At 44.1% G+C, this 283029-nt stretch overlaps 4 protein-coding genes across 5 annotated transcripts; 2 read left to right on the plus strand and 2 right to left on the minus strand.

Annotated features, from left to right (window-relative positions):
* Positions 1–59680: 59680 nt before the first annotated feature.
* Positions 59681–146585, plus strand: PDXDC1 (pyridoxal dependent decarboxylase domain containing 1). Its single transcript, XM_083153304.1, has 23 exons — positions 59681–59920; positions 105502–105575; positions 108751–108807; positions 110891–110971; positions 113388–113537; positions 115302–115491; positions 116800–116868; positions 120943–121021; positions 121808–121892; positions 122896–122944; positions 125984–126085; positions 126827–126952; positions 135349–135399; positions 135903–135966; positions 136062–136117; positions 136208–136313; positions 138003–138174; positions 140261–140379; positions 141074–141195; positions 143272–143364; positions 143444–143540; positions 143963–144061; positions 144304–146585. Exons 1-23 carry the CDS (start codon positions 59894–59896, stop codon positions 144531–144533), a joined length of 2298 nt encoding a protein of 765 aa, XP_083009430.1. The 5' UTR covers positions 59681–59893; the 3' UTR covers positions 144534–146585.
* A 3036-nt stretch (positions 146586–149621) lies between these two features.
* NTAN1 (N-terminal asparagine amidase) lies at positions 149622–193196 on the minus strand. 2 transcript variants are annotated; one of them, XM_083153307.1, is made up of 10 exons: positions 192990–193196; positions 186364–186466; positions 180381–180446; positions 178501–178606; positions 176560–176633; positions 168537–168590; positions 167417–167470; positions 164247–164344; positions 150500–150613; positions 149628–150277 (listed from the first exon to the last, which is right to left on the minus strand). In XM_083153307.1, the coding sequence occupies exons 1-10, from the start codon at positions 193068–193070 to the stop codon at positions 150113–150115; spliced, it is 915 nt and encodes a 304-aa protein (XP_083009433.1). In that variant the 5' UTR covers positions 193071–193196; the 3' UTR covers positions 149628–150112. The 2 variants fall into 2 exon arrangements, with proteins under 2 accessions (XP_083009434.1, XP_083009433.1); XM_083153308.1 differs by lacking the exon at positions 192990–193196 and having other exon boundaries at positions 149622–150277; positions 186360–186466.
* Positions 193197–193490: 294 nt separating this feature from the next.
* RRN3 (RNA polymerase I transcription factor RRN3) lies at positions 193491–225959 on the plus strand. Its single transcript, XM_083153305.1, has 18 exons — positions 193491–193672; positions 199474–199597; positions 202579–202635; positions 203481–203570; positions 205027–205156; positions 206131–206190; positions 206718–206781; positions 207878–207947; positions 211921–212019; positions 213814–213903; positions 214083–214206; positions 215278–215408; positions 217528–217658; positions 218061–218245; positions 218934–219042; positions 221963–222115; positions 222655–222739; positions 224298–225959. Exons 1-18 carry the CDS (start codon positions 193512–193514, stop codon positions 224460–224462), a joined length of 2028 nt encoding a protein of 675 aa, XP_083009431.1. The 5' UTR covers positions 193491–193511; the 3' UTR covers positions 224463–225959.
* Positions 225960–248963: 23004 nt separating this feature from the next.
* Positions 248964–274506, minus strand: RSL1D1 (ribosomal L1 domain containing 1). Its single transcript, XM_083153309.1, has 9 exons — positions 274386–274506; positions 268077–268222; positions 266674–266812; positions 264212–264360; positions 263029–263130; positions 262854–262947; positions 252489–252608; positions 251509–251712; positions 248964–249373 (listed from the first exon to the last, which is right to left on the minus strand). The coding sequence occupies exons 1-9, from the start codon at positions 274410–274412 to the stop codon at positions 249038–249040; spliced, it is 1317 nt and encodes a 438-aa protein (XP_083009435.1). The 5' UTR covers positions 274413–274506; the 3' UTR covers positions 248964–249037.
* Positions 274507–283029: the final 8523 nt, after the last annotated feature.

Genomic DNA, 283029 nt, shown 5'->3' on the forward strand with positions numbered 1-283029 from the left:
AACTTACGTAAAGTAGTATATAGATGGTCCCAGTGGACCATGTCGAAAGCCTTTTCCGCATCCAGCGACAGTATCGCCAGCGCGGGGCCCGACACGGCCCACTGGGACTGCTGCAGTACCGACAGAACCCTCCTGATATTCGTTACCGGATTGCGTCCCATAACAAATCCAGTTTGGTCTTTGTGTATAAGAGTAGGTAACATTGGTTTTAGCCGCTCGGCCAAGATTTTTGTCAAAATTTTGTAATCCATGTCTAACACGGATATAGGTCTGTAGGAGCCTGGGTCTGATAAATCGCGGCCCGGTTTGGGGAGCACTTTAATTGTGGCTGTATTAAAGTAGAGAGGGGCTTGGTCTGAGTGTAGAATAGAGTTGTACATGTCCATTAGTATGGGGGCAATTTGTGGTGCAAGGAGTTTGAAATATTCAGAAGTCAAGCCGTCTGGGCCTGGGGCTTTTCCCGGTTTGAGACCTGCTATAGCGTTTAGTATTTCGTCTAATGAAAAATCTTTACAAAGAGAATCAGACATGGTTGTCGTTAAGTGTGGTGTCGGCAGATTTTCCCAGAATTGTGTGGCTGCACAATCATCAGAGACGGGGGCCGAATATAGTGATTTATAATAGGCATTTAAAGTGTTGGCAATTTGCACATTGGTGGAGGTTATGGTGCCATCTTGACATTTCAGAGGATGGATTGTGGAGGGGGAGTTATATCCTTTGAGTAGGTTTGATAACAATCTGCTAGATTTATTGCCATACTTGTGAAATTTAGCGTTGGAGGCAAATGTGTAGAGAGCTTCAGATTTTATAAAAAGACCCTCAAATGTGGCTTTGGCCTGGGTGTAGCTAAGTTTGGTGGCTGGGGTGGGAGAGGATTTATATCCCAAGAAAGCGGTCGTGAGGTCCGCTTGGGCTTGGGCGAAAGCTAGGGCTATCGTTTTACGTTGGTGTGAAGTGTGTGCGATTATAGCTCCTCTGATTGCAGCTTTGGAGGCCTGCCAGAATAGAGCAGGGTTCGTATGGGCCGTTTCTTTGTTGTTTTGTGTATATTCATCCCATGCTTTCAAGACCACTGCTTTTAGGGAGTCGGATGTAGTAATAGATGAGGGGCATCTCCATGATATGAATGAGCTTTTTTCTGGTGATATTTTTAGGGAAATCCAGATCACAGCATGGTCTGATATTGATATTGGTTCTATATGAGACATGAGGATTTTTGGGAAAAGGTCTGTGGAAGTAAGTATGTAATCTATCCTGGAGAGTGTGCTGGTGGCTGAGGAAAGACACGTGTAGTCACGGTCAGTGGGATGGAAGATCCGCCATATATCCTGTAGATGCAGTTGAGCTGCTAGGGCCGGGACACCTAAACTAGGGAGCTTTCTTGAAGTAGGGAATTGTTTGTCTAATTCTGGGTGGGAAATTAAATTGAGATCTCCGCAGAGAATGATTGGGAGATGCATGTGTGGGGTGAGTTGTTTAATGATAGTCTGGAAGAACGTTTTTGTATAGGCATTAGGGGCATAGGCGTTAAGGAGGATATATTGTGTATGTGCGATAGTGAGGCGTGTAAGAGTATATCTACCCTCTGGGTCGGAGTATAAGGTGTCAGCTGTCAGCGGAGTGCGTCTCTTGCTCAGGACCACGACCCCTCGGGCCTTGGTGTTAAAGGATGCAGAGGAATGCACCTGCCATTGGAGAGCGTTAAGTTTGGCGACCTCGGTAGGCATCAGATGAGTTTCCTGCAAACATACAATGTCAAGGTTTAATTTATTTAAATACATTAGAATCTTTTTGCGTTTTTGTGGGGAGTTGATGCCACCCACATTCCAGCTACCCAATGTTAACCCAATGTGGTCATCTAGGTAAAAGGTAGGGGGAAGGAGACAATGATATACAAAGCATATGTTGAATAATACTTGTGAAACACAATATCTGCATAGTGGTACCCTGTTGGGGGAGAGGAGGGGGAGGGTGGAAGGAGGGAAATTGAATTAAAATTGAAGTGTAGACTTCCAAACATAAATATAACAAAACATTTCGTCATCGATATTTTGCTCATCGATGAGATGTGGCGCTCCTTAACCTCGGAGCCCATAATTGAACATAACAGTAGAGGTATCTAGGCCTCTAATTAACCAACTGTCGCCCGCCAGGCGAGATTAGAGAGTGGGTAAATGCAATAACAGGGGGAGGAGGGGGGGGAGGGGTGGGTAGAGAAAATGGCAAAAGGGAAGAGAAAGGGGCATTCACATAATATTGCAAATTTCAAAAACATACTGATGTAATCATAGGTGTTAGTCTGCAAAAACCCCTATAATTGGTTTAGTTCAAGTGAGGGAAGGTGGGGGGAGGGGGGAGTTAAGTAGTGAAGTAATAACAGGTGGAAGGGGGAGAGGGGGTGATAGGTACAGTGATTAAAGATTAACTGTCCAGCCATAAGCGGGACGCCTATACCTTTTTCAGTGGATAAGGACAATACGGGGTTTAGGCAAGGGGGAAGGTATAAGGTGGGGGAGGAGGCTAAAGCCTCGGTGGCTGAGAGTTAAGTATGTTGTTTCAGGAAAACATTATCTGTCTGCAGTTGCTGAACTGGACCTGCCAACATTCAGCAAAAGAAACAAGAGTTGGTGAATGATTTTCCATATTATCTTGTTGTACCAGTGAAGGATAAGCTGCTAGACCAGTGTCTTGCTGCTTAATTATCTGCCGCCCAGTCTGTTTGTTGGTCTGCAGGAGGAGCGGCTTCATCTAGGTATGCGTCGGCGTCCAGATGGGAGAGAAAGTCTTTAAATGAGTTTCCCTCATAGATGCGCAATCGCGCCGGATATAACATGGCAAATTTTATCCCATCACGGATGAGTCTGGAGCAGGTGGGGGCGAAGTCTCTCCTAGCTTTAGAAAGTTCGGCGGAGTAATCCTGGAAAACAAGTATTTTATGGCCTTGCCACGTAATGTCCCTGATTTTGCGAGAGGATGACCATATGAGTTCCTTATGTAGGAAGTTTAGAGTCTTGAATATTACAGCGCGGGGCCTGGCGCCTTCTTGTGGCCGTTGAGAGCCCAGTCTGTGTGCGCGTTCGATGATTAGATCATTACACCTGTCTGTGATATGCAAGAGTTCTGATAAAGTCAAAGAGATCTTGCCCTTTTACAGATTCAGGGATGCCTATTAGCCGTAGATTACATCTCCTGGACCTGTTTTCAAGGTCTTGAACCTTGTTATGGAGGAAGTTTATTTCCTTGTTTGCAGATTTAAGAGATGATTTCAAGTCAGTAATATCAGCAAAGTTTGCGCCTGCTGTTTGCTCTGTGGAAATTACTCTCTGTTGTAGCTGATCTATTCTTCTGCCAAGATCGTCAGTCTGTGCCTTTAGTAGAGGACCTATGGCTGTCCTGATGGCCATGATCATGTCCCCATACGTGACTGGGGAATCGGGGGGAGGCAGGGTCTGGAGCGGCTGCGGGCACTCACTGTGGGAAGCGCTCTGGTCATCTTGGTGAGAGAAGCGCAGGGGGGGAGTGGGACCCCTTGAGTCTGGGGCAGGTGAGGTTGGTGCAGCTCGGCGGGAGCTGGCGTCTTGCGCCATCTTAGGACCTGGTGTTTGGCGGTCCTTGTCTCTCCTGCGTGTTTGGTTGCTCGGCATAGCGTTGTAATAGCGCTTCATACAATAGGGTGTAGGTAGGGGGGAGCGGTTTGGTGGCGGACGGCAGTTATGGAGGCAGAAAGCCGTGTATATTAGGTTTTCGGGCTGCCGGGTATTGGAGCTAAAATCCCCTGTTACTGCTGCATCAGGGGGTGGGACCGGGAGTCCTCACTCATAGAAATTTATAGAATTGCTGAGCCAGATGTCAGGTCAGTTTAGAGGTAAGATAAAATATAATACAGGGTAAAATATAGACATCACTGAGCTTTGGTGGGGGGTGGTGGATGGTGGTAGTTTCCACCTGTGGCTATAGACCCGGGGGGAGTGCAGGGTGTTTAGTAACCAGCGTGCAGCTCCTGAGCCTCTGTGTCTGGCAGCCTACATCAGTGTAAAAAAAAATCAGAATAGTATGGTGCTTATGAGGAGAGAGCACACAGTCCCCTCCAGGTGAAGCAGTCTGATAATGAAGGCTTGTGAGGCTTATCCGTATCTTGGGGGCTAAAATAGATAGCCCAGGGTTGCTGCTGTGTTTTATGCTGCTTTTTAAAATGGCGGCCGGGTCTTGGGCGCAGGGAGGCTTAGAAGCCCTATTTCTTCCCCACACTCTTCCCTGGAGGGAGGGTTGTCCCTGGGGAGGCCTCCGGAGGTAGTGGGGGATGTGCTGGTATGAGGTGGGTACCTGTAGCGGGCGTAGAAGCCCGCGATCGTGTCCGCGGCGTTCGCGTCTCGGCCTGCCCCAAAATTTAGGCCCCGGCTTCACCGGGCGCTCCGTCGGAGTAGGCCGCAACCCGCAAAGACGCTTAGAAGCGTCTCCCGGCTCCGCTGCTCTACCCGGCGGGCGTCCCCGGTATCTGGGCGCTTGAGTAGGTGGTCTGAGGGCACTTCAGGGGGGTCCAGGCACCTGCAAGCGTTGTTTTTTTGGGGTTTCCAGACGGAGCTCTCAGGCACTGCGTCTGGTCTTGGTCCCGGTCAGGCCACGCCCCCTGTGGAGGATGTAGTTAGATGGTGATGTAGCTGGTGGGTGATGGAGATAGTGGGAGACAGAGAAATAGAGGGTCATGGAGATAGGTGACGGAGATAGTGGGTGACAGGGAGATAGTTGCGTATGTAGCTTGTGGGTGACAGAGATAGTAGGTGACAGGGTGGAAGTGTGTGATGGAAATAGTGGGCGACAGGCAAATAAGTGGGTGATGTAGCTAGTGTGTGAAAGGTACACTGTGGGTTATGTTCTGTCACGATCCGAGCTGTCAGACAGACTTTCCTACCGGCTAAGTGCCTCCGCAGGTTCAGCTTGCGGTCCAGACGTAATCTCTGCCGGCCTCCTGTCTCCCAGTGACAGTCCCCAGTGCACGGCAATCCACCTGTCCGCCGCCATTGCTCCCAGTATCCAGCATGGTGTGCACAAACACACTTTCCCGCCATAGCAGACATGGGGGCTGCCATGTTTTTCCCAGTCACATGTCTGTGCTGTCCAATCCTGTTGGTTCTGATCTCCCTGTCATACTTCCTCGGCCAATCCTGGCCACCCAGTGGGGATAAGTATGCTGGGAGCTCTCAGAACCATTGCTAGTGCTTCAGTTGTCTCCAGTGTATGGTCAGCTGTCCTTGTCTCCGTGCAAGTGTATTTCTCTGCTGGTGTTGTTTTCCATGCTGCAGTGTGTTCCAGGTTGTTCCATCTCCTGTGAAGTCCAGGTTATTCCACCGCCTGTGATCCTGCCTCTCAGCCCAGCGACCAAGCCTAGCTCCGGGACTCTGGTCCTTCCGATGCTCCAGCATCATCCACCATCGATGTTTCATCGCTAGTCCGATATTCCGGATCTCCTGCTTCCGTCCGTCATTCCGGACCCACAGTCATCTCCCGTCCGTCATTCCGGACCCACAGTCTCCTTCCATATCCGATACCCGAATCCGATGTTCCCACATCATCATCGATGGTCCGATATTCCGGATCTCCAAGCCAAGCTTCCGTCCGTCATTCCGGACCCACAGTCAAGCTCAAGTCTTCCGTCCGTCATTCCGGACCCACAGTCTTCACATCCGATGTTCCACCATCGATCCCACATCACATCACATCTGTAAAGTATTGCAATCTGCATGAACTCTGTTATTTCTCCTGCATACTTTACTGTCTGTTTATATTACAACCATCTGCAAATAAACTCCGGTTGTATTTTACCTCTGACTGCTTATTGGCTCTGGGTGCACTGTCGCGCCCTCCATGCGCAAGGGTCCTCTCCAACCTCACCGGTCCAGGTCCCCACCAGAGGTCTCAGTCTCGTCGACTGAGCCCCCCTGGTGTGACATGTTCCTAGTAGGTGACAGAGATAGTGGACGACATGGACACAGTGGGTGACATAGATAGTGTGTTACAGGGAGATAGTGGGTGATGGTAATAGTGGGTGACAGGCAGATAAGTTGGTGATTTAGCTAGTGTGTGACAGGAGTGGGAAAGAAAGACTGCTCCCTGCTATGCCGCAACATCCCAGCGGATTTATATATATATATATATATATATATATATATATATTGGTGCAAAATATAGTGGCTGCAGCGCCCATGCAGAGATCCTGCGGCTCCTGCTGCTGTAAAGTACCTGCAAACAGGGGAGTCAGAACGTTTTTTCGGTTGGGTGGGGGGGCAAAAAAAATCACAGTTTGTCGGCCCTACACTGCGCCAGGTAGCACCCCCATTACACACTACCGTTACACACTGCGCCAGGTAGAGCTCCCGTTACACACTGCGCCAGGTAGAGCCCCAGTTACACTCTGCCCCAGGTAAAGTCCCCTTTACACTTTGCCCCAGGTAAAGTCCCTTTTACACACTGCCCCAGGTAAAGCCCCAGTTACACTTTGCCCCAGGTAAAGCCCCTGTTACACACTGCCCCAGGTTAAGCCCCCGTTACACACTGCCCCAGGTTAAGCCCCCGTTACACACTGCCCCAGGTTAAGCCCTCGTTACACACTGCCCCAGGTAAAGCCCCATTACACACTGCCCCAGGTAAAGCCCCCATTACACACTGCCCCAAGCTAAGCCCCAATTACACACTGCCCCAGGCTAAGCCCCCATTACACACTGCCCCAGTTAAAGCCCCTGTTACAAACTGTGACAAGTAGACCCCTGTTACTCACTGCCCCAGGTAGAGGTCCCAAATACACACAATGTTTAGCTCTGGTAGAAAAAAAATGAAAACACACACACACTTGTAAGTATATAACCAGGGTGTGAGTGGGTTAATACTCACTGGTGTGGTTGCTGGGCTCCGTGCAGCAGCATGAAGAGGGGGGGCTCAGTAAACCGAGTGCAGGGAGTAGAGTTCCTTGCCTCGTAGTCGTAGCACGGCAGGAACAGAAAGTATTTCATAGCAGGGAGGGAGGATGTCATGCAGCAGCACCAGCCCATGCGCAGGCAGTGATGTAAGCAAAAACCCCATCCTGCCTGTGCTGCAGCTACTGAGAGGGACGGAGGGGACAGGCTTCCGGCGTCGCTGCCTGTCAGGCAGTTTAACTGCAGGAGAGGAGACAGGAGGCCCTGCGCGCCGCCTCAGGCACCGGCTGCGCAGTGAGTGTCGGGGGTCATTTGTTATGGCGGTACGGGGTACCGGCACCATATGTTTTAGCGGTACGCCGTACCACCCCGTACCGCCATACTTGCACCACTGAATAAACCTATAACAAATATTCAGATTTCGGTTTTGCGCTCTCTTTCTTTTTAAAAATATTGTTGGTAACTTAATAACCTGAATATTTAAACCCAGGCAACGCTGGCTACTTCAGCTAGTGCAGTGATTCCCAACAGTGGTTCCCTTGGGTGCCACCTGACTCCTGCAGGGGTGTCGTCTTACAGTAGGTTGGTGGTCAAGTTCCAAATCTAATTATTTATGGTTAAAACTATTGGCAAAACCAGCGCTAGTGGCTACCAATGATAAAACATGTGGACAAACAGATGCACAACTGTCAACCACAACAGAACTAAATAATGACAGGTAGGCAACATTTACTTCATTTAATATTTTTCCCAAATTTGTCAATAAAAACAGCTTTTATCCTAGGGGTGCCATAAAAAAAAAGTGCTGATACTGTAGGGTACAGTGATTCAAGTAAGTTTGGCAACCATTGAGCTAGTTTAATATATGTGCTGGCTGTCATACCCAGTGAACAGCAGCACCGCTGTGCTTCGCTGACCTTGCCGCAGCATAGGACACCGCGCTCAGCTTGCCTGTCTTCTATAAGCCCACCCCCAGATTCCGGTAGGCTACTTTCCCTGGAATCTGGGGGTGGGTTTATAAAAGATAGACAAGCTGAGCGCTGTGTTCCGTGCTACAGCAGGTCAGTGAAACACGGTTACGGTATAGATGATAGACAATGTCTAGGTTGGCAGTCACTAGGTCGACACAAGCTTATGGTCGACATAGGCAAGGTCAATAATTAAAAGGCTGGTACTGTATAAGGGTTACATGATTTTTTTGGTGTCTATGTAATCATACATCGACATGGAGACCGTATATGTACCGCTTTGCTCGCCATACTATTATATTCCAACTTTATGCCCACTTGTATAGTAAAGTATGAAAATCCACCTTTTTTCTGAAAAAAATCATGAAAACCTCATGTCGACCATAAGTCACTAGTCACTGTCCAAGGTGTCCATCTAGTCACTGTCGAACCCTTAGTGGTCAGACTAGTGACCGTTGACCTAGACATTGTCTATCCACTGACCGGATACCTTGAAAAACACGGTGCTGCGGATCACTGGGTATGGTTGTCAGCAAGCACACACATATATATATATATATATATATATATATATATATATATATATAACATACAACATTACATGTACATATGATAACTGGCTCCCCCATGCAATGTGTGGTTGGTACTCCAAATCAGGGACAGCAGCCGCCGCTGCTCCTAGATCACCTTCCCCTGTAAGCTCATGACCCACCTGCTGCCTCTGCACCGAATGCATCTCCCTCCATTAGCCATTCTTGCATACACTCCAGGAACAACCGGGAGGCTCCCGAAGGTTGGGTAGCCCTCCCAGCCCCTTGGGACAATAGACAAGTTTCCTGGGTCATGCCGCACAGGCCCCACCCCCAGGTAGCCCCTGCACCTGGACATCGAATATTAAAATGGATAGATGCAAAAAAAAATGTAGTAGTCAGGGGCGCCTGTTGGCACCCCTGACTACTACATACATAATAACACCTTTCCTACATCCACTCCTCCAAAATCTTATTTTCTATATGACATTAGTTTTATTATTTTATTGAAAAATGTTACTTTTTATTCATAAGGATACAATTATGAGATATACTGTTGCAGTAATGGAGATCCAAATAACAAGATATGAAAAGATCAAATATAAATCAAATTAAACCTTTATTCTATAACTTTTAGTGTAAAACAACGTAAACTTCATTAACTATATAAAGAGGGACAAACTGTCAGCAAGGCACTGGTAGAGTGATCTCACAATAGCTTGTGATGTCACAATAGCTAGTGATGTCACGATGGAGCTTGGAGGGTAAAAAAAAAGCAGCGCACTGCACAGAGAGCATTATTGTTGCAGAGTCACTGGACATAGAAGCAGCTTTGACAGATTTTGTCTTATTATCTTCTCAAACCATGGCGGAAATACCCTGCAACGTAGCGGTATACAGTACCTTATGTTTGGATGACCAAAAGATCGACTTGGTGTATTCAGTTTCAAAGCGAGTATGTGATGATGGTGAAATAATTCACCCAGGAGATCTACAAGAGGACCAACTGATGGTGACTATCAGGGATGGCTCTACAGATATCGAGATGGTTGGTGCTCCAAAAGCATGGAGCTATGATCGTTATTTAGGCTGGATAGAAGAGGCACATAACTATAGTGCCATGTGGACGCTCACAGAAAGTCTACTGCCTCATACTGTCAGCACGGACGTGACTGGCGATGATAGGAGTGACAGAGAAAGGAGCGGACAGCTGGAGGAAAACATACAAGAGAATCCAAATGACGACATGATGGACGCATTACAGCTCAAAAGAGAAGTGGAGGAGGAAATAAAAAAGAAAGAAGCTGAACTTAGAGAACTCCATCAAGTGAAGGAAAGTTTAAATGACATTCTAAAAGAAAAGACCCCACGCTCAGGCTGGCGAGGCTTCGTCAGCAGCATTAGCGGGTCAGTGCGCAATATATTCAGAAGACGCAACAGCACTTCTTTCCTCACTACAGAGGGTGTAGCAGGCTCACAGGCTGAGACAGACATTAATCAATGGGGCTCCTGGGGAATGACATATTCCCAGCTCCTATACTAGATCAGATTTGTCCGTGGGATAGGCTGAGCTCATCTTGGTGCGGACATTCTACACCTGAGAGATGAGCATTGAAGTCGCAAGGCTGAGCTCATCTAGGTGCAGACATTCCACACCTGAGAGATGAGCATTGAAGTCGCAAGGCTGAGCTCATCTAGGTGCAGACATTCCACACCTGAGAGATGAGCATTGAAGCTCCTGCCCCTTACACACCCTCTGCTGCACCACATTATCCTGGAACAGAGATTCAACACCTGAGATCATCACATACAGCACCTGGGGATTAGGGCTACTGGCGAAACCCCATTAAAAAAAAAACGACACAGTGCAGCCACCTCATGGGTGTGTTGGAAGAGCTGCTAATTATTTATAAAATGTTGACAGTTACATCTAACTTGTTGATGACTTATAATACCAAAAAATCAGGCGCAGTTCCAATATGTCAATTAGTACCAAAATTAAAACAATAACACCAAATAAATGAATTATTAAATGTATTCTAATGATCACACCGAAGATTTGGTAGTGCAGCTCCCAGAAGTAATTGGAATAGATTACTTGCAGAAATATTTTTAAAAGGACAGAGAGTGCAAAACCAAAATCTGAATATTTGTTATAGGTTTATTAACCAGTAAAAAACAATTCAAATATGCATTTGTAAATATATACAATAAAATACATTTATTACTCACTGGTGCCCATCTATTTAAGAGTGTGACTCTGTTAAATAAAATAAATAATGTATTTTATTGTATATATTTACAAATGCATATTTTAATAGTTTTTTACTGGTTAATAAACCTATAACAAATATTCAGATTTCGGTTTTGCGCTCTCTTTCTTTTTAAAAATATTGTTGGTAACTTAATAACCTGAATATTTAAACCCAGGCAACGCTGGCTACTTCAGCTAGTGCAGTGATTCCCAACAGTGGTTCCCTTGGGTGCCACCTGACTCCTGCAGGGGTGTCGTCTTACAGTAGGTTGGTGGTCAAGTTCCAAATCTAATTATTTATGGTTAAAACTATTGGCAAAACCAGCGCTAGTGGCTACCAATGATAAAACATGTGGACAAACAGATGCACAACTGTCAACCACAACAGAACTAAATAATGACAGGTAGGCAACATTTACTTCATTTAATATTTTTCCCAAATTTGTCAATAAAAACAGCTTTTATCCTAGTAGGGGTGCCATAAAAAAAAAGTGCTGATACTCTAGGGTACAGTGATTCAAGTAAGTTTGGCAACCATTGAGCTAGTTTAATATATGTGCTGGCTGTCATACCCAGTGAACAGCAGCACCGCTGTGCTTCGCTGAACTTGCCGCAGCATAGAACACCGCGCTCAGCTTGCCTGTCTTCTATAAGCCCACCCCCAGATTCCGGTAGGCTACTTTCCCTGGAATCTGGGGGTGGGTTTATAAAAGATAGACAAGCTGAGCGCTGTGTTCCGTGCTACAGCAGGTCAGTGAAACACGGTTACGGTATAGATGATAGACAATGTCTAGGTTGGCAGTCACTAGGTCGACACAAGCTTATGGTCGACATAGGCAAGGTCAATAATTAAAAGGCTGGTACTGTATAAGGGTTACATGATTTTTTTGGTGTCTATGTAATCATACATCGACATGGAGACCGTATATGTACCGCTTTGCTCGCCATATTATTATATTCCAACTTTATGCCCACTTGGATAGTAAAGTATGAAAATCCACCTTTTTTCTGAAAAAAATCATGAAAACCTCATGTCGACCATAAGTCACTAGTCACTGTCCAAGGTGTCCATCTAGTCACTGTCGAACCATTAGTGGTCAACCTAGTGACCGTTGACCTAGACATTGTCTATACACTGACCGGATACCTTGAAAAACACGGTGCTGCGGATCACTGGGTATGGTTGTCAGCACACATATATATATATATATATATATATATATATATATAAAACATACAACATTACATGTACATATGCTAACTGGCTCCCCCATGCAATGTGTGGTTGGTACTCCAAATCAGGGACAGCAGCCGCCGCTGCTCCTAGATCACCTTCCCCTGTAAGCTCATGACCCACCTGCTGCCTCTGCACCGAATGCATCTCCCTCCATTAGCCATTCTTGCATACACTCCAGGAACAACCGGGAGGCTCCCGAAGGTTGGGTAGCCCTCCCAGCCCCTTGGGGCAATAGACATGTTTCCTGGGTCATGCCGCACAGGCCCCACCCCCAGGTAGCCCCTGCACCTGGCCATCGAATATTAAAATGTATAGATGCAAAAAAAAATGTAGTAGTCAGGGGCGCCTGTTAGCACCCCTGACTACTACATACATAATAACACCTTTCCTACATCCACTCCTCCAAAATCTTATTTTCTATATGACATTAGTTTTATTATTTTATTGAAAAATGTTACTTTTTATTCATAAGGATACAATTATGAGATATACTGTTGCAGTAATGGAGATCCAAATAACAAGATATGAAAAGATCAAATATAAATCAAATTAAACCTTTATTCTATAACTTTTAGTGTAAAACAACGTAAACTTCATTAACTATATAAAGAGGGACAAACTGTCAGCAAGGCACTGGTAGAGTGATCTCACAATAGCTTGTGATGTCACAATAGCTAGTGATGTCACGATGGAGCTTGGAGGGTAAAAAAAAAGCAGCGCACTGCACAGAGAGCATTATTGTTGCAGAGTCACTGGACATAGAAGCAGCTTTGACAGATTTTGTCTTATTATCTTCTCAAACCATGGCGGAAATACCCTGCAACGTAGCAGTATACAGTACCTTATGTTTGGATGACCAAAAGATCGACTTGGTGTATTCAGTTTCAAAGCGAGTATGTGATGATGGTGAAATAATTCACCCAGGAGATCTACAAGAGGACCAACTGATTGTGACTATCAGGGATGGTTCTACAGATATCGAGATGGTTGGTGCTCCAAAAGCATGGAGCTATGATCGTTATTTAGGCTGGATAGAAGAGGCACATAACTATAGTGCCATGTGGTCGCTCACAGAAAGTCTACTGCCTCATACTGTCAGCACGGACGTGACTGGCGATGATAGGAGTGACAGAGAAAGGAGCGGACAGCTGGAGTAAAAACATACAAGAGAATCCAAATGACGACATGATGGACGCATTACAGCTCAAAAGAGAAGTGGAGGAGGAAATAAAAAAGAAAGAAGCTGAACTTAGAGAACTCCATCAAGTGAAGGAAAGTTTAAATGACATTCTAAAAGAAAAGACCCCACGCTCAGGCTGGCGAGGCTTCGTCAGCAGCATTAGCGGGTCAGTGCGCAATATATTCAGAAGACGCAACAGCACTTCTTTCCTCACTACAGAGGGTGTAGCAGGCCCACAGGCTGAGACAGACATTAATCAATGGGGCTCCTGGGGAATGACATATTCCCAGCTCCTATACTAGATCAGATTTGTCCGTGGGATAGGCTGAGCTCATCTTGGTGCGGACATTCTACACCTGAGAGATGAGCATTGAAGTCGCAAGGCTGAGCTCATCTAGGTGCAGACATTCCACACCTGAGAGATGAGCATTGAAGTCGCAAGGCTGAGCTCATCTAGGTGCAGACATTCCACACCTGAGAGATGAGCATTGAAGCTCCTGCCCCTTACACACCCTCTGCTGCACCACATTATCCTGGAACAGAGATTCAACACCTGAGATCATCACATACAGCACCTGGGGATTAGGGCTACTGGCGAAACCCCATTAAAAAAAAACGACACAGTGCAGCCACCTCATGGGTGTGTTGGAAGAGCTGCTAATTATTTATAAAATGTTGACAGTTACATCTAACTTGTTGATGACTTATAATACCAAAAAATCAGGCGCAGTTCCAATATGTCAATTAGTACCAAAATTAAAACAATAACACCAAATAAATGAATTATTAAATGTATTCTAATGATCACACCGAAGATTTGGTAGTGCAGCTCCCAGAAGTAATTGGAATAGATTACTTGCAGAAATATTTTTTAAAAGGACAGAGAGTGCAAAACCAAAATCTGAATATTTGTTATAGGTTTATTAACCAGTAAAAAACAATTCAAATATGCATTTGTAAATATATACAATAAAATACATTTATTACTCACTGGTGCCCATCTATTTAAGAGTGTGACTCTGTTAAATAAAATAAATAATGTATTTTATTGTATATATTTACAAATGCATATTTTAATAGTTTTTTACTGGTTAATAAACCCAGTAGTGCAAGTAGAAAAAAATTCTTAGTGGTACTGCGCCGAAAAATGGTTGTGGTTTTGGGCGTTGTCATATGACACAAGGGGGAGTGGCTACATGACAAAACTTTAGAACATGATGACATTTCTGTTTGGGCTTGTCAGAGCCGGCCTTAGGCATAGGCCAACTAGGCAATTGCCTAGGGCAGGGGTGTCCAAACTTTTTGCGACGAGGGCCAGATTTAGTGAAGCGTAAATGTGTGGGGGCCGACTATTCAGCCTGACATTCTTTGAATCATTAATCACATCAGAATGGTCCCCCACTCTGCCCCCATTCACTCTATGTCCCCCAGCCTGCCCCTCCTTCACTGTATGTCCCCCATTCACTGTATGTTCCCCACTCTGCACCCATTCACTCTGTCCCCCTTCCCTTAATGTCCATCAGTGCCTCCATTCATTGTATGTCCCCAAGCCTGACCCTCCTTCACTGTATTTCCCCCACTCTGCCCCCTCCCTTCTATGTATGTTTCCCAGCCCATTGTGTGAGCCAGAGGAAGGAGAGGCAAAGCAGGCACTGCAAGGACAGGAGATGCTTGGGCTCCCACTGCTGCGCTCCTCCGCTCTGCATGTTACGGGAGCAAGCTTCCCCCTTGCTGCCCCCCTCCCCAAACACTGCTGTCACTGTAATTGTGGAGTAGGGTGATATATACGATTGCAGCAGCAGGGGTAGGACACCAAACACATCTGACTGTGGTGGCCGGCACCTCCTCACTGCAGCAGACAGCAAGGTAAAGGCGTGCTCGCCGAGGCCCCGCCTTTAGTGTCCTGTGCTGTGCTTCCCACATCTGATGCTCTGCCCGCTTCCAGCTGGAGGCTGCGGGCCGCTTGAAATGACAGCAGGGGCCACATTTGGCCCACGGGCCTGACTTTGGACATGCCTGGCCTAGGGCATTTGGAATGCCTAGGGGCATCAGCAGCTTCTGCTGATTAAAATGATATGCAGCATGCCTATCTTGTGTGTGTGTGAGTGAGGCTGTTAGCGGCTGTGCGAGTAGTGTCTGTGGGTGGGTTGGTTGTGCAATAGTGTTCGGCATATGTGTAAGGGGCATTATGTGTGTCATGTATAAAAGCATTAATAATGTGTGACATGTGTAAGGGGCATAATGTGTGTCATGTGTATAAGGGCATTAATAATGTGTGACATATGTGTAAGGGGCATTGTGTGTCATTATGTGTATGAAGGGCATTAATAAAGGTTGGCATAATGTGTAAGGGGCATTATGGTTATAAGGACATTAATAAGGTGTGTCATGTGTAAGGGGCATTACTGTGTGGTATTATCAGGGGTGCCAAGAAAAAGGGGTAGGGGGTACAAATTACCCAGGCCAAAGTCTGATGGAAGGGCCCAGTGGGGGCCCCGGGCCCCGTCCCCTTAAGTGACAGCAGCAGCTGCAGCTCTTCTCCTCTGCCCAGCACACCCTGCTTTATGCTGGGTTGCAGTGTGGCCATGGAGGTGCTTAAAATACAATATTTTCTCAGGATTTTTTTCTAATGGTATAATGTGAATAATATGAGGAGTAATGTACATAAGGTAAAGTGGTACTACTGTGTAATGTAACGTGAATAAGGGACACCATCGCATGATATAATGTGAATAAAGTTGCACTACTGTGTGGCATAATTTGAATTGGGGGTACTATTGTATGGCCATGCCCCTTCCTAGCAAGAACACACCCCTGTTTGGGCTCCGCACCGAATGGGTGCGCTGTTTCTATTTAAAATATTGTGGGTAGAAGCACCAAAATGATGACTGCTATGATGAGGGTTGATGATCTTGGGAAAGGGGAGCAGGGTCAGAGACGGAACTAGTGGCGGTGCTAGGGGGCAACAGTCAAAATCTTGCCTAGGGCGTAATTTAGGCTAGGGCCGGCTCTGGGGCTTGTGCATTGCATCCTGAACACAAAATGTAGGGGCCAGGATCAAAGTGTAGGAGCCAGACAAACCGGAAGTAGGGATTTGCACGCCGAAGTCGCGCGGCTAAAATCTACACAGGACTGCCTGTTACATGTCACACACCCAATACATATTACTTATGCCATAATGCCCGTTACACAATATGCCACACATTGTAATGCCCATTACAAATAATACACTGCTTCTGGACGCATTTCCATTATTTATTAAGGCCCCATAGAAGCCTATTTGGTTCTTTTCACAACCTTCAAAGATATTCCATCCCTCCTAGCATCCATCACATCAGTCATGTCCTTCTGCATATGTGAAAATGGGGGGATGCACTGGTCGACTGGGATGAAGCAGTGGGTGACAGTGGGAGAGACAGGCGGTGTCTGGTAAAGGGTGACAGATAGTGGGTGACAAGGAGGGAGAGGGTGACAGGGAGATATCGAGTGATAGAGAGATATTGGGTAACAAGGAGATAGTGATGATTTAGCAGGTGGTTGATAGGGAGATAGTGAGGGACAAGAAAATAGAGGGATACGGAGATAGTCAGTGATAAGGAGATATTTTCCACAATCTCATCCATCTGTTCAAGTGATGCTCCTTCTCCCACAGACGTCCATTATCTCCACCTAACTCATTGGATTACAAAAAACCTGCATGGGACTCAAGCTAAGTTCCTAACATCCATATACAAAAGGAGAAGACGCCAAATAGGGAGGAATACCCTCATCCCTTCACAGGGAACTATTTCAACAGGGACTACTACATCACTCTTATTGCTGATGCCATCCACACCAGCCAACTACAGATGGTAATATTACTAACTCTCATTTCATATTCCGCATTTGTGGAGCTCCGCATATACCAGCCCAGCATCTTGTGCTCTCTCTTTTAACAATTATTCATTGTTTTTATTATAATTTTTGTTATTCCATTGTTTTTATATGCTTAAATTAAATTTGTACTAATCTTGAGATACCGTCTGGTCTTCATAATTATTCAGCCAGCGCTGGCACATTCCCTTTTTTTCCCTATATTGTTTTTGGGTCTGACAACCCAGTGCCAGCAGCTGTTGATAGCGCACCACTCACCACCTATATCTCAGTGATAAGGAGATAGTGGGTGATAAAATAGTGAGTGACAGGGAGATAGTGGGTGACATGGAGATTGTGGAGGATGTAGTTAGATGGTGATGTAGCTGGTGGGTGATGGAGATAGTGGGAGACAGAGAGATAGAGGGTCATGGAGATAGGTGACGGAGATAGTGGGTGACAGGGAGATAGTTGCGTATGTAGCTTGTGGGCGACAGAGATAGTAGGTGACAGGGTGGCAGTGGGTGATGGAAATAGTGGGCGACAGGCAAATAAGTGGGTGATGTAGCTAGTGTGTGAAAGGTACACTGTGGGTTATGTTCCTAGTAGGTGACAGAGATAGTGGACGACATGGACACAGTGGGTGACATAGATAGTGTGTTACAGGGAGATAGTGGGTGATGGTAATAGTGGGTGACAGGCAGATAAGTTGGTGATTTAGCTAGTGTGTGACAGGAATGGGAAATAAAGACCGCTCCTTGCTATGCCACAACATCCCAGCGGATTTCTATATATATATATATAATGGTGCAAAATATAGTGGCTGCAGCGCCCATGCAGAGATCCTGCGGTTCCTGCTGCTGTAAAGTACCTGCAAACAGGGGAGTCAGAACGTTTTTTCGGTTGGGTGGGGGGGCAAAAAAAATCACAGTTTGTCGGCCCTACACTGCGCCAGGTAGCACCCCCATTACACACTACCGTTACACACTGCGCCAGGTAGAGCTCCCGTTACACACTGCGCCAGGTAGAGCCCCAGTTACACTCTGCCCCAGGTAAAGTCCCCTTTACACTTTGCCCCAGGTAAAGTCCCTTTTACACACTGCCCCAGGTAAAGCCCCAGTTACACTTTGCCCCAGGTAAAGCCCCTGTTACACACTGCCCAAGGTTAAGCCCCCGTTACACACTGCCCCAGGTTAAGCCCCCGTTACACACTGCCCCAGGTTAAGCCCTAGTTACACACTGCCCCAGGTAAAGCCCCATTACACACTGCCCCAGGTAAAGCCCCCATTACACAATGCCCCAGGCTAAGCCCCCATTACACACTGCCCCAGGCTAAGCCCCCATTACACACTGCCCCAGTTAAAGCCCCTGTTACAAACTGTGACAAGTAGACCCCTGTTACTCACTGCCCCAGGTAGAGGTCCCAAATACACACAATGTTTAGCTCTGGTAGAAAAAAAATGAAAACACACACACACTTGTAAGTATATAACCAGGGTGTGAGTGGGTTAATACTCAGTGGTGTGGTTGCTGGGCTCCGTGCAGCAGCATGAAGAGGGGGGGCTCAGTAAACCGAGTGCAGGGAGTAGAGTTCCTTGCCTCGTAGTCGTAGCACGGCAGGAACAGAAAGTATTTCATAGCAGGGAGGGAGGATGTCATGCAGCAGCACCAGCCCATGCGCAGGCAGTGATGTAAGCAAAAACCCCATCCTGCCTGTGCTGCAGCTACTGAGAGGGACGGAGGGGACATTATCAGCTGCTGGACAGGGCTTCCGGCGTCGCTGCCTGTCAAGCAGTTTAACTGCAGGAGAGGAGACAGGAGACCCTGCGCGCCGCCTCAGGCACAGGCTGCGCAGTGAGTGTCGGGGGTCATTTGTTATGGCGGTACGGGGTACCGGCACCATATGTTTTAGCGGTACGCCGTACCACCCCGTACCGCCATACTTGCACCACTGAATAAACCTATAACAAATATTCAGATTTCGGTTTTGCGCTCTCTTTCTTTTTAAAAATATTGTTGGTAACTTAATAACCTGAATATTTAAACCCAGGCAACGCTGGCTACTTCAGCTAGTGCAGTGATTCCCAACAGTGGTTCCCTTGGGTGCCACCTGACTCCTGCAGGGGTGTCGTCTTACAGTAGGTTGGTGGTCAAGTTCCAAATCTAATTATTTATGGTTAAAACTATTGGCAAAACCAGCGGTAGTGGCTACCAATGATAAAACATGTGGACAAACAGATGCACAACTGTCAACCACAACAGAACTAAATAATGACAGGTAGGCAACATTTACTTCATTTAATATTTTTCCCAAATTTGTCAATAAAAACAGCTTTTATCCTAGGGGTGCCATAAAAAAAAAGTGCTGATACTCTAGGGTACAGTGATTCAAGTAAGTTTGGCAACCATTGAGCTAGTTTAATATATGTGCTGGCTGTCATACCCAGTGAACAGCAGCACCGCTGTGCTTCGCTGACCTTGCCGCAGCATAGGACACCGCGCTCAGCTTGCCTGTCTTCTATAAGCCCACCCCCAGATTCCGGTAGGCTACTTTCCCTGGAATCTGGGGTTGGGTTTATAAAAGATAGACAAGCTGAGCTACAGCAGGTCAGTGAAACACGGTTACGGTATAGATGATAGACAATGTCTAGGTTGGCAGTCACTAGGTCGACACAAGCTTATGGTCGACATAGGCAAGGTCAATAATTAAAAGGCTGGTACTGTATAAGGGTTACATGATTTTTTTGGTGTCTATGTAATCATACATCGACATGGAGACCGTATATGTACCGCTTTGCTCGCCATACTATTATATTCCCACTTTATGCCCACTTGGATAGTAAAGTATGAAAATCCACCTTTTTTCTGAAAAAAATCATGAAAACCTCATGTCGACCATAAGTCACTAGTCACTGTCCAAGGTGTCCATCTAGTCACTGTCGAACCATTAGTGGTCAACCTAGTGACCGTTGACCTAGACATTGTCTATCCACTGACCGGATACCTTGAAAAACACGGTGCTGCGGATCACTGGGTATGGTTGTCAGCACACATATATATATATATATATCTCCTATATATTTGGCTACATCTGTCACTCAAAGTGGGTGTCTGTGTCTATAACGCTCTGTTCCTGGACTTTCCTCTTAATGTGTGATTGCCTTCATCTGTGCTGAACACCTTTCTGAGAAATTAACCTGTTTAAAACAGGTGATGGCAATCATACATTAAGGGGAAGTCTAGAAACAGAGCATTGTGTCCCTCCTGGAGAGGGTCATGTTGGGAGGTATGTGACAGAGAACCAGCCCAGTGAGCCCAGACACCCACTGCCTTCCCATGTTGCCCAGCACTGCTACTCCACAGCCACCAGGTGAGCGCCCCCCTCCCGCGATTTGCGGCAAAACCTCCTCCCCCACGCGCCCCCCCCCCCTCCCGCGATTCGCGACAAAAACACCCGCGACCCCCCCTACCGCGATTCGCAGCAAAAACACCCCCGCGACCCCCCCTCCCGCGATTCGCTGCAAAAAGAACCCCCCCACGACCCCTCCCGCAATTCGCGGCATAACCACCACCCCGCGACCCCCCCCCCCTCCCGCGAATCGCGGCAAACCCTCCCCCGTGACCCCCCCCGATTCGCGGAAAAAACACACCCCCCCGCGACCTCCCTCCCGCGATTCGCGGCAAAAAGAACCCTCCCGCGACCCCCCCTTGCACGATTGGCGGCACCCCCCCTGCCACCCCCCATCCGCACTTCGCAGCAGCCCCAGGATTAAATGGCACATGCAAAACACTGACATGGCTATGGTCGACAATGAAAAAGGTTGACATGAGTTTTTGAAGATTTATTTTTAATTTTTTTAATTTTTTCATATTCATTGTCATGTGTCGACATGGACACCAATGAAGTGGCACACTTATGTCAACATTTACATGTGTTGACCTTTCTGTGTTGATTTTTTCTTGTGGCGATTCGCGTCACCCCCCCCCCCCGCAACCCCCCCTCCCGCGATTCGCGGCACCCCCCGTGACCCCCCACCTCCCGCAATTCGCGGCAACCCCCCACCGGAACCCCTGTGAACCCCGCCCTCCCGCGATTCGCGGCACCCACCCCCGCGTCCCCCCTCCCGCAATTCGCGGCACCCCCCCGTGATTCCCGGCAGCTCCAGAATTAAATTGCACATGGAAAACACTGACATGGCTATGGTCGACAATGAAAAAGGTTGACATGAGGTTTTGAAGTTTTTTTGTCATTTTTTGAATATTTTCATATTCATTCTCATGTGTCGACATGGACACCAATGAAGTGCCACACTTATGTCAACATTTACATGTGTTGACCTTTCTGTGTTGATTTTTTTCTTGTGGCGATTCGCGTCACACCCCCCGCAACCCCCCCTCCGGCGATTCGCGGCACCCCCCTGCGACCCCCCTCCCGCAATTCGCGGCAACCCCCCACCGGAACCCCCATGAACCCCGCTCTCCCGCGATTCGCGGCACCCACCCCCCGCAACCCCCCCCCCCCTCCCGCAAATCGCGGCACCCCCCGCGATTCGCGGCAGCCCCAGGATTAAATGGCACATGCAAAACACTGGCACGGCTATTGTCGACAATGAAAAAGGTTGACATGAGTTTTTGAAGATTTATTTCATTTTTTGAATGTTTTCATATTCATTGTCATGTGTCAACATGGACACCAATGAAGTGGCACACTTATGTCAACATTTACATGTGTTGACCTTTCTGTGTTGATTTTTTCTTGTGGCGATTCGCGTCACACCCCCCCGCAACCCCCCCCCCCCGCGATTCGCGGCACCCCCCGTGACCCCCCACCTCCCGCAATTCGCGGCAACCCCCCACCGGAACCCCTGTGAACCCCGCCCTCCCGTGATTCGCGGCACCCAACCCCGCGACCCCCCCCTCCCGCAATTCGCGGCACCCCCCGTGATTCGCGGCAGCTACAGAATTAAATTGCACATGGAAAACACTGACATGGCTATGGTCGACAATGAAAAAGGTTGACATGAGTTTTTGAAGTTTTTTTTTTTCATTTTTTGAATATTTTCATATTCATTCTCATGTGTCGACATGGACACCAATGAAGTGCCACACTTATGTCAACATTTACATGTGTTGACCTTTCTGTGTTGATTTTTTTTTGTGGCGATTCGCGTCACACCCCCCCCCCACCCCCCACGCAACCCCCACTCCCGCGATTCACGGCACACACACACACACCCGCGATTCTCGGCACCCCACCCCGTGACCCCCCCTCCCGTGATTCACGGCACACCCCCCGCGACCCCCCCTACCATGATTCGCCGCAACCCCCGCCCCCGTAACCCCCCTCCCGCGATTTGCGGCAACCCACCCCGCGACCCCCCTCCCGCGATTCTCTGCAATCCCTCCCCTCCCGCGATTCGCAGCATCCACCCCCCCACAACCCCCCCTCCTGTAATTCGCGGCACCCCCCTCGACCCCCCCTCCTGCAATTCACGGCACCCTCCGTGACCCCCCCTCCCGCGATTCACGGACACCTAAGTTGCAATACAGGGCATCTTTCATACAATTCTAACCATATTTCTCATATACAAACGTTCACAAATTAAGGGGGCGCAGCCCCTTACGACGGTGTGAAGAGCGCCCGTAGGGCGCGATGAATCACCTAGTATATATATATATATAAAACATACAACATTACATGTACATATGCTAACTAGCTCCCCCATGCCGCACAGGCCCCACCCCCAGGTAGCCCCTGCACCTGGCCATCGAATATTAAAATGGATAGATGCAAAAAAAAATGTAGTAGTCAGGGGCGCCTGTTGGCACCCCTGACTACTACATACATAATAACACCTTTCCTACATCCACTCCTCCAAAATCTTATTTTCTATATGACATTAGTTTTATTATTTTATTGAAAAATTTTACTTTTTATTCATAAGGATACAATTATGAGATATACTGTTGCAGTAATGGAGATCCAAATAACAAGATATGAAAAGATCAAATATAAATCAAATTAAACCTTTATTCTATAACTTTTAGTGTAAAACAACGTAAACTTCATTAACTATATAAAGAGGGACAAACTGTCAGCAAGGCACTGGTAGAGTGATCTCACAATAGCTTGTGATGTCACAATAGCTAGTGATGTCACGATGGAGCTTGGAGGGTAAAATAAAGCAGCGCACTGCACAGAGAGCATTATTGTTGCAGAGTCACTGGACATAGAAGCAGCTTTGACAGATTTTGTCTTGTTATCTTCTCAAACCATGGCGGAAATACCCTGCAACGTAGCGGTATACAGTACCTTATGTTTGGATGACCAAAAGATCGACTTGGTGTATTCAGTTTCAAAGCGAGTATGTGATGATGGTGAAATAATTCACCCAGGAGATCTACAAGAGGACCAACTGATGGTGACTATCAGGGATGGCTCTACAGATATCGAGATGGTTGGTGCTCCAAAAGCATGGAGCTATGATCGTTATTTAGGCTGGATAGAAGAGGCATATAACTATAGTGCCATGTGGACGCTCACAGAAAGTCTACTGCCTCATACTGTCAGCACGGACGTGACTGGCGATGATAGGAGTGACAGAGAAAGGAGTGGACAGCTGGAGGAAAACATACAAGAGACTCCAAATGACGACATGATGGACGCATTACAGCTCAAAAGAGAAGTGGAGGAGGAAATAAAAAAGAAAGAAGCTGAACTTAGAGAACTCCATCAAGTGAAGGAAAGTTTAAATGACATTCTAAAAGAAAAGACCCCACGCTCAGGCTGGCGAGGCTTCGTCAGCAGCATTAGCGGGTCAGTGCGCAATATATTCAGAAGACGCAACAGCACTTCTTTCCTCACTACAGAGGGTGTAGCAGGCCCACAGGCTGAGGCAGACATTAATCAATGGGGCTCCTGGGGAATGACATATTCCCAGCTCCTATACTAGATCAGATTTGTCCGTGGGATAGGCTGAGCTCATCTTGGTGCGGACATTCTACACCTGAGAGATGAGCATTGAAGTCGCAAGGCTGAGCTCATCTAGGTGCAGACATTCCACACCTGAGAGATGAGCATTGAAGTCGCAAGGCTGAGCTCATCTAGGTGCAGACATTCCACACCTGAGAGATGAGCATTGAAGCTCCTGCCCCTTACACACCCTCTGCTGCACCACATTATCCTGGAACAGAGATTCAACACCTGAGATCATCACATACAGCACCTGGGGATTAGGGCTACTGGCGAAACCCCATTTAAAAAAAACGACACAGTGCAGCCACCTCATGGGTGTGTTGGAAGAGCTGCTAATTATTTATAAAATGTTGACAGTTACATCTAATTTGTTGATGACTTATAATACCAAAAAATCAGGCGCAGTTCCAATATGTCAATTAGTACCACAATTAAAACAATAACACCAAATAAATGAATTATTAAATGTTTTATAATGATCACACCGAAGATTTGGTAGTGCAGCTCCCAGAAGTAATTGGAATAGATTACTTGCAGAAATATTTTTAAAAGGACAGAGAGTGCAAAACCAAAATCTGAATATTTGTTATAGGTTTATTAACCAGTAAAAAACAATTCAAATATGCATTTGTAAATATATACAATAAAATACATTTATTACTCACTGGTGCCCATCTATTTAAGAGTGTGACTCTGTTAAATAAAATAAATAATGTATTTTATTGTATATATTTACAAATGCATATTTTAATAGTTTTTTACTGGTTAATAAACCTATAACAAATATTCAGATTTCGGTTTTGCGCTCTCTTTCTTTTTAAAAATATTGTTGGTAACTTAATAACCTGAATATTTAAACCCAGGCAACGCTGGCTACTTCAGCTAGTGCAGTGATTCCCAACAGTGGTTCCCTTGGGTGCCACCTGACTCCTGCAGGGGTGTCGTCTTACAGTAGGTTGGTGGTCAAGTTCCAAATCTAATTATTTATGGTTAAAACTATTGGCAAAACCAGCGCTAGTGGCTACCAATGATAAAACATGTGGACAAACAGATGCACAACTGTCAACCACAACAGAACTAAATAATGACAGGTAGGCAACATTTACTTCATTTAATATTTTTCCCAAATTTGTCAATAAAAACAGCTTTTATCCTAGGGGTGCCATAAAAAAAAAGTGCTGATACTCTAGGGTACAGTGATTCAAGTAAGTTTGGCAACCATTGAGCTAGTTTAATATATGTGCTGGCTGTCATACCCAGTGAACAGCAGCACCGCTGTGCTTCGCTGACCTTGCCGCAGCATAGAACACCGCGCTCAGCTTGCCTGTCTTCTATAAGCCCACCCCCAGATTCCGGTAGGCTACTTTCCCTGGAATCTGGGGGTGGGTTTATAAAAGATAGACAAGCTGAGCGCTGTGTTCCGTGCTACAGCAGGTCAGTGAAACACGGTTACGGTATAGATGATAGACAATGTCTAGGTTGGCAGTCACTAGGTTGACACAAGCTTATGGTCGACATAGGCAAGGTCAATAATTAAAAGGCTGGTACTGTATAAGGGTTACATGATTTTTTTGGTGTCTATGTAATCATACATCGACATGGAGACCATAGGCGTGCGCAGCCCATTTTATTAGTGGGTGCACAATTGGAGGGGCATTTCTATCACCGCCTACTGGGCGTGTCTATCACCGCCTACTGGGCGTGTCTATCACCGCCTACTGGGCGTGTCTATCACCGCCTACTGGGCGTGTCCATCATGCTTGGAATAGAAAAGAAATACACATAATTTCTAAGTGTGTAACAGTAATCCTAACCCACACCCAGAGTACCCTCCTTGTTGTGCTGAAGCATATGGGAAATGGGTTGTACAGACAGTAATAAATTTAATGGCCTCTAACAATAGTGCAGCAGTAGCAGGGGAAAAAAACACTTTCCCATTAACCAAAATTTAAAATGAAAACTGACAATTTCTAAGATCACTAATGATACTTATTTGCACAGCAGTGTAGTGATTAATGATGCCCATACATTATTATTATTATTATTATTATTATTATTATTATTATTATTATTATTATAATTTTATTTATAAGGAGCCACAAGTGTTTTGCAGCGCCGTACAAAGGAACAATACAGGGAGACAAAACTTGGCATAACATTGAATAAATAACAAAAATACAGTACAAATAAAGAGCACCACAGTTCAATACACATTACAGCTTAAATGTAAGTAGTGAGGACCCAATCAACATACAACTAGAGGCTTGAGGCCAATGATGGAGATGAGTATGCAGACGAAGATGGTCACTGAGTGTTGGAGTAAAGGAGAGCTGTGAGTGAAATGTGAAGAGAAGTGGGCTTTGACAACAGGAGGGAAGAGGGCCCTGCTCGCAGGAGCTTACAATCTAGTAGGAAGGGGAGACAGACAGATTACAAGAGGTGCAAGCGAGGGGGTGGTGGTTAGATAGCAGGATGTAAACAGGCAAGGGGTCGGAGAACCAGCTGGTTTATGCAGTGGAAGGGTATGCTTTGATGAATAGGTGAGTTTTCAGTGCCCGTTTGAAGCTTCGCAAGGTCGGGGAGAGTCTAATGGAGCAAGGGAGTGCGTTCCACTGAAGGGGTGCAGCACGGGCAAAGTCCTGTACTCTAGCATGGGAAGTAGTGATCAGGGTGGAGGAGAGACGACAGTCGTCAGCTGACCGTAGAGGGCGGGAGGGTGTATGAATGGAGATGAGGTTAGAGATATATGGAGCAATGGAATTAGAGATGGCCCTGTATGTGAGTGTGAGGTGTTTGAAGAGGATTCTGTAGGGAAATGGAAGCCAGTGCAGATTTTGTTGAAGGGGAGTAGCAGAATTAGAGCGGCGGGAGAGGAAGATAAGCCTGGCTGCAGCATTGAGGACAGTTTGGAGAGGAGCTAGTTGGGATTGAGCGAGGCCGGTGAGAAGAGCATTACAGTAGTGGTGTGATGCTGCGTTTGATCCTGTGCATCGCAAACCACAAAAAGAATGTGCAGCACATACTTTTTGTACTAGATCGCATCGCACCTAGTGCAAAACGCATGCTGTTGTAGTGTATCACATGCATTTATAACTAGATGCATTCTAGTTCAAAACGCGCAGAGGATATCGCTTGGTGTCTCCAAGGGAATGTTATAGCTAGAAACGTGCATGTAACTTTAATCATCACAATTCAATGTTTTTGTTTTTTTACAGTGTCTTATATAGCGCAGCAGATTCCATTACAGTGTCTTATATAGCGCAGCAGATTCCATTACAGTGTCTTATATAGCGCAGCAGATTCTGATACAGTGTCTTATATAGTGCAGCAGATTCCGTTACAGTGTCTTATATAGCGCAGCAGATTCCGTTACAGTGTCTTATATAGCGCAGCAGATTCCGATACAGTGTCTTATATAGCGCAGCAGATTCCGTTACAGCGTCTTATATAGCGCAGCAGATTCCGATACAGTGTCTTATATAGCGCAGCAGATTCCGTTACAGCGTCTTATATAGCGCAGCAGATTCCGATACAGTGTCTTATATAGCGCAGCAGATTCCTTTACAGCGTCTTATATAGCGCAGCAGATTCCGTCACAGTGTCTTATATATCGCAGCAGATTCCGTTGCGCTTTACAATAGTAGACAGAGATAAAACAAACTGGGTAACAACAGACAGACTTGGAGGTAGGAGGGCCCTGCTGCAAGCTTACAATCTATAGGGATATAGGAGGGAAACACAAGAACAGGCACCAGTAATAGCATAGCTTGTAGGTCCCTAGGGGAAGCTATATGATACATAAGGGCCTCAGAGGGTTATGCGTATAGAACTTAAATATGATAGGCTTGCCTGAAAGGTGTTTTTCAGGGAACACTTGAAAGAAATGTATTATTAAAGCCCCATACACACAAGGCCAAATTGGTCACAATATCGCTCAGAAAGGGCTTTCTGAGCGATATTGTAACCAATATCGCCTAGTGTGTACACTGGACATCATTAACGACCATCTTCATTGTCTAAACATGCTCGGACAAGGGAGTCCTCATTAATGACGGTCATGCTACAGCACAACCGTCGCTTCCACCTGCCATCGGCTCAATTGCAACCAGCATCACCAATTGTGTATATGACTATACACTTGCCAATGTTGACCCCCTCCCTCCCCCAAAATATCGGCATCGGCAGGGATCAGCAAACATGAATAAGGCTTTAAAGTACCAACCAATTAAGCGTTAAGGTGCCCACTGCTCATATATGCTGCGATTATCGCACGCGCTTCAAGCAGTGTTTGTTACAATATATTCCACCCTTGGCCCTCGCTCAGTGACTGCTGCAGCAGCTCCTACCCACCACAGCAGTAAAATCAGTCAGTACTCTATGTGCATGTCAGTTTCACATTCATTTTCAATGGGTGGTATGCCTGGAAATTTTCCTGGCTCAGCTGCGCTGCCGCAGCGGGTTGACCCGGAAAATTTCCGGGCATACCACTTTATATTCGGTACGCGCCAGTGGTGCCTCCAGCGGAGCACCACTGGCGCACTACCTTTAGGGCCCTCCGGCGATCATACCCGGAGCTCCCCTGCCACCAGCCGCCATTTACTGTGACGTAGGCGGCAGGCTCGAGCATGGTCGACGCAGCTCGGGAGGGGGGGGGAATCGGGAGAGTTCAGGCACCTGAGTCATCCCGAGCCGCCGCAAAACATCCCAGAGCCTGCCACCTGTGTGATGACTGACAGGGGGCAGGGGGAAGCAGTGGCATGGGAGCTAGCTCTGGCATACTAACCCCGAAGGGGAGGTGTGGGGGAGTTGAGCGGAGCTGGGGGGGGGAGCGGTGGCTTCCCAATATCTGTGGTGGGTTTTGCTGGGGCAGGACAAACCTGCCCTAGTAGGTTTGTCCTGCCCCAGCAAAACCCACCACTCAAGGGGTTAATTGCTATTGCTATTTTTTTTTCCTATGAATAAATAACTAACCTAGTTTGCTAGAGGAACACTGCAGGCAGCCATGTCACGGCTCACGCTGGCTCCTGCTCAGCGTGGATACATATCATTCACTGCCTCTGCCAGGGCGCGTCACCGTGCTGCTGGGCTGGCTCTCTGAGCCGCACTGGAGGAGGAGAGCGTGGGCAGGATGACAGGAGCGCGGCCAGGAGAACAGGTGTGCGCTGTGGCGTCACCACGTCACGATAGCGTGTGACATCTATAGAGGCGGGGCCGGGGGCTAACTTGAATGGAACCAACACCCGGCCGCCGTGTTATTTTTGCACTGCGGGCTGGAGATCGGCGGCGGCAGCGGCAGGCACGTAAGGCTGTCCTGACCGCCGCTGGCTAACGGTGCTGCTGCGCGTTTTGCCTGCAATCGCGTGGGGGGTGCCAGCGGGCATTAGGAGGTGCCTGTGCACCCACGGCACCCCCCGTGCGCACGCCTATGATGGAGACCGTATATGTACCACTTTGCTCGCCATACTATTATATTCCAACTTTATGCCCACTTGGATAGTAAAGTATGAAAATCCACCTTTTTTCTGAAAAAAATCATGAAAACCTTATGTCGACCATAAGTCACTAGTCACTGTCCAAGGGGTCCATCTAGTCACTGTCGAACCATTAGTGGTCAACCTAGTGACCGTTGACCTAGACATTGTCTATCCACTGACCGGATACCTTGAAAAACGCGGTGCTGCGGATCACTGGGTATGGTTGTCAGCACACATATATATATATATAAAACATACAACATTACATGTACATATGCTAACTGTCTCCCCCATGCAATGTGTGGTTGGTACTCCAAATCAGGGACAGCAGCCGCCGCTACTCCTAGATCACCTTCCCCTGTAAGCTCATGACCCACCTGCTGCCTCTGCACCGAATGTATCTCCCTCCATTAGCCATTCTTGCATACACTCCAGGAACAACCGGGAGGCTCCCGAAGGTTGGGTAGCCCTCCCAGCCCCTTGGGGCAATAGACAAGTTTCCTGGGTCATGCCGCACAGGCCCCACCCCCAGGTAGCCCCTGCACCTGGCCATCGAATATTAAAATGGATAGATGCAAAAAAAAATGTAGTAGTCGGGGGCGCCTGTTGGCACCCCTGACTACTACATTCATAATAACACCTTTCCTACATCCACTCCTCCAAAATCTTATTTTCTATATGACATTAGTTTTATTATTTTATTGAAAAATGTTACTTTTTATTCATAAGGATACAATTATGAGATATACTGTTGCAGTAATGGAGATCCAAATAACAAGATATGAAAAGATCAAATATAAATCAAATTAAACCTTTATTCTATAACTTTTAGTGTAAAACAACATAAACTTCATTAACTATATAAAGAGGGACAAACTGTCAGCAAGGCACTGGTAGAGTGATCTCACAATAGCTAGTGATGTCACAATAGCTAGTGATGTCACGATGGAGCTTGGAGGGTAAAAAAAAAGCAGCGCACTGCACAGAGAGCATTATTGTTGCAGAGTCACTGGACATAGAAGCAGCTTTGACAGAATTTGTCTTATTATCTTCTCAAACCATGGCGGAAATACCCTGCAACGTAGCGGTATACAGTACCTTATGTTTGGATGACCAAAAGATCGACTTGGTGTATTCAGTTTCAAAGCGAGTATGTGATGATGGTGAAATAATTCACCCAGGAGATCTACAAGAGGACCAACTGATGGTGACTATCAGGGATGGCTCTACAGAGATCGAGATGGTTGGTGTTCCAAAAGCATGGAGCTATGATCGTTATTTAGGCTGGATAGAAGAGGCACATAACTATAGTGCCATGTGGACGCTCACAGAAAGTCTACTGCCTCATACTGTCAGCACGGACGTGACTGGCGATGATAGGAGTGACAGAGAAATGAGCGAACAGCTGGAGGAAAACATACAAGAGACTCCAAATGACGACATGATGGACGCATTACAGCTCAAAAGAGAAGTGGAGGAGGAAATAAAAAAGAAAGAAGCTGAACTTAGAGAACTCCATCAAGTGAAGGAAAGTTTAAATGACATTCTAAAAGAAAAGACCCCACGCTCAGGCTGGCGAGGCTTCGTCAGCAGCATTAGCGGGTCAGTGCGCAATATATTCAGAAGACGCAACAGCACTTCTTTCCTCACTACAGAGGGTGTAGCAGGCCCACAGGCTGAGACAGACATTAATCAATGGGGCTCCTGGGGAATGACATATTCCCAGCTCCTATACTAGATCAGATTTGTCCGTGGGATAGGCTGAGCTCATCTTGGTGCGGACATTCTACACCTGAGAGATGAGCATTGAAGTCGCAAGGCTGAGCTCATCTAGGTGCAGACATTCCACACCTGAGAGATGAGCATTGAAGTCGCAAGGCTGAGCTCATCTAGGTGCAGACATTCCACACCTGAGAGATGAGCATTGAAGCTCCTGCCCCTTACACACCCTCTGATGCACCACATTATCCTGGAACAGAGATTCAACACCTGAGATCATCACATACAGCACCTGGGGATTAGGGCTACTGGCGAAACCCCATTAAAAAAAAACGACACAGTGCAGCCACCTCATGGGTGTGTTGGAAGAGCTGCTAATTATTTATAAAATGTTGACAGTTACATCTAACTTGTTGATGACTTATAATACCAAAAAATCAGACGCAGTTCCGATATGTCAATTAGCACCAAAATTAAAACAATAACACCAAATAAATGAATTATTAAATGTATTATAATGATCACACCGAAGATTTGGTAGTGCAGCTCCCAGAAGTAATTGGAATAGATTACTTGCAGAAATATTTTTAAAAGGACAGAGAGTGCAAAACCAAAATCTGAATATTTGTTATAGGTTTATTAACCAGTAAAAAACAATTCAAATATGCATTTGTAAATATATACAATAAAATACATTTATTACTCACTGGTGCCCATCTTTTTAAGAGTGTGACTCTGTTAAATAAAATAAATAATGTATTTTATTGTATATATTTACAAATGCATATTTTAATAGTTTTTTACTGGTTAATAAACCTATAACAAATATTCAGATTTCGGTTTTGCGCTCTCTTTCTATTTAAAAATATTGTTGGTAACTTAATAACCTGAATACTTAAACCCAGGCAACGCTGGCTACTTCAGCTAGTGCAGTGATTCCCAACAGTGGTTCCCTTGGGTGCCACCTGACTCCTGCAGGGGTGTCGTCTTACAGTAGGTTGGTGGTCAAGTTCCAAATCTAATTATTTATAGTTAAAACTATTGGCAAAACCAGCGCTAGTGGCTGCCAATGATAAAACATGTGGACAAACAGATGCGCAACTGTCAACCACAACAGAACTAAATAATGACAGGTAGGCAACATTTACTTCATTTAATATTTTTCCCAAATTTGTCAATAAAAACAGCTTTTATCCTAGGGGTGCCATAAAAAAAAGTGCTGATACTCTAGGGTACAGTGATTCAAGTAAGTTTGGCAACCATTGAGCTAGTTTAATATATGTGCTGGCTGTCATACCCAGTGAACAGCAGCACCGCTGTGCTTCGCTGACCTTGCCGCAGCATAGGACACCGTGCTCAGCTTGCCTGTCTTCTATAAGCCCACCCCCAGATTCCGGTAGGCTACTTTTCCCGGAATCTGGGGGTGGGTTTATAAAAGATAGACAAGCTGAGCGCTGTGTTCCGTGCTACAGCAGGTCAGTGAAACACGGTTACGGTATAGATGATAGACAATGTCTAGGTTGGCAGTCACTAGGTCGAAACAAGCTTATGCTCGACATAGGCAAGGTCAATAGTTAAAAGGCTGGTACTGTATAAGGGTTACATGATTTTTTTGGTGTCTATGTAATCATACATCCACATGGAGACCGTATATGTACCGCTTTGCTCGCCATACTATTATCTTCCCACTTTATGCCCACTTGGATAGTAAAGTATGAAAATCCACCTTTTTTCTGAAAAAAATCATGAAAACCTCATGTCGACCATAAGTCACTAGTCACTGTCCAAGGTGTCCATCTAGTCACTGTCGAACCATTAGTGGTCAACCTAGTGACCGTTGACCTAGACATTGTCTATCCACTGACCGGATACCTTGAAAAACACGGTGCTGCGGATCACTGGGTATGGTTGTCAGCACACATATATATATATATATATATATATATATATATATATAAAACATACAACATTACATGTACATATGCTAACTGGCTCCCCCATGCAATGTGTGGTTGGTACTCCAAATCAGGGACAGCAGCTGCCGCTGCTCCTAGATCACCTTCCCCTGTAAGCTCATGACCCACCTGCTGCCTCTGCACCGAATGCATCTCCCTCCATTAGCCATTCTTGCATACACTCCAGGAACACCCGGGAGGCTCCCGAAGGTTGGGTAGCCCTCCCAGCCCCTTGGGGCAATAGACAAGATTCCTGGGTCATGCCGCACAGGCCCCACCCCCAGGTAGCCCCTGCACCTGGCCATCGAATATTAAAATGGATAGATGCAAAACATGTAGTAGTCAGGGGCGACTGTTGGCGCCCCTGACTACTACATACATAATAACACCTTTACTAAATCCACTCCTCCAAAATCTTATTTTCTATATGACATTAATTTTATTATTTTATTGAAAAATTTTACTTTTTATTCATAAGGATAAAATTATGAGATATACTGTTGCTAGGGTTGCCACCTCATCCCTTTAAAACTGGAGACATATTAATTACACAGGTTCTGTGGCTGATTAAAAAAATACAGTTGGAATGAAGTCTGATGGCTGTTTAAAAAAACTGTTGGAATTGAGTCTTGAAGTGAGCCAGCCACAGAACCTGTGTAATTAATATGTCTCCAGTTTAAAGGGATGAGGTGGCAACCCTATGCACCACCCACTGGGTTTTCATAAAAAGAACTCAGCTAAGGTATCACATATCCCACACTATCCTTGAAGAAGGCCTATTTCTGGCTGAAACGCGTTGGCATACACTCATATCCACACACCAGCCTAAAGCAGTGCCATATCAAACTACAACAGTGCCGGAGCTCTAAAGACAATTTGCGGTTACGTGCCCCGGAAGTTAACATCAGTAGGAAGACGCCGAGATCAACATCGTGGGACAGAAGATCTATACCGGACTCTGGGGCAGATTTATTAAGCTCAGTGAAGTGATAAAGTGTCTGGTTTTTATCACTGGCCAATCAGCTCCTACCTGTCCTTTTTCAAAGCAAGCCTGTAACTTCACAGTAAGGAGCTTAATAAATCTACCCCTCTAAACGAGTGAGCGGCATCGGGGAAAGTGGGTTAGTAAGGCCAGGTCCGTAGGATAGAGAGCGAGGTACAATCAGCGCTCCAGCTGGGGCCTCGCTTACCTCCCTCTAAGGCTGAAGGCTTCCTGATAGACGGACGCCAGCTGTATCCGGCATCCAGACCCCGGTATCAGCGGCAACTGCACGCATCAGGAGGCAAATAAGACCGGGCAACTCCGACACTCAATACACCTCCCCGCACCCACCCAGCACTTCACAGACATTATCATCAATCTGACCGGGCATTTAAACATCACGCCGCACTGTGGTGGATCTTAGACTATCTCATCCTCCGGCAGTTGTGGCAGCTGCTTTCCGAAGCTACCATATCCCCCTTTTTAAGCATTATACACAAATTTTAATTATTTTATTATTTTAGACAGCATGAGCATCAGTGTATATTTTTAATTATGCTATTATGACATTTACTTGTACATAAGCAACCATTCTTGTGTTTGTTTATAACTTTTTAATGATAAAAATAATCTATGAAATACATTTACATGTAGACTTCCTCATTACAAATTCATTGGTAATTTGATACACTCCCTTTTTACCATATAAGTCAATTTACAGAGAGCGCAAGGTATGTATCCTTTTTTTTTATTATTTGTAAAATCTCAACCTGTACCTGAATAATAAACATCAGTCATTTAGCTCTAAAGTTGAAGGTACCGCTATAGGTAAAATGTAAGTACTGTATCTCAGTTATTGGTGTTCACAAAAGGGTTTGAGAATCTGACATTATTGTATGGCACATTAAAAGCACATAGTATTTGTAGGACCTGTTATATGAGTTCCACAATCAGGATGTCAGCAATTCGTTGTTATTTTAAATGTTGATATTCAATATGTTGACAGGGTATCCAGTGTGGATATTAACAATACTATCTATCGCTTACTGCAGCCAAACTCTAACTGCAGCATAAAACCAACTGCAGCATAACCCTAACTCAAACTGCAGCATAACTCTAACCACAGTCTAACCCTAAACACAATCTTATCTTAACTCTAAAGGCCCCCATACATTAGGCCGACTTGTCCTTAGGACAAGTCGAACCCAATTCTCCTGTGAGCCGCCCGGCAGCTCCCCGGGAGGCTCACATACAATTTGGCACTTGATGAGCCAGTTTTTACATGTGATAAATCGCTTGCGATTTATCACATGTAAAACAAATGGGGAGCTGCAGGGCGGTGATGAGCAGTGGGGCGGGCAGCGGCAGTAGTGGGGGCGGGCGGCGGCAGTAGTGGGGGCGGGCGGCGGCTCACAAATGAATTCCCGGCGGGTGCCGGGTGCGGCGAGTGATGCTGACCTGGCCGGCATGCTGTGATCACAAATAGCAGCGCTGCCGCTGCGGGACGGGACGGGACGCACAGTGGCGGCTATTCGATTTTCAAAATACCTGTCAAATGACCGGCCGTTCTGTGATTGGCTGAGAGAGCTCTCAGCCAATCACAGAACGGCCGGTCATTTGACAGGGATTTTAAAAATCTAATAGCCGCCACTGTGCGTCCCGTCCCGCAGCGGCAGCGCTGCTATTTGTGATCACAGCATGCCGGCCAGGTCAGCATCACTCGCTGCACCCGGCACCCGCCGGGAACTCATTAGTGAGCCGCCGCCCGCCCCCACTACTGCCGCTGCTATTTGTGATCACAGCATGCCCGGCCAGGTCAGTGTGTCTGCCCGCCGTGCTCCCCCGCCCCCCCGGTGTCTGCATGCATATCCCTGACAGGTGGGCAGGCATATGCATAGCATACAGGGAGGTCGGATGATCTTATGTGCTGACCGTCCGACCTCCCTGATCCGGTCCGATGCGCACGGGACCGCGCATCGGATCGGATCATACATCACACACCTGCGATTTTGGGGCGATTTCATCCGGTTATCGTCCCAAAGTGCCGAAATCGGATGAAATCGTCCCAAAATCGTATAGTGTATGGGGGCCTTAACATCAGCCTAATCTTAATTGCAGCGTAACACTAACTGCAGCATAACCTTAACTCTAACCACAGAAAAAATGGGATCATTCGTCAGACTGCATTTAGGTCTACAAGCATTAGGTCTACACCATTAGGTCGACTTGCATTTAGGTGGACCTGACTGAAGGGTTAGGTTGACAGTGTCATTAGGTCGACAGTGTCATTAGGTCGACATGTGTTAGGTCGACAGGTGTTAGGTCGACAGGTATTAGGTCGACAGGGTCATTAGGTCGACAGTGAAAAAGTCGACATGTTTTATTTTTTTTTAAATAATTTTTTCAAGCGTCGGCAGAGTCAGCATAGCACCACGTCCCCTGTGCTTCGGGCACACTATTTTATTCTCCCACCACGCCCTAGTGGATGGTAGGGCATGAAATACCGCCTGTCGTCACATGTCGACTCATAAAACAGTCAAATTACCTCATGTCGACATTTTGCCTGTCGACCTTCCCCATGTCGACCTAATGACCCTGTCGACCTTATAAAAGTCGACCTAATGACCCTGTCGACCTAATGACCCGGTTGACCTAAGCCATGTCGACCTTCAGTCATGTCGACCTAAATGCATGTCGACCTAAATGCAGGTCGACCTAGTGGTGTAGACCTAATGCTTGTAAACCTAAATGATGTAGACAATATGACCGTATCCCCCACAGAATATCCCTAACTGCAGCATTTACACAAATGTTTCAATACAACATAACAATAAAAAATACAATGAATAATAAAATGTCACACCTGTACAGTTGTCTTCTTGTATATAACTATCCACCTGATCAGACCATTAATACTAAAAGAAGCTGTGATAAATTGCTATGACACAATATATTTTTCTGTTACTGCCAATGTTAATGTCCATCCAACAACATTATAGCCTGCAGACTGCAAGGTGGGGACTTGATAAATGTACAGAGCAGATAAAACCTGTCAGCATGCCTAAGAACAGCCACATAAATAATTGCTAATACCTAGTAGACAATCGATCTTATAGAATTCCCTCAGTAGGCAGACAGTAATGAAAATAAATGTGTCCATGGGGATAGGACGATTTCTAGTGTGACTACTGATTATTCAGGCCCCTTTCACCTAGTTCTTGCAAATCTAATTGTCATATACACTAAGACATGTAATGTAGTGCTCCCTATAGTGTTTTGCAGGCAGAAAGCATAACTAGGAGTGGACAAGCAGTGACACCTGTATTTGGCACATACTATGACTCCTAAAAGCTGCAGGAGACTCTTGATTTTTGGAGAAGTCCTCTGCATCCCCAGAATAGTAGATGGCTCTCCCGCATCTGGTCCTCTTCCTACCGAAGCAAGCAGAATGGTGTGGCAATCACCAAGTTGTGGGAAGGGGTTAAATGATGAATCACGTAATTTGGGCCCAAAGTCATTTGTTTCCGATCCCCCCGATCCGTCCTCACCACAGATTCCCTATGGTTTGGGCACAGCATAATGAGACCATTCAGCTTCTCCCACCTGAAGTGGCTTGCAGTGTCTTCTCTTCGGCATCTCCTAAGAAGAAAGGATACCACCAAACTAGGTACTTATCACTATAGAATTTGGCATGCAGCGGCAGCCTATGAAGTCATCTCCTTGAGTGTCCTAATGACTCTTCTCCCTGATTCTAATGAAGCTGTCATAGGTCTGCCTTGAGTGTCCTGAGGATGCTCTGGGCAGGGCTGCCGCTAAGAATTTTGGGTCCCGGGACTGATTTTCAGTTTCAGTATTAAATGATATGCTAAATATTCTTGCATGTATTTCTGGTTCACACATTGTGAACCAAATTTAGCCCCTGCTCCAATGGTCGGGGTTTGCACCTGCGCATTTCTGCACATGTGGGGATGGGCTCGCCCATGGAAACACCCAGCATGGGTGTCTCTATTAAAACGCTGGGAGTTCCCATGAGGTTGCAGGTGGATTTAGGTGTGCCGGGTGTTTCTGGGGTTTGCGCATGCACATATTCAAAAATGGAGCCGAATTCAGACCCGACCAAAAGGGTCTGAATCGGCCCCTAAGCACTCTGCTTGCCAGATACATAGACCATGGGGCAGCAGTGGTCTCACCCACAAATCACTGCTCGCACACCCCTAGTTACAGTCCTGCATATAGTAAGTGCATCCAACTCAGCATCAGACCTTGGGCCAGATGCACTAAGCTTCAAAAGTGATAAAAAGGAGAGTCATAAACAACCAACCAATCAGCTCCTGCCTGACATTTTTCAAACACAGTCTGTGACATGGCAGGTAATATCTGATTGGCTGGCTCTATTTTATCACTTCTGAAGCTTAGTGCATCTGGCCCCTTGTGTTTTATTGATATATATATATATATATATATACCTAAATAGTGTTTCAGTAAAATCTCTCTTGAGAATACAATCATTTCCATAGTGATCAGATTTTACTGTAAACAATGGGCATAAAACATAGAATCCATGCTTCAATATGAAAGGTAACCTATAACTGTACATCTGAGAACATTGTAAAGGCCCATACATACACAAAGATGTGTCAGTAACGACCCATCGTTAACTACCATCTTTCATTTTCACCCTTGAAGTGAAAATGAACGACCTCAGCATTGCAGGTGATCACTGGTGCACGACGGCTGACAAACGACCACAAACGATGCAGGACCTTTTCTATTGAAAAAACAAAGAATGTTAACGACCATAGCCAAATTGACCTGCCTGCATTGACGATGGCTATGGTCTTTAACGACCCACGGGTACGCGCATCGTTGGTAGTCGTCCGTAGTTCACAGCATAAACAGTAGACGATGTTAAAAGATTCACCTCCTAAACGACCCTGAACAAAGTCGTTCTGGGTTGTTCAGGAGGTGATTTATAATGGGGTCGTTCATCATCATTAAGAAGACATCGTAGTGTGTGTACGGGCCTTTAGATTAGTGTTTTTTTGTATCTTTGTCAGCACTTACAATACACACAGGGGGGGGGGGATTCTGGTTCCTTTGCTGTGAACCAAATTCAGCCTCTGCCCGGATGGCCTCTCACAGGCATTTCGCAGAGGGGAGGGACGTGGGCGGTCAAGGTTGATGGCCTCGCTAGGCTATGGGAATGCCCAGCATTTCATGGGTATCCCTATGAAAATGTTGGGCGTCCCCATGGGAATGCGGGCGGGAGGAAGTGTGCCCTGCCTTCGTCCCGGTGGCCGCAAATATAAATCAGTCTCCACTGACTTTGCGAAGGCAGGAGGAATCATTCACTGGTCGGTGACCATACAATGGTTTCTCCTGCTGCGGGCACATGGGAGGGGGTGTGTTTTAGTAACAGCGATCTTCACAGCTTACTGAGTCCACCAGAATCAGGTCCACAGTGTGCTGCGGGGAGCATCTGTCTAGCTCACTGCTAAATGGGAAATTCCAGCTCCATTTAAATGATTCTGAAATTGTAAGATAAACTGACTCCTAATCGTTTGCTATAAGCATCTATCTTCTATTGCGAATGTCAGTATATCAGGGGCCATTGACCACAATCTATAGCTCTTACCAATTGCTGTCTCTTTGTCTCAACCAGGTTGATTCCGGTCCAGCAGGATTAGTTGTTGAGGACACAGTATATTTCAAAATAGTCTAAACTTGCTGATTAAGATCTTATTGATGAATAAAAGAAATCTATATACACAGTTGCATGCAGGTGCGCATGTGTATTCTGATTGCAAAGTGGAATGCTAATGTGACTACACACTTATTCTGGTCCATTCACAGCAGGGCTGCGTTTGCACAGGGACCGATGTTTTTGGTCTGTGCATGCGCATTTCTGCGCATGTGTATACGCAGGGTGTTCTCATGCCAATAAGGCCATGACGCGGGTGCGGGGGATGGGCAGATGACAAAACCATGTGCACTGCAGGGGGAGGGGGGGGGGGGGCAGATGTAACATGTGCATAGAGAATTTGATGCAGAATCCTGCAATAACTTACCCAAATCGAATTCTCTCTGCACAAGTAACATCTGCCCCACCTGCAGTGCACATGGTTTTGTCCATTTGAGAAGGAATTTGCCTTTGCGAGTGAACCAGAATAAGGGCCTTTTTTGGTTTTATTCTGCGTCAATTTTTTCCAGCGGTCATAAACATTATCTTTACCATTTACACCAAGCCTCCTGACAATTTGGCTGTAGGAGTCGGAACTTCTGCGCAACGAAGCCGCACCAGCACCAGCGCTAGGAAAGGAGCGTGTATTGTTGAAAGGGGGTGTGGTTTCAAGGAATTATGCCTGAACAAGCCATGCTTCCTATTTTTGTCACTGTGGGGGCATGGCTAGTGCTCTGTGAGCTGCTGGCATGCCCCCAGTCTCCCGTGAATAGATGCAGTGCCTATGTCTATTCCCTACTGCTCTGCCAAGCAGGGGGTCTCCCACCTATGGGTGACAGGGGGTCTCCCACCTATGGGAGGGACAGTGGGACAATCAGGAAAAAAGTGACTGTCGTGCGAAAGCTGGACAGTTGGAAAGCATGCTTACACCTGCTAGGTACATGCCGCATGCGCAATGCAGACAGGGTCACCCACAGGGAAAAAGGAGCAGGGTAATGTTTGTTGGAGGGGCAGTTGGGTGTGAACGGGAAACAGGTCAGACAACCCGATTAACCCGTTCACACAACAAAGTAACATGGCGACAAACGGGTAAGAACACTTATTTTTTACTGGTTCGTATTGCCGTGTTGCCAGGGCTGCCAAGAGAAATCCTGGGCCCCGGTACAACAGTGTCACGGGGCCCCCTTGGAGTGGCGAGCTACAGAAAACAGGTGAGGCCACTAAAAGGATATAGGGGTGTGTACCACACCATATACCCTTTATGCAACACAATAGTAGACTCCTTATACTTGCCCCTTACACATTATGCTACACAGAATGAGCCAAAATTCACATGGAATGTCGTAAAATTCACATTATGCCACATTTAATGACACAAAATTCAAATTATTCCACATGGATTGTGCCAAAATTCACATTATGCCACACAGATTGTGGCAAAATTCAGGGACAGTGAGAGGAATGGTGGGGATGCAGGGAGAGAGATGGCGGGGACAAAGGTGCATAGAGCGTCGATGGCGGGATGCAGGGACAGAGACGGTGGTGATGAAGGGCCAGAGGGAGGGAACAGAGATGGTGGGGACGCAGGGACAGAGACAAATTAGGTCTAGAAGGTCATTTCTATGTAAGGGATGGCAACAGAAATCTTGGGGCCGGTACACCAATATCACTGGGATTGAAAAATGCTCAATCCCGGGATTGGCATCCCTAAAAGAAAATTGCCCCCTGTGCCCCCTCACTGACTTACTTTTTCTAAGCTGCGGAGGGGGGCAGGCGGCCGCAGTGCAGAGGCAGGCATCGGGTAGACATGTGCGACGTGGGAGGCCCGGCGGCGAGCAGGTTCCGGCGTCGGGTATGATGTGGGAGAATGTGGGAGGCCTGGCGGCAAGCAGGTTCCGGCGCTGGTGGTCAGCGCTGCGGCCTGCGCAGCGTGACCTATGATCGAGACACGCAGCGCAGGCCGCACGCCGGGTCGGGAACAGCCGGGCAGTGTCTGAGCGAGCGATACATAATGCCACACACCGCCATTTCTCTGAAACATGATGCAGCTCACCACAATGCCTATGATACTATGCTGCACACTGTAATGCCCATGACACATTATGCCACACATTGCAATGCCCCTCACACCTAATGCATACCTCCTAACTTTGGCAGTGGAGAAAGGAATATATTTGCATGCCAGAGGCAAAATTTTTGGGCGCCGTTTTGTCGCTGTGAGGGCATGGCCAGTGCTGTGTGAACTGCTGGCCATGCCCTCAGCCTCCCTGCCTGCCTGCCTCATTAGACGCATGCAGTGTCTAATTCCCGCAGGACCGTCCCAAAAAAATGGGATGATACACACTGACTATGCCACACCACATTGCCCCCCACAGTAAGGCTTTTAATAAATTATAAATTACCTGCTTGTTGCCAAGGGGGTTAATGTCCGTTGCCAAGGAGGTTAATGTCCGCTGCCAAGGTGGTTAATATCCGTTGCCAAGGGGGGTTAATGTCCTTTGCCAGGGGTTCTTGCTCGTTGCCAAGGGGGGTTAATGTGCGTTGCCAGGGGTTCTTGCTCGTTGCCAAGGAGGGGTTAATGTGCATTGCCAGGGGTTCTTGCTTGTTGCCAAGGGGGGTTAATGTGTGTTGCCAGGGGTTCTTGCTCGTTGCCAAGGGATTAATATGCATTGCCAGGGGTTATTGCTTGTTGCCAACGGGTTTATATTTGTTCCAAGGGGTTAATGCTTATTGTCAAGGGGGTTAATGTCCGTTTCCAGGGGTTCTTGCTCGTTGCCAAGGGGGGTTTATTGTCCATTGCCAGGGGTTCTTGCTCATTGCCAAGGGGTTAATATGCATTGCAAGGGGTTATTGGATGTTGCCAAGGGGTTAATATTTTTTGCCAGGGGTTAATGCTCGTTGCCAAGGGGGATTTCCGTTGCCAGGGGTTCTAGCTCGTTGCCAAGGGGTTAATATGTGCCCATGTGTCCGGCCACCCGCCCATCAGCTGCAGCTGCCCCTACTTTACCCTGCCTTCCCCTGCGAACAGAGAGACAGACGCTAGAAGTCATTTTTCACTTCCAGCGTTTCTGACAGGGAGCACAGCCCGGCAGCGTAACCAGGAAGTGCAGAGCTGTGCTTCCTGTCAGACACTAGAGGTGAACTATGACTTCTAGCATCTGTCTCTCTGTGTGCAGGGGAAGGACAGACAGGGGAAGGCAGGGGCAGCCGCAGCTGACGGGCGAGTGGCCGGACACATGGGCGGGCGGGTGGCCGGACACATGGGCGGGTGGTTCCTTGTCATCCCGGCGCACCCGCAGCCCAATAAATATTTTTTTTAAAGTGTGTGTCCGCCGGACCCGGGCCCCCCTGGCAGGCCGGGCCCAGGTAAAATGTACCCGCCCCCCCTGCCTCTCGGCGGCCCTGCGTGTTGCTACCGGTTTGCGGCACCCGGTAACCCCTTTTACATCTCACCAATTACTGGGTCAAACCGTCAAGAAACCGGCAAAAACCTGGTAATTAGGTGCGATGTGAAAGCAGTATTAATAGGATTTGTTACCTCTCCTATTCAGTTATCCAATTATATGACCAGCTTTCTCCCTATTCCAGGGTTTTACATATATTGTGCTCTTTTAATCCCTATGTTATATTTAGTTATATCCTCACATTTACTTCAATTATTATTGTTTTTACTTTTATATTTTTGTTTTAGTCTTTTTACAGGTGTATAATGTTTTTGCCCTGATCACCTCATGTCTATTTTCCCATTCTCCCTTCCCTTCTCCATATATGTAGTCTTTCAATAATACTCTAAACCTGGTTCACAGTCATCTGCATTTCATACTGTATATAGGGGAAAGGAGCCATTCTAAACATACTGAGAGTTGCTACCATGGTGAGACTTGTAGTTCTACAATAAATATTCCATGTGTATACTCAAAGCACTAAACAGGCAGCACGGACGGGTGCCTATTTAGCGCTACTACCTCACCTCACCTCACTGAGGTCATGAGTTCGATTCCCACTATGGCCCTAATTGTGCGGAGTTTGTATATTCTCCCCGTGCTTGTGTGGGCTTCCTCTGGGTACTCCGGTTTCCTCCCACAAACCAAAAATATACTGGTAGCTTAATTGGCTCCCAACAAAATGAACCCTAGAATGTATGTGTACATTGTGGTAGAATAGATTGTAAGCTACAATGGTGCAGGGACTGATGTGACTGTTTCAATATTCACGCTATATATGTGCGCTATATAAATAAATGTAAATAAAAAATAAATAAACACTGCTAATCAGAATAATTATTATAAACACTGCAATATAACACAGAGCATTGGTTCTCAACCTTGGTCCTCAGGACCCCCACATAGAGCACATTTTCCATGTCTCCACACAGAGAATCACCGGTGAAATAATTAGCTCCACCTGTGATCATTTAAAATGTGTCAATGAGTTACATTGAGGTGACCAGGTGACATTTGGTGGGTCAACTGCCTCAAGGCATCATACTATTGAGAAGCTTCAGTGTAAAAAGGCATTACATTATACCCCTTTTACACCGAGGCAAAGACCCAGGGTTTTGCCTCGTGGATATGGGTCAGCATCAGTGTAAAAGGGGTAGCTGAAATCCTACCCTGGTCCTGACCAGGGTGGAACACAGGGAGGACCCGGGTGGGGGGCAGTGTAAATGGGTATGCCGGGTCATGCGACCCAGCTCATGTTTACAGCAATGGGGGAGCCCAACCTCTATACCGCAGCATCCTGCGTTCAGTATGGAGGTTGGTTTCCATTGTTAAAAAAAAAATTAAGGTGATTAAAAAGTGCTAGAATAGGTATTAGGCCACACCAACCCAGGGGGCCCCACGCCCCGAACTCCTACTTAATACTGGCATTTTATATAAATGTGTGTGGATCATACAATAGCCAGTTATTAGGATGTTCCCAAAAGGTCAACAGACACAAGGACAACACAGACCTTGGGCCAAATGTATTAGGGCAGGGCCGTTTTTTCGTATGGGCTTAATGGGCACTCGCCCAGGGGCCCCAGGTCTATAAGGGCCCTTTTCTGATAGCTGAGGATCCCCTTTTTCCAGGGATACCAGAATTTTGAAAATCGGCCCTGGGGAACTGGAGATATCCAACTTCAAAGCAGCAGTCCACATTAACTTCTGCTAATTACTCATTTACTTCCCAGTCATATTTATCAGGTTCTCTCTGACTTGGTTTTTCTGAGAGTATAGTCCAAAAGCTGTGACTCTCCCCTTTCTGTCAACACTAGCGGCTTGTCTCTATCTTTCTCAGAACCAGAGATATCAGCCTTCCAGCAGCCGGTCCCTGCTCCAGCTCCAAACGTCTGGTGTACAGTTCTATATTTTTGTCAATGGATTGCTCTGGTTCCTGATCCCCAAATCCCCAGCACCTCCTGAAAGTTGGGACTCTAGGTTTTTATACTATTGAAGGCTAAGAAATCTATTTACAGATAATTGCCGATATCTGCAGTCAAACAAGCTGCCCTTCCACCGGAAAATGACGAATATTAAGCCCACTCCATTATCCAACCCTCCCCTGTGTATAAAACACCCCCTACCTCCCTGGAAATCATTTACAAGGGACCCGTCATTCAGCTCAGTGCCCCTTCCACACGTTAGTGTTCACCCTCCCACCACCTGTGCAGTAAAGGAGTAATTAGCAGAAGTTACTGCTCCACGTCCTACATGTTGAATTGAATATAGAGCACCCCCTGCCACCCGTGGGACATCAAAGCTGCTGCTGATAGCACCCCCACCCCTAGGAGGGGAGAATGGGTAAGGGCCCCAGTGCATTGCTTTACCCAGGGGCCCACACTGCTGTTAAGACGGCCCTGATGGTGCCCCCTGTCATTTTCTCCTGGATCCGCCCCTGTATGAACATATACATATATATACACACATACATACAGTACAGCGGCACCCACAAGGTTGTGTAGGGAGGGGCCCCGCTGGACTGCTTTGCCCGGGGGCCCATAATGCTGTTAAGATGGCCCTGTATTAGGGTGAGACAGTTTCAGAAAGTGAGAGATTTTGGGAGAGTTTTCCCATTTATTTTTAAAGCAGCAATCAATTACATGGCAAAATCAACCTGGTTTTGCAGTGTAATTGATTGCTGCTTTAAAAAAAATGTTGGCACAAGCAAAGGGTCTAAATGGAAATTTTTCATGTCAATTTTTAGATTTCAGCACATAAGGTGCGTACACACGGGAGCGATATTGTGTAATATCGCGGGAAATATGGTCGCTGAGCGACCATATTGCCCGCGATGGGAGTGTGCACCGGCCATATATCGCCGGGTGCGCACTCACATTTTTACCCCTGTAGTGATCGCTGGTCGCAGGAACATGCTCCTGCGACCAGCTGACTTCCACTGCCGGGCTCCCCCGGCAGTTTCTTTTTCATCAGCGACCATCTCTGGTCACTGATGAACAGGAGACACCGAGCAATATATTGCTCAGCAATATATTGCTAGCAATATATTGCTGAGCAATATATCTCCCCCTAGGTCAAGAGTCAAACAGTCGGCCACTATTGGTCCACAGTGAAAAGGTGGACACATGAAAAATGCATTGGGTCGACATGGTCAAAAGATTGACAATGAAAAGGATGGCATGGGAAAAGGTTGACCTGTGTTTTTCAGGTTGTTTAATTTCCAGCATATTGGAAGAAACTGCGCACATTGGGCCTTATTCAACCGCGATCGCTGATCTAAAAATTTTCAGGTGGCTGAGAGTGGCTAGCCCCCGCCCAGACAGAGTGAAATACTGCCCTGTGTATATCTGCAAGAGAATTGTGAAAGCTGTCCCTATCCGGTATCCTATCACACATCCATACACAACTCACTCACCATCTAATGATTTTCCCAGTCTGCGCAAATGTGAGTAAGTCTGCCCTTCCATAACTCTGTGACAGAGACAGGCTGATCGAGTCCGGTACTGACATCACACACCCTCAATTAAAACACCTGGGCAAGCATTTGTTTTTTCGGGCCTGGCTGAAGATGGCCCAAATCAGCTCCGTGTATGTTCACCTTTAGTTTCCACAGCCAGATGGACGCTACAAAAGATTATAAAAAATTGTAAGATCCCTCTCACTACAAGTCATCTCTGATATGTTGCTCCTAATGCTACATGATAATAGCATGCCGTTCAGGTCATACATTTGTTCTTTGCATTATAATAGGATATATAAGAGAAGAGCTGCCTGGAACATCCGTCCAGCCTGTGCCTAGCATGACAGCATGGAGTGAAAGGTTGACATTGAACAGGTCCATTTGTTGCCATTATTATTTGTAACACTTAAATAATCTATGAGAACTGGCATCCTATTCACTGGCTTATTCACAGTAGTTACATTAATAGAGGAAAATGCTGTATACTAAAACGGGACTCAAATATTGGTCACCATGGCGACTAACATTTTCAACCTAGTAACTGGATTTTGTCATGGTCTAATAAAGGAAAACAGACCCTAGTAAATGTCTAATGATTAGGCATTTCTGCATGTCTTCATTTTACCCTACTGTTTGGTAGGTTTTTATTATAATCTTCACCATTTAGGGGCCCAACTACAGTATGCGGGCAATGCTGTGTTGCTTACTATGAGCGGCCTGCTATGTATATGGTATAACCAGGGCTTAAAGTGGTCATGCAGAGGTGGGGGAACTCATTTCTCTATGCCACCTAATTACCCCCCTTCCCCTACCCCCATTAGCCAGAGACAGGGACAGTGGTATGGTTTTTGGCATCCCCTGCAAACTAGAATGCTTTTCTGTGAGAATTACTGTGTAGGGCCCATGTGGAGGTTAAAATGTTCCACCTCACCATTAGAGGTGGTGGAACTCAGTTCCACCCCGTTCCCGCTCACTTTAACTCCTGGGTATAACCTATAGTGGACGGAGATGGGCATGTGCCTGCAGGGCTTCCATCAGAAATTGTGGGGCTTGGGATTGATAAAATTGGAAGTGCCCCTTCCCCCTCACCTATTGTTACACAAAATATTTTAGTCAGATATTTTGACCGCACCCCACTAGTCGGCGCCTCGTGGAACACGCGATCAATTTGAGTAGTTTTAACAAAAAAAACTACAGTAATTGACAAAAAACCTAAATGACCCATTGTCACACACCGTAATGCCCATTACATACTACGACCATAATGCCCATTACATATTATATAGCACACCGTAATGCCCATTACAAATTAGGTTACACACCTTAATGCCTAATACATAGTATGACACATACCATAACGCCTATTATACATTATACCACACACCGTAAAGCCTTTAACATAATATGCCAAACACCGTAATGCCCATTACATATTATGCCACCTAACTGCCCCTTACCTACATCATTGTTGCCAGGAGTTACATGCTTGTTGTCAGGGTGCTACATCTTGTCGCCTGGGGGTTGCTTGCTCCTTGCCAGGGGTTTCATGCTCATTGCCAGGGGGGGGGGGGGCGGTGAAATTCATGTAGGCAGGGGGTAACATGCTCCTTACCACAGTTTCATGCTCGTTGCCATGGGAAGGGGGGTTAAATACTCACTCTAAACTCTAATGGACAAAAAAAGGGAAAAACTGCATGCATGCCTGTTATTTCCTAGCTTAAAATGCCACATTTAAAGTCTCAAATGATCAACTAAATCACAATTTTGTTCCTCAATTGCGCTTTCTAAATCTTTCTGTAGGTAGGGCAATAGTGCACAATCCTTTTAACTCTATACATGGGTTAACTGAATCGCAATTTTATTTCCCAATTAGGTTGGGCAATACTGCACAATCCTTTAAACTGGAACGTATGGAGGGAAGTGTGCATCACTCACCCTCATCCTTCAGTCCCACGACAGAGTTTGTAGTCTGGGCGTATGCTGTTCACTTTTGCTAGCATACTTCCCGGCTGCTGGGTTCGCAGCTGGACCGCATTGCTTCTGGTTGGAGTGCTCCTTCTTCTGGTTCTCCATACATACTCAGCAGGTGCAATAAGGTTCCATCATAATTATTTAATGCGGCTCAGCTGGTGATGTTTGGTAAAGTGGACCAGGCCATCCTCTCTTCAGAGTGGCAGGTCCCAGGACAATTGTACCCCTGGTACCCCCCTGATGGCGGCCCTGTGTGCCTGGGTCTGAACAGCATAAAGGGGCCTTTGTTGTGGTCTGATTACATATTGGGAGGTCAGAGGAGCATTCAATGTGCATATGTGGTTTATACAATATGCCTATACATTTTTTGATAGAGCACTCTGCTCCTTTCTAGATGCAGTTGTGAGTAGCGATTACCATTTATTGGCTTTATATTATATCGGTATACCAATTTACAGCGCCGTAACAAGGGTGTTGTAAAATGTGCCACCACACAGGTAACCACAAGGCACTGGATACTGTTCTGCAGAACATGTCAATTTTAGTTTTACTCAATCTCACTGCTGCCAGCAGGGCAGAATTGATAACAGTGACAGCCGGGCAGAGAGCGGTGGGCTGCCCGGCTGTATTCAGACTCAGAGCAGGTCCACTGGTTTGCGAGCAAATCAGAGCTTGTGGTCCAGCAGCCAATCAGGAGTGGCAATGGTGGTTCTTAATTGGGTGCTGGACCGTGAGCTTCTATTGACTGGCGAGCCAGCGTTAAATTTCAAAATAGCGGCGGATATGCTCTGAGTCTGAATATAGCCGGACAGCCCACCGCTCTCTGCCCGGCTGTAGCCACTTTCAATTTTGCCCAGAAAACGGCACAGCCACTGGGAAGGTATGGGCAAAGGCAGACAGCCAGTGGGTGAGGTGGAGGAGGACCCAACCCATCCTCCAGTGCTAATAGCAACAGCAGGATGAGCTATTGCATGACTTGTCCCCTTGTAAAAACATCCCTGATTGTACAAGGCCGAAAGAAGGATTTTTGTTGCCCGGGTCAAGGCAGTAATTTGGTGCCCCTCCCCACAAACATACCCAAAAACCGACCACAACAATTATAGACTTTGCCCTAAGGTTATTGAAATAACACCATAAAATTGCTTTTGGTAACTAGGTGATAAACGAAGAGAGCCACCAGGCCAGAAGTGTGGCGAGTGAAGCGAGCCCACGAGGGTACACTTCGTGTGTCCTGTTGACTTTCATGTTCCCCCTGCCTTCCTGGGTCATATGGTATGGTATGTCCCGTAAGCTGCAACATTAACTAAAGAGGATATAGATCTAATATAAGTGGTAGCCAAAATAATGGGCCTAATTCAGACCTGTTCGCTAGGCTGCATTCACTTGCAGTCTAGTGAACAGGTCAGCCCCGACGAACGCGGTTTTGCACATACTTTGCATAAAGAGAGCTTGCTTTGCCTTTCCTCAGTGTCATTCTCAACAGTGATGTGCGCACTGCGCAGCCACAGCCATCGGTGTGTCCACCTTGTGTCCCGTGCCCGTCTCCCACCCATCCGAGTCACCTCCTCCCACCTTGGTTGCAGCTTACACAAGCCCTTCCCCCATCTCTTCCCCCCCTCTGGCATGATGTCACCACGTGGAGTGAAAGGAGGGAGGGGAAAGGCACTGGCCCCAAAACAGACCTCGGCCACTTAGCCGCCCACTGACCAACCAGTCCCGCACCACAGCGGCCAGGAGTTGGGTATCATCAGCGCTGTGGGACTGTCACTCGGAGTCAGAGTTGGAATGCAAGCAGCTAAATGCACAAATGTAATGCCCCTTCAACTCAGCACCCGGGTCACATGACCCCCTAGCCCCCCTTAGTTACGGCCCTGGATTCTATATTATGTCTACTAGTTAAAAGACAGTTAAATGAAAGACACCATGGCCAGATGGGGGAGGGATAGCTAATCACACAGGAGCTGCTGAGTTACTAACTTCTGCTGGGTAAAGGTCATGCATGCCTCCGTTTAGGTCACTGTGTGGCCATGCCTAGCACTCTGGGAGCTGCTGACATGCCCCCAGTCCCTCTGTCTCCTGTAAATAGACATAATACACATGTGCGATGCATCTATTCACAGCTGCTCTGCTAGACAGGGCCATCTTAATGTACAGACACCCTGGGCAAATGTCCAGGGCCCTACAACTCTACGGGCCTTCAAGCATGGGGCAGGTGGTGGTCACACAATCAGAGTATAGCAAGATAGTGAATGGCTGTCAGCATGCTGATTGGTGGATGGCTAGAGCTATTCACCAATCACAGTGTAGCAATCCCTTCCTGCCTCCCAATCTGCAGCCAGTGAATGGCTGTCAGCATGCTGATTGGTGGATGGCTGGAGCTATTCACCAATAAGAGTGTAGCATTCTCTATCTACCTTCCAGCTTGCAGCCAGACAGTGAACTGCTGTTAGCTTGTTGATTGGTGGATGGCTGGAGCTAATTTTAACTGCACACAAACTTGGGAGTAATTCACATTGGCTCGGTAAACAGCGAAGATCGCTGCTTCCGAGCGCTGAAACGCTGCCCCGCCGAACACCCCCCGCCACCAAATTCCCTCAGTACCATGTGATGGATTGTGTTTGCTAACACATCCCCTTGCATGCCTCCAGTAGCAGACTAGATCATTTAATGGTCACCATTGAATGATTTCTCCTGCCTTCATAAATAAAGGTCAGTCTGAACTGACTGACAAATTCACAGGGGACGGGGTATGTGGCTGACATCATGTGATGTCTCTCCGCTTACCTATGGGAACACCCAGCGTTTTCAGCGGGAACCCAAAAAATGCCGGACGTTCCCATGGACAAGCCCTGTTCCCGTCACCATCCGTCACTGTCTGAAGCCGGGTCTGCATATGCGCAAATACGTGCTTGCGCAGACTTTCCACCATCGGAACAGGGCCGAATTTGCCCCGTTCCGAATGGTGTTGAATTAGGCCCTTTTTTCAAGCATTGGTTCAAGTGAAATTTTAGTATCAGGGGTATGGAAAAATGTATAGAACGGTAGGGGATCTGAAGATAAAGGTTGTCAGAGGGAGTCAAAGTCAGGGATAGAAGCAGGGGGAAAATAAATACACGATGGGGGTTATTCTGGTTGATTTGCGAGTCAACCAGATCCAGCCTCGCAAATGGTGGTACGCCGGCCCACCATTCGCACGGCACGTACATTCACACTGGCTATGAATGGATGTTTTACATAAACATCCATTCACAGCCTGCGGCGGAACACCTTATACCTCTTCCCTGCACGGAAGCACAGCTCCGGACACCTCCATCACCATTCCCGTCTCCCTGAGAGGAGACAGGTAATTACTCAGTGCTCTCTACTTGCTGCCTTTCATCGTACCCACATCAATGTAGGCAGTACAACCAACATCTATGCTCAGCTTAAACCAAAAGTTAACCAAAAGTTAATATAATATTGAGGAACATTGACAGTTCACTGACTCAACAATTATCTGATCCACCTCTTAAAATAATTTGATATTAACGATTTATAACACATTTGATTTGATTATCTATTGTTTCATTTTTTATAATTTATTTTTATTTATTTATTATTTTTGCGTCTGTTTTATTTCTTTCTTATTTTAAGTATATATTGCTATAAATATTTCTACAGTATTGTTTATTTGATATTGATTATATATTAAAAAATACTGTTATCAAGTAGTACCGGTGCTATATAAAGTCACTTATGTATTTATTTTATGGTTGATTTTATTGAAACCAATTAGAAATAAAACCATAAAGTTCAAATGAAATAGAGTACCAGCTCTTCCATTGAAAAACGCCTGCTTTCATTCCTAAAAGCATTATTTTGAGATAAGCGCAAAGGGTGACAGTAAGAGACTGTAGGTGATGGCAGAGAGTGACAGGGAGAGGCAGAGGATAACAGGAGAGGCAGATGGTGATGGAAAGGAAGAGGGTTTCCAGGAATTAATGGGTGATTGAGAAGGCAGTGGATGATGAAGAGGAAGTGTAGGTCACATGCTCTGCTGCTCATCTGCACCCATCGCCTCCAAAGCCTGCCCAGTGACCCCCAGTACATAGGGAAGCGTAACCGAGTGAGCCGCTCGTGCGTCTCTGCCCCTGCCATCCGCCAGAAACAATGCCATGGGGAGCTGGCAGGCTGGATGAGAGGGGCTCCATCTGTAAATATTATCCTACCTAAATACCCAATTAGGTGCAACCAGTTCTTTGGCTACATCCCAGTCGGCCTTTCTCCCTGACATATGACTTTTATTAGCGAATGCCAGAAAAATCATTCAAAGGTGAGCGACCATTGAACGATCTTTCGGCCATGCGGCAGCATGCAAGCCGTACTCATCCCCTCGCATGCTAGCGGGGTGATTCACGCAGCGGGGGAAGGACGTTCGGAAGGGCAGCATTTCCCTGTTCGCTAGGCTGCGAACATACGCACCCTAGCAAACTGGTCTGAATCAGGCCCCTATGTGAGAAGCCATATCAGCAGATACAGCACTAACATTTATATACAGTACCAAGCAGGAACTTTATATGAAAGCTGAGCAGGGTGCAAAAACCATGCAATCAAGTAGTATTGATGCAGTTCATTCATGGATTGTATGGGTTTCTTCTGATACCTCAAAAACATAAAACATACTGATGGGTTAATTGGCTTCTGAGGAAAAAACAATTAACCATTGTTTATGTAAGTGTTCATGTGATAGGAAACAAGCTGTAAATTCCATTGGGATAGGGACTGATGTGAATGACTGAAATATTCTCTGTAGAGTGCTTCAGAATATTAGAAGAATTTTAACTAACAATTTCTTATTCTTATGTGCTACATTTCAAAACCTCTGAGTACCAAAATAACAATGTCAAATTAACCTTTGCGGGCAAAGAAAATCTGAAATTTGGTCTGGAAGTGAAACAATACACAAAACAACAATTATTCTGGCTGCATGTAGGCGGAACACAATGAAATATGTTCAATTTATATGCAGAGGCTGCTGCAGTGTTGGTAGCAATATAGAGTTGAAGAAATCCCAAGATGCATACACTTTCATGGCAGCAACATATGCACCTAGCCTTGTTGCATCATCATTGGGCAGGGCTGGATTAAGGGTTTGGGGCGCCAAGGGGAACTTAAGGCAGGGTGGCCCAGGAGAAGAGTGATAAATTAGGTTGTGTGTACCTCTCAACATGGCCCAACAACATCAAAAGAATGTAAAAGTGGACCACCTTCTGGCGCAGAAGCCAAATTAGTCTCAACAAATGAAAAGTAGACACCACTCCTGAAAAAACGTATATGCTACCAACTACAAATGGAGACACACTGGCGCTAAATATGTAATACTACTTCCCTCCTGATGAAGACACTGTTCATAGGAATTCCTTCCAGAGATCCCGATATATCCTCATATGTAGATTTTCATATGTAGATGATGTTCATGTAAAGAGGAATGTGAAAAACATGTATGGTGAAGTATGTTCTAGCACAATTCTTTTTTTAGACACCCGTGTTAGAAGATGGAGTGTTTAATACCCTTTCACCACAAATAACTGGGGAACCATGATGCATACCCAACTCACATCAGACATGGGTAAATGAAGCCTATCAAGGTATCTTTCTCTCATACACAGAAATCTTTTACAGGCACCGTAGGAAAGGAGGTATGATGCGTACCACAACTCACTCAGAAATATGTATTGCTGCTCCTATCAAGGTTTCTTTACTTGTCACAGAGCATGGGTTCAAAAACAGCAGTCTTTAATACACTTTTTCCTCAAAATATAAAAAATGACACATAGATAAAATCACTCATGCGGATATCGCCAGAATTCCCAGATCTCAGATAGGGCAGGTATATAACAAAGTTTACAACCTGGTAGAAAGTCCGGAATATTGTCCCAGGGTGTATAAGACAAAGAGCCACAGTCTTCCAATCTGGTGTCTGGTTAATCCTTTTTCTGCTCCAACGCATTTCGATCCAGATGCTTGGATCTTTTTCAAGGTGCAGAATGGTGGATACATATTGGTTTAAATACCATACAGGCAGGAAGTCCACTTACTTCCTGTTTTTTGTCATTAAGATATCCAAAACACTGTTCATTTACAAACAATTTGTACACATATATATATATATATATATATATATATGAACTGACGATAGGGCCCCCGAGCTCCGAAATGTTTTCTTTTGGGCACATGGAATAAAACTTCCACTTCTTCACCAGCACGTCAGCCTCCGAGTGCCGCTTAGAGGCCAACCGTGTCAGCGCGCTTACAAATGACCCGTTTCCGGTCACACGGAGATCTTGAAGCATGGAACGCGGAAGTCGAGGCAGTGGAACGCACGCCGCGCGCCCCACTGGCGATTCATGCTTCTTTTATTACAGTTCATTCGCAGCATTTTATGTGGACACAGAATCTAGCCCATATGTGATATTTCTTGTAAACGGAATGTATATATATATATATATATATATATATATATATATATATATATAATAGATTCTTGCTAAGTAGCAAAGCTGCAAGCAGCAGAGTCACAGAGTAGGTGGGCCAGCAACACCAAATTAAATCATATATGGCTCCTTTAATGTAACATCAGCCAGAAGTATCCAACAAAAACATTCCCCTTGCTTGAATGGGGATAGTAAGTACAACAGTCAGTGACTTCCTGCCTGTAGGGTATTTAAACCCATATGTATCCACCATTCTGCACCTTGAAAAAGATCCAAGCATCTGGATCAAAATGCGTTGGGACAGAAAAAGGATTAACCAGACACCAGATTGGAAGACTGTGGCTCTTTGTCTTATACACACTGGAACGAGATTCCGGACTTTCTACATGGTTGTAGACTTTGTCTGGCGATATCCGCATGAGTGATTTTATCTATGTGTAATTTTTTATATGTGGAGGAAAAAGTGTATTAAAGACTGCTGTTTTTGAACCCATGCTGTGTGACAAGTAAAGAAACCTTGATAGGAGCAGCAATACATATTTCTGAGTCAGTTGTGGTACACATCATACCTCCTTTCCTACAGTGCTTGTAAAAGATTTATATGTGTGAGAGAAAGCTACCTTAGGCTTCATTTACCCATGTCTGATGTGAGTTGGGTACGCATCATGGTTCCCCAATAATTTGTGATGCAAGGGTATTCAACACTCCATCCTCTAACACCGGTGGCTAAAAGAAGAATTGTACTAGAACGTACTTCACCATACATGTTTTTCACATTTTTCTTTACATGAACATCATCTACATATGAGGATATATCGGGATCTCTGGAAGGAATTCCTATGAACAGTGACTTCATCAGGAGGGAAGTAGTATTACATATTTAGCACCAGTGTGTCTCCATTTGTAGTTGGTAGCATATATGGCCCAACAACATGTGTACCTTCCAACATGGCCCACAGTGAAAATGGTGACCAGGTAAAACCCAAGCAGGGTTTTTAGCGGGTTAAACCCAGGTAAAAAAGCCGTGGAAGCGGCTCTTACCTTGGTTTTTCGACCTGGGCAGGAGAGGCTGACATTTAGTATGACCTTCCTGCTGCCCGCCCGTCTGACACTGACAGCCTGCCCTCCTGCTGGTGCCCACTGGTCACTGACTAGCCTGCTGCTGACCCCCCGCCGGTGCCCACCCACCCTTCCTTGACCACCCCACCTCCCTCCTGGTGCCCACCTGCCTAACGCATTGACGTGGTCATGTTGGTCATTTGGAAGATTGCACAGTGTGTACGCACTATGGGCCTGATTCAAAGTTGATCGCTTTTATGTGAATTTGCAATTTGTTTGATAATCGAATGACTGCTCATGTATATGGATCTTAGCCCGCATGAGCAAGCTAAAATAGAAATCGCAAAAATATCTAATTGCAATCTCCTTGCAATTTGACTGACAGGAAGTAGGAAGCATTTGGGGGTGGAAATATGCAGTTTTCTGGGAGTGTCAGAAAAATACAGGCATGCCCAGGCGTTTTAAGGGAGGGTAGAGACAGAATTTGATGCATTTGCGCTGCTGTAGATTTATGTGGTTAGGGTCTGCTAATTAAAAATGATGAAACCGGACACACTGTATATTATAAATTTTTTATAAAAGGTAGCAAAAATATAATGACATTTTACACCAAAAATACATAGTACATACAAAATAAATAACATAGAATATAGAGCTCTTAATAGCGCTTTTAATACTGGGAATAGCACTTTGAAGGTATGGAGTCTCCAGTAGCAGATAGGTTTAAATGTACCAGTGTACGGTAAGCTTTCTTTATAATGGCAGTGGAAATAAGCGGTTGAAATCTCTGTGTTAGTACAATTTAGTAAGCCGGTATATATTTGTAGCCAGTTCTTTTAGCATGTATGCTGACACGCAAAAAACTGTTTTGGTGGCCAGGAAATCAATCACCGGATGAAGCAAGTATGGTAAGTAAAAAATGGTGCGCCCCTCCCCATTGATAGAAATAGCTAGTGAGAGGGTGAATGAAATAGGGGAGCAAGAAAGAGATGAGGAGAATGAGATAGTGAATCATTGAGAAAGAGAGAAACAAGATAGTATCAGAGAGAGAGAAAGAGAGAGAGAGAGAGAGAGGGAAGAGAGAAATGGTGTCGAAAAGAGAGAAAGGGGTGAGAGAGGTTGTAATGGATAGCTAGATGGGTGGAAACTTGTACAAATTCAGAAAGGAGACTTGGCAATGGTTAAATAGTCATGCCTTCTTTTCTATACTTTCAATGTATAGTTGGAGACCCAGAAAATAAGTACAAAGCCTTTTTTGGCTAGTACATTAAAAAAACTGTACTGTACTGGCCAAAAAAAGTACAGTTGGAGGGTATGTATTCTGTGATACTGGTTTGAAGGAGATGATACAATCAAACAGAGAAATTATCCCAGAAATCCTGTCTGAGATTCATATTTTTAGCTTAATCAATATACAGTGTAGGTGTTTGATCACACCATGACCACTGACTCCATAACTAAAATGCCAGTTTCATAGCTAATAATTCCCACAGATATAGATTTCTAGACAAGTATGCACAGGATGTAGATTACCATAGATCAGTGGTTCCCAAACTGTGTGCCTAGGCACCCTGGGGTGCTTCAGGACATTTGCAGGGGTGCCTTGGGTTGGTGGACCAGGATCAATTCATATTATGAATGGTCAATGTAACAGGCAAAACCAGTGCTGGTGGCTGCCAATCATAATATATGTGCACAAACAGAAGCAAATCCTGTCCCTCACCAGATAACTGTGACATATAAACTCAATGCACTTCATTTAATATTTTTTTCTGAACTTATCGATAAAAAGCATTTGGCCTAGGGGTGCCTTGAAAATGTTTTGACGCTCTAGGGCAGGCTTTCCCAACCGCGGTCCTCAAGGCACACCAACAGTGCAGGTTTTAAGGAGCCCATACACGGTCCGTTGTGTATGGCTCCGTTCTGTACTATGCGATGCGCGCTCCCGCGCATCACATAGTACGGTACAAAAAGTATGTGCTGCACTTTTTGTACTAGCTATACATCGGATCGGATCACAGTGCATGCACACTGCATGCACTAGGGATGCGATCCGATCCGATGTGTGCTGTTTAAGCACACAACGGATCCGATTAACGGACCGTGTATGGGGGGCTTTGGTGATATCCAGGCTTGAGCACAGGTGACTAAATTAGTACCTGAGTAATTCTAATTAAACCATCTGTGCTGAAGCCTGGATATCACTAAAACCTGCACTGTTGGTGTGCCTTGAGGATCGTGGTTGGGAATGCCTGCTCTAGGGTGCCGTGATTCAAAGTGCAAGTGTGTATAGATAGTAAGCTTGTGAGCAGGGCCCTTCTACCTCTATGTCGGTTTGTTTCTACCAAGTTTGTTTTTATCACTGTTGTTTCCAATTGTAAACGGAATCTGCTGCGCTATATAAGAAACTGTAAATAAAGAAATAAATTGTAAACCAGAATGGAATATGCTGCGTTATATAAGAAACTAAATAAATATGTTGTGATGTCACAGGGTACGCGTCATCCCAGCGGATTCAGTATTGAATCCCGGCGGTCGGGATCCCGGCGTTCAGAATCCCGACGCCGGAATCCCGACAGCCGAAATGCCGACAAGGGGGGGACGTGGATCGCCCCCCCTTGCGGGCTCGCTGCGCTCGCCACGCAGCAGGCCTGGTGCCTCGCTACGCTCGGCACACTAATTTATTCTCCCTCCAGGGGTGTCGTGGACACCCACGGAGGGAGAATGTGTCGGCATTTCGGCGGTCGGGATTCTGAACGCCGGGATCCCGTCCGCCGGGATTGTAACTGCATCCCATCCCAGCTATAGAAGCAGATCAGTTGGTACTCTCTACCTCTCAAACGTTTAATTCATCTTCCCCTTTAGCCCCGTACACACGGGGGAGCTATATTGCCCAGCAATATATTGCTAGCAATATATTCCTGAGCAATATATTGCCCAGTGTCTCCTTTGCATCAGCGACCAGAGATGGTCGCTGATGAAAAGGACCTCTGCTGGGGGAGCCGCAGAGGTAATTAGCTGGTCGCAGGAGCAACCTCCTGCGACCAGCGATTACAATGGGGCAGAAAACGGGAGCGCGCACCCGGCGATTTATCGCTGGTGCGCACTCAAATCACTGGCAATATGGTCACCTGCGACCATATTTCCAGCGATTATCGCCCCCGTGTGTACACAGCATTTAGCACAAAAATCGTCCCGTCAGGACGTTTGGATGGTGCCCTACAGCTCTCCTTGACACATATTCCCATTTTCTCCATGTTGTGGAAATCGAAGTGTGATGCAAATACAATTGGAGCTTTTGTTTGATGACAGTGCCACTGGGTCGCTCATAATTATCCATCTGCGAATACAATATGCAGTATATTGGAAGCCAGGAACAACCCCCAACCCCCCGGCCCCGGTATCCTCTGCACTGCCAGCCGGAGGTTTATGTGTGTGTATCGTAATGCATATGATTGCCTGTGATGGGAAAAGGTCACGTGACGTAAGAGCCCATCCCTCCCTGATGGGGCGATCCCCAAGTGACAGCTGCAATACGGGCGCCGACAGGGACCAAACCCGCTGCTTTCGATTATTCTGCGATCTGGGCTGCGCTCGGGCACGTACGTCTAGCTCTCGTGGACGCGCACAAGCGCTGCCTGGGAAACGTCAGCGCTGCCAGCGTGGAGACACAGAGCTGCTGCCGGAGAGAAGGCGGAAGTGCGGGCGGAGGTAGCACCGGGATCATCGCAGCGACACAGGGCAGCTGTCAGCGACCGGCAGGAGACTCGCCAACATGCAGAACCAAAGAGCTTTCCCACAGGTCAGTGTGATGCCCGGCACCTGCAGCTTTGCCTGTCACTCCGGGTCTGGCTCAGAGCCATGGCTGGGGGTGTAACACTGCGAGTATGGGGTAGTTCCGGGACACCTGCATAGTGGGGACTAGATGTTACAGAATGCAGATACTGTGTGCAGGGTTTATGTATGTATACAGTGAGCTGTCATCTATCTGTATCTATATCTAACAAATTAATATATAGACACTGTTGCTTGCATCACAGTAACAAAGGCTTGTGTTATCCACTGGGCTTAATTACAGTGACTCTTGTATGAGAAATATACATATTGATTAATGTGTCAATTACTTGAATACTGCCAGCATCTTCCATTGCACTCTAGATATTGTAACCTGCCATGTTTAATAACCTATCCCAGTCCTAACTATTTATTTATAGAATGTTTTTGCATTTTCTAATTTAACTGCAGTAATGTTATAGGTTTGGCTTTAGAATTACAATTGGTAAATATATGGTTTCTCTAATCAATGCGAAGGTGTTTCGCATAACCATTTATATATACTATGTATCTAATATAATATATATATATATATATATATATATATATATATATATATATATATATATATATCGCCCCTCCCTTGATAATAAATGATACAGTTCCTTAAAAGCGGTTAGACTTGGCCACGCTAAATATAAAACGTAATTTGTTTACCAACCCCCAAAACGACAGAACAACAGTAATGTCAGCCCCGGTGGCTGTGCGCTCCCAAATGGAGCAACTCTTAATTTGCTCCGTCAGGTGCTATTAAGTGTCTACCAGCGTGCAAAATGCTTGAAACCCCCCATGGAGGTGAGGTTCAGCTTTGGCCTTTTAATCAAAGGGATGGCTTTAAAACCTTTTAACAACATCTCTGACACTTTCAAACCTGTAGTTAGTTAATACAAAAACGTATCTATGTGCACAAAGCAATTTGTATAACATTTGTTAAAGGGCAACATTCCCCTTTTTTTAAACCAGAGCTATATATGTATTTTCCATCGTGCCTTTGAGTTCATCTGAGTTACCCAATACCACCAGGAACACCAGCATTTTATTGGAAAGGGGGATTTCAGTTCTCAGCATAGGGCCAGATTCAGATGGGAGTTCTGTTGAAGATGGAATGTTGCCCATGGCAACCAATCAGATTATACTTATTTATTTAGCATGTTCTAAAAGATAATTGAATCTGATTGGTTGCGATGGGCAACATTCTATCTTTACTAGAACTCCTAGCTAATGACCCCAGACATAGAGGAGGCAGTTTGCAGTTTGATTAGCTCCTGTGTCTGAAGACACCGCATTGGATCGTCTGCTTGAAAATTGGCCATCAGAGTATGAAGGCCCATACATATTATCACACAGGTTCTTAAAGTCATTCTTCAGGACCCTACACAGTGCATGTTTTGCAGGTCTCCTCACTGAATCAAGTGAAATAATTATCTCCTCCTGTGAATCTTTTAAAATGTGCCGAGGAGTAATAAGTGCACCTGTCAAGTGACCCGGAAAACATGAACTGTGTGGAGGCCCGAGTTTGAGAACCACTGCACTAGTAAAGTGAACGATATCTTTGAGAAAACCCTTTCTGAAAGATATCTTTCACTTTATCTTCTAGTGTGTACACTCAATATCGTTAACGATGCGAACTCTGGCTTATTGTTAATGACCCCCTCCCTCATCCAGCATATTCGGCTGAGGGAGGTCCTCATTAATGATGGCCATGCGGCAGCACAGCCATCGTACCCCCCTGCGCTTCGATGTTGCTCTCTCCGAAACATATATTGGCGTTGGTGGGGACGCCTATTGCATATGGTGCTTTACCCTCAAATTTGAGAAAAAAAGTTTATTATTGAGGAATTGTCCTTGAAAATCATTCTCATGTAAATATTGGTAGTGTTCATTCTAGCACCCGCTATCTTTGAAAACCCCTGCAGTTCCTGTTCCCTGCCTGGGGTGTCACTGTCTGCTGTGGTGTTTCTAGCACAGGTCTGGTTTGCATATCAGTGCTGATATACAGACCACACTGTACTAGAAGCACTACAGCAGACTGCGGCACCCCAGGCAGGGAAGAGGAACTGCAGGGGTTTTCAAAGATAGCGGGTGCTAGAATGAACACTACATTGGTTGTAGCAAGTTATGGTACAGTTATTTAGGGCAGCACACTGGCGTCAATCTGCTCTTTACAACAATGTTTGGCACTATTTGTTCAGAACTTGAAATGGTAAGACGAGAAAGGAAATGGACTGTTCCACATTGCTGACTGAAGCCTGATATTATCAATCCCGGAAAGATATCACAAGATAGACAGTCATGGAAAAAATATGCATTTTCCTGCTTGTCATCAATTAAATGGATTTGTAAACCTTTATTAAAAATGAGAGCATTTTGATCAGTTTTCTGCTATCAAGGATGCATGCTTTCATTGCACGTTGCAAGCTAGTAATTAGTCCCATTGACGCTAAACCAGTATAGTCTGTATTGTAGCTACTACCTGGTAGGTTGGAAACAGCCCAGCTGTTAATTGTAAGCTTTATGGTTGTCCAGTATTAAGAAGTAGGGTCTTCCTTTTGGGGTCACATGCACTTTTACAGTTTTAAAAGCGCTGAGACCTTGTTTTTTTGTTTGTTTTTTTTTATCCTTTTTTTTTGTGTGCTTGAAAAATCCAATCATCCAATTGAATGCTGTTTGACCAGATCTGCTCAAATATATTGTATTTTATTCAGTACATGTTGAATATATTGTTCTCAGTGTTTTGAAAGGTGCTTAATCTTTAAAAGTGGGGGGACATGATAAAAACTTTCAAATATATCAAGGGTTTTAACAAGGTACAGGAGAGAGACATTTTTCACAGGAAGAGGAGCAACAGAACATGAGGACATGCACTGAAACTAGAGGGAGGAAGATTCTCAGGGGAAATTTGAGGAATAATTACTTCACAGAAAGAGTAGTAGATAAGTGGAATAGCCTCCCATCAGAGGTGGTAGAGGCAAATACAGTAGTACAATTTAAACATGCTTGGGATAGGCATATTGATATCCTTACAAAAAAATAAGGATCAAATATGGTTTGAGGTAACATGTTTAAAAAAGTGGCAGAGTAGATGGGCTAAGTGGTTCTTATCTGCCGTCAAATTCTGTTTCGATGTATGTTTCTATGCAGTGTGCCATCCTCTCCTTGCCGGAGCAGTATCCGGCGCGTTGGCGAACGGTATCTTGGATAGAGGGGATTTTGAATCTAAAGCTGGCCATACATCTACAGATCGATTGTCAGATTGGGCTGGTTGGAATAAAATCCTGGTAATGGATGAGAGTAAATGACAGTTGACCATTTGCTTTGAAATGCTGGAAAACTGCCATAAGCTGTCATTCAGCTATTACCAGGTTTATGTTCCAATCAGCCCAATCTGACAATCGATCTGTAGATGTATGGGCCCCATTACCTGGGAGTGCATTGATATCATAATGGCACAAGAAATGTTTATTTTATTTCATTGGGTGGCTGTCAATGTGTGTCGACCGTTCTTAATATACTAGAATACTAAAATATTACAGATTTCTAGACCTAAACATGGTCAGAATGATATTTAAAATAGATAAAATGGTGGAAAGTGCCAATTTTAAAAGAAGTTGAACATCTGCTTCAATGATTCAATGACCTGTTGGATGACCCAATCTTTAAGCAAAAAGACAAACAAAGCATTGTTTATCAAAATCAAACAATGCTTTATATACTGGCAGGCACAATGCATTTCTAGCCTTTTAACTTTACCTTTATACAGTACCTGCATGCACCAGGCTTTCTATAAATATGTGTTTTGTATTACAAATAAAGGAGTGACATTTTTCCTCTTTTTTTTTTTTCCTATTCTTTTCAAAAAAGTATCCTTCCCTAAACCTGGTAATTACTTATTTGCCAATTGCAGGCATTTTATTTATACTTTTTTTTTTTTTTAACAAGAAAAATGGGTACTTGTGTACTAGCACGGCGCCCATCGCAGACCATAAGGCATGCGATGATATGCGATGCGATGGCAGCCGATGTTATACAATTTTAAATTGTATACCATCGAATTGTATGCCATTCTATCGCATATACAATGGTATGCGATTTAAAATTGTATAAGCACCCTAATGGGGGCTTACAATGTTAAATGCACCCCCACTATGAATGTGAACCCGAAGCGTGGCGAGCGGCGGCGTTACGCGTCCTATGACCTTTTCATACCCCCACTATCCACGTCGGCGTGGAGTTGATTTTATATAGTGTGGCGAGCGTAGCGAGGCGAGCGCAGGCGGAATACATGTAACGTAATACACGTCCCCTCGCGGGGCTCTCTGCGCTCGCCACGCCTCGGGCTCACATTCATAGTGGGGGTGCATTTAACATTGTAAGCCCCCATTAGGGTGCTTATACAATTAAACATCGTATAGGGGCTTATACAATTTTAAATCGCATCGCAGTGCATCGGGTGTATGTCATGCGACCAAATATTGTGGGCGTCGTGCTAGTACACAAGTACCGAAAAATATATATTGAGAGCTTTGTTTCCAGGTATATCCTGTGTGCATCATATACGAGGGTTGTGCAACAAGTTCTGTATGCACAAGAATTATATATATTTGCAAACATTAAGTTTATTCAAAGTATTCACCAGAGGAGTCTATGCAAAGCTGAATGTGCTCAAACCACATGGTAAAGCAGCTGGACCAGTCCGATGGGTTCCAGCACTTGTGGCAGCATTGGTTGGCTTACAAGTCCCCAGTGGGATTGTGCTGCTGTATAAGTGGTATGGTAGCTACGTGGCCAATCTTGACCACAGAGACAGCCACCATCTGTTTGGCCATGCTGCGCTCATGTCATAACTTCTGTGGCAGCACACCTCTAATTGGGATGACTGTTGTTTGAGCTTAGTCAAAACTGATGATCTCTGATGATCTCCCAGGTAGAGTTTGCGTGGCTGCCATCAATCCTGGACAGCATTTTGTGGCACCAAGGGCCTTATTCTAGTTCACTCTTTCTGACAAAATCCTTCTTAAGGCCCATACACACTTGACAACGTTCAGCTTAAAATCGCTCAAAAGAGCCATTTGAGCGATTTTCAAGTGAAAGTCGCCTAGTGTGTATGCCCCACGATGGCCGACTAGCGATGATGCGTGCTCCCGCATCATCGCTAGCGAGGTGGGCAGTCCGCTGGTTTTACCAGCACATCTAGCGATGATGGCTATTTTTTTAGCCATCATTGCTAGGTGTGTACGGCCGCCAGGCTGAAAGATGAGACTTTCAGCCCGGCTTACAGCCCATTCCCTCCCCCTGCTCCCCCGTACGGCGCCTACAGTAATACTCGCCATTTTCACCTGGCCACCCGCCCTCTGCCGCGTCCCTGCTGATCTGCCCGGCATCACAGGAAGCCCTGCTCCACCCCGCCCCTCCAGTCCTGCTCCACCCCGCCCCTCCAGTCCTGCTCCACCCCGCCTCTCCAGTCCTGCTCCACCCCGCCTCTCCAGTCCTGCTCCACCCCGCCCCTCCAGTCCTGCTCCACCCCCGCCCCTCCAGTCCTGCTCCACCCCCGCCCCTCCAGTCCTGCTCTGCCCCGCCCCTCCAGTCCTGCTCCGCCCCGCCCCTCCAGTCCTGCTCCGCTCCGCCCCTCCAGCCCTGCTCGCCCTGCCCCCCTGCCCTGCTCTATACGGAGCATTACACTGGCGACCAATGTTTTACTGTTAAAGCCAGTAATATATACATTGCTGGCACAAGCCAGCAATGTATATATTCCCCGGCACCACTGAATATTTATTAGCCAGTATATATTACTGGCACCACTGGCCACCAGGGGTTAAAGTGAGTCTGAACGGGGTGGAACTGCCTTCTGTCAGTTCCATTTTGGAGGCGAAACAGTTCCACCTCTGTTCCGCTCCTGCTGCCCTGCTCTCTGTCCCTGTGAAACCCGGATGTCTCAGAGCAGGTCGGATATTTAAAATGATGCGCCAGCTTGCGACTCGGGAGCCAGTCGGAGCTTACGGTGCTGGCGCCCTGCATGGAGCCGCTGGCGCCCTGCATGGAGCCGCTGGCGCCCTGCATGGAGCCGCTGGCGCCCTGCATGGAGCCGCTGGCGCCCTGCATGGAGCCCCTGGCGCCCTGCATGGAGCCCCTGGCGCCCTGCATGGAGCCCCTGGCGCCCTGCATGGAGCCCCTGGCGCCCTGCATGGAGCCCCTTACAAAGAGCAAGAAAACCCTAGCAATGAGCATGTAGGTAAGCAGCAATTATGTGGCATTAGGGTGTAATGGGCATTGCCGTGTGTGGCATATTGTGTAATGGGTGGTTGGCATATTGTGTAATTGGCATTAGGGTGTGCATAATCTCCTGTTCACAAAGTCATGCACACACTGTTCAATTTTAATTAGGTGTTGGACTGTGGGGCATCATTTTAATAATAATGTGGCTCACATTATTCTTTTCATAGGTGTGTGGGATAGGCCATAAATTTAAAGCTTGCAGGGGGAGCCTAACACCCACCCTGGCTGTGACATATGGGGGGGGGGGAGGGTTGTGGGTTCCACCACCTATCCCGGATCACTTAAAACACTGCTGCCCACCAATACAAGCAGTAATGTAAGCAATGTATGTGTCGCCGCCGCCTCCATTGTATATTTTTTTATGGTGGTTACATATACATTGCTGGCCAGGTGAATGGATTTCTCCCTACGTGAACGGCTGCAAATGAAATCGTAGCCGTGCATATGGGCGGGATTTTTCCAGTGTGAGGGGAGGGCGTTTGCCTGATCGCTTGGCTCCAACTATACGCAATCTAGCAATCAGTTCTAATCAGACCCCAAGAACAGAAATGCACAGAATAATATGGCCCCTGCCCCCACCCTTGGGATTCAAACCCCACCCATTATGTAAATACCCATAATGAAAGATTTTCAGCAAAGTCTTTTGTCTCCTGAAAATCTCTAGCTCTTTGGTAAAATAGCTCAGTGTGTACGCACTACTTTGGTGACAGATATATCTATCAAAGATTTTGGTAAAGTCTTTTGAAATGAAAATCTTCTAGTGTGTATGGGCCTTTAGATGGACAAAACCATGTGCACTGCAGGGGGGGGGGAGGTGTAACATGTGCAGAGAGAGTTAGATTTGGGTGAGTTATTTTGTTTCAGTGCAGTGTAAATACTGACTGCTTTATTTTTACACTGCAATATAGATCTCACTTTGAAGCACAAATTGCAAAATATGAACTTTGATAGAATTAGACATATGGCAGTCTTAAGTAATTCCAGTAGTGTAGCAAATGGGTCTATAGCACTTAGAAATCACTGTTGCTGTGGCCTCTTTGTCCCATTCACTACTAAAGTGCACATTTGGAAGGAGCATGACACGCATGCAGAGGAATTGCATCCAGAGCATGGGTGGGATTAGAACGGGTGGGCAGTAAGCAGCCCTCCATCTGTTGTTGAACTACACATCCCAGCAAGCCCTGCATTATTTTCAGTATGGCAAGGCATGCTGGGATTTGTAGTTTTACTATAACCGGAGGGCCACTTATAGCCCACCTGGGAACTAGATGAAAAGCCATCATAATGGTTTGCTTAGATTATCTAAGGACCTGGGCAGTATGTACAGCTAACATGCGAGTGCTGACTACATGTTAAACTTACATTGTGTAACAAGTTACTCACCGCACAGATATGTGTAGGTACATTGGTTAAAGATAGTTGGCCTTATTATGGAAGCCATAATTAATCGTGCTAGATTTTAGTATATGCTAATCAAGCTTACTTTGCTGATTAGTAGACTCTGGAAATGGGAGGTAAAATAGACCACACTTTTTGGTTAGAAGGGATCTTCACTGCTGTGATGGAGAAAGTCAGCTTTTTTTACCTCTGACCAACACTTGAGAGTATGAAGTTCTCTTTCTAATCACGGTCTCCATCTTAGAGATCATGCATGCTTGGATGCAGTGTAAGTTTAATTTAACCTTTTATCAGCAAAGTTTTGGTAACAAAAAAGACTTTTACCTACACTTTAACAGTGCCCATCACAAAACATGGAAGATCAATATACCCAAAGGGCAACTTATGCGTATACGCAGAAATTGCTCATCTTTAGACACCTTCAATGTACAAGCCACTGAAATCATAGATTCCTTCAGACAAAGAGGATACCCAGACCCACTCTTACAAGATGCCCTTAGAACAGTGCAGGAAATGGACAGAGAGAGTCTCCTCACCAACACCCTTAAAGAACCCTCAGATAAAAATCGGGAGATGGCCTTCATTTGCAAATATAACAATGCACATTTTCAGATAAAACAGATAATCAATAAAAACTACAATATTCTCAAACATGACAGAATTTTAAAAGACATACTACCTGAGAGACCATCGGTAATCTATAAGAAAAACAGATCACTAAAAACTATCTTAGCTCCAAGTTTTTTGAAAACCACGAAAAAGGATAAAGAGATAGATGATGGTGGGAACAATTCCACAAACCCCACCCCAGAAACATGGCTAGTAAGCAGACCAGCAGGCTTTCACAAATGCGGCAAAAATAGGTGCACCATGTGCAGCCATATGGATAGAAAAACCGTAGAAGTCTCCATAGAGGGTGAGAGCCTCCCAATTAGACATTTTATCAATTGTGACACGAGCTACGTAATCTACCTTCTGACCTGCACATGCGGTCTGAGATATGTGGGCCGCACTACACGCCCTTTAAAAATACGATTTATGGAACACCGCCGCAACATTGTGAAAGGCCTCCTGTGTCATAGTGTCCCTAGACATTTTTTACAATTTCATAACAAAGACCCCAAAGATCTTCATATAATAGGACTTGAACATATTCCTCTGTCATCAAGAGGAGGAGATCGATATAAAAGCTTGTGTCGACAGGAAGTCAATTGGACCTTCAAATTGAAGAGCCTTCACCCAGAATGTCTGAACGAGGCTTTAGAGCTCAATAGTGTATTATGAACACACGACACTATTACTCCCCTCCCTCCTCTCTCTTTATAAATATAAAAATAAAAATAATAATAAAAATAATAATAAAAATAATCGTATTATTTATAATATTGCTTTGCTAGTCATATTTCTGTACATACGAGAGTACACCTGTGTGTATTTGTGATTTCTTCAAATGAATACCCCCTCTCTTTTTTTCTTTCATACCTATAGACTCTTCGACACACGTATTTATATGTAATCTCTATAGTACTGCTATAAAGGTACGGTTAGACTATTGCGGTTAATTATACCCCTATTCAGCCTATGGAATTATTTACCCTGTACGAGAGTCTTTTGTTACAACATGATTATCCAAGAATGAATCTATTTCTCCATGTAGACCCTATTCTAATATATGATATGATGTTTTTCAAAATTTCTGGTTCCCTCTATCTCCATGTAATATGAATATGTACCCTCTCTATATTGATATATATGTATATACATTCATATGGAACATATATCATCCCTCTTTGACATTTTTAACAATGAGAATATTATCCTCCTTCATACAGTCCCTCTCTCTCTTTTCTATATCAGACCATATATGTTCGGTCAATACCAATCCATAATAGGTCCCAATTCCCAAGTAGACTATTACCATTAATATAGTTCATCACTATTATTATTATTATTTTTGATATATAGTTATCATGTGATAAATGCTATACTTTTGCTATATTTATGATAACTCTGAATTTGATATTGAGGTTATGTTTACCCACTTTAAGGGACATCGCTGACATATTTTGAATATATTTTTTGCCACTACTCAATATGGTGCCTGGTCCCTGTCCGCCCTTCCTGATAACTAACACTATCCAATATTGCCGTTTTATGCGGAACAGACAATATTATGACTTTAAGCCATCAGCCAGTACCAAGTATGGCACCGGATAGACTTCCGCCCTTCCCTAAATGATCTATACTGATTCGCGTCGCCGCATGACATAGCGTGCGTTACTTCCGCCAACCAGTTTAATCATACTCCGCCAACCAATGATGTTACTTCCGCCGCTGGGCAGAGATACCACAGCGTGCGTCATTTCCGCCAACCAGTATAATCACACTCCGCCAACCAATGATGTTACTTCCGCCGCTGGGCAGAGATACCACAGCGTGCGTCACTTCCGCCAACCAGTATAATCACATTCCGCCAACCAATGATGTCACTTCCGCCACTGGGCAGAGAGACCACAGCGTACGGAATAATAAACACCAGCCTTTGTAATACACTGATGGCAACTGTGATACAGCGCTCAATACTAGCGCTTACAATGGGATCCCCTCCTGATACATCCCATCTCTTTGTATCACCCCCAGATCCCCCAAATAACTAGCATAATATAATATGCATATCAGAGCAGTCACGTGATTTGTCCCGATCACGTGACAATATAACTTTATTGAATACTCCTTATCTGAACAAACATAGTTTTTTTTATCTATCTTATACAGTTTGTTGAATTAGAGATGTACAAACACTTTCTCCTGTATTCCCTTTGATGACATTGTATTCTAATGCTACTATGTTGAATTTATTTGTATTTCTGTGTTTTAACAATATGGTCACATGACCCCCACTAACACTCCCCCAATTGACCCAGGGGGTATATATACAGCTTCCTGCTACATCCTGTTATCACTGCTCCTGATGAAGACGCCCTATAGACGTCGAAACGCGTTGAGCTGAGCCTTATTCAAGACTTTGTCATTTTCCTCAGTCCATTCTTCCATTTGGACTTCTATCTGGAGCCTGAACCACATTGAACCAGGCTAGACCACAACGAACCCATTCCGGACCAGCTTTATCCACCTTGGGCCATTGGTTCCCACCTCCCTCAGCAGTGATCTACGGCGGTGGTACCTCCATCTTCCACCCACCATTCCTGCTTTAATTCATCTGAGGCTCAGGTCCATACCTCCAAGGCAGAGGTTTACGGCGGTGGCCACTTCAACTTCCACCCAGTGGCAAACGCAGGATTTTCAGAAGAGGGTTTCCAGAGGGGCGGAGCAAAGCACGGAGATGGACACTTAGGTGACCCAGTATATGCCGGGTCAGTTAAAGTATTATAGATAGACCAAATGTATAGAAATAATAATATATATATATATATATATATATATATATATATATATATATATATATATATATATATATATATATATATATATATATATATATATATATATATATATATATATATATATATATATATAACAATAGGTGGTGAGCCCGGCACTCGTGCATGAAATTCAGACTTGGTGCTGAGGTGCCCTCACAGGAAACAAGCCAGTTGCTCCAATATAATCAAACGAAGAAAAGTGGCACTCTGCAGACTGTTTAGGTGAAGTAAAATGCCTTTAATCCGACGGCGTTTCGGGTGTTACCCCGTTCTCAAGGACATACAAGTGCAACTGACATACAGCAATACATATATAACAGAAAATCCCGCCCCCAAATCAGTCAGGTAGCACCTGGACTTACCGGTTTCACCTGCCAGTGACTGCGGATGTCAGCGTCTGGTACACAGCTCACATGTGTATGTCGCATCCTGATGACGCAGCACGCTGCAACAGCGCGATGACGTCACCGCTCAGCCATCCACACACAGACAGAACTGCTCCCAGCATGCTTAGCACAACCCCACGTCACTAAGCTGCGTCCCGGATTAACCAGCGTAACCTGGCAACCTACAAAACATAAACATAGCGTTTATGAACAACACATTTAAAAAACGATCAGCAAAGAACGTATATATAAAAACCATAAAACATGAACCCCTGCCACCCAGAGAACCATACTGTATGGGCTTAACTCATTATTATCATGCCCAAATAGAGGTTTGTAATTAACCAAGAAAATGTGCGTTCATAGTGTATGGCAAACTGGGTGTGCATGGAGAAAACCTCAGAGATGTATCAAAAACTATAAAAGACATTTAGCAAAGAAATGTCACAAGATAAACAAAGGAAAATTTTTTTTAAGAGTGTAAAGCATATAATGTAAGCATTACGGTGGAAGCCAATAACATACATAATGCTTAAAGATAACATTGTAAACCCCATTGTTCATTGAGGCCCTTGGGGGCCAACGTCTGCAAATAGTGAATCCATCTGCACTCCAACTGCATCAATTTTTTGTTACGATTGCCACCTCGTAAGGAAGCAGGTACTTGATCTATGACTGTAGATCTCATACTAGCCACACTGTGGCCTAACTTGATGCAGTGGCGTGCAACCGGTTGGTCACTATGTCCACTCAAGAGTCCATGTCGTATGCCCGACCTATGTAGGGCCATCCGCTCCTTGAAGGTGCGTTGTGTTTTCCCCACATAGGACAGGCCACACGGACAAGTGAGGACATAAATAACATATGCTGAGTGGCAAGACAAGGGGAATTTTATGGGGATACGTTTACCCGATTGTGGGTGACTGAAGGTAGCACCCACTGTCATGGAACTGCAAGTGGTGCAGCCCAGACAGCGGTAGCAACCATTTTTTCTCCCCAAGAATGAAGTACTTGGTGACTTATCCCATCCTGAAATATCAAGCCTGACCACTTGGTCTTTGATGTTTTTACCTCTGGTCAGACTAGGTAGTAATTTAGTATTTTTAAGCAGGGGCAAATCTTTGTCAGTACAAATCACTGGCCATAGTTGTTTGGCTTTTTTAATATTCTCCTTGCTGCCAGTAGAGAATTGGTTCACCCATGGAAATATATATATTACACACACACACACACACACATATATACATATATATATATAACTATATATATACCCTCAGCAACAGCAGTGTAGACCCCTGGGCATAGCAATGTATTGGGGCCCCTACTGATCCTCCAGTGGTAGGGGTGGGGGAAGCTTTGATGTCCCGCGGGTGGTAGGGGGTATTATATCAACTGCTCAGCATGTAGGGCCTGGATCAGTAATTTCCACTAATTACCCCTTTACTGCACAGATGGTGGGAGATGGGGTGGGAGAAGGGGGCATTGGGCTGAATGAAGGGGCCCTGATACATAAGGAGGGGTATATAGTGGAGTGGGCTTATTATTCATAATTTTCTGGTGGGAGGACAGCTTGCTTGACTGCAGATATCTCCAGTTCCCAAAAATAGATTTCTTAGATTTTAATGGAATTAAAAACGAGAGAATCCCACCTACCAAATGTTACTGGGGACTAGGGGATCAGAGTTCGGGAGGCAGAGCAATCTGCCAATGAGTATATAAAACTACATACCAGTTGTGTGGAGCTGGAGCAGTAACCAGCTGCTGGAAGGCTGATATCTCTGGTTGTAGGAACAGTAGAGACAAGCTACTAGTGTCAATCAAAGGGGGAGAGTCCCAGGTTTTGGAATATACCCTCAGAAAAACTCTATGTCAGACAGAAAGTGAAATATCTGACTGGGAAGAGCAATTAACAGGCTTGGATGGGGACCACTGCTTTGAAGTCAGATATCTCTGGTTCCCAAGGGCCGATTTTTAAAATTCTTATACCCATGGAAAGAGGGGACCCTCAGCTTTCAGCCTAGAGTCCTTAGACTCCTGGGGGGGTTTCTGGGTACTCAGAAACCCCCCCTGCGTGCGCTACTGCCACCCACCATCCCTGCATTATAAAACTTCTGTGATATATTGGACCATCAAGCTGGGAATTAACCGGTACTACTTTCAGGTCCCCAGATGAGACCCTGACGTTCTAATCAATTGGTGGTAAATATAACCAAATATTGGTATACGAACTGTCCTCATATTTTTCTTTTTTTGGAGCCGAGTGCAAGCTCATACTTCCCTCCCAATTAACCCCCGTTTTTTCATCCCCCCCTTTTTTATCCATTGCGCAAATTTTTAAATACATGTATTTTTCATATTTTATCCTTAGAGAGTACTCTCATTAACCCTTTCATGACAGAGCCAGTTTGTGCCTTCATGACAGAGCCCTTTTTTTCAAATCTGACATGTCTCACTTAAGTGGGGATAACTTTTTTTTGCTTTTACTTATCCCAGTGCTTTTGAGATTGTTTTCTCGTGACACATTGTACTTCAAGTTAGTGGTAAATTTGGGTCGATACAGTCTGTGTTTTTTTGTGAAAAATACCAAAATATCGTGAAAAAATGGAAAATTTAGCAATATGCAAAATGTCACATTTTCTGCTTGTGAGACAAATAATCATACCACTCAAAATAGTTAATAACTAACAAAGACCATATGTCTACTTTATGTTGCAATCATTATTTCAACTTCCTTTTAATTTTTTTGGACACTAGGAGGCTTCAAATATGACTAGCAAATTCTCAAATTTTCAAGAAAATTTCAAACACTGATTTTTTTAGGGACCAGTTCAGTTCTGATGTGACTTTGAGGGACTTGTATGTGAGACACCCCCATAAATGATGCCATTTCAAAAACTGCACCCCTCACAGTATTCAAAACAGCATTTTGGAAGTTTGTTAACCCTTTAGGTGTTTCACAGGAATTAAAACAAAGTGTAGGTGAAATTTCAAAATTTCTTTTTTTTTGCAGAGTTTCAATTTTAATACATTTTTCTAAGGAACACAGTAGATTTTACTAGAGAAATGTGACTAAAAATTGATTCCCCCAATTCTTTGGTTTTCATAAATATCCTATATGTGGCCCTAGTGTGCACGGTGACCAAACCACAGGCTTCATAATAGAAGGAGCACCTACTTGATTTTGGAGACTCCTTTTTATGAGATTATTTTTTAGGCACCATGTAGGTTTCTAGGCACCATAAGATGCTAAAAGTTAGGAACCCCCCCACAAGTGACCCCATTTTGCAAACTACACCCCTCAGGGAATTCATCTAGGGGTATAGTGTACATTTCAAACCCCCAGGGGTTTCACCAATTGTGGTACAACTGGGCAGTGAAAATGAAAAAAAATAATTTTTCATTTTCACAGCTCAGTTGTATCAAAATTGGTGAAACCCCGGGGGGTTTGAAATGTACTCTATACCCCTAGATGAATTCCCTGAGGGGTGTAGTTTGCAAAATGGGGTCACTTGTGGGGGGGTTCCACTGTATGGGTGTTTCGGGGGTCATTCAACCAGAATCTGTGCTGCAAAATCCAAAAATCACTCCTTCCCTTCTGAGTCCTGCCATGCACCCAACTGGTATTTTTTGGTCACATGTGAGGCATTGCCGTACCCGGGAGAAATTGGGGCACAGATTTTGGGGTGCTTTGTCTCCTTCATTCCTTGTGAAAATGAAAAATTTTGAGCCAGATCTGCATTTTTGTGTAAAAAAATTTAATTTTTTACACAAAAATGCAGTTCTGGCTCAAAATTTTTAATTTTCACAAGGAATGAAGGAGACAAAGCACCCCAAAATCTGTGCCCCAATTTCTCCCGGGTACGGCAATGCCTCACATGTGACCAAAAAATACCAGTTGGGTGCATGGCAGGACTCAGAAGGGAAGGAGTGATTTTTGGTGGTGGAATGAATGGCGGGTGCTATGTCGCATTAGCAAGACCCCCGAAGCACCAATACAGTGGAACCCCCCCACAAGTGACCCCATTTTGGTCACCAGCTTTGGGAGGGGGGCTGGCGCTGCGGCTGGCGGGGGGGTGGGAGGGGTGCTGGCGCTGCGGCAGCCGGGTGGGTGGGAGGGAGGGGGGCTGCCGGGTGGGAGGGGGGGGGGGCTGGCGATCGTTGGTGATCGGTGCGGTATACGCACACACACACACACACACACACACACACACACATATATATATACATATATATATATATATATATATATATATATATATACACACATTAGCACATAATTTTTTATTTTATTTTATTTTTCACTTTTCCAGCAGCAGCATGATGCTGCTGCTGCTGCTGCGGGGGGGAGGGGGGAGGAGGGGAGCGCAGCGTGCGCTCCGGACGTAGCGGTGGAGCCGCTGGAGCTGCTGCTGCTGCCGGGTGAGTGCCCGGCGGGTGGGAGGGGGGTGCTGCCGCTCGGTGGTGATCGGTGCTGCACCGATCACCACCGTTTTCTGTGTTACCGAGCGGCTTAGCCGCCGGTAACACAGGAAACGCTGTGATTGACTGTTCAGATTTGAACAGCCAATCACAGCGATCGCCGACCTGGGGGGGCACCCCTGCCCCCCCTGGGCGACGAGGGGGGATGTCTGCTGTCAGGGACAGCAGACATCTCCTAACTGTCACCGCGTCTATAGACGCAGTGACAGTTAGAATCCATGACGTACATGTACGTCAAATGTCGGGAAGTACTTCCCGACCATGACGTACATGTACGTCAAATGTCGTGAAGGGGTTAATTGTTAATTGTATAATAAATGCATTTGTATTTTCCTATATCAAGTGTGTAGTGGTCATCATTCAGAACTACCCAGCGCTGTATATTTTCTTTTTTGTCTTTGTTCTACACGGGGAGCCTTACACACTCCCACATACAGCAGCTTTAATTGGTTTCGAGGTTCACTCTTTTCTTTCCAAAGTTTTGGTAACACCCTTCTAAAATTTCGGTACTTGTTTCCTAGCATGGCGCCAACGATAAAAATTGTGACCATCGGGACCCCCTGAAATCACGTCCATCGCATGCAACCAAATCGAATGTGATGCGATCGACGTGATTTTTACATTGGAATCAATGTAAAATGGTCCCTGAGACGGATTTTTTTTTTTTTTATTTTTTTTTTTTTTTATTGGCCCCAATGTTAAATGACGCCCAGACCCCAATTTTTATTGTTTGCCAATCCTGATGGGTCAAATGCCCCCCATTGTTAACGCCACCCCACGATCAACGCCAACCGGAAGTGTGGCGAGCCCGCGAGGGACGGTGGTACGCGTCCTCTGACCTTTTCATACCCCCACTATTCACGTCGGCGTGGAGTTGATTTTATATAGTGTGGCGAGCGCAGCGAGGGGACGCGCATTACTTTACAGGTATAACGCATCCCCTCGCTGTGCTCGCCACACTATATAGAATCAACTCCAAGCCGACGTGGATAGTGAGGGACGCGTACCACTGCCCCTCACGGGTTCGCTGCGCTCGCCACTCTTCGGGTTGACGTTAATCGTGGGGTGGCGTTAACAATGGGAGTGGCATTTCTCATGTAAAATACCCATAAGGGTGGTTATACAATGAAAAAATGATGGCTTTTCATCTAGTTCCCAGGTGGGCAATAAGTGGCCCTCCGGTTATAGTAAAACTACAAATCCCAGCATGCCTTGCCATACTGAAAATAATGCAGGGCATGCTGGGATGTGTAGTTCTACAACAGATGGAGGGCTGCTTACTGCCCACCCGTTCTAATCCCACCCATGCTCTGGATGCAATTCCTCTGCATGCGTGTCATGCTCCTTCCAAATGTGCACTTTAGTAGCGAATGAGACAAAGAGGCCACAGCAACAGTGATTTCTGAGTGCTATAGTCCCATTTGCTACACTACTGGAGTTACTTAAGACTGCCATATGTCTAATTCTATCAAAGTTCATATTTTGCAATTTGTGCTTCAAAGTGAGATCTATATTGCAGTGTAAAAATTTCACAACTACAATGAATAGTTGTATGTCACTCTACTTCTCCAGCTCACAAAACCCTTGGCATTTGCTGCAGGAGACCTTTATTGGGCAGATCAATTTAGTGTGTGTATTGTAGCTCTGTCCTTAAGAGTCCAGGAGGTTTTTAGTTGTTTTGTGCTACCAATTGAATCACCCCCTTTAATCCTATATTGGCCCCTTTCTTGTGCCCTAATGCACAGTCATGGTACGAACTTTTGCTGTGCTAATTGCAATGTGAGATTTATACTGCTTTCACATCGCAAACCCAGCTCTGACCCGGCATTTGAAAACGTTTCTGAAAGGGATCTGAGCAAGCTAAACCCCTTTCACATCACAATGTGGAACCAGTTTATTACTGGGTTGGTGTCTTTAATACTGAAGCCGGTTCACCCATAGAAAACAGTGTTATGTTATTTGTAATGGACTATCATGGCTCACATATTTGTATTACAGCTAATAAATAAACCTGTCTGTATATGTTGTTATACAGAGAATCCTTTACAGTGCCGGTGATTTGCCTGGCAGTGTCTGCCCAAGCAACTCCCTCATCAGTCCATGCTGCCATAATTGTATACTCTGTAGTGTAGAAATATGCCAGCAATGCTTCTCCACTACTTCCAATGCGATGTCTCTTGTTTCCTGACTCAGGATTGTGTCATAAGGCAGGGAGACAGCCTATCACTGTCATGTGTTCAAAATACCGTGTCTGGGGCTTTTACCCTGGGGCAAAATGGATTGGCTTTGAACCGTGTAGGATCATTCGGCACTTGTGTAGTTACACAGCGGCAGGCTAAGCTACGTTGTCAGCGTAGCCCAACGGCTGCCTAGTGTAGTCAGCGTAGTGTCCTCGTCAGGCAGTGTAGTCACCATACTGTCCCCGCGAGCTGCAGCTCTGTCCCTGGCAAGACTAGTGAGCGCCTCTCACACAGCGAATTAGAAAAAATGAGCGCTGGTGAAAGGAAAAAAAAAAAAAAAATGGGTAAGAGAAAAGTAGAGGGATAAAGTAAAGGAGGAGAGAGAGAACAGAGCGGCACCTGTAAAGAAACGGGATTAGTGAAAAAATGTTTACGCTCCTTTGCAGGAGTGAGGTGAAAGTCCGTTCGGGAAAACCTGTAAAACTGTCCCTACCTCTATCCTAGTTCTGACGTGCAGGCTGCAGCGAGGAAGGAGCGAGCGGCAGAGATGAAAAGCCGCGTCTGAGTGAGCTCCGTTGCTGCAGCGTGTCAGCGCGTCCCGTAGCGTCCCGTCTTCACTGATGATATTCTTAGCGGGGTCCGGGCTGGAGAGCGGGGTGGTGATGTGTGGAATTCCTCTTCTGAACGGGCAGCAGGATCATATAGGCATTTCTGGGATTTGATTGCTGTGCCCAGCAGACTTCATCTTGAAAAAGTGCGCTTGGCGCATGAAACGCGTTGATCCTGCTGCCCGTTCAGAAGAGGAATTCCACACATCACCACCCCGCTCTCCAGCCCGGACCCCGCTAAGAATATCATCAGTGAAGACGGGACGCGCTGACACGCTGCAGCAACGGAGCTCACTCAGACGCAGCTTTTCATCTCTGCCGCTCGCTCCTTCCTCGCTGCAGCCTGCACGTCAGCGCTAGGATAGAGGTAGGGACAGTTTTACAGGTTTTCCCGAACGGACTTTCACCTCACTGCTGCAAAGGAGCGTAAACATTTTTTCACTAATCCCGTTTCTTTACAGGTGCCGCTCTGTTCTCTCTCTCCTCCTTTACTTTATCCCTCTACTTTTCTCTTACCCATTTTTTTTTTTTTTTCCCCTTTCACCAGCGCTCATTTTTTCTAATTCACCACAGGAATAAAAAGGGAATCCTTTCACTTTTTTTTTTTTTACCACCATTGAGCTGCTCACCTTCAATTAGCGCAAGTGACTCCTAATTTTTTTGCCTCTCACACAGCGCCAGTAATCGCCAGATCCCCTGCGCCGGCAGATGCTGGCGGAGAGGCGCTCCATTTGCCTGAGACGCACGAGTGTCTCGGTAATTCTTGCGGCAGGGTACGGCAACCCTGCCCGTGTCTGCTTCAGGGAGACAGGGTTAGGGGTGTGGGCGCAAGTGCATCTCATACACAATAAAGGACGCATTTGCCAGGGCTCCATGTTACATACAGGCAAATGCCTCCTTTTCAAGCCCTCACTATCCCCGGCAGCCCGTAACGTGGCGAGCGACCGCGTTACACGTCCCCCGACCTGTTCATAGTGCAACGAGCCACCGAGCCCGAAGTGTGGTGAGCAGACGTGGATTGGTTGACGTGTTTTCTGCGTCCCCTCGTGGGGCTCGCTGCGCTTGCCACGCTTCGGCCTCATCTTTCGCTTCCTTTTGCGGGGCTCCTTGCGCTGCCTCGGTGGCTTGCTGCGCTCTCAAACTTTAGATAATCAACTCCACGACGACGTGGATAGTGGCGGTATGAACAGGTCAGGAGGACACGTAATGTGTCCCCTCGCTACACTCAACACGCTTCGGGCTGGCGTGTATAGTGGGGGTGTTTTAAAAAAAACATTCACACCTGCCATTTCATATAGTAATGACGTGTTAACTGGCAACTGGATTATATTGAACAATAAAGAAGAAAGATAAGAAAACCAATGAACAATGTTAAATAATAGCATATAACAAGTCCAAGAAACTCTAAAAACTGTAATTCTTCACTTTCTGCATTCCCTTCAATTGCAGCTGATGTTGTTCAGAGTTAGTTTGTGTAAAATGTGCAGGAAAGCTATCTCTGTGCCAAATAAACTCCTGCAGGTAGGATTCAAGATATTGACGTGCAGTGCCACTCTGTCCTCCACTTGCATCTGGGTCCACAAAATTGTAGCGGTGGTTGGCACACGCATGATGGTACCCCATCTGCTCAAGTTGTTGTGTGTTGTACGTGCGCCAACAGTCTGAGTATATGGTTGTACCCGTTCAATATGCATCTGGATGCCGGGCATCGGGGTGCTTCCGTCACTGCTGGCCACTGGTGTTAGGAAACATTCACCTGTCTTATGGGATATTCCACCAAACAGCCAATGCTGAGGCAGGACACATCCAACATGATTTTTGCGCTGGACAAATAGACTTTCGTCCACCTCAACAATTTTGCCAGGTCCGCCAATCCGGCATTGGGGCTGCGACATCAAATCGAGGGTGCACTTCTTTTTTAGTGGCACCATGATTTGATTTGACCTTGAAGAAACATGAGGCATTACAACAAGCTAGAAGAAAGGTCACAGATACCCCATTCATTCATCTACAGCAGATAATTAAGTTGGTCCTTCTGCAGAAGTACATGGGCCTTCCTTGAAAACGGGGCACACGGGACCCCGAAACGTCGGACACCGAGATATGTGTTCCACATTAAATTAACTTTTTTTGCACAGCTGTTTGTCTCCGTTTGTGCCGCAGCAACCCAACACAGCCATTACCTAATACTGGCTGCAGGCATCGGAGCACATTGATTCTACTAAGTGCCGGACCATCCCCCTCAAGATATGTGTGTGTGTGTATGTGTATATATATATTATATTATATTGTTGGTCTTTAGGGTAAGTTTTATTAAAAAACCAAAGCGTTCTTTAGAATTTTTTGATTTTTAGGAAATACCCTATGAGATGGAGTAAACTATAGGGTAATTTTCGGGCAGCTGTTTCATGGGCAATTTAAAGAGCTGATATCAATTGCCATACACCTAACGTGCCTTAGGCACAATTTACAGTCTTATTTTTCATCTGTATAGTGATCTTTGTGGTACTTTTTTACTGCAGTACAATTCCTTTATGTCATCAATGACTATGACCTAAAAAGGGGTTAACAGAATCTGGCTTGGTGGGTCTAAAAAGCAAGAAAGACTTTTTAACAACTTCAATCCTCTCCAAGGGCCAGATGTATCAAGCTTTGAAAAGTGATACAGTAGAAAGCGATAAACAACCAGCCAATCGGCTCCCTCCTGTCCGTTTTCAAACCCAGTTTGTAACATGGCAGTTAGAAGCTGATTGGCTGGCTGTTTATCACTATCCATTTTATGTTGAAGCTTGATACATCTAGCCCCAAGTCTCAAATCTTATTTGAAATTCCATTAAATCTTTCTCATCCTTGTGGAATAACCACTTGTTCCAGAATGTTTGGTCATAATAAACTATGTGGATATAAAAATACATAATATTTGATTTGGAAATGCCTTTTTGTACTTTCTTCATAAATGTTTTGATCTGACCGGCATTCTGAGGCAAATTTGTCTTCCAGTGCATTTTGTACTTATCTTCCCCTAGCGTATAGGCCCATGGGTAATCACGACCTCCATTTATGATGAAGTAGACCAGTCTCTTTCCAATAATATACTTGCCTTTTTATTTGTAAGTGCTTTGACCTGTTTCCTGACATGGTAAGCACTAGTAGTGCTTTGGTTTTACTAGTAGTCTTTGGTTTTACTTTGCTTTCAGCCTTCACTTTTATTTTGTGACACTATTCATCAGAAATTACCATTACTGCACTTGTATCAACTTTTATATCCTGTTTTGCCAATTTAATTTTCGTGAAACATTCTTGAGGGAAAAATCCTTCATAGCTTTGCTTTTTGTATCTCTTCAGAGGGCTTCCTTGTGGAAGATTAATATGTTCATCCAAAGGCCCAGGTTTTCCTGCAGAAGGCACAAGTTTCAATGGAAGGCCCATGTACTTCTGCAGAAGGACCAACTTAATTATCTTCTGTGATTTGGCTGTAGATGAATTAATGGGGCATCTGTGACCTTTCTTCTAGCTTGTTGTAATGCCTAATGTTTCTTCAAGGTCAAATTGAATCATGGTGCCACTAAAAATATTGCAGCAAGTCTTCTCCTGGTCTCTTGTTGGTGAAAGGAGATTGAATGTTGTGCTCAGTCACATATTTTTTTGAAGGTTCCTGTCTTTTATTTTTTGGTTAGTCCAAATCCCCATATGGCCATACATTTCGATGATTCTACAAAGTTCCCTTATACCCCATTCAGACATACTACCCGGGATTTTAGACCCGGTTCAAACCCGGGTTTTTAAAAATCCCGGGTCCATTGCAGGTGCGCAGGACCCGGGATTTTAGAGGACTAAAATCCCGGGTAGAGCCTTTCAGACATACCCTAGTCCCGGGATTGTACGCGTGCACGTGAAAAATCCCGGGATTTTGCCGTATGTCTGAAAGGGGTATAAGTCATCTTCTAGAATCCCTGGTTTACTTACTGCTGTGCAGCCTCCTTGCCATTTTAGATGAGAAAATTGCAAGTCCTTTTACTGTTTATACTTTCTAGCAACTTGTCTGAAGCCTATCCCAGGATTTTCATTGACTTCTGCAATTGCTACTTTGTAACTAGTCCTCAAAGTACGATTTCTCTTTCCATGTGTACGTTTGTGTTATTTTTTTTTTTTTGCCACAAACTGTGAAGCATGCCAGTGTTGACTATATAAGCAACAAGGCATGCTAGCAGCAGAGGAGGGTGGTGGTGGTTTGACGTCACTGAACAATATGGTTAACTATATCGTTATAGTGTGTATGTGCTATATCATTTGCATGGACATCGTCTAGGACAGTGATGGCTAACCTTTGGTACTTCAGCTATTGTTGAACTGCACATCCCAGCATGCTCTGCTACAATTTTGCTATTTGGACATGCTAAAACTGATGCAGGGCATGTTGGGATGTGTAGTTCAACAACAGCTGGAGTGCCAAGGTTCTTCATCACTGGTCTAGGGCAGGGCCGTAACTAGGTGTGTACCAGTGGTGCCTTGCCCACAGCGCATCTGCACTGTGGGTGCATCACTGGCACACATCTAGGTGCTCTGCTGCTCGACCTTGCTGCTGTGTGCTGCCGGCAGCACAATGCCACCCCACAATGCAGCAGCGTCAGTCGCCCCGATCCTCACAACTCCTCCCATCATTGGGGGAGCACAGATGCTCCTTGCCCTCTCTGCAGCCTGCTTCCTGTTATACACAGGAAGTCATGTGCTGCACTTAAGGAGCCCTGTTGATGTCTGGCTGACATACCCAGATACCCACAAAATTATGCTTTTGCTATTGAACCTGAAATTTGATGAAACAAAAAGTCTGACGCTAATATTGCTGTATGTAGGAAATAATTCTGCTGTAAAAAAGGGCAAATAATTGTCTGCAAAATGCATACAAAAGCTCTGGTCCCACGGAAAAAGGTTATTTGACAACATTCAGATTCCTGTGGCTTTCTGTTAATTACCCCCAAGTTCCCTCTCTGAAAATTCCCCCAGTCCACCATCGATGATATGAAAAGAGAGATGTCCATATTTGTTAATGGCATCAACAAATATGGACACAAAATAATATAGTAACTAGCTACAGAGAGCTTTACACTGGCTGACTACTTCCCTAATAAAGGGAATATAATAACCGGGTTTGTTTCCTGTGGGATTAAATACACTTTTAAGATACCTTTTTTAATATATTTTACATTCGGTAAATACTGTACGTGGAAATTTAATAATGGATTGAATGCCTTTCTTTCATAAGGTAGTAGCTATAATAAACAGAGGATATTATGCATATGATCAATCACTATTTTTTTTTTTCAGAATACGTATTATGTAACTGTGCTGTAAGGTCAGGTGTCTGGGGTTCCGGGAGCTGTAATATGCAAATGCTGCTATAACTTTACATATAGACGTTTACTGGTACAAGGGCTCTGGAGCAGTGTAAAAGTTTATTTGCTGTCATTATTTTTATCCTTATTGGTTTGTAAGTCGCCCATATTTCTCTGCAGTGCCGGACACTGGAAAAGCTTTTACATCCTGGAGGTCCGAGCACAAATGAACATTACCGTCTGCCTCTTAGATGACTGCAGGTTTATTCCGGGTCTGACAGTACAGCTCTGGGCACTTTACCCAGGATAACAAACCACAAAAATCAATCTAATGCTAATTGAATCTGCCCCAAGTATAAAAAGTTGTATTTTTGTGATTGATGTGTTGAGTGTATATAGTTAACAGAAAAATCTATATTTTATTTTTCATTGCTAGATCATGTAATGTCCTGTGATGCTACTGCATGGTTCGTACATGAACTACTATTGTAGTAGGGGTGGGAGGGCAGAACAGGGTTTTATTATACCCCATTCACACCACAAAACAAACACCCGACACTCCGACCCCGCTCTTGACCATGGTCGGAGTGCCAGGATTTAAGACCTGTGTTGACCCTTTCCACCAAAAAACCCGGGTTTTCCGGCAAATTACCGGGTTGAAAAGCTTCAACCTGGTAATTTGCAGGTGGTGTAAATGGGGTCCGGCTGCTCCCAGCCAAATTATTCGGCACTTAAAAATGCCGGGTAATAGCCGGGTGGCCGGTGTGATAGGGGTATTAGATGTCTTACCAGGAAACGCTTTAGCTGGAGTTCCCTCAGATATTGGAGTTGTTCTATGCGCTGAGGACTGCTCCTGATTGTCCCAGGCATTGCTCTGGAGCCAGTAGAAGACTGCTTACTTCAAACAAAGGTGGTGCTGTTTACCTTTCCAAAAATAATTTATCTTTGCCCCAATCTACCAAATATTGTGAGCATACCTTCACTTTTTCCATGTGCCAACACCTGGCATCCAAGACCAGTAGAGCATGATAAATACATGCAGGTGGAGACCCATACATATCTCACTCCTCAGTTCATCTGGGTTTTGTTTTATCCATCCCACTTTTGCTACCAGTTCTACTGTTTTAATAATATGCATTTACTTGAATTATTGATATTGCCCCTCATCTGTATGTAGGTCACTGTAGTAAAAGATTTTGTGAAATACTTTCACAGTGTGTATGTAGCTGTTCACAGTCTCTTACTGTAATTGTAGGATGTGGTTGTAGCGGTCTCTATGCGCAGCATCTTCCTACAGCTAGAAGTATGTATGTCCAGCACAGACAGTGTTCACATATATTTGGAATGTTTTCAGGATGCAGTTATGGTTTCCTTTTGTTCTGGTTGCACATGACTGTTGTTTCGCAATCAATACTTTATTCTGGTTTAAAAGACTGGGGACTCCAATGTCATAACTCGTTATCTTGGAGAAAAAAAACCTGTAAGCCAGCACTTTTGCTTTCCAGTGCCCTTGTTTGCTATGCTATTTCACCCGATTCTGGCATATAAGGCTGTGAAATCGTCCCAAATCACATGTGTATGACATCCCATCTGATGTGCACGCATCGCAGTGTTATTGAGCCACAGGTGCTGGGCGGTGAGCGAATTAAAAAAACTCGTACAAATTAATAGGCAGCTGCCGATTGGCTGAAAGAGCTCTCTCAGCCAATCAGTGGCTGCCCATTCATTTGTATGGGCTTTTTTGTATTTGCCTGCAGCTTAACAGGAGTTAACAGTGATAATTCGCATGCGATTTTGTCACATATACAAAGTAGCATATCAAGTGGCAAATCATATATGAGCCCTCCCGGGATCTACGTGGAAAATCAGGTCTGCTAAGGCTTTACGTCACCAGATCCAATGAAATCACCACTTAAGAAAAGGCCTGCAAAGGATAGTAATAGTCTGACAGTCAATGAACATGATATAGGGGGGTATTTTTCGAAACATGGTGAGAAACCGTAACAGAAGAGGAGCTGATTGGTTGGGGCAGAGGTTCCCAAATTAGTTCCTTCAAGCACCCCAACAGTCCAGGTTTTAAATATATAAATGCCAGATTACAGTTGACCACAATGTGCTAGAAGCACCACAGCAGAGAGCGACACCGTAGGCAGGTAAGAGGAACTGCACAGGTTTTAGAAGGTGCAGGGTGCTAGCTGTGTATATATATTTATTACCGCTGTTCCCCACCTCTGTGGTTCCGCCTACAGCCACTGGTGGGCACCTGCAGGATCTCCATTAGGGAAACTCACACCCCTGGGTACACTGCACCACCACCATATACTTCCCCTGTATACACTGCACCCCCATACCCCTCCATATAGTGCCTATATACGAGGCCTTTCCCCCATATATAAACCATATGCTATGCTACACCCCCAGGTTACTTTCTATGCCAGGATTCTGTAGCAAGTAGCAGCAGTAACCAGGAAACAGATGCAGGAACCTCCAGACAGGTGAATCTGTTCTGCAAGACATTAGTCACATACACCTACTCAGCAAGACCGAGCACCCGCAGCATAAGTTCCAGCATCCGACAACTCCTGTGAGTTGTGATTCAACTTCAGTACTTTGGCCCTTATTCAGATCTGATCGCAGTACAAATTTGTTCTCAAAATGGGCAAAACCATGTGCACTGCAGGTGGGACGGATGTAACATGTGCAGAGAGAGTTACATTTGGGTGGGGTGTTTTGAAACTGAAATCTAAATTGCAGTGTAAAAATAATGCAGCCAGTATTTACCCTGCACAGAAACAAAATAACTCGCACAAATCTAAGGGCCCCCATACACTAGCCGATTTTGGTCAGATTTCAGCCAGATCAGTCGGATCTGGCCGAAATCGGACCAAAATCGGCTAGTTTTGATGTCCCCTCAGATGTCCCCTCAGATCCGATCAGCCGGGGAAGCTCAGGGGGAAGTCGGAGGCGACTTGTCCTAAGGACAAGTCGCCCTAGTGTATGGGGGCCTTAACTCTCTCTGCACATGTTACATCTGCCCCACCAGGAGGGCACATGGTTTTGCCCATTTTGAGAATAAATTTGTACTGCGATCAGATCTGAATAAGGGCCATTGTCTGAATGACGTTTTTTTCCATTTCTACATTTTGGGATCAAATTACAAATTACATTTGCTCTCATCCAGTACCAGATTTTTATTCCATCCAACCAACGAGTTGGACGAAAGTTGTTCTGATGTATGTTCAGCATTAATGAGAAGTAGATAAACAGTCCTTCACTGATTTCACAGAATCCACATGGATACTACAGGTTCTTAAGCTTGTTAGTAACCAATTATGTGTCAAGGATGCACGTGCTGGACCTACTGTATGTAGGCCTCTATGATGCAGGTGCAATATTGTGCTGTAAAGACACTCTGTCCGGTTTGAGTGCCGGGCATCGCATTACAAATATATTTACTGAGAAAAATGTTGGCGTTCAATACTTATTTTACCTCTTTCTGTCTATCTATCCTTATGTTTGACCAACTTTATTTTCTGTTTCTGTGCGCCTCTGTGAGGTTTTGTTTTGTACATATTGCTTCTATAATTCTCCAGCAGTTGAGTTTTAATAGCTTTTACATCCCGCTCAGATGCTGCATGAGGCTCTGGTTGGACAGAGAAAATCTGTTCTGATGAGAAAGGTAGAAATAAGTGCATAAAATCTGCATACTGTAAAGATGGAAACCGCTTGGAATCTTTGGCGCAACATAAAATACTATTTATTATTAAAGAAATATGTAGCACATATAAAAATTTTGAAAAAAAAAAAAAAAATATATATATATATATATATATATATATATATATATATATATATATATATATATATATAGTGGGCGGTGGAGAACCGGCACTCCTAGTTCTGGGGTACAAATGCCTTGGGTGCCTTCGGTGGGGTGTAGGTAGAAGAAGAAAATTCAGCGACACTCCAAGGACTGATGAAATCAATTTTTTATCAGCATGCAGAAGAGCAATAGGTACAGGTGCAAGCACAAATAGTCAACGTTTCAACACTCTGCGGTGTTTTTATCAAGACAGTGCAAAACCTGTATAAACCTTGCACGGCGGCAAGAACATAACCTTGCACGGCGGCAAGTACATAAACAAGAAAGCTCACGCAAGTGAGACTTAAATACATTACCTGCCTATGATCTCTCCTGTGGCCGTGTGTGATGTGCGCTGCTCCACGAGTGAGAGACGCACACCACTGACGTCAATCCTTTGTCGTTGCCAGGAAACCCAGATAACCTAGGAAACCTAACAGACGCAGGATGGCGTCCACGGCCACTGGGATCATACCAATGGCCAGGATCCTGATGGAATGACTGTCCCAATCTTGGAACATATTAGATATAGAATGCAGAATACTTTATGCAAATACGAATGAGTAAATCTCAGAGGGGCCAAACAGTCACATGAACACCTGCCAATTAAAGCGTTCATTAACCCCTTCCCGACATTGCCTTTTAAGGTAATTTTTTTTTTTTTCCTCCTTGCGTTCAAATAAGCGTAACTTTTTCCGGCTATATAGACACATGAGGGCTTTTTTTTTGCGGGACAAGTTGTACTTTCTAATGGTACCATTTACTATACCGTATAATATTATGGGGAATCAGGAAATAATTCAATGTGGGGTAAAAAAAAAAAAAAAAACGCAATTCCACAATTTTGCGCTGGTTACGGTTTTTTTGGAGTTCATAGTTCGTTTAAAATGATGGGTTATCTTTATTCTATGGGTCGTTACGATTCCGGTAATACCAAACTTATATAGTTTTCGTTACATTTTACCACTAAAAAAAAAAATAGAAAATGTTACGGTTTTTCGAATTTGCGTCGCGTCGCCATGTTCTGCGGCTTATAACTTTTTTATTTTTCCACCTACGGACCTGGGTGAGGGCTCATTTTTTGCGGGCTGAAGTGTACTTTTTAATGAATACCATTATGGGATATGGGCGACTTTCTGATCTCTTTTAGCTTTTTTTTTTTGGGTAGGCGATGCGACCAAAAAACGTAGTTTTGGCGTTGGGGATTATTTTCCGTTTACGCCTTTAACCGTGCGGGATAACTAATGTTATATTTTAATAGATCAGACTTTTTTGAACGCGGCGATACCAAATATGTTTATTTTTTTTATTATTTATTTATTTTTATTTGGGAAATGGGGAAAGGGGGGTGATTTGAACTTTTAATATTTTTTTATTTTTTTTTTATTTTTAAACTTTATTTTTTTTTTTTTTTTACTTTTACTACAAGGCCCCCTAGTGTACTTGACCACTAGGGGGCGCGATCGCCTGTACTAGGTTCAGCCATAGAGCTCTATGGCTGAACGTAGTGATTTTATGCACTTCCTATTACATCCTGCCTCAGGCAGGATGTAATAGGTATGCATACACGGACAGCACAGGGGTCTACATTAGACCCCTGGCTACCATGGCAACCGATCGGCACCCTCCGATCGCGCTGCGGGGGGCCCCGATCGGCGCCGGAGGGGGGCGCCCCCCCTCCGATCAGCTATTTAAGCACTGCGGGCGCTTTGCCCGCGGTGCTTAAAGGGTTAAACGGCCGCGATCGGCGAACTCGCCGCTCGTGGCCGTGAGAGCAGGGACATGGCTGTAATATACAGCCATTACCTGCTCTCTTTCAAGCCAGCTCACTCCGTGAGCTGGCTTGATTCCCCCCCCAACCGACATATGACGTAAATGTACGTCATATGTCGGGAAGGGGTTAAGACCCATGGGTCTGATAGTTTGAAGCTTGTAAATCCATTTGGATTCAAGTTTAAGCAGCAAATTGTCTCGGTCTCCTCCTCGTCTGAGCGGGGGAACATGATCGATAATGACGAAACGGATATCAGATATACTATGTCCAGCATCCGCCCAGTGTCTAGCAACCGGTTGATCAGATTTTTTATTGATAATCGCTGCATTAATAGCTGAACGATGGAGGGCCATCCGTTCCCTTACTGTGCGAATCGTTTTGCCCACATAGTAGAATGGGCATGGGCAGAACAAAAGATACACAACATGGGTGGTGAGACAGGACATAACGTGATGTAGTGAAAACTGATGTTCACTATGTGGGTGTTTAAAAGTTCTACAGACAACCAAGTTTTTGCATGTAGTACACTTTAAACAGCGGTAGCATCCCGGTGGCTTCTGCAGGAAATGGGGTGTCTTTGCCTGAGTATCAAAACCAGTAATGTCTGTATGCATTATCTGGTCTTTGATATTGCGTCCCCGCGTATAGCATGACAATGGTCTGGCAGAATGAAAGCAAGGAAGTGATGGGTCCATCTTAACAATAGGCCAGAGTGCCTTTGTGGCCCGCTGGACCACAGGGCTTGCTGTGGTAAACTGCTGTTTCCATGGTAGGATATTGGCTGAAGGTTTAACACTGAATTTTTTCAAGACAAGGATTCGGCCTTCACTGCCATTTCACCTATTCAACAATTTGTCCGTACTCGATCTAAATCATCTTTCGATCCCCAGTCGACCAATACTTCGTTACCGACATTCTCCCGTTTAGTCGACGCATCGGTTACAAAATATACTCAAGCTGCCAAATCCGTCCACAAGAACTTATCCAGGGCCGAACAGGATGCACTCCAGAAACTATCTGAGTACCGCCACATCATAATCCGCCCGGCGGATAAAGGTGGCGCTATTGTTATCCAGGACCTTAGTGACTATAAATCTGAACTCGAATCCCAACTGCAGGATCAACAAACATATACACCACTTCCATTTGACCCCACCATGACGTATAAAGCTGAACTGGATCAAATATTGGCACAATCAGTCAATCAAGGTGTCTTGGAAAAGTCCCTCGCAGATGCTCTCACCCAACATCATCCGGTGACACCACATATCTATACCGTGCCAAAGATACATAAGAGACTCGACCGACCACCTGGCCGACCTATCATCACGGCCGTCAACTCTTTGTACCATCCAGTATCAAAAGTCTTAGACATCATATTACAACCACACATCCAAACACAATCTACTTTTATTAAGGACACCACAGCATTTCTCCTCAAGCTACAAGAATTTGACACTCTACCACCTAACACCAAGCTTGTTACTATGGACGTTAGTAGCTTGTATACGTCTATTCCTCAACAAGCGGGAGTAGCAGCAGTGGGAAGTTTCCTTCGAACCAATAACATCCAAGATATGGATCATGCTTTATTCCTAAAGTTACTGACACTGACTTTAGAGAGGAATTATTTTCTTTATAATGGGAAGTATTTTCAACAACTTAATGGGTGTGCCATGGGGAGCCCCGTGGCTCCGAGCCTGGCGAATGTATTCATGTTCCAAGAAGAACAAGACAAATTTCTTAACATTCCAGCTTTCAAACAACAGGTTCTCATGTTCGTCCGTTATATCGACGATTTATTCCTTTTGTGGACAGGCCCTGAAGCAGCCCTTATTGAACATGTTAATTCCATCAACGCCAGCCCATCACCCATAAAATACACAATCAATGTTCAGAGCGATGCTATCAACTTTTTGGATGTGCTTGTTAAGATCGTTGATTCTAAAATACAAACGGATGTGTTTTCTAAACAAACCGATCGGAACACTCTATTACTGGCTTCTAGCCATCATCCTAAACCGCTTAAAGGCGGTTTACCCGAATCGCAACTGATGCGAGTGGCACGCATAGCGAGTTCCGAAACAGCAGCAATTAAGAGCACCAATCTGATTGTGGACCGCTTCCATCAACGCGGTTACAATTTAAAAACCCTACGCAGAATCCAAAAGGAAGTATTAGCTGTCCCCAGACATACACTGCTGTCAACCAGTGTTAAACCTTCAGCCAATATCCTACCATGAAAACAGCAGTTTACCACAGCAAGCCCTGTGGTCCAGCGGGCCACAAAGGCACTCTGGCCTATTGTTAAGACGGACCCATCACTTCCTTGCTTTCATTCTGCCAGACCATTGTCATGCTATACGCGGGGACGCAATATCAAAGACCAGATAATGCATACAGACATTACTGGTTTTGATACTCAGGCAAAGACACCCCATTTCCTGCAGAAGCCACCGGGATGCTACCGCTGTTTAAAGTGTACTACATGCAAAAACTTGGTTGTCTGTAGAACTTTTAAACACCCACATAGTGAACATCAGTTTTCACTACATCACGTTATGTCCTGTCTCACCACCCATGTTGTGTATCTTTTGTTCTGCCCATGCCCATTCTACTATGTGGGCAAAACAATTCGCACAGTAAGGGAACGGATGGCCCTCCATCGTTCAGCTATTAATGCAGCGATTATCAATAAAAAATCTGATCAACCGGTTGCTAGACACTGGGCGGATGCTGGACATAGTATATCTGATATCCGTTTCGTCATTATCGATAATGTTCCCCCGCTCAGACGAGGAGGAGACCGAGACAATTTGCTGCTTAAACTTGAATCCAAATGGATTTACAAGCTTCAAACTATCAGACCCATGGGTCTTAATGAACGCTTTAATTGGCAGGTGTTCATGTGACTGTTTGGCCCCTCTGAGATTTACTCATTCGTATTTGCATAAAGTATTCTGCATTCTATATCTAATATGTTCCAAGATTGGGACAGTCATTCCATCAGGATCCTGGCCATTGGTATGATCCCAGTGGCCGTGGACGCCATCCTGCGTCTGTTAGGTTTCCTAGGTTATCTGGGTTTCCTGGCAACGACAAAGGATTGACGTCAGTGGTGTGCGTCTCTCACTCGTGGAGCAGCGCACATCACACACGGCCACAGGAGAGATCATAGGCAGGTAATGTATTTAAGTCTCACTTGCGTGAGCTTTCTTGTTTATGTACTTGCCGCCGTGCAAGGTTATGTTCTTGCCGCCGTGCAAGGTTTATACAGGTTTTGCACTGTCTTGATAAAAACACTGCAGAGTGTTGAAACGTTGACTATTTGTGCTTGCACCTGTACCTATTGCTCTTCTGCATGCTGATAAAAAATTGATTTCATCAGTCCTTGGAGTGTCGCGGAATTTTCTTCACATATATATATATATATATATATATATATATATATATATATATATATATATATATATATATATATATATATATATATATATATATATATATATATATATATATATATATATATATTTATAAAAACAATGATAATAAATGTGGACAGTTGACCATAATTTAGTAGTCGCTAGCAATGTCCCGTTCCTATATTGCCGCCATAAGATGTAAAACTTTTAGAGCAACAAGCATGAGGATATTGGCTTTAGCTCAGGTAGTTATATTATCCCATAGGCATGCTCAGCCCATTTTTGTAGGGCTGCACCATTGGAGGGGCGTGTCCATCACTGCCTACTGGGCGTGCCCATCACTGCCTACTGGGAATCAATGCAAACTAAATAGGTGACTTATTTGTGTATATGGGTCTTAGAATGAATCATTCCCCCACACACTAGAAACAGGCAGCCTACAAAAACCACTGTAATGCCCTTTAAACATAATGCCCATTAGACATAATCCCATACACCGTAATGCCCTTTACACATACAGTAGGGACTGAATCTGGTTGATTTGCAAAGCAGTAGTATTTTGTGCGGGCTCGAAACCATTGAATGATTTCTAAACCACTCGCAAAAAATAAATCCCTCTCTGGTGACGTAGATTAGCAGCACCCTGCTCCGAGCACAGATTGGGCAGCTGACATCCGGTGATGTCAGCCAGATGCCCCCGGAAGGCTTGAAGCTGCCCGGTTTGCATGGGGACACCCAGCATCTTCGTGAATACGCCCAGGAAATGCATGCAAACCCGCCTTCTGCACCCCCCCACTGTGAGCGCCACAAGACTAAACAAATCTCCCAGGACGCCCACAGTGAAGACCTGCACATGCGTATAAGCGATTATGTGCATGCGCAGAGCTTGAACATCGGTTCACGTTGCAAATTCGTAATGGGGCTAACCCATCAGAATTAGGGCCATAATGCCACCCACCATAATGCCCTTTACAAATTATACAATATAACGTAATGCCTATTACACATTATACTACAAACAGTATGCATATTACATATTATGCCACATAACAACATAGTAATTAAGGCTGAAAAAAGACGTTAGTCCATCCAGTTTAACCTATGTAACTTGTAACTACTGACTTGAGTAAGTCATATCTATAAGATTCCCTTAATGGGCAAAAATGTATCCAGTTTTGATTTAAATTCATTAACAGTAGTTGCTGTAATTACCCCCACCGGCAATGCGTTCCAGAACCTTACTACTCTAATGGTGAAGAATCCGCTTCTTAATTCAGTACAGAATTTATTTTCCTTGAGCCTCAGTATATGCCCGTGTGTCCTAAGTATAGCCCTGTTACTGAACAAATTATCTCCCAGTCCCATATGATTCCCAATCCTGTATTTAAACATACTAATCATATCACCTCTCAACCTCCGTTTCTCCAGTAAAAACATATTCAGCCTGGTTAACCTATCTTTGTATTCTAGTGATTTGAGACCTATTACTAGCTTAGTCGTCCTTCTCTGTACCTGTTCCAATTAATTTATGTCCTTTTTAAAGGGCGGTGCCCAGAACTGAACACAATATTCCAAGTGTGCTCTCACCCTCTTCCCTCCTGTTGTCAAAGCCCTCTTCTCTTCACATTTCACTCACAGTTCTCCTATAATCAAACACTCAGTGACCATCTTCGTCCGCATACTCCCTCGATCATTGGCCTCAAGCCTCTTATAGTTTGTTGATTGAGTCCTCACTACTTATATTTAAGCTGTAATGTGTATTGAACTGTGGCACTCTTTATTTGTACTCTATTTTTGTTATTTATTCAATGTTATGCCAAGTTTTGTCTCCCTGTACTGTTCCTTTGTACTTATCACTCTCTCTTGGTCTAAGAAATGTTGGATACTATCTCTTATAATCCTTCTAATATTTTCCCCACAATGGATGTAAGGCTGACCGGTCTATAATTTTTCAAGGTTAGTTTTGCTACCTTTCTTCTATATTGGTACTACGTTAGCTATGCGCCAGTCCCTTGGTACCGCACCCGAGTTTATTGATTCCTTGAATATCAGATATAACAGTAGTGCTATGACAGAACTCAATTATTTTAGTATCCTAGGGTGTATTTCGTCCGGGCCAGGAGATTTGTTACAATTTAGGTTCTGTGATCTATTTTTTTTCTATTTCCTCACTCAAACATACAGTTTAGGAGCATTTATCTGTGGGAGATCTTCTGAAGATTCTTCCCTTGTAAATACAGAAGCAAAAAAATTCATTGAATAATTCCGCTTTCTCTTTTCCTTCTATTACCAGGGTACCTTAACCACTTCCTGTTTATATAACTGTAGAATTTTTGGGGATTAGATTTGCTATCTGCAGCTATTTTACGTTCTGTCTCTAATTTTGCCATCTTGATTGTATTTTTACATTTCTTATTACATTCTTTAAATGCGGCAAATGATTTTTAAATGTTTAAATGCCCTCCTTTTTTTAGCTGGTTCAATGTTGACTTTGCTGCACGCGGGAGGGGGGGGGGGGGCGGCTCCAGTGCTGTGAATATTTAATGAGCGCTCATTAAATATTCACTGCGCTGAATTTAAGACCCAGCTCACTGGCTGGGTCCTAAATACAGTTTCAGACCCGATTTTGATGCCAAAATACCGGGTCTGAAACGGGTAGGACCCTCCATTTTAACCGTTTTACAAAATCGGCTTTTGCAAAACGGTAAAGTGGTCCTGCACCTTTTAGACCGCACAGATTAACGTTTTTTAAAACGGTTAAAAATCGTCAAAATACCGTTTCTTAAGTGCGGTCTGAAAGGGGTGTAAATGTATCCGTGCCCTCCAGTAGTATTATTTTTAAAGTTTGTCACCTTTTAGTAGTATCCGTTCCTCTAAATAATTCTTTCCAGTTTATGTACTTTAAGGATTCCTCAAACTTAACAAAGTTTTCTTTTCTGAAATGTAAGGACCTAGTTGCTCCAATATAATTATCTTTGTTCAAATTTAAATCAAATGTGATCTTGTGATCACTGTTCCCCAATGTCTCCCTTATGGTTATGTTAGTAAGAATGTCCCAATTGTTGCTTATCAAGAGATCCAGGATATTGTTATTTCTGGTTGGACTTTCAAAGCTTACTTACATTAGTATTGTTTATTTATATGGCGCTACAAGGGTTTCTCAGCACCTGGTTAGTGATAGGTGTGTCCTCTAGGGCAGCGGTTCTCAAACTGTGGGTCCAGACCTTGTCCGCATGGGGTCGCGACTCCATGTTGCTGACCAACAGGCTGATGACTTTTCTCAACACAGTAATTGATACAAGGAGTCTGAACGATCTGTTGAATTGTCTGTTATTTTAGACTCCTCCCATCATTTTGTGCCTCCACAATGCTGCCATGCTGTCTGCTGACTACACATGTGATATGATGACCTTCTGCAGTAACTTGCTGGGGTCCTGTAATTATTTATATTGTCTGATGGGGCCCCAGAGCAAAATAGTTTGAGGACCCCTGCTCTAGGGCATCTGATCGTTTGCTGTAGGCAACATCTCGTTTATCTTTGATAAAGTACTGTACTTTAGGCACAGGACACAAGCCTGCACTTGCAAATGGGTACAGCCTGTTTGAGCGGCTTTCAGCTCAAAGCCACCTAGTGTGTATGCCCCAGCAAAGAGTGGTGAGCGCTGCTGCGTGCTCCCGTATCATCGACGGGAAAGCCGCTCATCTGCTGGTTATACCAGCAGATGAGCGGCGTTGAGGACGGCTTTGCATAGCTCTGCACTATGCAATGCCCCCCTCCATCGGCGCCGGGCAGGGGGAAAGCCGCTCAGTGTGTATGCACTGAGCGGCTTTCCACGCAGCGATGATTGACATCATTGCTGTCCATACACTCTGGGCGTAGTCGCCAAGTGTGTATGGACCTTTAGACTATGTGGGGGGTTATTACATTGTTTTGCACGTGCTCAGCCTGACCTCTATCCGAGTAGGCACCCAACAGAGCAATTCAATTGTTAGTATTGTTAGGGTGTTTATTGGTATTGATTGGCTAAAACACTGAGCTTATGACAATTTTCGCAGTGGTTTTCAAACCACGTACTTTGCACAAGAAATGTGTCTCCGCAGTTAATGGCCACCTGAACTGAGCAACAACTGAATTGCTTTGCTGGACATCCATTAGTTTAGATTCCAAGTTGAGGATGCTGCAATCAATTGAATCACCCCCTAAGAATTTTCCATGTGTCACAGTATTGTATCTAAAAGTACCAAAGTGAAATTGCTAATTGTATTAGCAGTTGATTTTTAAAAATCAAAACTCATTAAATACTTCTAAAGTCTCTGGCAACTCAAGATGACTGTTGCTGTTAAAACAGTAATCTCTGACATTATAAATAGAATTAGTTCTGCTTCAGTCACAGAACTATGACTGCGTGTTGACAACTGCTGTGGAGAAAAGTGTGGCACTGCTGTCTTGTCAGCACTTCCATAAATCCTGATAATCCGCATGACAACAGCCCTGATTGGAGATCTCACTTGACTTTTAATACACTATTGCTTTTCAACAGTGTTTTCTTTGTGTCTATTTTTGATTATATTTTTATCTACTGCTAAAGCAGCTAGAACCAATTTTAATATGGGATGCATGATGTTTCCAAGTGCCACATTTAACAATGAGTGGTAAGTGATTTATCATTCTTTTGTAATGGTAAAAGGTGGTATTTATTAGGGCTGATATAGCAGTTTGTCTAATTATAGTGTGAAGCCCTCAGCTGCTTTCTCGTGCCCATACAAACTGTGTAATCTTTGTATTTAACAATGAGCAATGCCTGGGCCTTATTGTTCATTGTGAAAAACCCAACTCACAGATAATCCTGGCAACCAGCTGCACCGGCAAGTAGTAGTGTCCAGGCATGGTACCCAGACATTACCCATAATGCAGTGCCAGAGCTCACTCCCCTGCCCCACTCTCTGCCCCTTCCCTGTTCTGCTCTGTTCCCTTCTTCCCTGCCTTCTGCACTGAAGTCCTCCTAATCGGGCTGCACATCCGCCAGCTGCCAAAACCTTCCACAGATGAGAAGAAAAATAACACTGTCTGTCTGGTGGCAGTTGCCCAGTTAAAATCATTTCAACCAGTATATTCAGTTTCCAATACTATTCTACATGAAGGGCATATGTGCCATTGCCAAAGCAATTGTACGCTGGCAGCAGCACCTGAAGTTGCACATTTCGCGAGCTGTCATAAAGTCATTGCAGTTGGAGTTGGATTGACCCCTATGCAAGCTTGACCATTCTGGTTCTCCCTTGCCGTCCCTTGGTGGTCCACTAAGTGCACAGTTTAGCCCCATACACACACTAAAGGATATAGTAAAATATATCGCTCATAAAAGGCCTTCTGAGCAATATCTTTTTACTATATCCTCTAGTGCAGTGTTTTTCAACCACTGTGCCGTGGCACACTAGTGTGCCTTGAGCTGTTCTCCAGTCTGCCCCCAGATCTGTAGATGCCCAAATCAGTTTACAGCCATCACCAGTTTGTTTTTTATATGGGGGCTAATAGTGGGTTTTTTTTTTTCCCTGTGGGGATCTCATGGTAATTTTTAAATCTTATTTAGTGTGCCGCAAGGTAAAACGGTTAAAAATCACTGCTCTAGTGAGTACACTGTATATGGTTTACGATGCATACTTCCGTGCATCGTTAACGACATCCTCCCTTGGCCTGCATGTACCGACGAGGGAGATCCTGCAACATTACCCCCATCGGCATTAGCAAGTGTGTATGCCAGGTCCCCGCCGCTGTGAATATCAGTGTTGATGGGGATTGGGTTATGTATATGGGGCTTAAATCTGGATGTGCTTCTACAAATCAATGTCTGGGTGTGTGGAGGGTGTTCATTTTGACAGACTCAAACCTTCTATCACTTCATCCCCCTCTTCATCCCCTTCTTCTTTTAATTATTTAGGTATTCTTAAAATATTGCTCTATTTAACCTAATTAATGGTTTAAAATAATCATTAGTTATTCCTCCCCGTGCTTGCATGGGTTTTTTCTAGGGACTACAGGTAGTTTCCACAATTAAAAATATTATATGTTAAATAGCTTTCAACAATAATGAACCCTAGTGTGAATGTGTCTGCTTGTAGGGAATATAGATTGGGGCAGGGATTGATGTGAATTGCCAAATACGCTCTGTACAGCACAGTGGCATGTGTGTGTGCTATATAAATAACTGGTAATAATAATAAATAACCAATTAACTAGTACTGCCAACTGGGCTTTCATTGACACTGTACCATCCCATGGTGACCTGATCTGTGTAAGGGGAATCGTGGTATACATGGCAGTAATGCGGAGTGGTTGCATACTTGGGTGACTCAGCTTGGATCAGATGGGGCCGATTTCAGCCCTGTTACGATGATGGGGGTTCTGCATATTTGTGCATGTGCAGACCCCCTGTTCGAAACACTTGCCGAGGCATTTGCACAGGTAGGGGCGGGAGCGGACGGGCAGTGTTTTGTGATCGTCCCCATAAAAACCCAGGACGGGTGGCTGACGTCTGTGCCCACCACTGCCTCGCTGGATAGTGGTGGGAATAAGTCAGTCATTTCCGAAGGGTATAGGAATCACTTGATGGTCGGTAGCACCGAATGTTTTCTCTTCCCTTCGGCCGCATTTTCTTGGACACATCTCATTGCATGTTAACTAATAATAATTGGTTTCCATTAGAATCCCGATCTGTATCAGCTGGGCACACCGACGGGGCCTACAGCTATATCTCCTGTTCATCAATCTATATCCTTGTGTTCCCAGCATTAGTACTGACCCCATATTACCTGATGATGGTTGCTGGGTTATGCTACATATGCAAGGCAGCGACTTGGGTTCTCAGAGCAGAAGGATTACATTTATCCAGACTTATTTAACATAGTGGGATAGTGCGTTACATTTTGACGGTGCTGTAAATCCTGCTTAAACGTGGTCTGTCTCCAGCTGCTGCTATTATAGTGCTGGAATATTTCTCTAGCACACCAGTTCTTCCTGGTCTACTTAAATCTGCATCATAATGTGTATAGCAATACAATACATTTTTAATGAGGACAGTGTTCCTCTCCCAGCCTTACACAGGATTGTATACCGCGGTGCAAGCCTGACCTGAGTAACATGTTTTGTTGCTAAAAATAATGTCCGTTGGAAGCACAAACCAGTGATTCTAGTTCTCCATGGGTGTACAGGGTACAAAGAGCAGAAGATTAAAGGAGATAATGTCGCTTCCTTCAGCTCCTCACTGCCACGAGCCTATGAGAATAAGAAATTAAGACTAAGCAAGGTGCAGATAATGAGTCCCCCCCCCCCCTTGTGGTTAGTAAAGTCAGACTAATGTGCGTCGAGTAACAATTGTTTGTACATTTAGTATTCAAATTCTGCTGGACACACGCGTACAAGCAGGATGAGTGCATGCTATAGAGCTGTACAGTGCAGGCACTGTAGTGTAATAGGAGACCTAGAACACACTGCATTCTATTTACTCTGCTTGCCTAAGGTGTGTTCCATTTATATGCTTTTTCCTCATGTGATTGCATCCTTATAGATCGGCAACGAGCGACGTGGCCTAGGATATGGCATTTTTCAAAATGTTTCACGGTGTTGTACGTACCCAAGAAAAAAAGCCACACTGCCCACTTGGCAACATCATTATTGTATCTATAGCGCTGATATATGACCGTGTACAAAACGTTGAATTCCTGTATAGTTAAGTGGGTATGGGTCGACATGCATTGGGTCGACCAGTGAAGGTCAATAGGGCTTAGGTCGACACCCTAGGATAGGTTGATATGGCTAAGGTCGACAGGATTGGAAGGTCATCAAGCATTAGGTCGGCATGAGGTTTTCACTTTTTTTTTACATTTTTCAACATTAGTTTTTTACATTACTGAACAAATAATAGGGTACAGAAAGAAAAATAAAATAGGGGAGGGACAAGTAAAGGAAGAACACACATTGACACATTCACGTACATATATATATAGGTGGATGGCGGCACTCCCACAATATAAATGGCAAGGCTGGACGCACGAGTTACCAACATTTCAAATGTATATTTTCAAATTTTTTGTCAGGGTGACACCCTGACGAAAAATGTGAAAATATACATTTGAAACGTTGGTAACTCCGCCATCCACCCATCGACTTATCTACGGGGAAGCGAGGACTATATGTATTTTTAGTTCAACATTTCTTAGTAGAATAGAGAGGCTAAACTATGGACTAAAATAGAGGCCATTACCATAACCTCTGAGTATGAATTATGTTCTAGTGGTCCAGTACTCAGACCAGCCAAGCCACTTGATCAATGGATTGGAGGTCGAGGGAGAGTAGCGCACTCCAGCGGTGTCATATTCGCAGTGGCTTTGAACATCTTGTTCGATTGTTGTGATTCGGGTGGAACGCCAGTACTGTGCCATCAAGGTTTTAGGTGTGATCAAAATATGGCCTATAATATATCTTTCATTAGGTGAAAAATAGCCAATTTTGGAGTCGGGGAAATAGGGATTTTTAAAACTGTTGAGATTAGTACAAACACCGCAGTCCAGAAATTGGAGACATATGGGCATTCCCAGAATATGTGGAATAGGGAGCCCACATATCCGCAACCTCGCCAACAAAGATTAGAATTAGCTGGGCTGAATTTATGCAGCAATACTGGAGTCACATAGACGGTGGAGTAATTTATAATATTGTTCGGTATGGGAAATACATTTAGATACCTTGAAACAAACTTGAAATATTTGGTGCCACTCCTCTTCTTCACTAATTGATTCGGTTCCCATTTCAGTAAAGAGGGAAATTTTACAAATCCCGCTGGTTCTAGCTGTAGATTAAACCACCAGGTGATACCCCCTCTACTATTCGCAAATGTTAATTTATTCTGAATGTATAGGGGGAGAGTGGGGACAGTATGAGGGGTTGGGGTTTTATCAAATAGCCAATGCCTAAGTTGAAGGAACTTAAAGAAGTCCGTATGGGAGAAGGAGTTATTTATTTATTTTTGTCCCGAATGTCATAGTCAACAAGGACATTGTCTAAAGGGTACCGCATCCTTTGCTGCAATCACCATGCATCAGGCACGGTGCCTCGCTGCACTCGACACACACACTATTTTTTTTCTCCCACCACACCATAGTGGATGGCTGGGCATGAAATACCGCCTATCGGCTGAAGTCTGCTACAAAAAAGACAGAGAATACTCATGTCGACCTTTTGACTGTCGACCTTGCCATTGTCAACTAAATGCTTGCCGATCTTCTATCTTGTCAATCTTAAGGTGGCCATACATCAGAAAGACCGGTCTATTATAATTGTGTCCAATTTCCCTTCAATTTCCCAGCAGTCCTGTTTTTGGAAACACAATGTACTCACAATCTGTCATACAATCCATCTGCTGCATGATTGAAGCTTCATTTAAATAGGGGGCTGGCCTACTAGGATCAAAAGGATAGGAGTACCAACATTACATCTAGTCTACACAATCACACACTAAATATGTACTACATATCGTTAATGATTTATCGCCCACTGTGTACTCAGCATTAGGCTTTGTAGCATTGTAGCCGATTGATGACCAATCCGCCACCCAATAAAGTTGAATTGCTCCCTAATGGCGAGATATATTAAGCTTATTAGAGCGGAGAGTGATAAGCTACAAGCCAATCTTCTCCTTACTGCCGTGTTACCCAGCTGGGGTTTAAAAAATGACAGTTAGGAGCTGAACGTTGTTCTTTTATCACTACATTTTCTCACTTTTCAAAGCTTAATAAGTCTAAAGGCAAAATAGATCTTAAGATTTACACTAGATGTCTCCCAGGAGTGACCTTGGCTGTCAAAGCGCTCTCTTGCCCTTCTGCTGTGTAAGCCGTTGCATAGTCCCTGCATATGTCCTTGGATGTTCCCTGGATATGTTATACAACTTTTTTTATAGTCTGCATCAGGCATTCCCAACCTCAGTACTCAAGGCACACATAACAGTGAAAGGTTTTAGTAGTATGCAGGCTTCAGCACAGACCGTTAAATAAAAAGGTACTACTTGTCACTTGTGCTTAAGCCTGGGTGCCGCTAAAACCTGGACCCTATCCGTGCACACCAGGTGATATCAATTACAATATCTCTCATTTTGGCTTTTGGTAACAACCCCTTCCGTCATCCATACATGAGGGAATACATTGTAAATGAGGGTCATGCTGCAAAATGCAGCATGGCCGCTGCCCCTTCCCCAACCAGTATCAGCAACTGTGTATGCACTTGCCGATGTCCGTACCCCACAAGGTTGTATTGGCAGCGGCTGTAATCATACAGTGTGCCTTGAGGACCGATGTTGGGAATGCCTGGCCTTGATGCAATGTGCTTTACCTTATCTGAGTATCTAACAAAACACATCTTGGATTAACTCAAAATACCTCTTCAGTCTTTGTTTTATGAAACGCAATATATTTTTTTAGCTTAACTTCATGTTGTGTAATTGTACATTGTAAGTATATATGTGCATAGTTTTAGTATTGTTAAATTAACCTATAAGCCAGCAGAATGGGCAAGAGTGGGTTTGGCCCTTTTAGCTCCTGTGGGGCAATCTTTCAGTAAGATGCCTTTTAAGGTATGGTGTAAAGTGGTTTTAAACATCCAGATGTTCCTAGAACTGTAAATCCTTGGACAATGGAATATTACTATTATACTGCTGTTGTTGTTTGTTGTTTTACATAGCGCACACATATTCCGCAGTGCTGTGCAGAGAATATTATTATGCTACTGTTGTTTTCATAGGATGCGGTTGAAATACCGATGCCGGAATCCTGACCACCGCAATGCCGGCACTTTGTCCCTCTATGGGTGTCCACGCCAAAGAATAAAATAGTGTGCCGAGCGTAGCAAGGCACTGGGCCCACTGCATGGCGAGCACAGCAAGCCCGCAAGGGGGTGTGATCCACAGCCCCCCCTTGTTGGTATTTCGGCGGTTGGGATTCCTGCGTCGGTATTTCAATCGTCGTGACTCCGACCGCTGGGATTTCATACTGATCCCGTTTTCATAGTGCGCACGTATTCTGCAGTGCTGTGCAGAGCTTACAATCTATATTTCCTACCATATGCGCAAACATTTACACTAGGGTTAATTTTGTTTAAGTCACTTAACCTAGCAGTATAGCTTTGGAATGTGGAAGGAAACCGGAGCACCTGTAGAAAATCTACACACACATAGGCCCTTATTCTGGTTCACTCGCTTAGGCAAATTCCTTCTCAGATGGACAAAACCATGTGCACTGCAGGGCGGCAGATGTAAAACGTGCAGAGAGGTTTAGATTTGGGTGAGTTATTTTGTTTCTGTGCAGGGTAAACACTGGCTACTTTATTTTTACACTGCAATAGATCTTCCTTTTAAGTAAAACCCCACCCAAATCTAACTCTCTCTGCACAAGTTACATCTGCCAGTCACATGGTTGTGTCCATTTGAGAAGGAATTTGCCTTTGCGAGTGAACCAGAATAATGGCCATAGTGAGAATATACAAACTCCTACACAGATGGGACCATGGTGGGAATTTAACCATGACCTCAGTGCTGTAAAGCAGTAATGCTAACAATTGCACCATCCGTACTGCCCATAATTCATAATGTTGTTGAACTGACTTCGGTAACATGACTACTATACAGAGATCCCAAAATCCCCTGATCATTTTACACAATTTTAGTATGTCCTAAAATTAGAATTCCCCCTTTCAGGGGGCAATTTAATTTATTTATTTTTTTGATAAGTAATGGGCACCTATCTGAGCTATTCAATTGTTTTTCAGAGCCCTACAGTTTTGGGGGCATGACCAGTCACCAGTCACTGGATACCGACACGATTGGGCAGATGTATTAAGCCTTAACAAGAGATAAATGCAAGGGTGATAAAGAGAGATAAACATCCAGCCAATCAGCTCCTTCTGACTTTTTTCAAACACAGGCTGTAACATGGCAGTTAGCAGGTGATTGGCTGGATGATTATCTCTCTATCACCCTTGCATTTATTACTTCTTAAGGCTTAATACATCTGCCCTGTTATCCTTTAAGAAAAGCATTGGTACTGTAGGTATGCCCATGTATCTAGGTTTTGTATTTCTTATATGTGTAAGCAAGCCAGTAAAAATGATTTTGTGGCACACATTTATCCTGCCATGCGTCATTAGCTGATTTTTGAGACATTGTTTTCTTTCATGTCTAATTACACAATCATGACACTTTACCAAACAGGATACATGTCTACTCTAGCCTAGTCATTTGATATTGTGTTATATACTAACATATACAGGATCTACATAGAAGCCTATAATAGCAGTAGGATGGTTCTTTAATGTTACATTATGATTTTTTTGCTCTTGCTCTTTGTGTAGATGGTGGACCCAACCTTGACAGAAATGGGGAAAAATCTTAATGAAGCAATGAAGATGCTGGAGGAAGGCCAGAGGTATGTTTGCTCCTCTCTGACAACCTGGTAATTCATTAAACAACAATTACCATATAGCAGTTCCTTGTACAGCCATCATAGTTAGGTGTAGCCACTCCAGGAAGTGTTTTAAACTAAAATAACTTCTGGCAGCACAACAGATGTGTCCCTTGATGTTCCCGACATTTATAGCTGCACTCCCTATGACTCTGTTTTCTTATATGTCCGTACAGTGACGCCCAGAACAGAAATACATTTATATTATATAACTCTTTAAAGAGCCATGCATAAGATGTCTCAGTAGAAGAGACAATGTTGCAAGCTAGAATCCAACATGGCTACCATTAGTTGCAATTTTCCACAGTGCCAGCTTACTCAGCTGAACACTGGAGCCAGGAAATCTGTGTGGTAACATGCAGACCCCAGGCTTTCCAATCCCAGAAGACCAGAGCGACACGCCCTGTCCCTGGGAATGTAGCCTTGCCTCATCCCCCCAATGCCACAGCCTGTCAACAGGCCTTGTGCAGCCACGTATTCTCGATCATCGGGAATCTGCATGTGGTGCAGGAGCTGTGCCAAACTGTCAATTAGACCCAATATTCCAAAGAACTTGTTTAAAAATTGTAATTCCATGTTAATTATTTTAAATATACAGTCTCTTCTTGGCAGACATGATACAGCATTGTGTGGTTTTACAGCTTCAGTTCATGACCTGTTGTTTGGTTGGGTGTAAAAGAGATTATATTTGGTTGCAATAGCTACAGGATCTTGTGCTTTAAACTCCCATAGACCAAGATCACTGTGACCGTATTATATGTCTGGAATACCATGTATTTGTTCATACACTTTTCTTTACTCTTTTAAAATAAAATCTTAGACACTTTATGATTGCAAACACAATTATTAGGCTTCTCACTGGGAACTGCTGATTGGCTTATAAATTGTTATTGCAGTATTACCAGATATATTTTATTGACACTATATAGTGAATGACGTTATTAAAGGCTGTATAAAGTGAATGTTTCAAATACACCTAAGCTGGGCCATCTGTAAAATATAAAAATCTTGTCACAGAGGTGGAATCAAAACAGTCAGACGTTTAAGGAATGTACACACTGTGTGATTGTCTGTCTGAATCACACAGCAAGGCAAATACATTAAATTTGGACTATTTAGTATATGTACTATATAGTCTCGCATGCACAGTCTATTCGATTTTGATGCCACACATCGGGATGTAATAGAATGCCTTCGATTTCCACTCCATTTCAAATAACATTTTCGTATATATAAACAAAAGCAAAGTAAACCACATCAAACCGTGTGTACGGAGCATAAGTAATAGACACAGAAGCTGGTTACGGGTTACTTAAGCCAAGGTTGCCAGGGCACCTACTGCTACTGCTGAAAATGGTTTTGTACCAATAATCAGATCCCATGTTTCACCACCTCTGTTTTACTCAGATTTAAAGTGCTGCACTATTTTGGGGCTGTGTAAAATAGAGGACAGTGTTATATTGGGGGTGATTCAATTAAGGGCGCTATTGAATTTTGCCGGGAATAAGTGTTCCGAGCTATCTCTGTAATCTCATGACTAGAGGCCTTCTGTACGCACCCTCATGAGGTATGAGCCGATATCTGACCACACTAATGCCGCAATGTGAGTTGCAATAACAGCATTGCACCAGGCGCTTAAGTTGTAGAGTACCATTTACAGCTACTAAATAGCATTCTTTAGCTGTGGTTACCTGCAATTACATAGCTCTAGGCACTCTTTCCAGCACTATTCAATATTGAATTTAATGCCCCCCCCCCCTTATTTGCAAAGTGATATTTAAATATGATCTGTGATAAAGTTCTAGTATTTATTTTAAATGGAAAAAAAAAACTTCTAAAATCCTTGTTTGATTCTTGATAAATTGTAATGTGCAATATTCTTCGAAATTTTACTAAAATATGGAGTATGTAGAATATTACACATTTTAATGTTAATTAAGTAACTTATATTTGCTGATCAGTATTTATTGCTTTCTCCTTTGTTATGTAAGTAAAACTTTATTCATGTAATGTACATTTAATTGATACAGTATGGGCAATAAGACTGATCCAAAATCTAAGCATACATGGCATGTATATTATTTGTACAATAAACCGTTTTTGTACAAATATATATACATATTTAAAAATGTCAAAGTAGTTTAGCCTGTTGGTTTGTCTGTCAATAGTAATGCCTACAGGAAGAATTTCACGTGAATGCTATGGGGTGTATTCAATGCGTCTGGCGAGGGGGTGAAACAAGTGATCCTCACTGTTTAACCCCGGCGCCGGCTGCTCACCCTATTTAATGCCGCAGGGAAATCCCCCAAACAGCGAGGCTCGTGGCTAATGCACGGAGCCCACTGCATTTAGCTGTGAGTCTAGCTGTTTCAACGGCTGCATACGCCATACAGTGTATGCAGGGGGGGGTCAGTTGAATACTGACCCTGCTCGCTGTCACAGCTCTCACAAATCATTGAATACACCCCTATGTCTGCAGCGGTATCTGGACAGGTTCAATAAATAGAATGACATGGCCAATAAGTTGACAGGGTCAATAGATCGACATGCGTTTTTTGACTAAATTTTGAGCCGACATGCTCCGCCAGGTGGTATTTCATGCCCTACCTGTTGACCTTTTGAATGATGACCTTTGGACCCTGTCGACCATTTAACCCTGTCAACCTTGTGACTGTTGACCATTTAGTGGTCGACCATATGAGTGTAGATTTTTTTTATACCAAAACCGTCTGCAGCACATAGGGAATGATGGTAAGAGAACATGGCCGGGGTAATTCCTGATTACAAGTTCTTTATTTCAACAATATAAAATTCATAGAAGAAAATGGCAAGAACTGGTACTAGCAGATCAGAGATTAAATACAGTATCCTCTGCTTTACCCAGCAATGGCTTTCCAGTTTAAGGTATGGAAAAGTCATTTTCCTAAGAGATGGAGAATTTAAATGTAAATAGCTTGCTGATAAACATTGTAAATACATACAAGAGCAACCACTCCGGAATTGTCACATTCCAAATGTTAGAAGCCAGTAAGCTTATTATATTGTACTAGTAGGTTTCGCCTGAAGGCACCTCCTAGATTTTAATTGACTACTATTTCTGTTTTGATTGTCTTATGTATGTTTATTTTGTCATTAATAGGTCAGCAGAAGATGAAAAGGACACAAGGAAAGATATCCCTGGACCTCTGCAGGGAAGGTGAGTGTTGTCAGCTCACTGGTCATTTTTGCCAGGCTGGTTTGCACATACTAGTTGATGCATGGTGTTGACCAGTGCAGTCTTTCCCATAGGTGGGGGGAGAGGGGGGATCCAGTGAATTATTTTGCGGCCTGGACTAATGTGTTGTATTTAATCTCTGACCTGCTAGTACCAGTTCTTGCCATTTTCTTCTATGAATTTTATCTCTGAAAAAATTATATTAAAACAATCACCCCACCACAACAATTGTAGGTTGTTTCTTAAGTTAGGTAAACCCTAAACGACGTTTGCGCCCAACAAGATCGCAAGTGAATGGCCTTTGCTAGCAATGTCTCCTGTCGGCCCTAATTGCTGGTTTGATGGAAGATGTCACTGATGGAGTGCACATAGTCCGCAACCTAGAATGTATACATTGGACTATTTGAAAATATTACCGTTATGATTCGTCATAGTCCGCAAATTGTTCAAAACGTCATCTAATGTGTACCCAGCTATAGGGTGGCCATACATCAGGACGTTTTGGAATCTTAACCCTTTGAGTGCCAACATCTCTCTGAGAGATGCGCAAAATATCTGCTAAAAATGCCAACATTGCTTACATTTGTTGTATGTATTTAAATGAAAAATGTGTAAAAAAAGATTATGTAAGGTAAACATTACAGGTCATTATGAGGAATAAAAATGTTTGCTTGGCAATTTTCACACCTCTTTGGTAAAGTCACTTGGCACTCAAAGGGTTAAGATATTAGACACATTTTCACTTGAGACGCACAATAAATCTAAAGCTGCCCATTACATCTAGTACATAAAGCATGCGATGTGTTAAAGCAATGTGTTTTTTGGCCTAGATTTGATGCGGCTGCACATACTTTGTGCTATGTGATGTGCACATCGCATCGCACCCATTTATCGCAGCGTGTGTATGGGCACCTTTATGTGTGTAATTTCTCATAAGATCTATTGTTAGATCTGCAACTCCCAGCATACTGGCTAAGATCATGTGTGCACACAAGATCATAAGACCATCTTTCTGGAAGAATAGATGTGTTGTATGTGCCCCTCCCTCCCCACCAGATAATTCCTGCTAGAGGTAATGGAAAATGCCATGGGATAAAACTCAGAGCCCGTGGCACCTCCTTACAGTTAGATATGGTAGGAATGGTGGTAAGCACACTCTGCGCCTGCTCCTATCGGTACATAGGATGTTCCTCCATTGTGCATTTTCGTTAATATTTAACCTGCTCAGTAGATAGCATAAATGTAATACAGGAGAGTGTATAATGACTTGTGTATTGCATACGAAAATATGATCTGGTTAAAATACTACGTTTTGAATGAGGCAAGGAACGTAAATACGTTTTAGTATTTTTTCAATCCAGGGAATCGGATTTGGAAAATACTTAATCTCTGGATTCAGGGTATTGGCCTCCCTAATAAATAAAACTCCCCTGTGCTGCACATTTACTCATGTAATCGGGGCGGGCAGAAGGGGCACGGTGGAGCTTCCGGGAGGTCTGACCACATAACGCTTCGCAGTCTAATCCTGGAATTGGAAACTCTAATCCCAGGATTTAAATTGTTGCAATTTTAGGTCCAAATCCCGGGATCCCTAGTGGTGAGGAATAGGCACCTTTGCCCATGTATATACCATGTGAAAGAAATTCCCGAACAGCCTGCACCTCACAGGCTACTACATATTGCTTGTGATATTACGTAATTGGATTATTGTAACATTCTTATGAGGCTGAGTAGTGAACTATATGTCAGACATTAATTTATAAGGCCTCTGAGTTATGCATGCTTTATAGTGTGCCAGCACTTAGCTCATTTATAAATGGGTCACTTTCTTTCTACCTGGGTTTTGGTATATGGCAGAATTTGTATTACACAATCTGGTTCTTTTGTGGGAAATGGAATGCACAAGAAGTAGCTAAGGCGCTTGCCTGATGTGCCTGTCGTTTCTATGCTCTGAAACAGGCCCCCGTCCCTTTGTAAGACATCACCATAGGTTTAAAGTGAGCAACGCCAACTAGGTGTGAGGATAAACCTGTGTAAAGAAACCTTTATTTACTTATCCTTTCAGTGGTCAGAACATGGTGAGCATTCTGCAGCTGGTGCAGACCCTCATGTATGAAGATGAAGAGGAGGATACACAGTCCTATCGGTAAGTATTGGCATCTCCACCTTTGGATAGACTTATTTGTTGTGTAATCAGTCTGTCTTTAGGGCTCTAGAACAGTTATCATAGTTTGCGTTTTAAAGCCGGAATGGCAGACTTTATTAATTGTCAGCCATTCAACCACCAAAATGTTGGTTCCTTCCACTGTTAATGAAAGTGCTGATTTTACCAGATAGTTTAGGTGACTCTCACATAACCAAATTAAATTCTTTGGGTAGCTTTGTTTAACAGTCATATGTTCCAGGTATATACATACCACCAGGGGGGCTGCAGCACAGTTCCACATTCGAATAGGGAAGCTACAGCAACTGCCATTCCAAACTGACTCACTGGCAGTGGGCGTGGCTCCTCTATTTGAATTTTGGACTGTGCTGCAGCCCCTCCTCTGGAGAGCCACAACTGCACACCAATGTAAACTGATACATTCCTTGTAGTTGCACATCTGTAGTATAAGGGCCTCCTCTAGAGATGTTCTCCACTAAATAAGGTTTTTGGTTCCAATGGAAAAAAATAACACTCCTTCAGCTGGGGTATAATTTATGAGTTGAGTGAGGACAGCTCTCTATCCTCTCTATCCTAAGAATGATTGGACTCTCTTCTATAAAACAAATCTGTCCAAACTCTTTAAAGTGTATCTTTTTTTGGAGGGGAATAACATAGCAAAATCCAACCTGGTTCTGCCTTGTGAACAATTGGCATACTGACAGAACTTCCTGTGCAGCCTCCATATTGCAGGCTATCCCATATTGCCATATGTTCTAATCAAAAGTTGAAGACTGATTAGCAAAGACTGGATTCATTATGTACAAGATAATTATAAAGAAACCAACATTGGCACTATCTTTCCAGTCACAGAGAAAGTATATGGTTGGTGGTGCACCGAAAATTCAGTATAAGTAACTGGAAAACAAATTTGCAAAGAGGCCAGCAAAGACCAGATTGCTTTTCACTGCACTTTTTAACTGTCAATAAATGAATTTATAATAAAACATAATTTTATTTATCTAAAATATATACATTAAGCATTCAATATGCAATCACAGTAAAACCTGCACGCAATAGGGGTAAAATATATTCCTCTTCAAAGTAGAAAGAAGTTGGTGAAAATGATTGTTGCCCCCACTCATTCTTATACTGTATATCAAATTCTAATAATATAATGGTACAATGCTGACTAGTTGCTCCACGATACGTTAATGCTTCCAAAAATTTAAGGCCAGATGTATCCAGCTGCAAAAAGTGATAAACAGCCAGCCAATCAGCTCCTACCTGCCATGTTACAGGCAAGTAGCAGCTGATTGGCTGGTTGTTTATCACCCTCCACTTTATCACTTTTTGAAGCATGATACAACTGCCCTTAACCCTTTGAGTGCCAAGGGAATTTTTCAAATGTGTAAAAATTCCCAAGCATTTTTATTCATATTGACCTGTAATGTTTACCTATTATATAGGAAAAACAATTTTTTTTTTTTTACACAGTATTTGAATTTATATAACAAATGCGAGACACACTGGAATTTTTAGTGGATATTTTGCACATTGCTCACATCTATCTTTTCCCCTTAAAAGTGTTAATGCAACATTGGTAAAACCAGTCGGTGATGGTTAATTAGGGTTTTAGATTACAAATGAAAAGTTGTTTTATTACATATTCATTTATTGACCGTTTAAAGAGTGCCCTGATAAGCAATATTACCCAGTGTATTTAGAAATGATAAAACCATTCACTCAGTGATTTAAAAACTCTGAGGGGGAAAAACGAATGTTTAAATTGGCAATAAAAGCATCACTGCGTTGTTCCTCCACTGACAGAGCCCTACAATGCTTTCCAGTGCAATCACTCAGTCACGGGAAAAGGAATTTAATCTTCCTCATGATCTGATAGACGGGCACGGTCTCATAAATAAGGCATTTTGTTCACTTGTCATGTATGTCTGTCAGCTTTGTATTATCATTCTTCCTCAATGCTCATATATTTTCCAGCTAAACCCTTGTTTTATGCATTTCAGAATGTTTTTCTGCTACAGTGTTCTAGATTGCATGGAAGTGCTTTGTAATCCTATACATTATTAGTTTTTTGTGTCAGATTTACAGAGCTTAGGCTCCACTCCAGTCCTCGTGTGCCTGTAATAGGTCAAGTGGCAACGATGTATTTGCTGGCACTCACAAATGTCAGTCATCGGAAATGAGTCACTGACTTTTATCAGGTTTATTGTTAAAGTATCACACAGGGATAAAAGGAATACAACACAGCTGGTACGGTTGGGACCCCTGAGCCGTACAGTTTAGTCAGGTTAAATACTGGTTTTCGTTGCCATTTATTTTAAGTCTTGTTGTGTCTTGGAAGCTGCTAAACTTTCCACATGTGATATTCTATGTTGTACTGGTTTTGTTTCTTTAGTAGGATTCAAAATGTTGGAGAACAGGGTCACATGGCACTGCTGGGGCATAGTCTAGCAGCATACATCTCCGTACTGGACAAAGACAGACTCCGAAAACTGACCACCAGGATTCTATCGGACACCACGCTGTGGCTCTGCAGACTGTTCAGGTACCTTCGGCAATGAAGACCTGAGTTTAAGGGACCTACACACTGGGAGATGAGCGATGCTAGATCGCTCAGCACTGCACAGCTTTGCACAGTGTGCTCCATGAAATCTATAATCGCCCTGACATCGGCGATTTATAGATTTATCCAGCATGCTGGATATTTCTTTCTGGGGCGATAGCGATGCGTGGGGCTGTGCATCACTATCCCCTATGCCCCTACACACGGAGCGATGTAGGGGCATTTTCTAAGCAATATAGTGATAAAAATGCTTTGAAAATGCTGGGGAATTGCTAAGTGTGTTGACCCCATTACAGTCCAGGAGTAATCTACCCTGTAGATATGGCCCTAGTTATACAAGTAGGCTAAACCAGACATCCGTGCTGATATAGGACTGCTCTCTTATTACACTTCATGTGTTAATACAAGTGCTCACTTATTAAAGCAAACAGGATATGCATCCTGCATACATTTACAGGTAGTTGTTACCTTTGTCTATACTAATACACTATTTATGATAGACTGCTTAGGGTTAGAGCACTGTTTTGTTACTCTGCATCTTCAGCATATGTATAGAAGTACAGGTTGAGTATCCCGTATCCGAGTATCCGTTATCCGAATTATTCCGAAAACCATACATTCCAGAAAGTGAAAAAAATTATTTTTTTTTGCTAAAAACTCACTGGGGACATTTGTAACAGCAGTACTGGTGACATGATATGTATCTGGCACTATATATGTGCAAGAAAATGATTGCTTGGCATTCAAATTCAATATCTGAGATAGTACACAAATTTTGTTTCATGTTTTGAAACCTTGTTTTTTGAACAAATAAAATATATTTGTGTGTATTTTATGTGGTAATAAAATATATTTGTGTGCATTTTATGTGTTTATACAGCATAAATGCAAGATACTTCAAAATACATCATTGAAATATTAAAATATTCCAAAATACGGAATAATCCGTTATCCAAAATTCTCCTGGTCCCGAGCATTTTGGATACGGGATACTCAACCTGTATATAGTACAAGTAGCCCACACATAGGGCTATTTCACACACAACGGATTGTAATGGTTCTGTCAAAAACTGATGTTTTCTTACTGTTGTTTTCCGTGAAAAATACATTGTGATTTTCACAAGGCTCGAATACGGCACACTTGTCATGCTACAGTCGTGATGACCACTAACTACGGCGGTTGCCGTGCCATCTCCGCAACTTAGTAGATCACATGACTTTACACATGTGAAACACCACACATTTCAGACATCCGGTGGCCGTACACAGATAAGATAAAGGTATACCCCACCTCAACTGATGTACCACGATGCGATGGCAGGTTTAGTTTACCCGGCTGTTGCTTGTGAAAGCAAGTCGTCCATAGAAAAAAGTTATTTTTTTCTTTCTGGACAGATAAATCTGTTGCAATGCGTTGTCAGGCTAGCCATAGACAATTCATTAGAATACACACCGCGCACCGAGTGTTTCACGATAGGAGTCTGTTTGCTGAGGGCTGCATGTAAAAACCACAGGGTAATGGAGGCAGACAGGGAGCCACAAACTGAGAGCTAGAAGGCTTATACATCAAGGAAGTAGTAGGCAATTCCCAGTCATCCCGATGCCAGAATGTGGGGAAAGGAGAAATACTCTGTTCACTGATTGTAGCACGGATAGAGAAACTCCTACTTGTATCAGTCAAATGATTGTTGATAAAAGGATCTGGGAACACCAGCACATACAGACCACCTCTGTATTATCTTCCAGATATGAAAATGGTACCGCCTATTACCATGAGGATGATCGAGAGGGTCTTCTCAAAGTGTGTAGACTTGTCATCCACTCTCGCTATGATGACTACACGACAGAAGGATTTAATGTTCTCTTCAACAAACAGCCTGTAATCTACATGAGTGCTGCTTCTAGACCTGGACTAGGCCAGTTTCTCTGTAACCAGGTATGGGGCGGTCTGTGTATAAAAATGTATGACTACAGTATATCCAGGGCTATTTTTGTACAGGCTCCAGCAGGAGCTGAGGCCCTTATTCTAGTTCACTCTTTCAGACAAAATATTTCTTAGATGGACAAAACCATGTGCACTGCAGGTGAGGCAGGTGTAAAACCCCACCCAAATCTAATTATCTCTGCACAAGTAACACCTGCCTCACCTGCAGTGCACATGGTTTTGTCCATCTAAGAAATATTTTGTCTGAAAGAGTGAACTAGAATAAGGGCCTCAGTTCCTGCTGGAGCCTGCACAAAAATAGCCCTGAGTATATCCAAAACAAAATGAATGCTTATATTCCGTTCATGACTAGGGTTTATTCCTTAGTGACCGGACTTGGCTGATGCTGTGGTACTTTATTTTTTGTAGCATTTTAACACAGCCTTGTAAATATTTTTTATTTTATTTTGGAAGGTGGGGAAAAAAAAAAACACCATTTTATTATTCTAGTCATAATTCCTACAAAAAAAAATAATAATTAGCGGAACTCTAGTACTGGACCCCAGCATAACTGGCCTTAATTTGGGGGGTTGACTTATACAAGGTGACTGCACAAGCAGGGTCTCCATTAGCACCTATTGTTGGTGCACTGTTCAGCTGAAACCAGAAGACTGCAGTCTGTTTCCCACATGAAACCAAGTTTTTTTTAATGTAAGTTTTATACAGTATGGCCCGATGTATTAAAGGATCTATAAGAAGGAAGTCCAAATTCCTATAAAACATTTGTAATGGAGACACTATGGGCTGGGGGTATTCAATCATGGGCCACGGCTGTCGAGCTGGCCTGACAGCCATGACCCTGTCCTGTTCTCGGGCTGCTTGACAGAACAAGCAGGCGGAAGCGGGATGAAAAGGGCGTGGCCACGAGCTGTGGCCGGGAACTCGTCACTTCACGGCCATTCTCGGCAGAACGGGCCTGACTGCTTGTGAAGTCGGGATCGTTCTGCCGAGATACCCTGTTCAATGCGTTGAATAGGGCCCCGCAGCCATCTCCCCTATCGGGAGATGGCTGCGGGTGATTGAATACCCCCCTAATGCTACAAAATATGTTATATGGCTAATCCCTTTTCTAGTAGCTAACACCTGGACTTTAATGGCATTTAATGGGAGTTTGGAAACTTGGGCAGATGTATGAAGCAGTGGTAAGGGAGGAGAAGTGATTCTTCATACATCTGCCCCTCTGTGCTAGATTACATACATCACATTTCTGTGGTCATCCTATGTAGTGGATAATGTTTAAAGTGTTTCCTCTTTCCCTAGCTTGGACTTCCTCTGTCATGCTTGTGTCGCGTGCCTTGCAATACAATGTTTGGATCTCCGCATCAGATGGTAATTTCTAATAACAGAATTTAGTGATGTCTAGGCACATTTATTTTTTATTTCCATTCTTCAGCCATAATGTTACATCTTCATAATGTGTAATCTCTTGATGATGTGGAGATTACAGTCTTAATTACATTTACATATCCTATATACTGTATACCTAGACTATCTCCGTGCTATGCAATAGGTAATGAAGGCCCGGTATATATGTATTAGCAGGGCGCCCAATTAGCATACATACGACACCGTAGGGAAATCGCATCGCATGCAACTTTTTTGCATGCGATGCGATTTTCCTATGTCATTTGTTCACTGCTCTCTGGCCTTGGGCGGTGCGATGAGATCACATCAGATCGCACCGCACTTAAAATCACATGCGATCGCATGCTATTTTCTAGGGTGCGATTCCATTTAATTTACTATACACTTGTATGACCTACAATGGGCACCCCCGCACTATCCACACCTCCCTGAAGCGTGGGGAGCACAGCGGAACGCATCCTCCCAACCTTTTCATACCCCCACTATCCACGTGGGTGTGGGGTTGATTTTATATAGTGTGGTGAGCGCAGTGAGCCACCGAGCTCGAAGCGTGGCGAGCGGATGCAGAATACATGTAACGTAATCCGCGGGGCTCGCTGCACTCGCCACGCTTCGGGCTCGGTGGCTCGCTGTGCTCGTCACACTATTTAATATCAACGCCGACGTGGATAGTGGGGGTATGAAAAGGTCGGGAGGACGCATTTCACTGCCCCTCGCGGGGCTCGCTGCGCTCGCCACACTTTGGGGTGGTGTGGATGGGGGGGGTGCCTAAATACCATTGTATGTCATACAAGTGTATACTAAATTAAATGGCATTGCACCCTATAAAATCGCATGCGATCTTATGTGCAGTGCAATTGCATGCGATGCGATCTCATAAATTAAACAGTGAATAAATTACATAGGAAAATCGCATCGCATGCAAAAAAAATCGAATGTGATGCGATTTTCTTACGCAGAATCGCACACTAAGCTATTTGCTTAGTGGGCGCCCGGCAAATACATAAGTACCGAAGGCCCACATACAGTAAATGTAAAAACCAATGTAACATATGATGCTGACAATAATCTCTCGCATATGTTTTGGGTACCACTAATATTCACTGAATAGTGTCACAGTGTCCCGTGGTGGGTGGCTGGGGTGTTAGTTGGGGTATGGATCATTAGATCTACAAGATGTTGGTTGACAAACATTGGGTTGACATGCAGAAGGGTCACCACCATTAGGTCGCTATGGGTCTAGGTCGACAAGGGATTTTTCAGTTTTTTTTTACCCAAATGTCGACACAGTTGACATGGACACTAAAACATAGCACTCCGTCCCCTTGCATGACTTTCTGTGCTCGTCATGCGAGGGCATGGTGCCTCGCTGCGCTCGGCACACTATTTTATTCTCCCACCACACCCTAGTGGATGGCAGGGCATAAAATACTGCCTGTCGCATATGTCTGCTCAAAAAACAGAGAAATACCCCATGTTGTCCTTTCTGCATGTTGACCCAATGATTGTCGACTCAATGAATGTCTCCCGTTAGTTGGGCGGCCCATGTCACTTGCTGCTCTGCTTAGCGCAGGAGAGAGACACAGGAGGGATACTAGTGTGCTGTTTTGTATAATTGAACCACTGTAATGAATGTTAAGTACAGTGAAGGGTATTTGTTTAGTTTCATGGCGGCAGCGCGTGCCGCTCTAGCTATGAATCTTGGCAGCTTGACAAATTCCCTTACTTCTCTAAGCTACATGATCAGCGTAGCACCGGTTTGAATCCTGGCAGCTCGCCAGCTGCCTTACTTCTGTAATCTACGTTATCAGCGTCCTACGCTGACTCCGCGGCAGCCCAGCGCTGCTACTCCTAAGCTCCTGTCAAGCCTAGTGAGCGCCTCTCGCACAGCGCTGGTGCCCGCATGATATCCTCTCTTCTGTGGAGAGGGGATCATGGGGGCGCCGGTGGAGAGGCGCTCCAACTGTGTGATACGTAGGAGGGTCTCAGACGCTCCTGCCTCTGATTGGAAAAGAACAAATGTGTCTTTGGCGCTGGAGACTGAGGGGGTGTATACCTTGTAACCCTGCTGCCAACCACGTGGGAGGATTGCCAGCCTCCACAAACAAATAGACCAAAAAGAGAAATACGTGGGGCGCTCAAAGGTAAACAAGAATATGAATTTTATTAAAAACACATACACACAACACAATAATCACAATACATATGTATATATAAAAAACACTAAAATCAATAAGTGGCACTATATCACAATTGTAAGCATTAGATGAATATGCACAAAAAAGCTTGGGCTCTTTCCCCTTTCCAATTGGGGGAAGATAGTATATGTTAGGGTAATCCAATTATTTTAATTGAGTTAGTGTCCACTTCTGCTTGAACCATATAGGTTTAGAATAATTGGCCAGTGTGCACACTTTAGCCGTCCACAGCAATAACGTTTGCTTTTATGAGCATAAATACTGAATGGGTGATAACAAGGACTTCTGTTGTAGATGGTGTGAACAGTGTCCGTCCTGTTATCACAAATAATAGGGCTCTTACCACTCCGTGGCGCTGGGCAGTGTTAGCAGACTCTGATGTGCATAGCAGCGCTTGCTGCCTCCGTCTCTCTCAGCTGACCTGTATGTAGAACCGGATCAGCCGGCTTAGTTCACCCGACTGGAGCCGTCTCTTTGTTATATGCCTTCTGTTGCAGCAATTCCCACACAGCGCTCTGTCACAGCGTCTGTGCTTTAGTTGGAGGAAAAAGAAAGAAATCTGCAGCTTTGGCGTGGAGGCAATTTCGGCTTCTGGTAGGTATCAGGAGTCGGGGAGACGGGAGAGCGGCACTTCAGGGCTTCAGAACGCGTTTCGCCGCACACTGGGCGGCTTTCTCAACAAGGTGTGGAGTTCATTCTCCCTAGCCAGCTATAAATGCTGGTCTGCTGAATTTGTGCAGGTGTTACAGGTTAATTAATCACCTCCTTGGCAGTCAGACGATTTAGTCTAACCCGTTTGCAGTGTTCAGGTGCATGTGGTTTTTCTTTTATATGCTTACAGTTTTTCTTAGTACCAATTCATATTATATGTTCCTGCCTCTGAGTAGCTACTGCTCAGATGTATGATATGGCAGGTGTGAATTTGTTCCTGAAACACCCCCACTATCCACGGCAGCCCGAAGCATGGCAAGCCCCGCGAGGGGACGCGTTGCGCGTCCTCTTGACCTTTTCATGCCCCCACCATCCACGTTAGCATGGAGTTGATTTTATATAGTGTGGCGAGCGCAGCGGATAACTTCACATGTATTCCGCGTCCCCTCGCAGGGCTCGCTGCGCTCGCCACGCTTAGGGCTCAGTGGCTCGCTTTGCTTGCCACACTATATAAAGTCAACTCCAGACCAACGTGGATGGTGGGGGTATGAAAAGGTCGGGAGGACACGTACCGAGTCCCCTCGCGGGGCTCACTACGCTTCAGGATGGCGTGGATAGTGGGGGTATTAAATGGAGGCATTTGCCAGTATGTAACATGGAGCACTGGAAAATCAATTGCGTCTGCACCCCCTCTTTGGACAGGAGTGGCACGTGCTACTCAGATTCATTGCTGGAGCATCTGAGACACTCCTACGTATCACACAGATGGAGCGCCTCTCTGCCGGCGCCTGCATGATCCCCTCTCCACAGAAGAGAGGATATCATGCGGGTGCCAGTGCTGTGTGAGAGGCGCTCACTAGGCTTGACAGGAGCTTAGGAGTAGCAGCGCTGGGCTGCCGCGGAGTCAGTGTAGGATGCTGATAACGTAGATTACAGAAGTAAGGCAGCTGGCGAGCTGCCAGCTTTCAAACAGGCGCTACGCTGATAACATAGCTTAGAAAACTAAGGCAGGTTGGCAAGCTGGTAAGATTCATAGCTAGAGCAGCACGCTCTGCCGCCATGAAACTAAACAGGTACCCAGTGAAGCTATTATGAGATTGCTTTAGAACATTAAATCACAACTTTACACAATGATTAAGAAATAACGTTATTACAATGGTATAATCTATTTATGTCCCTGTACTTCCAGGATGTAGCGTTACTGGATCGGCTTCTAAAAGATGACATCCAGTCTGGAAAGCTGCCTCTTCTCCTGGTGGCCAATGCTGGTGTGTTAAGCTTCGTTCTAGTGCCATTTAAAATATATATATATATATATATATATATATATATATATATATATATATATATATATATATATATATATATATATATATATATATTAATTGTTGCTAACTATAACTAAATGATAAGTAATTCAACATTTGTGCATCAAATGTGGTTCTAAAGTAGATCAGGAATCTGGAACCTTTGGCTCTCCTGTTGTTGTTAAACTACACATCCCAGCATGCCCTGCTACAGAAGTACTATTTGCCCATGCTAAAACTAGCCGGGAATGCTGAAATGTGTAGTTCGACAACAGCTGGAGGGCCAGAGGTTCCCCATCCCAGTTATAGATACTGGAATCTATGAAGCAGTTTTTACCCAGTAATAGACAACAACGTTATAATTTATAGGCTGAATCAGTCCTGAGCAAGGTTCTGTCTGCAGAGATTTCGGACTATACAGTACATAGACCCTTTATTTCATGTTTGCATATATATATGGGGTGAAAGCTTAAACAGAAATGCCTGCATATGCCGCAGTGTAGTAGCCTGTCAGTTTAGGTCAACCTGACTGCTAACTGAATTTGTCGCTTAGACTTTGTAACCTGCAGGTCGCCCCTTCACAACCACTTCTATTACTGTTCCGTTGTTCCCTTGTAGTCCATACAGAGTGTAAGCAAGTCTAGCTTGTGCACATACACTATCTCCCGGAAGTAAATTGTACAGTAATGACAGTTTGCAGACTAGTCACATGTATAATGGTACTTGTTGTTCCCTTGTGCGTTTCAGGTACTCCGGGAGCAGGGCACACTGACAAGCTGGGGAGGCTAAAAGAGCTGTGTGACCAGTACGGTATATGGCTGCATGTAGAGGGGTACGCTAAATCCTGTTCGTGCTGATTGGTTATCTTTCTACTCTTTGGGGAGAAATATACCAAGATAGGAGTCATATTTCACAAGGGGTGTTGCTCTGGGCAACCAATCAGATACTACCTATTATCTTCTAGAAGGTGCTAAATAAATAAGAAGTAGATTCTGATTGGTTGCCCATAGCAACATCCCATGTAAAATAGAACTCCCATCTTAGTAAATTCCCCCATTTGTTTTTTAAAGGCAGTGTAATCCTGTTTCCAAATACTAGAATATTGGTTCTTACAAAGTATACATCCTATGTCCACATGCCTGTAGTAGGGGGTGTAGCATTGTGACACTTTTTTTTTATTCTAGTTTATGCTTTTCCTATTTATTTATTTATTGGGGTTGGTCAGAAATCCCAAATTAAGTAGAGCCTTACCATTACCAGTTTTTAAGCCATTTTTCTGCTACAATGATTTGGTGGTAGAGAAATCGCCCAGCAAATGATAATCATCACAGTTACCCACATTTGTTGGCTTGCAGACATGGGGCCAGATGCACTAAGCTTCAAAAGTGATAAAATGGAGAGTGATAAACAACCAACCAATCAGCTCCTGCCTGACACTTTTTAAACAGTGTGTGACATTGCAGGTAGGAGCTGATTGGCTGGTGGTTTATCACTCTCCATTTTATCACTTTTGAAGCTTAGTGCATCTGGCCCAGGGTGAGATGTGATGGGTATTTGTGGATGACATGCAGCATGGCTTGTCTGATTGTCAGTCTTCATAGTGGCCGCACAGAGCAAGGTACAACCGTGCTGCCAGTGTTTAATATTTATAGGTGTACTATGCGGTGACAGCTGCCCTTCTTCCCCATCCATTGCAGTAAGCACATATGTTTCTAGCAGGAAGAAAATTGCTTTCTGTAATATCCATTGAAATATTTAGAGAGAAGATTAGAGTATGGCTGAAGGAAAGCAATAAATATTTCATTGACATTCAAATATTGCATTTTCCTTCTCAGAGTAAATTTGGCAACCTTGGCTCTCGCTCACGTCAGTACTTCTGTGCTGGTAAGTTTCCCTGTTTCACCCTATATTTAATATTTATACTTGCAAGGTGAAATTGTCTGCTGAGAGCAATGTACCACACACATGGCCATCAGTGATATTACAGAGTAGCTTCAAGCTTGTTATATATGTATGTATGTATGTATGTATGTATGTTCATTCTAGCACCCGCCATCTTTGAAAACCCATGCAGTGCCTGTTCCCTGCCTGGGGTGTCGCTGTCTGCTGCGGTGTTGCTAGCACAGGTCTGGTTTACAAATCAGTGGTGATATACAGAACACACACACACACACACACACACACATATAGAACAAACGAATAAGCGGCACTCAGAGACTTCGGAAATAGGTATAGTGAAGAGGATATTTAATCCATTTGCATGAAGAGACTACGTTTCGGAGCTCGAGGGCCCCGTCGTCAGGTCAGTGAAAACACAGTGCTTTCACTGACCTGACGACGGGGCCCTCGAGCTCCGAAACGTAGTCTCTTCATGCACATGGATTAAATATCCTCTTCACTATACCCATTACCGAAGTCTCTGAGTGCCGCTTATTCGTTTGTTCTGCATACTGCTGAGGCCTCATCCCCTCTTGCCAGAGGGCACCGGAGCCAGTACATATATATATATATAATTACACACACACAGTTTTGGATCTGCTGATAACATACTGTATGCTACATGTAGGCCCTGATACAGGTTGGTTCGGTAAACTGCAAACATCGTAGCTTACCGAGCGCCTGAGACTCTGCCCAGCCGAATAACGTCCATAAAACGCTGGGCGTTCCCATGCGCTACACCCCTGACCACCTCCATACCTCGGCGACTGTGCAAGTTGACAAAGGCGTCTTCACGGCAGACCTGCACATGCATATATTAGTATATATGCACGCGCAGTGCCAAAACATCAGTCACCGGAGCAAATACGCTGGAGACCGATCGTGATTTTGGCCAATAGTTAATTGGGTGCTGTAATATATATAAAAAAATAATTATCTATATATATATATATATATATATATATATATATATATATATATATATATATATATATATATATATATATATATATATATATATATATATATATATATAATGAATGATTGCCAGTGTGTACACTATGCTCCGATGAACTATGCCCACCCCCTCATTAACAAACCCCCCCCCCCCACCTCCTGTTGATGAGGGAGCGCATCATTAAAGAGGGCAATGCTGCAGAATGCACAGGCTTAGTAAAGGTACCATTTTGGTTTGGTGCTTAATATATACTCCCCTTGTATTTTATAGTGTCTACTCACCTGTCCCTATTTTATATCCTCTTTTTGCTAGTAAATGAAAAGCTGCATGTGCAATGTGAATTTAATAAAGGAGCACTAAGAAGTAATAAAAGAAGCATAAATATAAATACAAAGAAAAAATTGGGTGGTGCGCTATCAACAGCTGCTGGCACTGGGTTGTCAAACCCAAACAAATAGTGAAGTACAAAATGGAAAATGTGCCAGCGCTGGCTGTACCAATATGTAGACAAGACGGTTCTCAATTTTAAAAAGCTATTTAATAATTACATATACATATATAAAACAAAATTGAATCTATAAAAATATATGTCTTATAACACATATATAATGGTGATGAGCAATGAAGGTATCACAAGTAAATTGAGTATGTAATTGAAAGCTCCATATAGAATGGCTTGTTTTTGGATGATTAGTGGTATAATGATGTATATTACCATCCGAATGCTTTCTGGTGAAGTTTGTAGGCCAGAAAAAGCTGATGACAGAGTCCCAAAGTTCCCTTATTAAGGGCTCAAACCTCCCTATTGGGTGTCTTCTCCTTAGATGCTGGAACGATTAGGAATAGTGCAGATATCCCAAATGTTAATATTGTCTTGATAAGTCAGGAGAATTGTGGACGTCAGTGGGAGGATGGGCAAATCACTTGGTATAATGGATGGATGGATCAGCATTTATTCAATAGGCTCAACGCGTTTCCCCGGATGTTCTCTGTCTGGCTTCCTCAGGAGCAAGTCTGCAGGGGACTGATCCTCCATTGTGTATGGCGAGGGGGTGAGCAGCAGGGCAGGCTGCAGTGAAGGGAGGCAACATGGGGAGGAGCGATCTCGGCAAGTGCTATGCTGATAGGCTATTAGCCCCGATATTTCACTCTATGACTCCGCCCAGCATTGTACACATTGTCACAGTGACAGATCTGGGCTAATATATAGGAGATATCACATGTGGCTGCGCACAGTATAATAGGGTGGGAACAGGATGATAGGTCTAGGTCGACATTGACAAAAGATCAACATGCAAAAGGTCAAAACAATCAAAAGGTTGCCATGGCTGTGTTCGATTCATGAAAAGGTCGACCTGAACTTTTCACAATTTTTGGGGACTTTTTTTTTTTTATAGTTTACCTTCCACGTGAACTGTGGTTGGAAACGGTACAATGTGCCAAGCGCGGCAAGGCACCTGACTTGAAGCATGGCAAGCAAAGTGCTGCACTTATTGGAGATCCATGTTTTTCACCCAAAAAAGTGGAAAAACTCATGTCGATCTATTCATGTGCCGTCCTTTTCAATGTTGACCTTTTTTTTGTGTCAGACATTTGTCAAAGTTGACATTTGTGCATGTCGATCTTTAGGTGTCGACCTTTAGACATTCAACCTAGACTCTATCGGCACTATGATCCATACCCAATTAGGCTTACCAAGCTATCCCTTCATACCGGACACTGGTGAATGACACCGGTACTGTGGCTGACTGACTTTAATTCTGTATTTCATCTGGTTTTATTCACCTATAGAACCTGTGTAATTAATTAGTGTTGGATGGATAGTATGGCAAGCCTACATAGAATGGTCATTAAACATTTTCAACTACATTTCCAGATGGGAATAGTTGTAATCTAGACCGATTTAGGTAGTGGAAACTCACACATTGCAAATTTGCTCTTTATTTGCATTCTTGCTGTAACCATGTATCTGAAGTTACTTTGAAATGATTATTCTCATCTTTTTTTTATTTTTTTTTATAAACCAGGCGGCAACAAAGTGTGACAGTATGACCCTTACACTTGGACCATGGCTGGGCCTACCAGCAGTCCCTGCTGTTACCTTGTATCGACATGAGGATCCATCTTTGGTGAGACATTTGCTCCTTAATGCCTGTCTTATTGATGATAATACATTTTAGATGATTAAACTAAAACCTGCTCTGATATACTTATGAAAAATAAACATTACCACTTTTATTTACTATGCAGCCTATGTAAGTGACTTCACTGCACAAATGGCAGCTATGTTAACAAGGTGTTGAGGGGTGGTCGATTGCCTGACTCTGTACACAATATTAACAGTGCATCTGGTCATGAGTGATGGCATAGCTAAAATGATTAAGTGTTCCATACGCTGTAACTTTTTCTGGGAAATGCCTCCCTATTTCAGTACCGGAGTAATGCATTTGATGCTCATACTGTAATAGGAACAATTCCTGTATTTTGATTATGTAATATATGGTGCCGGACGCGGTCCCGACAGTCGGGATCCCGACAGGCATTTACCCGACGTCGGGATCCCGACTGTGAAAACTCCGACAGACGGGTGCCCGACAGCCACCGGCTATTCTCCCCTGTGGGGGTCCACGACCCCCATAGAGGGAGAATAGAATAGGGGGCGAGCGTAGTGAGCCATCGTGCCCGCAAGGGGCTTTGTTGCACTCACCATGCTGTCTGAGTCCAGGCAGTCGGGATCCCGACATCGGGCTAATGACTGTCGGGATCCCGACTGTCGGTACCCTATACCACACCTGTAATATATGTAACCCATTGCTCTTGCGAAATGTGTTCTGCATGGTGTTGACTCCTTTCCACAATGTCTCCCATAGTCCCTTGCTGCCGGGCTCACTACAAGCCAGCCTGTGGAGAAGCTTCGGGCTCTGCCACTGTGGTTATCTCTGCAATATCTTGGACATAATGGGATTGTTGAGCGGATAAAACATACATCTCAACTGGTATGTGCCTAACCATATATTCTGTGCATAGAATGCCTCTTCATTGCTGAGGTTTATAGCGATGTTCATGATTACATTTCCAGGCACAGTATAAACTATACTTCTGGAGCTCAATAAAATCTACACTACATCTATACTGTTCTGATTTCCTTTTAACATTGATCCAAAATGTATCCCTCCTTAAAGGAATGCTAAAGATCTCTCTCTCATCCTGGAGTGAGTTAAATAATCTGCGCTAAACCAATGACCACAAATGCCATATTTACAGTGTTAGGGTTTCTCTTGAACGGGAAGTATAACAAGTGAAACACCAGGAAGGAGTGTTTCACTGAATAAAAATAGTTGCCGTTCCCAAGGTGCCCCTGTGCTCTCATTGCCATGTGACACAGTCTGAGTGGATTCAGCAGCTGGCACAGTGGTAACTGTACAATCCGCAGAGGAAATGAATCTTTCATCACAGACCGGTGTACTAATAACAAGACTTGATCATATGTAATTTTTCACCTACATGCAGCAGGAGCCACTGCAGTCATTACATGTGGGGGATAGAGTAGGTGTACTGGAGGAGTGGCACTTTAAGAAAACTTTACTGCTGCTGGCTCCTCCCTCCTCTATCCCCACCCAGACCCCAGTCTTAGAAAAAGTGCCCGGAGGAGTAGGTTCTCTGGGCCTATTCTCCTCAGGGAGTTAGGTCTTTTTTACTTTTATTCTTACTTTTTCTTTTGAAAATATTTTTATTTTTTGACTGCTGATCACAGGCAGACCCCTCCGCAGGGTCTGCCTGCTCCGAGGGACCTGGAGGGGTGCTGGTCGCCACTGCCCGCAGTGCGCCTTCTATGCACCCGGCCACCGGTGCCACCGCATCGGGGACCCGCCGCAGCTGCACGCGGCTCGCGTTACGGGTCCAAGGCCTGGCCACTGCTCCAGGGATGAAGGCAGCATCGCTGCAGGTAAGCGGCGCTGTGCGCCGAAATGTGGCCTGAGACGGGCGGGCGCACCCGTTCTCAATGATTCAGCAGCCTGTAGTCTGACGGCCGCCATTTTGGGGAGCGTCAGTGGGGACAGCATCAGAGCGGAGGCTGTACACAGCGCTCCGCTCTAGTAAAACTACGCGCCGGAGGGAGAGGGAGGGCTTAGGTGACGTCAGCAAGAGACGCCCTTTCTTTCTCTCCTCTCTCCCTGCTGCCGGCGCCATTGCTGTACCTCCGCAAGGCTGATCTGAGGACATCGTGTACAGCGCTCCAGCGCACGCACTGCAGTCCAGCGCCCCCCTTACCCACTACAGAGCAGGTCTGTAAGTTACTGGGGGATTATTTTTTGTGCACAGTTTACAGAGATTGTGCATAATCTCTGATACAAGGGCGGAAGGCTCCCCCTCCCTATCCTAGCTCAGCTCCGCTGTTTTAGGAATAGTATCTGTTGCTTTACAAGTCTGTGCATTCTTGTATATTGTGTCTGTGTGTGTGTGTGTGATTTTATAACTAATCTCATACACTGACAGTATGACAGGAAAAGCTGCCTCCAAGGCTGCCCTTAAGGTTTTTACATGCAAGTCCTGTAAGGAGCAGTTCACCCAGCATATAAAGGGTGTCTCTTTGTGTGAATCTTGTTATCAGGCAAAGCACACACAGGAAGTGGAGCCTCAGACACAGGCTTCTCAGTCAGAATCTTCTGAGCCTTTACTACAGAATGTGTTGGCTGGATTGGCTGCAGAATTAGCTGCTTCCAGGAAGGACAGGGAGAGATTTCATGCTCACCTGTCCATTATGGGTTCTACTGAACCAGCCTGGGTTAAGACGCTTATGCAATCTATGGCCTCTGGGTCCAACCCTGTAGCTGGGCCTTCACGGCCTTCACAAAAGCGTCCCAGATCTCCCATAGGTCTATTACAGGATGATAATGATACTGATGGGGAGGACGATGTGGATTTGCTTCAGGTAGATGAACCTGAATTCATTCAGGATGAGGCGCTACAGCGTGATGATCCTCAGGGGGTAGAGGGCCTGATTCAGGCTGTTCGCACCACACTTAATTTGGTGGAGGACGATACTCCGGTTCCTTTGTCCTTATTTGGGCGGACACAAAAACAGCAGGTTACCTTCCCTGATTCGGCTGAATTAGACAGACCTCTCCTAAATGTATGGAAAACGCCAGACAGAAAATTCCAATTGTCTAGGCGCATGAAGTTACTTTACCCTTTTTCTCAAGAATCTAGAGAAAAATGGGAGACTCCGCCTCCAGCTGATGTCTCGCTGTCCAGGCTCTCCAAGCGGACCACGCTTCCAGTTCCGGCGGCAGTGGCTCTAAAGGAGGCCCCTGACCGCCGTCTTGAGACAACGGTAAAAACTATTTATACAACGGCAGGGGTCTTACTCAGACCAGCCTTAGCTTCAGCCTGGGTCAGTAAGGCCATGGAGAAATGGTCTGAAGAGCTTGCGTTGGGTCTACAGAGCGGTAGGCCCCGTGACGAACTGCTACAGCTGGCTCTGTATGTTAAAGATGCAGCTGTCTATACAGGAGAAGCTGCTTCAGATGTAGCTGAGTTGGGTGCTAAAATCTCAGCTTCAGCGGTATTGGCCAGACGTACTATCTGGTTAAGATCTTGGCAGGCGGAGGCCGACATAAAAAAGGCAGTAGAAGCTTTGCCTTATGCGGGAGATATGTTGTTTGGGCCTGAGCTTGACAAGCTCATTGCTCAAGCTACCGGAGGTAAGTCTACCTTCCTCCCTTCGGCCACTCCCCCACCGAAGAGACAATTTACACCGTCCTTTCGGGCTTTTAGAGGGGGCGCCTCATTCAGAGGACGTGCCAGGGGAGGTTTTTCGTCCTTTCGAGGACGCAGAGGCAGAGGTGGCAGAGGAGCCACAACCGCAGTTACCTCTACCCGTCGTGCAGAAACCAAGGTTGCAGACAAACCTGTGGCATGACGGGCTTCCCGCCCATTTGGGGGATCCCAAGGTGGGCGCAAGGTTATCCCTCTTCGAGAACGTCTGGAGGTCTCACTGTCGAGACAGTTGGGTGCTTCAGATTGTGGAACATGGGTACAAACTGGAGTTTGTTCAGGCTCCGCCGAACAGGTTTTTTACAACAGGCCTACCTGCTTTAGTAACAACACAAGCAGCTTTGGTCAACTCCATTCAAAGTTTTTTACAAGCAGGGGTCATTATACCTGTCCCCAAAGCTCAGGAAAAGCTGGGTTATTACTCAAGTCTTTTTCTAGTACCGAAACCGGACGGTTCGGTAAGGCCCATTCTCAATCTGAAGCACCTCAACGATTACATCGTGTACCACAGGTTCAAGATGGAATCTATAAGGTCAGTCATTGCAAGCCTGGAGCCAAGGGAGTTTCTCTTATCACTGGACATAAAGGATGCCTATTTGCATATTCCGATCTGGGAACCACACCATCGGTTCCTCAGGTTTGCGATTCGCAATCAGCATTACCAGTTCAGAGCACTCCCTTTCGGTCTTTCATCAGCTCCAAGAACCTTCACAAAGGTTATGGCTTGCATGATATCAGCCCTTCGGATTCAGGGGATAACGATTGTGCCCTATCTGGACGATCTTCTCCTGAAAGCATCCTCTCCACAAAAACTACAACAGGATGCCCGGACTACCTGCGACTTCCTGGTTCAGAATGGTTGGATCCTGAATTTCAAAAAGTCTCAGCTGGAACCAACACAGAAGATATTGTTTCTGGGTCTGTTGTTCGACACTGTCCAGGAAAGGGTTTTTCTGCCATTATCCAAGGTCACAGTCATCCAGCAGAGGGTTCGTCAGGTCCTGACGCCTCGCAGAGTATCGGTGCATTTGTGCACCAAGCTGTTAGGCCTGATGGTGGCAGCCTTCGAGGCCCTATCTTACGGAAGGTTTCATTCCAGGACCTTTCAAGGCAATCTTCTAGCTCAATGGTCGGGATCCCATCTTCAAATCCACAAGACCATTGTTCTGTCCAAGGAAGCTCGACTCTCTCTTCAGTGGTGGTTGAATACATCCAACCTTACCAAGGGTCGCTCCTTCCAGTCTCAGGTCTGGACTATGGTGACCACAGATGCCAGCCTTCGGGGTTGGGGTGCGGTCACGCTGGGTCGCACCTTCCAGGGTCTTTGGACCAGCCAGGAAGCCCGCTTACCCATAAACATCTTGGAGTTACGGGCTATCAGGTTGGCACTGGCACAGGCCCACCCCCTTCTTGTCGGTTTGCCGGTAAGGATACAGTCGGACAACATCACGGCAGTATCCTATATCAACCGACAAGGGGGCACCAGGAGCAGGACAGCCATGCGCGAAGTCCGCCCGATTCTGTCCTGGGCAGAAACATACACCACCGGTTTCTCCGCAGTCTTTATTCCAGGAGTGGAAAATTGGGAGGCGGATTACCTCAGCAGGCAGGACCTCCACCCGGGAGAGTGGGGTCTTCATCCGGAGGTTTTCCAACAGCTGGTTCAGAGATGGGGGATGCCACAGATAGATCTCATGGCATCCAGACTGAATCACAAACTTCCCCAGTATTGTGCAAGGGCTCAGGATCCAGCGGCTGCGGCAGTGGATGCCCTCTCCATTCCCTGGGACTTCGACCTGGTATATCTCTTCCCTCCTATTCCGTTACTTCAAAAGGTACTCAAACGGATAAAGAGGGGAGCAGCAGAAGTCATCTTAATCGCTCCAGATTGGCCCAGGCGTCCGTGGTACTCCGACCTCAGGGACCTGATGGTGGAGGAACCTTGGCGCCTGCCGCTGCGAGAAGACCTGCTGCAGCAAGGTCCATTCGTCTACCAAAACTTGCCTCGTCTACGTTTGACGGCGTGGAGGTTGAGGCCGAACTTTTGAAGAGAAGAGGTATACCAGGAACGGTCATTCCTACAATGCTTAAAGCAAGGAAGGATGTAACAGCGTCTCACTACCATAGAATATGGAAGTCATACATCCGCTGGTGCGAGGCTAGGAAGGTGCCTAAGGCAATCTTTTCTCTGGCTAGACTTCTTGAATTCCTGCAGGCGGGACTTGCATCAGGTTTGAAGCTTGCTTCTCTCAAGGTCCAGGTTTCAGCCCTCTCAGTATTCTTCCATCGCAGGATAGCGCTGATTCCTGAGGTACAAACCTTTTTTAAAGGAGTACTTCGACTTCAACCACCGTTCACTGCTCCTACGGAACCATGGAATTTAGTGGTGGTTCTAGAGTTTTTGAAGTCAAATGTTTTTGAGCCACTGGACACCTCGGATCTCAAATTTCTGACTTGGAAGACGGTGATGCTGCTGGCTTTGGCCTCAGCACGTAGGGTTTCTGAATTAGGAGCCCTATCGTGTAAGTCTCCTTTCCTTACCTTTTACAGGGACAGGGCTGAACTACGTACTAGCAGGAATTTCCTTCCTAAGGTGGTTTCTGCATTTCATGTAAACCAGCCTATTGTTGTACCAGTTCTTCAGGGTGAAGATGCTTCGCTGGATGTAGTCAGAGCCTTACAGGTTTATGTTAGGCGAACCCAACATCTAAGGAAATCTGACAGCCTTTTTGTGCTCTACGATGCACTTAAGAGAGGTTGGCCTGCGACAAAAAGGACTTTGGCAAGATGGATTTGCTGTACAATTAGGGAAGCCTACTTGTATGCACAAAAGAAGGTACCATCGGGAGTGTCAGCGCACTCCACGAGGTCAGTAAGTACTTCTTGGGCCATGGCGAGAGGTGTCTCCTTGACACAAGTGTGCAAAGCGGCTACCTGGTCGGGATCTAGCACGTTTGCAAAGTTTTATCGGTTTGATACCTTCGCCAGCTCGGCTACGGCTTTTAGTAGGGCAGTGTTACAGGAGCCCCAGAGCTCTCCCGCCCGGACTTAAAAGCTTGGGTATGTATCCCCACATGTAATGACTGCAGTGGCTCCTGCTGCATGTAGGTGAAATAAGGAATTTGGTACTTACCGATAATTCCCTTTCACCGAATCAGCAGGAGACACTGCACGCCCACCCAGCACTGGTTCTCCTGCCATGATGTTAGTGTGGTTTGTGTGTGTGAAAGATACGTTCTTTCTATTGTTGCAATGTTTGTTGCATAGTTATTATTAGTACATAGGGATCTTTTCAAAAATCCTATGTGTTATGTTTTGTTAGTATGTTCACGTTATGTGCATTGTCTACTAACTCTGTTTATGTTTTAGCTCCGTTCCCTACCGGGCAGGCCCTGGTCTCTCTTCTCCTCTCGGACACAGTTTTTCTAAGACTGGGGTCTGGGTGGGGATAGAGGAGGGAGGAGCCAGCAGCAGTAAAGTTTTCTTAAAGTGCCACTCCTCCAGTACACCTACTCTATCCCCCACATGTAATGACTGCAGTGTCTCCTGCTGATTCGGTGAAAGGGAATTATCGGTAAGTACCAAATTCCTTATTACTGTGGCACACTGATCAGATCCACATGTCCTTAAATGTATATAATAAGTCGCAGCCACTTAGATGAAATGTTAGCGAGAAGTCGACCTGTACTTTCACTACAGCACACAAAATAAATCCATCTATTTTATTCCCATGTGGCAAGACAGGAATATGCCCATTGATAACCATGTATTTATACCTTGGCTTAACCCTTGCAGACAGATTAGGAGATGGCAGGGATTGATTTTTATCTCAAACCTAAACCACGGTGTAAACTGCCCAGTACTGTTGGGGTGAACCGTTTCCTTCTGCATGTGAAACAACACAGATTTGCAGCGAATGCTTTGAAGTAAATTTTCTAAGATGGGAGTTCTATTAAAGATGGGATAGACAGAATCGGATTCTATCGATTATCTTCTAGAAGGTGCTAAATAAATAAGAAGTAGAATCTGATTGGTTGGTATGGGCAACATCCCATCTTCAATAGAACTGCGATCGTAGTAAATTAACCCTATGAGGTCAGGCGTGGTTTACATTTCTCATGGTCCTGAAACAAGATGTGTCACACTAAGGAGGGGTATTCAATCTGAGTGTCACGGCAGTCCAGCTTGCTCGACCGCCGTGACCCAGTCCCATTCTCTGTCAGCTCGACCGAGAACATGCAGGCGGGATTCAATGTCCCGCCTGCCGGGGACCGAGAAGGGGGCGTGGCCGCGAGCTGCGTCCGGGAAGAGGCGAGCTGCAGCCGGTGATGTCAGGCTCGTTCTGCCGAGAAACCCTGCTCAATGCTGTCGGAGAAGCCAGCATTGAAAACTGTTCCTGATGACAGTCAAAATCAATTATATTACCGTATATTGAGAGAACCTTGATTTCTTCTAAGCATCAGAATTATGATATTCCTGTACAGGGCAGTTGGAGCCATTTTTTTTTCTAATCTCTTGAAGGACATGGTTTCATTTTGTTAATAGCCCTTTCCTTAATTTCTTGTTTGGTACAAGGCGGCCTCTACCACTAGAAAGGAAGGTCACTCTCTTGGCTCATACTATTAGCTGTTGCTCTTTTTGTGAAGGACACTTATTTTTTTTTTTGTTAAAGTAGATTGGTCGCTATAGGAACATAATGCTAGGTCAGAACTCCCAAGCTTCACAAGCGCACTTGCAGTATATTATTACTGGTTGGTTAAGGAATGAAAGAACATGAACGCAGAAGCCGTAACCAATTCAAGATCTGCTTTCATTATTTCTAATGCCTTGCTCTCAGCATCTCGTTATTGAATAAACACTAAAGGTCATTAGTTCCCTGCTGTATAGAACCCTCCTGCTGTATAGAACCCTTATTAAAGCTGCGTAAACACTAAGAATGATTCTAATAACTTGGAACGTCAAAAAACGCTCAAACTGCACTAATGTCATTGACTTGCATTGGCAGCGGCATCCTCTGTTGGCCCTTAATGCAGGATGATGTACAACATATTGCTCATAGTTTAACTGTTTTAGAACTAGTGCAGATGTTTGCATCAAGTGAGGTTAAAATAATTATTTTGATTCACCGAATTTTAAAAGTGAGTAAAGTACTATACCAGCGAGCTGCCTGATGTATAGGAAAAGGTGCCTTTAATCGTTGCGGGCTTTAAAATAAAGCAAACAGCCTGTAAAAAGTAAAGGTGGCCATACACTACTTCGATGTATCGCAGTAGTGTATGGCCACCTGACCCCCCCTTGAGCATGCAGCTGCATGCAGTCCTTTAACATGCGATGTATCGCGTGAGACCCTGTTCCCCGCCACCAGGAGGGTGGCAGAGTCGGAGGTCAGATGGACAACAGGTCTGACCCCTGGGTTCAGGTCCGATGCGCATGAGGCTGCGCTTCGAACCTGAGAGGGGAGACAAACACATCCGATTTCTCAGCTCAATCCGTCAGGTGAAATCAGCCTAAATGTGTATGGATACCTTAAGTATACAGTAGTGGAATGTGTAAAGTAAGCTTCAATCTGTTACCACACTCACACCTTACACACTCGCCTTTGTTTTGTTAACAGAGTCAAAGGCTGCTGGAAAACTTAAAGAATTTGAGTTCCATCAAAACTTCGGTACAGTATGCACTAAAACCACAGTGACCTGTGGGCTATCTATCTATCTATCTATCGTGCGCGCACTCTATCTATCTAGCAACCTATATGGGGTGGATCACATACACATTAATTTATGCCATGCCAGAGAGGCCTACAGAGTTTCTTTGTTCTATAAACCATGATGAACACCGGTTACAATTGGTAGTATACTCCAGTAAGCACCTGTGAAGCTGGAACATGCCTAACTTGTAATTGCTTTTGTCTCTTATAAAACTGCTCCGACCCCTTATTGCCACCTTTCTTGTTCTACAGGTGTTGGATATCTTATTAGTAATTCATTAGCCCTGTGATTCATCTCTAGATATGCAGCACTGTACAATTGAAAATGACCCTGGCCGGTTATAGAATACCAAGGCTTCCATCCAGCTCTGCATACATGTAGAATAGGGGAATGCAGGGAAAGTGCTGAGTATGTGAAATGTAAAAATGCCTTACTATCTGTATGCTCTCCTATCTATTAGGTTGAACATGATGAAAGATCGCCAGTGGTGGTATTCAAATACCTTCACGAAGGTTCTAAGTCAGGTTTGAAACTTTTCAATATACTTCAATATTGAAATACATTTAAAATAAGGCAGCTGTTATGGTTCTAAGACAAAACTGTTTTCTGGGTTTTATAGACTCCACATTGAACTTGAGCACCATTGAAAGGGAGAGTGATGCTATTAATCAGTGGGTAAGCACTTGTTTTTTACGGTGTTTATGTTGGCACTGTATATGGTATGGGCCGCACAAGTTGTAACCATGTCACTATTGTTCTATGTAGCTTGGAGAACAGCTGGCTGTACTTGTTCCATCCTGTGGGGTGGATATAGTGGAACTGGAAGATGAAGGCACATGTGTGCGCTTTAATCCCCTGATGACCTCTGCAGGTAGGTTAATGGTCCTTTTTATGGTAGTTTTAATCCTTATACTTGGTGATGTGTATAAATTTCTTTAACAGACATACGGATGGAGCTCCTCTCATACATCCCGAGCCCTCGCCAGGTCCCCTCAGCTGGAGGAGAGGCACTCCATCTGATGGGGATGCACACGCGTCAGCGGTGGGCGGCAGCATCCCTTCCCGTCTCTGCTTCAGGGAGGTGGCAGGGTTAGGGGGGGGGGGGGTGCGGAGAGCTGCGCCGGAGGGGGGCGCACCAGTGTCCTTTGCGCCCCCTTTTGGCGAAGGCTTCCTTCCGGTGGTGGCTGAATGAGAGGCGCTACATCTGTAGTGCGTGTGGGTCAGTGACAAATGGATCATTCTTATAAAATAAATTGTGTAGTACTGTCAGTCTTTAGCCCCGTATACACGGTGCGATTCATTTTCTATTCAGTTCCCATAGTGATCTATCAGGAGCGAATCGCACGGCGCAGTGTACACATTTGGTTTAGCATATATAGTACAGATCTGTACAGTATAGTCTTGCCTGCACAGTCTAATTTTCTATTTGATCTTGATACTGCGGGGCGGCGCATCGGATCAAATGCGGCTGAGAACCATTAGATTTGATTTTGACCACATAAGCAAAATCAGATAGAAACATAGTCAGAGTGTATGGGGCTTTGGGGAAATAAAGTCCTTAACTTTGTCCCTAGAAATGTATCCATTTAACGGGCAAACAATCCAGCCAGTAACACAGGTGAATAATGCATTTTGGAGCCGATTCAGACCAGCGTCTGAAGTCGGCCCCGTTTTTGTTGCCGGGGGCTCTGCGCAAGTGCAGACTCCCTTTGCAAATGCCTTCAGCGAGTATCGCACTGGCTTGAGGCATTCATATGAGAGGGAGGGAAGTGAGCAGGGGGAGGCGTCAGAGGAACGCCCAGCATTTTATGGGCGTCTCCATGAAAATGCTGGGCATTCCCCTAGGAATGCAGGTGTTGCATTGCCTGCAAGGGCGGGTGGCTGACATCACAAGGCGGCAGCACCCACCACCTTTTCGGTGAACAGCGACAGAAATAAGAGTCAGTTTACACTGACTTTTATTTCCAAAGGGGAGAAAAATCGTTCGATGGTCGGCAATAATCGAATAATTTCTCTCCCCTTCTGCTTCATGTGAGGGGTTTTCTTTCTCATACACATCCCCTTACATGCTAGCGAGGGGATTGGGGGGGGGGCGGATGTTCAGCGGGGCAGCGCTGACCTGTTTGCTAGGCTGCAAGTATACGCCCTTTTGTATAGTTGGTTTATTGCCCCCTGGTCTTCGATAGCCTACATGGGCATATATGACTAAAATCACTGGCAGCTTTCCCTAGAATATTGGTTGGTTCTCTCTCTTCTATGGGTTACATTTAATAGCAATGTGACCAGCTGCCAGTGATACTGATTTAATACATCCTGTTTCCACGTAAGCATGTCGGCAGATGAATAAAACCGAGAGGTCACAATGACTCTGACAATATAGTTTAACAAACAGCTGTAGCAATACAGCCAGAATACTCATATAATAGGGATAGTCCCTAATATAGGCTCCCCCTGACCCTTATTCATACGGTTTCCTTTATAATGTTCAGTAACTCATTCTATCTCTACTTTAGCAGTGTTTACCTGTAATAATATAGCAGAGATTTATGTTTGTTAATAGTTCTAGGCACAACAGCGGAGGACGTCGATCAGTTGGTGGAATGTATAATGTTGAAGACTCCTGTTATGCAGAATACACTGCAGCTGAAAGAAGAGTTCAGATTAGAAGTTGAAAGGATAGCTGGACTGTCCTATATTGTTGACTACAGCTGGGCTGGACTTGGTGTTATAAGGTACTACCGGTATAGGGAAACCACAAGCCAAGATCAATGACTCGACAAGTCAATAAACATGTTTTGATGCAAGAATATGATAAATATGTGGCTAAACTAAAATGTATTATTTATTCATCTAGAATTTATATAGATCTATGATTTTGAGAGCAGAAGTAGACTTAGTTGACTTAGTGCTACAACATGCTGGGCAAGTTTGATGGCGGTCGCTCGAACTCTGGCCCTTATTCTAGTCCACTCGCAGAGGCAAATTCCTTCTCAAATGGGCAGAACCATGTGCACTGCAGGTGGGGCAGATGTAACTTGTGCAGAGAGAATTAGATTTGGGTGAGTTATTTTGTTTCTGTGCAGGAAAAATACTGACTGCTTTATTTTTACACTGCAATATAGATCTCACTTTGCAGTAAAACCCCACCCAAATCTAATTCTCTGTGCACATGTTACATCTGCCCCACCTGCAGTACACATGGTTTTGTCCATTTGAGAAGGAATTTGCCTCTGCGAGCGAACCAGAATAAGGCCCTCTGTCTGGGAGATCATCAGTAGTGATGACTCCTGGATCTACTGTTTTGCCCCTGAGGCCAAACAACAAACGTCCCAGTGGACCCCAGTTGGAGATGCACCACCACAGAAGCTCCAGTGTGACTGTAGCGTGGCCAAGCCCGATGGTGTTTGTTCTTGTGGCCAAGACTGGTCATGTAGCTACCACTCATGCAGCAGAGACAATAAATGGAGACTAGTACGGCAACCAATGCCTGCTGCAAGTTCTGGAATCTATTTACAAGCGTCATCCAAGACCTTGCGGTTGTTTGTAAAGTTCTCCATAGTGACAATGCACCTGGCCACAAGTCCAAGAAAGTGGTGGATTTTCTGATCCATGAACGCATGTAGGAACTTAGTCATCCACTATACAGTACAGACCTGGCCCTCTGCTACATTTTCGTGTTCCCACCAATTGAGTACAAGATGCATGGGATTAATTTTGAGTCCCTGAAAGCTGCAGCAGACCACTTCATTCAGCATGTAGAAGGCGTATTTGATTTGAACTGGTCCACCTGCTTCACTAAGTGGTTTGAGCGCATGCAGCTACTGTAAATCTTTTGAAAAATGTTGTGTAAATAAAGTACTTTTTGTGCATCTGGAAACTTACCTGGCACAGCAAAAGTCTATCCAAAATGGCTTAAAAAAAAAGGGTAGTCCACCTTTTCAGAAAAACAAAAAGCAGAAGGGGGTGATGCTTCGCAATTATGGTGGGGCTCTGGCTCTATTTTGCCATCCAGGGTCCAAAAGGACATGAATTCATGGCAGAACTACCAGTGGTGCTGAGGTTGCATTGTACCAGGGGCCCTAGGGAGTAAAGGACAAACTGCTGCCCAGCCCAGTAATGAGTTGTACCCTAGCCCGCCACCTGATCATTTTGAGCAATGTCTGAGAACTAGCCCTGACCCACTGCTCACCCAATGCCTTTCCCTGCTGCCCACTGCCTCACTCAATGTCTCAAACACTGACTCCCTGCCACCCTCTACCTCACCTCATAACTGACTGGGGAGAGGTAGAGGGTGACTAGAAAAAAAGCTGCAGCTGCTACATTATAGCACTTCGTATACAGATTTGGAGACTCAGTCGCACACAGATGTGTCATATATCAAATTGATCAGCACAATCACAATGTTGTGTGACTAAAAAGCATTTGCGGCAAGAGAAAAGCAAAAAAAATGTCAGACACTAGCAAAGTCTCATGTGACCTGGCATGTCAAGAGGGGGCTGTGTGGCGCACATGTAAGAGGACGCAGATAGGGTGAGGTAACAGGAGCTTGGACACTTTTTAAGTCTAATGGCCAATAAAATCAGCTCCTCCCCGTTGCATATCATTATTGACTTCAGGAAATTCAGTTTTGTACTGGTCGCCTGATCTCTAGCTCCTATGACAGACACGTTGCTTTATTATTCAGATTATTTTTTTTTTACTACTTTAATTAATTGTGGGTTAATTTCTCACCTTACTATATTATTCTTGTCAGCCCACTCTGTATTCCAGGACAAAATGCACAAAGCATTTTAATCACAAGTGGTTTCCTTCCTGCAGGTATGAGAATGTAAGCGAGGAACTGGATGTTGGCAAACGAGAAGCGGAACGTGAAAATATTACTGCTTCCCTGCTGAAGAAGCTGAATGAATTGGAGTCTGATCTCTCATTCTCTTCCGGTATTTATGATGAGTTTTTACAAAGAATAAAGTGTGTTTTTATTTCTGAAATATTAATCCATTGCTTGCGCTCAATAATTTAGAAGTCTCCCCTTTCTCAAACAATCATTAAGCTTAATTATCGTTAGGTGTCATTAGAACATGGTTTTCTGATTTTTTTAATGAAAAGTGAGTGCTGGGAAATTAGTTAAGCATTTCATTTTACGGACTCATTAAAACCGGTTAGCACACTGCACAAGAATTAATTGCTTGACCCAAAAGCATGTTAATCTGTGACAATCTGGTTAGACAGGCCTATCTGACAAAAAGACACCTCTGCCATAAAAAAAAAATGTTTACCTAAATTATGACCAATTTGTATGTGTGTAACTATGGAAGAAAACAGAGCTCTAGACTTGCACACTCTACTTCAGATTATGTAGAGAGGAGCCACTATCCAAATGTTAATACAGGGAGGGGGTAATCTGCCCTCTATAAGGTTTTTCTGTTTGATCCATGTAAAATGAAGATGTGAACAAGGCCCGTAGTTGCATGAGAATATAAGGAATCCTACTGGATCCACAGAGCATTCTAGATATTTCTTTATATTGGTTTTTATAGACCACTAGCCCGGGATTGCCAGAGACCACAATATTCTGTTGTACCTATTTTAGTCATTTGGTGAATAAGGTCAATTTGTGTCTTGATCTTGTAGGGCCTGAGTTTGGAGCGGAGAAAAACTGCATTTACATTGGTATGGCAACTGAAGACCTGGATGTTTCAGAGCTGGTAGAAACCATTGCAACGATGGGCCGAGACATAGAGGAAAACACAAAGGTATGGACTAGTAATTTAGTGTCGTTGGTCTGTCTTTGCTTGCTGAAATTCTGGTCTTGAGGAAGAGGCATGTGTGCTCTCAAAGGTCTACCTCCCCCTGTCTAGTGCAATGGCAGGAAACCCCTTACAAACATCTTCCAAACGCACACATTGCCCAAAAGCATTGACTGAGTTAGAGTGCAGGGCACATCTTGTATTAACAGACTTGTCATGCCTTCTACCTGGTGCTACCAGGCATCCATATTGAATCTTATAGCAACTCTGTGAGGACATTTAGGTCAGAAGAAACGGATAGTTTGATGGTCAAAGTGTATTATACTGAGGCATTTTCCTTTTTTTCTTTCATAGTAGTGTATTTTTAGGTGTATTTTGAATAACAAAATTTTGTTTACCTGCTAAATCTGTTTGTCTGTTGCCATGGTGGACACTGGACCAAGGGGATATAGAAGTGCTAGAGGAGGCTGACCACTAAAGTGTTATCTTTTTAGGACAACCCAGGCTTCTCCTTCCCCAGAGGAAAGGAGGAAAAAACAGGCACACAAACGTTACACAAGAGGGGGGTGAGGAACCTGGTATAATTCAAACCCAAATACAACAAAGAAAAGCCAGGAATAATTGGCAGGGATATCCAAGGTTCCCCCATGGCATCTGAAAGATAAGTACCAAAACCATTTTAGACATTGCAAAGCTGAATGTTGGCCAGACGACTTTGGCCAAAATCAGCATCTCTAGTGGCAAAGCTGTGAAAGGAAAGAAACAAATAAGTTTGTGCAGAGGAAAAAGCGAGTCCCTGAAATTTTAACAAAAGGTGCACAAACCTGGACTTGCAAGGACGTATGAAGGCCCAGATTGAAGTCTGCCTGCAACAAGGACAAATGGCAGGATGCACTACAGACCAAGTCTGCTGGAGGGGAGGGATGCCGGCCAAATGTGGACGTTTCTTTAAAGCAACAGTAAAAATAAATAAAAAAAAGGTTCCCCCTATAGTACATCCTGCCAAATGTGCCTTTAATTAAAGCACGTCACTTCTTAGCCTGATTTATATAACCCACCATACTCCTACTACTCCACCATACTCCTTCAGAAGAAGCATGCAACTCCAGGAATTAATACTCAGGAGGAACAGACAGCACAGGACCAACTGACATGCCACCTACATTTGATATTTGAGGTGATCGGACTGTGACAAGTTGGCATATTAAGGCATGGGATGAACCACATTTTGGGAACAGATGTGAGCCCAGTCTCTGTACTAAGGAGAACCTAATGACAAGGATCCAACAGTGGATTTCTATTTTCTAGATTGTATATAGAACATTGTTCTCTAGTCACCTTTATCTTGTCAATACTACACCTGTTGGAGGTATATATATTATATATGCATTCACTGTGGCCAGATTCCATGTGATAATCATATGCGCACTTACAGTACTCTGATAGCAAGGAGCGCACTCTTATATGTTTTCCTTGGGGTTGGCAAGGAATGGAGACATCCAGTTAACCCTTTAGTTCCCAGCCTCCACCAGCACTGCTATACCTCCGTGGTCTCTCTCGTGTGACCCTCAAGGCTAAGAGGGAAATAAATATTCACACACAGAAGTGATGCATGCAATAAAGCCAGTGTCATTGTGTCATTGTGTTCATGATCTGTTAGAGACACAAATGATAATACACTGAGCAGTCTCCTCCTAGTCTCTGCCAGCACACACATGTACATGCCATTTCCCCTGACCTTGGTGGCTCCAAATGCCAAGCCATTAGGCACACTTGTAAATAATGTAAAAATAAGTATTGTGGCGCCATATTGTATGCTGGCCCTTTTACTGGCTTATAAAAATGTAATTGAGAAACGCCATTTTTTGTATCCCGTTCGCACTGCATAGCGACAGCTTTACACCGGCTACGCTGCAGTCCCTGCTGCTCATCCATGAGGCCATGTGCATCATGCAGCCTACAGAGGGATCTCTGGCTTGTAGTTTGGGCTGTCTGCAGAGCCATGACTGTACACTACAGTAAGGATAGAAATGCTAATGTTTGGCTCAGGCTAAGCCCGGCTGACTTTGTTTCCCTGTGCAGCTGCTTGAAAACATGACTGAAGTAGTAAGAAAAGGTATTCTGGAAGCTGAAGTCCAGCTGCTGAAGGCCAACGATGAGCGACTGATGGAGGAGGTAAGACCGAGCCGCAGACTGGTGGTGGTGGTTCTGATAGTCGCAGAGCATACTGTAATGTCTCCTATGTGTCTCACAGGGTGTGCTACGGCAGATCCCTCTGGTTGGGTCAGTGCTTAATTGGCTTTCTCCCGTTCAAGCTACACCAAAGGGCAGAACATTTAACTTAACAGCAGGTGAGATCATGTTGTCTCTCTCCCTTTTGCTGTAATGCAAGTGCTTGGATCACATCTGCCCATGTAAAGGGGTCTGGTATACAAGGTTGGCAGGCTGAATGTCAACATTCATCATGTAGACACTGCTGAAAAATTGACATGATAGAATGTTGACAGGCTGCCCCCGATCCTGCTGGTAGCTGCAGTTCCATTTCCTGGCGTTCACACATCAAACCGTTTCTGCACAGACTTCTGATGAGAATTTACCCTCTGACGCCCATCTCTCAGCCTAACTCCAGTGTCCACAGTGCTGGGGTTTCACATGGCGACATTGGACATATAAATATTCTGATTTCAACAATGTCAGAATTATAATTATAATTTTACGATAACGGTCTGCTGCATATGACTGAAATAACAAAGTCTGTATTTATGTTCTACAGGGTCCCTAGAATCAACGGAAACAACATATGTGTCCAAAGCACAAACTGGAACTAGTCCTCCCCCAACTCCAACCTCAGGATATGCAAAGAGGCACCCAGGTACAGCAATGTCCTTGATAATCTCCTTACTGTTCAGGACTTCTGTAGTGTGTATGTGTGTATTCAGTTACATGTCCTCTCCTGCCCCCCAATTATCCTAGAAGTGCCATGGAAAATTGTTGATACTCTAGGGAGCGGTGATTCAAAAAAGTTTAGGAACCACTCCAGTAGACTTTCCAATATTTTTTTGGATGTCTTAAAGCCATTGTTTTTATCCTATCACCGTAATGTTGTTTCAACAGGTCAGAAGTTGTTTAAAAGACTATCCAGAAATTCTGATGCAATCAGCGAGACCAGCTCCATAAGTCACTTGGAAGAAGTAGAAAATATGGAGGCTTCCCCTTCACCAGAGCCAATGTCGCCTTCTAGTCCCAGCGAACCATTCACCCTGTCCAGTGAATCTCAAAGTGACGAATCCCAGGAGCCCGATCCGTTGGACATTAAGACAGTGGAGTCCGAAAGCCTGAGATAAAACAATGTATTTTGTTACTGAGCACCTAACCAGAGATGAACGCTTTAGGCGTAAGGGTGTTAAACTGATTTGAAATGTGAACTGTGCCATGCAATCTTACAGTAGCAACTACTGTACTAAATTATTAGCCTATGTGCACAAAAAATACAAATTAATATACTGGTAGAGATGTCAGCGTCACAATACTGATGCTTCTACAAATGGTAACTACATTTACTGCGCATCTTGTAATGTCAAGAGTTCGATTTTTATGATCAATTTATTTTAGTTACTGGAATTATCATTTTTCAAGTTATTTCTCTTCATATGAAACGTTAATTTAAAATCTACATCTTTAAATATTGGCGTTTACTTTCAATTAAACGGTCAGTAGTTCTGCACATTGCATTCTAAGTCTTGTTATTTGCACAGTTCGTGTGTGTTAATGAATTACTTAGCCGTCCATTTTTTTTTGTGAGGGTTCTAGGTCCAGAGATGTAGGGTTTTTAAAAATCAGTCTGTTAATTGGCTCTTCTTCTCTCTGTACAGAACGGAACATTAATTGAGGAATCCTAAAGCCTTTTTTTTTTTTTTAATTGATCCTGATTTGTCAGTTAATCTGCCAGTACTGTATAATGAAAATGCACTATTTTATTTAATATTTAGAATTGTCAAACTGCAGGTATCCATCGAGATAATATATGTAGCATGCCAGTATAATGTTTACACTACTGGCAGGGGTTGGAATCATGTGTCTGCTTTATCACAATTTATGTGTATAGCGTTTCTTACAAGTAACACACACAGAAAAGATACTGACTTGTTCTAATGACTGCAAATAATATATAGTAACTTTATTAATGAATGTTTAGAAAGAGCTGAGCACCACGTTAAATTCACATTGAATTTCTGTTGAATGATAATGTATGTACTCTTCAATTCATTCCACTGAATCCCACAGATCTGACACAAAGCATTGGGTGTGATGATGCATTGTGGGGCAAAGTACGAACACAGACTAAATATTTTCTTAATATTAACACTGCATTCTCAAGTTGATCACGCATTTTCTTTTGCACTGAAACTGGAAAAGGTTTGCAATTAAATAGATTTGGGTGCCCAGCAAATGACGAATTTCAACTGCTCCTTAAGGGACCACTAAACTACATTCTATCTAATATAGAAGTGTTTCTAACATAATATACATTGATTTGAGTGCTTTCTTTTCTGATATGGTCTTTACATTGATTGAAGGATGCACACAGAATGATGTGTCTAACATAATTGATAACAATAGCATGTGCATAACACAGGGTTGCCGACTTGTTGACAGTCTCGAGACTGTCAACATCACTTCTGGGGGCGGGGCCTGATGGAGAAATCATCAGTCCCTGGCCCCAGTAATGCAAATACCGCAACACGCGGGTCTCCGATGAGGGGGCAGGGCTAAATATGCACGATTTGCATATTTAGCCCTACCCCCTTCTGCCAAAATGCCTCGAATCGCGGCAATTTAACGCTTCCGCCACCACAAGGTACATGAGGGGGGAAGGGGACAGCCAGAATCCGGGAGGGTTGCCCCCTTCCCGGGGGATCCTCCCGGCCATTACGGGAGGGTTGGCAACCCTGGCATCACATGGTACATCAAAAAAAATGTCAAACCTCTCATTTTGATAATGAATGGACAAGTATGTGTGTATGTTACGTGCAGCTCTTCTATATAGCACAATGTGTATGGTGGTCCTTTAATGAGGTGTTGGGAATCACAGCAGACATGCATCCCATCTAGCACTGGAATTTCCGGAGTGCAATGTTCTCATTAAAGTGCTAATGCAGCCAAGTCTTCCTCCTTCAGTTGTTTTACGGTTTATTGGTGCAATGAAGTCTACATTTACTAAGTTTACTCTTGGGGCATGGGGTGGGAAATCAGTTTCAGTCTATATAAAAATAATAATAATTTTTACTGTTTTTATAAATATATATATTTCAGATTGTGGATTACAGTTTACCTTTTGTTTGTTGAATTAAACTGTGTATAAATATACCTGTTTGAATAAAGTCAACATTTTCATCTGTGTGGTTATGTAGAATGATTCATATTAGTTATGCAGCGTGTGGTTGGTGTGTTATTGTCAGAGTGTGTGTGTGTGTGTGTGTGTGTGTGTTTGAAACTTGAGGGACCTGCACACCAATCAGAAATAAGGGTTAGGTGCCAGTCCAGAAATCATTAATAGGAAAACTGTATATCCAAGCAAGCCAGATACAGACAGAACAGCACTCCTTTTTAGCAAAAACTAATGTCCATTTAATATCCAAAAATCAATAACCGGATAATTCACAGTTCAGCTTAATGAAGCCAATGCATAATGGGACACCAGTATAATCACATATCCAAGGCATGGCTATTTCGAGTTGGCATTCAAAGCCTTTCTCTTAGACTGACCCAAACAGGCTGTTGCCCACAAGTTTCATATAGTAGTCTAATTACCAGTTAACCCAAAAGCACCTGTGCCAATTAATGTATCAGCCAATCAGCTGCAGCAACACCTATCCTGCCTCCAAACGGGATGTCCATATATGGTCACCAATAAGGCCTAGTAGCATGGGTCTTCAACCTGTGGCCCACCAGATGTTGTGAAACTACATGTTCCAACATGCATTGCCACATTTTTTTACTATAAGAGCATGCCAAAACTGTCAGGGCATGCTGGGACATGTAGTTCCTGTTTCGGCTGCCCTTTCACTCCTGAAAAAGGACGTTGTGATCTGGACGATGAGTCCGAATTACTGTGAGATATGTGATTCCATGTCTGTAATCTTTTTGTAAAAACGCCTCCTAGTGCCCTCGTTGGGTTGCCAGGGATGTAGAGCGGTCTGTTTGTTTAGCCAAGGGTAGACCCTCAGATCTTTATAATCCTCCTTGACCTTTCTATACTTGGATTTTTTTTTTAAGATCAACAACACTGTTCTAAAGGCCTTCACGCCTTCTGACAATTTAGTCATCCAGGAGCCCCCTTCATCTGCTTTCATAACATCTAAACAACTGCGTTTGCACTCAGCAATGTCTATTTTTAGATAATCAATCTCAGTGTTGACCTGTTGTATAACCAGTTATTTCTTTTCATTTAGATATAGTGGTTCAGCCAAGTGTGTTAAACGGCTTCACCTACTGCCGATAGCAGATTGATACAATCCTGTATGCCTGTAATAATTTTCTTAAGATTAGTATGATAAACTTGTGAATTGCTCTCTATATGGGCATTTGATTTTAAAGGAGCATCAACCTTTGACCTTTCCAATATGGCCATGCGCGTCAGTATGCGTGCCACAGTGTTGTTGAGGAATTGGGTATGTCCTGCCAAGATGGCAATGTATTCCAGGATGCGGTCCACAAAAGTTTCCGGTGACTCAGTGTGACACACTGTGGTGCGCCGGAGGCTTTGTCGGACTCTGCATCCCGGGCACGAATTGATGGTGCGGGTGTCGCGGCGCGAAGCGCTGCTGGGCATTGGCTGAGGGAGCGGTGGCCAGCAGCAGGAGGTGGACCACAACTCACCGGATGCCACTGACTATTGGACCAAGGTCCGTGATGCACACGGTATGTAGTGGTCTATGCTCATTCTATTCCACTAGGCCTTATTGGTGACCATATATGGATGTCCGGTTTGGAGGCAGGATAGGTGTTACTGCAGCCGATTGGCTGATACATTAATTGGCACAGGCGCTTTTGGGTTAACTGGTAATTAGACTACTATATGAAACTTGTGGGCAACAGCCTGTTTGGGTCAGTCTAAGAGAAAGGCTTTGAATGCCGAAATGGATTCGTCGACTGCCAACTCGGAATAGCCATGCCTTGGATGTGTGATTATACTGGTGTCCCATTATGCATTGGCTTCATTAAGCTGAACTGTGAATTATCCGGTTATTGATTTTTGGTTATTAAATGCATATTAGTTCCTGCTAAAAAGGAGTGCTGTTCTGTCTGTATCTGGCTTGCTTGGATATACAGTTTTCGTGTGTGTGTATGTGTATATATAGATATATATATATATATATATATATAGATATATATATATATATATATATATAGATATATCAAACAATTTTAGGACTTCTCACAGCGCTAAATTTTTTGGATTTAAAGTGAACTAGCTGCTGCATAGGTCTCAATTTTAATCCCTCCATATGCAAAATTGAGACATATGCAACATCTAGTTCACTTTAAATCCAAAAAATCTAGCGCTGTGAGAAGTTCTGACATTTTTTGAAATGCTTTGTCCTTTTTTTAGTTTACAGTTGAACTATTTTTTGACTGACAAGCAGCAGCAAGATCAAAAACTTTTAGTGCTCAAGGTCTTTTTTTTTGTCTATATCTATAGCTAGCGTCCACATGACTCAGACTATACTAACTTTTGAAGCATTTGCTTCGAGCAGGCTTACTAGTCCTTTTCTATGTTGCTACAAGGAGTCTGCAGCACCTACACAGAGACTGTTATGCTGTATGTCTTCTAATCTGTGCGTTGTCAATCACTTGTCTCTTACACCTGTTCCCCAGCATGGCTATTGTGAGCTCTGGATAAAAAGCAGGGTTAAGGCTCTACCATGGAAGAGGAGATGAGAGACATTAGAGGTTCGGGTTTCTGCTGCTCGATCTGTGTGATGTAAAGCTGGTAGAATTCATCCTACCAATTTACCAGGTAGCAATGTGGTGGAAATGTGTCTTAAACCAGGTCCAACCCGGTATCGATCTGGGTACAAATTACCAGGTCTGACCCAGGCTGCTAGTGAAAAAGGAGTAAGAGAGAGCCAGAGCCAAATCTTGGGACACTGGGAGAAATGTACTAAGCTATAGAAAGTGCAGAGAGAGAAAGCTCCGGCCATGTTACAGGCTGATTTTTTTTTTTTTTAAACTACAGTCAATTTAATAAAGGGAGCCAACTGCATTCTCAAGGCGCACATACACTGTACAATTGTTGGGTGTGATGAGATGCGTGCTCCTGTCATACGTCACATCGCACAGCTCAAAAAGTATGTGCTGCCCATTCCTTTTGTACTAGATCTCATCTCCTTGCAAAACCAATGCAATGCGATATTGTATTCATTAATCGTACCGTGTATGAGCACCTTCAGCGTCAGGATTCCAACTGTCGTATTTCATTCTCAGGCCCTACACCTGCTGCTTAGTCCACAAGCATATTGGTATGGAAATCCATTATTTTACAAACTTCAAATACTAAATCCTGAGAGTGCTTGTACTTTTTATTAATGTCAGAGGATATCTTCTGCCGACTAAAAATGTGAAAATACACAAGTTAATTTGCATAATATATAGTAAAGAGTATAATAAACAGGTTGTCCTATGATGAAACTTGCAGTTTGTACAGATTTACAGAGGAGTGTACATATATTAGCATCATGTGCGTATTACAGAAATAAGCAATGCTAGCTCGGTCATACGTCCACCAGTCTGTTCCTCATTGTGTGCTACTGATCTGCGATTTAGACATAGCCCTATGGAATTTGCATAGATATAAAGCAGCCTGGTCCACCAAAGTGTTCATGTAGCGTACATGTAAAGTACTCATTGGGGGAGAGGAGGTTTAGATCCTTTCCCATTGTCCATTAGCTTTCTTCTTGTAAGATCGGGGCTTTCCATCAGGAAATGTCGATGTCTGTGGATGGGGATTGTCCTTCACAAACTGTAGTGCTGATCTCATATGCTGGACAAAATGTGGAGGCTCTGCCAATGGGGATGTGGAGAAACACTGTAAAACAACAGAATAGTGAGTACGGAAGGGCATGGCAGAGCTAGATACACCTGTCCATTGCAGTGGAGGAATGCTTTCTTATTGGTGACTGTCTACGGCAGGAGACCTACACGCACAAGTGCTAGCGACAGATTTTGTTATTACAATATCAGGACTATATGGTCTTACTTAGGAAATAGTCAGCTGGGGTCTGACTGCACCAGGAAACACTTTACTTACATGTAAAATCTGCTCGTCGTCCTGCTTCAGCCAATAATCAATGTTTGGTAAAGGCGTCCAGGAATAGGGACCTATATTCAGTTGTTCAGCTTTGGAATCGTAAATATTTACCATCTGTAACAGACCACAACATTAAGCTGTCAGCCATATACTTATGTCAAGGTGAAACAAAAATGTAAGCATTCCTCTGGGACTCCTGTAAGAGGAATCTATGCAAATAAGGGTGTGAGATTAATGTGCATTTGATACATTCTCCTATCTGCTTTGTAATCTCCTGACCGAGCTGTACTGATAATCTCTCACAGAGCTGATGGTGGGCTGTTCTTTATCTAGAGACCTTATAGGGTGAGATTTAATAGGATGAGAGATTCAGAAAGTGAGAGATTTGGGAAGAAATCTCCAGTTTTTTTTAAAGCGGCAATCCTTTACACTGCAAGACCAGTTTGATTTTGCAGTGTAAAGGATTGCCGCTTTAAAAAATCTGGAGATTTCTTCCCAAATCTCTCACTTTCTGAATCTCTCATCCTATTAAATCTTACCCTATGTCTACTGTATTGCTATGAAACACACAAAGATTGCAGCTGTCTGTGAAAAGTGTACACTATTCAGTAAGGGAATAAAGTCATCTTAAATGGATAATTTACTGCATGAGTAGCAATAGAAACTTATTATAAAACATTACCTTTATAGTGTATTGTACACAACAGTATAAAAAAAAATAAAAAAGCACCACTCAAAACAAGACCGATCGCTTAGTGTGTATGCTCAATATTGATAACTATCCCCCGTTGTCTGTACAGCAACTCATTGTTGACTACATAGTCAATGAGGCATGCTGTCAGCGTGGACCGGGTGAAGTTAAAGGTGCCCATACATGGTACAATTGTTATGTGTGATGAGATGTGCGCTCCCGTCACACATCTCCTCGCACAGCTCAAAAAGTATGTGCTGCACATACTTTTTGGGTACTTCTGTATTTTCTGGGCTCCCATGTTAAATGCACCCCATTTTTTCATATTCCTACTATCCAACTACGCATGGAGTTGATTTTATATAGTGTGGCGAGCGCAGCGAGCCACCGTGCCCGAAGCATGGCGAGGGGACGCGGTCTCATAAGAAAAACGGGAGCCCAGATATTACATACTTTTTGTACTAGATCCCATCTCATTGCATTGCAAAGCTTATGCAGCCCACACACGCACCGATTCCAGCGTGCGTTGTGGGCTTAACTAGCACACACAGCATCGCATCGTATGCCTTGTGCATACGATGTGCATGCGATGCGATGCTGTGCTAGAAAAAGCTAGTACAAAAAGTATTTGCAGCACATACTTTTTGTACTGTACGATGAGGTGCCGCGGGAACGAGCACCCCATCGCACCGCCGGCATTGGCGCGTGTGTGGGCTTGTATACAATAATTGTACAGTGTATGGGCACCTTAAGGAATGTTCAGTGTGTCAGGGAAAACATTGCCAACATCGCTCATGGAGCATATCGGCTAGTTATATGGGGTTTTAAAGTTCAGTTTTTATCATGGAATCAAGAGATTAGGAAAGACCCTTCCAATGGAAAAGGTTCTATAGCAAGATTGCATTTTGATGGTAGATAAAATCTTGGCTCATCTAGTCTGCCCTAAACACGTCTACTTACACCAACTAGTATACTTTTGAATTGTTGGAGTAAACACACATCAGCAGAATATATAAACTACACAGCAGTTCAGTGCTGTACACTACAAACATCAGTGCTGCAGTAATGTTACCCGTTACACTATCCATATTGCTCTCAAGTGAGAGGGGTGTAGTATGTTAAGGGCTTATTTTCATCAGTACAACATTGTAAAATGTTAATTAGACAAGTGTGTCTACGCATACCTGAGATGTACATTCTCATTACTAGAAGGGGAGGGAAGCTGCAGTGCAGGGTTACAGGAGGAAGAATGTGTGCTTGTCCTGCATGCAGTACGTGACATTTAGGGACAGTGGGGTAGATGAATAAAGTAGTGATAAGGGAGGAGAAGTGATAACGTGCCTAGTACTTTATCACTGGCCAATCAGATCCTGACTGTTAAGTTACAGGCTGGGTTTAAAAAGAAACAGTCAGGAGCTGATTGGCCAGTGATAATATTCCAGGCACTTTATCACTTCTCCCTTAAAGCTGCGTACACATAGGGGCGATATATTGCTCAGTCTCTCCTTTTCATCAGCGACCAGAGATGGGAGCGCGCACCCGCCGATATATCGCCGGTGCACACTCCCATCGCTGGCAATATAGTCGTTCAGCGACCATATTGAACGCGATATTACCAAAAATCGCCCCGTGTGTACACACCTTGACATTGCTTCATACATCTACCCCAGTGTGACAATACCCTATTTCCTGCATAACATGCAGCCAAACCTAGGCCTGGATTACTGTTAGCACAAAGAAGAGGAGAGCTGTGGAATACAATTGTAAAAGCCAAAAAATAAGCTCCCGCTGTAGTGTTTGTGATTAAATCAATACCAGTGGCAATTTGGAACTTTTTAGCTATGGATTGGTAATTTATAGACCCCCATACACCTTAGCACTCATTGACCCCGCTCTGTGATTTTACGTGGTCTTCTGCTTCGTGACCAAGTTGCTGCTGTTCTTAAACAATTTTTAATCAATATCCAGAAGGGATGATATATCACAAACAGTCTTATTGCAAAGATCGCATCCTAACACAGAACCATTTTATATGGCAAATGGAGACTGCACGGCTAAATTATTGATTTATACACCTGTGTCAATGGGTCAGATTGAAATGCCCGAATTCCATAAGTAACAGGTGTGGCCAAATACTTTTGTCCATATAAAGCAGTGTTTCCCAACCTCAAGTACCCCCAATAGTTCCTGTTTCCCAGGTCACCCATCAGCTGCATACATTATTCACTGACATTTTAAAAGATCCACAGGTGAAGCTAATTACCTTGCCTGTGATTCTGTCTGGAGGCCTGGAAAACATGAACTGTTGGGGGTACTTGAGGACCAAGGTTGGAAACCACTGATATATTAATACAGTATGGGGTATACAGTGTTATAAATATTCTTACTTAGGGTGCTAGTAGACCTGGCACAGGCCTATTAGATGTAGCCGGTCTTGGACTGACTATACTGGGGTCATTTTCCCCAGGATTATTACCATGTACCTGTTTCCACTGACAAAAATCCCAGTAGGTGTGCGCTCATCTGCTAAAAACCCAGTAAAAAAAAGAACAGATAAAATAACAGTCTAATCCCTCAGATGTAGAGGTCCACAGAGCTGGTAGATGCCCCCTGCATCCTTGCAGGTTGCGGCATACCTTGCTGAAGCCGGGCCACAATTTAATGTAAAAGCTAGCGGCCCATACCGCTCCAGTTTCCCCTAACACCCCTTTCACACCAGCCTGAAACCTGCGACTAACGCAGGTGTGAAAGGTTCCCCCCTGGTACACGGAATACCCCCCTGGTACACAGAGCTACTGGGTGACCTCACCCTCCGGCGCTGCTGCTATGAGGGCACCGCCTCCTGCTGCTCGCACTCTCGCATCCCCCCCCCGCTCACAACACAAAATGTAGGGACTAGGCTGGTGTGAAAGGGGCCAACCCGGGAATGTTCCTGCAGGATTCGGGGACCGTATGCCTGGGTAAGTCCCTGCATTTTCTGGTGTGAAAGGGGTAAAAGGTGTCTTCTGCCTTGTTTCCTCTGTCCTACTGTATCTGTGGTGAGTCCTATATGTTGGGGTTTCCCTTCATGGCCTCCCTATCCTGCTATCTTAAATAATTTTCTGCTACTACTGTGCTTCCAGCATCATTGTTACTTCCATAGTGTGGGCTTTATAGCCATTTCCACCATACAGTATAAAGGTTTTTTCACCACTTTACTTATATTAAACCCACTATTGGGGATTGGAACAGAAGAGACTCTGTGCCAACATTCTTGATATAGAAACTCCCTCTTGTGTCTGGTCTTTGAAATTGCACTGCCATCTGGATAATTGTAAGGAGACACCATGTTGAGGCACTTTCCTATAGTGGCAGCTGGGTTGTCCAGTGTCAGGATGCAGTCATTAGGTCTACAAGCATTAGGTTGACCACCTAATTAGGTAGGCACTAGGTCAACACATGAAATCAGTCGACATAATCATTAGATTGACGTGATTTTTTGTCCCCTAAAGAGTGGTTTTTCATACCTTACTATCCAAGTGGGCATAGTGCAAAGCTGAAATGACCTCTCCCATCATCTCAGTTTGCCTCAAGTGATCTTCCCTGTCTACACTCATGAAACCTTCATAGTTCAGGACTGCCTAACTCAATACTGAGCATACCTTACCCACTAGCCTTGATATTATCTGCTAGCAATACACATTATAGCATCCACTACTGTATGCTTGTCAAAAGGGGACACCTCTCTATTCTTGCACTTTCTATTATATTGCTTTCTCAGAAGCCTCCTGATTCAGCAACTACTAGGCCTCCATGGCTACCTCGTCACTTGGCTTACTACTTCCTGTCACCATGCCTCTTCAGATGCTCCGGGCATACTGGGCAGATCTCACCACAATGCTTTATGCATCTCAGTGGACTTTGCCCTGATCCTTTAAAAAAAAAAAAAAAAAAAAAATTATATATATCAAAAGAGAATGGGGTTTAGTGATCCTTTTTCCGCGCCGGTTTGTGAGCTGCACTTCTATCGTACCTAGCTGTTAATATAGGTACCAGGTGGGAAAAAATAGAAAGAGAGATAGATGTGCGCTCTGTTCACCACTTAATAACCATACATTGGTACATAAAATGTATATTTATTCAGATTTTCGTTACAATACGAATGAAACAGTTTTTCAAAACAATGACAACAATGTGGATTCCAGATTCAGATATGATGTTGTTCAAATGAACGACAGGAAGAAGATCCGACTTCAAAACATATAGACTTCTTTAGCACACGAAACCCTACGCGTTTCGTCCCTTAGGACTTCATCAGGGGCAAAGATGAAGTTCTGAATGTGAATCCAATCTGGATAGTACCATACATAAAAGTTTCTTCCACGTCAGTTCTGGTAAAACCTCTGTCCTGCAGAGGTATAGGACTTCGAAGAAAAAGTCCAATTTCAGCCGATATGTAGCTTGAAGTGAAACTGCTCAACCACAGAGGCCTTTTCCACGTTAGTGGTTAACAAATACGGTGGAGAAATGATATCCAACTCCTGTGGGTGTGCAGCTACCACTGCTCCATGCTGGTTTGCATGCAGCGCACCTGTACCTTGTTGATTCCTCCATTGACTCACCTGTACCGCTCCTTGATAAAGGTCCATTATGTACGGACCGAAACGTCGGAGCATGGTGATGTTATCCCTTTGACCTCTCTACTCATCTTGTGAATAAAAACATTATTTGATTTTTATCAAAAACTTGACTGTTTTTTGGATAAAGTGGCGAGTGCCTGTGTCTCTAGTTTAGAGAAACCACTTTCTGTCTATTGGAGTTCGGAGTACCCTCTGCACCCCTTCACAGGACACCCCACCGTTGGCTTTACCTCCCCCAGTGAGAGTGCGGTCTACAACTATAACAATATATATATATATATATATATATATATATATATATATATATATATATATATATATATATATATATATATATATATATATATATATATATATATATATATATATATATATATATATATATATATGTCCAAGAGACCGGCACAATCCACTGCAGATATGCAAGTAATAAAGGCTGGGTGCCTGCACGATAGAATAGTATACTTGCTGGGGTTGGAGCGGCACTCGCAGCAGGAGGAAAAAACAGGTACACGTTGTTTAAATGAGCGATGTTTCAACGTCCTTTATTTGGACATTTTCTTCAGGCTCAGCCTGAAGAAAATGTCCAAATAAAGGACGTTGAAACGTCGCTCATTTAAACAACGTGTACCTGTTTTTTCCTCCTGCTGCGAGTGCCGCTCCAACCCCAGCAAGTATATATATATATATATATATATATATATATATATATATATATATATATATATATATATATATATATATATATATATATTGGTCCAAGATAAACGGCACTCAGGAGGCAGGATGGTGAAAGCAAAAAGGTGTATTCAAAGCATTAGGACAAGCTTTCGGGGTATAAGCCCCTTCGTCAGGTCAAACACCTACAGCTGGCTGTAGGTGTTTGACCTGACGAAGGGGCTAATACCCCGAAAGCTTGTCCTAATGCTTTGAATACACCTTTTTGCTTTCACCATCCTGCCTCCTGAGCAGAGGCGTAGGGAGGGCGGAGCCACCGGAGCACACGCTCCGGGCGCAGTTTGGGCGCAGGGCGCCGCCCCCCCTCCGCAAAAGAAGTGGAGTCCAGGGTCCTGCTGCCCTGCAATCATTTATTTCACAAACGCAGGGCAGCGTGCGCCGGCGGATGTCATTTCCGGCGCCTGCCCCTGGCTGCCATGTGTGGCGCCTGCCCCTGGCTGCCCTGCTCACCTGTCCGGCGCCATGTCCGGCGCCTGCCCATGGCTGCCATGTCCTGCGCCTGCCCCCTGGCCTGCCGCCGCGAAAACGATGGGGTCACGTCACGTGACTCCCTGCTCCAGTCCCTAACCAAGCTGCTGCTCGGGCCGGGTCCCGGGCAGCGCTGAGCAGCAAAAATAAGGAAGACTCCTCCCAGTCCCCTGCCTCGACACAGAATGGCTGGTGCTGTGCTTTTCAAGGTAGATTTTTTTTTTTTTTATAAAGATAAAGAATTAAGGAAATAATCATGGGGTCTGGGGGTTTGGTGGGGTCCGGGGGGGGGGGGGGGGGTGGAGGGATCTCTCTGGTTTCTGCTGCCACCCTGCTCTTCTCAAGGTGGATTTTAGCTTTTTACTAAAGATAAATAATTATGGGAATAATCATGGGGTTTGGGGGGGTTGTGGGGGAGGGGGGGGGTGAATCTCTCATATGTGTCTCTCATATGTGTCTTATATAGCGCAGCAGATTCCGTTACAGCGTCTTATATAGCGCAGCAGATTCCGTTACAGTATCTTATATAGCGCAGCAGATTCCGTTACAGTGTCTTATATAGCGCAGCAGATTCCGTTACAGCGTCTTATATAGCGCAGCAGATTCCGTTAGTGTCTTATATAGCGCAGCAGATTCCGTTACAGCGTCTTATATAGCGCAGCAGATTCCGTTAGTGTCTTATATAGTGCAGCAGATTCCGTTACAGTATCTTATATAGCGCAGCAGATTCCGTTACAGTGTCTTATATAGCGGAGCAGCTTCCGTTACAGTGTCTTATATAGCGCAGCAGATTCCGTTACAGTGTCTTATATAGCGCAGCAGATTCCGTTACAGTGTCTTATATAGCGCAGCAGCTTCCGTTACAGCGTCTTATATAGAGCAGCAGATTCCGTTACAGCGTCTTATATAGAGCAGCAGATTCCGTTACAGCGTCTTATATAGCGCAGCAGATTCCGTTACAGCGTCTTATATAGCGCAGCAGATTCCGTTACAGCGTCTTATATAGCGCAGCAGATTCCGTTACAGCGTCTTATATAGCGCAGCAGATTCCGTTACAGTGTCTTATATAGCGCAGCAGCTTCCGTTACAGCGTCTTATATAGAGCAGCAGATTCCGTTACAGCGTCTTATATAGCGCAGCAGATTCCGTTACAGCGTCTTATATAGCGCAGCAGATTCCGTTACAGCGTCTTATATAGCGCAGCAGATTCCGTTACAGCGTCTTATATAGCGCAGAAGATTCCGTTACAGCGTCTTATATAGCGCATCAGATTCCGTTACAGCGTCTTATATAGCGCATCAGATTCCGTTACAGCGTCTTATATAGCGCAGCAGATTCCGTTACAGCGTCTTATATAGCGCAGCAGATTCCGTTACAGTATCTTATATAGCGCAGCAGATTCCGTTACAGTGTCTTATATAGCGCAGCAGATTCCGTTACAGCGTCTTATATAGCGCAGCAGATTCCGTTAGTGTCTTATATAGCGCAGCAGATTCCGTTACAGCGTCTTATATAGCGCAGCAGATTCCGTTAGTGTCTTATATAGTGCAGCAGATTCCGTTACAGTATCTTATATAGCGCAGCAGATTCCGTTACAGTGTCTTATATAGCGGAGCAGCTTCCGTTACAGTGTCTTATATAGCGCAGCAGATTCCGTTACAGTGTCTTATATAGCGCAGCAGATTCCGTTACAGTGTCTTATATAGCGCAGCAGCTTCCGTTACAGCGTCTTATATAGAGCAGCAGATTCCGTTACAGCGTCTTATATAGAGCAGCAGATTCCGTTACAGCGTCTTATATAGAGCAGCAGATTCCGTTACAGCGTCTTATATAGCGCAGCAGATTCCGTTACAGCGTCTTATATAGCGCAGCAGATTCCGTTACAGCGTCTTATATAGCGCAGCAGATTCCGTTACAGCGTCTTATATAGCGCAGCAGATTCCGTTACAGCGTCTTATATAGCGCAGCAGATTCCGTTACAGTGTCTTATATAGCGCAGCAGATTCCGTTACAGTGTCTTATATAGCGCAGCAGATTCCGTTACAGCGTCTTATATAGCGCAGCAGATTCCGTTACAGCGTCTTATATAGCGCAGCAGATTCCGTTAGTGTCTTATATAGCGCAGCAGATTCCGTTACAGCGTCTTATATAGCGCAGCAGATTCCGTTAGTGTCTTATATAGCGCAGCAGATTCCATTACAGTGTCTTATATAGCGCAGCAGATTCCGTTACAGTGTCTTATATAGCGCAGCAGCTTCCGTTAGTGTCTTATATAGCGCAGCAGATTCCGTTACAGTGTCTTATATAGCGCAGCAGCTTCCGTTACAGCGTCTTATATAGAGCAGCAGCTTCCGTTACAGCGTCTTATATAGAGCAGCAGATTCCGTTACAGCGTCTTATATAGAGCAGCAGATTCCGTTACAGCGTCTTATATAGCGCAGCAGATTCCGTTACAGCGTCTTATATAGCGCAGCAGATTCCGTTACAGCGTCTTATATAGCGCAGCAGATTCCGTTACAGCGTCTTATATAGCGCAGCAGATTCCGTTACAGCGTCTTATATAGCGCAGCAGATTCCGTTACAGCGTCTTATATAGCGCAGCAGATTCCGTTACAGCGTCTTATATAGCGCAGCAGATTCCGTTACAGCGTCTTATATAGCGCAGCAGATTCCGTTACAGCGTCTTATATAGCGCAGCAGATTCCGTTACAGCGTCTTATATAGCGCAGCAGATTCCGTTACAGCGTCTTATATAGCGCATCAGATTCCGTTACAGCGTCTTATATAGCGCAGCAGATTCCGTTACAGCGTCTTATATAGCGCAGCAGATTCCGTTACAGCAGGGCTGGGCAACACCGGCCCTCCAGATGTTAATGAACTACACATCCCAGGATGCTTTGCATTAGTTTTGCTATGTAGCCATGCTGAAACTGATGCAAGGCATGCTGGGATGTGTAGTTCATCAACATCTGGAAGGCCGGTGTTGCCCAGCCCTGCGTTACAGCGTCTTATATAGCGCAGCAGATTCCGTTACAGCGTCTTATATAGCGCAGCAGATTCTGTTACAGCGTCTTATATAGCGCAGCAGATTCCGTTACAGCGTCTTATATAGCGCAGCAGATTCCGTTACAGTGTCTTATATAGCGCAGCAGATTCCGTTACAGTGTCTTATATAGCGCAGCAGATTCCGTTACAGCGTCTTATATAGCGCAGCAGATTCCGTTAGTGTCTTATATAGCGCAGCAGATTCCGTTACAGCGTCTTATATAGCGCAGCAGATTCCGTTAGTGTCTTATATAGCGCAGCAGATTCCGTTACAGTATCTTATATAGCGCAGCAGATTCCGTTACAGTGTCTTATATAGCGCAGCAGCTTCCGTTAGTGTCTTATATAGCGCAGCAGATTCCGTTACAGTGTCTTATATAGCGCAGCAGATTCCGTTACAGTGTCTTATATAGCGCAGCAGCTTCCGTTACAGCGTCTTATATAGAGCAGCAGCTTCCGTTACAGCGTCTTATATAGAGCAGCAGATTCCGTTACAGCGTCTTATATAGAGCAGCAGATTCCGTTACAGCGTCTTATATAGCGCAGCAGATTCCGTTACAGCGTCTTATATAGCGCAGCAGATTCCGTTACAGCGTCTTATATAGCGCAGCAGATTCCGTTACAGCGTCTTATATAGCGCAGCAGATTCCGTTACAGCGTCTTATATAGCGCAGCAGATTCCGTTACAGCGTCTTATATAGCGCAGCAGATTCCGTTACAGCGTCTTATATAGCGCAGCAGATTCCGTTACAGCGTCTTATATAGCGCAGCAGATTCCGTTACAGCGTCTTATATAGCGCAGCAGATTCCGTTACAGCGTCTTATATAGCGCAGCAGATTCCGTTACAGCGTCTTATATAGCGCAGCAGATTCCGTTACAGCGTCTTATATAGCGCAGCAGATTCCGTTACAGCGTCTTATATAGCGCAGAAGATTCCATTACAGCGTCTTATATAGCGCATCAGATTCCGTTACAGCGTCTTATATAGCGCATCAGATTCCGTTACAGCGTCTTATATAGCGCAGCAGATTCCGTTACAGCGTCTTATATAGCGCAGCAGATTCCGTTACAGCGTCTTATATAGAGCAGCAGATTCTGTTACAGCGTCTTATATAGCGCAGCAGATTCCGTTAGTGTCTTATATAGCGCAGCAGATTCCGTTACAGCGTCTTATATAGCGCAGCAGATTCTGTTACAGCGTCTTATATAGCGCAGCAGATTCCGTTACAGCGTCTTATATAGCGCAGCAGATTCCGTTACAGCGTCTTATATAGCGCAGCAGATTCCGTTACAGTGTCTTATATAGCACAGCGTTACAGCGTCTTATATAGCGCAGCAGATTCTGCCACAGTGTCATATATTTCAAATGTAACATGCAAACACATGTTAGCCACGCCCCCAATTCATTACCGGGGGGGGGGGGGGGGGGCAAAATATGACCTTGCTCCAGGCGCCATGGCACCTAGCTACACCGCTGCTCCTGAGTGCCGTTTATCTTGGACCAATATTCATTTTATACACTTTCGGGCACCGGGGCCAGCTGCAATATTGGAAATCAGAGTGCCGGCAGACTTGTATCGATATATATATATATATATATATATATATATATATATATATATATATATATGTATATGTATGTGGGTACAGAAGGAGGTATATATATATATCCATCCCTTATTTTTCAACTTTCTAAAAGTTGCGCTCCCACCCCCCTATCTTGTTCCAGTTAAAAAAAAAAAAAGCTCCATTTTAGCTTAAGATGACAACTGTAAGGCAAACCTCATTGACCCTGAATTTCTTTATTTTATCTATAATTTTCTCTTAAATGAAAAAAAAAAAGTAATAGCTATTCTTGGTATGAGAAGGATAAGAGAAAATGAATATATTGGGGATGGCAACTTGCAAAGCTAGGGGCAGAGCGAAGGTATAGGGTAAAAAACTATTTTGTGCCTTCATCTGCGTTCGTAAATAAAAGTTATTTTATTTGTAATAACTTGTGCTTACTCGTTCATATAGATCTTCCCCTGTTGTGTTGGTAGCCCTGACAATTTTGGAAAACCAGGTTTACAACATCTCAGTTTTTATGATGCTATGTGCTTTGTATGATTTTTTTGTTGGGGCGAAATGTAATAGGGGGAGACTTTTGGGACAGGTTCAAATGTGCATCAAATCGCACATGTCACATATGCAATTCTTTAAAAATAAAGTGCGATTTTTTTTCTTCAGACAAAGTCAGAATTCAAATGTGATTTCTGGTAATGGAAATGTGTGGTTTTTTTTTTTTAAAGACGTGCAGTTTTCAGTAGTATTTTATATTTAAAACAAAATGTTCAAGGACTAAATTGATGTACCTGTGTGCCTTGCTACCATAGGCAAGATACACATAGGGGCCAATTCAGGCTCACTCGCATTGATGTAAATTCGGCACCCGCCCTGATGGTCGGGGTTTGCGCATGTTCCTTTGGCTGATACATTGTGCTGTATTCAATGCCGCGGCTAGCGGCCGGCGAGGGGGTTAAACAGCGAGGACCATCGCTGTTTAACCCCCTCGCTGGCCACTCGCCCTATTCATTGTTCCGGGGGAATCCTCGCTGTCACAGGATGGCGAGGATTCCCCCCCAAACAGTGAGCCACATACGCCGGTTCCCCCTTGCTCAAAAAACGGAGCGAGGGGGAGGATATTTGAATACTGACTGGGCAAGCATTGACACTGAGCAGGAAGCCCTGCTCGCTGTCACCGCTCGCCCGTGGCATTGAATATGCCCCATTGTATCCTTTTTTTTATGAGATTTGATTAATTTTAATCGTTTGTTATGGATGGACGTTTGAGATGAATTCTTGGGTCCTACTGTGGAAGAACAAAGATACCTTTTGAGGCACATAGGGCCTCAAATAGAGGTGAGTTAATACACAAAAGTGCCGTTGGTGGAGGGTGACCACATAACCATCTGACTGATTATATGGGAAGAGGAGATACAGTACCAAAAGAAACCCTTATGTGAAAATAGGGCCGATATTTGAGGTCAGTGTTCATACCTTTAAGAGGTGTACATCGGGATCTATTGAAGTTGTGGTGTGGGGGAGGCTACATCCTGCCTTTCAAAGAAACTGCTATATGAACATAGGGCCTTGTTAAAAGGTCAGAGTGGTTATTTGAGTTGCCGATGGGTTGTTAAGAGGAACACATGGAACTGGAAAAACTACTTTTAAAATGGTAAGCTTTGGCTCCAGATTGTGTATTAGTAGACAGCGCCATTTTGTGTTCTCCATTTTTGTAGTTTTTGTATTTTAATGGATTCGGTAAACACGAGCACACCGAATGGCAGCAGTCCTGTAGGCGCACACATATTCCTTATATAGCTACATCTAGAACTATGTATGTATGTAGCAGTGTGGAATGGGCAGCACTCACTGGACTTTTCTTCCAGAACAAACGAATAATGCACAAGTTCAAGTTGATTCTGGAAGAGTCCTGCCCATTCCACACTGCTACATACAGGGTCATTTCCTTAGGACGGCACCAGGGCCATACAACAAATAAGATTGGAGTGCCGGCCTATCTATCTATCTATATTTCTTTCAACCATGGAAAAAGTTTTTTTTATTTAATTTTGGAACTTATATATGCCCAACATATTTGGGTTCACGTCCTCCCCTCACTGCTGAAAAGTGGGGTCAAATATACGCCCAACAGATATGATAAAGAAAATGGCCAACAGATATGGAGGAAGAAGCCTTAAACTGATCCCTGCTTGGATGAAGTTGGAGCCCTTTTAAGTAGGACGACCAGTATTACTAAATCCTGTAATCTTTCCTCCTGACCCTCTCATAGGTACTCGCCATTAATAAAAAAAAAACACACAAAACACTGGCTACCCAGATGTCTTGTTGCCCCCACATAAAATGCCCCATCTCACTAACTTTATTAAGGATCGCATTAGATCTCCACAGTGCCTATACTCCCTTTCACTCATGATGAATCACTCCATTCCCCACCTCCTCATTATCTGTTCTGCCTTAATCATACATGATATGTGTCAAATGTCTGCAATACTAAATTTCAAATAAACAGGATAATAATAATTAAAAAGAAAACACAAAACAAACCTATACTTCAAAAATTTGGATGACAAGATGTGGGTCGAAATGTTTAATGAACATTCCCCATAACATGACACTTACATGTCCTCCGGTTAGGATATATGCGGATCTCAGATCCTCATCTGGCTGGTGGTCTGGAAATTTTGCTTTGAAAATGTCTCCAGTTTTAACATTGACCGCTGCAAATAATAATCACATGGTTTGTAACAAAAGTCAAGCACCTCGGGAAGATTATAAGACAGACTTTATGCATTTAGTAGCAGGAACAATTCTCAAAATAATGTAAATAATTTATACACTGCACGGGCCTTTTAGCCCCTCCCCAATGAGCCGCGAATGCTGGTATTTGACTGGCAGAGGGAAGGGGTGTCGGGGGCTGATGCGAGAGCCCCGCTAAATGCGGGAGGCTTGCCCATCCTTCCGGAGGGCCGGGAGAGGGATCCGATTGTAGGTTGAAGTATGGGCTAAATGATATTCCTGACATACTAATTAAGTCACTTGTGCTCAAGTATTAAGCCTTAAAACCCAGAATGTATTGGCAGAGTTTTGGAAACTGCATTACAGAGTTTGTTGCTAGCTGCTGATCAGGTTTATAAAAATTTGGTATTTGTGTAGTTTTACGGCGCCACCGTGCATACAGTCTCTCATGAAACTTGGCAGCTTGCCAGACTCCGTGTTTACTGTGCGCGCGCCACTCTAGATGTAATGTACGTTATCAGCATAGCGCTGGCAACAGCAGCGCGCGCTGCCCAGCGCTGACAGGTCATTGTGGTACTTGTAGTTCCACAGTGGACACCACGGCACACCGCTAAGGAACGGGGCTTCTAAACTAGACACCCCGGCACACCGCTATCAAAGGGGATGTCCCAAATGTAGACGCTAAAATTTAGACGCTTTAGCGTCTAAATTTACACTCCCTGCAAACCGCTAAGAAGTGTTCACCTAAATGTAGACGCTAAAGCGTCTAATTCTAGACTCCCTGCAAACCGCTAAGAAGGGGAACATCTAAATTTAGTTGGGTCTAGGGGTACATATGGGTACACTGTGCAAAACACTATTAAACCTGTTCACAATGACGCTAGTCAACGTAACAGCTGTCGACCTTGTTAATTCCACTATCCTTGCCACCCCGAAGCGTGGCGAGCACACGCGGTACGCGTCCGACCGACCTTTTCATACCCCCACTATCCACGTCGGCGCGGAGTTGATTTTATAAAGTGTGGCGAGCGCAGCGAGCCACCGAGCCTGAAACATGGCAAGCCCCGCAGATTACTTCACAGGTATCCGCGTCCCCTCGCGGGGCTCGCCACGCTTCGGGCTCGGTGGCTCGCTGCACTCGCCACACTTTATAAAATCAACTCCGGCCGATGTGGATAGTGGGGGTATGAAAAGGTCGGTCGGACGCGTACCGCGTCCGCTCACCACGCTTCAGGGTGGCGTGGATAGTGGAATTAACACGGTCGACAGCTGTTACATCGACTAGTGTCATTGTGAACAGGTTTAATAGAGTTTTGCACAGTGCACCCCTAGACCCAACTAAATTTAGACACTTTAGTGTCTAAATTTAGATGCCCCCTTCTTAGAGGTTTGCAGGGAGTCTAGATTTAGATGCTTTAGCGTCTAAATTTAGACACCCCCTTTGATAGCGGTGTGCCGGGGTGTCTAGTTTAGAAGCCCCGTTCCTTAGCGGTGTGCCGTGGTGTCCAGTGTGGAACTACAAGTACCACAATGGCCTGTCAGCACTGGACAGTGCGCGCTGCTGCTGCCAGCGCTATGCTGATAACTAGAGACAGGATTATATGCATATTTGCATATGCATATTTTGCCCATTCTTACTGGTTATTGCATATTTTACCTAAAATCTAGTGATGGTGCATATTTTAGGCCCTGCCCCCTTTCCACCCGTGAGTCACAGCGCAGCTTTGCCCTGCTGCTGCTGGCCAGGTAGTGGTAGAGTGTGCAGGCTGGGGCAATATGTGCGCAGTGTGGGGAACATTGGATGTACGATATGTCTGACACTGCTTTAGGCTGCCAATCCATGTTGATAAAAGTCAGTCGGGGCGGATTCCATTACGAAGCTCCCAAACCTTTGCCCGCCCCTGGCCTGGGACTTTACACTGAGAGACAGACTTCAGCAGCAGAGGAGGCGGGCAGAAGGGTTGTGACATCACGCGGCGCGGAGGAAATGCCGTGTCACAGTATGCGGCGCAGGGAGGAAGCCTTCCTCTGCGCCCTCACACACAATGCTGACATTTGATCCATCGGTGCTGGAGATGAGGGTCCGTGTAGTTGATGCAAGAGCAGCTTTGGACGCTGCAGTCTGCTGTAGCAGCCAGGAAGAAAAAAAATCCTGTGTATAGCACTAGACATCTGCAGATGATGTGGGCCCATTTTTAAGGTTTATTTGCAACTAATTTTATGCAGATTTTTTTATAAATAAGTTAAAAATTACTTTTTTTATTATTTAATGTAGCATATTTGAACACTTTTCATGCATATTTTAAGTATTTTTCATGCCTATTTGCATGCATATTTCAAGCTTTTTATGTTGCATATAATCCTGTCTCTACTGATAACGTACATTACATCTAGAGTGGCGCGAGCACAGTAAACACAGAGTCTGGCAAGCTGCCAAGTTTCATGAGAGACTGTGCGCAGTGGCGCCGTGAAACTACACAAGTACCAAAAATTCCTATAATAAATGGTGTTTGATCCAGAATTTGAAAAACAGCGCTGATTGGAGCTTTTGCGGCGCTGGTGAGTGATGTCATCACTCAGTGCCCCACAGACAGTACACATGGTAGGGAGGACAGCATGTTTGCTGCATGGCTCTCCTACTGCCTTTCCCCTACTGCCTAACCCTCTTGTTAAAATCCTTTAAAAAAAAGGCCATTTAATATGTAATCCATAGGAAAAAAACAGGGCTTACCCAGGTTCAGTTTGAACGGGGCTGATCCAGCACTATCCTAGGTAGCAGTGCAGTGTAAAATCCGGGTTGACACTAGGATTTACCTGGGGCTCTAGTGGAAAAGGGGTAGAATTGGCTGCACCCACTGCAGACAGGTTGTTATAATCTTATACTGCATAACACTCTCCAACAAATGCTTGCTCTCAGTGTGACACACCACAATCTAGAACGCCTAAGGAGGGGACGGTGCGGTGCTTTTCTAGCTAATGTTTGCAGAGCGAATTGGCTTTCCATACTAATAAAGTGAAAAATAAAAACAAATCCAGATTTTATTTACACTTACCTATACCATAAATTATTGGAAGGTGGACGCCATTTTCCTGCTTGTCATTTAAATCTGTTAATAGAACAAAACATGAAAGGTCATTTTTACTAAAAAACAGAAAGAAACAGAACAGCACCCATGTTTTCTCTACGTAGGTATTTTAATTCAGTGGTTCCCAAATGCAGTAATCTGCGCACCCCAACAGACCAAGTTTTAGGGATATCCCTACTTGTGCACAGATGGTATAATTAGACGGAGGTACTAAATAAAACATCTGTACCTAAGCATGGATATCCTTAAAACCTGGACTGTTTGTGTGCCTTAAGGACCACGTTTGGGAAATACGGTTTATATGGTTATCTTACTGTTACAGTTGTAGGAAAACTCATTGGGTGATGGGTTCCCAAAATGTTTAATGACTTGGACCTGTGTAAGAAATGTATATGATAGCCTATGCCAACTAATACAGTTCATTTTATGTATAAGAATTATACATAAGTAAGCCATAGGGCCTGATTCTCAGGGGGACATTTACTAAGTTGAGAGATCTATTGCTATGGGCAACCAATCAGAATTGACTTATTATTTAGCACCTTCTAGAAGATAACAGTTAATATCTGACTGGTTTCCCTTAGCAACATCCCATCTGAAATAGAACTCCCATATTAGTAAAGTTGGAGTGGCGAGTGTTGGGTGATTTATGAAAGTGCTGTGGGCTGTACTGTGTTGGGCGCTGTGGGCTGTACTGTGTTGGGTGAAGGGCACTATGCTGTGCTGAGAGGGGCGCTGCTCTGTGTGGGGAGAGGGTGGACAACATCCAATAATGTGTAATGCTGACCCAACATACGATCTAACAACCAGCAAGGTTTATCCGCAAACGATCCTGTGCATACATTTACCTGTTATTATCCTGATATGTCCGGTCAGCAGACCCCATTAGAATAAGCCCGCCCACTTGTGATGTTATATTCAATTAATTCTGCGCCAATATATCATTTGGATGGATGTCGGTACAAACCCACAGATGTGACAATATATCTGCAGTTCTAGATACAGGAAGGCTTCATACAACGCTTACAGTACACATTGATATAACACTTATTTAAGGGAACATATACAAATATGAGCAAGGCACTACCTGTGACACACAATGTGACGAGATGTACCTCTTCTGGCTGTTTGTCAAATATCTCTGCAATAAAACAGATTTTTAAAAAGTTATACCAGATAGTTACACAATGACAACTGTGTGGCTGTAAGTAGAGAAATACAACAGAGCATCATTTTGTTTGGGAGGGGGGGGGGGGGGGGGGGGGGGAGAGAGTATTTTGCTAGCTATTCCGATTGACAAACATGAGACATGACCAACTTTCTGCATATACAGCAAAACTGTCACGGTAGGCAAAACTGTTGTGGATACTTGAGGACCGAGGTTGAGAACCACTGTACTAGATAAATGACAGATAGGAGCTAATGCCTAGGGGCATCAGCAGCTTCTGCTGATTAAAATGATATGCAGCATGCCTATATTCTGTGTGTGAGTGAGGCTGTACCTGCATATGAAATAGTGTATTCATGGAAATCACTGTAACATAGCATACTGTATGCAGGTACAGCCACAGTCGCACACAGAATATACGCATGCCGCATATCATTTAATCATCGGAAGCTTCTTGTGTGTCCTGGTCACATAACAATGCAAATAAGACAAATTTTCAGCAAAAAAGGCACCCAACGTTAGCAGAACTGGCCAGGAGCTGCATGGCTTATTGAGGCAAGATGTATGAGGAAACATCTGTATCCAAGCAGAGGCAGAGGTCACAGTGTTAGCGGCTGTGCGAGTGCTGTCTGCGGGTGGGTTGGTTGTGCAATAGTGTTCAGAATATGTGTAAGGGGCATTATGTGTGTCATGTATAAATGCATTCATAATGTGCGACATATGTGTAACATGCATTATGTGTGTCATGTGTATAAGGGCATTAATAATGTGCAACATATGTGTAAGGGGCATTATGTGTGTCATTATGTGTATGAAGGGCATTAATAAAGGTTGGCAAATGTGTAAGGGGCATTATGTTTATAAGGACATTAATAATGTGTGTCATGTGTAAGGGGCATTACTGTGTGGTATTATCAGCGGTGCAGAGAGAAAGGGGTAGGGGGTACAAATTACCCAGGCCAAATTCTGATGGAAGGGCCCAGTGGGGGCCCCGGGCCCCCTTCCCTTAAGTGACAGCATCAGCTGAAGCTCTTCTCCTCTGCCCAGCACACACTGCTTTGTGCTGGGTTGCAGTGTGGCCATGGAGGTGCTTAAAATACAATATTTTCTCAGGATTTTTTTCTAAGGGTATAATGTGAATAATGTGAGGAGTAATGTATATAAGGTAAAGTGGTACTACTGTGTGATGTAACGTGAATAAGGAACACCATCGCATGATAAAATGTGAATAAAGTTGCACTACTGTGTGACATAATTTGAATTAGGGGTACTATTGTGTGGCCATGCCCCTTCCCAGCAAGAACACACCCCTGTTTGGGCTGCGCACCAAATGTGTGCACTGTTTCGATTTAAAATATTGCGGGTAGGAGCACCAAAATGATGACTGCTATGATGAGGATTGATGGTGCTGGGAAAGGGGAGCAGGGTCAGAAGCGGAACTAGTGGCGGTGCTAGGGGGCACCAGTCAAAATCTTGCCTAGGGCATCAGTTAGGCTAGGGCCGGCTCTGATGGTAATATGGAGAATTGATCTTGTACTGAGCCTGCATAGTCACTGTTCAGAACCCTATGGAGTCACACATTTTGGCAGAAACCTCTGTGTAAAGAGAAGCCAATAGGATTAGGCCAGGCATGTCCAAACTATGGCCCTCCAGATGTTGTGGAACTACATTTCCCATCATGCCTTGCCACAGTTTTGCTTTTAGGGAATGCTAAATCTATGGCAAGGCATGCTGGGATGTGTAGTTTCACAACAGCTGGAGGACCACAATTTGGACATGCCTGGATTAGTATAGTGAACGGTCTGTTCTTCTGTGTTCTGGAGCTTAATTGGTAATAAATGTAAGGCTTGTTATCACAATATGATCCAATTTAGCTCTGTGGCAGCTATATATATAATATCATCACACTTTAGCAGACATATCTCAAGGATTAAGTGCAATTAAATTAGATTACGCTACTAAGTGAACGACTTGTTCCTTAGTATCAATCCATTATAACAATCCTAATATCGGCTGCAAATAGTCATGTCACATCATCTTAATATTTAGGTAGCTCAATAATCTGCTAGCCTGCGAAAATGATCAGAAATTTGTTCCACAATAAAGTAATGGTTATAGCGTTTAAATAGGCTTATATCGGTTTCCAACCCGCAGCAATATATCAATAATAGAATGATTATGTTAATCATTGGGATAGACACACTTAATTCATTTTTTGGTATCCGTCTCCCCTATAGAGATATTGAATAGTGATCAGTCACCCAGGTATGTCCTCACTAGGACCGATGCTGCTCGACTTTATATACCAAATGTGCAGTGCTGGCCATAGGGGGTTTCCAGAGTAGGTCATACTTTGCTGTTACTAGCCCCGAGCAGTTACTACCTGGTGGGTATTGCGAGTGAGCGAGTCCTAATTAAGTGGTGACTTTAGAGATATAGCGAAGGCTGATATCTGCTATCTCATAGGTACTATAGAGGGACACGCTGAATAGTAATCCCAGTCCCAGTAATGAGATGAGAGTTCTCAGTGAAAAAGGTATTTTTAGAAAGGTATAGGCAGTCTCATCGCTAGCTCTGCTGCCTTCCACATATGTATCAATCGGAATGGTGGAAGGTGAGCGGCAGCTGGCCAGGGCACAGAGTAACCGGAAAAAGATAGAGGTAGTGGGCGCCGGATTGTTATCAATCAGGGGAGACAGTAGAATACATGGATGGTTCCTGTGGGTGTCAACCTTGGAGTGCTGCTGCGAGTCCCGCTGTGCACAGCAGTGGGTGTAAGGTTGCTGCTGGACGATCGGTTTGCCTGGGGTGGCTTCCTCAGCTGTGTGTGAGTCTGTCCCTATGTACAGTATCTAAATGGTATCCCTCAGCCTGATTGGTTCAGTTTCAGACCAGGGGGTAGGTTCATTTATTGGCGGCTAACGTGGGAGAGTGATAGTATTTATTAGCGAGTGATAATGTCATATAGTCTGGATTATTCACTTAGTATTTATTTCTGTTAACATTTACCCTTGTCAAGGCCCCCTGGACCAGGGACTGCATGTCATTGGAGACAGTTATACCCCTTTCACACCAGCCTAAATTACTGGGCTAGCGACTAGCGCTGGTTTGTAAGGTACCCGGGCCAAAATCCCAGAAAAATGTGCTGGGATTTCAACCCTGCTAGGGGGAAGGGTTGTTCCCGGGTTCAACCCGGGGTCCTGGCTGGTGTGAAAGGGGTAGGGGTAACAGATGGCGGGCGTAGATGACAGGACAGGCGGTGGATGAAGATGATGCAGCTCTTCGGCGCCCTCACTACATCCGGAGAGCTGCGTCATCTGCGCCCGCCGTCTGACCGGTCAACTGCAACCTCCGCCTGTGTGGATCCCTGACATGCACCGAGGACCGGCAAACCGGGTTGAGTACTGTCCACTGCCTCCGCCTTCTGCCCGCCTCCATCCCGCCTCCTTCCCACACCAGAAAATTCAGGGACTTTTCTGGTGTGAAAGGGGATAACCCAGGAATGCCCCGGGTGGATCCCTGCATTTTCTGGTGCGAAATAGGTATTAGTGAAGTATCCCAGTTTAGTTGAATATTGCTATATACTTGCAAATGAATTGCTTTTTGTTTTAATGATGTTAAGTTGTTCTGAAGTCAGAGAGAATGGTCCTCATTATTGAATGGGAGGACAGTAGGTCTGATTGGCACTAAAATAAGATAGGTTGTTCCCAAAAATAGTTTTTTCAGGAATATCAACAGAGTTGTATTCAGGGCTAATTGTACAGATTGACACATATGCGATGTGGGCATGATTCAGATGAATCGGGATGTGAAATCGGCACAAAGGTAGACATCTCCAACGACCTGATACGCTTTCCTGTGCGCATCGGATCAGAGTCGGTAGGTCGGACGGGCTGCACATAAGATTTGCTAAATCTAATGTGCTGTCCAGAGCTGTGCAGCGGATGGCAGTGGGGGGTGATGACCATGACCACAGAGCTGGGTGGAGCAGCGCAGGGAGCCGGGCAGGAGAAGACGCTGCTAGTGGCGGAAGCAGAGCACTGATTGGTTGAGAGAGGTCTCAGCCAATCAGTGGCTGCACATTCATTTGTATGGGCTTTATTTTTCTGAAGTGCTCTGCTCCCGCCACTGGCACTACGAGTCTTCTCCTGCCTGGCTCCCTGCGCAGCCCCCCTGCTCCCGCTGGCGTGCTGTCCATCATAACATCTCATTGACTGTTTAAATCATACTAACGTACATGAATTCGCAGCCCAGCGATCAAGTCTGAATAACCCCCTTAACCTGAAGAGGCCAAATGTTGAAAGTAGTAGCTGGACTGGTTGTGATGATGAAAGTAAGTCCATGGGGGATTCAATTGACAGCAATACATCTAAAAAACCCTCAGATTCGGGATTCCGCTAAACAATTAGAGAAGATAAAATGAGACGCATTGATTTCCATAGAATCACTTCATTCTTCCCATACACCCCTAGAGGAAGCCTGATTATTTTCTAAAAATCGATATTACAAGGAAAGATCAGTGGGACATCTTCCTCAGGACTAGTAAAGCAATTGGAAGTTTCCAATTAGCTTAAATAGTCTGTAATTACTCACATTCTAATGCGGTGTCTTTCTCCAGCGAGATGCAGCAGCAGCAGTGAGTATGTAAAGTATGTGAGCACGAGTGTGCACGTGTGACATTCCCCAACACCCCATTGTATTGGGTATGGTATAACTTACAGACAGTCAGGATTCAGACAGTCGTTTCTCTGTCAACGGAATCCCCTTGCGGGTTCACTGCACTTGCCATGCTGCGGGTTCCATCTATTCTATTCTCCCTCTATGGACCCCCACAAGGGAAATTAGCCTGTGTAAGTCGGGATTCCGACTGCTGGGCTAGTGACAGTCGGGATTCCGACTGACGGTCACTTATCCGGCACCCCATTTTATCATCCAGGAGGCAGCAGCAGGGAGAACTACATCTGCCAGCAGCCCCCTCCCCAGGGGGGGATATTTACTTGTGATATTTTTTTTTTTTTTTAAATTGTGTATTTTTTATTGCATTTTCAAAGCATATAAACAATCTAACAAAGTTCCGACAGAGACATAGGAGATAAATCACATAATGGTAGGTAATCTTACAAACATGCACAGGATGAGGCATGAACATAGATAAAATAGGCAGTTTCGACATCCTTTACTTCTAAGGATATAATGCAGTACCCGAAGGCGCCATCCGGGCACATACACCAATATAGAAGAATAGGTCATAATCACACAGTATTTTTATAAATGGTACTGTATCAATATGTGAGAGATTTATCGGAAAATTAGTCTACTGTCGGAAAGTCTAAACCCACTAACCCTAACAAAATAATACCCCCAGAAACCCAAATCAAACCTCCCATAAAACCCCCCACCCTGTACAACCCTCCCCCAACTAAGGCGTACCTGGATCCCATTACCCTACCCTACTAGCTCCCTAAACTATACTTAACTACCTGACTCTCCCTCCCTCCCCCCCCCCCCCCCTTAATTATAGGATATTATATCAAGGATACATCGGGGGTAGTGGTCTCAGACCTAACATAGTAACAGGCCATAATGTGACTCCCCTACCCTCTCCAACAGTGATAGTGCGCACGGCATGTAGAAAGTTTAGTGCAGGGTTACACGTTGTACACTAAAAATGCCCATGTCAAGGAAATATACAGGATATACATATTCACAAGCAACATTATGGATGAAAAAAAAAAAATATATATATACATATATATATATATATATATATATATACATATATACATATCAGTCTTGCTAAAGGAGAAAAAGTATAGGCGTTCAAAATACATCTCACTAAGCAATACTATCAATCCAGCCAGTTCCCAGAGCCATATAATAAGGAGCAAAATCAGTGTAAATAAGAAAATAATAAAGTCTTAAACAGAGCATGAGAGGCATCTTAAATGACTATATAATTAGTCACTAATCCGGCCAAAACTCCAGCTCCTGAAATGACAGAGATAAGCAAATGACAGCCCAATTTATTTGGGAATAACCAGGAGAGCGTCCAGGATATATTATCCAGTATTGTAAGCCCCACACTTCTAGCGCTAGAGGCCGATGGAGTACATATGGATGAACAATGTCGGGAGTAAAGTAGTCGGATATGGAGAAATATGAGGCCATGTATTTGAACGAGATCCCTGTGAAGAGCATAGATGAGGGGTAGCAAGGAGTCTCAAACCCAAGGGGATCCATCACAGAGAGCCCATCTGAGGTGTATGCATATACAGGCACTGCAGGGGTCCCAGGGGCATGGCACTTAGACAGGATCTTCCTATCTCCAGCAATAGGCTTATCAGGAACATGGGGAGCAGAGGAATCAGCCCCCTGCATATCAGCAAGCCCATTAGTAAGCCAGTCAGAGGAGGCACATACAGCCAGCAGAGTGTGTTGAACAGATGCTTCCATCATTATGGGGTGAACAGTAAGAGGACATTTGTCTGGGACAGGAGAGGCAGAAAGGGTTATCTTCTGGACATCAGCAATCCTGTCAGCAAGTCTGTCTGCTGAGGCAGATATAGCCCTGAGAATCAGCTGTACATCCATCACAGCACTTGCAATGTACACAACCAGGGTGTTGAAGAAGAGTAGGCAGGCTGCCGTATACGGATCTTAATAGATTACAGTTTGGTGATGGCTAGCACATCACCAACCATTCAGAGAAAAACGGCAGCAGCAGGACAAATGGCTGTAGTCTCACCCAGGCGCAGATGTGGCAGATATTATATGGACCCTGCACATTTAATAGATCATACAGCAAGGGCACCCGCTGAGCCCCGTGCAGGATCAAGATGAGGAACCCAGCGGTCGCAGTAGTAGGTTAGCGCAGGTACCTCAGCTCAGGGGCCCGGTGGGCAAGATGGCGCCGGCGTCTCCGTGCGTCCGAGCAGTGCGCCTCAGGAGGCGACTCCCGCTCTCCACGCCAATCTTCCGGAGGGTCACCAGGTACCTCCACCCCCCGAGACACCCGCCGCGGCACCAGCAAGTAAGTCACAGGGCCGCACTTCAGCCGTCAGGAGATCCAAGATGGCGCCCGCACACGGAGAGGGCGCACAAAGCTCAGCAGGCAGCCCGTCCGATCACCGTGCGCCGCACAGGAGGATCACAGGAGGCGCGGGAGACACAGGAACAGCTCCGGAGGCAGTGGAGGTAAGTATATAGCGTCCAGGGGTCCCGGGGCAGGATATATATAAAGGATTGTGTCGGAGCTCACACTCCCCGCACCCGCTCACGTTGCCGTCCAAGCCACGCCCCCATTTACTTGTGATATTTAATTGCAGCCCTAATCTGTCCCACTCAACACTACGGTGAAACAGCCTAGCCTTGTGGGTTACCCAAACCCTAGATGCCTTCCTTCATATCTGTAAGTTACCCACAACCAATTCTGGTGGATCTGTTAAATCTAAAATAAAAAAATTGAATAATGTAAATCGAAGAATTGTTTGTGACTGTGGTATTTAACAAGAGTGAGCACGACTCATCCTCCAGAATACAGAGTATTACACAGTGCAAAATAGAAGGCCTTATTCTGGTTCACTCTTAGAGGCAAATTCCTTCTCAAATGGACAAAACCATGTGCACTGCAGGTGGGGCAGATGTAACATGTGCAGAGAGAATTAGATTTGGGTGAGTTATTTTGTTTCTGTGCAGGGAAAATACTGGCTGCTTTATTTTTATACTGCAATATAGATCTCACTTTGAAGAAAAACCCCACCCAAATCGAATTCTCTCTGCACAAGTTACATCTACCCCACCTGCAGTGCACATGGTTTTGTCCATTTGAGAAGGAATTTGCCTCTAAGAGTGAACCAGAATAAGGCCCTATATGTTATGTGGATAATCACAGAATAACATAGCCATCGATAACAGTCCTATTACTTACAATTCGGTAACTTACTAAGAAGTTGATGTGAAAGTTCCTGTGACAGCTGTCGCTGATCATGGAATCCTCCCACTATGTGCAATTCTAACCTGGTGAAGAGAGAGGCAGTCACATTGTAACCAAGTACACACATATAGAACTATTCCAGGAACCAGATAAATAGAGATGCCTGGCTAGTATTGCTGTACTGTAACGTTGCATGTAGCAGGCAGATACTGCCGTGGTCAGACACAGAATATAGGCATGCCACATATCAGTTTATTCAGCAAGGTCTGCATTTGAGTCTTGTACACAGTGATGTGCATAACAAGCCAGCAGATGTTAGCAAAGCTGCCCAGGAACTGACAGCCCACTTACACTACACATCTTGCTATGCATGGCATCATGTTTTACTATGATGCCTTTCAAGGGAATCTTATATGCACAGCACAAGTCAGTTTTCTGCCCTCTGCTGAGTGAACGCTACCGCTTGCCTTTGCTGAACTCTTTGTAACACATTACTGTTGTATCTAGACAAGTGAGGATCTAATGTGTAACTAATAAATAATAAGCATCAGGGAACCTAATCCCAGAGGGAAACTCTCTTTAATGAGTTTTTCAATAAAATTGTTAAATATTTAAGTATGGTATTAAAATAAGATACTTTTAGTGACAGAATCATCGTGTTTGTGCATTTAAACACCAAAAATCTGATTTTTGTTTTCATGCACTGTATGGTTATCGCTTGTCACCAATATCACCATAACAACCAGGCCTGTACTACAGAATAGCTGTACTAACATACAGCTTGGATGCGTGTCACTTAGGGGGTCATTCAGACCTGCTCACTAGGCTGTATACATTCGCTGCCTAGCAAGCAGGTATACACAGCCCACCTAACGCATGCACCCCCGTCACTACAATGCCAGCAGATGTGTACACTTACACATCCGCTCGCATGTGGCCACACAGAGGAAAAATCATTCGATGTTACTCACCATCGAATGTTTTTTCTCTCTCTTCGCACATAAAAGTAAGCCTGGACTTACATTTATGATGGCCGTTCTTGTACGAATTCAGGGCGGGCGCTAATGTTATCTGCCCGCACCAACCAGGCAGGGCCATGCCTGTGTTCGCTGGTGTCCGGCCAGTGTTTCCATGGGCGCCAACCATTTTTGTGGTCACGTCCATAAAATGCTGAGTAGACCCCAGCGATTGCCCCCTGTCTGTCAATCATTTTGCGAATGCCCCAGCTAGTGTAAAACTAGCCGAAGGCTTTCGCTCCGGGGGTGTGCACATGCGTATGAGTGACTATGCGCACTCCCTCACCATCAGAAACGGAGCTGAATTCGCTGTTCATTAAGTAGGCCTGAATCGGCCCCTTAGTACAGCGGGCGCTGTAGTCTAGCCTTGTGATTTGCACTCTGTACATAGCATGAAATGTGTATCCATTTTTAAACTACAATTCCTGACAGCCTGCAGAACTTCTCTTTGTGACATTCCCAGGACTGGTGGAGCCTGAAAGGGCCTGTCTTAGGAGGGAGGTTGGGAGCAATAAAGGGTGATATGGAGCATGGGACAAGGAGGCGTCTAATGAGGTAATATGAAGCAAGTGCAACAAGGCCATTTGGACCTTGCTGGGTGTGATCCTATTGTTGCTAGTTGTGAAGGGGTACCCCTATTAGCTGGAGTTCAGGGTTCCAAAAATGTAGCTCCGTCACTGTATCCATACCCCTTCTTCACAAACGAAGTGCTCCAGGCATTACTGCACTTCCTGGCTGCGCACATTTGGAACATTTTACAGTAACCCCATAAACCCAAACCAATAAATAAAGGTTTACACTTTTATTTGCATCAATTCAGACATCAAAGCTTAAAATGCATTGGATGTTCCAAGTGCTAGTGGCAATGTGAGGTAACATACTGCAAGTCACATTACAATACAGAGATTCTGATGTTATACAGAGAAACACTTGCCTTCCCTCAGAGATTGGTGACAATGACTTCACTGAACGTACTATATCTGCCACCTCTTTCTCTGTATCCGATCCATCACAGTGAGCTAGACAAGTGGCTCCACTTCCTAAAGAAACAAACAAGACGAATTATGTATACTCAGCAATACAAACCTGTCAGGAATTACACCCCTCCATGAATCAGGGCTATATAGTAATGCTGCCAAATTTGTCAAAACAATGACTCAATATCTCCCCACGCTGAGCATGACATTGCAGAAAGGGGGCACTACCTCCATATTAGTCCTCCAGGGGCATGCAAAGCACTCTAAAAGATGCTGGCCTGCCCCATAGGCTCTTCCTGCACTGCTGGATTTACTGTGGACAATACCCGCCACTGTGCAATAATGTCACACTGCAGCACCCGTCTCCCAGTCACAAAGGATTTTGGTGGCATCTCCTTGGAGGGTGACACTGTAGGCCATCTGATTACTGTACAATGTGGATGGCTACACAGAATGGAATGTGGCCTTTCAGTTATCAAGCCAAGCAACCAAGTCACTGTTCGCTTAATTGTTAATTTAGTTGGTGGAAGACTACAAAAAAGGCAAGAATGGTGGTCCTGCAACTGCATTTTCCACCTTGCGCCAATTTTAAGCGTATCATTACCTATCGTCATTGTCACATTTGGATCTGCAAGCTGCCTAATATTGGCAAAGATATCCCAGTGTATGTAGTTGCTTATCTGAACGTATTAAAAGTTACATATTCACTATTTTTTTTCCACAAAGTTTTATTGACAGGCTAAAGATCAATACAATACAATTGTATTACAATTGAACAAAACAATACAATACAATACATAAAGGGCATAAAAGCAAAAAAGACAAATGATGAATGATGACATTCTGTGACCAAATATAATTAAAACCATTCAATATGATAAAATCTAGATTATCTTAAGCTAAGACATATTAAGAAGGTGGACCATTAGTTAAAGATTCCACGAGGTACCATGAGGTATGTAAAAATAGGAATTTAATACCTTCCGGTAATTCCTTTTCACGTAGTCCTTATGGGATACTGGGAATCGTCTTAAGACATTGGGGTATTAGAGGGTATCCGCAGGAGACAGGCACATCTATAACTTTGAACTCGGTGTATTGGCTCCTCCTCTTCGATTCCCCGCCCACGAACCAGTTAAGGTAAAACTGTGCCCGAAGGAGGATGAACATATGAGAGGAATGATATATGTCACTTATGTAAAACATATGTGTAAAAATAGTGGGGAGTTTTTTACCAGCACACCCGCATTCAACCAAAATAACAAACTGAACTGAACAGTGAGGCCACCAAAACAAGGTGGACTTTTAAAACAACAGATTAATATCTGCAGCGAGACCCAGCACTGGGAGGGCGCCCAGTATCCCATAAGGACTATGTGAAAAGGAATTACCGGTAGGTATTAAATTCATATTTTCACTAACGTCGTATGAGATACTGGGAATAGTCTAAAGACAAAGTTATAGATGTGCCTGTCTCCTGCGGATACCCTCTAATACCCCAATGTCTTTAGACGACTCCCAGTATCCCATAGGACGTTAGTGAAAAAGAGTATTTAAAGGGCTATTTTTAGGGGTGGTGATAGGGTGTGGTCATACGGTAACCATGTGTGAAAGAACTTTCCAGTCAGTTTCTCTTTCTGTAGTATAGTATATTCACTATTTTAATAACATGATAATAGAAAAACTGGTATCAAGTGGACACTTTACATTTCAGATCCATCACTGGTCATATAATAATAGATGGATGGATGGAATCAGAAATCTGGTGACCAGTGAGACTACAGTTACATTCCCTCTTTTGCACTTGTGATCACTGCTTGCACAGTCTGCACTGTACCTGTGTGCCTGAGCACCAGGATGTGACAGGTCGTTGCATCTTCTGACCCAAGAAGGGAAATTGAACCTGGTTAAAGGAAAAACATCAAAAAGACATATTACTTACTGTTTAACAAAACTTGAACAGGGCTCAAACTAGGATTTTCATCACACTGGGCAAGGCATTAATTTGGCTGCACTCCGCCTCCTCCATGCACATATAGGTGTATAACAGGAAGCACCTTGGGGAGGCCCTGACTTGTACAAATATTTACCATTACTTTCTGGAATATAAGAAATCCAGACAGGCTGGTCGGTAATATCAACGTTTCAGTGATTTATACACTATCTTCAGGATACAAAGAGCATAAAATAATGTTACCTGTAATACTATATACCACATATACTGTATACACACTCACTCCTTATAGAACAGCACAGGTTGCTGCTTCAAAAGTCAGCGTTATGAAAAACTACATATATGAAAAATTTACTGTCACGATCTTACTAAAATAAACATCAAAGCAGAGCTGATCAGGCAGCTCCAAAGGAATCCAGCTCTGTTTGAAGATAGAACGCCTTTAATTCACTACAGGGATGTGACTCCACAAAGTCAGACTTCTCAGTCCTACAGCTTCGCAAAGAGCACAGGCTTTTATCTAGAAATGGAAGGTATTTAAAGGACGTTTAAGGCCCATACACACTGGGTGATTTTGCCTTGCACGTATGCACAGTGATGATGAGGAAAATCGCTGGGCTGAAAAACGCTCCTGAGTGTTTCACTGAAGTGAAAACACACTGAACAATTTGCTCCCGTTTTAGCTCATTTCCCGGGGATGGGCGACTTTGCATAACAAGACATTGGCAGGTATTCAATGCTTTCTCTGGGGAGCTGCAGCGAATCCTGTGTAGGATTCGCTGCACTTTCTCCCCAATTCTCCCTGTAGGGAGATTCGCCGGGCAGCCGCCCGTTCTCCCTATTCAACGCCTCAGGGGCTCTCTGCCCCTGGCGGCGAATTTTAACCCCCCCGGCGAATGCCGCCGGGGAGCTGGGGGACGGCTGCAGGCAGGGAGATGGAAGCCTCCCTGCCTGCGCCGGACACTGCGGGGGTGAAGGAGAGCTGTGGGGGACAGAGGGAGAGCCCCCAGAGCTGGCAGGGGGCTGTGTTAGGGAGCCGCTACACACTGGTCCCAATCGTGCATGTGTAATGATCGGGACGAGTGTGCAGTGAATATATGAATAAAAATAATTGTTTAAAAAATAAATAAATAAATTTAAATATATTCATGTGCAGCAAACACATGAATAAAAATAGCATGCCCCTTCACAGAAAAAAAATCTGATTTTTTGACACCAAAATAAAAATAAAAAACGCTTTATTTTTAAAGATCACATTCCAGTTCTCCAGAAAAAGATGACGAATGTAAAATGGAGAATCCGGGGAAAAAAATCACTGGAGAAAGCAGTTCTCCACTTCAGCATTGAATACACTCTCGGCGAATTCCACTAAAAACCCCATTGAAAACCACTGGCGAATCACGGAGAATCATAAACATAGAATCGCCAGACATTCGCTCTTCATTTGCACAGAATTGTGTCCATTGAATAGGGTGAATTGTTTTTCCAGTGAGAAAATTCCCTGTAAACCCGGGGAATTGACTGATTCCCCAGAAAATATGGAGAATCAGAGGCATTGAATACTGGCCATTATGGAAAGTCATCCACCCCATCGCTCATCTGCTGGGAATACCGGTTGGTGATGATGCGGGAGCTCGCATTAGCACCCATAGATCATCGCTGCCCCATAAACACAGGGCTGCTATTCTGTATGGGACTTAAGAAAATACGTGTTTAGAAGACTGTAAATACAGAAAAACACACCACGCATTCATTGCTTGGTGCCTCCTCACCAACAGTGCGCCCCTCACCTTACACTGTGGTCTTTTTAGAGGTCAGTTGTTTCCTGCCAGGTTCCCTTTGGCTTAGGCATCTAGGCACTGACACCGTCCAAGTTTTAGGAATACCCTATTATCTGCATCGGTCTCCACTGTCTGCTGTGCCTCCAGACTCATGCTGCATAACAGATCTACTTTGACATGGCGGAAGGATGGACCCACATCTGGTACATTGGGGCAGATGTATTAAGCCTTAACAAGAGATAAATTCAAGTGTGATAAAGGAGAGATAAACGTCCAGCCAATCAGCTCCTTACTGACTTTTTGCAAACACAGGCTGTAACATGGCAGTTAGTAGCTGATTGGCTGGACGTTTATCTCTCCTTATCAACCTTGAATTTATCTCTTGTTATGGCTTAATACATCTGCCCCACTGAGTGGAACCATCTCGGGACTTTTAGAGCCCTGTTTGCCGGTTCTCCAACATTTCTGAGAAACTCTACCCCTTCACCATTGTGACCCACCCACTTTTTACTCATTGTATATTTTTCATTTTTTTTACTTATTTGTGTATATTAAAAATGGTATTACCCTATATACATATTTTTCTTATTATTTTGAGGACCGTTATAGTGAAATACCCAGCGGACCAATCTTCCAGAAATATGGGATATATAATGAAATGATGTCTAACGAATCGCTTACACCCTATTAGGGGCGTACAGTACTGTTTACATCTCCCAAAGCGCTGATGGTAGGATTGTTTCTATATGTATATCGACACTTACCTGCTTTACCATTGTCATCGGTGTGGGGACACCGTGAATTGGATACAAATGTGCTATAGGCCGCTTTCTGTATTGTGCTGGACTTTACTTTGTTAAAGCGTTATCGTGGAACACGAACACACATACACACACACACACACACAAACATTGTTCAATTATACTTATGTAGATATTGCATGACAACAGCTTTTTCCTCTCAAATACTGTTCTCCAGCAGCAAAATTCAGAGCAATCCCAGCATATCTGTACCAGACTTAGGGGGTATTCAATCCCAGGTGAATTTTTTACCAGATGAAAAACTGTAAATTTGCATCTGTTTTTTTGGGGGGCGGATTCGACTCTTCCTATTCAATCCCAGTGCTGATCTTTCACCAGGGTGAAAAATCCATCAGTGAAAACTGCGTGGATCAGCGAAATTGCAGTAAATTCATGCATTTTGTCGAATTCATGGCCATTTTCACCCATCCTCTTCCCCCCCCCCCAAAAAAAAAAACAGCATAGGCAAAAATGGACTCAAAAATGGGCGGAAACGCACGTCATCGAATACTACTCAGCAAGTTATTGCCTATTTTTTACCTGGCCAGGGAATTAGTCCGGGATTGAATACCCCCTTCAGTTTTTGTTATTCCAGAATCTTCTCGCTTTTTACACAAAGGGTAAAGAAGGGGGGTTCACATAATCAAGCTTTTATTAACTCTACGAGCAACTTGATACTTCATTCCATTCAAGTGGTCCCTTTAATACTTCACAACACTATACAAATCCTAAATTAATCACTGCAACTGTCCGAGCAAGACATCTGTCAGTTTATGATCACTAGCCTCTGTAATCTCTGTGGCATGAATTGGTTTCCTGCTCCCAAAATAGCACAAGAGTAAGTTCTGACTGTAGAGTGCTCACATATCATTTGTGTCTCCTTTTTTTTTTTTTTTTTTACAACTTTTTATTAAGTCAAAGCATCAATTCAGAACATGATACATTGCTGTGTATTCAGGCATGTGATTCAGATATCATACATTCAAATATATAAGGTGAGATAAGGTTACATAATAATCATGGGTTTCCTTATTATTATGACATGTGTTCAGAATACCGAACGTAACAGAAGAGGAGAACACATTATTCTAGGACTAGTGGAGGGTCATTTAGTAACATTTGTTCTTCGTACCAGCGGGGGTTTTGGAAACATTGATGAAGAGTTTGTTTAGTCGATATAGGTAACGTTTCCATGTAGCTGTTCCAGGTAGCGAAGAACTGTTTGGTACGTGAGTCCTTTTGGAGGGAGGCCTCCAACCAATCCATGTGGAAAATAAAAAACAGTTTATCTTTGAACATTGCCAAGGCTGGAGGGGAGGTTTGGACCCATACTTGAAGGATCCAGGAAATTGCCCGCATTAATTTTTTGATGGGTTTAGGGACTCTAATTTCCTCTGGGAGGATGCCGAATATGGCCCATTCCGGGGTGAGTGGGGTGTAGTTTACCAAATGCTCATTGGCAAAGTCACGAACTTCCTCCCAGAATCTCTTGACTGTGTCTCCTTTTTTAAAATATGCACAAAGTGTAAATCACCTTATGGTTCAAAGTCCTGCATTCTAAATCAAATGCAGGACTCTAGAACTGAGAAGTAGCAACAGTGTTCTATTGTGCTGCTAGGGCATGTATACACTTGGCTAATTTAGCTGGACCCCTTCCCCCAAATAGACCTACAAGGGGTCCAGCTAAAAGACAACACAAATGAAAAATGCACTTCACCTTTAAAAATTTAAAATTACAGATATCTTCTATTTAACAATAAATAAATTCCAGTCCTGATAAGGAGACACATGGCAGTGGTAGCCTTGCAAACAGCCATTACATTCAGCTGGTACATTCAGTAGAAAGATTTCGGTACTTGTTTCCTATCTGGGCGCCTGCTAAGTTAATTGCGCACCATGCTATTCTCCGTATAAAAATCGGATCGCATCGCATCGGATACCACAAATGCACATACACGATATTGAACGATGCGATGCGATCCGATTCGATTTTCCATAGGAAACAATGTTAAATGGATCAATTTACCCAAATCAGCATAGGGAAGAATGGTAAATGGGCCAGAAACCCCAAAAAAACCCACAGAGCAGTGGAATGTCCCCCCAAAAGTAGTTGACGCCACCCCGCCATCAACGTGAACCCGAAGCGTGGCGAGCGGCGGCGGTACGCGTCCTCCGACCTTTTCATGCCCTACTATCCACTAGGGCGTGGAGTGAGAATAGAATAGTGTGGCGAGCGCAGCGAGCCACCGAGCCCGAAGCGTGGCGAGCGCAGCGAGCCCCGCGAGGGGACGCGGATACCTTCACAGGTAAACGCGTCTCTTCGCGGGCTTCCCAGATGTCCGCGTCGCCATGGACACCTGGGAACCCCGCGAGGGGACGCGTATAACTGTGAAGGTATCCGCGTCCGCTCGCCACGCTTCGGGCTCGGTGGCTCGCCACACTATTCTATTCTCACTCCACGCCCTAGTGGATAGTAGGGCATGAAAAGGTTGGAGGACGCGTACCGCTGCGCTCGCCACGCTTCGGGTTCACGTTGATGGCGGGGTGGCGTCAACTACTTTTGGGGGGACATTTCAATGTTCAGGGGTGTTTTTGGCCCATTTACTATTGTTCCTATGATAATTTGGCTAAATTGAGCCATTTCACATTGTTTCCTATGGGAAATCGAATCGGATCGCATCGCATCGTATGCCATCGTACATCATCGAGTACCGAATCCGATGTGATGCGATTTCATTACGGTGCCGTCCGTAGAAAACCTGGGCGCCCAGATAGGAAACAAGTACTAAGATTTCACATTGAAATAAGCAATACAGATGTGTTCACATACATCTAGCCCTCTTTTGCGTTAAACAGCCCTTCTAGTCACGCCATAGCAGGAGCGCAGGGCCCTTTTTTTTGCGAATTTTTACATTAAAATGCATCTTGTTTGCAAAGGGAGCAAACAAGCAGCTTCTGCTGATTGAAATGATATGTGGCACGCGTGCACTTTATATGCAACCACGGTGGATCGGTTCTAGTGGAAAACACTAGGGTTTCATTTTTAAAGCAGATACAGCTGCAGTCACACAATGAATATAGGGACGCCACAGGTCATCATTATTAATCATACAAGCGCAACTATAACCCTCTAGCACCACACTGCTTCCAGTTCTAAATCTCTGTTGTCTCACAGAAGTCTGGGAATACTGGCTAACCATGAGCTGGAGAATTACATGGGCCCATATTATAATTAACAAGTATCTTATAGGCAGCCATTTGTCACACAATAATATACATACATACTGTCATTTGGTGTTGTTACAGCCAGTTCCCTTTGCTGTACATATAGGAAACCTTTAGGTCCAAAAACTTGTGTGGATTGGCTTGTTAATTCTTTGGCTCGCTCCTAGTGAATAAATAAGAAACAATTAATATTTTATACAAAAAAAAAAAAAAAAAAATACGATATAGATATTATATTATACATATAAGCAGTTTCACGGATTGTTGCCATCTCTGACCTCAGTGTAATTGGCCCCCTTAAAAATAACCTGGTTTGAACATGGGTAAGACCTGTGTTGAAGGGCAGTGTAAATGGGCAACCCGGTACTCGTTTACATACCTCCTGACCACAGCGTCCTGCGTTCAGTCCAGAGGCTTGGAGAAGGGATATGCAGCCTCCACTGCTGCACTATGCAGTCGGAGCATGGGGCAGCCCAGCAGCTTCCCAGTGTGCTGGGCTTGCCCCCAGCATGACGTAGGCGATGCAGGGAATCCCGGCCAGCAGATTTTTTGGACTTGGAGATGACCTAATCTCAAAGCGCCAGCTTTCAAAGCACTGCCCCTGGGTGCACAGTGCTGGCCTGGGAGTATCCCGGGTCGGAACTACAATGTAAATGCAGTAAATCACGGATCTGACTCAGATTGGGACCATGTTACAAATACCAGGTCGGATCCGGGATTTTGGTGTGAAAGGTACATATAAAACACAATCGTTATTCTGTTAAATAATTTTTACAGTGAGGTAATCATTAAACCAGAGAAATAAAAACAGTGGCTAAATAAATATGCCCCAACGTGTAACAAAAATGTTTGTGCTCTTATTTATGTTTTTTGTATTAATTGTATCCTCTTTATTTGAACTTTATTTATCACACTAACTGTATCTTTTTAACTTCATTGCAAAGAAATTATAGCCTCTCCATCCTTGATCCAAAATTTGTTATAAAGCAGAAAAGCTTTTCTCTACTATATTGTGAAATGGAAATGTATTACATTTATAATCTTCTAATAATATAGATATAAAATTTTTCAACTTATAGGCCCTTATTCTGGTTCACTAGTAAAAGGCAAAATCCTTCTCAAATGGACAAAACTATGTGCATTGCAGGTGGGGCAGATGTAAAATGTGCAAAGAGTTACATATTAGTGAGTTATTTTGTTTCAGTGCAGGGAAAATACTGACTGCTTTATTTTAACACTGCAATATAGATCTCACTTTGAAGTAAAACCCCACCCAAATCTAATTCTCTTTGCACAAGTTACATCTGCCCCACATGCAGTGCACATGGTTTTGTCCATTTGAGAAGGAATTTGCCTCTACGAGTGAACCAGAATAACCCCCATAATACCCTTTCAGACAAAATTGTCTGTAAATCTTGGCTTTGACTTGGCATTTGAGTGCCGGGTCATTTTGCTGGTCCCAGATTGACCCCCCTTTCACACAGAAAAGCAAAATTACCTAGTCAAGCATTTCTACCCAGTAATTTGCTGATAAACAGGAGTATTTATTCTGTGTCAGAGTGTCAACCCAAGTAAAAGAGTAAAAACCACGGAATTTCAACCTGGGTTGCCCCTCTCACACAAGAAAAGGACCCATGTCGAATTGCAAATTAGCAGGCAGACATTTTTAACCCAGTAATTTGCTTTTCAGTGTGAAAGGGGCATAAGAGTTACTGTTGATAAATACAGGATTTTAATAGGGAGAATCGGGGAGAGTACCCAAATAGTACAATTATAATTTGGTCAGAATTAGGGAGTTCAATCCCAGGATGAGTGGGATCGCGGGATTTGGCCCCAAAATTAACAGCACGGCTCCCAACCGCCTGCCCCCCAGCCGGGATTGAGCATTTTTCAATCCTGAATTCCAGCCCAATCTGAATTCCAGCACAATCTGAAAAGGTGGCTGACAACCCTATGCATTTCGATGCAGAAGGGGAACAATATATAATGCAGTACGGACCACAAACTGGGGCAGATGTATTATCCTGGTACAGTGATAAAACAGTGGAAGGTGATAACGCACCAGCCAATCAGCTGTGTTTGAAAAATGACAGGAGTTGATTGGCTGGTGCGTTATCACCTTCTACTTTATCACTTTACTAGGCTAAATACATCTGCCCCTATATACCACTTTGTCGCATCTGCTGTCAGCTGGGCACACAGGATGTCTAATATGTAATCAGCTTTAGCATTGGTGACATATTAGTATAATCCTGTGTCTGGAATAGGGATTGCTACAAAGTGTTATGATCTATTACAGTATATCTGTATATAGTTGAGACTGACTGTATCTCTAAATTACGGCAATCCAGTTATAAACAGGTTCCTGACCTATTAAAATAAATTTAACAGTAAGAATACATATACAGGGTGATTCAAAAGTCGCAGTACACCTTTATGTTTTAAAAACTGTGCAGGAAATGGGAAACTTGAATACTCCAGTAAGGAATGGGTGGCATGGGCTATCTTTTAGGGGGGCCATCTTGAATCTAAAAGTCCATTAACACTGGGCGACTATGCCCAGCATGTATGTGCATACGCACTGAGCGTCTTTACCCCTGCCCGGCGCCGACGGAGGGGGGAGAACGGCGTTGCATAGTGCAGAGCTATGCAAAGCCGTCCTCAACCCCGCTCATCTGCTGGCATAACCAGCAGATGAGCGGCTTTCCCAGGCGATAATGCGGGAGCGCGCAGCAGCGCTCACTGCTCATCGCTGGGGCATACACACTAGGTGGCTTTGAGCTGAAAGCCGCTCAAACTGGCTGTTTTGAGCGGCTTTCAGCTCAAAGTCGCCCAGTGTGTATAGGCCTTAAGTTAGTTTTCGCATTTCCTGCAGTTTTTGAAACAAAAGGGGGTACTTGTGTATTATCACGGCACCAATCGCATACCACTAATTAAGGTATGCGATGGGACCCGATTTTTGGGTCCAAAGACCCGCACTGTACAATAAAATATCGTATGCCATTAAAATGCGATGCAATTTTTTTAATTGTACAAGCATCATGATGGGTGATTACTATGTTAAATGCACCCCCATTGTTAACGCCACCCCTACTATCAATGCCAACCCAAAGCGTGGCGAGCGCAGCTGTACGCGTCCTCCGACCTTTTCATACCCCCATTATCCACATCGGCGCGGAGTTGATTTTAGATAGTGTGGCGAGCCACTGAGCCCTAAGCATGGCGAGCGGACGCGGATTACTTCACATGCATTCCGCGTCCCCTTGTGGGGGAAGAGTGATGGGTGTTTGTTATATGAATATATAATATGGTGGTTTTAATAGCACAAAAAGAGGAATATATGTATGTTAAGGCTATACACTATGCCAGCGGTGGCCAACCCGCGGCGTGCCCCGGTGCTGAGACAGCTCCCCTGCTCCCAGCACCGGAGCAGGGACAGGGAGAGACAGAGCTGTGTCCCCCACGGGACACAGCTTCCCCTGGCGCAGAGATCAGCTGTCTGATCCCTGCGCCGCTAATGAAGCGGGGAGCGGCGAAGCGGCGGTGGATGGAGCGGGGTTTTGAATTTGGCGCCAATTCGGCTGCCAATTCAAAACGCCGCTCGCGGTGGTTTGAACCTCCCACCGTCCGGGATTTCCAATAGGAAACGGCCGCGGCGAGCCAATCAGCACTAGCCGCGCCGTACTCCGCCCCGCCCCCGGCATCTGACATCAGACGCCACCGGGAGGGTGAAGAACAAGACGACTCAACGGCGGCGGAGCGCAGGAGCGCTCCTGAAGACGCGAGAAGACACCAGAGGATGGCGCAGAAGACGACGGCGGGGAGAAAAGGTCCAGCGGCCGCTGAAGGGGCCAGAAGACGCCGGGATCAAGAAGATATCCGGCGCCTTCTGCAAGAAGAAAACAAGCGGCGGCGCCGCCGCTGGCCAGAAGAAAGAAGATGGCGGCCGGAGAGGCCAGCGGGGGTGGGATGCAATAGAGCTGCCTCTCCCAACACCAGGAAGGGGCCTTTGGCCACCTACCCCCCATCCACCCTAGACCACCGGGTGTCGGACACTAGGCCCGTGGGCACATTCAGGCCCTTCCGGCCTGTGGGCGCATTAGTCTGGCTTTCTTGGCCCGTGGCTCATTTGTTTGTTGGGCCCTCCTGGCCCCTCAGAGAATAGGTGGGCCCTTTAGTTAGGAAGCTGGGCCCTCCAGCATATGATATTTGGCACTGTGCGGGCATATGATATCTTGCACTGTGGGGGCATATCTGGCACTGTGGGGCATATCTGGCACTGTGGGGCATATCTGGCACTGTGGGGCATATCTGGCACTGTGGGGCATATCTGGCACTGTGGGGCGTATATGTGTGGCACTGGGGGGGGCATATCTGGCACTGTGGGGCGTATATGTGTGGCACTGGGGGCATACCTAGCAATGTGGGGGGCATATCTGGCACTGGGGGCATAAAGTTTTGTCATGTAGCCACTCCCCCTTGTGTCATATGACCACGCTCCTGGTCACTCCCCCGTCCACGCCCCTTTTTGGTGCGCACGCCTTTGGCACGCATGATGTTGGCTCTTTGGCTTGACTGCCGATATTTTTCGGCTCTTTACCTCTGACCAGTTGGCCACCCCTGCACTATGCGATATGGGCCCGATTTCACCCGATTCCGGCCCAACTTGCATGTGTATGACATCCGATCCGCGATTCTGTGCGCATCGGACCAGAGATGGGCTGCACGCAAGATCAGTTGTACATGCAGTCTGTAAGCGGCACATCACGGGTGCTTTTTAGCACCTGCAAAGTATTGCATCCTATACTAGGTGTGTGCCAGCGGTGCGGGGAGTGCTGGGTAGGAGAGTGCTACCCCTGTCCTGCATCCAAAAACATACAAAAGAATCAGCAGCCACCCATTTTTTTTTAATGGGCTTTTTTTTTATTTCCCTGCCCCCCACCTGCAGCTCCCTAGAAGTTACACATCTAGTGCCAAATAATAAGGGAGCACTACTGGGGAGCTGCTGGGTGAGCTCCTTGGAAATTGGGTCACACTTGTCCTTGGACTAATGTATGGGGGTCTTTACCCAGTATATTCCTCTCTATGATAAGATCCAACTGCAGTTAAATTGACTTTACCAAACAATGTAGAGTACAGAGTGTAATAGGAGTGCTGACACTACACCTGTCTTGACACTACTGCACCAGCTAACAGGGTTTTAAATCTTTGTGAAAAAGAAGCAACAAAACTATATATTTATGACTTGGACATGTAAAGGTTCTCCAGAGGCAGAAGTCACACAACTGTATGGGCAACTTAAGAGCATCTTACAGAATGTAAGAAAGACATTCACATGAAAGAAAGTAGCAAATGTGGAAGCACAGGGAACCTTTAAAGCGGCACAATCCTTGTGGATACATCTGTCATCAGTAGCACAGGCAGCATCATACAGTATACATGCAGCATCCCATCCAGCATCATACAGTATACACGCAGCATCACATCCATCTAGCGCAGGTAGCATCCCATCCAGCACAGGCAGCATCATACAGTATACATGCAGCATCACATCCATCTAGCACAGGTAGCATCAAATCCATCTAGCACAGGTAGCATCCCATCTAGCGCAGGTAGCACCACATCCATCTATCGCAGGTAGCATCACATCTAGCCAGTGGCGTAACTAGATACATGTGGGCCCCATAGCAAAAGTTTGTAAGGGCCCCTATTTATCACCTAATGCTGAAAAATGTATACAGCACATAATACTTTGACAGGCTAAGTGGGCCCCTCTCAGTTCTGGGCCCCATAGCAGCTGCACCCCCTGCCCCTATTGTAGTTACGCCATTGCATCTAGCACAGGCAGCATCCCATCCAGCATCATACAGTATACACGCAGCATCACATCCATCTAGCGCAGGTAGCATAACATCCAGCACAGGCAGCATCATACAGTATACATGCAGCATCCCATCTAGCACAGGCAGCATCCCATCCAGCATCATACAGTATATACGCAGCATCACATCCATCTAGCGCACGTAGCATCCCATCCAGCACATCATACAGTATACATGCAGCATCACATCCATCTAGCGCAGGTAGCATCACATCCATCTAGCGCAGGTAGCATCACATCCATCTAGCGCAGGTAGCATCATACAGTATACAGGCAGCAGCATCAAATCCATCTAGCACAGGTAGCATCACATCCATCTAGCGCAGGTAGCATCACATCCATCTAGCGCAGGTAGCATCACATCCATCTAGCGCAGGTAGCATCACATCCATCCAGCACAGGCAGCATCCCATCCAGCACAGGCAGCATCCCATCCAGCACAGGCAGCATCCCATCCAGCACAGGCAGCATCCCATCCAGCACAGGCAGCATCCCATCTAGCACAGGCAGCATCATCATACAGTATACATGCAGCACCCCATTCATCTAGCGCAGGCAGCATCATACAGTATGCTGCATGTACATTCAGCATTACATACATCTAGCATAGGCAGCATCATATACAGGCAGCATTACATCCATCGGCAGCATGACATACATCTAGCACAGTTAGCATGATATACATGTAGCATTACATACATCTAGCTCAGGCAGCATCAGATCTGGAATGGATGCTGCCTGGTAGTGTAGGTTCCACCTGCTGTGTGTCCCTCCATGTATCGCCAGTGAGAATAAATACCCTTACCTTCAGGTGAGGATGCATGTGCATAATCCGTGACACAGGCTGTCTGACATTCAGCCTCTTACTGTCCATTAGCAGGGGCATGTCTGCCAGTGCCAGTGCCAACACAAACTCTGAATGACTACCGTCGCTGCCAAACTTCCCTGGACAGAGGAGATAAGTGTCAGGCAGCTACGAGCTGCGCCGGGCGGGGACAGTACAGAGCGACTTTGCACCATGGGAGTTGTAGTTCTTGATGGCGGTATGTAAACGAAGCAGACTACAATTCCCGGCAACCTCCGTCACCTGCCTCTCTGCTGTCAAAATTATCATATCTCGTTGTAAAACCATATTTATTAGCTAGGGAGTATGGACTAATAATAACTGTACAGTGCACCTCATAGTATTAATAGAAAGCTAAAAAAAAACCTTTGTCATTTATTAAAATGCAGCAAATAAATGCACGTTTGACTATATTTCATTTCTATATAGTAAGATACAATTCTGCGTAAAGTTAAGTTCGTGAACAGCAGTAGTACACCCAACATGGCCGCTCGGTCCGGTCGTTCGTGGTGCCTCCCTTCCTGTGCTACGGTGACGTACTTCCTGCATGGATCATGCTGCTCCCTGCGTGTTGGTTCCATACTGAGGCAGAGTACGCACGTTGTGGTGTTGGACCCGGCAGATACAGCTTCCTGCGCTACCCGGTATGAGTGTCATTGGGCTATAGCGCTGTCATATCAATAACCTGTGTGTGTGACATTTAGTCTTCGTAAATATATAACTTTATACTGTATATGTCCATATAGCATTGGCATGGCCTCATGCTGTATGTGTGACTGGCTGATATGCACAACTAATGCAGGTTTAGGACTTGCAGCTGTTTGTGTAATCTCTGTGTCTGCTGTGATGTATTCCCAAAACGTCCCTCAGTTATTGGCCACTGCAAGCTTTATTTATTTTTTAACCAGATTAATATCAAATCCCAGTGTCCTTTACTCTGTGAGTCCATTCAATGCAGTATATACAGTTCATAGGCCATGTTTCTAATAGATTCCACATGATATATCTGTCTCTCCTGTTTTGGTTTGATATTAGTGGGATACAGTTAGTGGATAGGCAATCTCTAGGTCGACACCTAAAAAGGGTTGACATACCTTAGGTCAGGGTTGCCTACCTGACCCTGTCCTTCAGGGAGAAAATTCTCGGTACTTGTTTCCTAGAACGGCCACAATCGTGAGTGATCGTGGCTCTTAATTAAGGGACACGATCCTCACGATGTGGCCGATTTTTTACAATTTTTTCACTTTGAATGACAAAAATCGGGTCAATCGGTCGGTCGCGACCAATTAAAATCGGCCGCGATGCGACCGACCGATTCACCCGATTTTTACATAGACTTCAATGTTAAAAAATCTTTTAACATTGAAATCGGGAGGATCGCGTTGGTCTTGTGCCATTATAATGGCACAAGATTAGATGGACTTGATTAAGTCCATCTTACATAGGGAAAAATGATAAAAAAGGTGAAATGGGCCAATATGACCCATTTCACATTTTTTATGTGCCCGCCATGACCCCACGATAGACGTCAACCCGAAGCGTGGCGAGCGGCAGCGGTACGCGTCCTCCGACCTTTTCAATCCCCTACTATCCACGTCGGCGTGGAGTTGAGAATATATAGTGTGGCGAGCGCAGCGAGCCACCGAGCCCGAAGCGTGGCGAGCGCACGCGTATACCTGTGAAGTTATACGCGTCCCCTCGGGGGGCTCGCTGCGCTCGCCACGCTTCGGGCTCGGTGGCTCCCTGCGCTCGCCACACTATATATTCTCAACTCCACGCCGACGTGGATAGTAGGGGAATGAAAAGGTCGGAGGACGCGCACCGCCGCCCCTCGCGGGCTCGCTGCGCTCGCCACGCTTCGGGTTGACGTCTATCGTGGGGTCTAGCCCACTTAGTAACATTTGGGGGGGCAATTGAAAAAAATAGGGTAAAAAAAAAAAAAAAATCGGGTGAAAAATCGGTCGATCGGATCGGTCGCATCGTATGCGACCAAATCGCATGCGATGCGATCGATGCGATTTTTTATCTTACGACCACAACGATCTAAATCGTTGTGGCCGTGCTAGGAAACAAGTACCAAATTCTCTGTTCCTGGACTTCCCTGGTAATGTAGGATTGCCAACACCTGTGGTGAAACACCTTTCTTATCAATTACCTCGCTCCCCACAGGTGATGACAATCCTACATTACCAGGGGGATGTCCAGGAGCAGAACATTTTCTCCCTGAAGGAGAGGGTCAGGTAGGCAACCCTGCCTTAGGTTGACACTGCTAATAGGTCGGTGCAAGGTTTATGGTCTACATAGGGGAGGTCAAAAAGTCCACCTGAGTTTTTCATGATTTTTTTTTTTAAAGGTGTTTTTTCATACTTTACTATTGAAGTGGGAATATAATAGTGTTCTGAGCGAAGTGAGGAGCCGCGATACATATACATACGGCGTTCATGTCCACATGACTACATAGACACCAAAAAATCATGAAAAACGCATGTCGACCTTTGACTGTGACCATAAGATTGTGTTGACGTTTTGGTAGTGTCGACCTAACGTATGTCGGACCTATTTTTTTGTGTCAACCTAGTGACTGTCATCCTAGAAATTGTCTATCATCTATACTGTAACCATTATTAGTAAATACTTTATTTTGAAGTTCCATGCAACTTTCACTTTTGCACAGAATTTTCTGTTGTTATTTACTCCATTTAGATTGCTATGCCAGGTTTTTGTACATGGGCCCTTCGCTGGTGCTAAACACGGCCCTGTTGGTGATCTAACCGCCGACAGATCCCGAGCTGGTGCTTGGAGTTGAGATCTTCAAGCAGTGTCTCAACCAATGCGGTGAAAAGGTCCTGGGTCACATCCACCTGGCTTACCCATTTACACAGCACCGCGAGTGGCGTCCAACCCTGTTCGCTACCTGTGTTTAAATGTTGGGTCACATGACCCAACTTATTTTAACTGTGTGCTTTCATACTGAGTAGCATACAAGCGGCTGTACCCATGTTATGACACTGGGAAGCCGCATACCAATGTTAGAAAAAAGACAGGTATGCCCAGACAGCACGAGGCAGGACACCAGACGCAGAATATAAGCTTTGTGGGGCAACAACATAAAGACGCCGCATAACCCTACCAAAAAATCGGTGCATGCTCAGGCTTTCAAAGTAATGACACAAAACACACTTGAATATCCATATCTAAATAATATCTAGCAACAGGACTATGTCAATAAAAATGCATACTGTTCAAAATCTGATTCATTGTGTGTGAGTGTGTTGAACATGGGATGAATGCAAAGATATTTCACATCTGACTACAGGGGTTATTAAAGTATTATTCATAAGCAGAGAATATAATATATATATCAGACCCAGTAGAGGGGACTGAACATTTGCACTATCTAATAGAAAGATTGACCACATTAAAGTATAACTACTAAAGAGAGTACAAATTACTGCAATTTATTGCAAAGCCATCAGGAAAAAAGGATAAAATTGTATCCAATTATTACCAACAAAAGTGCAACACTGTATCTGAATAATAAAGCTGTCTGTATAGCCGTATATGACAGAACAAAAATGCAACACTGTATCGGAATAATAAAGCTGTCTGCATAGCAGTATATGACAGAACAAAAGTGCAACACTGTATCTGAATAAAGCTGTCTGTATAGCCGTATATGACAGAACAAAAGTGCAACACTGTATCGGAATAAAGCTGTCTGTATAGCAGAATATGACAGAACAAAAGTGCAACACTGTATCGGAATAATAAAGCTGTCTGTATAGCCGTATATGACAGAACAAAAGTGCAACACTGTATCGGAATAATAAAGCTGTCTGTATAGCAGTATATGACAGAACAAAAGTGCAACACTGTATCTGAATAAAGCTGTCTGTATAGCAGTATATGACAGAACAAAAGTGCAACACTGTATCTGAATAAAGCTGTCTGTATAGCCGTATATGACAGAACAAAAGTGCAACACTGTATCTGAATAAAGCTGTCTGTATAGCAGTATATGACAGAACAAAAGTGCAACACTGTATCTGAATAAAAAAGCTGTCTGTATAGCAGTATATGACAGAACAAAGTGCAACACTGTATCTGAATAATAAAGCTGTCTGTATAGCAGTATATGACAGAACAAAGTGCAACACTGTATCTGAATAAAGCTGTCTGCATAGCAGTATGACAGAACAAAAGTGCAACACTGTATCTGAATAAAGCTGTCTGTATAGCAGTATATGACAGAACAAAAGTGCAACACTGTTTCTGAATAATAAAGCTGTCTGTATAGCAGTATATGACAGAACAAAAGTGCAACACTGTATCTGAATAAAGCTGTCTGTATAGCCGTATATGACAGAACAAAAGTGCAACACTGTATCGGAATAATAAAGCTGTCTGTATAGCCGTATATGACAGAACAAAAGTGCAACACTGTATCTGAATAATAAAGCTGTCTGTATAGCAGTATATGACAGAACAAAAGTGCAACACTGTATCTGAATAAAGCTGTCTGTATAGCCGTATATGACAGAACAAAAGTGCAACACTGTATCGGAATAATAAAGCTGTCTGTATAGCCGTATATGACAGAACAAAAGTGCAACACTGTATCTGAATAAAGCTGTCTGTATAGCAGTATATGACAGAACAAAAGTGCAACACTGTATCTGAATAAAGCTGTCTGTATAGCCGTATATGACAGAACAAAAGTGCAACACTGTATCTGAATAAAGCTGTCTGTATAGCAGTATATGACAGAACAAAAGTGCAACACTGTATCTGAATAAAAAAGCTGTCTGTATAGCAGTATATGACAGAACAAAAGTGCAACACTGTATCGGAATAATAAAGCTGTCTGTATAGCCGTATATGACAGAACAAAAGTGCAACACTGTATCGGAATAAAGCTGTCTGTATAGCCGTATATTACAGAACAAAAGTGCAACACTGTATCTGAATAAAGCTGTCTGTATAGCCGTATATGACAGAACAAAAGTGCAACACTGTATCTGAATAAAGCTGTCTGTATAGCAGAATATGACTATCTGCTGAAAACAGAAAGTACAGCAGGAAAAGTCAGATGCGGAGTATATACTAAAATATAGAATATCAATAAATACGTACTAAGAATACCCTCTTCTTAAGGTCATAAGAACTAACACATAAAGTTCTTGAAACGTGTATACACAAAGCATCCACATCTCGATTTTAATTACAATTTCTGACTTTCTGCACGTCTATACTATTGTCTTCGCAAGAAGGTATAAATAGTACACCCTCTATTTTAATGATTATAAGAATAAAAGTTAATTTTAAAAATAGAATTATCAGTTGGACGCCTGGCACAATTATCTGCAGCGTGCACCCACTTTTTCTCTACTACTCTCGTTCTTCCAACATATGCTTTCACACTGCACAATATCCAGAGTTGCTGCTTGTTCATGTCCAGTAACCCGTGCTATTGATGGCTATGTGAAATGGGTATTACAGTATCACTCTAAAGGCCCTGATACAATAGTGTGATTTGGGCATTTTTTCAAGGCACCAGGCCGATAAATCGAGTGTGAAATTGTATGACATTTACATTACTAACTCTAATCTGATGTGCAGTCCTGTGTGCTTTGGAACTGGAGATTGTCAGTGCTGCAACAAGGATTATTCATATCCTCGTGCGGAGAATGGGATTGCATGCAATACATTGTGTGCAGAGTAACCACATACAATGTGTATAGCATGTAATCCAGCCTCCGAGCCATTTGAAAAATTACCGCGTGTGAAACCTCCTACTAGTGCAGTGATGGCTAACCTTGACACTCCAGCTGTTGTTGAACTACACATCCCAGCATGCCCTGCTACAGTTTTACTATTTAGCCATGCTAAAACTGATGCAGGACATGCTGGGATGTGTAGTTGAAAAATGCTGGAGTGTCAAGGTTAGCCACCACTGTACTAGTGTATGGTGGCCTTTAGGGGAAAATTTACTAAAGCTTCTAAAAATGAAAAGATGTGAAGTTGCCCATAGCAACCGGTCAGATTCTGTCTATCATTATTCTGTTGCATCCTAGTAAATGATAGGATCTGATTGGTTGGTATGGAAAATATCACCTTTTTTCATTTTTAACTGCTTTAGTAAATTTACCCGTAGTTGAATTTATTTATTGTCTTGTATTTGGTGAAATTAGTTTCTGCGATTAAATGGCTAAATAAAATTTAAAAAAGTCTGCAATTTTGCCGATCCATGTATTTTTGACCGTGACGTTTTTTTTTTTTTTTTTGGGACTAGTCGAAAGATGGCCACTTTGAGTGAATAGGTCAAATCTAAATTCGACCTAAGAACATTGAAAAGCTGAATCGCCCACCCCTTAGTCTTATCTATTAACATGTTTTATATACAGTTTGGCTCTCAGTTAAATTTCCATGTTCTTTCCCCCCACAGTATATCAGTCCACACTACAAGAGACATCATGATGACCGAAAGTAATGAGTTTCTATGCTCCCCACCGAAGAAAACGGTCAGGTTTGGTGGCAAATTGACCGAAGTTCTGTCAAAGTATTCACAGGTAATTATTATCAGGTAGAATATGTTAGTCAGTGATCTAAAGATGAAAGTCCTATTACAAATTCTATCTCTTGGATCAATCCTATTCCTTATGTAGAGGAAGATGTACGAAGCAGTGAAGGCCCAGCGGCCTAACAGTTACATAATGAGTTTGGTACAGCACAGTCTATGGTGGTGGAAGTATCATTGTCATTCAGTTACTAGTGAGGAGAGATGTAATAAGTAATCATATTATGGCAGGCAGAATTGTCATGTGTCAAAACCAGTATCTCAGTAATACAGCGAAGTATATAGAATTAGGGTATATTGCATAGATATTTAAGTTGCACTATTCCAAACGCAAGTATATCGTCCCAAATTACTGTAGGCGCCATACAGAAACAACGAAACAATAAATCTAAAAATGAATACAAGAATCTGGTATAAAAATCCTTGCCATATCCAACTAATGCCTGACAAAATTTAAGACCAACTAGAATAAAATATACCAAAAAAAAAAAAAAGCAAACCTCCCTAAATTCCCCCACCCTGTATAACTCAAGCATACTTGGATCCCAAAAACTTTTCCCCCCCAGTATACCCACTCTATACTATATTAATCTAAACAACCCACCCACCAAATTCCAGGATATTATAACAAAGAAATGTCAAGGGCATTAGACCGATGGCCATAAGCTAGGCTGAACGAGATTCCGCTCTCCCACAGCGTATGCAAGTATAGTACACTTTTCTTATATGGCATATGATGCAGGGTTGCATATTAGAAGTTCATTTATAGTGAACATACAAACAGGATACACATAGGTAAGTCTACATCAGTAAGACAAATAATAGGAAAAGGGTAGATGACATGTGGAAAGGGCATCACAAATTTCAATGCGGTGCAATTCATTATTCTGGCCAGTATTTAAAGGCATGAAAAGACGGAGACATGGCAACAAACTCGTCTCCACTATCACGGGAACAAGCAATTACTCTATTTTACTCTTATCTGTACTTGAACCTTGCTGTAACAATTGCAAATTTCTCCATTGTGAGACAAATAAAGGGATTCTATCCTATTCGTTAACTTCAGCTGTTGCAAAGCATCTAGGCAGGATATACCATGGAATGACAAATGCAGACACAATTCTTTGAAAGCATATGTCCAGGATATACAGAGACACAGGAGCTATAGGTGCTGCAGCAACACAGCACTTAAGGTGCCCATACATGGTGCGAGGGTGCCGTGCGATGCGGGCATCCCATCGCACAGCACAGAGTCTTTGCAGCACATGCTTTTTTAACTAGCTTTGGATCGCATCACACACAAATCGCATGCGATGCAATCTAGTTCAAAACACATGGGGATATTGTACAGTGTAGGGGCACCTTTAGACACTTCAGCACACTTCACATGGGTGCAGGAGGGAGAGATGATATCCATCTGTATATCAGTAAACCTGTTGAGAAGCCTGTTTGCAGAGGCATTAACAGCCTACATTATCTGGTGTAGTAAGGCTTCCATATTTATATGCGTAACACATTTACTTGCTCAAAGGGATAAAGGTGCAGGAGGGAACACACTACTGCAGAGGACTTTCAAGAGAACATGGTGGCAGCTAGCACGTTGCCAGTTGTACAGGCTAGACTGGTAGCTGTTAGTCACCTTGCACCACCACCAGCACACAGCTGTGTGCAGCAGACAGGTTATACAAAAAAAAATTGAGGTACTGTTGTTGCCGAGTCACAATGCAGAGCCTGCTGATTGCAAAATGGCCGCGACCGCACGCACACCACCAGAGCAAGGCAGCCATGCGTCCAATAACAGCCGGAGAAAGACAAATCCTAACCACAGGAATCATTGCCAATGAGAATTGAGATGTCCACAGGAATGCTAGATGAATAGCAGGAGGATACATTCACCGAGGATACAGCCAGCGGACCCAAGAACACCATGTCAGCATGCCCACTCCACGTAAGTTCACTCCGGTACATACAGCCACAGCTGTAGACCAGGTGTTAAGCTGGCCATACACTACTGCAATCTCTAGCAGCAGTGTATGGCCGACCAATCCCCCGCGAGCCACCCGGGACCTTCCCGGGTGGCAGTCACATGCTATACATCACATAGGTCTTTTCACATGTGATGGTTCGCATGCGGCACCTGTTCCCTGTCGCCGGGAGGAGAGTCTGAGGTGGTTTCGTGGTCCGTGCACCCGTTCTGGGCCTTCGGGAATGGGTGAAATCATCCCCAATCGCGGTAGTGTAGGGGGGCCTCTTCACCAAAACAGGGAGCAATATTGCTTTCTGAAAAGGATATTTAGACAGGATTTAGGTGGGAAAACCCGTCCTGAGAAAAACGTCCTGGTTCTATCTACTCCAGGCCACGCCCCCTCCCGCTGTATCATTATTAATATGCAACTACAGTAATTGTTTCTTTAATGCTAATTGGTTGCCTTGGGCAGCTTGTTCACTGGCTCACTCCTCCACTCTTCACTGCTTTGTACATCTTTCACCTAGTAACTGAATGACCATATAATGACCATGATCCTTTCACCGCCAAACACTGTGCTGCACAAAGCTCTTTAAGTAACTGTTAGGCCTTGTACCAATGGGACCTCTACTACATAGACCAGAACTAGAACTTTGTTACAATAATGATCTAAAGCTGGGTGTCTGAACCTCAACCCTCAGGTTTTCCCAGCAGGTCATGTTTTCTGTCTGTGGAAGCAGGTGCAATGATTACTGACCCAGCAACATTGATTTTCTCACCCTTTGCATGATTAAAGACATTTACAAAACATTACATGTTGATATTTGTGAATGGGAGTAGAGGACCTCTGATCTGTGATTAAACTTGTTAAATGACCCATGTGTAGTATAAACGCTGAAGCGACCAAAAAACATAACAACCCGCATCTCTGTCAGTAACTAAACTACAGTGATTAGTTATAAATATTATCCCTGACTTTCAGAAGTGTAATTGTTTTCGTTCTCCAGGGAAATACCCAAGACTTTGAACTTCTAAAGCACCAGTTATCAGACCCCGATATAAAGGTAATGTAAAGTCTGGCTACTATCTATGGCATGTTGGCTGAATTGCTAGTATGTCCCTCTTTATTGACACTAATCAAATATATATACTGATATTGTTATTTATACTCCATTGTCCGTTGTGAAGGGAAAGTGTGCAAAATGTGTCAGCTTTGTTTTCACATGTCTACAATCTTCGCACTCTTGCTTTGTTTACTAAAAACCTTCTCCTTCACTTCAAACCGGGTGCACATTGAGCAATATGTTGTCCAGTCGATTGTGACGCCGCTAGGATTGATGTGCCGTATCAAACCTATTGCCACCTTGCATGTTAATGAAGGATGGAACAATGTTTGTCCATATTTCAGTAAAATCCCTCCAGTGTACTGGCAATCTGGCCTGATGGGGTTTCATTTCCCTTTCTGACCTCCAGTGTGAACCCAGCTATAAACTAATACAATCTGCTGTTTGGGTTTATTTGATGTAATCTAAAATGACCCTTAAGACATAATAAAAAGTCCAGAAATGTTCAAGGCGAAAAATGTAAACATTTTATATACTGAAAGCGGTGGTTATGAATTGATATGTGGATGGACTGTGATCTGACACCTGCTTCTAGCTTTCTTAGAAGTGTTGCTGCTACTCTGTGCACCTATGGAGGCAGTAGGAGTACTGGGGGTGACTTCCAAGCGCACTGCTGCATTTCACTATGGAGGTCTGATTATGTATAAAATGCCTATTTCCTGGCCATTAAACCAATTGCTTATGTTTCTACGAGAGGCACAAATCTGATTTTTGAAAGCACATTCTGGCACATATACAGTCGCTCACAACACTGTATGTAAATGATTTCTTTGGTCATTCTACAGGATGTGCAAATTGTGAGCTGGCTGCACGAACTCCGGATATCGGTAACCTACCTTACTGTGGACTACGAGCAGCTTGTCAGCATTGTCCTGGTGAGCTTGTGCTCTGGGGGTCTATATATTCGTTTATCCTGGGTTTGTTTTCACTCTCTCTGAAGATATCTATATATTAACTTGGGACTTTTGTTTGGGTCACATCTTACGCCACAGGAGATTTTTAAAATGTACTTGCCAAGGAGTAGAGGGTTGCTAGATTATATTGGTATAGAGTCAGGAGCAACTACATGTTCCATCCAATCCGGTTTACGGACTATTGAAAATACCATCCAGCAATTTACCTAGACACTGTGATCGTGATGTGTGGGTCCCAGAGACCCCTCCTTTTATACAGTTGGGGTCCAACTGCACTATTTCTGGATCCCACACACCTATATTGAGCTACCATTCCCCCACTATCATCACTGCAATGCCTTTGTGAGAGACAGAGGGTGTCCAAAAGAGTGGTGAATAGGGAGAGAAGGGTGGTCAGGGAGAGAGGGGGCTTCATGGAAAAAGAGGGAATGAGAGAGATGTGAAATAGGTGTCACACAAAGGGGAAGGGACAGGCGTAAAAATTAATGGTCGGGGAAAGAGAGAGAATGTGTTAGGGTGAGAAAGAGGTTAGAGAAGGATTGAAAGAGAAGGTGTAGTCAAGAGAGTGTGTCGGAGAGGCAGAGAGTGTGTCGGTGAGGCAGAGACTGGGGAAGCTTGTGGAAAGAGGTGGAAAGAAGAGAATCAAAGAGTAGGGGGAGATAAAGAGAGGTGAGATGGAGGGGTGTGGATCATTAGATTGACCACATGAAGGTCGACAGGGTCAGTATGTCAACAGTCAAAAGTTTGACATGGGTTCTTTACATTTTTTTAAGTCCCGGTTGTCGACATGGACCACCGTATCAGTGCATCTTGTCCTCTCGCTGCACTCGCAATGCTTTGGGCACACTCTTCTATTCTCCATCCTCACCCTAGTGAATGGTAGGGCATAAAATACCAGCTGTCAGTTCAAAGAAAAGGTAAAACCCATGTTCTCCTTTGACTGTCGACCTATTGCTCGTGTCGACCTAATTACCCTGTCAACATAAAGCCATGTAGACCTTTTGACTATGTCGACCTAATGCAGACCTTGTGTTGTATGTATGTATGTATGTATGTATGTTGACCTAGTAACCGTATACCTGATGGAGGGGGAGTACGAGAAAGGGGGAAGAGCAGAGGAGAGAGAAAGAAGAGATAGGGGACAAGGTAAACTGAGTGAGCAGGGGGGAGAAAAAGAGGAGAGGCAGCAGAGGCCAGAGACTGGGTGGGGAAGAGAGAAAAAGGGATGTAGGCATAACAAAAAAAGAGTCAAGAGATGGGTAACAGAGATAAGGGGTGGGAGGGAAGAGGTGGCGGTAGGCTACTGTTTATAAGGGTCCTCTGAACATTTTGATTGGTAAATTTAATGTGATCCTTGGATACAATAAAACAGCTACAGTACAACTGCAGTGGTTCTAGCCTGTCTGTCATCCTATAGAAACTACCATGGCTGAACAGAAGCAAAGAAGTTGTGGAAGAATATCTGTCTTTTTTGGGCAACCTTGTATCAGCCCAGACTGTGTACTTACGTTCCTGTCTGAACATGATCGTCTCACACTTTGTACCAGGTAAGTGTTTTCACCAAGTAATATTCTATGTATAAACTGTAAACTGTTGATTTGATATATTGGCTGTGCAGCCGCGATGTGTGCTGACAGATCTAAGCCTATGTTGATAGGCAAATGCTGCGATCTTAGTAGGATAGACAGTGTATGCTCTGTATATGGTGAATATATGTATATGTAGATATACCTACATACATATAAGAGAGCACCACACACTTGTATGAATATTTATAAAATGTATTGTTAATTAGACAATATATTAAAAATAAAAAATATATGCATATATACACTTATAATAAAGTAAAATAAATAAAAATATACATATATTGATTGCACTTTCTGCTGAATTAATGTTAAATTCAGATATAGCCAAGTCCTGGGAAAATATTAGAGCTCCACCATTTTAATATAGTGTCAATTGCTTAATGGGATTGAAATTGAGATTCTCACCCTCAGTTGTATTTTTGGGGTGTAAGGGAAATCCAAACCTGCGTGAAGAAATTCCAATTTCTGCTTAATGCTTTTGATGTGGAGTCTACCGGCAGCAGTGGGAGCTGGAACTCGCGGTTGGCTCCAGCTACACCCACATGGCAGCCGTCTCCTGTTGACCTGCTGCCGCTGTTGGAATCAGCAGGGAGTGAACCGTCCATCACTTGATTGCAGGACACAGCAGCAGCGGGCACAAGCTCGTTCCGGATCTCAGTATAGGCGAAAAAACAGATTGCCACAATCAGGGTTTGAACGGAGGGCTCCAATATAAAAACCAGCAGGCTGTATTGGCAGGGGGATTGGAAATTAATACCCAGATCCTTGAATCGTTTCTCCGCTGTTAACACTGTAGCGGTTTCTTCTTCTGTATATGCCTGTGGGCGATGGCTAAAGGAAGAGGGTGCAGCGCCATGCTAATTGTGCCTTGCAACTAACAACAATACCCCCCATTTTACATATGTGTTTAAATGCATTGTTTTTCCTAACAGCTCGTGTTCTCATAAGCGATGGTAATGTGCATGTCTCTGATTCGGAAGATGAAGCTGAAGGTAAGCGTAGTTTTATATTGAATTGTCTCAATACTTATGTTAAGGGATAGCGAGGGGCAATAAAAGACGTGCAGGCATTGCCGGGAGGAGGGTTGTCAGTAGTGGGTGAGCAGCGGGAGGGGCCTGCGCAATGGCCAGCCTCCCCTGCCTGGTTCAAAAAACCAGAGTAAGAGCCATTTCCACAGCTCATTACCGGGTTTTATCAGATAAAAACCCAGCTGCAGTCCTGGGTAAAAATCCTGGGTCAATAGAAAAGGGGTCTAACTGTCATGCTACAGGCTGGTTGTTTATCACTCTCCACTTTATCACTTTTTGAAGCTTAGTCCATCTTGCCCAATGCAGTTTATTCTTGATAAAGAGTGATGCCACGCAAGCAACGGGGAGAATATACAAACTGTTCACTGTTCAGATACTGGTACCCTTTGTAGAGTCTGTTTAAGACTATTACAAGATACACATGATCAAGATACTATATTAATGGTCTTGTACAGATAATTTCCATGAAAATGTTTATTTGCTTTCTTTAGATATATTTGCAAGGTTTAATACCTGTCACAGAGCATTACAGATGATAGCACAATATGTTCCATCGTAAGTACACATTTCTTTACTGATTTAAATTGCTATCTTTTGTGAACTGTTATTTTTCCTATGTTTCAGCATAACCTTGGCTGCATGTTCTCTGCATCCCACTGAGAGATGTACTACTGTATATTATCTACAGGGCTGCACTGTTTGAAGGAAATGTATCAGGATTCTCTCAGCCTCGCTCCTATATCATTAAAGGACAAGAAATGTTCATCACCAAGGGTCTGATTCAGAGGTTGATGCTAAAAGCAATTTCTATGCAAAAGCATTAGGAGGAGTCTTACGGCAAAATGTCCAATGCTGTTATCTGAGATATGAGTGTTGCATTGGAAGATGCAGGGCTGGGTAACTATCGCGACCACAGCATCAACCACCGCTTAATGTTGCTTAATCTCTGCTGCCAGTAAACCTGCATTGGAAAATGCAGACCTTAACCTTGGCACATCTCAAATGGGGCTGACGGCTCTGTTTTCAAGAGCTCGGCCTGTCCCAGCAACCGCTACGAGTCAAAAGATGTGCGTAAACTTTGCATTTATGTACCTTTTTATGAATCCGGCTTTAACTTTACAGTCCAGTAGTTAGGGTAGTGGATATGTCAAATAGCCTCCCATTAGAGGTGGTAGAGGCTAATGCTGGGTACACACAAGAACGATCATGATCGTGAGACAACAATAAAATATTCGCACACAATCTGCTTCCGATCCCGGTCTGTACCCAGCTGAAAGGTTAATTTTCAAATCCTACCTGCAGCAGGTAGAATCTGCAAAACGTCCAGCGCATAGGATCTAAAACATGCCAAGACATGCCCAATTTACATAATTTATTGAAATTGGGGGAATTGAGCCCAAATCGTGTGTACCCTACATTAGACAGTACAAAAGTTTAAATATGTTTAGGACAGGTGTAAGAATTTTACAAACCACGAAGGATCAAATAGGTTGGAGCTTACCAATTGGTAAGAGGCAAATTTGATGGACCAAGAGATTCTTATGTTGCCACTTTCTATGTTTCTGTTCAGTCAAGTAAATAAAGATTGTTAAAATGTACATGTGAGTGTTTCGCGGGATCTTGAGCTCATATTTTTTTTTATTTTCTGCAGCGCACCACGATTTCTAATGCCAATTCTTGTGGAAAGATTTCCTTATGTCAACAAATCTCCAAGAATTCTGGTAAGATTTCGATTTTAAATGTTTATCTAAAAAGGAAATCCTTTAGTTGATGACTCCTCTAAGGGCTTACATGTGTTGCAGTCAATTTGAGTTTAGCTAGACACACATTTGTCTATTGCATATATTTTTGCTTTTCTGGCCTTTAGAATTTTACCTGCAGTTGCTATTTGTTCATCGAAACCAGTGATTCATGTACTGTACATGCTGTATTCTGTTACTGCTGGATATTTTCATGGGTTGTGTGACTGTAGCTGTCCTATACATTTCTTTCATCATTTTTTTCTGTCTGAAAAGGGGGGCTGAACCTGGAGGTGGTACGTTGCCTGCTCCAAATGTTCAGATTGGCGGCCAGTCCAGGGTGCAGAACATATTAGGCATAGGACCAGCGACTTTGCTCAGCTACACCCACTGAGATTGTAGAGCCAATATAAGACCAGATTCTAGCACAGGCTGTTGGTGAGCTCCTACAGCTTACCACATGTCCAGTGGAGCTAAGCAAGGACCCTTCATGCTCTGCTCCTTCCATAGGATTTACAGGACTCAGAGGAAGAGGCAATACCACCCACTGAGATCTCCAGTTTGGGTCTACTGTGGTCAGTGCGACAACTGTTTTTCCAGAGAGAGCTACAACTACCACAGAATCCGTATCTTCCTGGGGTTTGCAGATCTCAGGAGTAATCGTATTCTAACTTTTTCTTCCAGGGGATGGAGAGGTGTCAGAAAGCTCCAATATTATGTATCTTGTCTAGGTATTACAAATGGAAGCTTGGAGTGAATGATTTAGTATGTATCGTGAGCTAGACATTACAAATCAGAAACACTGAGTAATCGTATATTGCAGAGACTTCCCTGTTTAACTATAAAAATAAACAAATGCTTTCTTTCCCATCTTCCACCTGTTGCTTTCTGAAGCATGGGCTAAGCTTAATCAATGGTCTCGGATATCCCGTAGATTGCAGTCCCTCTAGCCTCTCCTTTGTGCGGATATGGCAAAATGAGAATTCCCGGCTAAGCTTTATGCTCCTATTGTAAGAATATTAAACCGTGTCCCGTATGGCTCCTTTAAAGATGATGCTTCAATCACGATCAAGATGGCTTCCACTACTATTGCATTGCATATCCGGCACCCTCTTGTCATTGTGTATGAGTGACGTAGTGAGAGACAGATGTCTCCTTCTTATCTCCTGAGATACTATTACCTGTAACGCTGCTGTTTCAGCGTCTACACCCCTACTCAATCCAAGAGGCTGTTGATCTGTCTGAGCCCTGCTCCACTTCATGCTCCTCAACCAGGTTAACTATTACTCAATAAACAATACTGTATGGTTAAACTAGACTGGGCTTCTCCTTCTGTCAAATCACATATTCCACTGGTGTGCTAGTCAGCCTTACTGTAGTTTTTTGTTCTGAAAGCATCCTGGACGGCGGGGTAGGGGTGTCACAAGGATGATGCTGTGATAAGAGCTACTTCCCAGGGTCGACACCAAAATGCCAACTCCTCACTGGCAGGAGCGATGTGTTCAGTGTAACATTAACCTTATGTGATGTCAGCAGGATTCCTACAAGGCCACAACCCTTTACATGAAGCCACACCCCTTTTTAGCCACGCATGGCTTTCTTAATACTAAATTTGAATTAATTCAACTTGACTCCTCCTCTGGGCCCATCTTTGCTTCTATAAACCCGAGTTGCTCATTCTACATCTGGGACTGAACAGGACTGATTACCGACCTAATCCTACATGGCTGGACAATTGTCACCATAAGGGGCCATCAACCTACTTTTCAAAACTGATACTGCTGTGGCTTAAATCACCATTGATAAACCAAGTGTGCCCTGTACAGTATATCAAAACAACCAGCTAAATAAACCAGCTATCATAGTTGTTTCCATACTGTACTGTGTGGGTTTTGTTTTGGTCGAATTGTAATAGTACTGTAATAGTCTTTACAGGTAACCAATTGACAAACAAGTAATCCTCAACTTTTGTCTTAAGGCCCTCATACATTATGACTACTTCTTCTGTAGAAGTCGCACAAAATTCCCCCCCCCCCCCCTAGAGCTGCACTGGATCTTCCCAGGGTGGCAGCATCACATGCGGTACTTTTGCATATGATCTATTGCATGCTACCCCAACCAGGCTGCGATCCCGCAGATTGCTAGTGCAGTAGCTGCGACTCGCAGACTCCGGTGCAATGCATGGAATTTGAAACAATATATTTTGATAGACTGCAGCACAAGCAATCGTCTGCAAGCCATGGAATAGCTGAATTACTCAATACACTGCATGGTCTGTCCTTCCAATTTGGCAGGAAACAACATATCCTGCTAATGTTGGTGTAGTGTACAGTATACCCTCCATTACTGTGGGGGCAGGACTTCCTGTGGCGGAGACTGTTGGAGCACTTCTCACCAAACCTGGGCAGAGCATCTGCTGAGCAGCGTTGTTGGCAGCCAAAATTTAAGATTGAATTCATTTTATGGCACTAGGATGTTTTTGACCTTGGTGCGAATATTAGACAAACCGTTCATAACCGCACATGAGTTGGATCCGGTATGATATGCCAGCGGTCGCAATACCGACGCCGGAATCCCAAACGCCGCAATGCCGACGGGGGAGCCGTGGATTGCCCCCCCCCCCCTTGTGGGCACGGTGACTCGCTACGCTTGGCACACTATTTTATTCTCCCTCTATGGGTGTCGTGGACAGCCATAGAGTGACAAAGTGCCGGCATTGCGGTGGTCGGGATTCCGGCGTCTGTATTTTGACCGCCGGCATCCCTATGAGTTTATAGACGCAAGAGGAGCTTCAGCTTTTACCTGACTCTCTACAGCATGGTACTCTTACTCTAGGGCTTGTATTCAATGCCCCAGCGAGCGCAGGGGCAGTGTACGCTGTCCTGGTTTTGCCTGTGCTCGCGTGCCCATCACCTGGATTAGCCGCCAGCCCGTCAGTCACTGTATTGAACGTCTCAGGGGCTCGCTGCCCCTGACGGCAAAAAAAGCACAATACGGCGACACATCGTGGCAGGCGGGATGGCGGACGCCCGGCGCTGCACAGGCAGGATGGGGACAGGGCGGCCGCTGCAGAGTGGGATGGAATTTTGCAACACACATGTATCCACAGAAGAGAGGGCTGGGTGACCCAGGCACTAGTGTGCGCTGAGCTGGTCCCGCTCCGTGCATATCTAATGAGCAGGACCCAGTGCAGTGCATATTTAATTAGCAGGTCCCCGCCCCCTGCATAAATAATGGGGGGGAAAAATAAAACAAAAAAATCTAAATCTATAGATTTATATTTTTAAAGAAATAAAATAAGCAAGTTCCTTCAAATAATAAAAAAAATGACTTGTAGACACCAAAAAAAAAAGATAAAATTTCAATTCACCTAAAAAAAAGTGAACACAGATTTTGGCATTGAATACACTTTCGGCAAAATAGGCAAAAAAAACCCATAGAAATACAACAGGGAATAGCAGCGACTATGAAACGATGAATTGGCCGACATTCGCTGTTCACTTTCGGCGAACAGCTAGCATTGAATACGTTGAATATCATTTTTTGAGAGAAAAATATTGCAGATTTCGCCAAAAAACAGTACAGTTCACCGAAAAAAATTAGAGCATTGAATACTGGCCTATGTCTTCTAATAGTGTACAAGAAGAGACTGTAACATAAGTGGATTTGTTATGTGGTGTTTCAGATTCAGTATTACTTTGTATGTATGACACTAATACATGAACTTATGAATTTTATTTTGTCTTACAGTATGTATTGTAAACAGTATTTTGCAGGTTCTCTCTGTGCTTGCCTTTCAAATATATTAAGATATGAAAAGTCCAGTCATCTAGGCATAAAATACTTTATCATAAAACCTAAATGTATGCTAAATGTTCTCTGTTATGTTATGTTATTTTGGTATCTGTGGGTTGTGTGTGTCTCTAACAGCTCACCTATCTCTGTTTCCTGCCAGGAGTGTTACATACACAACCTTCTCCGGATAACCATCTACTTCCCAGTGCTCAGGCTTGACATTTTGGAACTTGTAATAGAAAAGTTGCTGAAAATTGATGTAGGTATCCATAGCTTATCACTGGCATTGCTTTTCTCATTTCCTAGTGATGCCTACAAGTAATGCTACACAAGTATACCTCCCAAAACTCCCAATTGCCATTTCAGTCGTTGGCTAAATGGTGTGTTGCTGTCTTCTAGAGCGCTTTGTACTCTCAGTAGACTTTCATTTGTTGCTTGTATAGTCATGTAGGTATTAGCGCATGTTACAGATCAGGACATTAATGAATCACAGTCCTCACCTACTCCCAAAGGTGGTCTCTGTGACCAAGTTTATTTGACTCAGGTGGTGCTAATTAAGTGCATAATATTTCTTCAGCAACTTTATCAGTGGCGGCTCGTACCTTCTTGGGGGAGGGGGGCTGCCTCTTGCTGCAGCTGCCACTTGGGTACCACGATGCAGGCACCCCCTCCCCCTGTCGTCACTACCTCTCCTCCTGGTCCGGTGCCTGTACTATGATTACATATATGGCGCATGTGACCAGCTTCTATGGACTGCTTGGGCAACAGCCCATAGAAGGGAATCATGGTCCTGGCGCCTGTATAATACAAATGACAGACACCAAGACCGGCACGTGCGCAGTACCGATGTAGGTACTGCGCATGCGCAATCGAGAAATATGCTTTGCAGCCCTCAGTAAGGCGTCCCGGAGGGAGGGAACACCTCCCAATGGGACTGCCTTGATGACTGGCAGGTTCGATTTCCAATAGGAAGTCACTCCCAGTCACAGTGAAGCCAGTGCAGTCTCACAGACTGCATCTGGCTTCACTACACTGGCGGATTTTACCTGGGGGGCTGCAGCCCTGCAGCCCATAGATAAAAAAACGCCACTGAACTTTACACATGTGTATCAAAGCAAAGACCTTGGTAATTGTAGGTGAAACATTCTGGTTTGTGTTAACACCAAGTCATGGAGAAAAGATTTCTGCAGTGATCAGAAGTTGGTTATACACTAATATCTATATTGTCCTTTTTATTGAACGGGCCGTGTTTCTGTAGTGCCTCTGAAGGTGTGTAACACAATATCGTTCAGTCATGTCGCATCAACCGTTAAGCACAGCCAATGCGGATATACCTTGAAGATATATTGACAAATCTGGCTGTGTCTACGGATAACAGGCCAATGGCGCATACACGGGACTTTACAGCTGGGTGGTCAAATTTAAATGCCCACCCAGTATTACCCACAGGACAGACACATTGACCGATTGTTAAGTGTGTGTGCTTCACAAATTGGCCACTATGTCAAAAGATCTGTCGGCATAGCGAGTACCAACACAAATGTCTTTAAATTATCGTAAGACTATTTACAAAGAAATTTAGGTCCATCAATTTACAGGATAGAAATTAAACCATGATCATTAAAGACCATTGGCAGTCTTCCCAGTCAGGGAGTTCTGCCAAATTTATCCAAAGATTATACCACATGATGCTGTGAGAAACAGGAAAGTGTCCAAACCAACTACATTAAAGGTATTTGCGAACCTCTCATAATTTGAAAACCTATGCAGTTCCTCTTCCCTGCCTGGGATGTCGCTGTAGTGCTTCTAGCACAGGTCTGGTTTGCATATCAGTGCTGATATACAGACCACACTGTGCTAGAAGCACAACAGCAGACAGCGACACCCCAGGCAGGGAAGAGGAACTGCATGGGTTTTAAAAGATAGCGGGTGCTAGAATGAACACTTGTTACAGTGAGGTGGCATCTGGAATCAAATGTACAAATTGGTTCTACATTGAGTTTTATTGTATTGCTGATTTTCATCCTTTGTTTTCCTGTTGGGTGGTTATCAGGTGAGCGCACCTCGCCATGACATAGAGGATGCAGAAGAAAGCAGCGCTAATGGGGAGCACTCTGCTACAGAAGAAGCGCTGTTTAACATGGTGAGTAAACTGGGTCTTTTATTATATTATAGTGTTCCAAGAACTATACATCAAGGCATGCAGGTTTATGTTCTAACTGCATAGAGTTAAAGGATTATAAAAGAGCACGTTCCATGTTTATCTGACTAGTTACCTCAGACTCCTGTCATCTAGCATCTTAAGGCATGTTACTCTCATAGGATGAAGATGAAGAGCTGCAGGAGAGGGCAGCAACGGACACAATGGCGCACCCTTCTGCCGAGCGCTTGGACTTATCCCTGTCTGTTCTTTTTGCCTACATCAAAGAATTCTGCTACCCGAATGGTAAGTTATGGACCTGTTCTATACAAGCAGTATAGCGACAGCTGTTTTGTTCTTGAGAATTTTGATGTGAATGGGACTTGGGGAAAAAAAATATATATATATATATATATATATATATATATATATATATATATATATATATCTCTCTCTCGGTATATCTCTCTAAGGATCTATTAAGCTCTCCAGTTTTCATCACAGTCTTCAATGAGGTGACAGCCTCAATCAAACATCTATATGCAGTTTATTTTGCCCACCCCTGCTGCAGCATGTCAGTGGTTACAGGTGATCAATTGATACAGTGCCGGCAGATGGCACCCTCAACTGAGCTATCTAGTTATTGCACCGTTGGAGCGCCATTGGCTGCTGGCGCCTGCGCTTCAGTTTGTACCCCCTAGGGTTGGTGAGCAAAAAGTGATCTGTCTGAGCTCTCAAATGAGACTTTTTGCGTTGCCCCATTAGTTCAGTCTGCTTAGCCGACCCAAATTAGCATGACCAAAAACCTCAATTGACTACATCCCTGCGATCTCCCGGTACTTTAGACGTGATAAACAATTGAATTCCCCCCGCTGTGTATAGTATTTCCTTGCAGACATTGATCAGCCCCCCCATCCCATGCTCTGCTGCACTCTGCAGTATAGTGTGGGATGTAATGGGGAGTATATTTTGGCATTGGAATGATGCTTGAGGGCTGCTTCTCCCCCACCAATAAGGAACTTTGCTAGAAGGAAGGGATGATATATATGAAAAATATAAATAGGCGTATCAAGTGACCCATGCAGGATGCCTGTTGGCGATGGGGCAGGATGCTCTGCAACTGGGAGATACTGTATTAATATTATATTGGGGGAGCAGGCAATACAGCTGGGATCTTCTGTCACAGGGTGCAAGTGGTGATATTTTGACTGGGGGTGGGACATTATTTTACAGTGAGGGGCTATGGACATTTGGTGGTACAAAACACCACCTAGGTATTTTTTATTTATTTTTTAAAATCTACTATCCGTTTTTAGAATGTATTCAATCTGTGTGGGCAGAGATCAGATTAATGTACGATCATGATGTATCTTGCAGGCATCCTGGATTTGAACAAAACAAAAGATGTATACAAAGATCTGCTGGTTGTATTTGACAAATTGATTTTACCAACCCACGCATCTTGCCATGTGCAATTTGTCATATTTTATATCTGCAGCTTCAAACTGGTAGGTATCACCTCGTGCTGCTATTGAGAGACCACTTACACAGACAGAAGGAGTTCTGTAAATATTATGTACCAGCAGTCTGCATTCGAGTTTCTTAATAAACTTTTTGATGGCAATGTGTGAAGTCCTTTCACATTTTAAACTGGACAGAATTATTGTTGATTCTGAGTGGAGCAGTTTTTATACATGCCCCCCTCTATCATCGGCAGTACAAAACTCCAAATTTCTGCCTTTCTCCCACTTTTACCTTTTTTAAAGCTATATCTTACTTGTATGAGGTCGGTCAGTAGATGGAGCAGAGACGCCTTGTCGCTCCAGTTGGCTTATGTATTTGCAGATGTGTACGAGCTTTATTTTATGTGGGAAACCGGTGGTATTAGGGTGGCCAATCCCGGGATCGGCGGGATCCCGGGATTTGGCCCCAAAATTGCCGGGATTTGAATCCCAGGATTGGAGCTTCCAATCCCGGGATTTCGGGATTAGATTAGTCTAATGCTGGGCAGCGTCTGAGCACTCGCTCAGACGCTGCCAGGCTGCTTCGTTCTGTCCCTGATCATGCACAGCTCAGACGCGCAGCGTGATGTGGTCAGAGGTCACGCTGCCCGTCATACTGTGCAGCCAGTAAAGGCCCCCGCACCGCCGCTCCCTTCTTCCGGATGCTCTTCGCCGCTGCCTGTGGCTGTGTGTGGCCGGGAGAGGTCGGGCAGCAAGCGAGTTGTGACACCGGAGGTGGTCACACTGCGCAGGCTGCAGTACTGAACCTGCTCGCCGCCCGACTTCTCCCGGCTGCACAGTCCAGTGACATACCGGCGCATCACACCAGCAGCCTGCTTCCATTCTGCTGCCGCCTGCCCCTCTCAAAAGTAAGGCAATGTGGGAGAGAGGGGGGTGGTTTATTTAATGCCCAGTGATTTTCCTCCCCAAAAATGGCGTGTGGATGCGCATATAGTGCTTGTCTGCACCTAGCTCCCAAGTAGGGATGCCAATCCCGGGATTGAGCATTTTTCAATCCCGAATCCCGGGATTGAAAAAATGCTCCGGGATTGGCATCCCTAGGTGGTATGTAGTTGGCATCCAGTTGTTTGGGTTCCAGCAGTTGAGATACCAGCGCCAGAATCCTGTTGCTGATGAGAACACTGCTCACAATACGAATTTAAGTGTTTATGTTAAATGTTTGGTAGTTTACCAGCAAAATGTTAATGTACTTGCAATGTAGTTTGAAAAATGTCAATTATCTGAATTCCAGTGTTACAACACTCACAGAACAAAGATCTGTTGCAGTGTCCTACTTCTTATACAGATGTAGCCACTGCTAGTGTAGGTTTGGCACAACAAGTCGCACTGGCTGCCACTAGCTTCCAGCTAATGTATTTTCAATGAGTCAACAGCAACTGACACGTGAGCAGCAGCTCGTGTGCACGTTATGCCATGAAAGTGGCACCTGTGATGAGCATGGCCACATCTGTATACAGTTCCTGAGCGCTCTTTATATCCACCTTTAGATATGGTGGAGTATACTTTTTCACTCCTCGTCCAAATGTAATCAGAACGTGACCGATTTTTGGGAGAGTTTTCCCAATTTTTTTTTTTTTTACCCAGTGTTCCCTGTGCCTCTTATGATCTTGAAGAAATGGATAGAACAAGAACATCATTATTGTTTTTTTAAATATATGAGCGATCCTTAGGAATTATTTAATATTATTTATTTTAGTCCTGCAAATATATTTATATTATTAAAACTTAGTGCAAGGAAAACAATAGGCAAAAAATGCTCACATGGGAAAATTCTATTGGCGGAGTGCCATGGGGTTTTTAGAGCTGGAAACCCTGTAACTTATTTTCTTTAGTTGGATACGGTGGGAATCGAGGGCAGCATACCTGCTGTAATTCAATATTGGGTGAGGTACACAAGGTTTATATTTTTCTTAACTAAACCTCGCACCTTGTTGAATTCCCCTCATGGCGACACTGCCAATTTTGCAAATTGCCACAATGATTTTTTTTTCCATCTTCATTGTACAGTGCAATAGAAGACATGTATCCAAAAGATGTTGTTTCAAAAAATATAGTCTGTATAACGATGTCCACACTTTATTTTTTGCGGTAACCATGAATTCAGGGGCTTGCAGAAGCATTTTTGGAACATCTGTGGAAGAAACTCCAAAATCCAAACAACCCTCCAATCATCAGACAGACGGCTGGCACTTACATTGGGAGCTTTTTGGCTCGAGCCAAGTTTATTCCTATCGTGTAAGTATCTCTCTGTTCAGTTCTGAGACCGTGGTGAAATTGTCACTCAGAAATACCGCTTGGGTAAACTAGATACTCTACTGTGCATGTTAAATTCAACTATAAGTATTGCTTGGCAGCAGACAACTGACATTGCCCTTGTATTTGCTAATTATTTGTATTACCCTACACTGTAGCCCATAGTAACTAGTTATTCAATGTGCACTCATAAAAGTAAGTGTATGGATGCTGTGACTTCCAGCCCTGCACATTCATACTTAGGATGATGTACGTAGCAGACTATTAGGGTAGGAAGTTCCCAGATATGTTACGGTTTCATTTGTACAGCATAGAATGCTCGCCAGATTCTGTATTCTAATCAGCATAGGCCTATAATGCAGTGTCCCTTCTCCTGTGTTACAGGACCGTGAAAGCTTGCCTCGATCTCCTCATGAACTGGCTTCATGGCTACATTGATAACCAGGATGCTGGCAGTAGGGCATACTGTGACATTAGCTTCCATGGGCCCTTCTATGCTACCTGCCAGGCTGTGTTCTACACCATGATATTCCGACACAAGCAACTTTTAGAAGGGAACTTGCGGAAAGGTAAATCTCCGTAGCACTGTGTGTTTGAGATGTATATAATATATATTTATTGAGTTATTGGTATGCAGTGGTCACATATCCAACGATTCTGCTGTCTGGCCAAACAATCAGATCTGCAGTAATGAGGCCCATTTAAAACATTAATATTTAAGTTGCGGTTTCTGAGCATAAGTTACATAAAGCAAGCAAATAAGAAAAATCCTGGTGAAAATGAGAAATTACTGTTTTAATGCACAGGGGTGGTTAGCTGGCGGGATGCCGACAATCCGATTACTGACAGCCAGAAGACCGACGCCAAGCTCCCCACATTCTTATGTATTCCAAGGCACACATATGACTAGTCAAAAAATAGTGTGCACATGTCAGGATCATTGTCATGTTGACATATTGCTTGTGTCGACCATATGTTGTCGACCTATTTATTGTTGACTTAGACATTTCCAGCCATCAACATACCCCATATTATGGAATATTATGATTGGCATATATCAATTACTCATCAGCAACAATGTTGTTTACCAGAATAACCCCATAATTCAAGACAGGACCTCGAGGGGCCATTCAAGCCCTTGAGATGCACACCTTCACCAAAGATAAAATACTTCACACATTGCAAATGGCTATGTTTCTCTATTAGTAATGGTCTTAAACGTTGAGCGCTAATCACTTTTTCTATGTTTTTGTAAAGGTTTAACCTACCTGCAGGCTCTGAATTTTGAACGAATTGTTATGTGTCAGCTCAACCCTCTGAAGATTTGTCTGCCTTCAGTGGTGAACTATTTTGCTGCAATTACTCGGTAAATATAATGTTTTCTTTTTTTTACCCTAAATATAAAAAAAAATACATAAAAAAAACCTTCCTGCTAATTAAACCTTCATCTTTTACAATACCTTTTTTCGGTACTTGTGTATTATCTGGGCGCCAGATTTTTTTTCATCGCATGCCACTAAAGGCATGCGATGCGATTTTTCATTGTAAAGACCCGATTTTTCATTGTATAGTCACCCATGGGTGATTTCATACCCCCACTATCCAACTACGCATGGAGTTGATTTTATATAGTGTGGCGAGCCACCGAGCCCTAAGCGTGGCGAGCGGACGCGGATTACTTTACATGTATTCTGCATCCCCTCGCGGGGCTCGCTACTCTCGCCACGCTTCGGGCTCGGTGGCTCGCTGCACTCGCCACACTATATAAAATCAATTCCATGCGTAGTTGGATAGTGGGGGTATGAAATCACCCATGGGTGACTATACAATTAAAAATTGGGTCTTTACAATGAAAAATCGCATCGCATGAATTGTATGCCACTATATTGCATGCGATGCAAGGAAAAAATCGGGCGCCCAGATATTACACAAGTACCCTTTTTTCTTTTTAAGCAATAGTTTATTGTAATCCACAAAAGCCCTTAAATGCTCCACTCGCTGAGATTCTCCAGTCACCTGTGACTACATTGTCTCATTGGAAGGTGGAACATGCTTGCATTAATAGACTACATGAGGTAGTTTAGAACACATTCAGAATAAGGGTAATAAGCCTTTCGTATTAAACAAGCCCCATCTATAAATTTTAAGCAACACTGAAGACAGGTGTTCATCCTCCACTAGGGGCATGGGGATTAAATCTGGGTATAGTTAGAGAGGAGAGATTGGTCACTAACTAGTTAACAATTTTTTTGCCATCAGACCAGGTCTCCCTATCCTCTATTACCTGCCACGGCAAGAGCGTGCACCTTTTTGTGAGGGGCTGATTTTAAGCTGTACCCTGGTCTTTATATATGTTTTATTTTATTTTTGTTTTCATGAGCGTTAATGAACTCCTGAACTGGCAGCACCGGCAACGTGGTTGGTGACTTCTGCTGTGGGACTTTAGTGGCAGTCCCAGTGTTCAGGCCAATTTGAAATGGGAACACCGCTGGTGAAGTGGTGGTGGTGGTGGGCTGTGTCAGAATCTTGCCTTTATTTAGATTACCTCCTCCTGGCTCTTGGTGTCCTGAAAGCTTACATTCGTCTGACCGTGAATCTTCTACAGTCACACTGGTGGAAAATCAGTTGGCGCAAATCTACATTAGCACCTACTAAGGTGATGATGTAATTGGGGGGCGCTGCTCGAGCATCACCTTCTTGCTCTGTCATTAGTATTCATTCCCAGTGTACAGGATTTGGAAGCGGACTTCTGAGATGTAATGACATGCATTCCTGCAAGTGGGCTCTGCATCCGGAGGTCTTCCAGTTGCTGGTTTGCTATTGCGGCATCACGGACGTATACATGATGGCATCTTGGCACAACTGACAGCTGTTGAGGTACTGTTCTTGCATCAAGGTTCTTGGGACTCTCCTGGTCAACTCTCTGGCAGTACTGTGGATGTTTTGGCTCATATAAGTTTTCCCTCCGGCCTCCATTATATTAATAGGTTCTCCTCTGCAGTTGGATCTTCTGTCTCAGGACCCGTACCTCCATCCAGACCAGTGGGTCCTCTGATTTTTTTGCAGACAGGTCTGGATTTGGGCATCCGGCTGTCTTCTTTGAAGGAACATGTGTCCGCCCTCTCCATTCTCTTTCAGCACCAAATTGCACTCTTACCCAGCACTTGGCTATCCTTCAGGGTATCCTCCACATTTAGCCACCTTATGTTCCCTTGTGGCTCTATGGAACCTTTCCTTTGGTTCTTTGAATGCTTCAGTCCTCTCTTTGACCCTCTTGAAGGTGTGGACATTTGGTGGCTCTCATGGAAGACTATCTTCTTACTTGCCATAGCATCGGCCTGGCGAGTATCTGTCCTGTCCATTCTGCAGATTAATTTTGGTATCTTTGGAAGGTCGTGTTTCGGTACCACATCAGTCAAGGGGTTGTGGTACCTGCTTTTAACGTTCTGGACACCAGTGGAAGACTCTATATTTTGTGCGGGCCCTCCAGATATATGTGGATAGAACCAGAAGTGTTTGGTGGGATTCTCTGTTTGTCCTCTTTGCTTTTCACAAGCCAGGTGGGTTGGGCAGCTTTTAAAACAGACTTTGGCCAGATGGCTCCACTTGACTATTAGTCATGCATTTTCATTTGCGGATCTTCCTGCCCCTGCTGTAAGACTCTATCATGCTGACTCTTCTACATGTAAGACTGCCATCTGGTCTCCTGTCCACACATTAATTTAGTTTTATGCGTTTGACACCTTTGCATTTCATGACGTAGCCTTCGGAAGAACAGTTCTCCATGCAGCTCAGGAGCGTCCCCACTCATGGCGGTGACCGCTTTGAGATGCTCCACCTTATACTCTTACCTGGTTAAATACTTTCCTAGTACTCCATATTGGACACAGTATGCCCACCCTGATGCAACTGGCTGTGGTATTTAGTATCTATGTAACCTGTGCTGTGCCCAACCTTTTATATGATTGCATTTCTACATGTGTGCCAGTCTTTCTTTGCCCTCTTCTCCATGTTGTGGGCTTACTAACATAACCGGTGGGCAGGGGGACAGATATAGAGGAGAGGGAGACCAAGCCTGGTGAGAAAAATAGTTTAGTTGGTACCCATCCTCTCCAACTATACCCATTGTTCATTCCAGTGCCCCCTATGGAGTCGGAGCAAAGTATTTAACCAGGTACTATTTTATTATATGCGTGTGTATTTTTTACAAGATAGAGTCCAAGAATAAAGGGAAGTTGTTTTTTTTGTGTATTTTTGCTAATTTCTGATTATCTGTCGCCATCCAGGAAGTATCAGCTGGTGTTTTGCTACACCATCATAGAGCGGAACAGCCGTCAGATGATCCCGGTCATAAGAAGCAGCACTGGTGGTGACTCCATTCACACTTGCACTAATCCACTTGACAGTTTCTTTCCTTTTGATCCCTGTGTTTTGAAAAGGTGATTTTGTATATTTAGTTATGAAGACAGTTCTGTTTCTTAAAAAAACACTTGTAATCTAGTGATTAAATCTGCATATCGAGTAAATGTTGCCATGGGTAAGCATTAGGGTGGTCAATCCCAAAACAGTCAGGATCCTGGGATTTGTCCCCAAAATGTATTTTTCAATTTCAATCCCAGGGTTGAAGTCTAATGCCGAGCAATGTCTGAGAACCCGCTCAGATCCTGCCTGGCTTCTCCCGTCCCAGGCTGTGTGACATGGTCAGAGGTAACGCTGCGTAGGCCGCACCGTCTTGCTCCCGGCCGCACAAGCCCATTTGATTTATTTTTTTAATTAGGGAAATGAATCCCAAGATTAAAAATATGCCCCGTAATTGGCTTCCCTAGTAAGAATGTTTTACGTAGCAACTGTACAAATACTTTAGTTTACACTTGTGCCCAGATTTATGGACAATTATATATTTTTTAATGATGTGTTGGCCTCATTGGTGTTTTATTATTATTTTTTTACATTTATCAGAGTCTGTACTTTTGCACAGGTGTAAGAAGCATATAGATCCTGCTTATCAGCCTTGGGAAGAGGCTAATGCTGAAGAACTGAAACGTCCCCAGAAGCCAGTTAAGGTATACTTTATTAATTGTCAACATTTATCCCAGTATTTGTTTCTTTTTCTTTTTTATGTTTAATTGCTAAATCTTCTGTTCATTTGGCCATTATGTGCCTGGCTCGAGCTGGGCACAGCTGATCCATGGTGGGCCGGAATAGCTCCTGGTACCAGCCAGGACGGAAGTGATGGTAGGTTGGTGCATAACGCTTGGTATTGGGGGGGAGAATTTAGGTACTGGGGTGGTGCCCGTCCCACATTTACCTACAACTGGAGTGTGATTTCCTGCCAGGGTTGTTTCAGGTACCGGGAAGTGTGCACTCTCCACTGTCCAATAGAAACAGGGTCAATTCACATAGCTGGATTGGTTAAGGGACCCAGGATGGACTTACCCCCTGTGCAATTGTGTGTTAGGTCTGGATAAAACGTGGCCTGCAAAGTCAAGAATAAGTCCATCCTCTGGACTTCTGTAGAATATGTTGGTAGAGAATATAGTGGTGTTAGGTGACACGCGATTTTGGAAGCTTTCTGCAGCAGAGGGATTGCAGTACGGAGGTCCCTCATGCAGTGCAGGTTTGAAGCTGTAGTCTGTGAGGGCTGTCAGTGGGGTAGCGCTGCAGCTCTTTCTGTAGGCAAATCAGAGGAGGTGATCGACAGCTGGCTCTTTCTCAGCCTCTGGCAGGGATAGCTGCCGGGGCTCAGAGAGACACGCTGAGGGGATAGTAGCCTTGTGATCTCTCTCCTTACTAGCAGCACTGCACAGGATTCTCCTCCGCACACTAGCGCTGACAGCTTCTCCTCACAGCGAGGGGCTCAGTCAGTCTACTGGGCGCACAGCATGGTACACACTCTCCTCGGGACACTAAGGGTGCGCTGACAATGGGGACATCTTGTGCAGGGACCAGGACCACCGACACTAGGAGATGGGGGGGAAGGGACATTCATCCTCCCGGCTGAAGCTGCTGCTGGGACTGCTAAGAGACTGCTACAGAGCGCACCTTTTCAACAGAATAACTGTATGCTGTAAATTCCCTAAAGGACTTGTCTTAATAGAGACATTTGAGCAATAAACCTCTTTATTAAGATGCCTGCATGTGCTTGTATCTAGTGATTAACTTGATAGCTGCTCCGTTCTTTGGTGTTTTCTGGATTGAGCCCATAGTCTCCAGTATCAAGCGCAGACTGGGCCCTAAGTGAGGGACTAGCGACAAATAGCTAATATCAGAAGATGTATACAGCATTGTGTCCACGCATTCCCAGAAGTAGCCGGTGCCGGTGGTAAGAGCTTCTTTGGAATAAGCGGTTCCAGGTGCCTGTGTAGGAGCCTATCAGTGACCGCGCGTAACTTGTTATATTAAACCCTAAATAAACATCAGCAGTCTATTGAGGTGAAAGTTTCAGCATTTGGATGCTAGAGGTGTTTTATTATTTACTTGATTGCTTGGAGGTCATCAGCGCTGTCACTCATTCAAGTATTTTAGCTATTAAATACCTTTGTTTGTAATGCAACCTGTTTATCCCCTGTGGTTTGGTGTAAACTGGCATCTAATGACCTATAGCCATCTTCTATACCACAGGAGACAGCTGCTGCTGCCGATGATGAGGATGATTTTCTTAAAGGAGAGACGCCTCAGAGCGACACTGTGGTTGGAATGACTCCAGGTTCCTATGAGTCGTACCTGAAAAGCCCAGCGAGCAGCGTGGGGTCCCCTCCTATCAAGTTCCTTCAACGACCCTTCTGAGTATGTCAAGCACATGATCAGAATCATAATACGCAAGCAGATGCCTCATGAGGGCCATCACTAGTTTGTTTGTGTCAGGATTTGTCACAAGCTGTGTGATGACAGCCAGAGGAGAAAATGATACTGGTTATTTGTGGCCAGCTGCAGCAGTGGGAAGTCCCATTTCTTTAAGATCGGGTGTTGTGCAGCTGTAAGTCGTCCCGCTATCATTAAGGGACTGTTAAGAATGAATTCCGTGTGATCACTGACTGTTAAATTGTGAGCACGTGTAGCGGATCAGAGTAATGGTATGAAACATGGTGTACCTTTGCCCGGCTGTCACTGTGCAGGTTGGAAACCATTGAAGAACATGGTTATTGGTTTCCACTGATGAAATACTGTGAGGTGGAAGATCTTTGTATATTAACTAATACTGAGAGAGATTCATTTTAACTCCTAGCCGTGATTTGCTGCAGTCCCAGCAGTGATTATATTCCTGTAACATCCGGCTATCTGACGTAGAAGCACTGTGTGGAGACGAACCATTTCCTTACTTGTCAGAACAACTCAGGGATGGGAAACCTTTGGCTCTCCAGCTGTTGTTGAGCTAAATATCCCAGCATGCCCTGCTGCAGTTTTGCTATTTAGCCATGCTAAAACCATTGCAGACCATGCTGGAGTGCCAACGTTTCCCTATTTCTGGAATAAAACCATGCTACAAAATGAGATACGTTTCATAAAGTCCATTTTCTCTATTGTGACATTCATTTGATCTGTGTAATGAGCTCTCATTTGGGGGAAATACAGCCAGGTAGAGTAGGACATATAATGTGTTCTCCCACCGATATTAGGAAATGTCACACAACATATATTTTGATAGATATCCTACAGTGGTTGCCTAACACACATACTGTAACTACTTAGTATGTCCTGTTTTAAACCTCTGTGTGAGTCTGGCTCCATGCGGGCATTTGGAAGATTGTAGGTTTCAGAGATCAATCCTTGCCAAGGGACATTTCAAACCATGTACAACCACTAAGAATTCCCTCCTCTGAATCGCCAATGTGGTTGTGCTGTATGGGCAGCTACTGCCTCTAGCTCCATCTGTACTTGTTCTTTAGAAGACATGCAACACTGGAAGCAGACCGGTCATCGCCAGCACAAGATACACCAAGCAGAGGGAGATTTCAGTGATCCGCTTCCTAATGTCCTGAAACATGAGGCAGTCACAGGGCATAGGGAGATTTTTATTTTGTCGCATGGAAGTGACTGCTAGTCTGTAATACCGCAGTAATAAAGACATACCACCTTACTGGCACTTTCTATAATGGCGGTGGGGTTGCTGAAGTTATTAAATGAATTGTTTTCTATGTTAACACATTTCATCCTAAAATGCAATAATTGTTTTATCGTGTACATTTTTTTTTTTTGTAAATTGCAGTGTATGATTTTCAGAAAATTTACTGTAATAAAACTATATATTATTTAACATGTGTGGGGGTTTTATTTATTATTTGTTTATTTTTCTGGTTAGACTATAGTTCTTACATTTCACACAGCACTGTTGTATTCCTTGATTGCCTTACACTGAAGTAATACAACTATAGGATTCCTTTTTTAAGTTGCAAATGTCGCACGCATATACCATAATAATCTGTACCGTCTCCGCCATGCATACTCAGTGGGAGGCTGGGCAACTGCTTCAGGTCAGACCAATCTAGAACTTAGATCATTTTAGAAGTGACCATGATATTACTAATACATTATTTTTACTTTTTCTTTTTTCTAGTTTTCTGTTATGATTATTAGCAGAACACTATCGCTTACCAAAATCGCTTGCTACCTCAGCTTTCCAAATAATTTATCCAACATACTTGACTGAAACATTACAAGACACCTGCCACTGGTTTTCATTTTTTGTTACATTGGGGGGGGTATTCAATGATCACTCCCCAGACTCTAGGATGCCCATGATAAAGCCCCTAGAAGAAGTATAAGAATGGTGAAATAAGGATGAGGTACATTTAGTGATGAAATCTAAAATTTTAAGGTGGTCATTAGTAGTTGAAGGAGGAAAATGCTCTTGCCATTGTGCCAAACCTGACCGCAAAGAAGAGTGTTCCAAAAAACTTCTGAGAAACCTATGTAATATAATGCTATTGCTCCCCTAGATACAGGAGGTACCACTAATAATAAGTTGTCCCAATACCCCGCAGGGAGATGTCTAGATATTTTATTTACATAATGTTGGGCTTGTAGAAAATTAAATTAAAAGTACCAGTTATAGAATGTGGCAACAGCTTCCGAATAGGATAATGGTTTTTAAGTTTGAGAATTAATAAGGTGACATAGCATGAAAGTCTGGATTTTGTACAAGTGGCAAGTGAATGGAATATCTGAAGCTTAGATTATTTAAAGTTATGGCGTAATAATAGCCAAAGTCTACATATAGCTTATTTAAGCTTGCCACACCCAGGAAATGCAGGTGCTTGCAGCCGGTTGTGCCTGAACACTGTAACAATTGAATAGCTCCTTTAAATACCATCTGCTGACAATTGAATTCTCCCCATGAAGTCCTTTTGTCTATTGTGGCCACATTACACATAATTGTTTCCCCAAGTGTAGTATGCATGTTGTTTTTTTAAATACATATGGAAGAAGTAACAATTTTATTTAATGCAATAATACCGTAGTTCCCAGACTTTTCTGACTCATGGTAATCTAGAACACTGTCCGTGGCCCGACCCGCTCATCTACTTACAGGGGTGGCCTGGAGCGGGCAAGTGGCCGGGACTCAGAGGTGCGTTCTGCGCAGCATGGTGGCCAGAGGTCATGCTGCACTGCCCATACCCGCCTTGAGAACACTATAGTAGCGAAATGTGCATTTGCATTCCCCTGCGTGTTAATGTAGATAGTCAGGAATATTTACCTGTTTATTGTGTTAGTCTAGTTGTCCCGCTGTGTAAAACTGTAGTAGCAAGACATACAGTATGTGCAGCATATGACATGCTCATTATCGCAATACATTTACTAAATATAATGTGATTAGCAGGAGCCTATTACTGTAACACCACTGTTCAGAAATTACTACTTAAATAACCACCAAAAGGAATATGAGAAACTCACCTAAATAAATTGAAAGACTTGTGTCAAAGTGCTGAGAGGAGCACTAAGAAGTGAAATAACTGACCCCGAAAAAACAGATATAAAAAATTATTAAGTTCTTAGTCACAATGGAACCAGATGAGGGGATACCACAGCTAAGGCAGAAATGGGCCCGAGACCTCCCGTCCTTGACGGATGGACAGTGGCAGGAAGCGTTGGCTGCTCCAAGGTGGGCGACGGGATCGATCCGCATTCAACAGGTCCAGTTTAATGTTCTTCATAGGACATATATAACTCCGGTGGGTCTACAGAAAATGGCAGGATCAGCTTCGGATAGATGCCCAAGGTGAGTCAGGGGCCGCCTTTTGGCATTTGATATGGTCGTGTATTTCAGTAGGTCATTTCTGGGACAAAATACGACAGGTCTTGGTAGATATGGGGATACCACGGGATACTCTCACAGCTAAAAAATTGGTTCTAGGAATTTGGCGAGACGGTTATATATCCAGAGAGCAGTGCTCTCTTATAATAATTCTTACGGCTTCGGCCAAGTTGATAATTGCACGGCACTGGATGGCTACAACAGGCCCGGTATTTATAGAATGGGTCAATTTAGTAAACGTGATATATGAGCACGAGAAGTATCACTATGCCTCTAAAGGGGAGTCCACTAAATTTCACAATATTTGGCACCAGTGGTATCAATCTAAATGGTATAAATTCACAGGAGCATAGTTAATTAACTCCAGTAGTAAATCTAACACAAATGAAAAAAAAATAATAATAATAAATAAATAAAAAATATATAAAAAGGGGGGGGCGGGTCACATATTTTCAATCTCGGTCCCATACCTGTCAGGAATGCACGACCTCCTATTCACTTATTTTATTTTTTCCACTTTCATTTGTAGTTTAGTATATGCAGAGTTTCACACGGATATTGTATATTTCACTTGTTATGTTCGATGTATCCCGGGGTAATTGCCCCATGTTAACGAGATGCCGCCTTGACCAATGTCGGGAGAGGGGGAGTGAGAAGGGAAGGACATGAAAAATCATAAAAGGGGGGTGATGTAATCCCTGTCCCAGAATGTCGAGATATGAAAACTAGTCTGTACAAAGAACTAATACCAACGAAGCACCCAGAGTGGACCAGGAGAATATATATCTCTTACCAGTGAAACTTCCAATATGTTGAAAGTCTTTCTTTTCTTTTTTCCCCTCCCCCCCTCCTCCTGTCGCTCCACTCTTAGTGTATATGGGATTAGAATCATTCCAGATAGCGAAACATATCTTACTCTATAATGAGTGGAAAAACAGGGCGATGTCCAATAACAGTTAAACTCCAAATAAAAAAGAGGAGAATGTCCTCCCCCCACTTAAAACTTTTATAGACCAATACATGTTGGCTGGTAAAATATCTATTAAATGAGTTGAATTACAGAAGAAAGAATTTTAAAACGATACTGAAATGTGAAGTGTGGGTATGATAACCTGCTTAAAGCTGAAAAAATGTAAAATAAACTTATTTAAAAAAGGAGTGTGGTCGACACACTTTCTCATCTTTTTAATCATTTACCATCCTCTTGGGCTACGAATAGGATTAGTAACCAGCGATAACGTTTAGGGCTACAGGAGGTGTAGGTTAGGATAAAAATATCCAGGTTGTGAAGGGATTCTTGCCATGCAGATTGGATCTCGACTGACCGGATTTTGTACCCAACCAATCCCGAGTGTTTTTCAGTCAACGTGCCATTGAAAACTAGTGTGCCCTGAGCTAGAGATGGCCACACCAGTTTACAGCCATCACCACCAGTTCAACTGTTATTCACTGGTCTCTTTCTGCTCAAGTCATGTCTCTGTAAACTGGGCTTATGAGACCACCCCATTCTGATGTCAGTGGTCCAGATCTGGCTTCTAGAACCTCCCCCTCTTGTCACCTGCTAATCCTAATTATTTGGTGGCGGCTGTTGTTGTTCACTCTCTCACATCGATGGTGTCATTGTCAGTCTTGATGTTCTTGTTTAAGGACTCATTGCTTAAGAAGTTGCCTGGAGACTGCATAGGAATTGGAGTTCATCTGGGTGTCCCTGTGGGGACCAGTGTGGTTGTTTTTTCATATGGGAGCCAATGTGTTTAACCTGTGGGGTCTGATAGTGTACCTTGGCAATTTTAAAATCTTGTTTGGTGTGCCACGAGTTAAAAGAGGTTGAAAAAATCACTGGTGCGTAGCTTAATTAATCGGACATTCTGCCAGTGGGTGGATGGAGAAATCTTTTAAGTGTGTACCCAGAAAACAGTATGAGCAACTGTGACATGACTTTTGGTAGACTTTTAATTTCCTCTTGGGAGTCTAATCTACAAGATTGTAACTAGAACTAGATGTAATAGATCAATTCACATGTAAATGTAATGCTTCTGGTAGTTTAATTGAAGGGACCAAGGAGTTCTAATAAACGTTTTCAATTTACTGTTTTATTTTCAAAGATACTGCAACCCTATGGAAAGTATGATATCGACTTACTTTTGTACTCATTATCCATCTGAAGGACAAGTCTGTAACACCGTTATTTATCCAGCTGTCCTATAGATGATTCACATTAACCCAACATTTAACTACAAAAGGACAGCTGTTCTTTATGCCGCTATCTGATGTGTTTACTCTTACTAAGCGGTGAGGGAGGTACAATAGACTACTACTGAGCTTATAATGACTTCTGGTACACTGCTGCCTCTTTATGTTACCCTCCAATGCTGAGTGCTATATACAGTATATTGGTTTTGACCCTTACAGCAAAAGAGTTACAGGTCATCAGTATGTTGTCCTCCGCCTTCTAAAATCCTTTTTTTTTTTACACATTGTTTATAGTGGGATTAAGATAATTGTAATTAATCACAATGTTGTTGTGGTGGTTATTATTATTTGATATAAAACAATTAAAATGCAGGTTATAATATAAAAATTGTTGGCTTTTGTAAATGAGAAATTAACGACATGGAATAAACACAGACTATAATTAAGGTCCAAATCCTGAAAAGTCTAAAGCTGGGTACATACTCTATGGGGTGGGGTGATTCTAATCGAACTGCTCCCCTACACGCTCGCACAGGGGAGCGATGTTTCACGACTGCGCATAAACATTTATGTGCGAGTGGCCAGTGTGAATTGATTATTTGCTGGCCGCTTGCACACAGCAGTGAGGGGCGGCGGGCCGTGGTCGCGCCCATTGGAATGCCCAGCGTTTGATGGGCATTCCCATGAAAACGCTGGGTGTTCCCATGAAAATTCGGCTATGACTCGGGTGCGGGGGGCGGGCAGCTGACATCAGGCTGTGAAAGGATGTTTATGCTAATCCATTCGCAGGCATAATATCGGCAGCATTTGCATGATCAGTATATGTCCCTGAACGATATCGTTAATGATATTGTTCACTGTTTTTAGCACCAATTGTTTGTTTTGGCAGGACTGCCGATAATGATAGCGATATTGTGTGCAGGGCTTAAGACAACAGTTAATGCCCAATACGCATGAGAAGACCCTAAAAGCCCTAAAACTTAAGGAGTGGGGTGAATCAATTATCCCTACAGCAGCAGTCAAAGCCAGAAAGCGTACATTAATTAAAGTGATGTAATAATTTCCACTTAATTCACCTGAAGGAAGTTCTTTTGAGTCAGAGCAAAAAGCGTTTCAATGTAGGGACCCCAATTTTTATAGAAACACTCACTTCAATGTAACTGCCATTTATTACATGCAATGTTACCATGTCCCATTGAAGTCAATAAGAAATAGAGGGAAAATATATATATTAATATTTAACTAGGTTGACTACGCCAGTGCCTCTCCTCCTATGTTGTGATTTGCCAGAGGGGATGTGTGCGGACCACAGCATGGACGTGTGGGTTTGGTCTCACCCTACGGAAGGGTGACACCCGGGTGTAGGCCTCACCCCCTGCAACCCCCTAGTGACCTCACTAATCCAATACACATTATGACAGTGTCCCCAGTTCATATTATGTCACATTATAGTGCCCTTCAATTCTAGACAATTTGGCTCCAAGTGCAAACAGTAAAAAATTTTAAACATATATACGTACTACGTACAGCCTCACTGGATGGGCATGGCATTGCAAAAAAAGACTACATTACACCCAGGTTTTGCACCACTAGGATCCATATAAAGCCAGATCCACATATAATAAAATAAACATTAAACAAGCCTTTCACTTTCCCTGCCACAATTGGCTTACAGTCTGCTAGAGGAGGGCCCTAGCTGCAGTGAAGGGGCCAGGGCCAGGTTGGTCATATTGCTTGGGTTAAACTCAGAAACAACCCCAATTGGCAGCAGTGGGCATCTCAACGCAAATGTTTGTAAGTTTCCTCATTTACCTTCCAATGGTAAAAATCCATATAACCAGTGCCGGAGGAGGGGCTGTAGCACAGTCCCAACTTAAATACAGTCAGTGAGTCTGTTTGGTATTGCAGTTGGTGCGGCTCCCCTATTTAAACTGTGCTGCAGAACCTCCTCTGGAGCTACCACAGTTATATAACCAGGGCCGGATTAACGGTGGGCCTGATGGAGCTTCAGCTCCAGGCCTTCCATTAAAATAGTTTTTGTTGCAGGCAGGAACTTTTTTTTTTTTCCTGCCTAAGGCTGCATCCTTCGGGTGGCCATCCTGTCCATACACAGGACAGTGAGGCGGGGATGTTTCGCTGGCAGTGAGGCAGGTATGTTTCACTGGCGGTGAGGCGGGATGTGCCGCTGACAGTGGGGCAGGGATATGTTGCAGTTAGTGAGGTGGTGTGTGCCGCTGGCAGTCGGGCAGGTATGTGCCGCTGACAGTGAGGCGGTACAGTATGTGCCGCTGACAGTGAGGCAGGGATGTGCCGCTAACAGTGAGGCAGGGATATGCCGCTGTCAGTGAAGCGGGGGATGTGCTGCAGTTAGTATGGCAGCGATGTGCTGCCTTTATGTGAGTAGTCTGCCTGTGGGCACGATGTACCAAAAGAAAACTGCACCCAAATATCTGGCCACATTTATCTACCAAGCTCCGGCGTTTGGACCGAGTGGTTAACACCAGTATGTATCATATAAGTGGCAGGATGTAGTGGTACATCACGCACTGGGAGTGATGCTAAACAGTTAGGATTGGTTACAGATGGTAATTTGACAGCTGAAAGCAATCCAATGTGCGGTTACACTGGGAAATGTGCGGTTGTTGAGAAATAATGTCATGTGACTTAATAGGTGAGATTCAGAAAGTGAGAGATTTGGTAAGAAATCTCAACTTTTTTTAAAGCGGCAATCATTTACACTGCAAAACCAGTTTGATTTCTTACCAAATCTCTCACTTTCTGAATCTCTCATTCTCTTAAATTTCACTCCATGTGTCTGATCATGTTACAGAATTTTCTGTCATTTATATATAAAACTTTAATGAATAAAATTGCAATTGATCACCTTGAAAAAGCCCCAAGGAGCGAAACGCGTCTGTGTAGTGGAGCCCTGACACCCACAGTGGAACCCAGACCCAGACATCTACTTGTGACCAGACCAGCTCTCCTGAATTAACACCCCAGCAGCCGCACCTATCAGGACACTGCACCTCTCAACCAGGTCGAGCCCTATTCCAGCAGGGGCTCCCTGGGCCGGAAAATTACCCACTAGGTCGAGCCCGATACCAACAGGGGCTCCCTAAGCCGGAGGAGAACCTATTATCAACAGTCCTATCGGCACATTCATTGGGACATTCAGGAGACATCCATAGGAACGGACACTGGGACTCTCAAACACGAGAAAATCTGGGTGACTATCACGGCTCCATATTATTAGCAATCAGTACCAGCCTAACGCATATAATTATATAAGTTTTTATAAGTGAATTTTATAAGTGTATTTTTATAATAAATGTATTTGTATTTTTATTTTTCACCTGCTGCACATTAACTGGTAAAAGCGCGGTTTCACACCCCCTTTTCTTTCCATGAACAGACACTGTGTGCATGCGGACAGCACCTATTCACGGGCAAGAGTGGGGACTCCCAACTTACGTATTATCAGCCAATTCCCCCTGAATTGCTCAGGTCTCGCTTTCCGCATGTGTGGCCCATCTTTTATTCTACTTGTTGCTGCTGTTGTTTTCTATTCTTGTTTTTTCTTCAATAACACAGATTGCATAAAATTAAATGTATATATGTTTAATATATTTCCTGTCTCACGTAGATACATTCAGCATCACTGTGGGATTTGGTTTGTGTTAGTTACTTCTATCCAAGAGGGGCAGATTGAGAAGTGATTATAGACAACACTGAGTATTGGTGCTGATCCTGTCACTGGTCATTGCTGGGCAATACTTATTGGGGGACAGTTATCTTTATTGCAATCTCTGGGTATCAAGCTAGATCACATATAACCAGTGATGGCCCCTTAGGAGGGGATGTAGCACAGTCCAAGATTCATGGAGGGGAGCCTACACCAACTGCCAGTGAGTCAGTGCAGGAAGGAAGGTTGGTGGCAGTTGGTGAGGTTTGCCTAGTTAGACATTAGACTGTGCTGCAGCCATCACCTCTGGAGCTGTCCACTGCACATAATAAATGCTGATGATGATATCATAGATCTATAGTGTCACAATGCCAGTGGCATAGCTATAGCACCGCAGCCCCTGTGGTCGCGGGGGGGCGCTGTGCATATGGGGGCGCCGGGGGGGCTGCGGTGCTATAGTAATCCCCCCGCCCCCCATCCCCCGCAGGCTTACCTGTCCAGTGTCCGCGCGTCCCGGCTCCCCTCCTGGCTTCAATCAATGCTATGGAGACGGACCACGATAAAATGGCTGCCCCATAAAGTAGACTGTTCTCTGAAACTGTCTGCGGTATGGGGGCGGCCATTTTATTGTGGTCCGTCTGCATAGAATTAATTGAAGCCAGGAGGGGAGCCGGGACGCGCGGCGGACAGGTAAGCCTGCGGCAATGGGGGGAGGGGGCATGGGGGGCACGGGCAGCCGGGGATGGCGCCCCCCCATTAACGGCGGGGGGGCGCCCCAAACAAAGCTACGCCACTGCACAATGCATTACTGGTCACATGCTCTGAGCTGTTTGGCTTGAGGCTCATTGCTTCCTGAGAACTGGATGAAGGAAGAAGTTCTCTGTGAAGATGGGCTGCTGCTTAGGCAAATGTTGTGACCGAGACGTGCAGAGCGCTAAACCTGCGAGTGCCCGGAATCTGTTTGACAACGATCAGGCAGCATTTACTGTGGAGGTCCTTTTGTCCCGACCGGCGTTTAGCCGCAGACGATACCGAAGGCTCAAGGCTTATGGGTTTACACCTATTCTGTCACCCATTGATGAAGAGGAGGGGCCTGAGGTGTCTGCTGAGGAAGTCGTGGCTGAGGAGGAGGAGATTGTATTGGCCCAAGGAGTGGCGGAGTAATGCATGGCACTGGGCATGAAGACTGGAAGTCGGAGTCCACTGCCATTTACCCCAATGACTTTTCTATGCTGTCCTGTATTGTAACCTATATTGTAATCTGGCTGCACATGTACATCTTCACTACTGCAGGCCGGTAGTGTGAGGAGGACGGCTCTGTACATTTCTGTATATATGTATATGTGTATATTTGTAAATATTGTACATATCCTATCTATCTATCTATCTAGATTCTAGATAGATATCAGTATCACTATCAATCTATATATAAATATATATATATATATAGTTAGTGGGATTGCGGCCTGGCACTCTCCGGTCCCCTTTGCAGCTGCCCCGGTGCCCTCTCTAGGTATAGGTAGTGGAGTAAAGAACAGGCGGCACTCGGAGGTCTTTTCAAATACGTATATTCAAGCAGAAAGGCTTAACGTTTCGGAGCAAAGCTCCTTTGTCAAAAGCGTGCAGTAATGACCTCACTGCACGCTTTTGACAAAGGAGCTTTGCTCCGAAACGTTAAGCCTTTCTGCTTGAATATACGTATTTGAAAAGACCTCCGAGTGCCGCCTGTTCTTTACTCCACTATATATATATATATATATATATATATATATATATATATAAAACCAATGTACAATAAAACCCTGTATAATAACAGAACATGCGTGTTTGTGTGATGTGTGTGTGTGTGTGTGTGTGTTACACAACCCTGGCCCAAGCGCTGCTAGTTGCACACCTACACACGTCTGGCAAGTGTTGCTACTTTGCATATGCCAGCAATTGTGTTGATTTAGAATATTTATTTATTAAGTTTCTTATATAGCGCACACATATTCCGCAGCGCTTTACAGAGAATATTTGAACATTCACATCAGTCCCTGCCCCAGTGGAGCTTACAATGTATATTCCCTACCACATGTACATGCACACACAGACATTCTAGGGTTTACTATGTTAGGAGCCAAATAACCTACCAGTATATTTTTGGATTGTGGGAGGAAACCCCAAAACTAGGAAAGGTGAGTGCCGATGTTTAGTGTGTGTGTATATATATATATAGGTCCCTCTGTACCCCTTTCTCCCCTTTTTTTCCCCTTGTTACTCCTCAAAAAAAATCTCTCTTTTTTCTCTGGTATAGCCCGATAGTAGTCACCTTAGAGCAGTGGTGGGGAACCTCAGGCCCGGGGGCCGTATGCGGCCCCCGTAGCCGGTCTGAGTGGCCCTCCTACCCACCCAGGGGCTTTGCAGGGAGTCAAGTACAGGGGACTTCTTGCGAGAAGTCGGTAGTTTTTGCAAGATTCCACTTAATCTACAGCAACTGGAGACTGTCAGTCCTATTCCGGTGCAGCCGCCGGAGCGTGGGACGGCTGCAGCAGGACAATTTGTAAGAGAAATTTTTACATATGGCCCCCAAAGGATTTTTCCACCATTCAATTGGCCCTTGGCCCAAAAAAGGTTCCCCACCCCTGCCTTAGAGGTTAGACACCATCCTATAACATACTTCAGATCTAATATGTAATATGTTTTAAATAATATATGTATTCTTTCATTGTAAATACTCTTTTCCCTTTTTTTCACACTTGGATTACCGACACCCTATAGGGAAATATGTATGTATTGTAAAAATTGTAAGTTATTTATTTATGTAAATGCCAGTTCAATAGAAACAGGTATATAACTTTGGCACATTCATTACTAGTCACGTCTATACACAGGTTCTAATTACCTCATACCTTTTAAAGGCTCACTAAATTAGGGGCATTGTGTAATTTTCTCCTTAGGTCTCACTTTGGGACAGTTGCCCCTCCCCCTCCCCTTTTTTTCCCACGTATATGGGTTCCCCTTAAGATTAATAATATGGTAATATCATGTAATTGTTCCTATATAGATATTCCCCATCGGCTGAGCTGAGTCTCTAACCTCTCCCCCCCCCCTTTTTTCCCATTAATATTGTATGTATACATCAACTTAATTATGGTTATAAGCACTCAGTCTTATAAAGGTCACTTTATTACAGTAAACAGTGATATTCCTATTCCGTCCTTCACTTTCTGTAGATCACTTATTTATCTCAGTAAATGTCCATTGCCCATTCTGAATTAGGACCATGTTAATATTTTCCGATATTGTCCTGTATAGACATATTGTCCCTGCCTATTGGAACGCATTTTGCATTCCACCTCGTCACTCTACCCCACACTAGGCTCTTTGTAGATCTAGAATTACTAAGGGCACGTTGTCATATCCGCCCTTTGGAACACAATCTAGGTTCCACCTACAGGTTGTAGTACTCAGCCCAGTTTTTGAAATCCAAGATGGCCGCCAAATGGAACGCACAACGTTCCGTTTGCGTTCCATCTTAGTCTAAACTCTCCTAGCGGCACATTGCACTTGAACGTTTAAATGTTCCACCTATGGATCACATTCCATTGGTACTATCTGTACTAGGTCGGCTTTGGACCTAGCTGTATTAAGGGCGCGACGTCATTTCCGCCCTTTGGAACGCAATCTGCATTCCACTTATAGGAAGTAGCGCTTGTCTTAGAAATCCAAGATGGCCGCCAAATGGAACGCACAGCGTTCCGTTTGCGTTCCATCCTCACCCTAACTCTGCTTTTAAGCAATATACACCGTTCTTAGAGGTCACCATGAGATATTTATCTCAGTCCACTCTATTTTAATACCACAGATTAAGGTGTACTGTCGTATTTAGTAAGGTACACGATCTTTTCACCACTATTAACTCCCGGAAGTGATGTCATCACCAGGGTACTATATATACACGCTGGCTACACAGGGCTGACATTTACTCTGGTGAAACCCTGCTGCTGGCTACTTCTCTAGGATCCCTATGTAAGTAACTTCTTCCAGTACTTTGCTATTTGTTACAGACTTGTTGATTGAACTGGCATATCTTTCTGGACTGTAATATGGTAGTAACTCCTAGCCTATTTTATTATTAGACACTGATCAGATCACACATCAGATTTATCGGTTGTGAAAGCCATTTGAATTGTCTGCTGTGAAAATTAATTTGAATTGCCTACTGTGATACTTAAAAATCACATCTCTTTGATCCCGGTATGTTATATCTCTTGTATATAAGTATAATCTCTTCTCATTATTATAAAATTGGTTACTGATGGTGTTGTATATGTATATTTCAAAAATGTCTCTATATAGAGTATTGAAAACCCACTGGATCGTTATATGAAATTTATATCTTCAGACTCTATCGGTATAGAACTCTTATAGGTATGTGCTACCTGACAAATTATCACGTGGTGCTTCCGGAGTGGCTACAACTTTTTTCTTCTTGCAGGGGGTTACACCCTCTCGATATTAATTTTTTTCCCTCATCATGGTCGTCTTTTTCATCTCCCATCTTCTGGTCGTTCTCCTCTCCTCCATCTCCCTCTCTTGTCCTTGATCTCTATTTTATATGAGACTACAAGTTTTGCATGATTTTAAATGATTTTTTTGTGCATTGTTATAAAATTACAGTGTCTGCTGGCTATGTTATCTGCCCCTGATGAAGTCAGGATCTGACGAAACGCGTTGGGCTACTCTCTACTGAATAGAACATTATTCATGTGAAGCTGTAAAACATATGTGCCACTTTCTGTATCAAGCAGTTTTTATTTGTATGTATTTGTGATACCCCATTAAGGGATTTTGTTCACTTTTATATTAAACGGTTAAAACCGGATTGTCTTTGTTTGACATTGGATAGCGCCCTCTGGAAAACCCCCTTTCTTTCCATTTCTATTCTGGGTCTTGCCTAACAGAGGACCCCCCAGAGGTGCTGCTGCAACTCTCTCTAGCGCAGAAAGGGTTCCCCCATTTGCTATATATATATATATATATATATATATATATATATATATATATATATATATATATATATATAGACAGACCATGAGTCTAGGCTCCACACACAGGTCAATACCAGGAGTGCTGAAGCTCACAAAATGGTGGTAATACAAAAATGCATTAGAGAGCCAGCAACATAAAAAAGTGAAAAAAAGTTTATTAGGCATATAAAGTGCATATCGGATCAAGTAGCAAAAAGACTTTAAAAGTAAAGGAGGACACGTCTACTTAGCATGAGTGTGACAAGACATCTTCACCACGTAAGTCCTCCCACAACCAGTCATGACACCCGACAGGCTGTTTCGGTGCTCAACTGCACATGACTAAAGTCTTTTTGCTACTTGATCCGATATGCACTTTATATGCCTAATTTTTTTTTCACTTTTTCTGATGTTGCTGGCTCTCTAATGCATATATATATATATATATATATATATATATATATATATATATATCTCCAGTATTCCTTATAAACAGGCAGGCAGACAGATCTATAAATGCAATTAAAGCCCCGCTCTCACTGTCTCATCTCTCACCATGGGGCCAGATGTACTAAGCTTGAAAAGTGATAAAATGGAAAGTGGTTAATCACCAGCCAGTAACTGCCATATTACAGGCTGGGTGGTACTTGTTTCCTAGCACGGCCACAACGATCATAATCGCGGTCATCGGGGGTAAAATCGGGGCCATCGCGGGTGCGATGGGCCAGACGCGATGCCCGCGATTTCCCCATAGAGAACAATGTTAAATGCCTCAATTTACCCGCGATGACCACGATTTCCCATAGGAAACAATGTGAAATGGCTCAATTTACCCAAATTATCATAGGAACAATGGTAAATGGGCCAAAAACACCCCTGAACATTGAAATGTCCCCCCAAAAGTAGTTGACGCCACCACGTGATCAACGTGAACCCGAAGCGTGGCGAGCGGCGGCGGTACGCGTCCTCCGACCTTTTCATACCCCTACTATCCACTAGGGCGTGGAGTGAGAATAGAATAGTGTGGCGAGCGCAGCGAGCCACCGAGCCCGAAGCGTGGCGAGCGCAGCGGATATCTGTGAAGCCCGCGAAGGGACGCGTTTACCTGTGAAGGTATCCGCGTCCGCTCGCCACGCTTCGGGCTCGGTGGCTCGCTGTGCTCGCCACACTATTCTATTCTCACTCCACGCCCTAGTGGATAGTGGGGGTATGAAAAGGTCGGAGGACGCGTACCGGCGCCCCTCGCGGACTCGCTGTGCTCGCCACGTTTCGGGTTCACGTTCATCGCGGGGTGGCGTGAACTACTTTTGGGGGGACATTTCACTGGTCAGGGGTTTTTTTTGGGCTTTCTGGCCCATTTACCATTCTTCCCTATGATGATTTGGTTAAATTGACCCATTTAACATTGTTTCCTATGGGAAATCTGGGTCATCGCGGGTAAATTGAGTCATTTAACATTGTTCCCTATGGGGAAATCGCGGCCATCGCGGGTGGACCATTTAAGCATTTTTAGCCGCACACGACGCGACCGACCCGATTTTTAACTCTTTTCAATGCATTTCAATGGAAAAATCGGGGGCATCGCGTCGGTCGCGTCGCAGGCCACTAAAATTACCCACGATGGCCAAGATTTGTGGCCGTGCTAGGAAACAAGTACCGGCTGGGTTTGAAAAATGACAGGTAGGAGCTGATTGCTTGGTGGTTTATCACTCTCCACCTTATGACTTTTCAAGGCTTAGTACATCTTGCCCCATGTCTCTCAGCCTTAATACTTACTGTGTCTCCCCGCCTCATCCTCCCGTGTTTCTCAGCCCCATCCTCCTCTGTATATCTCACATCCCCGTGTCTCTTCAGCACATCCCCCTATCTCCCGCCCTCTGCCTTTAGCAGCATCCACCTATATATCTCTACATCTCAAGGATATACTACAAAAGCCATCTTTTGCCATAAACAGCAAGCTATGACATATAATCAGATTATTACCAGATTGTTGCTTCTAATTGTTTTTAAGTATGTCTGTATGTTTATTTATGTATTGATGTTGATTTATCCTTTTTATATTCATTTTTTTTTATGATTGTCTCTAAAGGCCACAAAGACAGCTGTAATAATTTATATTAAACATCACTAAATGATCAATTAATGACTCTAACCTATGTGCAGTTGTGTTTCTTTTTATTTACCCAATTCAGCATGTATCCATAGCACTCTCCTCCCCTTAACGTGGAGATAGTTAAGAACATGCACTCGGAGAATGGTGCAAATAAATCCTTTGTGCAGCATGTCTACGTTGAGAGCGTGGACATGCACTATAATTTACAGCTGGCAACCCTCCATTACATATACTCTGTGCGAACCTTTTGTTAATTTCCAGTTTACTAATATTTTAATGAAATATAGGTAGTGAAAACCACTATAGATATTGGCTAATAAAGCTTTGGCGTTTTGTATAGCACTGAACAAAGCAAGATACATACAGATATCATTAGGTAATGGTTTCGAATTTCTGTTTCATACAGGCAGGTGAGAGTGGAGCCCATCTGCCTCCAGGACACACCTACAGGGCTGGTTGGATACAGGTCTGAAATGTACATGATATGGTTTGTCTTTCTGTAACCTGTCCATGCTATTCCACAATTTATCCTCTCCCCATGAGACATACTGTAGGTATCCAGTATTCGTGAGAGCTCTGTGGATTTCTGATAGAAACAAGGTAAGTTAACATACCGGTAATATAACTATATCTACAATGCACAAACGTGTTCAATACATTTTTTATTATTATTAATGGCATGTTTGCATTAAATGATTTGCTTTTATGCTTTGCATGTGCAAATCATAGCAAACACCTTCCCAAATCTGCTTTAACTATCCAAATCCTAGACTGTGCACAGTTTGTAAATGGTTTGTTAGACATAGATTATATTATTGTGCATGCTATGGTCCAGATCCCTCTGTTTAAAGACCAAAGCACAAGTCTGGTTTCAGGGTTTAAGGATTACCCATATTATTATTGTTTTTATCTCATACTTGCCGACTTTTCAATGTCCCTCTCCGGGAGAAGCCCGGAGAGGACAACAAAATGTGCAGGTCGGGGGTGAGGACAAGGCTGCCATATCAAAGCCCCGCCCCCAATCTGTGTAAACGCCGTGATTTGCGGGTCCGTGAGTAGGGGGCGGGGCTAAAATGACACGATTCGCCTCTGGGGGGAATGTGGGAGCCTTGCCCACCTTCGCGGGGGGCCAGGAGGGGGACACGATTTTCTGTAAACTCCCATCCATTCAGGGAGGGTAGGCAAGTATGTTTTATCTACACAGTTGTATCAAGTGCAATCCAATCAAATTCTATTAATCTGATTGTAATCCCATGATTGAAAAATGATCAATCCCATGAATCCCTGGATTGATTTAATGGTGGCAAAGCAGTGCATATTACTCGACTGCACCCCACTGGCTCCAGCTGATACCCCACCTGAGTTGCCTGGAGAACCAGCATGGCAATCAGGCGGGTGGACGCGCCTCGATGAAGACCTGGTTGGAGACTCAACGCGCAATGATCAGGGGGGTGGGTGGTCAAGGTGGGCTGGATGGGCGGGCTAGCTGGAGAGCAGACGCACTGATGAGGCAGGTGGGTGGGCAGTAGACAGTGGGCAGACGTGGCTTTTAGGTTGCGCAATGTGACCTCTGATTGAAATCCCAGTGATTTTAGGCCAAAATCACAGTATCCCGCCGATCCCGATCCTGGGATTGGCCAGCCTAAACAGCATCTATTTCCCTCCAGTTGGAACTAATCCAATTAAATCAGCTTCAATACAGTTTTTGTACTGAACATACAGTGCAGTTATTAACGATATAGTCAACAGTGAACTGTATTTTCAGACGATGGGTGGGCAGGCGGAGTTGTTAATGACCTGCAGAACCAGGCTTTGTTAACTTCTAGGAGGTCATTGAAACCTGATCACACAGCTGGGAATTTGCAAGCCGGGGCAATAATGGAACACCTGCCCACGCATACGGTTCGTAGTACCCATGATCGAGGCCATCCCGCTATAAAATCCTGCTACTGTTTTTATCGCTGGCTGTATGCAAGTTGATTGACAGAAAGCCGGCGTTTGGGGGTGGTGGGACGTTTTCTGTGAGTGTCCTGGAAAACACAGGTGTACCCAGGAGGTTGAAGGGAAGTTGTGTGACATCAGCTCTGGCCACAAACAGCCTGTTCTCCCGCTGAGTAAGTCCTGGGCTATGCACAAATGGCACATACTATATAAACCATTCCATGTGAGCGGTTAAGTATGGATTTGCTGCTTAATCGCATGGCTGATATATTTTCACAAGCTTTACGCAATGCACAGGGCGGGATTTCCCTCTGGATTGGCGGTGATCACATGTTCTCAGAGCTCTGCAAATTAGCAGCCCAGCAGTCAGGTCTGAATAACCCCCCAAGTGCGTATATACATAAACGATATGCACAAATTTTTTTTTCCATATATATTTTATTGAGCCACAATAAGAAAAAAACAATACATCAAGCAGTAAAGATAATGATAAACAAAGTATTAATGAGGATCAAAAAACATTTTAAAATTTTTCCAAACACAATATATTGTTAATGATATCGTTATCATGCATATCGTTAATGATGTCATGTATAGTGTGTACACACCTTCACTTTTACTTGGGAGTCTAATGCTGACACTGTAAAACCTTTTTTAGGGGGAGATCTATCAGAATTTGAAATTATATGAAGTGAATAGAGATACAATATAACCTAACCTGCGTCTGTCTCATGTTACAGCCTCTGGGGGAGATTCTCTAAGAATCTCCGCCCCCCTTCGCCACCCATCGCATATTTAATTATCGCATATGTTGTAACATATGCGATAATTAAGGCCAAGGACAGCTCTTGCGTTAAGAGCTGTCCTTTGCGGTGAGAGTCACCGGGTCCCAGCAGGTCCCGGCGGCTCCCCCCTCCCTCCCACACCCGGCGCTGCTGGGGCGGCGGAGGATTGCGGTAGAAGCCCATTGGCTTCCATGGGGCATCGCCAGATTTTTCTGGCGATGCCCCCCGCCGCGGTAACCCGGCAGCCCGGCTTACAGCATCCCAAAATGCGGTAAAAACCCTGATAACGGGGTTTTTACAGCATTTTTCGCTTAGAGAATCTCCCCCTCTGTTTAAAAAATGTCAGGAGCTGATTGATTGGTACTTTATATCTCTCAAAGATCCCAAGCAGGAAATATCCAATGTTTTTACTCTTATATCCTGTTCTCACTGCTAGGCAAATTCCCGGGTCAAGCACATCGACCCAGTAATTTGCCTTTTAGATGTTTAAAGAGAGATGATTTCAATAAAATACAAACTTACATACTGTAAAATAACTTTTTTGTTGAAATACAAAATAAATTGTTTTGAAAAGAATAAAAAACCATAGAAGCAGCTGTAATTGTCTTAAGAAATTTGAGTATACTTTTTGTTTTTCAAATGCAAAAAAAGCAAACATTTATTTAAAAAAATACATATTGTAATTACATTTGGAGTGTATAAACTAATGAAAACTTTGTTTTGGGTAGTTTGAAGACAAATTTGTTCCCAACAATAATAACATGTAATTTTTGTATTAATTAACCTAATTGAAAACTCCAGTTGCCTAATTAGTCAATATAGGAGGTGCCAAAGGTGTTCTGACCATATAAACTTAAAATATGGATTTCGCTGACTAGCTCTGGGGCTGCAAGAAAAAAGACGCACTAATTCCTCTTGTAATGACTATGGGCGAGATGTACTAAGCTTCAAAAGTGATAAAATAGAGAGTGATAAACAACCAACCAATCAGCTCCTGTCTGCCATTTTTCAAACACAGTCTGTGACATGGCAGGTAGAAGCTGAGTGGCTGGCTGTTTATCACTCTCCATTTTATCACCTTTGAAGCTTAGTACATCCGGCACTAAGGCTGAATTTCTATTCTATCAAATAGTAAAACCCTACATTGCAGGAAATAATATGAGTAAGTATATAATCAGAGGGATTTTTTCTGTTTGCCACTTTATTCCTCTGGCCAGCTTTGTTTGTTCCCTAAGCTGAATATGCTCTTTGTGCCACTAGGAATAATTGCATACTGACTTCCCCCCCCCAGCTTACCTATAATTCTATCCCATTTTACTATCTTTCCCATTTTACTATCATCACTAATCCAGTAGAGGTTGTACAGATGCAGTAAAAGAACACTCTTTTACTGCATCTGTACAACCTCTACTGGATTTACCACTGAGTACACACTTGCAACTTATCTGCCTGTTTATGATTCGGGGAACTGACCAATGTCCACGCTGTTGTCATATGTAATTTACATATGTGTCCCAACACCACCCTGTAATAACCTACTTGAATGCTATCTTTGGTTGTGCGGATTACAGTTTTCTTATGTTCTTTATTCAATACATTTGTAATGATTACAAAACTCAATAAATATATATATATATAAAAAAAAGAAGGTATTTACTTCTTTGAATCCTAAGTTTTATCTGTCCAACTTGTCTGGTGGAAACAAAAATCTGGTAATACATGTGAGAATACGACAATCAACCAGTCACCCAAAAACACAAAAAATGGACAAAAATGATTGTTTAGATACATTTTTTTTTTTTTTTTTTATCAAATGGATGTAGCCAGTGTCCATTTTCCAGTGTTTGGGAACAAATGTTCGATTCTCACATGCTCCCATACATTACCAGATTTTTCTTCCCAACCGATAGATTGGACAGATAAATCTTTCGGTGTGTACCCAGATTTACCATTATTCTGAAATGTGTACACTGATCTTTATGTAATTTACACTAGTACACATTATTGATTATATAAAATACTACAATGTTGGTTATATTTATTGTCTCAACATCATGAAGTAACCACAGAGATTCAGCAAATACTGTACTATATTTATATGTTGTTTTGTATTCACCGGGGATCAAAATGAAAAGGTTTAATATAATTTTTATTGTTTATTTTAAAAAAAATTGAATACATAGAAAATTGACAAACAGCCATCAATGGGGTCACAGGTCACTACTCTTTGGTAGTGAAAGACTACCAGTAATAAGTAATACGGTGAAAATAAATATTAATTATTAGTATATTGTATAATCCTAAAAAAGGGAAAGCACAAATCTTGTATGGAAATACAATAAAGCAGCGCTAGTGTCAGAATTGATTAATCAATTTATTAAATGATATACATGATGGCAATAATAAAAATAAAATACATATGAATAAGAGAGCAGTTTTTTACATGCCAATTACCTGGAAATATCATTACGGGCGACCTGTGTACCTATTTGAATAGTTCAATAACAAGGTGAGGGGGTCCCTGGAGATTTATTTACCACAAAGACCAATGGAGTTTGTCCGGTTCCACTTTGGCTGTGGGGTCTGAATAATTCCTACTTTAATGGATAGTAGGCGATAAGTTGGATGATTCAGTTCTCTGGGTATAAGAATGTTGATACCACAATAGATGATCCTCCTCCTCCTTTTGGTAAGCGAAAAGCGGTATCCAGGGTAGGTATAGCGGTAAGTCCCAAATGTAGTCAAACACCTGATTTGTTCACTTTTATAGCAGCTATAAAAAAGTGAAAGCATGCTTCAATAATCCAGTGCGTAGTTATATTCTATCCATGGATTTGTTAACCATGTCTGTATTTTTCTCTCCCTGTTGCAGCATGTCCCTGGTTATAAGTCCCATCATATCAGAGCGCCACTATGCAGAAGAGAGTTCCGTGAACCTGAGATACACACCTCGGAGAAGTCCTACAGAGCCAGCTGTTATGGAGAAGAGTAAATGGTCATACTACCACAGACCCCTCACTCTGCTGGTATTTGGGGGGATTGTTTTTCTTGTAGGAATCCTTTACACCAGCTTTTATTTTACCAAGTACGTGGATGTGCCTTACGCTTTGGGACCAGTCTTCCTTTCCATTGGACTGATATTTATGGTAACTGGGCTTGTGTGGTTACCTATTGTAACTGATTCCATCAGACGTAAAGGTCTACTGAGAAGAATGACTACAGATGGGTCTTCAAAGGCTTGATATGTATCCTGGTAAAGTTCTCCATCATCGTCGGTGTCACTAAGCTCTCTAACTGCCTTTACTTTTTTCCCCTTGTACAGTACATGGGATTTACTTTCAGGATAAAATGTTAGATTTGATTTCGGAACACACGGCCATATTTAATTGTCAGCTATAGCTATAAAATAATCTGATGTACTTCCTTCAACATAGTGTACATACATCCTATATAATAAAAAGCCTAATGTTGCTCCTCGCCGCTATGGTGCCGGATGGAGCTCCGTTCAGGCGTGTGTACACACACACACACACACATCAGTATAACAAAGCACCGGGTCCCAGTAGCGCTGTTATTTTGATGGACAGGTGACTAGTATAATATAATGACACTGAATTGTTCAGTGATTGGCTACAGAGTTTAGTGAGCTGCAGCGGTCAGTGAAATAAATCATCATCAAGCTGCTGGATGGCGGCTGCACCTTGGACATGTGTGGTCCCATCCGGAATGCAGCTTCTCTTCCGCAATACTACCTCAGTGCAATGTACACCTATATCTGCAATGGAAAAACTAAATAAATCTGTGTTGTAAAGCCTAGAACAATATTGTGCTGTTCTGAAATCTGTATCCAGTCTTGCACAATAACACAATTAATAGACATGAAATGCAAAGGTTTTTCTGGGGATTATGTCCACCCCTGTATGCCAGGTATTGTATGTATTACTATATATAAATAACAGCAACAACATATATGTGACAATGAAATTTGGGTTTACAAGCCCACTCTAAAGGGGCCCACACATGATGAGATGTGTGCTTGATGTGTCTTGTACTAGATCGCATCTAGATCAAATTGTAAACGATACAAAAACATGCGACTTGAACTAGATGCGATCAAGTACGTAAAGTACGGCCTGCACATACTTTTTTGCCTTACGATGTGAACTGCTCAGGAGCAAGCCAAAAGAAACACGTTGCAATGTGAACTACACACGTCACGTTTTGAACTAAAAGATCAAACCGCATCTGACCATCGCAATGTGTGTGGGCACCATTAGCAACTGCTCTCTACAAGTGTATGATGCATTGACCCGAATCACCACTATTTGTGCTACTTAAATTAATGGAAGCTACTCTGTCCTTTGCCGGACAATGTTCAAATGTATGTATTAATTAAAAAGTAAAATTAAAAAGACAATCATGCTGGAGGTGAAAGTGCAGAGACAGTGGCTTAAAGCTGCAGGGGGCCCAAAACAACCTGGGCCCCTAGGATCATGGGGCCCTTGGACCCAAGCGAAAAGACTGCTATGTACATAGTTTTATTATTTTACAGCATACACACTGTGAGATCGATTTTGCTGGTAGAAGCAAAATCGAATAGAAAATCAAATGGGCATCTAATGGTTTTTCTATATTCGATCCCATGTAGTGTAAATCGAATAGCAATTGGCAGCCAAGACTATATAGTGGAAATCTAATTTAGATAGTGCAAAACTAATGTGTTCACTGCAGCATTCGATTTCATCTCCTGAAGCCAGTGTTGTTCTAATAGCAAATCGAATGCGCATCGAATGGTAAATCAAATAGAAAATAGTGGAAATCGAAAAGTAGCAGAGTAGAAGAAACTTCAGAGCAGGTCGAATAGTCCATATCTAATCGAAAACTGAATCGAACCGTGTGTACGCACCTTTTGATAAGAATATTTAAACTTTTTTTTTTTATTCTTCTCACAAAATATATGTAAAGCATACAGGAAATATATACCTGCTCAAAAGTTCTGAAACATCCCCAAAATGTTTTCCAAAAATGAAAAATATTGTAAAGTTCCATAATTACAAGAAAGGCTTTTACAGGGAACTAGGAATAGGTATTCAGAGGTGTCTGCGGTACGATGCATCGCCAATGGTCTAGTAACGCTTAGATCTTATGGAACATCTGATCAAAACTTGCAATCTTTGGTTTATCATACTAGGTTTTTGTTTGCCAAGGAGTAGGTTAAACAATGGTTCCTCATTGTGCTGGGCTTATTTACTAAGCGTCGACTTGTAACCACACATGTAAACAAAAGTACAACTTTGGGACAATGCTCATCAGAAATGACTTATAAACTTTTAATTACAAATAAAAAGAAACTCCACAAAATAAATGCGTTGCTATTACATCATACAGACTGGGGGGTTTTAATTTTCTTTTTTTGCTTTGGTTTTGGAGTCTGAGGGGCTTTTTGGGCAGATTTATTGAGTTTCAGCACAGATTTGACAGGTGCTTTCCTGGGAGTCTTTTTAAGAATGCTGCGTCTGGGTGCAGAGTTCTCCTCAGTCTCCTTCCTCAGCGGTTTCACGCTGAGCTGGTCATGCTTTCCTGCAGTTTCCCTCCCTTTCTGGTCACTGTCATTTATTTTGCGCTTCTGGGCTGAACCCTTTGGAGTAGACATCACCCCTTTCCTTTTTTCACCGGCTTTCCACTTTAACACTGACGATTTGATGGTTTCCAGTTTCTGTAAAAGAATCAACATTTTATTTAAATTATTGACAAAGCCTTCTGGTCTGAAGCCAATGTGGGGCACATGCTAACAAATGGTGGTTAAGCCACACCCTTAGAATGCAAAAAAAAAAAAAAAAAAAAAAAAGGAGTGATATCTGTCAGCAAGTCCTGTGGCACAATAGTTTTTGCCTTGTGTGAACCCATAGAAAAAGACCAGGCCAGGCTTTCCTGTACACAGCTGCAACGGATGTGACCATGTTAGAGTAGTCTGCTGGGAGCCAAAATTGGGACTATCAAGCCAGGTTGATGGTTCCAATTTTGGCTCCCAGCAGAAGCAAGGTTTCAATAAGATAGTTAGATGGGTGCAAGGCTGAAGTACTTTGTGTACCACTATACACAGCCAATGAAAACAAAATACATCCTGACAGAAAGAAAGGTGAGGCTAAAACACACCAGAATGCCCATACTTAGATCAGCTCAGGGAGAGACAGCACAAGAGAACGTCACTTAAGCTGGATATACATTGGAGCGACATTGCTCCAATTTGCCTTGTGGTGCATACACACTGTACAATTTTTTTACCAATTTCTTTTGGCCCTTATGAACGATATTGGTCAAAATATCTTTCAGTGTGTATGCAACGAACGATGATGCGCATACCCGCCAGTTGTTCATCAAGTTTGTTAGTCAACTGTGCATGCAGCTCAATTTGGAGATCTTTAAAAAAAAAGCCTATAGACTGTAAATAGAGCGTCTTTAATCTTTTGTCCAGAACATTGGGTTCAATGGAAATTGATCATCAGTGTCTTTCAGTGTACACACGGAAAGATATTTTGACCAATATCGTTCAGAAGGGCCAAAATGAATGAAATTGGTCAAAAAAATTGTACAGTGTGTATGACCAATATACCAACTCCCACAGCTGCAGGCAACATCAGGTGCTGCTGATCAAACCTAGCAATGCAGCTAGTGAACTGGTGCCTGTATAGCAAACTGAATGATAAACAATGTTGTAATGATTTCCTTCATGCTACTCCATAGAATGTTTGTACAGGAGCATTTTCCGAAAACAGTTTGCCAATTTCTCTTCCAATGACAGAGACCTAATCATAGCAAAATGGCCATAAGCACTTAATGAAAGGCCATAATGAAATTGTAAGAGTGAATATAAGGCAAAAGGTGGATATTTGAATGTGACATCAAGTGTGTGGAAATAAGATGTCCATTTCTAGTGTACAGAGACCTCTATTTATACTGGTAAGTAGCGATCTGACCATTTCTCAATGCTTTCTGTACAATCGAACACTCTTGTCTGGTTGTCACCACAATAAAACTATGAATGGAACACACTGATGAAAGTAGGCTCCTTCTTTCATACGAGTTCACCATTGAGTTGTAATTTGTAGGCACCACAAAGAGGGACATTCCCTGCCCCCTGCAGTCTCCACTAGTACCGTATCTAGTGGTCACCAGGCACCACTAAGGGTAGTATTTAATGCCACTCGTCGCAGTCGGCGAGGGGGTTAAACAGCGAGGATCGCAGAAAAAAAAATACCTCGCTGTTTTACCCGCTCGCCCTATTCAACGTTCCGGGGGGGATTCCCCAAACCGCGACTAAGGCAGCGAACCCGCTGTATTTAGCCGCGAGTCTCGCTGCTTCTGCATACGCAGATTTCCCCTCGCTCAAAAAACGGAATGAGGGGGAATTGGTGTATGAGTTGAATACTGACAGGGCGAGCGGTGACAACGAGCAGAAAGCCCTGCTTGCTGTCACCGCTCGCCCACAGCATTGAATAGACCCCCAAGTAGCCACATTTCACATCAAAATGGATCTCACATGGTTTAAGAACAACGTTGAGCACAAGGTCTACTTGCGCTTAGCAGAGAAGGGGCTAACTGAAGAAAATGTGATAAAAACCCGAAACTACTTCCTGTGCAAAGGACACATAAATGAAAATACATCAAGTTCCGCACATAGACTTAATCATCCTGAAACTCCTCTAACTGATGGGAATGTACTATATAACAAAATAGACATGGAACAGCACAGGATAAAAGTGCAAATATGTACTAAAACAAAACAAAATTCAAAAAGGACCAACTCTTCATGGAGTTGATGGTACAGAAGAAAGAACTGATGGCACTCGCCTTCTTTCTGTCCATCTTTGTGCTAGTGGGCTCTTTTATAGGAACTAGCTGAGGAATCTCCTCTTCATCATCATCTTCCTCATTTTGCTGTTTGGGGGAAGTCACTGACTCTTCTCCATCATTTGCTACCATTTCACTTGTATCTCCAGGGACGGCAGTTACCGGCTTGTTGTCCTTAGCAGATTTCTTCTTCGGTTTATCAGACTTTGGTAAAGGAGAGACACACACAATGAGTTACCTTCCCTGTACACATAGCTGATTTGTGAACTACGTGCAATTCGTTTAAAAAATATATAACTGGTCATAGTCCTGTGCTGTGCAAAATATCTGGACAACACACACAGTAAACTGGAAAAGTTATAACATAAGGACGGGATGCATTTATTTTTATTTTTTTTGTTCATAGTTTTACCACTGTGCATTTACCCGTTTTCACCAAATTGCTTATGTATGTATAGTTTCTCCCATTGGGGGCCACTTGCATCAGCACAAAGAGAGGTTTTTGTGTTCCAGCACATGCTCAGTCTATGGCGGCCGCTGGCGTTAGCCAGCGCGAAGAAGAGGTATTCTTTTTTCAGCGCATTCGCAGTGTGGTTCTATGTTCTGGTGTGACATGGCCCTGGCATACAGTCCACAGCCAGTGCAGCTGAATTTATGGAGCAGCAGACTATTCGACAGGTTTGAATGGCAAAATTTGTATAACAGCGGCGGCTCTTAGTACATACGAGCCCGCGATCTGTACATTTAACTCAATAGGCTGGAAATACCACAAAGGAAGACTTGCGGTTTTACGCAATGCGGGGAGATGCGATTTTTTTTGGGTGGAAACTTTGTTAGTACATAAGAGAACACTGTGCCGCCACAGAAAACATTAAATAACGCGGCGGAATATGATAATACATCCCGCCCTAAGAATTTTATTTTTTTTATTACACGTCAAACTTCAAAAAAGGAAAAACGATGAAAGCATGCTCACTTACTCTCTGTACCATTGCCTTCACCATGTCTAGTTCTGTCAGGCTATCCAGAGAAGAGTTGAAGACTGGAAGAGCCACAGACTTCTGGGTTTTCAAATGAAGAACTTTAATGTTTTTCCATTTCTGTAAAAACGGAAAGAACTGGGTAAGTAAATGGGTAACATCAATTATCCCTCCCCTCACTGATAATGATTACACCACTAAATAACATTAATATAGTGAAAGGTGTGTGTGAGTGTAGTATATAACCTCTGGCACATAAATAAGGAATTTGGTACTTACCGATAATTCCCTTTCACCGAATCAGCAGGAGACACTGCAGTCATTACATGTGGGGATAGAGTAGGTGTACTGGAGGAGTGGCACTTTAAGAAAACTTTACTGCTGCAGGCTCCTCCCTCCTCTATCCCCACCCAGACCCCAGTCTTAGAAAAACTGTGTCCGAGAGGAGAAGAGAGACCAGGGCCAGCCCGGTAGGGAACGGAGCTAAAACATAAACAGAGTTAGTAGACAATGCACATAACGTGAACATACTAACAAAACAGAACACATAGGATTTTTGAAAAGTTCCCTATGTAACAATAACTATGCAACAAACATTGCAACAATAGAAAGAGTATATCTTTCACACACACACAAACCACACTAACATCATGGCAGGAGAACCAGTGCTGGGTGGGCGTGCAGTGTCTCCTGCTGATTCGGTGAAAGGGAATTATCGGTAAGTACCAAATTCCTTATTTCACCTACATGCAGCAGGAGCCACTGCAGTCATTACATGTGGGGATACATACCCAAGCTTTTAAGTCCGGGCGGGAGAGCTCTGGGGCTCCTGTAACACTGCCCTACTAAAAGCCGTAGCCGAGCTGGCGAAGGTATCAAACCGATAAAACTTTGCAAACGTGCTAGATCCCGACCAGGTAGCCGCTTTGCACACTTGTGTCAAGGATACACCTCTCGCCATGGCCCAAGAAGTACTTACTGACCTCGTGGAGTGCGCTGACACTCCCGATGGTACTTTCTTTTGTGCATACAAGTAGGCTTCCCTAATTGTACAGCAAATCCATCTTGCCAAAGTCCTTTTTGTCGCAGGCCAACCCCTCTTAAGTGCATCGTAGAGCACAAAAAGGCTGTCAGATTTCCTTAGATGTTGGGTTCGCCTAACATAGACCTGTAAGGCTCTGACTACATCCAGAGAAGCATCTTCACCCTGAAGAACCGGTACCACTATAGGCTGGTTTACATGAAATGCAGAAACCACCTTAGGAAGGAAATTCCTGCTAGTACGTAGTTCAGCCCGGTCCCTGTAAAAGGTAAGGAAAGGAGACTTACACGATAGGGCTCCTAATTCAGAAACCCTACGTGCTGAGGCCAAAGCCAGCAGCATCACCGTCTTCCAAGTCAGAAATTTGAGATCCGAGGTGTCCAATGGTTCAAAAACATCTGACTTCAAAAACTCTAGAACCACCACTAGATTCCATGGTTCCGTAGGAGCAGTGAACGGTGGTTGAAGTCGAAGTACTCCTTTCAAAAAGGTTTGTACTTCAGGAATCAGCGCTATCCTGCGATGGAAGAATACTGAGAGGGCTGAAACCTGAACCTTGAGAGAAGCAAGCTTCAAACCTGATGCAAGTCCCGCCTGCAGGAATTCAAGAAGTCTAGCCAGAGAAAAGATTGCCTTTGGCACCTTCCTGGCCTCGCACCAGCGGATGTATGACTTCCATATTCTATGGTAGTGAGACGCTGTTACATCCTTCCTTGCCTTAAGCATTGTAGGAATGACCGTTCCTGGTATACCTCTTCTCTTCAAAAGTTCGGCCTCAACCGCCATGCCGTCAAACGTAGACGAGGCAAGTTTTGGTAGACGAATGGACCTTGCTGCAGCAGGTCTTCTCGCAGCGGCAGGCGCCAAGGTTCCTCCACCAACAGGTCCCTGAGGTCGGAGTACCACGGACGCCTGGGCCAATCTGGAGCGATCAAGATGACTTCTACTGCTCCCCTCTTTATCCGTTTGAGTACCTTTTGAAGTAACGGAATAGGAGGGAAGAGATATACCAGGTCGAAGTTCCAGGGGATGGAGAGGGCATCCACTGCCGCAGCCGCTGGATCCTGAGCCCTTGCACAATACTGCGGAAGTTTGTGATTCAGTCTGGATGCCATGAGATCTATCTGTGGCATCCCCCATCTCTGAACCAGCTGTTGGAAAACCTCCGGATGAAGGCCCCACTCTCCCGGGTGGAGATCCTGCCTGCTGAGGTAATCCGCCTCCCAATTTTCCACTCCTGGAATAAAGACTGCGGAGAAACCGGTGGTGTATGTCTCTGCCCAGGACAGAATCGGGCGGACTTCCCGCATGGCTGTCCTGCTCCTGGTGCCCCCTTGTCGGTTGATATAGGATACTGCCGTGATGTTGTCCGACTGTATCCTTACCGGCAAGCCGACAAGTAGGGGGTGGGCCTGAGCCAGTGCCAACCTGATAGCCCATAACTCCAAGATGTTTATGGGTAACCGGGCTTCCTGGCTGGTCCAAAGACCCTGGAAAGTGCGACCCAGCGTGACCGCACCCCAACCCCGAAGGCTGGCATCTGTGGTCACCATGGTCCAGACTTGAGACTGGAAGGAGCGACCCTTGGTAAGGTTGGATGTATCCAGCCACCATTGAAGAGAGAGTCGAGCTTCCTTGGAAAGAACAATGGTCTTGTGGATTTGAAGATGGGACCCCGACCATTGAGCCAGAAGATTGCCTTGGAAGGTCCTGGAATGAAACCTTCCGTAAGATAGGGCCTCGAAGGCTGCCACCATCAGGCCTAACAGCTTGGTGCACAAATGCACCGATACTCTGCGAGGCGTCAGAACCTGACGAACCCTCTGCTGGATAACTGTGACTTTGGATAATGGCAGAAAAACCCTTTCCTGGACAGTGTCGAACAACAGACCCAGAAACAAAATCACTTGTGTTGGTTCCAGCTGTGACTTTTTGAAGTTCAGGATCCATCCGTTCTGAACCAGGAAGTCGCAGGTAGTCCGGGCATCCTGTTGTAGCTTCTGCGGTGAGGATGCTTTTAGGAGTAGATCGTCCAGATAGGGCACAATCGTTATCCCCTGAATCCGAAGGGCTGATATCATGCAAGCCATAACCTTTGTGAAGGTTCTTGGAGCTGATGAAAGACCGAAAGGGAGTGCTCTGAACTGGTAATGCTGATTGCGAATAGCAAACCTGAGGAACCGATGGTGTGGTTCCCAGATCGGGATATGCAAATAGGCATCCTTTATGTCCAGAGATAAGAGAAACTCCCTTGGCTCCAGGCTTGCAATGACTGACCTTATGGATTCCATCTTGAACCTGTGGTACACGATGTAATCGTTGAGGTGCTTCAGATTGAGAATGGGTCTTACCGAACCGTCCGGCTTCGGTACTAGAAAAAGACTTGAGTAGTAACCCAGCTTTTCCTGAGCTTTGGGGACAGGTATAACGACCCCTGCTTGTAAAAAACTTTGAATGGAGTTGACCAAAGCTGCTTGTGTTGTTGCTAAAGCAGGTAGGCCTGTTGTAAAAAATCTGTTCGGCGGAGCCTGAACAAACTCCAGTTTGTACCCGTGTTCCACAATCTGAAGCACCCAACTGTCTCGACAGTGAGACCTCCAGACGTTCTCGAAGAGGGATAACCTTGCGCCCACCTTGGGGTCCCCCAAATGGGCGGGAAGCCCGTCATGCCACAGGTTTGTCTGCAACCTTGGGTTCTGCACGGCGGGTAGAGGTAACTGCGGCTGCGGCACCTCTGCCACCTCTGCCTCTACGCCCTCGAAAGGACGAAAAGCCTCCCCTGGCACGTCCTCTAAATGAGGCGCCCCCTCTAAAAGCCCGAAAGGACGGACCCGTAAATTGTCTTTTCGGTGGGGGAGTGGCCGAAGGGAGGAAGGTAGATTTACCTCCGGTAGCTTGAGCAATGAGCTTGTCAAGCTCAGGCCCAAACAACATATCTCCCGCATAAGGCAAAGCTTCTACTGCCTTTTTAATGTCGGCCTCCGCCTGCCAAGACCTTAACCAGATAGTACGTCTGGCCAATACAGCTGAAGCTGAGATTTTTGCCCCCAACTCAGCTACATCTGAAGCAGCTTCTCCTGTATAGGCAGCTGCATCCTTGACATACAGAGCCAGCTGTAGCAGCTCTTCACGGGGCCTACCGCTCTGTAAACCCAATGCAAGCTCCTCAGCCCATTTCTCCATGGCCTTACTGACCCAGGCTGAAGCTAAGGCTGGTCTGAGTAAAACCCCTGCCGTGGTGTAAATAGATTTTACCGTGGTCTCAAGACGACGGTCAGGAGCCTCCTTCAGAGCCACAGCAGCCTGAACTGGAAGCGTGGTTCGCTTGGAGAGCCTGGACAGCGAGACATCAGCTGGAGGCGGAGTCTCCCATTTTTCCCTAGATTCAGGAGAAAAAGGGTAGAGCAGTTTCATGCGCCTAGACAATTGGAATTTTCTGTCTGGCGTTTTCCACACATTAATAAGTGGTCTGTCCAATTCATCCGAATCAGGGAAGGTAACCTGATGCTTTTGTGTCCGACCAAATATGGACAAAGGAACAGGAGCATCCTCCTTAACCAAATTAAGTGTGGTGCGAACTGCTTGAATCAGGCCCTCTACCCCCTGAGGATCATCACGCTGTAGCGCCTCATCCTGAATGTGTTCAGGTTCATCTACCTGAAGTAAATCCACATCCTCATCCCCATCAGTATCAATATCAGCTCCCTGTATTGAACCTATGGGTGATCTAGGACGCTTTTGTGGAGGGCGTGAAGGGCCAGCCACTGGGTTGGACAAAGAGCCCACAGACTGTATAAGGGTCTTAACCCAGGCTGGTTCAGTAGAACCCATCATGGAGAGGTGAGCCTGAAAACGCTCCCTGTCCTTCCTGGAAGCAGCTAATTCTGCAGCTAATCCAGCCAACACATCCTGTAACAAAGGTTCAGAAGAATCTGACTGAGAAGTCTGTGTCTGAGGCTCCACATCCTGTGTGTGCTTTGCCTGATAACAAGATTCACACAAAGAGACACCCTTTATATGCTGGGTGAATTGCTCCTTACAAGTTTTACAGGTGAAAACTTTAAGAGCAGCCTTGGAGGCAGCTTTTCCTGCCATATTGTCAGTGTATGAGATTAGTTCTAGAATCACACACTCACACAGACACAAATATACCAAGTGCACACACTGTAAGCAACAGATATTCTATGCCTAGAGCAGCGGAGCTGAGCTAGGATAGGGAGGGGGAGCCTTCCGCCCTTGTATCAGAGATTATGCACAATCTCTGTAAACTGTGCACAAAAATAATCCCCCAGTAACCGACAGACCTTCTCTGTAGTGGATAAGGGGGAGCGCTGGACTGCAGTGCGTGCGCTGGAGCGCGGTACACGATGTCCTCAGATCAGCCTTGCGGTGGGACAGCAATGGCGCCGGCAGAGAGAGAGAAGGAAAGAGAAAGGGCGGCACCCGGTGACGTCACCTAAGCCCTCCCTCTCCCTCCGGCGCGTAGCTTTGCTAGAGCGGAGCGCTGTGTACAGCCTCCGCTCTGATTCTGTCCCCACTGACGCACACCAAAATGGCGGCCGTCAGGACTTCGGCTGCTGTAACATTAGAGAACGGGTGCGCCCGCCCGTCTCAGGCCACATTTCGGCGCACAGCGCCGCTTACCTGCAGCGATGCTGCCTTCATTCCTGGAGCAGTGGCCAGGCCTTGGACCCGTAACGCGAGCCGCGTGCAGCTGCGGCGGGTCCCCGATGCGGTGGCACCGGTGGCCGGATGCGTGGAAGGCGCACTGCGGGCAGTGGCGACCAGCACCCCTCCAGGTCCCACGGAGCAGGCAGACCCTGCGGAGGGGTCTGCCTGATGTTCAGCAGTAAAAATAAAAATTTCCAAAGAATAAAAATAAAAGTAAAAAGACCTAACTCCCTGAGGAGAAGAGGCCCAGAGAACCTACTCCTCCGGGCACTTTTTCTAAGACTGGGGTCTGGGTGGGGATAGAGGAGGGAGGAGCCTGCAGCAGTAAAGTTTTCTTAAAGTGCCACTCCTCCAGTACACCTACTCTATCCCCACATGTAATGACTGCAGTGGCTCCTGCTGCATGTAGGTGAAAATATATTTAACAGTATACAATATACACTAGAAAAACCAAGATAAAATGAAACATATAGAAGGTGCACTTAAGAAAGAGAGTGTCTAAGCCACAGATTACAGCTGTGTGATGAAGGTCTCAGCAGCCACCACAACGGAGGAATGCCAACCTTCAGAATACAGTGAGAAAGCAAAAAGGACTATGTGGCCCTTAATAAACCATCACAGTAACAATAAATCACAATTTATTAAACAGTAAAGTGGGCACAATTCTCTCAAAGGAATTGTGTTGTGCCAACTGTTCCTTTGGGGGACCTTCAGTCAAATACAATTTGGCAATCTACAACCAGCTGGCGTTGGTTCCCACTGACTGATGCCCCTTTCAGACCGCACATATTAACTGGTATCAGGGTTCGCAAAAACGCGATATAGCGCGTATTTAACCCCAAAACAGTCCCCGGGGACTCAGCTGTCAAAACTAAAGGGGTCCCCGAGGACGCGCTGTGCAGATTCAGATTCTTAGTGTTCACGCTAGGCTTTTTTCACAGGGCGCTGCGCCCTGCCCCTTTCATAGCTGCCGATTCCCGCCCTGCCCGTTTCTGCCCGCCCTGCATAGTTATTAGCCACTGCCGCGCTAGAAGTCTCCTCCTGCTGACAGTATAAACTGCTAGCGCGGCAGCGTGTGGACAGTCACTCCCCCCTCACCCGCCCCTTAAGTCTGACATGCCGCTCACCTCCTATGGGTTTGAGCGGCTGTCAGCTATTCCACAGAGCAAGTCTCCCCCCCCCCCCCCCCCTGCTGACATGCCGCTCACCTCCTATGGTTTGAGCGGCTGTCAGCTATTCCACAAAGCAAGTCCGTCCGTCCGTCCCCTGCCACGCCACGCTGACATGCCGCTCACCTCCTCGTGTGTGAGCGGCTGTCAGCTATTCCAGATGAGATTCTTCCTCCACCTGCAGCGCTGACAAGCCGCTCACCTCCTCGTATGTGAGCGGCTGTCAGCTATTCCAGGTGAGATCCCTCCTCCCCCCTGCAGCGCTGACATGCCGCTCACCTCGTATGTGAGCGGCTGTCAGCTATTCCAGATGAGATCCCTCCTCCGCCCTGCAGCGCTGACATGCCGCTCACCTCCTTGAAGTGGACGGCGTGTCAGCGCCGCAGGGGGGAGGAGGGATGCCCTCTGGAATACCTCACAGGCGCTTACGAAGCTGGCCTTGGCCCGCAGCAGGAGCTGGCACTAGAGCGGGTGCAGCAAGGGGCCATACACTATTCCGCTCTCCTAATCTCCCACAGGTGTGTCCCAGCTCCACCTTCCCTTCTTAACTTTTTTATTCAACAGCTGCCTCTGCGCTGCTCCGTCTGACTCTAGCAGTGGCAGCCCCTGGTTCTTCATCCTGGCACCCTAGCGCACCCCCCCCCCCCCCCGTCTATACAACTGTGCAGCTGCTGATTTTCTACTCCATCACACCCCCCCCCCCCATTTCAGGGGTCAGTAATGTCAGCACTTTGTTAGTGATCCCCTGGGTGAGCCCTGCAGTTGCTGCCTGGCATCCCGCACCTCTAAATGTCGGCGATGCTGCAGCGCTGTCCGGATAACAGAATTAGGACACTGGGAGGACATGCAGGGAGCAGAGACGACCAGAATACTGAGGAGCCGACGAGGGCACAGCTGCTTATGGTGAGTTACTGGCCTGCAGGTGTCTCATACAGAAATGGTGAAGAGGGGGAGGGGATTGTCTGTAGGGAACTGGGAGGATAGTGAAAATTATATATAGGGAGATTTATTAGAGGGGGTCAGTAGTGTAGTGGTGGGTATAGAGGGATCCGTAGTGTAGTGGTGGGTATAGAGGGATCCGTAGTGTAGTGGTGGGTATAGTAGGGTGAGTAGTGTAGAGGTGGGTATAGAGGGATCCATAGTGTAGCGGCGGGTATAGAGGGGTCCGTAGTGGAGTGGTGGGTATAGTAGGGTCAATAGTGTAGCGGTGGGTATAGTAGGGTCAATAGTGTAGCGGTGGGTATAGTAGGGTCAGTAGTGTAGAGGTGGGTATAGAGGGATCCATAGTGTAGCGGTGGCTATAGAGGGGTCAGTAGTGCTGTAATGTGTACTGGGCTGTAATGTGTACTGGGCATAACGGCGTGTGCTGTAATGTGTACTGGGCATAACGGCGTGTGCTGGGCATAACGGTGTGTGCTGTAATGTGTACTGGGCATAACGGTGTGTGCTGTAATGTGTACTGGGCATAACGGTGTGTGCTGTAATGTGTACTGGGCATAACGGTGTGTGCGCATGTAAACAAACATGCCCTAAATACTTTAGCGCGCGCCTTCGGCGCGCACTGTCCCTGTTTTTGGGTTTATATAGTTTCTAGTGTATGTATCTTTATGCGAGTCGGCCAATTCATACTCTCCCCCCCCCCCCCCCCCCCCCGACCCACATGTGCCATGCTGGGGAGAAGGCGAGAGGAGGCTTTATTCCGTTGGGACCCAGAAAAGGTCAGGTAGGACCCCCATTTTTAGAAGTGAAGGGTCCCCGGGACCCACTTTTTTGGGTGGTTTTCGCGAACACTAGGTATATTGCCATTTTTTTTACTGTTTCAAAATGGTAATATGTGCAGTCTGAAAGGTCCAGAGTGAATTTACAGTTTTAAAATAACTGGTATTTTAAAACGGTAAAAAAAAAAAAAATCAGGGTCCTACCAATTTCAGACCCGTTTTTTTTGCTGTCTGAACGGGTCTGAAATGGTACCCAGGCAGCAGTGAGCACTATTGGTCCCCAGCGCAGTGCATATTTAATGAGCCGGATTCTCATTACATATGCGCATATGCAATGAGCGGCCTGCTTATTAAATATGCACTGCGCTGGCTCAGAGGGGATCAGCCAATGCTCAGTGTCAGACCCCCTACCCTTACCCCTGAACCTGCATATTCCACAATCTGTGCTACCCTGCCAGATACTCCTCTACAACAAGGGAGCGCTACATGACTTTGGCTGTAACATCCTGACTGGCCGTGTGAGCATCACTCAGTGCAAAGACTTGCACATTACTGCTAAAACCGGTCTGAATTGGGGGCTCCTCTGACACCCTTTACCTCCTGTACCCCAATATTGTATATAAGCAATATAAACATGGGACTTGACAGTTTATAAATTATCTACGGGCACTCCATAGCTCACTGTTTGACCCATTCCTTTTCTGGATCGAACTAAAGTTATATATTAACCAGGCGTAACCAGCACCTAGTTACAAATACAATAATGTGACATCATTTTATACAAATTAAACACCAGTAATAAAATGATCCCCCCCGGCTGGTTATTTATACTGATTTGTTGCTTTTTTATTTTTCTATTTACGGTTGAATAAATTGTCCTTTTTGCTTTATTCAAATATACACAATATTTAGGATATGACTTATGAATTGCTGCTGGGCAAATTTGCTTTTATGTCTGTATTATTGGGAATTTAAATATTGTGCCGCTTCTATATCTTATAATTTTGACTGTGGACCTTCCCATTGTTGACATTCCGACCTTATGAAAAGGGTCGACATGGCTGTGTCCACCTTTAGTGGTCAACCTAATCTACGTTGGCCTTCATGATGTTGACCTAGCGACCATACCCTGTGCAGATTAGAGCCACACTTGTTTTGTGTAACATTTTTATAGTACCCAGCAGCGGCCCCCTTTGCGGCAGCCCACTATTGGTGCTTCAGCCCATAGGCAGCAGCGGCTACTGATAAAACCTATAGAGTCCAACGAGATGAATGGAAAATAATGAATCTTCACACGAGCCCTTGCCTACACAAATATGCACAAGGGATACTTCTGGTAGATGCAAATAAACCAATATCTTCCGCGTGTAAGAGGAAACAGAAGCAACCGCTGAACATAGACTCTACACACAGATTGGTTGAAAATGAACCAATGAAATCAGAAATGCCACTGTACCACAGTACTGAACACTTCTATTAATAAAGAAGCACAGACCGTAATTCTTTTGTTATGGTATCAACTTAATAAACAGAAACACCAAGGTATAAATGACCTCACTATCAGAGGGAAACGAGCAGCATTCGGGGAGGAGGAACCCATAAATATGACACGTGCACGTTTTTCCATAGATGCTCACACAATTTGCGCTATCCCATTTATTCAGCCCAGTATTCTATACAGATAGTAATAACTTGAAAACGAGCATGATGGGATGGTTAGCATGGTCTCATAGCCATACCAATGTTATACACAAGAAGCACGTACCATTGGGAGCTTCTCAGCTAAGGCTTTAGCAACAGTGAGTGTGTTTTCAACAATATCGGCCACTTCCATGCCAGTGTGACCAACACGAATTGCGCTGTGAGGGGAGGAAATAACAGTGAGAAAAGTGTTGCTTGTCAATATAATCTCATAAGCAGCACAACTCCCAATAACTCACTAGCAGCAGCCTTTGTTGGTTATATGAAGCTGTGTCCCCTGGATATGGCGATTCAGTTCCGCAGCCAGATGTTTGCTCTTCAGGTTCACAGATTGGGGCTCTCTGGAAACAAGAATGGCACACTGATTATAAAAAAAGATTGATTCCTTGAAGGTACCACCTAAAACTTTCTTTATCTTAAGATTGCACACTGTGTAGGAATAGCAGCACTTTCACAAAAGCCTCAAGACAAATGCTGCTTATATTCGACAAAACATAGGTTACAATACTCACAAATGTTTATATATATATATATATGTCCATAACATTAAAAGCTTAAGAATGTGTGTACCCCGCCGATTGTTAAGCCCCCCCCCAATACAGACAAGTCAGACCTGATTTCCCCGGGAGGGCTAACACACGATTATGCACTTGATGAGCAGTTTTGAGAAGTTTTGCAGGCGATATATAAAACATGAAACTCCCAGAAAGCTGCAGGTGAAAGGAAGCCGCCCTGCCCAGATCCCTTCACGAAGAGCTGGACTGCAAAAAAAAAACACCATACAAATGAATGGGCAGACACTGTTTGGCCGAGAGAGCTCTCAGCCATTCAGTGGCTGCCCATTCATTTGCATGCTTTTTTCTTCTTCTTTAAATTCACGTGCCACCCAGCTTCCCCCGCCTCCATCTCTTCGTCTAACCACCCAACTCTGGCCTGCCCATAAGATTTATCTTATGTGCAACCCGTACGACCTCTGACTCAATGTGCACAGGACCATTGGATTGGATGTCATACACATGCAATATGGGACAATTTCACGGCCCGATCCATCGGGATCAAATCACAAAGTGTAGGGGGCCTTAACATTGGCCGCCCCGTACACACTGAATGATATGTTGAGCAACCTCGCAATATGGCTCAAGGGCGCATATTCATGTATTCCATAGATTAGTATGTTGTCTTCCCCTCGGACGTGCAGCATGCCCAAAGCGATGACTTGGCAAACACCCCATGTGAGCAAGCGGTAGTGGGTACAGAATAGACGATATGCCCAATTTGTTGACCTGACCTGATGATATGTCGCCTAGTGTGTACCCAGCAATACACGTTAGATCATCTTTTTCCCACTACAATCTTTATCTTTTATCCAGTATGAGCTGCAAGATCGTAATTACCAGGTACCCGTTCCAAGCTGTCATTTACCTCTTTTCCTTGTAGAAATGTTTTCCAATAAGCGATGGCAGTAATCGGCGTATTCTACTATCAGAGAGGAACAGGTCATGATTGCTCAGCAAACGGCGCTTCGCTTCAAAAGGCTTGTATTCTTTTTTCAATTTTTTAAGAGAAATGACCTGTAACACCGCATCAAATAATCATATTAAACTTAAGCTCACACTCTAAATAAACAAAGAAGGGATTAAATTTAATGCAATGTTAATGCAGGGCATCGTCGCAAGTAAGGTTATAATGTTAAATAGTGCAAATAAATATATAAAATACAGTAATTTCATTTAAATAAAGGTAACAAAAAAAATCAATGTTATAATTGTAACACTGAACTACTTTCATTATACAGGAGTCCAGTTAAGGCAAACGGCAGGTGTTGACACGTCAACAACGTCTAAGACACCACTCCACATTTATACCTGAGGTTCGGTAAAATCGACATTGGTGTGTCGGTAGTGGAAACAGTAAGCTGAAGTTGTGTCTATAGTAAAACCAAAAAACAAACTACTGTTTGGAAAGATAATCTGCTAATAACAATAACCATTTGGGTACTTGTGAGTTATCCGGGCTGCCGATTTTTTCATCGCGCCCGAAAAATCGCGGGCATCGCGTCGGTCGCGGCCATTATAAGGGGCCGCGATGCGACCGACGCGATTTTCCATAGACAGTAATGTTAAAAGACGCGATGGACCCGATTTCCCATACACAGCAATGTTAAAATTATTACAGTAATGTTAAATGATGTGCAAAATAAAATGACAATGTGAAATGGGCCAATATGGCCATTTCACATTGGATATGTTTTTTAAAAAAATGTTTCATGGCCCCGTTAACGCCACCCCACTATTGACGCCAACCCGAAGCGTGGCGAGCGCAGAGAGCCCGCGAGGGGCGGCGGTACGCGTCCTCCGACCTTTTCATACCCCTACTATCCACGTCGGCGTGGTGTTGAGAATAGAAAGTGTGGCGAGCGCAGCGAGCCCGAAGCGTGGCGAGCGCAGCGAGCCCCGCGAGGGGACGCGGACACCTGTGAAGCCCGCGAGGGGACGTGTATACCTGTGAAGGTATCCGCGTCCCCTCGCTGTGCTCGCCACGCTTCGGGCTCGCCACACTTTCTATTCTCAACTCCACGCCGACGTGGATAGCAGGGGTATGAAAAAGTCGGAGGACGCGTACCGCTGCGCTCGCCACGCTTCGGGTTGGCGTCAATAGCGGGGTGGCGTTAACGGTGGTGGGGGCCATGAAACATTTTTTTTTAAAACATATCCAATGTGAAATGGCCATATTGGCCCATTTCACATTGTCATTTTATTTTGCACATCATTTAACATTACTGTCATACATTTAACATGGGAAATCGGGTCCAGTAATTTTAACATTACTGTCTATGGGAAATCTCGGGCATCGCGTCGGTCGCGTCGAGGCCCCTTATAACGGCCGCGACCGACGCGATGCCCGCGATTTGGGGGTAAATCGCGGGCATCGCGTCGGTCGGGTGTCCTTAAGTTAACTAAACTTAAGGACAAAATCGGCAGCCCGGATAATTCACATGTACCACCATTTGCTCCCAAATGCTGAAAAATGCATAAAAAGTTGTACCTGAATTGGATACCTGTAAAACCATAACACAGGTGTCCTAAGGTGAGCCCTCCCATGAAGCAGAAGGGTAAAAGCTTAGCTCAAAAGATGACGCACTATATGACAGCAAGGAAGCGGTTTTCTGGCATTTAAGAGAAAAGGACTGATTGTCATCTGATCCTAATACATTACTTCTATACCAGGAATCGCCTTTCCCCAGATATTAATTTAGAAATAACCAACATTTAAAGTGACCAAGTGCCATATTATATTGATATAGGGAAATTACCCTAAAAACAACACAGCTTCTTGTTATAAACTAGAACATTAGGGAACATTAAATTTGAACAGGCACTTAACTTACAGCTACTGTACTCTATATCAATAAAGGCATAATTAATAGCGTGGAAACCATATTCGGGTTGAGTATCCCTTATCCAGATATCCGTTATACAAATTATCCTGAAAACCATAGTTTCCAAAATGTACCTTTTTTTTGCTAAAAGCACTACTGCGGACAGCTAACTGGCATATCTGAGGACATCTGTAAATGGCACTACCGGGAACATGATATATAACCGGCACTAAATATGTGCAAGAATATAATTGTTTAGCATTCAAATTCAGTACCCGAGACAGTACACAAACCGTTTTGTGTTTTGAAACCTTGTTTCATGCACAAATAAAATATATTTGTGTGTATTTTGTACAACATAAATGCAAAATGCCTCAAGATACGTCATTGAAACAATAATAATTGTATGCATGTTGGCTAAGGGATGCTCAACTAACACAAATACATTTAATCACTACATTCAACATTTTGACTAAACTACTGTACTATGCACCTAGGAATTTACCTCAGTTATCTGTGTAACTCCATGTTGACTGAGCAACTTTTTGTAGAATTTCTCTGTCTGGTCAGCATTCATGTTTGGCTCATCTTTGGTGAAGAGGCAAACTTCACATGTACTAGGTCTAATTCCATGAGGAAGTGGACTGCGGGACAAGATGAAAACCAATACATATTGAGTCCACACTCACACTTCACCCGGTTACCACAATACAGGTTATCTAAGCATGGTTTGTGACTGAGTTTTGGAATTTGGTAGATAAAAAAAAAAAAAAAAAAACACACAACTAGAGAAGATAGAAAACAATTTTCATTACCAAGTTCGATGACCGAGGTTAAAAAGTTCCAAAGTGTTTGTTTCAGGTAACCATTTAACATTATACAAGCAGTTTCACTTCATATATTATTACACCTTTATTTATAAAAGTTTTAGACAAAAACAAATACACTGAGAGCTCATTACAGGATTGCCCTGAACCAGACCCCCAGGACCCCAAAGTTCATGCTAAAACCCACCAGCTACCCGTCCTTGGGCCCAAGAACTCCCTCTGGATATAATTTAAAAAAAAAAAATTGCCACTCCAGGAACTCCTTGCTCTACCGGAGCTAATTACAAGTGAGATTTGTTCATAGTGAGTGTTTGAGACGTTGCAAATTGAAGGGACTCATACAAGGTAAAGTGGTCATTCTAGGAACGGGACTTTACCTCAACATTAACCACCCATGTGAGAGACTGCACATTTAATACTCCAATATTCATGGTTACTCTTGATTTTGTTAGTAAATTTAAATAAAATGTATAATTTTTATTAGTGTTTTAATATAGTTTATCCGAATAAATATTATCATTTAATTATCCCATTATATTTTAAATGAATCCTCTCTCAAATTAAGCTCCTGTGGTTTTCTTGTATTTGTGTATTTAGCTTTATTAGCGGGAACGACTCTCCCACTTCACACAGCAGCTCAGAATATTCATCCACTTCATCCCTTAGGGGGGATTTACCTAACACCGAGAGCTCATGTATGGATACATCATACATCTGAGTTTTAGGTTACAGAAGTATTGAAGTAAGATTTACAATCACAGCAATATGTATTAAATAAAATATTGGGAGCATTTAGATTTAACACTGCATGGTGGCTACTGCTGCTAAAGTAACATGTAGATTGTGTCCGATAGAGTAAGTCATTTTCCAATATTTTGCATTTTAGATGCAGTAGCATGAAATGCATTGCCACAATCTAGAACAGACATAGGTATTGGTAGTGAAATGCCATCTGCCCATTACAGGGAGACAACTTCTGCTATATTGTAGGCAAATAGAATACCATTGTAAAATAAAAAAAAATGGAATTAGTCTTTTACTATGCTTTCCAAGTAAATAAACAGCAGACAAAGGAGCTTACATTCTGATGGTTTGTGAGCGACTTGGAATTTTCCATACAGTAACCATTAAGGATATCTGGTCATGTTCATTCAGCAACAATGAATTAGCCTTCGCCTTCTCCTTTGTTTTCTGAAAGGCAAAAAGAGCCTGTATCGCCTTCTTAACCTGAAAAAAAAAAAAAGAGAATACAAAATCAAGATCATTTACTTCAACATTAGGATCTACTTCTCTTATTAAACCACTAGAAGAATGTGCTATACTTTAAAAGGAAAGGGTATTCAATCCCGTGCCATTTTTGCCTGATCCAACAGTAACTTGACAGTTGGAATTCAATATTCCGACTTTCAAAAAAAGTCGGTGGATCGTCAAAAACAGCAGTGGATTGTCAAAAAAACGTAAATTCAACAAACAGATATGACTTTTTAAAAAGTCGGATCTGACTCCCTTCAATGCTGTTGTTAACGGCAGTAATGATTTGTGAGTGACAATATTTCCCATGTCAGTAAATATCAGCACAGATTGATTACCCACCCCAAATATCTTATATGAAGCCAACAGTAGTATAATTTTATAGAAATACAGATGTGTCCACATACATCTGTCCTCTGTGTGCTGCAAGTCACGTTACACAACATGTGAGTGCTGTCTCTTTTCATGCAAGTTTTTCCTTTATAATGCATCTTATTCACAAAGTTATGCAAATAGGACGCAGTTTATGCAGAATTAAAATAAGCAGCATGCTAACATTTTGTGAGCGACTGCGGCTGTATCTGCATACAAAATGCTACATTTTTAAAGAAAACACTGAAAAGTATAATTTTGTATGCATATACAGCCACAGAATATAGGCATGCTGCGTATCATTTTTAATCAGCAGAGACTGATTGTGTCTCCTATTAGCATAACTTTGTGAATAAGATTAATTTTAATGGAAACAAAATTCACAAAAAGATGCTCAGCGCTACCGAGTAGGACACTTGTAAGGCACAACTAGAAGAGCTATTAATGTATTTTGACACATAAATTAACCAAAAAAAAAAGTGACTTCAGTGAATGTTCCAGAAATGCAATAACTACCTACTTTCCTGCAAAAGTAAAACAGTAAAGGCCTGTACACACTGTACAATAAAGACAGACTATATGCACAATAACGATATCATTAACACAGGGCTCGACAAACCCCGGTCGCCAGGGTGACCAGATTCTGCTCCCTGGTGACCTGGTCTTGGCCACGTGGGCTAGTGGTGCAGTCGTCAACCCCCCTCCCACCGGCTGTATAGGAGCCAGAGAGAGGCAAGAGCAGTTCGGTCGTGGTGAGCGGTTCAGGAGCCAATCAGAAGCAGCAGTGGTAGATCGGCTCCTAATTGGCTCCAATCTGGCGCATGTTTTAAAATAGCCGTGCCGCTCCTGCTCTGACATGGGGGTTTTCGCCTGCTCTGGCCTCCAGCAGCCATTCGGATGTTCTCCTAATTTACACTCGGATGCCCGTTATGCCGGCTCTCCCGCTCCCTTCACTGGGTTTTGCCGCACTAGAAGCCACGGTATATGCAGAGTGCTGCGGTTGCTGGAGCCGCTGCTGTGTAGGAGCCAGTTGTCACCTGGCACTTCCAGGCAATTGTGGCCACCCCACCCGGCAGTTCAGCCGGTGCAGCAGTATGAGCACCACGCTCAGCCCGACCCGCATCTCTCACCTGCAGGAGAAAGAGGCGCTGCAACAGCTCACTGAATGATCGCCTGCTCTCTACATAGACAAGGTGCAGGTCAGCAAGTTAACCCCATAGTGGCAGAGCATGTTAACCCCTGGCAGACCATGGTAACCCCATAGCAACAAGCATTTACCCCCTTGGAAACCCCGTAGCAACAAGCATTTATCCCTGGCAGACCATGGTAACCCTGTAGCAACAAAGCATTTATCCCTGGAAGACCATGGTAACCCCATAGCAACAAGCATTTACTCCTGGCAGAGCATGTTAACCCCTGGCATTAAGCATGAAACCCATAGCAACGAGCATGTAGGTAAATGGAACTTATGTGGAATAATATGTAATTACGGCCTGTGGCATTATATGTAATGAGCATTAAGATGTTTGGTATAATGTATAATGGACATTACGGCATGTGGTATATGTAATGGGCATTATGGTGTGTGTACATTTTTGGGGCACACCTTCGACGCACACTGTCCCTATTATTAGTTTATCTGGCTCCTACATTTTCATCCTGGCTCCTAGATTTTAAAGAAATTTGTCGAGCCCTGCCTTAACAATATTAACGTTCATATTCTCCAGTGTGTATGAATGATAAAGATAACAACGTGCGCTCCCATAGGTCATTATTGACTCCCTTTCTCATCTCTACATGCAGTCAAATTTTACCTATGTCATTTACGAATAGGTGCATATTGTTCAGTGTGTACAAACAATAAGCTATGTTCTTCATAAAACAAAATGGTCAGTGGTAAAGCAAACTTTCTTTATCGTTTGAAATCATTCCGTGTGTATGCACTATATCATTCATTCAGTAGCTTTTGGGAGATCAAGGGAAATTGTTAACAAGATCATTAGCTAACTTTAGCGCATTGTGTGTATATGCTAGAAAAGAAAATGGACAGACACCTAAGTGTCTGTGTGGGGCGCCTGTATGGGCGGTTAGGCCTGCAGCAATCAAATAAAGGGATTGTCAGTCCCTACAAATGACACAAGAACAAGGGAGGGAAGATTGCGCAGAATTGATGACAGAACAAAAAATTAGATAAAAAATAACAATTTTTGTTTAATAAAACATAATTTATATATGTAGTGCAATTGCATGGGGAAGGGGTTAAAAATGTAAAAATGGGGATAATGAAAAAGCTGAGTCCATTACTGGAATATATCACCTTACTCTCAGGCTAGTGAAGAGGGAGATTGAGGATATTTTGTAAGTCCTCCTTGACACTGGGACATAAGATCCTTTGTACAGAGTGTCCTCCAAATGGGAACTGTGTTGGTAATAGTCCTCTCAATGGATTCTCTGTATAGTTGGGTTCTGTTTTGAACTAAGGGTGAGTACCTTAGAAAGGTGGCGTCCCTTCAGATGTGGGTACTCCAATTGGAAATAGGTGGATAGGTGTCCCGGTCTTGTTCTCCTCTGAAGAAAAGTGCAATTTTTCTTTTTCCTTCTTACTTTAGCCAAGGTGGAATAGAAATAAACAGCAGGATGGAAGGGGTAGGTGGCTGGGTAGCCTGGCCAACGCGTTTCACTGCTTAGGAGCAGCTTTTTCAAGGTGGTTTAAACAGGCTGGGGGCAGGGGTATATATACCCATATTGATTAGTAAAACATGTGCACATGTGCAAACAATAATAAATAATTCACAAGTACAAAACGATTATACATAAACCTTTATATGAGCAGGAGACAGAATCTTTCCAGATGGAATATGTTGCATTAGAAAACGAGCGGTGCTTAGCCGCAGAATGACACATTTATTATTCTAGTTCATGTTTACTCAGCCGGCGTCTTCCGACTTCCGGCTGTCCACTTCCGGGTTTTGCAGTGGAACGCAGGTGAGACGCATAGCGCCGTCTCATACTGCGCTGTGTAACACAGAGATGTCTTGGTACACAAACTAATTGGTTAAAATCGGACTGGCAGAAATTTTAACCAATTAGTTTGTGTACCAAGACATCTTTGTGTTACACAGCGCAGTATGAGACGGCGCTATGCGTCTCACCTGCGTTCCACTGCAAAACCCGGAAGTGGACAGCCGGAAGTCGGAAGACGCCGGCTGAGTAAACATGAACTAGAATAATAAATGTGTCATTCTGCGGCTAAGCACCGCTCGTTTTCTAATGCAACATATTCCATCTGGAAGGATTCTGTCTCCTGCTCATATAAAGGTTTATGTATAATCGTTTTGTACTTGTGAATTATTTATTATTGTTTGCACATGTGCACATGTTTTACTAATCAATATGGGTATATATACCCCTGCCCCCAGCCTGTTTAAACCACCTTGAAAAAGCTGCTCCTAAGCAGTGAAACGCGTTGGCCAGGCTACCCAGCCACCTACCCCTTCCATCCTGCTGTTTATTTCTATTCCACCTTGGCTAAAGTAAGAAGGAAAAAGAAAAATTGCACTTTTCTTCAGAGGAGAACAAGACTGGGACACCTATCCACCTATTTCCAATTGGAGTACCCACATCTGAAGGGACGCCACCTTTCTAAGGTACTCACCCTTGGTTCAAAACAGAACCCAACTATACAGAGAATCCATTGAGAGGACTATTACCAACACAGTTCCCATTTGGAGGACACTCTGTACAAAGGATCTTATGTCCCAGTGTCAAGGAGGACTTACAAAATATCCTCAATCTCCCTCTTCACTAGCCTGAGAGTAAGGTGATATATTCCAGTAATGGACTCAGCTTTTTCATTATCCCTATTTTTACATTTTTAACCCCTTCCCCATGCAATTGCACTACATATATAAATGTATGTTTTATTAAACAAAAATTGTTATTTTTTATCTAATTTTTTGTTCTGTCATCAATTCTGCGCAATCTTCCCTCCCTTGTTCTTGTGTTGTGTGTATATGCAGCTGTGCTGAGAACAGTACCTGGCAATGCTGCTTTGATAAAACAGCTTGTCTGAGTAATATGCTTATAGCAAACATAAATGCTCTGAACACAATTAAGGATATGAACATAGAGAAAAAGACAATCAATGCACTGCAGGTCTGACATTATAAACTGTCCAATGTGCTTTTCTGCTTTGTTTTAACCACATTCGAGAAGCTTGCACGCAGTGCGATGGATTGTTATGATTTACGTGTATTTTTTTGTTAAAAGTTGCACCGGAAAAGCCAGTATATGACTAAATAGAATGTATTATTTATTAGAATAGCATTTATTTAAAAAAAAAAAAATATATATATATATATATATATATATATATATATATATATATATATATATATATATATATATATACACACACACACACACACACACACACACACACTTGATTGGTTCAAGTTAAGAACATAGATTAGCGCGACTAAACTGCCTCACAACATCATGAATGCACCACTCCAGAATTATTTCAGGGAACTGAACATCTCCCATCTGCAAAAGAATGGAATATCACCTGATGGAAGCCCAGTACTAACATGGAATGAGGATGTTTGGTCTTATAATGGATCAACAGGCAGTAGGTGGACATGGGTTTTTTACAAGGGATAAAAGTGTGCCTGAAGCATGTCGAGTGCAGCAAGCCATGCAGTACACTTACACAACGTCCATGTCAACTAAGTCGACATAGATACCCCCCCCCCCCCCCCCCAAAAAAAAAGCCTAAAAAAGACCCCATAGGTCAATCTTTTGACCCTGTCAACCTTTCCCATGTGTGGACCAATAGTGGTTGACCTAAAACTTGTCTAGGAACGCTTGGGTATTAACTATGGCTTGACAAATATACTTTGAAACATTGCACTATGGTCTGAAAAGGTGTTATAATTACAACCTAGAGCAGGGATGGCTAACCTTGACACTCTGGCTATTGTTGAACTACACATCCCAGCATGCCCTGATAGTTTTTCTATTTGGCCATGCTTAAACTGATGAGGCGGCATGCTGGGATGTGTAGTTCAACAACAGCTGGAGTGTCAAGGTTAGCCATCACTGACCTAGAGCTTACCCCTATGCAAAGGGCAGCACACACACCAAAAAAAAGCCATCAAATTGACTGCAGTTATGCAACAGGACTGCAAACCCTCCCTAGTGACACTGGATACTTATTAAAAGCTACATTTGACAGACATTGTTGCATTTATTAGAACGTTTGTATATCACAAACAACCTACAGCTTGATAATGTAATAACTTACAGCTGTTACATGTTTAGCTTATTGGCTGTAAATCATTTTATACTAAAATTTCTGCTATCAAAATATTTTTTATTAATGTTTTAGGTTTCTATATGAAAGTGACATTGGTCTTTAGAAATCAGTTATGTGATCATTTAAGACTAAATTTGTATCACTGAAAATATGTTTCTTTCCTGCCTGGCTGACTTTCTTCCCTCTATTATTTGCAGATTTGAGCAATAAAACAGACGCTATGTAACAGCTATAGAAGAAGAATTAGTTGTCACATGCACCGGAGAACTGAGTATTATGGGAGAAGCAGGTCAGAAAGCAGCCCGGCATTATTAACAGGCTGCTCATATGGAGCTAATGTCCCGAAATAGCAAGGACAATGGGACGGCACGCACGTTCCCCTACACGCGTGACCAGCTCACCCATCACCGGGGCTGCCGAGCTTATATTGCGTGGTGTGGTGGGTCTCACCTGCGCGGTGTCCACGCTGTCCGCCATCTTCCGCCTTACACGTGTAGTGCTGCAGCTTCTGGGGGCGGAGGGACGCACTGCGCATGTCTCAACAAGAAAAACTTTATTAAGTGACTCTAGTAACACACAGACTGATACATTATTTAAGAAGTCGACAAGGAAGTGACGGCGGCGTGTCCCACTCCCTGGCAGCATCATGTGCGGTGCGCCTCTCTCATAGGGATTGTCATCGGTGGGTGGGTTACCAATCTATAGTTGCTGCTACCATCGATAATACCATAGATGGGTGGGAAGCGGTCATCTATTAGAATGAACTTAGGTCTACAGTCATTAGGTCGACCCCACTAGGTCGACTGGCAGGAAGGTCGACCTGACTTAAGGTCGACATGGGCCAAGGTCGACATGACTTAAGGTTGAATTTGCATAAAGGTCGACATGAGGAAGGTCGACTGGTCATAAGGTCGACATGGGTTTTTCACTGTTTTTTGAGCCGACGTGCCGACAGGCGGTATTTCATGCCCTACCATCCACTAGGGCGTGGTGGGAGAATAAAATAGTGTGCCGAGCGCAGCGAGGCACCGTGCCCGAAGCATTGCGAGCGAGCGATGCGAGGGTCCGATTCTCATTGCCAACTGTGTCCATGTTGACTGTGTCGACATTCGGATCGAAAACAGTGAAAAACCCATGTTGACCTTATGACCAGTTGACCTTCCTCATGTCGACCTTTATGCAAATTCGACCTTAAGTCAAGTCGACCTTGGCCCATGACGACCTTAAGTCAGGTCGACCTTCCTGCCAGTCGACCTAGTGGGGTCGACCTAATGACTGTAGACCTAAGTTCATTCTGACAGATGTACCGCTTCCAGATGGGTAACCTAGATCGTGTGAATTTATCTGCAATGCATGCTATCCATCAATTGGTTTACCCCTCGATGGGCAAAAACAAGGGGTGCTTTGCAATACAGATGGTTGTGGCCCAAAACAGCCAATTGCGGCTAGAACCACTTCTGTTTTGTGAGTTTTCACATCATGCACTGGGTCCACGTATACCTGGAGGGGGGATATAAATCTGGCAAGCGAAGGGAACCAATCCATGGTTACCTAACTGACCCTCTCCTTCAGGGAGAAAATGTTCTGCTCCTGGGATTCCCTCCCCCTGGTAATGTATGATTGCCATCACCTGTGGGGAGCTAGGTAATTGATAAGAAAGGTGTTTCACCACAGGTGATGGCAATCATACATTACCAGGGAAGTCCAGGAACAGAGCATTTTCTCCCTGAAGGAGAGGCTCAGGTAGGCAACCGTGTTACAATCCAGCTGTAATTAAATAACCTACTCCTACGTAAAATACAAATAAAAGAAAAAAGCTGTGAGGGCATCTAACTACTTCCGCCCTCATCTAACATCACATCCTACCCACAAAATTGAAGTGGAATCTAGACATAACCAATAAGAACATGGGGGCAGAGCTTTGCAGGAGTGTTAGGGGTAGGGCTAAGCTCCATGCCCAGCACTTTGTAAAAAAAAAATTGCATATTCCTTGCTTCTGCATTGTCAATGATGGGAGATCAGCATTAGTTATAGATCATCCATGATGTTAAATCATCAATGGTCGATGGCCATCAATAGCAAAGACCTGACTGTGTCGGACTGGGTAACTGAAGGAAGGAGCTAGCGCAGCTGGTGCTGCACACTCTGCGCCTTTGCTGCAGGCCTGCAGCCCATTCTAATGTCAGCCTGTTGCCAGTCTCACCCAGGCAGTTGCTGGCAGCTGCACAGTCCGAGGCTCTTTCTAAGGAGAAAAAAAAATTGATTAGCTGCACAAATGGATTGACAGGCAGGGTGGGGGGACTCAGAAACCTCACATGCGTGGGCATATGTGGGGGCTGTTCTACTCCTTCTCATTTAGGGCCAGATGCACTAAGCTTCAAAAAGTGATAAAATGGAGAGTGATAAACAACCAACCAAACAGCCGCTGCCTGACAGTTTTCAAACACAGTCTGTGACATGTCAGGTAGGAGCTGATTGGCTGGCTGTTTATTACTCTCAATTTTATCACTTTTGAAGCTTAGTGCATCTGGCCCCTAGTAATGAACAGAATCATTCTTCCACTCACAAAACTAGTCATAACACTTTATTTAGATTTAAATTAGGCATTAAAAAGTCTAAATAGAGCTAATAAGTTAGAGAGGCAGTCGCAGGCACAAGATGAGAGGCTGGTGGCAGGAAGGTGTCCTTGGCTAAAGGTGAGAGATAGGTAACAGGCAGTTGTTGTTAGTCCAAACTAAAAGGAGGGTGGCAAGCAGGTGTCATAGGCCCAAGGTGAGAGGAAGGTGGCAGGAAGGTAACTATTGGCCTAAGATCAGAGGATGACGACGGGCAGGTGTCAAAGGCCCACAGGGCGATTCGGTTGGATGTCTGGTGTCACAGTTCCATGGTGGTAATCAGATGCAGGAACGTGTCAGAGAGTGCATGGTCTGAGCCCATTATATTATATATATATATCAATAAAGGACCGAAACGTCGCCCCCAGACCTAGTTGTCTGTTTATTTGTTACAAGTCCTTGGAGTGTAATTTAAGTGCATATTTGGGATCCAGATACCTAGAAGAGGGGGATTCCCCTCTGCCTCTGTGGGCCAGTCCATCCCTGCCAAGAACTCACTGTGGTGAGGAGAACAATACAGAAGCTGCACACATCCATTCGTACAGCCATCACATTCATTTGCAAAGTGGGATATCACTCTAGCAGGACGACACCTTAATTGAAGGCTGGCCATTCGAATTTGCAACTGTGCAAACAGGTCTGAATTGCCCCCTGTGTGAGATCACTGGAATTAATACAGAGCAATCACAGCACGTACAGTAGGTGAGAAAATCATATACATTAAACAAATTAGAGTGCTGGAAACATTAAAGGGTAAATTTACCATGCGTCACATTTTTTTCTGCAGATTTCTTTTGGATTTGTAATTTAAATTGAAGCCAAATGTGACCGGGATTCATCAAAAACGTAGATTTTAGAACACAATAGAACATTATGTGTATCAAAGTTTTTTTTAGTAAGAAGACTAGAAACCCAGGATTTACCATGCTGTGGATTCTAAACAGAATGGAATGGAAAACTTGTCCAAATAATAGCAAGTTGAAGTGAAGCACTTATGCCTGGAACACACCAGCACGATCCTGCTCGTGAGCGGGTCGTCACAGGAACGTACGACCCGCCGCCAACTGGCACAGAAAAAGCCCCTGATGTGATTGCGATCCGATCGTGACCTGCACCCACTACAATAGTTGTTTCTGAGATCCTACATGCAGCAGGTAGGATTTTAGAAAAGCCCCAACGACCAGCGCATCGGATCAGGATCGCATCGAAAGGGCAGCGAAATGGCCCAAAACATGGCCAATTTACAATCGGTCGAGATTGTATCTAAATTGGCTCGTTTTGGGCCATATCGTCCTGGTGTGTACCCCACGTTAGATCACCATTATCCATGTACGGATGGTGTAATGGTTAGCATTACTGCCTCACAGCACTGAGGTCATGGGTTCAATACCCACCATGGCCCTAACTGTGTGGAGTTTGTATATTCTCCCCGTACTTGCGTGGGTTTCCTCCGGGTACTCCTGTTTCCTCCCACAATCCAAAAATATACTGCTAGGCTAATTTGGCTCCCAACAAAATTAACCCTAGAATGTCTGTGTGTGCGTGTACATGTGGTAGGGAATATAGATTGTAAGCTCCACTGGGGCAGGGACTGATGTGAATGGTCAAATATTCTCTGTAAAGCGCTGCGGAATCTGTTCTTGTGCGCTATATAAGAAACTGCTAATAAATAATAAATAAATGTAGGCTCTGGTTTAAGAATATCCATTAAAAGTATAAAATGTTTAAGGGTGTGAGATCCCCGCCACATCATTAACCAGGCCTGTGCCTTTGCTTAGTTAAGGCACTTAATAAAATCTCATACACAAGGGTACGGGATTAAGCAACCACTGCTCTTAGATACTTATGTTTCTATGAACCAATTATAGATCTCAGAATGAACCAGATATTAATATGTGATAAAAAAAATAATTGAACAACGGTTTTATTTAAGATGTAAAACATAAAAAAAAGGGGACGTTATATATATTATATATAAAACACCATAGCAGATTGCACCAGCTCTATGGAAGTGGCACGAAATGGGCAGCACCTGAGGTATGACATGCCAAGTAGCCATGTCGGCATCACTGAATGGCGGTTATCGTACTGCAGAGATGGCAGTGTAATGCGCTTGTGGGCTCCCTGTCTTGTGGGGGCACGTCAGCAAAGAATTCAGGCCTCGCACATACATCGACCCACCAGGAAACTTCCCTGTGATGTCAATAACGAATCTGCCGGTGCCTGCTCTTCACCTTGGTAGTCCAGCATCAGTTTACACCCTGTGACATACCATCACTAAGGGCTGGCACTGGAGGCTTCCTTTATTTGAAGAGATAAACGTGAGAGTCTGGCAGGACAACAGTATTTACATCTATCCATAAATCGTAATTTTTAAAATTTTAATTTCTTCTCCAGATAATGCAATTTTTCTACTTCTATGTAAATCCACATGATACTGTGTTTAGTAGCAACTGCTATTAGTTTCTGAACAAACTCCAGTTTGTTTAATCACTTTCGTTTCCAATTGTAAAGCAGAATATGCTGCGCTATATAAGAAACTGTAAATAAACAAACTCCTAAATTCAATTTATCGCATGCAATACTCCTGGGGAGCTGAAGGCGGGAGAATAAAAAAAAAAAAAAAAACACATTCAAAAGAATGGTCGACCGCTGATTGGCCTCACTCAGACAATCAGTGACCGCCCATTCTTTTAAATGTAGGGTTTTTATTTTATTTTAATTCTCATACCTCCCAATGCAGAGTGGGGGGAGCACCTCTTCTGCATGGTGCTTCCCCACTCGGGAATCTGACAATCGATGTGTAGATGTATGGCCAGCTTTACATCTGCTCCACCTGCACGGAAAACATGATTTTGCCCATTTGCTTTGCTAACCAAGCTGAATCATACCTTTTATGCCCATTTTTTTCCCCCAATCGGAATTCTTGGAAAATGATTGTCAGTTCACAGTTTATAGCAATGCATCACTAGATGAATACAAGAACCATCTTATATGCTGACATAAGGATTCAAAAAGCATAAACCAAAAGCCATTTCTCAAAACATTCTCATTTTTCATTATATGTGTATTGGAGTAAATAGTTAACAGACACCTATATAGGAATTTGCACATTATCATTGTGGGTGTTTTTTTGTTACTGCATTATGTTACTGTTGAGGTTTCTGGTTCATTAAATTTTAAAATGTTGACGGTCACTGCCTATGACAGTGCTCAGGGTTTTTATTTTTATTTTTTAAATCCCTCCTGTGTGAATGGTTGCAGGGTATTTTTTGCTTCCACTTACCTATTACCTGAATCTCCCCCTGGTAGTCTTTTATAAGGAACCTAAAATTAAAAATCTGCAATGGCATACAGCCAACAGGACACTCTACTGCAGTCTTTTTAGTTCTACTTTTTATTAAGTTTTAGTGTACAGAAGATACAAATAGAAAAAATGGTTACACTGTACAAAACAATAAGTTATTTGACATAATATATTGTATTTGTTGCTTTTTTAATTATAAAAGCAAAGTAAGCTTTCTCCTCTAAGGCTGGGTACAAACCTATAGATTTATCTGGCCAATATATCTGGAGGGAACGAAAGGTACTTGTTTCCTAGCACGGCGCCCATCGCATTGTACAGGTTGAGTATCCCGTATCCCTTATCCGAATTATTCCAAAAACCATACATTCCAGAAAGTGAAAAAAAAAATATTTTTTTTGCTAAAAACTTACTGGGTACATTTGTAACAGCACTACGGAGGACATCATATGCAAGAAAATGATTGCTTGACATTCAAATTCAGTATCTGAGATTATACACAAATTTTGCTTCATGTTTTGAAACCTTGTTTTATGCACAAATAAAATAGATTTGTGTTTTTCATGTGTTTGATGTGTTTATACACCACAAATGCAAGATACTTCAAAATATAGCATTGAAATATTAAAGTATTCCGAAATACGGAATAATCCGTTATCCAAAAATCTCCTGGTCCCCAACATTTTGGATAAGGGATACTTAACCTGTATACCATAAGACTAAATTTGGTATGCGATGCTGCGCAATGTTGTACAATAAAAAACTGTATGCCATACAATGCGATGGTATACGATTTTTTATTGTAGAACCACCCAGATGGGTCCTTACAACGTGAAATGCCCCCCCACTATCCTCCAACCTTTTCATACCCTCATTATCCACGTCGGCGTGGAGTTGATTTTAAATAGTGTGGCGAGCCACCGAGCCCGAAGCGTGGCGAGCCCCGCGAGGGGACGCGGAATACATGTAAAGTAATACGCGTGCGCTCGATGCGCTTCGGGATCGGTAGCTCGCCACACTATTAAAATCAACTCCACGCCGACGTGGATAGTGGTGGTATGAAAAGGTCGCTGCGCTCGCCACGCTTCCGGTTTGCAATGATAGTGGGGGTGGCTTGGGGCTGCTTTTAACATTGTAAGCACCCATTAGGGTGCTTATACAATAAAAAAATTGCATCGCACGCAGCTATATGGCATGCAATGCGATGGCATAAGATGAAAAAATTGGGCGCCGTGCTAGGAAACATTCAGAAATGTGTAGGAGCAAATGACAACCAAAAATTTGCTCTCAAACATTGGAAAAGACAATGGTCAGTTGAAAAAATTGGTTAAATCCATCTAACAAAATTTATCTACTCATTTTGGTCTCTTTTCCAGCATTTGGAAGAAAATGTTCGATTGTCCAGATTTTTGCTCCACCAGACAAATTGGACAGATAAATCTTTGTGTAACCAGCCGAATGCTGGCCACACATCAGACCAACTTTCCTCCAACCAACTAGTTGGTTGGACTGAAAATCTGGTATTGTATGGGGGCAAATTAGAAACTCTAGCCAAGGGTGGCCAAACCTGTCCTAGATCTACCAACAGATCATGTTTTCCAGACCACCTGTGGGTCTGTAGAATGCATCAATTAGGAAGGAATGTAACGTTTGAAAATGTGACTTAAAAATTACTACACCTGTGCACCAGTTAGGTGGTCTGGAAAAGTGATCTGTAAGTAGATCTCGAGGGCTGGTTTGGCCAGCTCTGCTCTAGGCAGATGGAATACGTAAAAGAAGAACAAATGCATCTCAAACCACACTGTACGGTAGTTCTAAAACGATATTTAGGTTAGATTCTTAGATGGCAGATCGTTTAGTAAACTATCCCAAAGGTGAAATAAAATCTCTTACGCTGGCTTCTTTGAAATGCAAAGTACAACTTTTAAAGAAAAAGGCTCATTGTCACTCCAGTATCCAGACTTGCAAAATGATTTTTCTAGCAACTGCCAAAACTAACAAAAAGCAAATGCCTGCCTCGTCAAAAAGCTTGAGGGCTGGGTCTATGAATTCCAGGGAATGCATTGGCTGTTGGGATTCCAACAGCCATTACCCCAAATGCTAACAGTCCGACACACAGGCAGCGCGGCTGGCTGTTCTCCCTCATGGGGGTCCACAACCCCCATAGAGGTAGAATAAAATAGGTGGTGAAGGCCCGCTGCAGGTAATACCACCAGGTCACGTGGCCACATTCCTCACCTACAACGGGATCCAGCATGGAGTAGTCAGGTGCAGAGGATGTCAGACTGCACACACAAGATAGCGGCCACACAGGGAGCGCTGAATAGTCAGAAACTAGGTCTGGGGAAGGACACATGAGCGTGTTCGATGACACATCTCTTGCCGCCAGCTATCCCTGTATTATCTAGGCCAGGGCAACACCGGCCCTCCAGATGTTGATGAACTACACATCCCAGCATGCCTTGCATCAGTTTCAGCATGGCCACATAGCAAAACTAATGCAAAGCATCCTGGGATGTGTAGTTCATCAACATCTGGAGGGCCGATGTTGCCCAGCCCTGATCTAGGCTACGTCTCCAGTTGCTAGCAGCCGGATTGGCTGCAGATGAAAAGAGAAACCAAGCAGCTCAACTAAAACAATTCCACCCCACTGGCTTGGGTGCCGGACGGCTCCCCGATAGTCGGGATTCCGACTTTCATTACTCCAACTTCGGAATCCTGACTGCTCCCTCGTGGGGGTCAACGACCCCCATAGAGGGAGAATAAAATAGGTGGCGAGCCTGCAAGGTGCTTCATTGTGCTCCCCCCGCTGTACAGTCGGGATACCGACGTCTGAGTAACGACTGTCGAAACCTTGACTGTCGGTGATTTATACCACACCCACTGGCTTTCCCACCGGAAGGCAATAATTTCTGACAGCAGTTATCTAATCTTCCTTCTTATAAAGGGCTGATCTACCTGTTCACTGCTTAGGACACACTAGAGGACAGTAGTATCAGGACAAGTCAGCACATTGCCTTGATAAACTACTCAACTAGACTTTTACCCTTATGATGAAAAAATTCTTTATACAAGCTGGACAGTTGCACATTGTACTCCACTCAATTGTTAGTGTCAGGTGTCTGCCTTACAAACTGATCTCATACCTAAAGAGTGTTTATTTTTATTCTTTATT

This window comes from Crinia signifera, chromosome 7 (assembly GCF_055691185.1).
Source record: "Crinia signifera chromosome 7, ASM5569118v1, whole genome shotgun sequence".
NCBI classification, from domain to species: domain Eukaryota; kingdom Metazoa; phylum Chordata; class Amphibia; order Anura; family Myobatrachidae; genus Crinia; species Crinia signifera.

Excerpts from the sequence above, each read along its gene's own strand:
- PDXDC1 (XM_083153304.1), top strand. The coding sequence starts at position 59,894 with ATGCAGAACCAAAGAGCTTTCCCACAG. Across the intron at positions 113,538-115,301 it reads TGGCTCTGCAGACTGTTCAG|ATATGAAAATGGTACCGCCT; the intron begins GTACCTTCGGCA and ends ATTATCTTCCAG. Across the intron at positions 135,967-136,061 it reads TCACGAAGGTTCTAAGTCAG|ACTCCACATTGAACTTGAGC; the intron begins GTTTGAAACTTT and ends TGGGTTTTATAG.
- NTAN1 (XM_083153307.1), bottom strand. The coding sequence starts at position 193,070 with ATGCCCCTGCTAATGGACAGTAAGAGGCTGAATGTCAGACAGCCTGTG. Across the intron at positions 178,607-180,380 it reads CCTGGTGCTCAGGCACACAG|GAAGTGGAGCCACTTGTCTA; the intron begins GTACAGTGCAGA and ends TTGTTTCTTTAG. Across the intron at positions 168,591-176,559 it reads ACTTTCACATCAACTTCTTA|AGATATTTGACAAACAGCCA; the intron begins GTAAGTTACCGA and ends GTTTTATTGCAG.
- RRN3 (XM_083153305.1), top strand. The coding sequence starts at position 193,512 with ATGGCCGCTCGGTCCGGTCGTTCGTGGTGCCTCCCTTCCTGTGCTACG. Across the intron at positions 203,571-205,026 it reads AGCTTGTCAGCATTGTCCTG|AAACTACCATGGCTGAACAG; the intron begins GTGAGCTTGTGC and ends GTCATCCTATAG. Across the intron at positions 219,043-221,962 it reads TATTTTGCTGCAATTACTCG|GAAGTATCAGCTGGTGTTTT; the intron begins GTAAATATAATG and ends GTCGCCATCCAG.
- RSL1D1 (XM_083153309.1), bottom strand. The coding sequence starts at position 274,412 with ATGGCGGACAGCGTGGACACCGCGCAG. Across the intron at positions 266,813-268,076 it reads CGCTCACAAACCATCAGAAT|TCCACTTCCTCATGGAATTA; the intron begins GTAAGCTCCTTT and ends CTTGTCCCGCAG. Across the intron at positions 249,374-251,508 it reads CAAAGATGGACAGAAAGAAG|AAACTGGAAACCATCAAATC; the intron begins GCGAGTGCCATC and ends ATTCTTTTACAG.